The sequence below is a fragment of the Mobula hypostoma genome, chromosome 3 (genome assembly GCF_963921235.1).
Source record: "Mobula hypostoma chromosome 3, sMobHyp1.1, whole genome shotgun sequence".
NCBI lineage: Eukaryota > Metazoa > Chordata > Chondrichthyes > Myliobatiformes > Myliobatidae > Mobula > Mobula hypostoma.
The window spans coordinates 229,039,978-229,328,335 of NC_086099.1; the positions used below are offsets into that span (position 1 = coordinate 229,039,978).

At 48.8% G+C, this 288,358-nt stretch overlaps 2 protein-coding genes across 3 annotated transcripts; one reads left to right on the top strand and one right to left on the bottom strand.

The window, feature by feature from the left end:
- Nucleotides 1-8,778: 8,778 nt before the first annotated feature.
- LOC134344604 (tonsoku-like protein) lies at nucleotides 8,779-172,108 on the bottom strand. 2 transcript variants are annotated; one of them, XM_063044700.1, is made up of 26 exons: nucleotides 171,969-172,108; nucleotides 154,619-154,714; nucleotides 152,087-152,229; nucleotides 147,276-147,459; nucleotides 144,978-145,119; nucleotides 122,316-122,484; nucleotides 121,615-121,729; nucleotides 117,773-117,918; nucleotides 111,010-111,162; nucleotides 109,643-109,768; nucleotides 101,570-101,726; nucleotides 100,297-100,349; nucleotides 86,574-86,663; nucleotides 86,217-86,289; nucleotides 73,533-73,696; nucleotides 63,505-63,625; nucleotides 59,703-60,388; nucleotides 49,713-49,819; nucleotides 48,346-48,514; nucleotides 42,013-42,091; nucleotides 38,415-38,722; nucleotides 29,288-29,453; nucleotides 25,335-25,510; nucleotides 23,028-23,101; nucleotides 22,180-22,313; nucleotides 8,779-9,452 (listed from the first exon to the last, which is right to left on the bottom strand). In XM_063044700.1, the coding sequence occupies exons 1-26, from the start codon at nucleotides 172,003-172,005 to the stop codon at nucleotides 9,382-9,384; spliced, it is 3,939 nt and encodes a 1,312-aa protein (XP_062900770.1). In that variant the 5' UTR covers nucleotides 172,006-172,108; the 3' UTR covers nucleotides 8,779-9,381. The 2 variants fall into 2 exon arrangements, with proteins under 2 accessions (XP_062900770.1, XP_062900771.1); XM_063044701.1 differs by lacking the exons at nucleotides 147,276-147,459; nucleotides 154,619-154,714; nucleotides 171,969-172,108 and having other exon boundaries at nucleotides 152,087-152,173.
- A 42,301-nt stretch (nucleotides 172,109-214,409) lies between these two features.
- On the top strand, nucleotides 214,410-277,909 carry LOC134343688 (alanine aminotransferase 2-like). The gene is made up of 11 exons (XM_063042444.1): nucleotides 214,410-214,482; nucleotides 226,590-226,682; nucleotides 234,577-234,685; nucleotides 241,366-241,499; nucleotides 248,134-248,377; nucleotides 248,745-248,824; nucleotides 250,101-250,237; nucleotides 264,452-264,626; nucleotides 267,615-267,770; nucleotides 274,817-274,929; nucleotides 277,486-277,909. The coding sequence occupies exons 1-11, from the start codon at nucleotides 214,411-214,413 to the stop codon at nucleotides 277,574-277,576; spliced, it is 1,404 nt and encodes a 467-aa protein (XP_062898514.1). The 5' UTR covers nucleotide 214,410; the 3' UTR covers nucleotides 277,577-277,909.
- Nucleotides 277,910-288,358: the final 10,449 nt, after the last annotated feature.

A 288,358-nucleotide genomic window follows, 5' to 3' on the forward strand; every position in this document is an offset into this window, starting at 1 on the left:
GGTAGGTTCTGGCAACTGAATTGAGATGGCTGTTACTGTGTTATGGCCCTGGTTACGGGCATCATCTCATATTCTCAATATTTATTATTTTACTGTGTACTAACGCAATGAACTGTGTAGAGAAACGAGGGTGTTGGGGTGGAGGTGCGTCTCTAGCAAAGGTGTGGGGTGTTCCTTCCCTCCGCAAGCCTGAGGTCACCCATGGGCAAGGTGTAGCACCGGCTTAGCCCCCTCCCCCCCACCACGATCAGGGTCACAGGAAGCCGTGGGAGCAGCTGGTGCAGATCACAAGCGCTGGTGACCACCGACACCAGGCAGACAATCTCTGAAGAGTATTGATAACAGCTGGGGTTACCTGTCCTGAAAAGACACTGCCCAGAAGGTGGCGATGGCAAACCACCATATAGAGAAGGTTGCATGGTTGGCACAACGTTGTGGGCCAAAAGACCTGTAATGTGCTGTAGATGTCTGTTTCCAAAGTGCACGACTGTACACTTCCCAACACTGTATTCCATCTCCATTTCTTCGCCCATTCTCCTGTTTACCCCGTACACCTCGGACTTTAGATACAACACTGAGTCATGTCTGACGGCTCGGCCACAGGTGGGTGTATAAAGGGATGGGAGGATGAATACAGGGCCCTGGTGGAGGACTTTGTCAAATGGTGCAAGCTGACTCACCTGCAGCTCAACATCAGTAAGACAAAGGAGAGGTGAAGGACTTCAGGAAGACTGAGCCTGCATTGCTCCCTGTTACTATTGATGGTGAGTCATGAGATCATGACCACCCACGCCATACAACATAGCAGTTAGTGAGTGAACAAATGAACTGATTGGGATGATCAGTACGCAAGAAACGTCTTTCACTATGATCTGCAAGAAAATGGACTTCAACATACAGTATAGTCATGTTTGTGTGTATATATACAAATCCCATTTCCAGAAAAGTTGGGATATTTTCCAAAATGCAATAAAAACAAAAATCTGTGGTATGTTAATTCACGTGAACCTTTACTTAACCGACAAAAGTACAAAGAAAAGATTTTCAATAGTTTTACTGACCAACTTAATTGTATTTTGTAAATATACACAAATTTCGAATTTGATGGCTGCAACACACTCAACAAAAGTTGGGACAGAGGCATGTTTACCATTGTGTTACATCACCTTTCCTTTTAGTAACACTTTTTAATCATTTTGGAACTGAGGATACTAATTGTAGTAGATTTGCAATTGGAAATTTTGTCCATTCTTGCTTGATATGACTTCAGCTGCTCAACAGTCCGTGGTCTCCGTTGTCTGATTCTCCTCTTCATGATGCGCCATACATTTTCAATAGGAGATAGATCTGGACTGGCAGCAGGCCAGTCAAGCACACGCACTCTGTGTCTACAAAGCCAAGCTGTTGTAGCCCGTGCAGAATGTGGTCTGGCATTGTCCTGCTGAAATAAGCATGGATGTCCCGGGAAGAGGCGTCGCCTTGATGGCAACATATGTCTCTCTAATATCCTAATATATGCCTCAGAGTCAATGGTACCTTCACATCCATGCAACTCACCCATGCCGTGGGCACTGATGCACCCCCATACCATCACAGATGCTGGCCTTTGCACCTTTCGCTGATAACAATCTGGATGGTCGTTTTCATCTTTGGCACGGAGAACTTGACGCCCGTTTTTTCCGAAAACTAGCTGAAATGTGGACTCATCTGACCACAGCACACGGTTCCACAGTCTTTCAGTCCATCTGAGATGAGCTCGGGCCCAGAGAACTCGCCGGCGTTTCTGCATAGAGTTGATGTATGGCTTCCTCCTTGCGTAATACAGTTTCAAGTTGCATTTCTGGATGCAGCGACAGACTGTGTTGAGTGACAATGGTTTTCCGAAGTACTCCCGAGCCCAGGTGGCTATAATTGTCACAGTAGCATGACGGTTTCTTAGGCAGTGCCACCTGAGAGCTCGAAGATCACGCACATTCAACAGTGGTTTCCGACCTTGCCCTTTATGCACTGAGATGTCTCTGAATCTTTTCACAATATTATGTACTGTATATGTTGAAAGACCTAAGTTCGCTGCAATCTTGCGTTGAGAAATGTTCCTTTTGAACTGACTAACAATTCTCTCATGAATTTTGGCACAAAGGGGTGAGCCACAACCCATCCTTGCTTGCAAAGACTGAGCCTTTGATGGACGCTACTTTTATACCCAGTCATGATACCTCACCTGCTACCAATTAGCCTGCTTAATGTAGAGTCTTCCAAACCGGTGTTACTTGAATATTCTGTGCACTTTTCAATCTTATTTTAACTCTGTCCCAACTTTAGTTGAGTGTGTTGCAGCCATCAAATTCGAAATTTGTGTATATTTACAAAATACAATTAAGTTGGTCAGTAAAACTATTGAAAATCTTTTCTTTGTACTTTTGTCAGTTAAATAAAGGTTCACATGAATTAACATACCACAGATTTTTGTTTTTATTGCATTTTGGAAAATATCCCAACTTTTCTGGAAATGGGGTTTGTGTGTGTATACAATGTGTTGGTGTAGTGTGGTGTGTGTAGTACAGAGGATAAGATAATAGTACGAGGCTTCAGACACTCTGTGACTGTTAAGACTTTATTTATGAACAGGTCTGCAGTAAGCGGCCTGCAGCTCGGAGCCCAGAGATGCCAGGGCTCATTAACGTCTGCAGACTCTAAGTGAGAAGACAAACTGACCCTACAGCGGTGTGGAGTCATCCCATCAGCAGGGGGCATCGCAGAGCACCAGCTGATTGGCTGAGAGCCCGATCCAGGGATTAGGGTTAGTGACTGCTGCCGTTACAGGAGAGGCAGCAGCCAGGCTGGGATCAGCAAGATCCCATTAACAAGCAACCGATTAAATGAAGCAGCTCCCATTATTCATATGGATTCATGTTGTCTCAAATGGGAGGCGGAGATGGGAATCCAGCAAAGGTTGAGAGACTGCCTCCACCCAAAAGCACAGCACCCCCCTCGGTACCACCCCTCCCACAGAGTGACCCTCCCTCGGTACCGCCCCTCCCACAGTGTGACCCTCCCTTGGTACCGCCCCTCCCACAGTGTGACCCTCCCTCGGTACTCCCTCCCACAGTGTGACCCTCCCTCGGTACCACCCCTCCCACAGTGTGACCCTCCCTCAGTACTCCCTCCCACAGTGTGACCCTCCCTCGGTACCGCCCCTCCCACAGTGTGACCCTCCCTCGGTACCACCCTCCACAGTGTGACCCTCCCTCGGTACCACCCCTCCCACAGTGTGACCCTCCCTCGGTACCGCCCCTCCCACAGTGTGACCCTCCCTCGGTACTCCCTCCCACAGTGTGACCCTCCCTCGGTACCGCCCCTCCCACAGTGTGACCCTCCCTCGGTACCGCCCCTCCCACAGTGTGACCCTCCCTCGGTACCACCCTCCACAGTGTGACCCTCCCTCGGTACCACCCCTCCCACAGTGTGACCCTCCCTCGGTACCGCCCCTCCCACAGTGTGACCCTCCCTCGGTACCGCCCCTCCCACAGTGTGACCCTCCCTCGGTACCGCCCCTCCCACAGTGTGACCCTCCCTCGGTACTCCCTCCCACAGTGTGACCCTCCCTCGGTACCGCCCCTCCCACAGTGTGACCCTCCCTCGGTACCACCCTCCACAGTGTGACCCTCCCTCGGTACCACCCCTCCCACAGTGTGACCCTCCCTCGGTACCGCCCCTCCCACAGTGTGACCCTCCCTCGGTACTCCCTCCCACAGTGTGACCCTCCCTCGGTACCACCCCTCCCACAGTGTGACCCTCCCTCGGTACTCCCTCCCACAGTGTGACCCTCCCTCGGTACCACCCCTCCCACAGTTTGACTCTCCCTCGGTACCACCCCTCCCACAGTTTGACTCTCCCTCGGTACCACCCCTCCCACAGTGTGACCCTCCCTCAGTACCACCCCTCCCACAGTGTGACCCTTCCTCAGTGTGACCCTCCCTCCGTACCACACCTCCCACAGTTTGACTCTCCCTCGGTGCCCCTCCCACAGTGTGACCCTCCCTCTGTACCACCCCTCCCACAGTGTGACCCTCCCTTGGTACCACCCCTCCCACAGTGTGACCCTCCCTCGGTACCACCCCTCCCACAGTGTGACTCTCCCTCGGTGCCCCTCCCACAGTAGCGCTCCAAGAATCAGCCATTTCTACGGCACAGAATGAGACCCTTCAGCTCAATTGATCCATGGTAAGCGAAGTCTCATTTGGCCAAGTACAACGGGTGTGGTCTATTCAGGAAGGCTTGGACAGCGGAGAATACGTTGCCACACTATTGAGGGGCTTGCCCTTGCCAGTGTACTGTCTCTTCACATTTCAGCCAGCAAGTGCAACTCCTCACCTTTGGCTGGATGAGACTCCCTCTGTGTTCTATGTCCTAACAGTGTGAGGGACACAGACAGGGGAGATCATAAGATGTCCTTCCCTGAGAGAGAGGTTGAAGGTGAAGGGTCGGAGTTTGAGAGGGGATCAGAGGGATTTTTTCCCTTCAGACGGAGGTTGGAACATGGGAAGGGTGGTGGTGGGAGAGACTCCACAACACTGACATATCCACACAGGATGTTGAATCACATGACAGATGAGAGAGAGAGGGTACCTACCGAGCTATGGAGACTCAGATTAATGTCATGGAGTTATGCTGGCCATTCAGCCCAACTTCTCCCTCCTGACCAAGGTGTCCTCCTGGACTAGTGCCATTTGGCCCATATCCCTCTCATCCTCTCCTATTCGTGCACCCGTCCGAGTGTCTGTTAAACATCGTCACGTAGCCCCACACTAAATGCCGGAGGAACTGAGGTCAGGCAGCATCCATGGAGATGAATGAACAGTCGACGTTTCGGGCCGAGACCCTTCTTCAGGACTGGGAGGGGGAGGATGCCAGAATAGGGTGGTGGTGGGGGGGCAGGTGAAGTGAGGAGCTGGCAGGGGGTAGGGGAGACCAGGGGAGGGGGAAGGGAAGGTGGGTGGGGAGGGAGGTGGTGAGGAGCTGGCAGGGGTAGGGGAGACGATGGGAGGGGGAAGGGAAGGTGGGTGGGGAGGGAGGTGAAGTGAGGAGCTGGCAGGGGGTAGGGGAGACCAGGGGAGGGGGAGGGAAGGTGGGTGGGGAGGGAGGTGGTGAGGAGCTGGCAGGGGTAGGGGAGACGATGGGAGGGGGAAGGGAAGGTGGGTGGGGAGGGAGGTGAAGTGAGGAGCTGGCAGGGGGTAGGGAAGACCAGGGGAGGGGGAAGGGAAGGTGGGTGGGGAGGGAGGTGAAGTGAGGAGCTGGCAGGGGGTAGGGGAGACCAGGGGAGGGGGAAGGGAAGGTGGGTGGGGAGGGAGGTGAAGTGAGGAGCTGGCAGGGGGTAGGGGAGACGAGGGGAGGGGGAAGGGAAGGTGGGTGGGGAGGGAGGTGGTGAGGAGCTGGCAGGGGGTAGGGGAGACCAGGGGAGGGGGAGGGAAGGTGGGTGGGGAGGGAGGTGGTGAGGAGCAGGCAGGGGGTAGGGGAGACGAGGGGAGGGGGAGGGAAGGTGGGTGGGGAGGGAGGTGAAGTGAGGAGCTGGCAGGGGGTAGGGGAGACCAGGGGAGGGGGAAGGGAAGGTGGGTGGGGAGGGAGGTGAAGTGAGGAGCTGGCAGGGGGTAGGGGAGACCAGGGGAGGGGGAAGGGAAGGTGGGTGGGGAGGGAGGTGGTGAGGAGCTGGCAGGGGGTAGGGGAGACCAGGGGAGGGGGAAGGGAAGGTGGGTGGGGAGGGAGGTGAAGTGAGGAGCTGGCAGGGGTAGGGGAGACCAGGGGAGGGGAAGGGAAGGTGGGTGGGGAGGGAGGTGAAGTGAGGAGCTGGCAGGGGGTAGGGGAGACCAGGGGAGGGGGAAGGGAAGGTGGGTGGGGAGGGAGGTGGTGAGGAGCTGGCAGGGGGTAGGGGAGACCAGGGGAGGGGGAAGGGAAGGTGGGTGGGGAGGGAGGTGAAGTGAGGAGCTGGCAGGGGGTAGGGGAGACCAGGGGAGGGGGAAGGGAAGGTGGGTGGGGAGGGAGGTGGTGAGGAGCTGGCAGGGGGTAGGGGAGACCAGGGGAGGGGGAAGGGAAGGTGGGTGGGGAGGCAGGTGAAGTGAGGAGCTGGCAGGGGGTAGGGGAGACGAGGGGAGGGGGAAGGGAAGGTGGGTGGGGAGGGAGGTGGTGAGGAGCTGGCAGGGGGTAGGGGAGATGAGGGGAGGGGGAAGGGAAGGTGGGTGGGGAGGGAGGTGAAGTGAGGAGCTGGCAGGGGTAGGGGAGACGATGGGAGGGGGAAGGGAAGGTGGGTGGGGAGGGAGGTGGTGAGCAGCTGGCAGGGGTAGGGGAGACGATGGGAGGTGGAAGGGAAGGTGGGTGGGGAGGGAGGTGAAGTGAGGAGCTGGCAGGGGTAGGGGAGACGAGGGGAGGGGGAGGGAAGGTGGGTGGGGAGGGAGGTGGTGAGGAGCTGGCAGGGGGTAGGGGAGACCAGGGGAGGGGGAAGGGAAGGTGGGTGGGGAGGGAGGTGGTGAGGAGCTGGCAGGGGGTAGGGGAGACCAGGGGAGGGGGAAGGGAAGGTGGGTGGGGAGGGAGGTGAAGTGAGGAGCTGGCAGGGGTAGGGGAGACGAGGGGAGGGGGAAGGGAAGGTGGGTGGGGAGGGAGGTGAAGTGAGGAGCTGGCAGGGGGTAGGGGAGACCAGGGGAGGGGGAAGGGAAGGTGGGTGGGGAGGGAGGTGAAGTGAGGAGCTGGCAGGGGGTAGGGGAGACCAGGGGAGGGGGAAGGGAAGGTGGGTGGGGAGGGAGGTGAAGTGAGGAGCTGGCAGGGGGTAGGGGAGACCAGGGGAGGGGGAAGGGAAGGTGGGTGGGGAGGGAGGTGGTGAGGAGCTGGCAGGGGTAGGGGAGACGATGGGAGGGGGAAGGGAAGGTGGGTGGGGAGGGAGGTGAAGTGAGGAGCTGGCAGGGGGTAGGGGAGACCAGGGGAGGGGGAAGGGAAGGTGGGTGGGGAGGGAGGTGAAGTGAGGAGCTGGCAGGGGGTAGGGGAGACCAGGGGAGGGGGAAGGGAAGGTGGGTGGGGTGGGAGGTGGTGAGGAGCTGGCAGGGGTAGGGGAGACGAGGGGAGGGGGAAGGGAAGGTGGGTGGGGAGGGAGGTGAAGTGAGGAGCTGGCAGGGGGTAGGGGAGACCAGGGGAGGGGGAAGGGAAGGTGGGTGGGGAGGGAGGCGAAGTGAGGAGCTGGCCGGGGGTAGGGGAGACGAGGGGAGGGGGAAAGGAAGGTGGGTGGGGAGGGAGGTGAAGTGAGGAGCTGGCAGGGGGTAGGGGAGACCAGGGGAGGGGGAGGGAAGGTGGGTGGGGAGGGAGGTGGTGAGGAGCTGGCAGGGGTAGGGAAGACAAGGGGAGGGGGAAGGGAAGGTGGGTGGGGAGGGAGGTGAAGTGAGGAGCTGGCAGGGGGTAGGGGAGACCAGGGGAGGGGGGAGGGAAGGTGGGTGGGGAGGGAGCTGGTGAGGAGCTGGCAGGGGGTAGGGGAGACCAGGGGAGGGGGAAGGGAAGGTGGGTGGGGAGGGAGGTGAAGTGAGGAGCAGGCAGGGGGTAGGGGAGACGAGGGGAGGGGGAAGGGAAGGTGGGTGGGGAGGGAGGTGAAGTGAGGAGCTGGCAGGGGGTAGGGGAGACCAGGGGAGGGGGAAGGGAAGGTGGGTGGGGAGGGAGGTGAAGTGAGGAGCAGGCAGGGGGTAGGGGAGACGAGGGGAGGGGGAAGGGAAGGTGGGTGGTGAAGTGAGGAGCTGGCAGGGGTAGGGGAGACCAGGGGAGGGGGAAGGGAAGGTGGGTGGGGAGGGAGGTGAAGTGAGGAGCTGGCAGGGGGTAGGGGAGACCAGGGGAGGGGGAAGGGAAGGTGGGTGGGGAGGGAGGTGGTGAGGAGCTGGCAGGGGGTAGGGGAGACCAGGGGAGGGGGAAGGGAAGGTGGGTGGGGAGGGAGGTGAAGTGAGGAGCTGGCAGGGGGTAGGGGAGACCAGGGGAGGGGGAAGGGAAGGTGGGTGGGGAGGGAGGTGAAGTGAGGAGCTGGCAGGGGGTAGGGGAGACCAGGGGAGGGGGAAGGGAAGGTGGGTGGGGAGGGAGGTGAAGTGAGGAGCAGGCAGGGGGTAGGGGAGACGAGGGGAGGGGGAAGGGAAGGTGGGTGGGGAGGGAGGTGAAGTGAGGAGCTGGCAGGGGTAGGGGAGACCAGGGGAGGGGGAAGGGAAGGTGGGTGGGGAGGGAGGTGAAGTGAGGAGCTGGCAGGGGGTAGGGGAGACCAGGGGAGGGGGAGGGAAGGTGGGTGGGGAGGGAGGTGGTGAGGAGCTGGCAGGGGGTAGGGGAGACGAGGGGAGGGGGAAGGGAAGGTGGGTGGGGAGGGAGGTGAAGTGAGGAGCTGGCAGGAGGTAGGGGAGACCAGGGGAGGGGGAAGGGAAGGTGGGTGGGGAGGGAGGTGGTGAGGAGCTGGCAGGGGGTAGGGGAGACCAGGGGAGGGGGAAGGGAAGGTGGGTGGGGAGGGAGGTGAAGTGAGGAGCTGGCAGGGGGTAGGGGAGACCAGGGGAGGGGGAAGGGAAGGTGGGTGGGGAGGGAGGTGAAGTGAGGAGCTGGCAGGGGGTAGGGGAGACCAGGGGAGGGGGAAGGGAAGGTGGGTGGGGAGGGAGGTGAAGTGAGGAGCTGGCAGGGGGTAGGGGAGACCAGGGGAGGGGGAAGGGAAGGTGGGTGGGGAGGGAGGTGAAGTGAGGAGCTGGCAGGGGGTAGGGGAGACGAGGGGAGGGGGAAGGGAAGGTGGGTGGGGAGGGAGGTGGTGAGGAGCTAGCAGGGGGTAGGGGAGACCAGGGGAGGGGGAAGGGAAGGTGGGTGGGGAGGGAGGTGAAGTGAGGAGCTGGCAGGGGGTAGGTGGAAGAGGGAGAGGGCTGAAGAAGGACAAATCTGATACGAGGGGAGAGTGGTTGTGTTTATAATTGTAGCCCCTCAACCACCTCCTCTGGCAGCTTGTTCCACACACCATTTGAATTGCCTTTTGTGTAGACATCTCCCCTCTCACCTTAACCCAGCAACCCCTAGTATTACGGTGAAGTTGGTGTGGATGGTTATCTGATGGTTAGCAGGGATGTAGTGGGCTGAAGGGCCTGTTTCTGCACTTTGATCCCTGGTATAACGGCTGTGGGTGCCTTACTCCACCCTCTCCTCTATCAACGGAACAGTCTGAGTGAGGAACTGGGTCACGGAGCAGGTTAATCCCCTCCCACAGTCCCGCAGGTGGATGAGGATGCGGTCCAGTGATAGAATACTGTCTGTAGGCTGAACGGCCTCTCTCGGTGCCAGCCCTTTACCCCACGTGGTTGTGGAGTGAATCGTGTGCTAGTTCTGTTTTTGAGAATCTGCTGCTCACAGTCGGAGGTCCCTCAGATACCACCTCTGCGTAACATCGCTGCCGTCCTCCTGCTGCACGGCACACCCTGCAAAAACAGTTCCTTCGCTTCAGTTCCTCTCTCCTCCTGCACCGTCAATCCCCCCCCGCAAACCCAGTTCCACCTCCCCCCCCACCCGGTAACCCTAAACTGAGGGGGGTCCTGGGGGGAGGTCAGGAGTCCTACCCCCTTGACACTGACGACCCGGGTGGTGAGTGTTGTACAGAGAAAAGTACAAGACGGAAACAGGAGTTTTGGCCCATCTAATCAGTGCTGAGTCTCATTGACCCACAGCTCTGATATAGAACCATAGAACACTACAGCACAGAAAACAGGCCATTCGGCCCTTCTAGTCTGTGCCGAAACTTTACTCCGCTGCTCCCATTGACCTGCATCCAGTCCACAACCCTCCAGACCTCTCCCATCCATGTATCTATCCAATTTATTCTTAAAACTTAAGAGTGAGCCCACATTTACCACATCAGATGGCAGCTTGTTCCCCCTAAACCTTACCCCTTTCACCCTAAAGCCATGTCCTCTCGTATTTATCTCTCCCCCTCATTCTTCTACGCTCCAAGGAATAAAGTCCTAACCTGTTCAATCTTTCCCCGTTACTCAACTCCTGAAGGCCCGGCAACATCCTAGTAAATCTTCTCTGCACTCTTTCAATCTTACTGATACCCTTCCTATAGTTAGGTGACCAGAACTGTACACAATACTCCAAATTTGGCCTCACCAATGTCTTATACAACCTCCCCATAACATCCCAACTCCTATTCTCAATACTTTCTCCACACTCTTCCCATCCAAACTTCTCTTAAGCCTTGAAATCAAATGATCAGCACCTCCACTGGCAGCTCGTTCCACACTCTCACCATCCTCTGAGTGAAGGAGTTTCCCCTTCATGTTCCCTTTAATCATTCCACCTTTCACCCTTAACCCATGACCTCTAGCTGGACTCTCATCCAACCTCAGTCGGAAAAACCTGTTTGCATTTATATTTGATCCATAACCTATCTATTTTCACTTTTTTCTTCTACATTATGTATTGCGTGGAACTACTGCTGGTAAGTTAACAAATTTCATGACACATGCTGCTGATAATAAACCTGATTCTGACTCGAAACCTTCGCGATCCACCTCCTGATGAAGGGTCTCAGCCTGAAGCATCGACTGTTTACTCCTCTCCACAGATGCTGCCCGACCTGCCGAGTTCCTCCAGCATTGTGACTGTGATACAATCCATTTGCTTGCCCTTTCTATTTCTGTTTTGGATTTCCAGCATCTACAGTCCTTCGAGCCGTTTTTCTGACAGAGCTGGTGATATGGTGAGGTGCCGATCACAGGCAGGGAGACGAGGATAAACACATCGCCATGGTAGCATGATGCAGTTACAGCTCGGAGCTTCCCAGTTCAGAGTTCAATTCCGGCATCCTCTGCAAGCAAGTTTATACATTCCTTCTGCTCAACATACAGATTTCCTCCCACACTCCAGAGATACACCGGTTGATAGGTTAATTGGTTGTTGTAAATTGTCCCGTGACTAGGCTTGGCTTGCTGGGTAGCACGGCTTGTTGTTCAACGCTGAATCTCAAAATGAATCTTGGAGCTACGATGTGGTGGCCATTACAGAGACTTGGATGGCTCACAAACAGGGATGGTTACTTCAAGTGCCGAGTTTTAGATGTTTCAGAAAGGACAGGGAGGGAGGCAAAAGAGGTGGGGGCACTGTTGATCAGAGATAGTGTCACGGCTGCAGAAAAGATGGATGTCATGGAGGGATTGTCTACGGAGTTTCTGTGGGTACAGGTTAGGAACAGGAAGGGGTCAATAACTTTACTGGGTGTTTTTTATTGGCTGCCCAATAGTAACAGGGATATTGAGGAGCAGATAGGGAAACAGATCCTGGAAAGGTGTAATAATAACAACAGAGTTGTCGTGATGGGAGATTTTAATTTCCCCAATATCGATTGGCATCTCCATACAGCAAGGGGTTTAGATGGGGTGGAGTTTATTAGGTGTACTTAGGAAGGTTTCTTGACACAATATGTAGATAAGCCTACAAGAGGAGAGACTGTGCTTGATCTGGTATTGGGAAATGAACCTGATCAGGTGTCAGATCTCTCAGTGGGACAGCATTTTGGAGATAGTGATCACAATTCTATCTCCTGTACAATAGCATTGGAGAGAGATGGGAACAGACAAGTTAGAAAAGCGTTTAATTGGAGTGAGGGGAATTATGAGGCTATCAGGCAGGAACTTGGAAGCTTAAATTGGGAACAGATGTTCTCAGGGACACTTACGGAAGAAATGTGGCAAATGTTCAGGGGATATTCAGGTAGACTTATTCAGAAAGTCAGAAGGCATGGGATCCAGGGAGGTTTGGCCGGGTGGATTCAGAATTGGCTCGCCTGCAGAAGGCAGAGGGTGGTGGTGGAGGGAGTACAGTCAGATTGGAGGACTGTGACTAGTGGTGTCCCACAAGGATCTGTTCTGGGACCTCTACTTTTCGTGATTTTTATTAACGACCTGGATGTGGGGGTAGAAGGGTGGGTTGGCAAGTTCGCAGACGACAAAAAGGTTGGTGGTGTTGTGGATAGTGCAGAGGATTGTCGAAGATTGCAGAGGGACATTGATAGGATGCAGAAGTGGGCTGAGAAGTAGCAGATGGAGTTCAACCCGGAGAAGTGTGAGGTGGTACACTTTGGAAGGACAAATTCCAAGGCAGAGTACAAAGTAAATGGCAGGATACTTGGTAGTGTGGAGGAGCAGGGGGATCTGGGGGTACATGTCCACAGATCCCTGAAAGTTGCCTCACAGGTGGATAGGGTAGTTAAAGCTTATGGGGTGTTAGCTTTCATAAGTCAAGGGATAGAGTTTAAGAGTCGTGATGTAATGATGCAGCTCTATAAAACTCTGGTTAGGCCACACTGGGAGTACTGTGTCCAGTTCTGGTCTCCTCACTATAGGAAGGATGTGGAAGCATTGGAAAGGGTACAGAGGAGATTTACCAGGATGCTGCCTGGTTTGGAGAGTATGCATTATGATCAGAGATTAAGGGAGCTAGGGCTTTACTCTTTGGGGAGAAGGAGGATGAGAGGAGACATGATAGAGGTGTACAAGATACTAAGAGGAATAGATAGAGTGGACAGCCAGCACCTCTTCCCCAGGGCACCACTGCTCAATACAAGAGGACATGGCTTTAAGGTAAGGGGTGGGAAGTTCAAGGGGGATATTAGTGGAAGATATTTTACTCAGAGAGTGGTTGGTGCGTGGAATACACTGCCTGAGTCAGTGGTGGAGGCAGATACACTAGTGAAGCTTCAGAGACTAATCGACAGGTATATGGAGGAATTTAAGGTGGGGGTTATATGGGAGGCAGGGTTCAAGGGTCGGTACAACATTGTGGGCCAAAGGGCCTGTACTGTGCTGTACTATTCTATGTTCTATGATATTTGTGTGGAGTTCTGCATAGGTACGTTCCAATGGGACGGGAAGTTATGGTAGGGTACAGGAACCCTGGTGTACAAAGGCTATAGTAAATCTAGTCAAGAAGAAAACAAAAGCTTACAAAAGGTTCAGAGAGCGAGGTAATGTTAGAGATCTAGAAGATTATAAGGCTAACGGAAAGGAGCTTAAGAAAGAAATTAGGAGAGCCAGAAGGGGCCATGAGAAGGCCTTGGCGGGCAAGATTAAGGAAAACCCCAAGGCATTCTACAAGTATGTGAAGAGCAAGAGGATAAGACGTGAAAGAATAGGACCTATCAAGTGTGACAGTGGGAAAGTGTGTATGCAACTGGAGGAAATAGCAGAGGTACTTAATGAATACTTTGCTTCAGTATTCACTATGGAAAAGGATCGTGGTGATTGAGGGATGACTTGTAGCAGACTGAAAAGCTTGAGCATGTAGATATTAAGAAAGAGGAAGTGCTGGAGCTTTTGGAAAGCATCAAGTTGGATAAGTCGCCGGGACCGGATGAGATGTACCCCAGGCTACTGTGGGAGGCGAGGGAGGAGACTGCTGAGCCTCTGACGATAATCTTTGCATCATCAATAGGGATGAGAGAGGTTACGGAGGATTGGAGGGTTGCGGATGTTGTTCCCTTATTCAAGAAAGGGAGTTGAGATAGCCCAGGAAATTACAGACCAGTGAGTCTTACTTCAGTGGTTGGTAAGTTGATGGAGAAGATCCTGAGAGGCAGGATCTATGAACATTTGGAGAGGTATAATATGATTAGGAATAGTCAACATGGCTTTGTCAAGGGCAGGTCGTGCCTTACGAGCCTGATTGAATTTTTTGAGGATGTGACTAATGGGAAGGATGTGGACATTATGCAGGGTTTAGTTTAAAGGAAGGGATGTGGACATTATACAAGGTTTAGTTTAAAGGGGAGGATGTGGACATTATACAGGGTTTAGTTTAAAGGGAGAGATGTGGACATTATGCAGGCAGGGGAGTTCAGTTTAATTTGGCCACTGGATGACTGATTGAATTGGTTTGGCACAACACTGCGTGCTGTACGGCTCTACATTCTAAAGGCCTCCTTCAGAGCAGGGCAGTGGCATTGAAATGGTTACTACAACTTCCAGAACATGACAGCTCAGGAACTGGCCCCTTGGCCCATCACGTTGGTGCCAAACACAACACCAAATTAAAGGCAATGCCTTCTGCCTGTTCTTGACACAAGTACCACTTCTCTGCATGCTCACATTTCTAAAAGCTTCTCGTACACCTCGATGGTCTCTGCTTCCACCAACACCCCAGGCAGCCTATCCCAGGCACCCGTCACTCACTGTGTAAAGAGCCGGTTAGTGGCTCACAATTACAGCCTGGGGCTCTCCGCAGTTCAGAGTTCAACTCCGGCGCCCTCTCTGAAAGACCTGTGTGTTCTCTCCGTGAAATGCGTGGGGAACCTCTGGGTGCTCGCACAGTTCAAGGTTAATTGGTCATCGCAGTTGCCCTATGATAGACTGCTGTTAAAAAGGTGTGTTGCTGGGCTGGAGAGCGGAAATCTCTGAATACAGTCAATGACTTTAAACTTGCCCCTCTCATCTCCTTGAACCTCTGCCTTTTAAATCTAAAGCTACGCCTCTCGGATTTAAAAATGAACATTATGTAAAGATCAGCTGTATTTGCCAGATATATATGAAAACATCAAGTCAAATGCATTATTTCCACCTGTGAAACAGCCTGACAGGATGCATGTCGATGTCCCGACTAGATTTATAAACAGTCAACAAGGTTTGCTTGTATCACCATCCTGTAGGGAGTGTGGAGGGACGGTGACGGGTGGGGAGTGCGGAGGAACGGTGTGGGGTGGGGAGTGCGGAGGGACGGTGTGGGGTGGGGAGTGTGGAGGGACGGTGACGGGTGGGGAGTGCGGAGGAACGGTGTGGGGTGGGGAGTGCGGAGGGACGGTGTGGGGTGAGGAGTGTGGAGGGACGGTGTGGGGTGGGAGTGCGGAGGGACAGTGTGGGGTGGGGAGTGCGGAGGGACGGTGTGGGGTGGGGAGGTGTGGAGGGACTGTGTCCGGTAGGGAGTGCGGAGGGACGGTGTGGGATGGGGAGTGCGGAGGGACGGTGTGGGGTGGGGAGGTGTGGAGGGACGGTGTCCGGTAGGGAGTGCGGAGGGACGGTGTGGGATGGGGAGTGGGGAGGGACGGTGTGGGGTGGGGAGGTGTGGGGTAGGGAGTGTGGAGGGATGGTGTGGGGTGGGGAGTGCGGAGGGACGGTGTGGGGTGGGGAGTGTGGAGGGACGGTGTGGGGTGGGGAGGTGTGGGTTAGGGAGTGTGTTTGGAATGGTGTGGGGTAGGGAGTGTGGAGGGACGGTGTCCGGTAGGGAGTGTGGAGGGACGGTGTGGGGTGGGGAGTGCGGAGGGACGGTGTGGGGTGGGGAGGTGTGGGGTGGGAGTGTGTTTGGAATGGTGTGGGGTGGGAGTGTGGAGGGACGGTGTGGGGTGGGGAGTGTGGAGGGACGGTGTGGGGTGGGAGTGTGTTTGGAATGGTGTGGGGTGGGAGTGTGGAGGGACGGTGTGGGGTGGGGAGTGTGTTTGGAATGGTGTGGGGTGGGAGTGTGGAGGGACGGTGTGGGGTGGGGAGTGCGGAGGGATGGTGTGGGGTGGGGAGGTGTGGGGTAGGGAGTGCGGAGGGACGGTGTGGGGTGGGAGTGTGTTTGGAATGGTGTGGGGTGGGAGTGTGGAGGGACGGTGTGGGGTGGGAGTGTGTTTGGAATGGTGTGGGGTGGGGAGTGCGGAGGGACGGTGTGGGGTGGGAGTGTGTTTGGAATGGTGTGGGGTGGGAGTGTGGAGGGACGGTGTGGGGTGGGAGTGTGGAGGGACGGTGTGGGGTGGGAGTGTGTTTGGAATGGTGTGGGGTGGGGAGTGCGGAGGGACGGTGTGGGGTGGGAGTGTGTTTGGAATGGTGTGGGGTGGGAGTGTGGAGGGACGGTGTGGGGTGGGGAGTGTGGAGGGATGGTGTGGGGTGGGGAGTGTGGAGGGACGGTGTGGGGTGGGAGTGTGGAGGGACGGTGTGGGGTGGGGAGTGTGGAGGGATGGTGTGGGGTGGGGAGGTGTGGGGTGGGAGTGTGTTTGGAATGGTGTGGGGTGGGAGTGTGGAGGGACGGTGTGGGGTGGGAGTGTGGAGGGACGGTGTGGGGTGGGAGTGTGTTTGGAATGGTGTGGGGTGGGAGTGTGGAGGGACAGTGTGGGGTGGGAGTGTGGAGGGACGGTGTGGGGTGGGGAGTGTGGAGGGATGGTGTGGGGTGGGAGTGTGGAGGGACGGTGTGGGCTAGGGAGTGTGTTTGGAATGGTGTGGGGTGGGGAGTGCGGATGGATGGTGTGGGGTGGGGAGGTGTGGGGTGGGAGTGTGGAGGGATGGTGTGGGGTGGGGAGTGCGGAGGGATGGTGTGGGGTGGGGAGGTGTGGGGTGGGAGTGTGGAGGGATGGTGTGGGGTGGGGAGTGTGGAGGGACGGTGTGGGGTGGGAGTGTGGAGGGATGGTGTGGGGTGGGGAGTGGGGAGTGTGGAGGGATGGTGTGGGGTAGGGAGGTGTGGGGTGGGAGTGCGGAGGGACGGTGTGGGGTGGGGAGTGTGGAGGGACGGTGTGGGGTGGGGAGTGTGGAGGGATGGTGTGGGGTGGGGAGTGTGGAGGGACTGTGTGGGGTGGGGAGTGTGGAGGGATGGTGTGGGGTGGGAGTGTGTTTGGAATGGTGTGGGGTGGGGAGTGTGGAGGGACGGTGTGGGGTGGGGAGTGTGGAGGGATGGTGTGGGGTGGGAGTGTGTTTGGAATGGTGTGGGGTGGGAGTGTGTTTGGAATGGTGTGGGGTGGGGAGTGTGGAGGGACGGTGTGGGGTAGGGAGTGTGTGGGGTAGGGAGTGTGTTTGGAATGGTGTGGGGTGGGAGTGTGTTTGGAATGGTGTGGGGTGGGGAGTGTGGAGGGACGGTGTGGGGTGGGGAGGTGTGGGGTAGGGAGTGCGGAGGGACGGTGTGGGGTGGGAGTGTGTTTGGAATGGTGTGGGGTGGGAGTGTGTTTGGAATGGTGTGGGGTGGGAGTGTGGAGGGATGGTGTGGGGTGGGGAGTGCGGAGGGATGGTGTGGGGTGGGGAGGTGTGGGGTAGGGAGTGCGGAGGGACGGTGTGGGGTGGGAGTGTGTTTGGAATGGTGTGGGGTGGGAGTGTGGAGGGACGGTGTGGGGTGGGGAGTGCGGAGGGACGGTGTGGGGTGGGGAGTGCGGAGGGATGGTGTGGGGTGGGGAGGTGTGGGGTAGGGAGTGCGGAGGGACGGTGTGGGGTGGGGAGGTGTGGGGTAGGGAGTGCGGAGGGATGGTGTGGGGTGGGGAGGTGTGGGGAAGGGAGTGCGGAGGGACGGTGTGGGGTAGGGAGTGCGGAGGGACGGTGTGGGGTAGGGAGTGCGGAGGGACGTTGTGGGGTAGGGAGTGCGGAGGGACGGTGTGGGGTGGGAGTGTGTTTGGAATGGTGTGGGGTGGGGAGTGCGGAGGGACGGTGTGGGGTGGGGAGGTGTGGGGTAGGGAGTGTGGAGGGACGGTGTGGGGTGGGGAGTGTGGAGGGATGGTGTGGGGTGGGGAGTGCGGAGGGACGGTGTGGGGTGGGGAGGTGTGGAGGGATGGTGTGGGGTGGGAGTGTGGAGGGACGGTGTGGGGTGGGGAGTGTGGAGGGATGGTGTGGGGTGAGGAGTGTGGTGGGATGGTGTGGGGTAGGGAGTGTGGAGGGATGGTGTAAGGTGGGATGGTGTGGGGTAGGGAGTGTGGTGGGATGGTGTGGGGTAGGGAGTGTGGAGGGACGGTGGGGGGTGGGGAGGTGTGGGGTAGGGAGTGTGGAGGGACGGTGTGAGGTGAGGAGTGTGGTGGGATGGTGTGGGGTAGGGAGTGTGGAGGGACGGTGTGGGGTGGGGAGGTGTGGGGTAGGGAGTGTGGAGGGACGGTGTGGGGTAGGGAGTGTGGAGGGACGGTGTGGGGTGGGGAGTGTGGTGGGATGGTGTGGGGTAGGGAGTGCGGAGGGACGGTGTGGGGTGGGAGTGTGTTTGGAATGGTGTGGGGTAGGGAGTGTGGAGGGACGGTGTGGGGTGGGGAGGTGTGTGGTAGGGAGTGTGGAGGGACGGTGTGGGGTAGGGAGTGCGGAGGGACGGTGTGGGGTGGGGAGGTGTGGGGTAGGGAGTGTGGAGGGACGGTGTGGGGTAGGGAGTGCGGAGGGACGGTGTGGGGTGGGGAGGTGTGGGGTAGGGAGTGTGGAGGGACGGTGTGGGGTGAGGAGTGTGGTGGGATGGTGTGGGGTGGGGAGTGCGGAGGGACGATGTGGGGTGGGGAATGCGGAGGGATGGTGTGGGGTAGGGAGTGCGGAGGGACGTTGTGGGGTAGGGAGTGCGGCGGGACGGTGTGGGGTGGGGAGGTATGGGGTAGGGAGTGTGGAGGGACGGTGTGGGGTGGGGAGTGCGGAGGGATGGTGTGGGGTGGGGAGGTGTGGGGTGGGGAGTGCGGAGGGATGGTGTGGGGTGGGGAGTGTGGAGGGACGGTGTGGGGTAGGGAGTGCGGAGGGACGGTGTGGGGTGGGAGTGTGTTTGGAATGGTGTGGGGTAGGGAGTGTGGAGGGACGGTGTGGGGTGAGGAGTGTGGTGGGATGGTGTGGGGTAGGGAGTGGGTAGGGAGTGTGGAGGGACGGTGTGGGGTGGGGAGGTGTGGGGTAGGGAGTGTGGAGGGACGGTGTGGGGTAGGGAGTGCGGAGGGACGATGTGGGGTGGGGAGGTGTGGGGTAGGGAGTGTGGAGGGACGGTGTGGGGTGAGGAGTGTGGTGGGATGGTGTGGGGTAGGGAGTGTGGAGGGACGGTGTGGGGTAGGGAGTGCGGAGGGACGATGTGGGGTGGGGAGGTGTGGGGTAGGGAGTGTGGAGGGACGGTGTGGGGTAGGGAGTGCGGAGGGACGATGTGGGGTGGGGAGGTGTGGGGTAGGGAGTGTGGAGGGACGGTGTGGGGTGAGGAGTGTGGTGGGATGGTGTGGGGTGGGGAGTGCGGAGGGACGATGTGGGGTGGGGAATGCGGAGGGATGGTGTGGGGTAGGGAGTGCAGAGGTACGTTGGGTAGGGAGTGTGGCGGGACGGTGTGGGGCGGGGAGGTGTGGGGTAGGGAGTGTGGAGGGACGGTGTGGGGTAGGGAGTGCGGAGGGACGGTGTGGGGTGGGAGTGTGTTTGGAATGGTGTGTGGTAGGGAGTGTGGAGGGACGGTGTGGGGCGGGGAGGTGTGTGGTAGGGAGTGTGGAGGGATGGTGTGTGGTAGGGAGTGTGGAGGGACGGTGTGGGCTTGGGAGGTGTGGGGTAGGGAGTGTGGAGGGACGGTGTGGGGTGAGGAGTGTGGTGGGATGGTGTGGGGTAGGGAGTGTGGTGGGATGGTGTGGGGTAGGGAGTGTGGTGGGATGGTGTGGGGTAGGGAGTGTGGAGGGACGGTGTGGGCTGGGGAGGTGTGGGGTAGGGAGTGCGGAGGGACGGTGTGGGGTGGGGTGGTGTGGGGTAGGGAGTGTGGAGGGACGGAGTGTGGTGGGATGGTGTGGGGTAGGGAGTGTGGAGGGACGGTGTGGGCTGGGGAGGTGTGGGGTAGGGAGTGCGGAGGGACGGTGTGGGGTGGGGAGGTGTGGGGTAGGGAGTGCGGAGGGACGGAGTGTGGTGGGATGGTGTGGGGTAGGGAGTGTGGAGGGACGGTGTGGGCTGGGGAGGTGTGGGGTAGGGAGTGCGGAGGGACGGTGTGGGGTGGGGAGGTGTGGGGTAGGGAGTGCGGAGGGACGGTGTGGGGTGAGGAGTGTGGTGGGATGGTGTGGGGTAGGGAGTGTGGAGGGACGGTGTGGGGTGGGGAGGTGTGGGGTAGGGAGTGTGGAGGGACGGTGTGGGGTAGGGAGTGCGGAGGGACGGTGTGGGGTGGGAGTGTGTTTGGAATGGTGTGGGGTAGGGAGTGTGGAGGGACGGTGTGGGGTGAGGAGTGTGGTGGGATGGTGTGGGGTAGGGAGTGTGGAAGGACGGTGTGGGGTGGGGAGGTGTGGGGTAGGGAGTGTGGAGGGACGGTGTGGGGTAGGGAGTGCGGAGGGACGGTGTGGGGTGGGAGTGTGTTTGGAATGGTGTGGGGTAGGGAGTGTGGAGGGACGGTGTGGGCTGGGGAGGTGTGGGGTAGGGAGTGTGGAGGGACGGTGTGGGGTGAGGAGTGTGGTGGGATGGTGTGGGGTAGGGAGTGTGGAAGGACGGTGTGGGGTGGGGAGGTGTGGGGTAGGGAGTGTGGAGGGACGGTGTGGGGTAGGGAGTGCGGAGGGACGGTGTGGGGTGGGGAGGTGTGGGGTAGGGAGTGTGGAGGGACGGTGTGGGGTGAGGAGTGTGGTGGGATGGTGTGGGGTAGGGAGTGTGGAAGGACGGTGTGGGGTGGGGAGGTGTGGGGTAGGGAGTGTGGAGGGACGGTGTGGGGTAGGGAGTGCGGAGGGACGGTGTGGGGTGGGAGTGTGTTTGGAATGGTGTGGGGTAGGGAGTGTGGAGGGACGGTGTGGGCTGGGGAGGTGTGGGGTAGGGAGTGTGGAGGGACGGTGTGGGGTAGGGAGTGCGGAGGGACGGTGTGGGGTGGGGAGGTGTGGGGTAGGGAGTGTGGAGGGACGGTGTGGGGTGAGGAGTGTGGTGGGATGGTGTGGGGTGGGGAGTGCGGAGGGACGATGTGGGGTGGGGAATGCGGAGGGATGGTGTGGGGTAGGGAGTGCGGAGGGACGTTGTGGGGTAGGGAGTGTGGAGGGACACTGTCCGGTAGGGAGTGTGGAGAGTCAACAGTATCGAGGACATCTTCAGTAACCGACACCTCAAAAAGTCGGCATGAATCATTAAGGACCCCATCACCCAGGATACACCCTCTTCTCACTGCTACAATCAGGAAGGAGGTACAGGAGCCTGAAGATACACACTCAGTGATTCAGGAACAGTTTGTTCCCCACTGCCATCCGATTCCTAAATGAACATTGAAGCCGTGAACTCTCCCTCACTAGAGTTTGCTCCATGTTGCACTACTCACTGAATTCAATGCTCAAGTATTTCTGATTGTGATTCATCGTTTTTGTTTCTACCTTCAGTGGCTGGAAAACATGTCCGTGATATGAAACCTGACATATTTTCATTCTGATCCAGGCCTGTAACCCTCCAGCGAAAAATTCCCCAAATCTGTAGCAAGGGTTAACGTCTCCAGGTATGAAAGAACCCCCCCCTCCTTAGGAAATCCTCCCGCCTCAGCCCGGAGGGATGCTCACTGACCTCCCGCCTCAGCCCGGAGGGACGCTCACTGACCTCCCGCCTCAGCCCGGAGGGACGCTCGGTGACCTCCCGCCTCAGCCCGGAGGGACGCTCGGTGACCTCCCGCCTCAGCCCGGAGGGACGCTCGGTGACCTCCCGCCTCAGCCCGGAGGGACGCTCACTGACCTCCCGCCTCAGCCCGGAGGGACGCTCACTGACCTCCCGCCTCAGCCCGGAGGGACGCTCACTGACCTCCCGCCTCAGCCCGGAGGGACGCTCACTGACCTCCCGCCTCAGCCCGGAGGGACGCTCGGTGACCTCCCGCCTCAGCCCGGAGGGACGCTCGGTGACCTCCCGCCTCAGCCCGGAGGGACGCTCACTGACCTCCCGCCTCAGCCCGGAGGGACGCTCACTGACCTCCCGCCTCAGCCCGGAGGGACGCTCGGGGGCCTCCCGCCTCAGCCCGGAGGGACGCTCGGTGACCTCCCGCCTCAGCCCGGAGGGACGCTCGGGGGCCTCCCGCCTCAGCCCGGAGGGACGCTCGGTGACCTCCCACCTCAGCCCGGAGGGACGCTCACTGACCTCCCGCCTCAGCCCGGAGGGACGCTCGGGGACCTCCCGCCTCAGCCCGGAGGGACGCTCGGTGACCTCCCGCCTCAGCCCGGAGGGACGCTCACTGACCTCCCGCCTCAGCCCGGAGGGACGCTCGGTGACCTCCCGCCTCAGCCCGGAGGGACGCTCGGTGACCTCCCGCCTCAGCCCGGAGGGACGCTCACTGACCTCCCGCCTCAGCCCGGAGGGACGCTCGGGGGCCTCCCGCCTCAGCCCGGAGGGACGCTCACTGACCTCCCGCCTCTGCCCGGAGGGACACTCACTGACCTCCCGCCTCACCCTGGAGGGACACTCACTGACCTCCCGTCATTTGGAGTCTAGACTGCTCCATGACCCACTGACTGTGGGCGTCAAGTGATGAATGTCCCCACCCGTCACCTCACAGACAGATCGACTCCTTGTTCCCACTCACCTGACAAATCCAGGAGATCCAGGCATGATGTCCCCTTGTCCAGGGCATCCAGAAGGATCTGCAGACCGGGCAGACTGATGCCAGGGTTTTGGGAAAGGTCCAGGGATGCCAGCGATGGGAGAGAGGGTAGGCACCTAGTGGGGAATGGGAGGGTGACCTGTCAGATTAGTCCGGCCCACAGCACCACCATTTCGAGAGAACCAAACAACCCAGTGTGCAGAACCTCCAGGGAGAGGGAGTGGGGAGAATGGGAGAGGGGAGGGAACAGAGGAGGAAGCATGGAGGGGGGAGAGGGGATAGGGGATAGGGGACTGGGGAAGGGGGAGAGGGAGGTGGGAGTTGGGATGTGGAGAGGGGAGGGAGAGAAAGTGGAGGAGGGGAATGGGGAGGAGAGGGGTGAGGGGAGGGGGCTGAGGGGAGAGGGGGTGTGAGGGAGGGGGAGGGGAGGGGGATGATGGGGAGGCAGAGGAGGAGGGGGAGCGAGCAGGACCGAGAGACACCGGTCAGTGTACCGATCTCTCTCTGAGTGAGAGGGACTGAGAGACCCCGGTCAGTGTACAGATCTCCCCCTGAGTGACACCGGTCAGGGTATCGATCTCTCTCTGAGTGAGAGGGACTGAGAGACACCGGTCAGTGTACAGATCTCCCCCTGAGAGATACCGGTCAGTGTACAGATCTCCCCCTGAGTGACACCGGTCATTGTACCGATCTCTCTCTGAGTAAGAGGGACTGAGAGACACCATCAGTGTACAGATGTCCCTCTGAGAGAGATGGACGTAGAGACAGTCAACTGTGGGTACAAGTGGTTGGGGTTTGTATTGCAAAGGGTGAAGCTGGTCACGAGGTACCTGGCAAGATTCCTGATGCTGTCGTTGTTGAGGGCATTGCTGGAGAGGTTGAGATGAGCCAGAATGCAGCCATCCTGTTGGGAGAAGAGAGAGCGTCTTACTGACAACGTGTGCGGATGAAAACTTAAGAGACAATGGCAGCCTGAAAAAGTGAGGTGAAATGGAGAGAGGAGTGAGTGACACAGGGAGGGAGGAGGAGAGGGGAAGAGAGTGAGAGGGGGAGTGTGGGGAGGGAGAGGGGGACAGCATGAGGGGAGATGGAGAGGAGAGGAGGAGAGGGAGGGGGTGGGGGAGAAGGGGAGGAGAGGAGGAGAGGGGGAGAGGGAGGGGGTGGGGGAGAGGGAGAGGGAGGGGGTGAGGGAGAAGGGGTTGGGGAGAGAGGAGAGGGGGAGGGAGGGTGGAGGGGAAAGAAAGGGGGAAGGGAGGGGGCAGAGGAGAGAAAGGGGAGAGAGAGAGATTGACAAAGGAGAAGGGGTGGGTGGAGTGGGAGAGGGAAAGGGGAAGGGAGAGGGGACTCCTTTAGTAAATATATTTAAGATAAAGTTAGAGTCCTTCCATTTAAGCAAAACGGCTCTCCTAGCCAATAAAGTTATAAAAGCTATCATCCGTTGAGTGGGAACAGGAACATATCCTGCTTCCAGTTGAATGATCCCAAAAATTGTTGTAAATCAATTCGGTTGTAGGTCCAAATTCAAAAACTTTTGATAAAGTTTTAAAGACATCTTTCCAAAAATTATCTATCTTAAACAAGACCAAAACGTATGAGTTAAAGTACCCACCTCAGTATTACATCTGTTGCAAATGGGATTAATATTGGGAAAAGTACGGGCTAATTTATCCTTTGACATATGTACCCGATGTACTACCTTGAACTGCATCAAGGAATGACGGGCACAAATAGATGAGGTATTTATCAAATGAAATTTTTTCCCCCCATTGATTATCTGAAAGTGACTCTCGAAATTCCAATTCCCACGCACCTTTAATTTTATCGTTAGATAGCTTTCGCAAATTCAATAACCATTTATAAATGACTCTAATCCACCTACTGTTTTTTATTGGCTTTCCTCCATTATGTCCTGTCTAAGTTTGGAGAAAATAAGAAGTCGAACGTTGCATACATCCTTTAAATTTGAAGAAACCTGGCGACCTTTTATTCAATATTCTCATATGGTTTGATTTATTGCTCTTCCAGTTACTTTCTCAAAACTTTGGATTTGATTGGAAAGTTTCTCTTTTTTCTTGCTTTACTCTCAGTATGGGCTGCCCAGTCCCCTTTTTTCCTTTTCCTTTTAAAAAATTTTTTGTTTTTGTTTATAGAGAATAGTAGGTTTATACAAATATATATAAATATTATAAAAGTTTCTTTATCTTTTTTTTCTTTTCATGAAATGACAAGAGGAGAATTGATTATCTTATTTTTTATTATATATTGTTAGATTAATACTATGTATGATCTTGATAGTGTTTATTTTACTTTTTATATGTGTTGTTATCGATATAGATATCTGAGATAATCCTCCTCTTGTTTGTATATATGTACTTTTTTAAATTAATAAAAAGATTGATAAAGAAAGGAAGAAAGACAACGTTGGACACGTTTTTGCATTGTAGAGGAATGAAGGGTTATGGAGAAAAGGCAGGTAGGTGGAGACGGGGTAGGGGAAGATGGGGTGTAGGGAGAGGGAAGTAGGGGAGAGGGGGATGGGGAGAGGGGAATAGGGGAGAGGGGAAGGAGCATTTTGGGGGAGAATGTGAGAAGGGGAGAGAGCGTGAGAGGGGAGAGATGTGAGGGGGGAGCATGAGGGGGAGAGTGATGGGGAGTGGGGAGATGGGGAGATACGGGTAGAGGGGAGAAGGGTTGTGGTGGGAGAGGGGGTAGAGGTAGAGACAGAGAAAGAAAAAGGAATATAAAGTGGGAGAGAGATTGAACGAGAGAGTGAGGTAGAAGTAGGGATTGATAGAGGGACAGAGAGCTGGATGGGTGGGACAGAGTGTGAGTGAGACGGACACTGGTGAAAGAGGGAGAGAGAGATTGTTAATGTGAGAGTGAGAGAGCGATGAGATAGAGAGAGAGAAACAGAAGAGGGAGAGTGGTAGTGTGTGTGTGAGAGAGGATAAAAATAAAGGAGGTAAAGAGAGGATAGATAGAGATAGAGATAGATAGAACAACAGAGAGAGATAAAGAGAGAAAGTGGGACAGAGAGATGGATAGTGAGTGAGAGAGGGAAAGGAGAGATAGAGAGAGGAAGAGAGAGACTGACTAAAACGGGTACTTTCGGTAGGCACCGGCGAGCTGGCACTGACCTGACTCAGATAGGTGACGAGTGGATCGAGGAGGAGGCTCTCTTGTGTGTGGGAGGTCACAGAGCCCAGACCCAGTCGGGTCAGCAGCGTGGGCCGGATGCTGTGGAGCAGCGGCTGCAGACCGCGGCTTCCCAGTGCGTTCATGGAAAGGTCCAGGGACTCCAACCTGTTGCAGCCTGGAGAGGAGATGGGAGGGGAAATGAGACAGAAGTGGGAGGGGCGGTACTGAGGGAGGGTCACACTGTGGGAGGGGTGGTATCGAGGGAGTGTCACACTGTGGGAGGGGTGGTATCGAGGAAGTGTCACACTGTGGGAGGGGTGGTACCGAGGGAGGGTCACACTGTGGGAGGGGTGGTACTGAGGGAGGGTCACACTGTGGGAGCGGTGGTACTGAGGGAGGGTCACACTGTGGGAGGGGTCGTACTGAAGGAGGGTCACATGGTGGGAGGGGTGGTACTGAGGGAGGGTCACAACTGTGGGAGGTACTGAGGGAGGGTCACACTGTGGGAGGGGTGATACCGAGGGAGGGTCACACTGAGGGAGGGGTGGTACCGAGGAGGGTCACACTGTGGGAGGGGTGGTACTGAGGGAGGGTCACACTGTGGGAGGGGTGGTTACCGAGGGAGGGTCACACTGTGGGAGGTGGTACCGAAGGAGGGTCACACTGTGGGAGGGGTGGTATCGAGGGAGGGTCACACTGTGGGAGGGGTGGTACCGAGGGAGGGTCACACTGTGGGAGGGGTGGTACTGAGGGAGGGTCACAACTGTGGGAGGGGTGGTATTGAGGGAGGGTCACACTGTGAGAGGGGTGGTACTGAGGGAGGGTCACACTGTGGGAGGGGCGGTACAGGGGGTCACACTGTGGGAGGGGTGGTACCGAGAGAGGATCACACTGTGGGGGGGGGGGCGGTACCGAGGGAGGGTCACACTGTGGGAGGGGTGGTACCGAGGGAGGGTCACACTGTGGGAGGGGTGGTACTGAGGGAGAGTCACACTGAGGGAGGGTCACTGTGGGAGGGGTGGTACCGAGGGAGGGTCACACTGTGGGAGGGGTGGTACTGAGGGGGGGGTGTCACACTGTGGGGGGGTGGTACCGAGGGAGGGTCACACCGTGGGAGGGGCGGTACCGAGGGAGGGTCACACTGTGGGAGGGGTGGTACCGAGGGAGGGTCACACTGTGGGAGGGGTGGTACCGAGGGAAGGTCACACTGTGCGAGGGGCGGTACTGACATCACCGAGGGGTGTGTTTTGGCCCTGAGTCGGGGGGTTAAAGGTGGGGAGGGGTTTTATGCAGGTTGAGCTGGTGCTGGGCCCTGTGCAGTTGGTAATCCTCTCTGACGCCCACCCCCATCTCCCTGACAAGGCCCCATTCCCTTATCTGCACTCCATCGGCGAGATGCGTTCGAAAATAACCCCGATATGGTCCAGGGCCTCCCTGCGGGTTTACAAGCACATATTCTGTCTGTTTATGCAGGTGGAGCGGGGTGGGGATGCCAAGGGGTGACTTCAGGTTAACTTTGAGGGGCATTACTACACCATCCCGTGGGCTACGGGTCACCCGAGGCGCCATGCCTGTAAGGAGTCTGGGCACATTCGGAACAATTGCCCGAGGGATCAGTCTGCCAACTCTGCCTCGGAGGCACAGGGTGATACCGCTGGGCCTTCCTCTGCTGGCTACCTCTCCAGCTGTCCCTCCTCCCCTTGCGCCACCGGCTGTGGGAGTCGTGGTTGGACACGGGCCGGGTGACGGGGAGGGTGGGTTCAGGTGCTGGGCAGGAAGGTGAAGAAGTAGAGAAAGCATTTGAAGGCTTCTCCTCCAGAGAAGGAGGGGGTTGCTGCTGTTGAACAGAGCCCGGAGGGTCCCGTGGCTCCCAAACTCCAGCAAGAGCCTGGGGAAGTTGGGGGAGTGGGGAGGTGGTGCTGGAGGCTGAGGATGCCTCTGTAATGGAGGGTCAGTGTGTTTCAGCACATCTGCAGCCTGAAACGGCGGAGGGATGTATCCCGAGACTGGGATCAGGAGGGAAACGGCAGAGGGATGTAGCCCCTGAGACTGGGATCAGGACCCTTGGGAGGAGGAGGAGGATGCACCCCCAGTTAAGACCATGTGTGCGGAGTTTGCCCCCCCAGAGCTGGAGGATAGCCCTGTCATACGGGGGCCCTCAGCTGGGAGACATCTCCGGAATTTGCGGCAGCACGACAAGGAGGCCGTGTGGGGAAATGGACACCTTCGTTTGAGACTGCCCACTCGGAGCGCGTACTCCCTTGGGAGGGACAAAGACCCGTGACACGGGGTCACCCGTGGGTACGGGTCACCAGTGGGACTGGTCTCACAGATTGTTGCCCCAATTGAGGCCAAGTGTCCAACCGAGGAATGTTTACTCCAGGAGGGAATGTGTCCCAAGGGGTGAGGAGGGAGGGGACTCTCCCAGTGTTGTTTGCAGGAAGGGGATGAGGGTGTCGAGCTGGAAACGACCCAGCAAGCTCGTGCCCGGGATGTGGCAGGTTCTCTGGATCCAGAGGTGGAGGGGTTTCCCTCTGTCACTGGTCCTGGGGACGGCGTAGGGCCTATGGTCGTGTCTATAGTGAGGGTGAGGGGTGAGGGATGGGGTCTACAGTGAGGGTGAGGAGCGAGGGATGGGGTCTACAGTGAGGGTGAGGAGTGAGGGATGGGTCTACAGTGAGGGTGAGGAGGGAGGGATGGGGTCTACAGTGAGGGTGAGGAGTGAGGGATGGGGTCTATAGTGAGGGTGAGGGGTGAGGGATGGGGTCTACAGTGAGGGTGAGGAGCGAGGGATGGGGTCTACAGTGAGGGTGAGGAGTGAGGGATGGGGTCAACAGTGAGGGTGAGGAGTGAGGGATGGGGTCTACAGTGAGGGTGAGGAGTGAGGGATGGGGTCTACAGTGAGGGTGAGGGGTGAGGGATGGGGTCTACAGTGAGGGTAAGGAGGGAGGGATGGGGTCTACAGTGAGGGTGAGGAGTGAGGGATGGGGTCTACAGTGAGGGTGAGGAGTGAGGGATGGGGTCTACAGTGAGGGTGAGGAGTGAGGGATAGGGTCTACAGTGAGGGTGAGGAGTGAGGGATGGGGTCTACAGTGAGGGTGAGGAGTGAGGGATGGGTCTACAGTGAGAGTGAGGAGTGAGGGATGGGGTCTACAGTGAGGGTGAGGAGTGAGGGATAGGGTCTACAGTGAGGGTGAGGAGTGAGGGATGGGGTCTACAGTGAGGGTGAGGAGTGAGGGATGGGTCTACAGTGAGAGTGAGGAGTGAGGGATGGGGTCTACAGTGAGGGTGAGGAGTGAGGGATGGGGTCTACAGTGAGGGTGAGGAGTGAGGGATGGGGTCTACAGTGAGGGTGAGGAGTGAGGGATGGGGTCTACAGTGAGGGTGAGGAGTGAGGTGGTTACATCAGCTGTAGATGATGACTACCTGGAGGGGGATGAGAGCGTTGGACCCAGTGAGGGGGAAGAGGGGGACATTTTTGAAGCCGAGGTGGCTGAATTCCTCGACCCCAGCACCGAGTCACAGCCTGTCTCTCTGGAGGAGATCCCACAGTTCATGTGGACTTACTGCAAGAAACCTTTCAAGCCCAGTTGGCCACTGATCGCTGGTCGGGTCTGGGAGGGGTTGTCCAGTCGATCCGCGTGATCGTCCAATCGAAGGGGAGGGGAGCTGAGGTGACCCGTGAGGATCGGCGTCAGTTCAAGAAGCTCCTTGAGTCCCTGGAGAGGGTCACAGGGTGAAGGGAGGAGAGGGCGCGAAGGAGAGCTCCGATCCTTCGTCCAGGGGCTCTGGTGAAGGGTCTCAGTAAAATGCACCATGAAGTTAAGTGTTGTGATCCACGTTGTGTCTGAGGCTGAGTGTTGTGACCCATGTGGGATTGATCGGCTTGAGAAGGAGCTGGTAGACCTGCAGTCCCAGCTGCAGCCAGTGGCTGGTGGGTGGGGGCACTTACCCCTGAGAGCCCCGTTGAGCCCCGTGTCCTGCAGGAAGCGGGCAGTGAGACTGCAGCCCCGGAGTCTGAGTGTGCTGAGGACGGGGCAGGCGGCGATTAGCGAAGCCAGCGGCTGTGAACTGCCTTCCCCCAGGGGGTTGAGGCTCAGGTCCAGTTCCTGCAGACTCTGGAACGGATGGAAAGGGAGGAATACGTCAGTGAGGTCACCGGTGAGGGTGGCACGGTGGCGGTCACAGCTAGCGAGCGTCATCAACCAGGGTTCAGTTCTCGCTGCTGTCTGCAAGGAGTTTGTACCCGCCCCCCCCCCGTGATGCTCCGGGTGCTCTAGGGTTAGCAGGCCATGGGCATGCTATGTTGGCGCTGGGCTGCCCCCAGCACACCCTCAGACTGTGTTGGCCGTTGACACAACAACACATTTTGCTGCATGGTTGAATGCTCATGTGACAAATACAGTGAAGCTAACTTTGAAACTGAAGTCTCACCCCACCATGGACCATCCCAAGGAGGAGGGCTGGACATGGGGGGTAGCAACCCCATCCCGTAAAAACCCAGAGCTACAGAAACACCAGCTGAACCTCCAGAGTCCTCATCCCTGGGACAGGAAGGATCTTCGATGGGCTACACCTGGAAAGACTGGAAGACTGGCCCAGGACAGGAAACTCTGGTGAGCTCCTGTTGTTGGCCAATGTCCATAAGACCACAGGACCCAGGTCCAAAATTAGGCCATTCAGCCCTTCAAGTCTGCTCCACCATTCCATAATGATTGATCCCAGATCCCACTCAACCCCATACACCTGCCTTCTCGCCATAAGCTTTGATGCCCTGACTGATCAGGAAAGTATCAACTTTCACCTTAAATATACACATGAACTTGGCGTTCACCGCAGTCTGTAGTAGAGCATTCCACAGATTTACTACTCTCTGGCTAAAAAAAATTCCTCCTTAACTCTGTACCCCACCATAGCAAATACCCTCTCCACATCCACCCTATCAAGTCCATAAGACGATAAGACATGGGAGCAGAATTAGGCCACCTGGCCCATTGAGTCTGCTCCGCCATTCAATCCTGGCTGATCCTTTTGTTTCTCTCCTCCTCAACCCCAGTTTCCGGCCTTCTCCCCGTAACCTTTGATACCATGTCCAATCAAGAACCTATTAATCTTCACCTTAAATACACCCAATGAACTGGCCTCCACAGCTGCATGTGACAACAAATTTAACAAATTCACCAACCTCTGGCTAAAGAAATTTCTCCACATCTCTGTTTTGAAAGGGCACCCCTCTAGGCTGTGCCCTCTTGTCCTAGACTCTCCCACCATGGGAAACATCCTTTCCACATCTACTCTGTCTAGGCCTTTCAATGTTCGAAAAGTTTCAATGAGATCCTCCCCTCATCCTTCTGAATTCCAGCGAGTACAGACCCAGAGCCATCAAACATTCCTTGAATGATAACCCTTTCATTCCTGGAATCATCCTTGTGAACCTCCTCTGGACCCTCTCCAATGCCAGCACATCTTTTCTAAGATGAAGAGCCCAAAACTGTTCATAATACTCAAGTTGAGGCCTCACCAGTGCCTTATAAAGCCTCAGCTTTATTCATTCAGTAGGTTTCAATGAGATCCCCAGGCATTCTTCTAAATTGCAGGGAGTACAGGCCCAGAGCTGGCAAACGCACCTCCCCTTCATTCCTGGATTCACCATTGCAAACCCCTATGTCCCAGTAGGGGTGATGGGCTTCACTGATCTACACCTGGGCTCAACATAAGATAATGGCCCAGGACAGAGAGCTCTGGTGAGTTGCTATTGGCGGCCTGTGCCCCGAGAGGGGAGATGATCTAACGTCTGCAGACACTGTGGAATTGTGGACAGCGAGGACATTTGTGAAAAGATTCAGCTGGATATAGACTGGTGGTAAACTTGGGCAGAGAAGTGGCAGCTGCAGTTTGACCTGAACAAGTGTAGATGTTGAAAGTCAAATGTAAGAAGGCACAGTAAATGGAGGGACTCTCCAGTGTATTGAGTTACAGAGGGATTGCAGAGTGTGGTAAAGCAGCCATATTGAGTTGTAGCACACACAAAATGCTGGAGGAACTCAGCAGGTCAGGCAGCATCTATGGGAATGAATGAACAGTCGACGTTTCTGGCTGGGACCCTTCATCAGGATTGGAAAGGAAGGGGGAAGATGCCAAATGAAGAAGGTGGTGATAGGAGAAGCCAGGTGGTGGGTGGGGAAGGGGATGAATTAAGAAGTTGGGAGGTGATTGGCGGGAAAGGTAACCCTGACCAGTCCAGTCCTGATGAAGGGTCTTGGCCTGAAGCATGGACTGTTTATTCATTTCCACAGGTGCTGCCTGAGCTGCTGAGTTCTTCCTGCATTCTATGTTTGTTGCTCTGGATTTCCAGCATCTGCAGAATCTCTTGTGTTTATGCATTATGGTAGTTTAAATTTTGGTCAGGCCACACAGGGTATTATGCAGCACATGCCCCCTAATCCTGGTGAACCACATCTTTCCTGGATCTATCATAACCTTCACACCCTTAATCTTAATGTAATTTACTAAGATTAAAAGTCAGTTTTTGCAACTGATGTTTAAGATGTATGGCTGGAAGGAGGTCAATTCATAAGCTATGAAGCTGTTACAAAGCTGTGAACTTTCAGCATCCCTCACAACCAATAAGGCATGGTTTGTTTCCTGACTGGGTGACAGGGTGGCGGTGCGTCTCTACCAAAGGAGGTGTAAGGCACTCCTTCCCTCCGCTAGCCTGCAGATCACCCTCGAGCCCCCCACCCCATCAGGGTCAGGTGAAGCCATGGGAGCTGGTGGTGGATGGTCGTACGAGCAGCTGCTGCATATCACAAGTCCTGGTTATCTGACCACTGATGCCAGGCAGACAACCTCTGAAGAGTAACGATAATGGCTGGGGTCACCCGTCTTGTAAAGACACTGCCCAGAAGAAGACAATGGCAAACAAATTCTGCAGAAAGATTTGCCACGATCGCCCACATAATACAACATGGCACATAATGATGATGTCAGCGGACACATCACATGATGATGATGATGATGATAATTATTTGCTGACCTTAGCAGTAAACTGCAGAAAGTTTTTATACCTCTTATTGTAATTTATAGTTTAAAAAATTATTATGTATTGCAATGTACTGCTACTGCAAAACAACAAATTCCACGACATACAGTACCTTGGAAAAAGTCTTAGGCACGTATGTATAGCTAGGGTGCCTAAGACTTTTGCACAGCACAGTATTTGTCAACGTGGAGCGGAGAGCAAGTTTGTCAATCTGGCAGGAGCAAAGGATGGTGGGAATAGCGATGATGGAGTGCTGCGGGAGGGGTGTGGGCAGGTGGCAGAGGAGAGCCAGTGGCGGAGGGGCGAGGGGTGGAAGTTGACGCGGGTGCAGAGACACCCAGCCCTGAGACACCAGGCAAAGTTTTTTGATTCCAAATAATTGGTTCATTGACCATTACGGAATGTCACACCACTCTTCAAGAAGAGAGAGGCAGAAGAAAGAAAACTGCAGGCCAGTTAGTCTGACCTCAGTGGTTGGGAAGATGTTGCAGCCAGTTATTATGGATGAGGTCTCAGTGTACTTGGAGGCACATGATAAAATAGATTGTAGTCAGCATGGTTTCCTCAAGGGAAAAACTTGTCTGACAAATCTGTTGGAATTCTTTGAAGAAATAACAAGCAGGATAGACAGAGGAGAATCGGTTGACATTGTGTACTTGGATTTTCAGAAGGCCTTTGACAAGGTGCCACACATGAGGCTGCTTAACAAGTTATGAGCCCATAGTATTACAGGAAAGATTCCAGAATGGATAAAGCAGTGAATGATTGGCAGGAGGCAAAGAGTGGGAATAAAGGGGGCATTTTCTGGTTGGCTACCAGTGACTAGTGGTGTTCCACAGGGATCTGTGTTGGGACCACTTACTTTACCATTATATGTCAATGACTTAGATGATGGAATTGATGGCTTTGTTGCAAACTTTGCAGCCAAGATAGGTGGAGGGGCAGGTAGTTTTGATGAAGTAGAGAGACCACAGAAGGGCTTAGACAGATTAGGAGAACGGGCTAAGAAATGGCAGATGGAATACAGTGTCTGGAAATGTACGGTCATGCAGTTTGGTAGAAGAATGAAAGGGTTGACTGTCTTCTAAATGGAGAGAAAATACAAAAAACTGAGGTGCAAAGCAACTTTTGAGTTCTTGCGCAGGATTTCCTGAAAGTTAATTTGTAGGTTGAGTCTGTGATGAGGAAGGCAAATATAATGTTAGCATTAATTTTAAGAGGGCTAAAATATAAAAGCAAGGATGTAATGTTGAGACTTTATAAAGCACTGGTGAGGCCCCACTTGGACTATTGTGAGCAGGTTTGGGCACCTTATCTTAGAAAGGATATGCTGAAACTGGAGGGGGTTCAAAGGAAATAATTCCAGGATTAAACGGTTTGTCATATGAAGAGCGTCTGATGGACCAGGGCCAGTATTCGCTGGAATTCAGAAGAATGAGGGGTGATGTCACTGCAGGGTGAAAGGCCTTGATAGAGTGGATGTGGAGAGGCTGTGCTGTGGTGGGAGAGTCTACGACCAGAGGACACAACCTCAGAATAGAGGGGCGTCCTTTAGGATGGAAATGAGGGGGAATTTCTTTAGGCCGAGAGTGGTGAATTTGTGGAATTCGTTGCCACTGGCAGCTGTGAGGGTCAAGTTTTCCTGTATACTTAAGGCAGAGATCGATAGATTCTTGAGTGGTCAGGGCATGAAGGGATACGGGGGGAAGGCAGGAGATTGGGGCTGAGAGGAAAATTGGATCAGCCATGATGAAATGGCATAGCAGACGTGATGGACCAAATGGTCTCATTCAGCTCCTGTATCTTAAGTGATGTTTATGTACCTGCATTTACCACCTCGTCTCGCAGCTTACTGCAGCCCCCTGCCCCCTGCATGAAAATCAGAATCACTGGCTATCTCATGAAATTTATTGTTCTGTCGCAACAGTACAATGCACCATATAGTAATATAAAACTATAAATTACAAGAAATATATATATACATAAATTAAATTGAATAATTAGTGCAAAAAGAGAGCAAAAAAAGAAAAAAAAACATAATGAGGTACATAGTCCGTTCAAAAATCTGATGGTGGAGGGGAAGAAGCTGTTCCTGAAACATTGAGTGTGTGTCTTCAGGCTCCTGTACCTCCTCCCTGATGGTAGCAATGAGAAGACGGCATGTCCTGGGTGCTGGGAGTCCTTAATGATGGATGCTGCCTTTCTGAGGCACCCTTTTGAAGATGCCCATGATGGAGTTGGCTGAGTTTACAGCTTTCTGCACGAGTTTGCCCCTGACCCTAAAACTACCCATTCTTATTTCTGCACAGGCTTACCATAAGGTTCAGGATGAAAGATGAAATATTTAAGGGGAACATGAGTGGGAAGTTCAGTCACTCAGGGGAACGAACTGCCAAAGGAAGTGGTGGATTAGGGTTAAGAGAAGTTTGGATAGGTACATGGATGGGAGGGCTGTGGTCCGATTGCAGTCGATGGGACGAGGCAGAGGAAGAGTTTGGCACAGACTAGATGGGCTGAAGGGTCTGCTTTTGTGTTGTAATGCTCCTTGACTCTTAACTGCACTTCCATGTACAACATCAACTGCTTTGTCAAATCTTTGACAATCTTTGTCAAAAAAACTCAATCAGCTTTATCAGACATGACCTGTCCAACAAAAAGCCACACTAACTATCCCTAATAAGTCTATGAGCAGCCTCCCCGATAACTCTCTCCCACTGATATGACATTCGCCAGCCTTTCAGTTCCTGAATTACATTTACTCCTGTCCTACTTGGCTGGGACCTCACCAGTGGCATTACGATGGAGATGAAGGATCTGACCGTTTTGTGACCAAGCTCTCAGATGACACCATGACAGGTGGAGGGCTGAAGAGACAGAGTCGAGTCTGCAGAAAGACCTGGACTGGTTGGGAGATTGGGCCAAGAAATGGCAGGTGGAGTACAGTGTAGGGAACTGTGAGGTTATATACATCGATTGGAAGAATAAAGGCATAGACTATTTTTAAACGGGATAAACTTCAGAAAGCAGAGTTGCAAAAGGACTTGGGAGACCCACTGCAGGAGTCCATAGCTAACTTGCAGGTTGAGTCTGTGGCGAGGAAGGCAGGTGCAATGTTAGCATTCATTTCGAGAGGACTAGAATATAAAAACAAGGATACAATGCTGAGGCTTCATAAAGCACTGGCGAGGCTCACTTGGAGTATTGTGAGCTGTCTTGAGCCCCTTATTTAAGAAAGTTTATGCTGACATTGGGGAGGCTCCAGAGGAGATTCACGAGAATGATGCTGGGATTGAAAATGTTATCATATGAAGAATGTTTGACGGTTCTGGGCCTCTATTCACAGGAGTTCAGAAGAATGAGGGAGGATCTCACTGAAACCTACCAGATGTTGAAAGGCCTTGATAAAGTGGCTGTGGAGCTGGGCCTCAGGATAGACGGGCGTCCGTTTGGAACAGAGATGAAGAAGAATTTCTTTAGCCCGAGGGTGGAGAATCTGTAGAAATTGTTGCATCTTTCAGCTCTGGAGGCCAAATCGGGTATATTTAAGGCAGGAATTGATAGGCTCTTGGTTGTTCAGAGGATTAGGGGTTACAGGGAGAAGGCAGTAGAATGGGGTTGAGAGGAAGAACAAAGCAGCCATGATTGAATGGCAGATTAGACGTGATTGGCTGAATGGCCTGATTCTTCTCTTATAGCAAGAGGGGACACAAAGATCTTTGTCAGGGCTCCAGCACTGTCCTCTCTTGCCAGGGTCAGATCCTTACAGTCGTTTATTTGGAGATCCGGAACGGTAACAGGCCCTTCCATCTCAGCTAGGCCGTACTGCCCAATCACGCCCACATGACCAATTTACTGTCAAACCCGTATGCCTTCTGGATGTGAGAGGAAACCAGAGAGCCCAGAGGAAACCTACAGAGTCACTGGGAGAAAGTACAAACTCCTTGCAGACAGGAACTGAACCCGAGTTGCTGGGCTACCATACCCCTCCTCCATAGGCACCTGGCTGGGGCAATAGACTGTCTGTTTCTACCTGTCTACTCTCGACACTGGATATCGAGCGCATTTCCCTCCACACATGCTGCCTGACCTGCTGAGTTCCTCGCACAGTTTGTGTGTTGCCTCACACCCTAGCATCTTCAGTCTAGATGACTTGCCCATCTCATGTCCCCGAAGAGACCCATCGCCCCTCCACACCAGAACAATGCACACATTACCCTGATCTCACTGACCTGGCCCTTCTCTGTCACCACCGCTGGGACTGCGTTGGGTGTCGTGACCTTGCCTGGACATACACTGGATTCCGGTTAACTGGGCCAATGGTTAATCAGGACAGCTGCTTATTTAGGACAACTCTTAAAGAACAAAGTCTAATCCAGAAACTAGACTGCATTTATTTGGGACACCACGCTGCTTAATTGTAGACTGTTGTCAAACAGTTTCTAACTAGCTTCAGTTGCCTGCACTTGCGTGGCCGTTAGCCTATACGTTAGAGCAAAGAGTTTTTAAATACCATCACTTGTGTGTGCTTGTGTTCAAAAACCAGTGATTTTTGTCACTGATAGTTGGTGAGAAATAAGCAGTAGGACAATTCAGAACCGTTTTGCTCACAGTGGTTTCAAGCTTGGAGATAGAATGGCTGGAAGCGAAAATGAAACAATTTCACAACTTCAACAAGTTAGAAACTATGAAGAATTTGAAGGTATCAACAATGATCTTGAATGTTACAATGAAAATGAAGATTTGGAGGATGCAAGCATCGAAAGCATTACATGAAGGCAGACCATTATCTGCACTACGTGTCAGTGCTGAGTTTGTTCATTTACAGTCAAGCAAAAGAACACAGCTGTGTATACTGGATAAATTCCTCTGTCGATAACTATTACACAGTTTTATAGTACTGAATTCTAATTAGACCTGTATTTCAGTTAAATATATAATTTGTTACTCAGTTTACACCTTTTTAACTATTTCCATGAAACACTAGCTAATTGGGGCAGCTGCGTAATTGGGCCAAAGTGTTCTGGTCCTGATCTGTCCCAATTTACCAGAATCCACTATATAGTCTTTGATGGGCAGCCACTGTTGCTTTGATCAGGATCCTGATAGGACTGTCAACACCCAGATCATCCTTTCTTCCTGAACAAAACTTGATCCAAACCAGCCCGACCCCCATGGCTTCAAACACACTGTACCCCATCAGTTCTTCACTGTGGGTCAGGGTATGCCAGCTGGGTCCTGTCTCCCTTCCTACAATCTGGGGTTCAGTGTCCTCCCCTGGGTCCTGTCTCCTATCCTACATTCCCAGGGATCAGTGTCCTCCCCTGGGTCTTACTCCCCTTCACACCCAGGGGATCAGTGACCTCCCCTGGGTCCTGCTGACCCTCCTATTCCCCCGGGTTCAGTGTCTCTCCCCACCCCACGTCCTGTCTCCTCTCCTACATCTTAGGTTCAGCCTTGCCTCCTGTGTCCTGTCCCACTCCCCTCCCCTCATGACCTGGGATTCAGTGTCTTGTCCTGTATATCCTGGGGTTTAGCTTCACTCCCCCTCCGGGTCCTGTTCCCCCCCACCACATCTTGGGGTTCAGTGTCTCCCCCTGGGTCTTCTCCCCTCCTACACCCTGGAGTTCAGTGTCTCCCCCTGGGTCCTACCTGCCCTCCTTTATCCCAGGGTTCATCATTTTCCACTGCAACCCAGGTTCAGCAGTACCTGGGTCCAATCTCCCCTCCTTCTCCACTGTGATTCAGCATCTCCCCCTGGGTTCTATCTCCCCTCCTTCCCCTGAGGTTCCTCCCCAGGGTCCATCTCCCCTCCTACACCTGAGGTTCAATGTCCTCCCCTGGGTCCTATCTCCCCTCCTACACCCGAAGTTCGATGTCCTCCCCTGGGTCCTATCTCCCCTCCTACACCCGAGGTTCAATGTCCTTCCCTGGGTCCATCTCCCCTCCTACACCCGAGGTTCAATGTCCTCTCCTGGGTCCTATCTCCCACCAACCCCTGGGACGATGTGGTGGCAGTGAGGACCCAGCAGCCACTCACCTGGAAGGGTGGTTTGCCAGGTCGCTGAGCTCCCTCGCTGAGCTTCCTCAGTCCCAGGGCTGTGATCTGATTGGAGGAGATGTCCAGCAGGATGAGGTTGGGCATGGTGAGCAGGCTGCCCAGCAGCTCCTCGGCGGCGGAGTCGGCGATGCAGTTGCCAGAGAGCCGGAGCTGGTGGGCGGCGGTGTGTCGCCGGAGGGCGCGCAGGACAGGCGTCAGGCGCTTAGCGCCCAGTGACAGGCCACACAGGTCCAATGTGGGCTGCTCCTCCTGGAGTTGTAAGATCTTCGTGATCGATGGGTCCTCAGCTGTGGGAGTGCCCACAGATTAAAAGACAGAGATAACAAAGATTACTTAGTGTATCAGATGAGCATGGAAACATTTATTCACCAAGTTCACATCGAAACAAGAAAATCTGCAGAGCTGGAAATCCAGAGCAACACACAGCAGGTCAGGCAGCGACAATGGGAAGGAGTAAAGAGTCAACGTTTCGGGCCGAGACCCTTCGCCAGGACTGAGAGGGAAGGAGGGAGGAAGCTGAATTAAACAGTGGGGGGGGGGGGGAACGAGAAAGAGGCTGGTTGGAAGGTGATAGGTGAAGCCAGCTGGGTGGGAACGGTCAAGGGCTGGAGAAGAAAGACAGGAGAGTGGACAATAGGGGAGATGGGAGGAAGCGGGGACCCTGGGGGAAGTAATGGGCAGGTGAGAAGTAAAGAATCAGCATGGGGAATAGAGGGGTGGGGGGAGGTGAAATCAGTTTACCCAAAGGAGAAACTGAGGTTCATGCCTTCAGGCTGGAGGCCACCCAGATGTTGCTCCTCCACCGAGGGTGGCTTCATCTTGGCACAAGAGGAGGCCAAGTATCGGCACGTCAGATCGGGAATGGAACCTGAATTAAAATGTTTGCCCACCAGGAAGTCCCGCTTGAGGCTGATGATGCAGAGGAGCTCAATGAAGCAGCCCCCCAATTTACAACAGGCCTCACCAATGTACAGGCGACCCCAGCAGACCGCCTCACCTGGAAGGACTGTGTGGGCCCTGAATGGAAGGGAGGGGAGGGAGGAGGGCACTTGGAGCCACTTGCAGGGTTAGGTGCCAGGAGGGATGAATGATCAGGGAATTGTGGAAGAAGCGATATCTGAAGAAAGTGAAGTGTTTGGGGAGGGGGGTGGAGGGAAGGATATGTTTGGTGGTAGGATCCCTTTGGAGATGGCAAAAGTCATGGAGGACAACGTGTTGGATGTGGAGGCAACTGGGTGGTACATAAGGACATGAAGGATCCATCACTATTACGACAGCGGGAAGGTGGGGGTGAGTGTTGGTGTACAGGAAATGGAGGAAGTGTGAGTGAGGGCAGCATCAACTGCGGAGTGAGGAGAGCCCTGTGCTTTAATGAAGGAGGGACACCTCTGATACTGTGGAAAGGAAAGCCACATCATGAGAAGGAATGAGGCAGAGACAAAGAAATTGAGAGAAGGGAATAGCACTTTCGTAGGAGAGGGTGGGCAGCGGTATTGTCGATATTGAGAAAAGGGAAGGAGATGTCAGAGACGGACCAAGTAAATTTAAAGGCAAGATGGAAGATGGAGGCAACGAAGATGAAGTTGATGAGCTCAGCATGGGTGCAGGAAGCAGCACCAATGCAGTCGTCAATGCAGCGGAGGAAGAGTTGGGGAGCTTAACCGAGTAAGGCTTCGAACATGGACTGTTCTATATAGCTGATGGGGAGGCAGGCAGAGGAGGGGCCCATGCTACCCCTCCGGTTTGGAAAAAGCGGCAGGAGCTGAAGAAACATTTGTTGAGGGTGAGGACCAGTTCCGCCAGTCAGACGAAGGTGGTGGTGGAGGGGGATGGTTGCTCTTCTGTCCAGAACGAAGTGGACAGCATTGAGGGGGATAGGAATGTAGAGGGACTGAACACCTTCGGTGAAGATGAAGCACTCAGAGCCAGGGAACTGAAAGTTACTGAGAAGATCGAGGGCATGAGGACATTTAGACAGCAGGTGTGTAAAGAAGGCCTGGAAGATCATTGGGGATACCAGTCACCCCCACCATAGACTGTTTCAGCTGTTTCTGTCTGGCAAACGGTACTGCAGCATTAATGCCAGGACCAACAGGTGTGAAGAGAGAGGAGGGTAGTGTGACACACCGCAACAGCACCCTGGGATTGGTGTGGAGGGTAGTGCGTCACACTACAACAGCTCCCTTTGTCTGCGGGTTTGATGGTGACGTTGGGATTGGTGTGGAGAGAGCGGAGGGCAGTGTGATGCATCGTTCACATTCACAGTCAAAGGATGCAAGCCTGATTCTCCTGGCCCTTTCAGCTGCACCATCCAGCAGCTCCCTCACAACCCTCGCCTCATCAGAGGACAATTAACCTACTGGAGGAAAGCCACAGAGTTAAGAGAAATTTGGATGAGAGGATTATGGAGGGCTATGTTCTGGGTGCAGGTAACACACGGATAATGCTGGAGGAACTCAGTAGGTCAGGCAGCATCTATGGAGAGGAATGGACAATGAAGGGTCTCAGCCCAAACGTCAACTGTTTATTCAATTTCATAGATGCTCCCATGCGTGGAGACCCCCATCACCCAAAACAGGCCCTCTTCTCATTGCTACCATCAGAGAGGAGGTACAGGAGCCTGAAGACACACACTCAACGTGTCAGGAACAGCTTCTTCCCCTCCAGCACCAGATTTCTGAATGGACATTGACATAACATCACTTTTACTTTTGCTCTCTCTTTGCTCATTTAATTTTCTATATATTTCTGATTGTAATCTACAGTTTTTTCTCATCTATTGCAATGTAATGTGGCAGCTGTAAAAAAAACATATTTCATGACATATACCAACAGAGTTCAGGGGCCGGACGCAGCAGAGGTTGAGGGAGAAAGAACGCATAGACAGACCATGATTTGAAGAAATGGAGGAGCAGGACAGAGGAAGAGTTGAGGGAGATGGGGGGCTGGACAGAAGAGCTTTTAGAGAAGATGGAGAGGACAGAGGAGAAGTTGGGGGAGATGGAGGGTCTGGAAACGAGAAAGATTTGAGGTAGATCGGGGGCTGGACAGAGGAGGTGTTGATGGAGGGAGAAGATAGAGGAGGAGTTGAGGGAAACAGATGGCTGGACAGGAGGGTTTGAGGGAGATGGAGGGGCTCGAAGAGGTGGAGTTGAGAAAGATGGAGCAGCTGGACAGAGGAGGGGTTGAGCGAGGTGGAGGGGCTGGATGGAGGTGCTGAACTGGAGGGTTTGAGGGAGATGGAGGGGCTTGACAGAGGAGGAGCTGAGGGAGATGGAGGTGCTGAACAGGAGGGTTTGAGGGAGATGGAGGTGCTGAACAGGAGGGTTTGAGGGAGATGGAGGTGCTGAACAGGAGGGTTTGAGGGAGATGGAGGTGCTGAACAGGAGGGTTTGAGGGAGATGGAGGGGCTTGACAGAGGTGAGTCTGAGGGAGATGGAGGGTGTGGACAGAGGAGGAGTTGAGGGAGATGGAAGGTCAGACCGAGGAGAAATTGAGGAAGTGAGGATGTATGTGACCTGCAGTGGAGAGTGGTGAATGCTGGTTTTGTTGCCGGTGACTTGTCCAATGACCTTACCCAGTCCCAGGCTGTGGCAGGCATTCTTGTACCGGATGGAGATGGGAGGAATGTCCCAGGATTCAACTTCAGCCTCCACCTGTAAAATATTCACACCTCCTGATTGCATCCTGACGCCCAGAGAGAGATCAGCAACCCCTCGCCACATAGAAACCCAGAAAATAGGTGCAGGAGTAGGCCATTCGGCCCTTCGAGCCTGCACCGCCATTTATTATGATCATGGCTGATCATCCAACTCAGAACCCCGCTCCAGCCTTCCCTCCATACCCCCTGACCCCCGTAGCCACAAGGGCCATATCTAACTCCCTCTTAAACATAGCCAATGAACTGGCCTCAACTGTTTCCTGTGGCAGAGAATTCCACAGATTCTCCACTCTCTATGTGAAGAAGTTTTTCCTAATCTTGTTCCTAAAAGGCTTCCCCTTTATCCTCAAACTGTGACCCCTCGTTCTGGACCTCCCCAACATCGGGAACAATCTTCCTGAATCGAGCCTGTCCAATCCCTTTAGGATCTTATACGTTTCAATCAGATCCCCCCTCAATCTTCTAAATTCCAACGAGTACAAGCCCAGTTCATCCAGTCTTTCTTCATATGAAAGTCCTGCCATCCCAGGAATCAATCTGGTGAACCTTCTTTGTACTCCCTCTATGGCAAGGATGTCTTTCCTCAGATTAGGGGACCAAAACTGCACACAATACTCCAGGTGTGGTCTCACCAATGCTTTGTACAACTGCAGCAGTACCTCCCTGCTCCTGTACTCGAATCCTCTTGCTATAAATGCCAGCATACCATTCGCCTTTTTCACCGCCTGCTGTACCTGCATGCCCACTTTCAATGACTGGTGTACAATGACACCCAGGTCTTGTTGCACCTCCCCTTTTCCTAATTGGCCACCATTCAGATAATAATCTGTTTTCCTGTTTTTGCCACCAAAGTGGATAACCTCACATTTATCCACATTAAATTGCATCTGCCATGAATTTGCCCACTCACCTAACCTATCCAAGTCACCCTGCATCCTCTTAGCATCCTCCTCACAGCTAACACTGCCACCTAGCTTCGTGTCATCCGCAAACTTGGAGATGCTGCATTTAATTCCCTCATCTAAGTCATTAATATATATTGTAAGCAACTGGGGTCCCAGCACTGAGCCTTGCGGTACCCCACTAGTCACTGCCTGCCATTCTGAAAAGGTCCCCTTTATTCCCACTCTTTGCTTCCTGTCTGCCAACCAATTCTCTATCCACATCAATACCTTACCCCCAATACCGTGTGCTTTAAGTTTGCACACTAATCTCCTGTGTGGGACCTTGTCAAAAGCCTTTTAAAAATCCAAATATACCACATCCACTGGTTCTCCCTTATCCACTCTACTAGTTACATCCTCAAAAAATTCTATGAGATTCGTCAGACATGATTTTCCTTTCACAAATCCATGCTGACTTTGTCCGATGATTTCACCACTTTCCAAATGTGCTGTTATCACATCTTTGATAACTAGCATTTTCCCCACCACCAATGTCAGGCTAACCAGTCTATAATTCCCCGGTTTCTCTCTCCCTCCTTTTTTAAAAAGCAGGGTTACATTAGCCACCCTCCAATCCTCAGGAACTAGTCCAGAATCTAAAGAGTTTTGAAAAATTATCACTAATGCATCCACTATTTCTTGGGCTACTTCCTTAAGCACTCTGGGATGCAGACCATCTGGCCCTGGGGATTTATCTGCCTTTAATCCCTTCAATTTATCTAACACCACTTCCCTACTAACATGTATTTCCCTCAGTTCCTCCATCTCACTCGACCCTCGGTCCCCTACTATTTTCGGAAGATTATTTATGTCCTCCTTAGTGAAGACAGAACCAAAGTAGTTATTCAATTGGTCTGCCATGTCCTTGCTCCCCATAATCAATTCACCTGTTTCTGTCTGTAGGGGACCTACATTTGTCTTTACCAGTCTTTTTCTTTTCACATATCTATAAAAGCTTTTGCAGTCAGTTTTTATGTTCCCTGCCAGCTTTCTCTCATAGTCTTTTTTCCCCTTCCTAATTAAGCCCTTTGTCCTCCTCTGCTGAACTCTGAATTTCTCAGAGTCCTCAGGTGAGCCGCTTTTTCTGGCTAATTTGTATGTTTCTTCTTTGGAATTGATACTATCCCTAATTTCCCTTGTCAGCCACGGGTGCACTACCTTCCCTGGTTTATTCTTTTGCCAAACTGGGATGAACAATTGTTGTAGTTCATCTGTGTGATCTTTAAATGCTTGCCATGGCATATCCACTGTCAACCCTTTAAGTATCATTTGCCAGTCTATCTTAGCTAATTCACGTCTCATACCTTCAAAGTTACCCTTCTTTAAGTTCAGAACCTTTGTATCTGAATTAACTATGTCACTCTCCATCTTAATGAAGAATTCCACCATATTATGGTCACTCTTACCCAAGGGGCTTCACACGACAAGATTGCTAATTAACCCTTCCTCATTGCTCAATACCCAGTCTAGAATAACCTGCTCTCTGGTTGGTTCCTCGACATGTTGGTTCAAAAAACCATCCCACATACATTCCAAGAAATCTTCTTCCTCAGTACCTTTACCAATTTGGTTCACCCAATCTACATGTAGATTGAAGTCACCCATTATAACTGCTGTTCCTTTATTGCACACATTTCTAATTTCCTGTTTAATACCATCCCCAACCTCACTACTACTGTTAGGTGGCCTGTACACAACTCCCACCAGCGTTTTCTGCCCCTCAGTGTTATGCAGCTCTACCCATATCGATTCCACATCCTCCCGGCTAACGTCCTTCCTTTCTAATGCGTTAATCTCCTCTCTAATCAGCAACACCACCCCACCCCCTTTTCTTTCATGTCTATCCCTCCTGAATATTGAATATCCCTGAACGTTGAGCTCCCATCCTTGGTCACCCTGGAGCCATGTCTCTGTGATCCCAACTATATCATGATCATTAATAACTATCTGCACATTCAATTCATCCACCTTGTTACGAATGCTCCTTGCATTGACACACAAAGCCTTCAGGCTTGCTTTTACAACACTCTTAGCCCTTATACAATTATGTTGAAAAGTGGCCCTTTTTGATTTTTGCCCTGGATTTGTCGACCTGCCACTTTTACTTTTCATCTTACTACTTTTTGCTTCTACCCTCATATTTCACCCCTCTGTCTCTCTGCACTTGTTCCCATCCCCCTGCCACATTAATTTAAATCCTCCTGAACAACAGTAGCAAACGGTCCCCCTAGGACGTTGGTTCTAGTCCAGCCCAGGTGCAGACCGTCCTGTTTGTACCCGTCCCACCTCCTCCAGAACTGGTTCCAATGCCCCAGAAATTTGAATCCCTCCCCCTTGCATGTACGTCAGTCCGTGACGCAGCGGGAGTATTTAAAAGAGAGCAGTTTGTGGAAGTCGGCCAATTTTCTCGGCGGTTGATCGGGACAGGACTGCGCAAGCGCGTGTAAGTCGGTCCGTGGGGCAGCGGGAGTATTTAAAAGAGAGCAGTTTGGCGGAGCGGGCGAGGGAGTAGAGGGAGACCGAGTAGGAAGGCTTTGTCTCGAGAGGCTTCGGCGAGCAGAGGCTGAGGACGAGCTTCATTCCAAGTGAGGTAAGGCCGGGTACGTTCCTTTAAAAGGAGAACGGTCTGCAGCGGTATTTTATTTGAAGCAAGGAAGGCGGCGAGGTTGTAGTGTATTGGGTGGGTCATGACAGCTAAGATCAGCCCCGTGGTTTGTTCCTCCTGCAGCATGTGGGAAATCAGGGATACTTCCAGTGTCCCTGACGACTATGTATGCAGGAAATGTGTCCAGCTGCAGCTTCTGGCAGACCGCACTGAGCGGCTGGAGCTGCGATTGGATTCATACTGGAGCATCCGCTATGCTGAGAAAGTCGTGAATAGCATGTTCAGTGAGTTGGCCACACCACAGGTAAAGGCTACACAGGCAGAAAGGGAATGGGTGACCACTAAACCGTGTAGCAGTAGGCAGGTAATGCAGGATTCCCCTGAGGTCATCTCCCTCCTAAACAGATATACTGTTTTGGATACTGTTGGGGGAAATGTCTCATCAGGGGAAGGCAGCAGCAGCCAAGTTCACTTACACCACCAGGAAGAGAGATCAGCAACCCCTCGCCACAGTAACAGTGTGGGAGAGACAGTGAGTGAAAGAAAGCGAGAGGGAGAGAAACTAAGAGATACAGAGTGAGAGTGTGTGAGAAAGAGAGTGAGAAACAGAGTATAAGAGGGAGAATGAGCGCGAGAGAGAGACAGAAAGAGAGAGAGAGTGTGAATGAGAGACTGATAAAGAGAGTGAAAGAGAGTGAGAGACAGAAGGTGAGAGTGAGTGAGAAAGAATGAGCAAGAGAAAGAGAAAGTGTCTGTGACGAAATCCTAAGGTTTATTCATTATGGACTGTGCCTCTAAGAACCCTGCCTATGGGAAAGAAAGCAGCTGTACAGCACAAACTGCTTGTGTGTGTGTGTGTGTGAGAGAGAGAGAGAGAGAGAGAGAGAGAGAGAGAGAGAGAGAGAGGGAGGGAGGGAGAGAGAGAGAGAGAGAGGGAGAGAGAGAGAGAGGGAGAGAGAGAGAGAGGGAAGGAGGGAGAGAGAGAGAGAGAGAGAGGGAGGGAGAGAGAGGGAGGGAGAAAGAAAGCAGCTGTACAGCACAAACTGCTTGTTATTAAGAGAGAGAGAGAGAGAGAGAGAGAGAGGGAGGGAGAGAGAGAGGGAGAAAGAAAGCAGCTGTACAGCACAAACTGCTTGTTATTAAGAGAGAGAGAGGTGAAGACTGCTCACAGTTTGTTTAGGATTTCTGCAAGGACACTGCCAGCTTCTGAGTTCCTACAGAGAGAGAAGGGAGGAGCTACTTGATGGACAGCTGGTGTTCAGCACAACAGTATTTAAACCAGCGTAATTGCTTGTTTCACAGGACACGCAGACGCACTAAGGTGTGGCGAAATTACCACTACACTTTCAGGTGCCCATGAGTGTGGGACTGAGGATCGATTAAGAGCAGGGTTCCCCAACCTTTATTGCACCACGGACCGGCCGACCGGGGGGGGGGGGGGGGCGTTCAAGTAGGGTTAATCTCACCTCAACGTGTCTTTTACAGTTAGGGTTGCCAACTTTCTCACTCCCAAATAAGGGACAAAAGTAGCAGTCAAATATGGGACATGTGTTTACCCCGAGAAAGACTACCATGACGCCTTGCGCGGGCACCTGTGTGCGCATGCGTGACGTGCGCATGCAGGTACGTGCTGATTTTTTTCCCACAAATCGGTTTTGGCTTAATCTTCCCGACTATACTGTACATACATTATTTGTACTTTATATAGGCTGTGTATTTATCATATCATTCCTGCTTTTACTATATGTTAGTGTTATTTCAGGTTTTATGTGATATTTGGTATAATGTAATCTGTGATTATTGGTGTGTGAAAGAGCAACCCTGTGGATTCTACCCTTGTGCCTAACCCCCGCCTGGGTTGGCAGATTATCATTTGAAGACGGCACTCTTAAGTTGGTCAAGTTTGGCTAACTTGGAGGTTTGGGAGGACAACAGGAAGAATTGAGGGCATTGACTTACTTGGATAAAAAAACATTCAGATATGCAAAAACTCTGCTAACCTGCTCCACTTATCTGGTTTGTATATGACTGTATTACATGGTTACTAATAGTGTTAGTTATCAGCAAAATAGACTCCAGGTGTGTTCCATTTCTGCTGGTTCTTTTAACCCCTTACGGGGTACGGAACGAGACAGAGACAGAGACGAGAAGGAGGGGGAGGGAGAGGACTGACTCCCTCCTCAGCCAGGATTGAACCCTCACTGTACTCCTACGCTCCACGGGCAATGGATGGGACAGTAACAGACACCAGGGTCAGTAATGGAGTTGTCCCCCAGCTGAGGGTACAATATGGTCAGCCATTACTTCCCTTTCCCCCCACCCCAAGCCCTATCCAAACCTCAACACCACTACTTCCCCAACCCCTTTTTGCCACCCCCACCCAAGGACTCCCTTCAACCCCACTTATCACTAAACCCAATCCTTTCCTCCCCTCTCCCATTCACCCCACCCAATACCCCAATGTAATCTTCCCTCTGTTCCCCCAGGCCCTCTTTCTTCCATCCCACCTCGCCTCCCCTCCATTTCCCCAACCAGTCTCCCCTCTGTCCCCCCAGCCCGTCTCCCCTCCGTCCCCCCAGTCCGTTTCCTCTCCATCCCATGTTGTCTCCCCTCCATTCCTCCATGTCATCTCTCCTGCGTCTCCCATGTCGACTCTTCTCTCTGTCCCCTCACCCTCTCCCCTCTGTCCCCTCCGCTCACCTCCTCGTTGTCCTGAAGGAGCTGTGTGAGTGGGTCACTGGGGGAGAGGAGGGCTCCACCACAGCTGAGGGAGAGACGTGGCCGTTCGCCGCAGGCCTGGCTGTAACGGGCGGCCGCCTCGCTGCTCAGCCATGCCACTGTTGGCGTGTCTGTGGAAGAGTCTGCAGGGCTGAGGGAGGAACGAGAGGCCTTATTGCTGTGACCTGGTTGCTGAGATCGATCCTTACGTAATCCCTGACCCTGGCACAAGTCCAGATAACCTCTTGACCCCCGTGTAATCTCTGACGGCAGCACAAACCCTCCAACCCTAGCATTACTTCTATCCCAGGAGCAAAGTTGTGTAACCCCAAGACACCAGAATCACATCCAACACCAGTATAATCACCACCCCCAGAACGACCTCGTAGAACATACCGACCCCAGCGTAAATTATGGCCCTGCATGACCCCTTGGCCCTTGCGTAACCTCTGACCACGGTACAGGCCAGTGTCCCCAGCGCAACCTCTGACCCTGGAACAAATGTATTGAGTTCAGTATAACCTCTGACCCCAGCACAACCCGCTGACCCCAGCATACTGTACTCTGAACATAGCACACCCCTTGGTCCCAAGTAGCCTTCAATCCCAAAACATACCTGACCCAAACTTCGCATCTCCAACCCCAACTGTGGTGACCCCTAACCCAGCGTCACCTATGCCCACCCCAGTGCACCTCCCTCCCCGAACCGTGACTCCACCCAGCCCCTCTCAGTCCCTAAATACCCACTCACTCTCATGGGTGCACGCACACATGAACACTCAGTCACAAACTCACTCACACGCACACACACACAAACTCACTCACAAACTCACACGCACACACACACAAACTCACTCACAAACTCACACTCAGTCACAAACTCACTCACAAACTCACACGCACACACACACACAAACTCACACGCGCACACACACAAACACTCAAACTCACACGCGCACACACACACAGTCACAAACTCACTCACAAACTCACACGCGCACACACACACACAGTCACAAACTCACTCACAAACTCACACGCACACACACAAACTCACTCACAAACTCACACGCACACACACACACAAACTCACATGCGCACACACACAAACACTCAAACTCACACGCGCACACACACACAGTCACAAACTCACTCACAAACTCACACGCGCACACACACACACAGTCACAAACTCACTCACAAACTCACACGCGCACACACACACACTGTCACAAACTCACTCACAAACTCACGCACACACACACACACACACACACATAAACTCGCACACACAAACACACACGCACGCGCACCCCCCCCCCGTTGCAGTGCGATGGAACACACCCTACCTCGGGGGCACGGGCACCAGGAAGACCTTGTCTTTGACGCGGACCCTGACGCGAATCAGAGGGTGCAAGGTGGGGCTGCACCAGCCTCCCACGCCGCCTGCTCCCGCCTGCGGAACACAAGACAACACATCACTGGTACCCACGCAAGCTGGGCTTGTCCAAGTTGGGGCACAGAGCTGTCCTGAGCCGGGACCCCCACCCTCATCTGGCAACGGAGAGGGCCTGGGCTGAGACACAGAGGCTGGGACTATGTGGAGGGGGCTGGAAGGGACTGGTACAGGTTAATAAATTGGTTTACAGTATCATCACCTCATTACTCCTCAGGGCATCAGAGATCAGTCTCTGCGCCATCTTTAACGAGCTTGTACGTTCTCCCTGTGAACCGTGTGGGGTTCCTCCCACAGTCCAAAGACGTACAGCTCAGCAGGTCAATCGGTCATTGTATGTTGTCCAGTGACTAGCAAAGTTTAAACGGGTGGGGGCTTGCTGGCTGGCGCAGCGTGTGGGGCGGAACTGCCTGTTCCATACTACATCTCTAAACCTCTCCAGGGTACCGTCACCTTGTCGTAGTGGAGTGAGTTGTCTGATCCTGAGATCCCGAGAGCGATGCTGTCTGGAGCTGAGCTCCTGGTAGGGTTACCCCTGGCGCTAAGGGCAAGGGGGAGGATCCAGACAGAGCACGGCCTCAACAGCGAAGATAGCGGTAAATTCGAGTCTCTGGAATCTCAGAATTATGAGGACCACCACAACGGCTGTGAAGACAGAGGAAGTCTGCAGCAGAAGAGGGCCCCGATCATCTTGGTCTCCATGCCATGGGATTTTGGCCCTTTCTCTGTCAAGGATCGTGTCGTGGCTGTTTGTGCATCAGTCTGCCCATGTTAAAAGACCCGACACACAGGTGTTTCTCCTGGTTTGGTAATCCAATCAACCAACTTGGACAGGGCCCAGTGGCAATCAGGAAGTGTGACAGGAGCAGGACACTGAAGTCTGGGATCTCCCAGCCACACGGGTGTTGTGTGGAAGGTACAGTGTCTTGGACTGAGGCAGGTGGAGCTTTTCCACAGCTGCCCCCATGACTGAGCAGCCCCTATTCAGGACCCGCTCTGCTCACTCCACATGGAGAAGGGGCCAGAAACGCTGCCCGAGAAACAGCCTGCCTCCTTCCTCCTGACTGGGCTACCATGTACCGGTGGATCACCAAACTTCGGCCTGAAACAAAAGCATCAGAAGTTTGGAGCCTGGAATGTGCGGACACTTACGGAGAGCGAAACCAGCAATCGTCCTGAAAGCCAGCATCTCAACAGAGCTGAGAAGTTTCCAATCTGACCTTGCCGCGCTTGCTGAAACGCAATTGGTCAAGGAAGGGCAATTGAAGGAGCAGAAGGGTGGATACACCTTTTCCTGGAAGGGGAAATCAGCAGATGAACCCAGAATCCACGGAGTTGGATTCACCATAAAGAACAGCATCATCAGTCACCTCTCCGAATTGCCAGCTGGCATCAGTGAATGCCTCATGACCATACACCTTCAGTTCGCTAACAACCAAATGACTACAACTGTGAGTGCTTATGCTCCAACCCTGGACTCACCAAACAATGTCAAAGAGACCTTCTTCGCTGCCCAAGACCGCACACCATCAGACATCCCCAAGGAAAAAAATATCATTCTCAGAGGCTTTAATGCTTAAGTTGGCAGGGACAGCGACTCCTGGAAAGGCAAATTTGGGAAGGAAGGCGTTGGCAACATTAACTCCAGTGTAGTTTCTGACTCCCCAAGTGTGCTGAACGTGACCTGTTCCACTGGAGAAATAAGGTGAAAACTTCATGGACGCACCCCTGTTCACAGACTTGGCATCTTATGGATTATGTCATTGTTCGAAGGAGGGATCGCAGAGTCGTCAAGAATAGAAGATCCATGACCAGTGCTGATGATGGCTGGATGGACCAGTGGTTTATTTGCTCACAAATGACCATCAAAATCATGTGGAGGAGTGGAGTGTAAAAGAAAATGAGCCATCCCAGGTTCAACATCGAGAGCCGAAAAGACACAGTGCAGGTACGACGTCTCCAGGCTGCCCTTTCTGAAAGACTCCCAAAGCAGTATCCAGAGGACACTGAAGGACACTGGGCCATACTGAAGACCACCATCCTTGATACTTGTAGAAGCATCATTGGATACAAAACCAGGAACAACAACGACTGGTTTGATGAAAATGACAATGGAACAGAAGAGCTAATCAACAAGAAAGCTTTCTGCGCCTGGCAGAAATACATCAACTGCAAGGCTAAAGAGAATGCCATTTCAAAGCTAAGGCTGCAGTCCAGCGTAGAGTAAGGGAAATAAAGAATCAGTGGTAGACTGAGAGGGCCCAAGGAATACAGCAACTTTCTGACTCTGGTGATATCAAGGGTTTCTTTATTGCCACCAAGGCAGTGTATGGCCTAAACCACCTTCGTTCTAAAGATGGACAAAGGCTAGTAAAGGAAAATGATACCATCAATTCTTGATGGAAGGAACACTTTCAGAACATAAGAAATAGAAGCAGGAGTAGGTCACCTGGTCTATCGAACCTGCTCCGCCATTCAATAAGATCATGGCTGATCTGACCCTCGATTTACCTCCACCTACCTGCTTTTTCCCCATAACTCTCAATTCCTCTACTACGCAAAAATCTATCCAATCTTGAGTTAAATATGTTTACTGAGGTGGCTTTCACTGTTTCATTGGGCAGAGAATTCCACAGATTCACCACCCTCTGGGAAAAGCAGTTCCTCCTCATCTCTGTCCTAAATCTACTCCCACGAACCTTGACGCTACGTCCCCTAGTTCTAATCTCACCTACCAGCCTCGAACTTATCTATCCCTTTCATAATTTTATATGTTTCTATAAGATCTTCTCTCATTTTTCTGAATCCCAGCCAGTACAGTCCCAGGTGACCCAATCTCTCCTCTTAGTCTAACCCCCTCATCTCTGGAATTAACCTGGTGAACCTCCTCTGCACTGCCTTCAAAGCTAGTATATCCTTCCTCAAGTATGGAGACCAGAACTGCACACAGTACTCCAGGTGCGGCCTCACCAGTACCCTGTATAGTTGCAGTATAACCTCCCTGCTCTTATATTCAATCCCTCTAGCAACGAAGGCCAGCATTCCATTTGTTTTCTTGATAGCCTGCTGCACCTGCAAACCAACCTTTTGTGATTCATGCACAAGCACTCCCAAGTCCCTCTGCACAGCAGCATGCCACAATCTTTTACCATTTAAATAGTAATCTGCTCTTCCATTTTTCCTTCCAAAGTGGATAACCTTGTATTTACCAACACTGTACTCCATCTGCCAGACCCTTGCCCGTTCACTTAACCTATTTATATCCCTCTCCAGACTCTCCGCATCTTCTGCACAATCTGCTTTTCCACTCAATTTAGTGTCATCAGCAAACTTAGACACACTATACTCGGTCCCCTCTTCCAGATCGTCAACGTATATTGTGAACAGTTGCATCGACCCCTGCAGTACACCACTAGTCACTGACAGCCAACCAGTAACGGATCCAATTATTCCCACTCGCTGCCTCCTACCACTCAGCCAATGCTCTCTCTAACCATGCCAGTAACTTTCCTGTAATACCACGGGCTCTTAACTTGGTAAGCAGCCTCATGTGTGGCACCTTGCTAAAGGCCTTCTGAAAGTCCAAATATTCCACAACCACGGTATGTATCCCCTTTATCTATCCAATGTTAATCTCCTCAAAGAATTCCAACAGGCAAAATTTTCCCTTAAGGAAACAATGCTGACTTTTCCTGTGTCACCAATCTTGTCCTGTGTCACTAAGTACTCCATAACCCCGTCCATAACAATTGACTCCAACATCTTCCCAACCACTGGGGTCAGGCTAACTGGTCTATAATTTCCTTTCTGCTGCCTTCCTCCTTTCTTAAAGAGTGGAGTGACATTTGCAATTTTCCAGTCCTCTGGCACCATCCCAGAGTCCAATGATTTTTGGAAGATCATTATTAATTCCTCCTCTACTTCTACCTCTTTCAGAACACTAGAGCGCAGCTTATCTGCTTTGGGTGACTCATGTACTTTCAGCTTTTTGAGCACCTTCTCCCTTGTAATAGTAACTGCACTCACTTCTCTTCCCGCACACCCTTCAACATCTGGCACACTGCTAGTGTCTTCCACAGTGAAGACTGATGCTAAATACTGATTTAGTTCATCTGCCATCTCTTTCTTCCCCGTTATTATTTCTCTGGCCTCATTTTCAAGTGGTCCTATATCCACTCCCATCTCTCTTTTATTTTTAACATACTTGAAAAAACTTTTACTATCCATTTTGATATTGTTTGCCAGCTTGCTTTCATCTTTTCCCTCCCAATGATTCTTTTAGTTGCTCTCTGTAGGGTTTTAAAAGTTTCCCAATCCTCTATCTTCCTACTAATTTTTGCTTTGTTGTTGTATGCTCCCTTTGGCTTTTACATTAGCTTTGACTTCCCTTGTCAGCCACGGTTGTACTATTTTGCCATTAAAATACTTTTTTTGGTTTTGGAATACAGCTATCCCGCACCTTCTTCATTTTTTCCCAGAAACTCATGCCATTGGTGCTCTGCTGTCATTGCTGCCAGCATCTCCTTCCAATTTACTTTGGCCAGCTCCTCTCTCAATCATCAAATTTGCCTACTGAGACATTCCCCATGCACACTTTGGTAAATCAGACCACCAGCCAGCGCTTCTACCCCAAGAAGCAGAAATGGGAGGGGGGGGGATCTTGTACCAAAAGTTGAACAGTGCTGGTCTGAGGAAACAGATGAACTTCTATGTGACTGTTTTGAGGAGGTACAATGGTCCACATTATCATATAGCAACACACGTCAAATGCTGGAGGAACTCAGTAGGTCAGGCAGCATCTGTGGAAATGAATAAACAGTCAACGTTTTGGGCCAAAACCCTTCATTAGGACTAAGAGAAAAGGGGGAAGATATCAGAATAAAAAGGTGGGGAGAGGAACAGGAGGACTAGCTGGAAGGTGATAGGTGAAGCCAGATGGGTGGGAAAGGCAAAGGGCTGGAGAAGAAGGAATTGGAAAGGAGAGGAGGGTGGACCATGGGGGAAAGGGAAGGAGGACAGGCAGCAGGGGGAAGGTGATAGGCAGGTGAGGAGAAGAAGTAAGTGGCCAGAGTGGGGAATAGAAGAAGGGGGAAGGGGGGAGTGAAACATTTTTATTACCGGAAGGAGAAATCGATGTTCATGCCATCAGGTTGGAGGCTATCCAGAAGGAATATGGGATAGAACATAGAAAACCTACAGCACAATACAGGCCCTTCAGCCCACAAAGCTGTGCCAAGCATGCCCTTACCTTAGAAATTACCTAGAGTTAACCATAGCCCTCCATTTTTCTGAGCTCCATGTACCTGTCCTGGAGTCTCTTAACAGACCCTATCGTATCCGCCTCCATCACCGTTGCCGACAGCCCATTCCACGCACTCACCACTCTCTGAGTAAAAGAACTTACCCCTGACATCTCCTCTGTACCTACTCCCCAGCACCTTAAACCTGTGTCCTCTCGTGTTGGTGCTTCTTCTCTCTGAAAGTGGCCTCATCATGGCAGAAGTGATAATACAATGAGGTGGAGGATAAATGCGTGGCTGAGGGATTGGAGCAGGGGACAGGGATTCAGATTTCTGGATCATTGGGACCTCTTTTAGGGCAGGAGTGACCTGTACAAAAAGGACGGGTTGCACTTGAATCCCAGGGGGACCAATTTCCTGGCAGGGAGTTTCCTAAGGCTACTGGGGAGAGTTGAAACTAGAATTGCTGGGGGGGGGGGGCGGTGGGAACTGAACTGAAGAGATGGAGGAAGAGGTTGATCACAAATAGAGAAAGCCTGGAGACAGTGTGAGCAGGAGAATAGGCAGGTGATAGAGAAGGGATACGCTCAGACCGATAGTTTGGGATGTTTCTATTTTAATGCAAGAAGCATCGTGAGCAAAGCGGATGAGCTTAAAGCGTGGATCAGTACTTGGAGCTATGATGTTGTGGCCATTACAGAGACTTGGATGGCTCAGGGGCAGAAATGGTTACTTAGAGTGCCAGGCTTTAGATGTTTCAGAAAGGGCAGGGAGGGAGGCAAAAGAGTTGGGGGCATGGCACTGTTGATCAGAGATAATGTCACGGCTGCAGAAAAGGAGGAAGACTTGGAGGGATTGTCTACTGAGTCTCTGTGGGTGGAAGTTAGAAACAGGAAGCGGTCAATAACTAACTGGGTGTTTTTTATAGACCACCCAATAGTAACAGGGACATCGAGGAGCAGATAGGGAGACAGATTCTGGAAAGGTGTAATAATAACAGGGTTGTTGTGGTGGGAGATTTTAATTTCCCAAATATTGAATGGCATCTCCCTGGAGCAAGGGGATGAGATAGGGTGGAGTTTGTCAGGTGTGTTTAGGAAGGTCTCCTGACACAATATGTAGATAAGCCTACAAGAGGAGAGGGTGTCCTTGATCTGGTATTGGGAAATGAACCTGATCAGGTGTCAGGTCCCTCAGTGGGAGAGCATTTTGGAGATAGTGATCACAATTCTATTTCCTTTACCACAGCATTGGAGAGGGATAGGAACAGACAAGTTAGGAAAGTGTTTCATTGGAGGAAGGGGAAATATGAAGCTATCAGACGGGAACTTGGAAGCATAAATTGGGAACAGATGTTCTCAAGGAAATGTATGGCAGAAATGTGGCAAATGTTCAGGGGATATCTGCCTGGTGTTCTACACAGGTACGTTCCAATGAGACAGGGAAAGGATGGTAGGGTACAGGAACCATGGCATACAAAGGCTGCTGTAAATCTAGTCAAGAAGAAAAGAAAAGCTTACGAAAGGTTCAAAAAACTAGGTAATGATAGAGATCTAGAAAATGATAAGGCAAGCGGGAAGGAGTTTAAGAATAAAGTTAGGAGAGCCAGAAGGGGCCATGAGAAGGCCTTGATGAGCAGGATTAAGGAAAAGCCCAAGGCATTCTACAGGTACGTAAAGAGCAAGAGGATAAGATGTGATAGAATAGAATCAATCAAGTGTGACAGTGGGAAAGTGTATATGGATCCAGACGAGGTACCTGAGGTATTTAATGAATACTTTGCTTCAGTATTCACTACGGAAAAGGACCTTGGCAATTGTAGGGATGACGTACAGTGGACTGAAAAGCTTGAGCATATAAACATTAAGAAAGAGGATGTGCTGGAGCTTTTGGAAAGCATCAAGTTGGATAAGTCACCAGAACCAGACGAGATATACCCCAGGCTACTGTGGGAGGCGAGGGAGGAGATTGCTGAGCCTCTGGTAATGATCTTCACATCATCAATGGGGATGAGAGAGGTTCTGGAAGATTGGAGGGTTGTAGATGTTGTTCCCTTATTAAAGAAAGGGAGTAGAGATAGCCCAGTGAGTCTTACTTCAGTGGTTGGTAAGTTAATGGAGAAGATCCTGAGAGGGGCAGGATTTATGAACAGTTGGAGAGGCATAATATGATTAGGAATAGTCAGCATGGCTTTGTCATAGGCAGGTCGTACCTTACAAGCCTAATTGAATTTTTTGAGGATGTGACTAAACACATTGATGAAGGTAGAGCAGTAGACGTGGTGTATATGGATTTCAGCAAGGCATTTGATAAGGTACCCATGCAAGGCTTATTGAGAAAGTAAGGAGGCATGGGATCCAAGGGGACCTTGCTTTGTGGATCCAGAACTGGCTTGCCCACAGAACGCAAAGAGTGGTTGTAGATGGGTCATATTCTGCAATGGAGGTCGGTGACCAGTGGTGTGCCTCAGGGATCTGTTCTGGGACCCTTACTCTTCGTGATTTTTATAAATGACCTGGATGAGGAAGTGGAAGGATGGGTTCATAAATTTGTTGATGACACAAAGATTGGGGGTATTGTGGATAGTGTGGAGGGCTGTCAGAGGTTACAGTGAGACATTGATAGGATGCAAAACTGGGCTGAGAAGTGGCAGATGGAGTTCAACCCAGATAAGTGTGAGGTGGTTCATTTTGGTAGGTCAAATATGATGGCAGAATATAGTATTAATGGTAAGACTCTTGGCAGTGTGGAGGATCAGAGGGATCTTGGGGTCCGAGTCCATAGGACACTCAAAGCTGCTGCGCAGGTTGACTCTGTGGTTAAGAAGGCATATGGTGCATTGGCCTTCATCAACCTTGGGATTGAGTTCAAGAGCCGAGAGGTAATGTTACAGCTATATAGGACTCTGGTCAGACCACACTTGGAGTACTGTGCTCAGTTCTGGTCGCCTCACTACAGGAAGGATGTGGAAGCCATAGAAAGGGTGCAGAGGAGATTTACAAGGATGTTGCCTGGATTGGAGAGCATGCCATATGAGAATAGGTTGAGTGAACTTGGCCTTTTTCCCTTGGACTGAAGGAGGATGAGAGGTGACCTGATAGAGGTGTATAAGATGATGAGAGGCATTGATCGTGTGGATAGTCAGAGGCCTTTTCCCCAGGGCTAAAATGGCTGTCACGAGAGGGCACAGTTTTAAGGTGCTTAGAAGTAGGTACAGAGAAGATGTCGGGGTAAGTTTTTTACGCAGAGAGTGGTGAGTGTGTGGAATGGGCTGCCGGCAAAGGTGGTGGAGGCGGATACAATAGGGTCTTTTAAGAGACTTTTAGATAGGTAGATGGAGCTTAGAAAAATAGAGGGCTATGGGTAAGCCTCAGTAGCTCTAAGATAAGGACATGTTCGGCACAGCTTTATGGGCCAAAGTGCTGTATTGTGCTGTAGGTTTTCTATGTTTCTGAGTGGAGACCAGGGACCAACATGTCAGAATGGGAGTGGGGTTTGGAATTAAAATGGTTGGCCACTGAGAAATTGCACTTTTGACAGACTGAGCAGAGGTGCTGTTTATTATTTACATATTTTGATAATAAATTTATCTTGAGTCGACAGCTACTTAGATGAGCACATCAGCACCATCAAGGACTCTTGTCAGCAAGATGGTGCAGGACTGAATAACCCAGTCCTCAGCGGGTGGACGGTAGTGTAGTAGTTGGCGTAACGCTTGACAATATCGATTCCCAACAGGGTCTGTTTGGAGTTTGTACATCCTCCCCATGCTGTGCGGGTTTCCTCCAGGTGCTCTGGTTTCCTCCCAGAGTCTGACACATAAATACGGGTTAGTTGGTAAATTGACCATGTGGATGTTATTGGGTGGCACGAGCTTGATGGGCCAGAAGGGTCGTGCAGTATCCCTAAATTTAAAAAAAATCCACGTGTTGCCAAACTGGGAACCATGAGGAACAGGAATCTCAGTCCGCATTCAAGTCAAGGGTGGTGGTGTTCAAACTGGGAGAGGCTGATCGATACATGATATCAAGATATAACCTCTGTAAAGTACGCCAAGAGGCAGGGCTGGTCCGAAATCGAACCCCAGACCAGCCATCAGCTCTGTCAGTGTTTATAGACTATAACCAAATACAATGTAGGGCGGCCCCGCCGACAACACGATGAACTCTGTGCCTTTCCTCCATGGAGTCTGTCTCACCTCTCAGTATCTCTGTAAAGAGCCAACATAATCAAACACCCACCTGCTGTGCATTTAATATGTCAGTAATATTGTAAATATATTGCTTGATGAAGCATTCTTTGTTTTGTACATAATTCCTTATGGGTTATATGTAAAAGTATGTGAATGGCACACGTCATCACGTCACCACGTCACATGTGCACAACTCACAAAAGTAAAACAAAGTAGACATATTTATCCTGGCTCCCATGTTTTTCTTTTGTTTAGTTTCTGGAGTTACAAAAATCAACACCACCCACCCTGGACATTCTCTCCTCTCGGGCAGAAGTTGCAAGGGACTGAACACACATATCACCAGCTTCTATCTTACCGTTATAAGATTACAAGAGTATAAAATTTGCTTTGACCAGGGCAGTGTTCAGGGCTGAGGTGCAGTTGGTCAGGCAGAGAGGAGTGGACTCACCTGTGTGTGGAGGGACACTGGGGTCCTGCTGTTATTGTCCGGGATCTCGCTCAACACACCATCCGTGGATGGCCAGCAAGAGCTGGTCTTCTCTCTGGGCAAGCCTGTTGCAGTCCTCCTGCTGACCTGGGAGCTCGGCTCCGGTGGACAGAAGGCTCCCTGCTCTCCCTGTCCTTCCTTGCTGTGGTCCACCTCCAGCCACTCATCCTCCGGGGTTGAGTCAAGGTTCAGCCGCAGCCCCTCCGGGGTTCCGCTGGGGTCCCGCTGCCTCTCCGCTGGTTCTGTACGAGCAACCTTCGGTTTCCGGGGCAAGGGTGACTCCACCAAGACCGTGAGGCCTCCCCTGGCCTTCGCCCTCCCCCTCGAGGGGACCGCCCTGCTCTTGGCCAGGCTGGGATCCCGATCCGCCCTCGACCTCCGAGTCTGCATACCCTGCGCCTGCCGCGAGGGGCCAGGCTCAGGGCTTTCGTCTTCGTCCGTATCCAGGTTGCAAAATGGGGAGGCAGGGCGGGGTTGGCGCACAGCAGAGCTGCGTCTCCCCCGGCCAGCCACGTTCCGGGAGCCCGAGCTGCCTGGCCCCAAAGGCGGGGACTGGGACGGGGGCAACGCAGAGGGAGCAGCGGCAGCCTGGGACATGGTTGGGTGAAGAGACCTTACATTGGAAATGCCAATCCTAAGGTCAGCCTCTGCGGGAGAAAGCAGACAGTCAGGATGAGCAGCCGGGCATGGGAGGCTGGCATCGCGGGATTATGGCCGAGGTGGTGGGGCAAATGGGTCTCACCCAGGAATCGGAGCACTGGGACTTCTGCTGAGTGAACTGTCAGCTGTTTCCCAAGCTGGAATTTCAGGAGTGGGATCTACTTTCTGTACCAAGTCTTTTCAGGGTGTACCGCGAAGCGATGCGCTATGGGAGGGGCAGGACTGCGGGATCCTGGGCTGTGGGAGGGGCAATACAGAGGGAGACTTGTGCTGCGATGAGGTGAAATAGGGAAGGAGAACTGTGCTAGGATGAGGGGTGGTATGGAGGGAGATCAGTGCTGGGATGGGAGGTGGTATGGAGGGAGACCTGTGCTGGGATGGGGAGGTGGTATGGAGGGAGATCTGTGCTGGGATGAGAGGTGGTATGGAGGGGGATCTGTGCTGGGATGGGGGGTGGTATGGAGGGAGATCTGTGCTGGGATGGGGGGTGGTATGGACGTGGGATCTGTGCTGGGATGGGGGTGGTATGGACATGGGATCTGTGCTGGGATGGGGAGGTGGTATGGAGGGAGATCTGTGCTGGGATGGGGAGGTGGTATGGAGGGAGACCTGTGCTGGGATGGGGGGTGGTATGGAGGGAGATCTGTGCTGGGATGAGAGGTGGTATGAAGGGAGATCTGTGCTGGGATGGAGGTGGTATGGACGTGGGATCTGTGCTGGGATGGGGAGGTGGTATGAAGGGAGATCTGTGCTGGGATGGGAGGTGGTATGGATGTGGGATCTGTGCTGGGATGGGGGTGGTATGGACGTGAGATCTGTGCTGGGATGGGGTTGGTATGGACGTGGGATCTGTGCTGGGATGGGGGGTGGTATGGAGGGAGATCTGTGCTGGGATGGGGGGTGGTATGGACGTGGGATCTGTGCTGGGATGGGGGGTGGTATGGACGTGGGATCTGTGCTGGGATGGGGGGTGGTATGGAGGGAGATCTGTGCTGGGATGGGGGTGGTATGGACGTGGGATCTGTGCTGGGATGGGGGGTGGTATGGACGTGGGATCTGTGCTGGGATGGGGGTGGTATGGACATGGGATCTGTGCTGGGATGGGGAGGTGGTATGGATGTGAGATCTGTGCTGGGATGGGGGGTGGTATGGACGTGGGATCTGTGCTGGGATGGGGGGTGGTATGGAGGGAGATCTGTGCTGGGATGGGGGGTGGTATGGACGTGGGATCTGTGCTGGGATGGGGGTGGTATGGACGTGGGATCTGTGCTGGGATGGGGAGGTGGTATGGATGTGAGATCTGTGCTGGGATGGGGAGGTGGTATGGAGGGAAACCTGTGCTGGGATGGGGGGCGGGTATGGAGGGAGATCTGTGCTGGGATGGGAGGTGGTATGAAGGGAGATCTGTGCTGGGATGGGGGGTGGTATGGACGTGGGATCTGTGCTGGGATAGAGGTGTTATGGACGTGGGATCTGTGCTGGGATGGGGGGTGGTATGGACGTGAGATCTGTGCTGGGATGGGGAGGTGGTATGGATGTGAGATCTGTGCTGGGATGGGGAGGTGGTATGGATGTGAGATCTGTGCTGGGATGGGGGGTGGTATGGAGGGAGACCTGTGCTGGGATGGGAGGTGGTATGGAGGGAGACCTGTGCTGGGATGGGGGATGGTATGGAGGGAGACCTGTGCTGGGATAGGGAGGTCATATGGAGGGAGATCTGTGCTGGGATGGGAGGTGGTATGGAGGGGGATCTGTGCTGGGATGGGGGGTGGTATGGACGTGGGATCTGTGCTGGGATGGGGGGTGGTATGGACGTGGGATCTGTGCTGGGATGGGGGTGGTATGGACATGGGATCTGTGCTGGGATGGGGGGTGGTATGGACGTGGGATCTGTGCTGGGATGGGGGGTGGTATGGACGTGGGATCTGTGCTGGGATGGGGATGGTATGGACGTGGGATCTGTGTTGGGATGGGGGTGGTATGGACGTGGGATCTGTGCTGGGATGGGGGTGGTATGGAGGTGGGATCTGTGCTGGGATGGGGGTGGTATGGATGTGGGATCTGTGCTGGGATGGGGGTGGTATGGACGTGGGATCTGTGCTGGGATGGGGGTGGTATGGACGTGGGATCTGTGCTGGGATGGGGGTGGTATGGACGTGGGATCTGTGCTGGGATGGGGGGTGGTATGGACGTGGGATCTGTGCTGGGATGGGGGGTGGTATGGAGGGAGATCTGTGCTGGGATGGGGGGGTGGTATGGACGTGGGATCTGTGCTGGGATTGGGGTGGTATGGAGGGAGATCTGTGCTGGGATGGGAGGTGGTATGGAGGGGGATCTGTGCTGGGATAGGGGGTGGTATGGACGTGGGATCTGTGCTGGGATGGGGGGTGGTATGGACGTGGGATCTGTGCTGGGATGGGGGTGGTATGGACATTGGATCTGTGCTGGGATGGGGGGTGGTATGGACGTGGGATCTGTGCTGGGATGGGGGTGGTATGGACGTGGGATCTGTGCTGGGATGGGGGGTGGTATGGACGTGGGATCTGTGCTGGGATGGGGGGTGGTATGGACGTGGGATCTGTGCTGGGATGGGGGTGGTATGGACGTGGGATCTGTGCTGGGATGGGGGGTGGTATGGACGTGGGATCTGTGCTGGGATGGGGGGTGGTATGGATGTGGGATCTGTGCTGGGATTGGGGTGGTATGGAGGGAGATCTGTGCTGGGATGGGGGGTGGTATGGACGCGGGATCTGTGCTGGGATGGGGAGGTGGTATGGACGTGGGATCTGTGCTGGGATTGGGGTGGTATGGAGGGAGATCTGTGCTGGGATGGGGGGTGGTATGACGTGGGATCTGTGCTGGGATGGGGGGTGGTATGGATGTGGGATCTGTGCTGGGATTGGGGTGGTATGGACGTGGGACCTGTGCTGGGATGGGGAGGTGGTATGGAGGGAGAATTGAGCTGGGGTGAGAGACGGACAGAGGGAGCATCACATAAGAGATGGAGTGACAGTGTACAGTGATAATCCAACTATACTTGCGTTGGTTGATGGATGCTGTCAGTGTTTCTGCAGCGGGCTGTTACGCAGTGTGAGGGACTCACCTGGTGTCCTGGGGGTATCCAGCTTGCTCAGGAGGGCTTCATACCTGCGCTCCAGCTCCGAGCTCGGCTTGTGCTTCAGTCCGTTCCACCACACCTTCAGGTAATCGAGTGGGAGGTGGCCCTGCAGAGACAGGACAGAGAGTGGAGGCAGTCGCAACACAGGACCAGACAGACAGCAAGTACACCAGACAGTCCCACAGGGACCAGGCAGACAGCAGGTACATCAGACAGTCCCACATGGACCAGAGAGACAATCCGTACACCAGACAGTCCCACATGGACCAGAGAGACAGTCCGTACACCAGACAGTCCCACATGGACCAGAGAGACAGTCCGTACACCAGACAGTCCCACATGGACCAGAGAGACAGTCCGTACACCAGACAGTCCCACAGGGACCAGACAGACAGTCCGTACACCAGACAGTCCCACATGGACCAGAGAGACAGTCCGTACTCCAGACAGTCCCACAGGGACCAGACAGACAGTCCGTACACCAGACAGTCCCACATGGACCAGAGAGACAGTCCGTACACCAGACAGTCCCACAGGGACCAGACAGACAGTCCGTACACCAGACAGTCCCACATGGACCAGACAGTCCCACATGGACTAGAACCGTGAAGAACATCCTGACCTGATCCATTATAGTCTCGCGTGGAAAATTCTATCCACAGGGACGTTGGGGACTGCGGAGAGTGTGTATTTGACCACAGGGACATTGGGGACTGCGGAGAGCGTGTATTTGACCCCAGGGATGTGAAGGACTCCTGAGAGCGTGTATCCGACCACAGGGACGCGGGGGACTGCGCAGAGCGCCGTATCCCACCACAGGAACGCAGGGGACTGCGCAGAGCGCCGTATCCGACCACAGGGACGCGGGGGATTGCGCAGAGCGTGTATCCGACCACAGGGACGCAGGGGACTGCGCAGAGCGCGTATTTGACCACAGGGACGCGGTGGACTGCGGAGAGCGCGTTTTTGACCACAGGGACGCGGGGGACTGCGGAGAGTGTGTATTTGACCATTCCATCCAGCCCACCACGAGGGACATTAACTAGAGGTGATGTGTCAGGAAGGTGGCATCTATCATCTGGGTCCCCCACCATTTGAGACGTGCCCTCTTAACCATCAATCCACAGGCCACGGCACTCAGGGACTTGCACTACATTTTATTTTTGATATTTATTTGTAGCTGTATTTTTTTTCCTAATGGCAATTTACTATTTCTGGAGATACGGTGCAGAATTGTCCCTTTTGGCCCATCGAGCTGTGCCACTGAGCAACACCCGACTTATCCCTGGTCTAATTACAGGGCAATTTACAATGACCAATGGACCTGCTAACTGGTACGTCTCTGGAGTGTGGGAGGAATCAGGAGCACCCGGAGGAAACCACCAGAACATGGGGAGAGCGTGCAGGTAGCGGTGAGAACTGAACCTGGATCACTGGTACTGTAAAGCTTTGTGCTAACTACTGTCCTGTTGGTAATGGGTTTTGTAACTCGTCGCCAGAGGAACCCTGTTTCGTTCGGTTGTATTCACGTATGGTTGCAGGGTTCTGTGTGCTGTCAGGAGAGGTGGGCAGGTGATAGGACAAAATTGCAGCCAGCAGGTTGAGTATCAGTGCATTAGGGATACAGAATCAAATACAGTAGGAAATACAGCACTCAAACTGTTGTATCTCAATGTACAGAGGATGAGAAATAAGGTGGAAGATCTTGTTCCACTTTTACAGATTGTCAGGTATGATGTTGTGGCCATCACTGAATCGTGGCTGAAGGACGGTTGTAGTTGGGAGCTGAATGTCCAAGGTTACATGTTGTATCAGCGGGATAGGAAGATCGGCAGAGGGGCTGGTGTGGCCCTACTGGTGAAGAATGGCATCAAATCAGTAGAAAGATGTGACATAGGATCGGAAGATGTTGAATCCTTGTGAGTTGAGATAGGAAACTGTAAGGGTGAAAGGAAGTTGATGGCCGTTATATACAGGCCTCCCAACAGTGACTGGGAGATGGACCACAGGTTACAACAGGAAATTTGATAGGGCGTGTGTAAAGTCTGACACGGCAGTATTTCAGTGGAGTAAAGGAAATCACAATGGTATGAGAGAGGAGTTGGCCAAAGTAAGTTGGAAGGAGCTGCTGGCAGGGATGACAACAGAGCAGCAATGGCGTGAGTTTCTGGGAAAAATGAGGAAGGTGCAGGACATGTGTATTCCAAAAATGAAGAAATATTCAAATGGAAAAATAGTACAACCGTGGCTGACAAGGGAAGTAAAAACTATTGTAAAAGCAAAAGAGAGGGCATATAACAAAGCAAAAATTAGTGGGAAGGCAAAGGATTGAGAAGCTTTGAAAGACCTACAGAAAGCAACTAAAAGAATCATTAGGAGGGAAAAGATGAAATATGAAAGCAAGCTCGCAAACAATATCAAAGTGGATAGTAACAGCTTTTTCAAGCATGTTAAAAATAAAAGACATGAGAGTGGATATAGGACCGCTAGAAAATGAGGCCAGAGAAATAATAACTGGGTACAAGGAAATGGCAGATGAACTAAATGAGTATTTTGCATCAGTCTTCACTGTGGAAGACACTAGCAGTGTGCCAGAGGTTGAAGGGTGTGAAGGAAGAGAAGTGGGTGCAGTTGCTATGACAAGGGAGAAGGTGCTCAAAAAGCTGAAAGACCTAACAGTACAAAAGTCACCTGGACTAGATGAACTGCACTCTAGGGTTCTGAAAGAGGTAGAGGTCGAGATTGTGGAGGCATTAGTAATGATCTTTTGAAAATCATTGGACTCTGGCATGGTGCCAGTGCACTAGAAAATTGCAAATGTCACTCCACTCTTTAAGGAAGGAGGAAGGCAGCAGAAAGGAAATTATAGACCAGTTAGTCTGACCCCAGTGGTTGGGAAGACGTTAGAGTCAATTGTTAAGGATGAGGTTGTGGAGTACTTGGTGACACAGGACAAGATAGAAGAAGGTCAGCATTTTCCTTCAGGGGAAATCTTGTCTGATGAACCTATTGGAATTTGTTGAGGAGAATACACATAGGATAGTTAAAGGGGATGTAGTGGATGTTGTGTACTTGGATTTTCAGAAGGCCTTTGACAAGGTGCCACACATGAGGTCACTTACCAAGAGCCCATGGTGTTACAGGAAAGTTACTGGCATGGTTAGAGCATTGGCTGATTGGTAGGAGGCAGCGAGTGGGAATAAAAGGATCCTTTTCTGGTTGGCTGTCAGTGACTAGTGGTGTTCCACAGGGGTCAGTGTTGGAACCAACTCTTTTTATGCTGCATGTCAATGATTTAGATGATGGAATAGATGGCTTTGTTGCCAAGTTTGCAGATGATACAAAGATTAGTGGAAGGACAGGTGATGTTGAGGAAACAGGTAGGCTACAGAAGGACTTAGACAGATGAGGAGAATGGGCAAGAAAGTGGCAAATGAAATACAATGTTGGAAAATGCATGGTCATGCACTTTGGTAAAAGAAATAAATGTGTGAATTATTTTCTAAATGGGAAGAAAGTACAAAAATCTGAGATGCAGAGGGACTTTGGAGTCCTTTTGCAGAACAGCCTGAAGGTTAACTTGCAGGTCGAGTCGGTGGTGAGGAAGGCAAATGCAATGTAAGCATTCATTTCAAGAGGTCTAGAATACAAGAGCAAGGATGTGATGCTGAGGCTTTATAAGGCTCTGGTGAGGCCTCTCCTTGAGTATTGTGAACAGTTTTGGGCCCCTCATCTTAGAAAAGACGTCCTGGCATTGGAGAGGGTTCAGAGGAGGTTCACAAGGATGATTCCAGGAATGAAAAGGTTATCATATGAGGAAACATTCACAACACGCTGGAGGAACTCAGCAGGTCGGGCAGCAGCCGTGGAAATGATCAGTCGATGTTTCGGGCCGGACCCTTTCGTCAGGACTGTAGAGGGAGGGGGCAGAGGCCCTATAAAGAAGGTGGGGGAGGGTGGGAAGGAGAAGGCTGGTAGGTTCCAGGTGAAAAACCAGTAAGGGGAAAGATAAAGGGGTGGGGGAGGGGAGGCAGGGAGGTGATAGGCAGGAAAGGTGAAGAAGGAATAGGGGAAAACACAATGGGTAGTAGAAGGAGGCGGAACCATGAGGGAGGTGATAGGCAGTTGGGGGAGGGGGCAGAGTGAAATAGGGATAGAGGAAGGGAGGGGGAGGGAATTACCAGAAGTTGGAGAATTCTATGTTCATACCAAGGGGCTGGAGACTACCCAGATGGTATATGAGATGTTGCTCCTCCAACCTGAGTTTAGCCTCATCATGGCAGTAGAGGAGGCCATGTATGGACATATCCGAATGGGAATGGGAAGCAGAGTTGAAGTGGGTGGCTACCGGGAGATCCTGTCTGTTGTGGCGGACGGAGCGGAGGTGCGCGACCAAGCGGTCCCCCAATCTGCGTCGGGTTTCACCGATGTAGAGGAGGCCGCACCGGGAGCACCGAATGCCATAGATGACCCCAACAGACTCACAAGTGAAGTGTTGTCTCACCTGGAAGGACTGTTTGGGGCCCTGAATGGTGGGGGCGTGGCACTGTTAATCAGAGATAGTGTCACGGCTGCAGAAAAGGAGATAGTCATGGAGGGATTGTCTATGGAGTCGATGTGGATTTAAGTTAGAAGCAGGAAGGGGTCAATAACTCTACTGGGTGTTTTTTATTGACCACCCAATAGTAACAGGGACATCGAGGAACAGATAGGGAGACAGATTCTGAAAAGGTGTGATAATAACAGGGTTGTCATGGTGGGAGATTTTAATTTCCCAAATATTGATTGGCCTCTCCCAACAGCAAGGGGTTTAGATGGGGTGGAGTTTGGTAGGTGTGCTCAGGAAGGTTTCTTGACACAATGTGTAGATAAGCCTACAAGAGGAGAGACTGTACTTGATCTGGTATTGGGAAATGAAGCTGGTCAGGAGTCAGGTCTCTGAGTGAGAGAGCATTTTGGAGATAGTGATCACAATTCTATCTCCTTTACCACAGCATTGGAGAGGGATAGGAACAGATAAGTTAGGAAAGCGTTTAATTGGAGTAAGGGGAAATATGAAGGTATCAGGCAGGAACTTGGAAGCATAAATTGGGAACAGATGTTCTCAGGGAAATGTACAGAAGAAATGTGGCAAGTGTTTAGGGAATATTTGCGTGGAGTTCTGCATAGGTACGTTCCAATGAGACAGGGAAAGGATGGTAAGGTACAGGAACCCTGGTGCACAACGGTTGTTGAAAATCTAGTCAAGAAGAAAAGCTTACAAAAAGTTCAAAAAACTAGGTAATGACAGAGATCTAGATTATAAGGCTAGCAGGAAGGAGCTTAAGAAAGAAATTAAGAAAGAAACCATGGGTTTGAGTTCAAGAGCCGAGATGTAATGTTGCAGCTATATAGGACCCTGGTCAGACCCCACTTGGAGTACTGTGCTCAGTTCTGGTCACCTCACTACAGGAAGGATGTGGAAACTATAGAAAGGGTGCAGAGGGGATTTACAAGGATGTTGCCTGGATTGGGGAGCATGCCTTATGAGAATAGGTTGAGTGAACTCGGCCTTTTTTCCTTGGAGCAATGGAGGATGAGAGGTGACCTGATAGAGGTCTACAAGATGATGAGAGGCATTGATTGTGTGGATAGTCAGAGTCTTCTTCCCAGGGTTTAAATGGCTAACACAAGAGGGCACAGGTTTAAGGTGCTTGGAAGTAGGTAGAGGAGATGTCAGGAGCAGGGTGTGGTGAGAGCGTGGAATGGGCTGCCCACGACAGTGGTGGAGGCAGATATGATAGGGTCTTTTAAGAGACTCCTGGTTAAGTACTGGAAGCTTCGGGAAAAAGAGGGCTCTGTGTAACCTTAGGTAATTTCTAAGGTAAGGACATGTTTGGCACAGCATTGTGGGCCGAAGGGCCTATATTGTGCTGTAGGTGTTCTATGTTTCTGTATCACCATTGACCACCTGGAGATTCATTTTCTTGTGGGCTTTCACAGTAATTACAAAGAAGCCCAACAGAATCAATGAAAGTCCAGACACAACAGGACAGACAAATGACTGGTATGCAAAAGATGTGCAAATAGAAAAAGGGAAAAAAAAGCTCATTATTACCATCAAAGAGCAGGTTCGGGAGCCTGAAAACACACACTCAATGACTCAGGAACAGCGTCTTCCCCTCTCCCATCAGATTTCTGAATGGTTCATCAACCTATGTACAGTCTACTCTCTCGGTCTTGCTTTTTGGACCATGTACAATATTTATTTTTATAATTTATAGTAAATTGATGTTTTTGCTCTGTACTGCTCCTGTAATGGAGTGTGTCCAGAGGAGGTTCACGAGGAAGATTCCGGCAACGAAGGGGTTAACATATGAGGAGCGTTTCACAGCTTTGGGCCTGAACTCACTGGAATTTAGAAGAATGCAGGGGAATAGTAGCCGTTCAATGCAATACGTAATCAAGAAAAAAAAATAAATAATAATAAATGAATAAACCTTATTCAGTATATTTTATACAGTATGTGTATATTGAATAGATTAAAAATTGTGCAAAAAACAGAAATACTATATATTTTTTAAAAAGTGAGGTGGTGTCCAAGGGTTCAATGTCCATTTAGGAATCCGAAGGCAGAGGGGAAGAAGCTGTTCCTGAATCACTGAGCGTGTGCCTTCAAGGCTTCTATACCTCCTACCTGATGGTAACAGTGAGAAAAGGGCATGCCCTGGGTGCTGGAGATCCTTAATAATGGACACTGCCTTTCTGGGACACCGCTCCCTGAAGATGTCCTGGCTACTTCATAGGTCAGTACCCAAGATGGGCCAGGCTAAATTTACAACCCTCTGTCCATACCAGACAGTGATGCAGCCTGTCAGAATGCTCTCCACGGTACAACTATAGAAGTTTTTGAGTGTATTTGTTGACATGCCAAATTTCTTCAAACTCCTAATGAAGTATAGTCGCTGTCTTGCCTTCTTTATAACTGCATCAATATTTTGGGACCAGGTTAGATTCTAGAGATCTTGACACCCAGGAACTTGAAACTGCTCATTCTCTCCACTTCTGATCCCTCTGTGAGGATTGGTATGTGTTCCTTCGTCTTACCCTTCCTGAAGTCCACAATTAACTCTTTCGTCTTACTGACGTTGAGTGCCAGGTTGTTGCTGCGACACCACTCCACTAGTTGGCATATCTCACTCCTGTACGCCCTCTTGTCACCACCTGAGACTCCACCAACAATGGTTTTATCTTGGACAAATTTATAGATGGTATTTGAACTATGCTTAGCCACACAATTATGGGTATATAGAGAGTAGAGCAGTGGGCTAAGCACACACCCCTGAGGTGCGCCAGTGGTGATCGTCAGCGAGGAGGATATGTTATCACCAATCCGCACAGATTATGGTCTTCTGGTTAGGAAGTCAAGGATTCAATTGCAGAGGGAAGTACAGAGGCCCAGGTTCTGCAACTTCTCAATCAGGATTGTGGGAATGATGGTATCAAATGCTGAGCTATAGTCAATGAACAGCATCCTGACATCGGTGTTTGTGTTGTCCAGGTGGTCTAAAGCTGTGTGGAGAGCCATTGAGATTGTGTCTGCTGTAGACCCATTGTGGCGATAGGCAAATTGCAATGGGTCCAGGTCCTTGCTGAGGCAGGAGTTCAGTCTAGTCATGACCAACGTCTCAAGGCATTTCATCACTGTAGATTGAGGGCTACCGGGTGATAGGCAGAGTGAGTAGTGAATCTGTGGAATGATCTGCTACAGACTGTTCTGGAGACCAAATCTGTGTATATATTTAAGGTGGAAGTTCATCATTTCCTGATTGGTCAAGGCATCAAAGGATATGGCAAGAAGGCAGGTGTATGAGGTTGAGTGGGATCCGGGATCAGCCATGATGGAATGGCAGAGCAGACGTGATAGGCTGAATGGCCTAATTCTGCTGCTATGTCTTATGGTCTTATCTTACAGAATAAAGGGGGGCTTTTCTGGTTGGTTGTGGTGGTCCTCAGCAGTCAGTATTGGAACTGCTGCTTGTCAATGACTTTGATAACGGAATTGATGCCTTCTGTACTTTTAAGGATCCCCAGCACCCAGGGCATGCCCTCATCTCACTGTTACCGTCAGGAAGGAGGTACAGAAGCCTGAAGGCACACACTCAGTGATTCAGAAACGGCTTCTTCCCCTCTGCCATCCGATTTCTAAAGGGACATTGAACCCATGAACGCTAACTTACTATTTCTTTTAAGTTTCTGTTTTCTCGCTACTTATTTTAATTGAATTATTACTGTATATCATCATACTATCAAAATATCTTACTATCATTCAGTTTTTTTCCTGTATTTTTCATGGATTGCACTGCTTTGCTGCTGCAAAGTTAACATGGCATATGCTGGTGATATTAAACCTAGTTCTGCAGTATCCGGGGTTCTGGGTGAACTCCATGTACCGGTGTGTGGAGTGAAACACCGGGGGATCGCTTTATTGAGCACTCTGCTCCATCCACCAAAAGCAGAATTTCCCGGTGCCCAACCATTTCAATTCCTCTCCCCATTCCCATTCCAACATGCCAGTCCACAGCGTCCTCCTCTGCCAGGATAAGCACACTCTCAAGGCGCAGGAGCACCTGGGTGGCTGGAATATCGATTTCTCCTTCCGGTAATTTTTCTCCCTTACCCTTCACACTTCTTCTATTCCCCAATCTGGCTTCCTGCCTCTTCTCCTCACCTGCCTATCACCTCCCCTTGGTGCCCCCCCTCCTTCCCTTTCTCCCATGGTCCACTCTCCTCTCCTGTCAGACTCCTTCCTCTCCAGCCTTTCACCCTTCCCACCCACCTGGCTTCACCTATCACCTTCCAGTGGGTCCTCCTCCCTCCTCCCCCCACCTTTTTATTCTGCAATCTTCCCCCTTCCTTCCCAGTCCTGATGAAGGGTCTCGATCCAAAATGTCGACTGTTTACCCCTCTCTGTAGATGCTGAGTTCCTCCAGCATGCTGCGTGTGTGGTTCTGGACTGATGTGCTGGGCGGCAGACTTCTGAGTGCTGTCGATTGTACTTATTTCTGACTTGCTCTAATGTTGTTGTGTTGTGTACATTACGTAGGATTTGTTAATCTATGTCGGCCATGTCTGTGATGTCCTCTGTGAAGAGGCATGTTTTCATGCTGTTTATATCCTGGGTGCCTGTGCCTAATGGCAACAGTAAAGCTCCAACTTAATTAGAACTTTTCACTGAATCTCAGTGGACAAGACATTTAGAAACCAATCGTCATGTACATACTGAAACATTTCACTAGCTCAGTGCCATAGAGGGAGTACAAAGAAGGTTCACCAGATTGATTCCTGGGATGGCAGGACTTTCATATGATGAAAGACTGGATCGACTAGGCTTATACTCTCTGGAATTTAGAAGATTGAGGGGGATCTTATCGAAACATATAAAATCCTAAAGGGATCGGACAGGCTAGATGCAGGAAGATTGTACCCGATGTTGGGGAAGTCCAGAACGAGGGGTCACAGTTTGAGGATAAAGGCGAAGCCTTTTAGGACTGAGATGAGGAAAAACTTCTTCACACAGAGAGTGGTGAATCTGTGGAATTCTCTGCCACAGGAAACAGTTGAGGCCAGTTCATTGGCTATATTTAAGAGGGAGTTAGATATGGCCCTTGTGGCTAAAGGGATCAGGGGGTATGGAGGGAAGGCTTGTACAGGGTTCTGAGTTGGATGATCAGCCATGATCATACTGAATGGCGGTGCAGGCTCGAAGGGCCGAATGGCCTACTCCTGCACCTATTTTCTATGTTTCTATACCTGAGACAGTAGTGAACCAGTATCAATACTCTGTCTCTCTCACCTGTGTGTGTGTGTCCCTCTCTGTCTCTCTCTCTCTTTCTATCTCTCTCTCTCTCTCTGTCACCCTCTATCTCTGTCTGCTTCCCTCTCTCTCTCTTTCTCATAACAATGATAAAACCCGTTCCCACTCTGCCGGCGACCCGTGCCTGACCCCGGTGAGTTTCAGCGCGCTGCCTGACCTGACTGTCTTTGACCTGGGTCACTGCTCCCCTGTTGACGAGAAGCTCCACGATGTCCAGGTGTCCAGTGTTGAGGGCGTCGTGCAGGGCCGTGATCCCGCCGCACTGCCTGTCCTCCTCGCTGTTGATGGCCGCGCCATTATCCAGCAACAGGGTCACGATCTCTGCAACCAGAACTTGGTTACTGCTGTGCTCACGTTCCTCCTGCTGCCTTCCCATGGCAGCTGGCCATTCTGTCCATCAAGCCTGTCCTCTCCCTCCCCTCCAGTCCCATGACCAACCCAGTCCACCGCTGATTTGTTAGTTCTTGAGGAACAAGACGGAACAGACCCCTCCGGCCCTTTGAGCCACGCCATCAACAACTCCTGACTTAAGCCTGGCCTAATCACGGGACAATTTACAATGCCAATTAACCTATTAACTTGTGTGTTGTTGGACTGTGGGAGGAAACTGGAGCACCCGGAGGAAACCCACACATTCCATGGGGAGAAGGTACAGACCCTACAGAGGATGCCGGAATTGAACTCTGAACTCCGACACAACAAACTGAAATAGCGACACGTTACCTACGTTGCCACGGCTAATCCAATGCGAGTGAGTGTTTTCCAGCCACCCAGCAAGGTGCAGACCATTCCGTAACCCGTCTAACAAAGCCCCCGCCCCATCCAAACCACCCCTGCCCCCCAGGGGAGCAGTCCTGGCTTCTCCAGCAGAGGTGGAGTCACTCACATCTGGAGCTATCATAGTAAATCCCTCGCGCCTTCTCCTCAGGAAGTACTGAACCTTCTTCAAATGGGGTGACAGGATTGGGACGGGAGGAGCTGGTAGCATTCTGTTTGGTACAGGTCTGAGCACCTCCTCCCTCTACGTCCCACACCCCTGTACCTGAATCCGCAGCTCAGCCTGCAGTGGGGATATCAGTACGCAGGAAGGTTAGGAAAATCAGGTTGGTGCTGGATCCGAAGAGAGAGCATCTGTAGAATGCTGACAATGGCTTTTTTGAGCAGCTTGTGGTTGAGTCCACTGGGAGAAAGGCAATTTTGTTTGGGTGTCATGTAACGAACTGGGTTTGATTAGGAAACTTAAGTTGAAGGACCCCTAGGAGATAGTGATCATAATGTGATGGAATTCACCCTGCAGTTTGAGAAGGAGAAGCTGAAGTCAGATGTATCAGTATTACTGTGGAGTAAAGGGAATTACAGAGGCACGAGAGAAGAGCTGGCCAAAGCTGATTGGAAGGTGGCACTATCAGGAATGATGGCAGAACAGCAGGGTTGGACCTTCTGGGCAATTCGGAAGGTGCAGGATAGATACATCCCAAAGATGAGGTAGTATTCCAAAGGAAGGATGAGGCAACTGTGGCTAACAAGGGAAGTCAAAGACAGCATAGAAGCAAAAGAAAATTAGTGGGAAGTTGGAGGATTGGGAAGCTTTTAAAAACCAACAGAAGACGACTGAAAAAGCCATAAAAGGAGAGAAAAGGTGAAAAATGAAGGTGAGCTAGTCAGGAAAGGTACCAAAGGATTTTTCAGATATAGAAAGAGTAAAAGAAAGGCTCTAAAAATAAACCGGGAAACTATTGGCCAGTGAGCCTGATATCAGTTGTGGGAAGGTTATTGGAAGGTACTGTAAGGGTCCCGATACACAAAGTATTTGGACAGACATGGACTGATTAGGGATAATCAGCATGGCTTCATGTGTAGTAGTTCCTGTCTAGCCAATCATGCAGTTCTTTGAGGAAGTTACCAGGAAAATGGATGAAGGCAAGGCAGTGGATATTGCCTACATGGATTTTATAGAATAGTACAGCACAGTACAGGCCCTTCGGCCCACAATATTGTGCCGACCCTCTAACCCTGCCTCCCATATAAGCCCCCACCTTAAATTCCTCCATATACCTGTCTAGTAGTCTCTTAAACTTCACCAGTGTATCTGCCTCCATCACTGACTCAGGCAGTGCATTCCACGCACCAACCACTCTCTGAGTAAAAAACCTTCCTCTAATATCCCCCTTGAATTTCCCATCCCTTACCTTAAAGCCATGTCCTCTTGTATTGAGCAGTGGTGCCCTGGAGAATAGGCGCTGGCTATCCACTCTATCTATTCCTCTTATTATCTTGTACACCTCTATCATGTCTCCTCTCATCCTCCTTCTCTCCAAAGAGTAAAGCCTTAGCTCCCTTAATCTCTGATCATAATCCATACTCTCTAAACCAGGCAGCATCCTGGTAAATCTCCTCTGTACCCTTTCCAATGCTTCCACATCCTTCCTATAGTAAGGTGACCAGAAATGGACACAATACTCCCAGTGTGGCCTAACCAGAGTTTTATAGAGCTGCATCATTACATTGCGACTCTTAAACTCTATCCCTCGACTTATGAAAGCTAACACCCCATAAGCTTTCTTAACTACCCTATCCACCTGTGAGGCAACTTTCAGGGATCTGTGGACATGTACCCCCAGATCCCCCTGCTCCTCCACACTACCAAGTATCCTGCCATTTACTTTGTCCTCTGCCTTGGAGTTTGTCCTTCCAAAGTGTACCACCTCACATTTCTCCGGGTTGAACTCCATCTGCCACTTCTCAGCCCACTTCTGCATCCTATCAATGTCTCTCTGCAATCTTTGACAATCCTCTACACTATCTACAACACCACCAACCTTTGTCATCTGTAAACTTGTCAATCCACCCTTCTACCCCCACATCCAGGTCGTTAATAAAAATCACGAAAAGTAGAGGTCCCAGAACAGATCCTTGTGGGACATCACTAGTCACAACCCTCCAATCTGAATGTACTCCCTCCACTACCACCCTCTGCCTTCTGCAGGCAAGCCAATTCTGAATCCACCTGGCCAAACTTCCCTGGATCCCATGCCTTCTGACTTCCTGAATAAGCCTACCATGTGGAACCTTGTCTGTGTCACTAGTGTGGGGTTGGGACGGAGGGTATAGCAGAACTTTGCCGTCTAGGCTGAGTGAAGATGGGAGACTCAGAGAGCAGCTTGCGAAATAACTGCCTCTCCCCTCCAAACCACTCACTCACTGCAAGGACTCTTGTGATTGACACTGTTCTGTCTACGCGAGGGGAAGTTTTATGAAGAATGTTGCAGAGAAACCTTTGGAAACTGCTCCTAGTCAAGTAAAGGAAGTGAGAGGAAAGCACGAGATTATCAATTCTCTCGTCTCTGGGACAATCGCTGGGGCTGTGGGAAAGACAACAGTGGCACCGCTGGACAGAATTAGTCATATTTCAAGTATCTTCAAGCAAGTTATCAAGGATGTGATAACAGCACATTTGGAAAGCGGTGAAATGATCGGACAAAGTCAGCATGGATTTGTGAAAGGAAAATCATGTCTGACGAATCTCATAGAATTTTTTGAGGATGTAACTAGTAGAGTGGATAGGGGAGAACCAGTGGATGTGGTATATTTGGATTTTCAAAAGGCTTTTGACAAGGTCCCACACAGGAGATTAGTGTGCAAACTTAAAGCAAACGGTATTGGGGGTAAGGTATTGGTGTGGGTGGAGAATTGGTTAGCAGACAGAAAGCAAAGAGTGGGAATAAACGGGACCTTTTCAGAATGGCAGGCGGTGACTAGTGGGGTACCGCAAGGCTCAGTGCTGGGACCCCAGTTGTTTACAATATATATTAATGACTTGGATGAGGGAATTAAATGCAGCATCTCCAAGTTTGCGGATGACACGAAGCTGGGTGGCAGTGTTAGCAGTGAGGAGGATGCTAAGAGGATGCAGGGTGACTTGGATAGGTTGGGTGAGTGGGCAAACTCATGGCAGATGCAATTTAATGTGGATAAATGTGAAGTTATCCACTTTGGTGGCAAAAATAGGAAAACAGATTATTATCTGAATGGTGGCCGATTAGGAAAAGGGGAGGTGCAACGAGACCTGGGTGTCATTATACACCAGTCATTGAAAGTGGGCATGCAGGTACAGCAGGCGGTGAAAAAGGCGAACGGTATGCTGGCATTTATAGCGAGAGGATTCGAGTACAGGAGCAGGGAGGTACTACTGCAGTTGTACAAGGCCTTGGTGAGACCACACCTGGAGTATTGTGTGCAGTTTTGGTCCCCTAATCTGAGGAAAGACATCTTTGCCATAGAGGGAGTACAAAGAAGGTTCACCAGATTGATTCCTGGGATGGCAGGTCTTTCATATGAAGAAAGACTGGATGAACTGGGCTTGTACTCGTTGGAATTTAGAAGATTGAGGGGGGATCTGATTGAAACGTATAAGATCCTAAAGGGATTGGACAGGCTAGATGCAGGAAGATTGTTCCCGATGTTGGGGAGGTCCAGAACGAGGGGTCACAGTTTGAGGATAGAGGGGAAGCCTTTTAGGACCGAGATTAGGAAAAACTTCTTCACACAGAGAGTGGTGAATCTGTGGAATTCTCTGCCACAGCAAACTGTTGAGGCCAGTTCATTGGCTATGTTTAAGAGGGAGTTAGATATGGTCCTTGTGGCTACAGGGGTCAGGGGGTATGGAGGGAAGGCTGGGTTCTGAGTTGGATGATCAACCATGATCATAATAAATGGCGGTGCAGGCTCGAAGGGCCGAATGGCCTACTCCTGCACCTATTTTCTAAGTTTCTAAGTTCTCAGCTAAGACCTCTCCCTCCTGTACCGCGGCTGCTGGCTGGGTCATTGGCAGGAATTACTGCCAACACGCTGACCTACCCACTGGATCCAGCGCGGGCGCGAATGGCTGTCACCCCCAAGAAAATGTATGGAAATATTCTGCATGTCTTCATCCACATATCAAGGGAAGAAGGAGTGAGGACACTGTACAGTGGGTTTTGCCCAACTATCCTCGGAGTAATTCCATACTCTGTCCCCAGCTTCTTCACCATGAAACGTGCAAGAAGCTACACGCAGAGTACGCAGACAGACTGCAGTCATCCCCTCACGAGCGATGGTGTTCGGAGCCTGTGCTGGGCTCATTGGCCAGTCGGCCTCCTACCCGTCAGATGTTGTGAGACGGAGGATGCAGACAGCAGGAGTGAAGAGCCACACATATGCTGGCATGGTGGAGACCATGGTGCAGCTGGTGAGGGAAGGTGATCTGATTGGGGGCCTCAGCATGAACTGAATAAAGGGCCCCATTGTGGTGGGCACCAGTTCAACCACCTTTGACCTCCTGCAGATCGTACTTCGCAAATATCAAGAGCACTGCACCTTACCAAGGTAGTGGCATGAACAGACCCTGCAGTCTTAAGAACCGGATCGGAATAATCACTTATACTAAAGTGTCCAGAATGGGAACTGGTGATTACAAGTTAGAGTAACAGCGAAGGCTGGCATGCTGACAAAGCAAGGAGCATTCTTCCCAGTGCTGTCAAATTAACCTGGTTTAATATTAATTGTTGTGGAGACCTCTCGACTGCCTTCTTTTCAGTTTAAAGTTGTAATGGTTTAAAATGGCACTGAAATGCTGACTGCATCCTGCACTACCTCCTGGTGGCTCTGTGCAAGAGATACTGGCCCAGTTCAGAAGAAGGTGGGTGGGTGGGTGTGTGTGTGTGTGTGTGTGGTCAGAATGAATGGCTCACCTGTTGTCCAGTTGGGATGGGGTGTGTGCATCTGAGTTCTACTCGTTTTGTCCTCCCTCACTGCTGGATCAGGGCAGGAAGGTGGAGGCTACGCCAGTTTTGAGCCTTCTCCAGGATGATCACTGTATCCTCAGCTGGACGGAGATGAGTGGAAGACACGGTCTGGCCCACGAGGAAGCACATAGTGCTTTGCTCCTGTGGCTTGCTTGCTTGAGGAGTAACTGGCAGTCGACGCCTTTGAGGGAGTGTGATTGATTCGAATGGCTTGCCTGAGCTTTTTAAACAAGCTGCTACTGGGTCTCTAATTGCCCACTCTTTGGGTTTTAACTTAACTTATTTTAAGTTTTCAAGCTACTTGCAAACTACCCAGTCTCCTGTGAATTGGACGATGTGATGCAGTGTCTCTGCTGAAGGTGGTGAGGTGCAAGGGTCATTGATGTTGGGACAAGGAGTGATTTTTTTTCCCCACTCTCACAATTTTCCCTCATTGTTGCCAAACTTTCATCTCTTGGCCAAAAGCTTTGTCGGTAATTGCACTAATAACCTTTAAGGAATGGCTGCTGGTATTTGGTAAGGGTTTATCAAGCCCATGACCCTGCTTCCCCTTATAGAACTCTTAACTTCTGAGAAGCTGTTGAGCCTTCCATAAATCGTCAGCCTCCCCTCTTTCCCAGTGACCACTTCAGGACAGTCACTGGCTGACTTGACTTCAGTAAGGCTTTTGACAAGGTTCCACATGGGAGGCTGGTCAAGAGGGTTGATGCTTGGCATTCAAGACAAAGTAGTAAACTGGATTAGACATTGTCTTTGTGGGAGAAGCCAGAGAGTGGTAGTAGATGGTTGCCTCTCTGACAGGAGGCCCGTGACTAGAGGTGTGCCACGGGGACTGGTGCTCGTTCTGTTCTTGTTTGTCATCTGTACCAATGATCTGGATGATAATGTGGTGAGCTGGATCAGCAAATTTGCATTTGACACCAAGACTGGGGGAGTACTGGACAGTGAGGAACGCTTTCCTAGATTGCAGAGGATTCTGGATCAGCTGGAAAAATGGGCAGAAAGATAGCAGATGGAATTTAGTACAGACAAATGTGAGGTGTTGCACTGTGGTAGGACCAACCAGGGGAGGTCTTACAGTGAACGGCAGGGAATGGAGGAGTGTGGGAGAACAAAGAGACCTGGGAATACAGGTATAAAATTTGTTGATAGGGTCATAAAGAAAGGTCTTGGTACATTGGCCTTCATCAAAATAGATGGGAGGTGTTGAAGTTGTATAGGGCACTGGTGATGCCTAATTTGGAGTATTCCTACAGGAAAGTTATCTACAAGGTTGAAAGAGTACAGAAAAATATTACAAGGATGCGGATCTGGAGGACCTGAGTTATAAGGAAAGAATGAACAGGTTAGAAATTTATTCTTCGCAACAAAGAAGGTTGATAGTGGTAGAAAAATTATGAGGGGTATAGATAGGGTAAATGCAAGCAGGCTTTTTCCACTGAGGTTGGGTGGGACTACAACCAAAGGTCATGGGTTAAGGGTGAAAAGTGAAAAGTTTAAGGGGAACATGAGGGAAAACATCTTCACTCAGAGGGTAATGAGAGTGTGGAATGAGCTGCATGTGAACTCGATTTTTACATTTAGGAGAAGTTTGGACATGTACCTGGGTGGGAGGGATATGTAAGGCTTGTCTGGGAGTAGGGCTCGGCATGGACGAAGTGGATTGAAGGGCCTGGTTCTATGATGTACTTTTCTATGACTATAACCCTGAAATAGAGCACAGAACATGATAACAGTACAGGCCTTTCAGCCCACAACTTTGTGCCGACCTTTTAACCTGCTCCAAGATCAATCTAACCCTTCCTCCATCTTTCTTTCACCCACGTCCCTATCTAAGAGACTCTGAAATGAACCCTACATGTGTCTTAAATATAGAACATATAGCACAGGAGCAGACACTTCAGCATCTGTACACTTCTCACCCTCTTAAACTTTTCGATGATTTTAGGTTCCCTGGCCCCCACCGCTTTACTTTCACCATGGATGTCCAGTCCTTATATACTTCCATCCCCCATCAGGAAGGTCTCAAAGCTCTACGCTTCTTTTTGGATTCCAGACCTAATCAGTTCCCCTCTACCACCACTCTGCTCCGTCTAGCGGAATTAGTCCTTACTCTTAATAATTTCTCCTTTTGCTCCTCCCACTTCCTCCAAACTAAAGGTGTAGCTATGGGCACCCGTATGGGTCCTAGCTATGCCTGCCTTTTTGTTGGATTTGTGGAACAATCCATGTTCCGTGCCTATTCTGGTATCTGTCCCCCACTTTTCCTTCGCTACATCGACGACTGCATTGGTGCTGCTTCCTGCACGCATGCAGAACTCGTTGACTTTATTAACTTTGCCTCCAACTTTCACCCTGCCCTCAAGTTTACCTGGTCCATTTCCGACACCTCCCTCCCCTTTCTAGATCTTTCTGTCTCTGGAGACAGCTTATCCACTGATGTCTACTATAAGCCTACTGACTCTCACAGCTATCTGGACTATTCCTCTTCTCACCCTGTCTCTTGCAAAAACGCCATCCCCTTCTCGCAATTCCTCCATCTCCGCCGCATCTGCTCTCAGGATGAGGCTTTTCATTCTAGGACGAGGGAGATGTCCTCCTTTTTTAAAGAAAGGGGCTTCCCTTCCTCCACTATCAACTCTGCTCTTAAACGCATCTCCCCCATTTCATGTACATCTGCTCTCACTCCATCCTCCTGCCACCCCACTAGGAATAGGGTTCCCCTGGTCCTCACCTACCACCCCACCAGCCTCCTGGTCCAACATATTATTCTCCGTAACTTCCGCAACCTCCAACGGGATCCCACCACTAAGCACATCTTTCCCTCCCCGCCTCTCTCTGCATTCCGCAGGGATCGCTCCCTACACAACTCCCTTGTCCATTCGTCTCCCCCATCCCTCCCCACTGATCATTCGTCTCCCCCATCCCTCCCCACTGACCATTCGTCTCCCCCATCCCTCCCCTCCTGGCACTTATCCGTGTAAGCGGAACAAGTGCTACACATGCCCTTACACTTCCTCCCTTACCACCATTCAGGGCCCCAAACAGTCCTTCCAGGTGAGGCAACACTTCACCTGTGAGTCGACTGGGGTGATATACTGCGTCCGGTGCTCCCGATGTGGCCTTTTATATATTGGTGAGACCCGACGCAGACTGGGAGACCGCTTTGCTGAACATCTACGCTCTGTCCGCCAGAGAAAGCAGGATCTCCCAGTGGCCACACATTTTAATTCCACATCCCATTCCCATTCTGACATGTCTATCCACGGCCTCCTCTACTGTAAAGATGAAGCCACACTCAGGTTGGAGGAACAACACCTTATATTCCGTCTGGGTAGCCTCCAACCTGATGGCATGAACATCGACTTCTCTAACTTCCACTAGGCCCCACCTCCCCCTCGTACCCCATCTGTTACTTATTTTTATGCACACATTCTTTCTCTCACTCTCCTTTTTCTCCCTCTGTCCCTCTGAATATACCTCTTGCCCATCCTCTGGGTCCCCCCTCCCTTGTCTTTCTTCCCGGACCTCCTGTCCCATGATCCTCTCGTATCCCCTTTTGCCAATCACCTGTCCAGCTCTTGGCTGTATCCCTCCCCCTCCTGTCTTCTCCTATCATTTTGGATCTCCCCCTCCCACTTTCAAATCCCTTACTCACTCTTCCTTTAGTTAGTCCTGATGAAGGGTCTCGGCCTGAAACGTCGACTGCGCCTCTTCCTACAGATGCTGCCTGGCCTGCTGCGTTCACCAGCAACTTTGATGTATGTTGCTTGAATTTCCAGCATCTGCAGAATTCCTGTTGTTAGCATCTGTGCCCCATCAGGAAGGAGGTACAGGAGCCTCAGGTCCCACACCACCAGGTTCAGGAACATTTATTACCCCACAGCCCGTCAGGCTCTTGAACCAAAGGGGACAATTTCACTCACCACATCGCTGAACTGATCACACAACTTATAGACTCACTTCCTAGGGCTCATCATCTCATGTTCTTGATGTTAAGAGCTTATTTATTTATTTATTATTATTATTTATTTTGTTTTGCATTCACACGTTTTGTTGTCTTTCGTACTCTGGTTGAACATCCAGATTCTGTTCTGGTTATTAGTCTATGGATTTATTGAGTCTGTCCGCAAGACAATGAATCTCTGTAACGTATACGGTGACGTAATGTACTTTGATGATACATTTACTTTCAACTTTGATTAAGTTATATGCCTTATAACGACACAGCGTGCGCGGCCTCACCGGTGATGAATATCTGTTATCTGTCAAGTAGGGGACCGTGCACAATTCCTGATTTGATGGGAGACAGACGTGAGTGCATAGCGGAACATCTGGAAAACTTCTGAAATGTCTGCTTTGCTACCACTGCTACTGTGTGGTAACTGGAATCTCTGGAGCTGAAGGCCCCGAAATCCTTGGCTTTGTGTGTTTCAGCGGCCGGGGAGAGGTTGAAGGCGCTCGTTAGAGGATGCCACTCGGGAGGCTGTGTCGGAGAGGCTGGTCGGAAGCTCGGAGTTTTCAGACGGATGGACTCAGGATTGGCTGCTTCCAAGGCATCAGCAAGTTGACGGTGCCTGGAGGTTTATGGCAGTGAGTTTCTCCTTTTTGCCGCCTGCTACTGGGGACTCGGGGACTTTGAGACTTTTTTTTTTACTGTGCCTATGCACTGTTCTTCATCAAATTATGGTATTGCTTTGCACTGCTGTAACTATATGGTATAATTATGTGGTTTTGTCAGTGTTAGTCTTTGGTCTGTCCTGTTTTCTGTGATATCACACCGGAGAAACATTGTATCATTTCTTAATGCATGTATGCATTTCTAAATGACAATAAAAGAGGACTGAGTGTTCTCATAATCTAATCTAATATGCATTTTGCCTGCACATCCCTCTTGTATCTGCATATCTACACAACTGTTCAATCTCTGCTCACGGACTTTGCCCCACTCCCATCAGGGAGGAGGTTACGTGACATCCATGCTAGGACCACCAGACTCAAAAACAGTTACTTTCCCCAAGCAGTAAGACTGACCAACACCTCCGGATCCGGAGTACCAAATATCACATTCTCCTTTCCTCTTTCGTACAGGAAATGACATTAAACAATCTTGAGTCTTGAATCTTACTTGCCGCCCATCAGATCTCCTTCCACCAGCTCCCCCGGCAGTGCACTCCAGGCATCTAATACCATGTGTTAAAAAAAAACCGTCTCCTTTGAACCGATCCCCTCTCACCTTAAATGCACGCCCTCTGGTATCACACATTTCAACCTGGGAAAACGATACCTTCTCTCTGCTCCATCTATGCCTCTCATAATCTTATAAACCTCAGTCAGATCTCCCCTCAGCCTTGGTTGCTCCGAAGAAAACAAGAGTTTGCCTTACCCCTCTCGATACTTTCTAACCCAGGCAGCATCCTGGTGAAGCACTTCTGCATAGACTCTAAATCCTTCCTATAATGGGGTGAGCAGAACTAAAAGCAAGGCTCCAAGTGCCTCTTAACCACAGGCACGATTCTCAGCTGAGTGGAGGAACGGAAGGAGCTTGGGCTCCACATCCTCAAAGTTGCTGCACAAGTTGATTAAGAGTGGTTAAGAAGGCGTTTGGTGTGTCGTCCTTCATTAGTCGGGGGTCTGAGCTTAGGAGCCGTGAGGTAATGTTGGAGCTGAACTCTAGCTATACCCGACTGGGAGAATTATGTTTCATTCTTATCGTCTCATTGTGGAGAGAACGTGGAAGTTCTAGCGTTCTCTTACTTCAACACTGAACTGATTCCACAACCTACAGACTTGCTTTCAGGGATCTACAACTCATGTTCTCAGTATTATTGATCGATCGGTTGATTTACTGTATTTGCAGATTGTCTTCTGTTGCACATTGCTTGTTTGTCAGTCCTGGTGTGTAGCTTTTCATTGATTCTATTGTGTCTTCAGATATAGAAAGAGTATAAAAGAAAGGCTCTAAAAATAAACCCGGAAACTATTGGCCAGTGAGCCTAATATCAGTTGTAGGAAGGTTATTGGAAGGTATTCTAAGGGTCCTGATAAGTAAGTATTTGGACAGACATGGACTGATTAGGGATAATCAGCATGGCTTTGTGTGTGGTAGTTCCTGTCTAGCCAATCATGCAGTTCTTTGAGGAAGTTACCAGGAAAATGGATGAAGACAAGACAGTGGATATTGTCCACATGGACTTTAGTAAGGCTCTTGACAAGGCACGATCCTCAGCTGAGTGGAGGAACAGCAGGAGCTTGGAGTCCACATCCCCAAAGTTTTTCTCTGTTCCACTGTGAAAGCCTGCTAGAAAATGAATCTCAGTGTGTTCGTGTTCGTGTTCGGGTTTGGGTTAGGGTACACCTCTGATAACAGATTCACTTCGAACTGTGAACTTTAGAGAGGGTGCAGAGGAGACTTACCAGGATGCTCCCTGGATTAGAAAGCATGTCCTATGAGGATAGTTTGAGCAAACTAGGGCTTTTCTCTCCGGAGTGAAGGAGAATGAGAGGAGACTTGATGGAGATGCACAGGATGACAAGAGGTACAGACAGAGTGGACAGCCAGAGACTTTTTCCCAGGCTGAAAATGACTTATACAAGAGGGAATAATTTTAAGATGATTGGAGGAGACGATAGTGGGGATGTCCGAGGTAGGTTTTACACAGAGTGATGGGTACATAGAACCCCTACCAAGGTTGTTGGTAGAGGAAGATATATTAAGGACACTTAAGAAACTCTTAGAGAGGCACATGAATGATAGAAAAATGTAGTGTTATGTGGGAGGGAAGGGTTGGAATGATCTTACGGTAGGTTAAAAGGTCAGCACAACATTGTGGGCCAAAGGGCCTGTACTGTGCTGTAAAGTTCTGTTTTAACCAGAGGTTTATACGGTTGAACCTGGCTTTGTCTGTTCTCCAGGGCTGCCTGCCCTTTTCCTGCTGTGTGATGTGACACAGCCCACCTCGTGTTACCCTGCATCTGACCCGCAGGACCAACTTTCAGCAGCGGCCGCCACAGACTCTGGGTGAGACGGTGGTGTGAAGGTGTCAGTGGAGACTCACCTAGCCGGCCATGGTTACAGGCCTCATGCAGGGGCGTCCAGCCAGCGTTGTCTCGCTCATTCAGTGGGTGGCCCTGGCAACGGAGAATCAACACGTGTGATTCGTGCTCCCCCAAACTCTCCAGCACAAGAACAACCCCCCCCGCCTCATTCAGCCATCCACCCCACCCCCAGAAACACTGCTCCGCTCCACTCCTCACCAACCCAACCAAGCCCCTTCCCAAAGAAAAGCCTACAAACACCACCACACCCCACCCACACACCCATCCCGCACCCTGACCCTTCACCAACACTGTCAGTATGTCACTATCACAGTGTGACCCTCCCTCAGTACCACCTCTCCCACAGTGGAACATACCTGCTGGATGAGGGTCCTGGCCCTCTGGGTGTTGCCCCGGATACAGGTGATATGCAGCGGCGTCTCCCCCTTTGCATTCCGCCTCCATTTCTGGTAACCATGGACACAAAGCCAGTGTCAGACGGAGCGTGGCAGGGAAACGCACCTTAACCCCTGACATTATGATCTTCAATACCACCCCTCCCACAGTGTGACCTCCCTCGGTACCATCCCTCCCACAGTGTGACTCTCCCTCGGTACCGCCCCTCCCACAGTGTGACTCTCCCTCTGTACCGCCCCTCCCACAGTGTGACCCTCCCTCTGTACCGCCCCTCCCACAGTGTGACCCTCCCTCGGTACCGCCTCTCCCATAGTGTGACCCTCCCTCGGTACCGCCCCTCCCATAGTGTGACTCTCCCTCGGTACCGCCCCTCCCACAGTGTGACCCTCCCTCGGTACCGCCCCTCCCACAGTGTGACCCTCCCTCTGTACCGCCCCTCCCACAGTGTGACCCTCCCTCGGTACCACCCCTCCCACAGGACGTTCCTGCTGGAACTTGTGTACCCGAGGGGGGGCTTTTTCCACCCAGAGGCTGGTGCAAATGGAAAAAGAGTTGCCAGCGGAAGTGTTGGACACGGGCTGAATTGCAAAATTTTAGAGAAGTTGGATAAGTATTTGGATGTGAGGGGTATGTGGCTCAATGAGAGTTAATAGCAGTGTGTGGGATAAAGGTTTGGCATGGACCAGACGGGCTGAAGGGCTTGTTTCTGCACTATGTCTGTCCAAGCGTCACATTGCTGCGACCACTAACAAAACTGCAACGGTAGGCGATTTTAACCTTCCTAATACTGACAGTGACTGGCACAACGATCAGAATCAGGTTTTGTATCAGCGGCATATTTTGTCAGATTTGTTTTTTGGGGTGGGGGCAGCAGTACATAGCAATGCATAATTATAAAAACTAATAACAAATATACTGTATATTAATAAATTAAATAAGTTGTGCAAAAAGAGAGTTAAAAAAAGTAGTGAGGTAGTGTACATGAACTCCAGTGTGGATGGTCCCGAAGCCAGCTGTGACAGAAGCTCCAAAGACCTCATCCCCGTGCACAACAAAGTGAGAAAGATCGGGTGAAAAACACAGAATACTAAAAAAACCATAAAAATGAAAAAAAAAAGTCAACAGTCCAAGTCCACATCCAAAACGCGGGAAAACCTGGGCAACGCTCTCCCTCTCCATAGCAGAGTGATCTCACCCCACTGCCACATGATTGGCTGATTAGTTATTTGCATGAACGAGCAGGTGTACAGGTGTGCCCTAATAAAGTAGCCATTGAGTGTGTAGAGACGCACAAAATCGTGAGGGGTGTGAAAGTGTGAAGCTGCACTGTGTGCCGGAAATCCAGAATTTGAGGACACAGTTTTAAAGCAAGAGGGATGAGATTTAAAAGGGTCCTGAGAGGCAACTTTTTTATTTGGAGATACACTGCTGACTCTGACTTCTTCCAGAGGATGCCGGGATTGAACTCTGAACTCTGACACCCTGAGCACTGATGGCGTCATGCCCTCGTGATCACGCAGAGGGTGGTGTATATTCAGAACAAGCTGCCACAGGAAGTCAGGGCAACACCAACACAAAATGTGGGAGGAACCCAGCAGGCCAGGCAGCATCTGTGGAGCTGACTAAGCAGTCAATGTTTCTGGCCCAGGCCCTTCACCAGGACTGCATGAAAGATCTCGCCCTAAAATCCTGACTGCTTATTTCTCTCCATAGATGCTGCCTGACTTGGAGTCATTCTCATCCAGAACGTTGACAGACAACGGAGCCGGTACCAGTCCCTGAGACACACCACCGGTCACGTGCCTCCGGTCAGAGAATCGTCTGTCCCTTACCACTATCTCACTTCCCCTGCACAACGAAAACCTAATCCAGTTTACTGCCTCATTTTGAATGCCAAGCAACCGAACTTTCTTACCCGACTTCCCATGTGAGACCTCGTCAAAGCAATTAGTGTGGGTTGCTCAAGAGTTTCATGATCTGCAGAATCTCTCATGTCAATACTGGAGGAAGTGGTTGAGCACATACAATTACCCCTGTGGTTCACCATAATAAGTCGCAGATACATCAGTGTACAAAGTTCAAAGTTATTATCAGAATATACATATGTCACCATTTGCAACTCTGAGATTCAGATTTTTATGGGCGTTCATAGTGAACAGCAGAAACACAATAGAATCAGTGGAAGACTGCACCCAATGAGTCGGCCAAACAACCAAAATGCAAAGGTCAGCAAACTGTGCAAATACAAAAAGAAAAAAAAAAATCAAAGTAATAATAATAGATGAATAAGCAATAAATATTGAGAACATGAGGTGAAGAGTCCTTGAAAGTGAGTCCATAGGTTGTGGGAACAGTTCAGTGTTGGGGTGAGTGAAGTTGAGAGAAGTTACCCCCTCTGGTTCAAGAGCCTGATGGCTGAGGGTAGTAACTGCTCCTGACCTGGCAGTGTGGGTCCTGAGGCTCCTGTACCTCCTTCCTGATGGCAGCAGCGAGAAGACAGCATGACCTGGGTGGTGGGGGTCCCTGGAATTGGTGGTGTGGGTACTTCTCTGAAGCTACAACAGGACGAGCATCACTTGTGAAATTGGCAAAGGAACGGCAAACGGGATTTCATCCAGACACCTGCAAAGTGATGCATTTTGGGGCAGAGTGTACACAGTGAATGGCAGGGCTCTGGGGAGTATTGTTGAACAGAGTGATCTGGGGGTACAAGTTCAAGGCAACATGGGGCAGTAGCTTTACAGTGCCAGTGACCTGGTTACAACTCTCTCTGCTGTCTGGTCAAAGTTTGTGCACTCTCTCCGTAACCGTGTGGGTTTCCTCCGGGTGCTCTGGTTTCCTCCCACATTCCAAAGAGGTGCAGTGCAGTGAGTTGTGGGCATGCACACCAGTGAGTCGGTGCTGGAAGCACGGTGACACCCGTGGGCTACTGTCAGCACACTGTTGGACTGCGTGGTCACTGACACAAAATGACGCATTTATTTCACGACGCATAAAGCTAAACTCTCACCCTCTCGCCGCATGTCAGCAACACGCAGGCAGGGGGTTCACAGAAAACTGTCACCAAAACTTTGTCCTTCAGCTTGTACTTAGCCCCCAACAGCAGAGTCTGCAGACTCTTGTGGAGGGGACAATCCCAGGTATGAGGGGTTGGGACAGTTTTCCCTGGAGTGCAGGAGGCTGAAGGCCTGTGAAATGACAAGGGGCAGAGATAAGGTGGACGGCAAAGTCTCCAGCTGATGCCGGACTGTGCACATCTATGCTCAGGTCATTCTACAGATGCAGAGTAGAGAGCGTCCTGACAGGCTGCATCCCAGCTTGGTACGGAAACTGTACTGCGGTGGACAGGAAGGCTCGCCAACCGGTAGTCCAAACTGCCTGGCACTCCACCAGGACCAGCCTACCTGCCATCAGGGACACATATACAGAATGGCACTGAAGGCTGAAGGCCTGTGAAATGACAAGGGGCAGGCCAGTGACATCATGAAGGATCCCACCCACCCTGTACACTGACAGTCAACAGAGACACACCTCAGGGGTGTGTGCTTAGCCCACTGCTCTACTTTCTCTACACCACAACTATGCGGCTCCGCACAGCTCTAACGCCATCTATAAGCTTGCTGACGATACAGACATTGTTGGCAAAATTTCACACGGTGATGAGAAGGCGTACAGGAGTGAGATATGTCAACTAGTGGAGTGGTGCCACAGCAACAACCTGGCACTCAACGTCAATATGGCGAAAGAGCTGATTGTGGACTTCAGGAAGGGTAAGACGAAGGAACACATACCAATCCTCAGAGGGATCGGAAGTGGACAGAGTGAGCAGTTTCAAGTTCCTGGGTGTTAATATGTTTGTGGATCTATCCTGAGCCCAAAATTTTGATGCAGCTACAGAGAAGACACAGCAGAGGGTGTATTTCATTCGGAGTTTGTGGAGATATGGCATGTCACCAAAGACACTCGCAAATTCCTACAGATGTACTGTGGAGAGTATTCTAACCGGCTGCTATCGGGAGGCTACTGCACAGGATCGAAATAAGCCGCAGAGAGTTGTAATGTCAGCCAGTAGCCTCCAGCGTATCTGGGACACCTTCAAGGAGTGGAGCATCAGTAAAGGCAGCGTCCACCATCAGCGACCCCCGTACGCAGGCTACATCCTCTTCTCATTGCCACCATCAGCGAGGAGGTACAGCAGCCCAAAGACACACACTCTAAGTTTCAGGAACAGCTTCTTCCCCTCTGTCATCAGATTTCTGAATGGACAGTGAACTGATCAACACTATTTCACTACTTTTTTATTTCTATTTTTGCACGAGCTATTTAATTTAACTATTATATACATATATTTTTTTTACCTTAACCATGTTTTTTCTATTATTATGTATTGCATTGTACTAGAGAAGGCATCTTACTACTTGGGGTAGAGAGAGGCAAGACTGCGCAGGTGCATGATGTGTGATGTCAGCCAGTAGAGAGCAGGAAGAGTTTAAAAAGACCGCCATATACAGCGGGCAGTGGAGTGAGAGGGCTTTGGCTCAAACGGGGCTTAGGCGAAGAACTGATTCGCAGAGATTCACAGATAACAGCCTTCGACTTCCCCAGCGGGCTCTTCCCTTTCTCCCGTGGTCCTCTCCCGCTAACGTCGGTTGCTCTGACGTGGCAGGTGAGCTCAGACCTGTGCCGTGCTCCTCCTGTGCCAGGTGGGAACGCAGGGAGGCTGACAGTGTCCCTGAAGACTACGGGTGCAGGAAGTGTGTCCAGCTGCAGCTCCTGATAGACCGCATGGCGACACTGGATCTGCGCATGGACTCACTTTGGAGCTTCCGAGATGCTGAGAATATTGTGGAGAGCACGGTTAGTGAGCTGGTCACACCGCAGTTTACGGATCTAAGGAAAGATAAGGAATGGGTGACTAACAGGAAGAGTAGTAGCAGGAAGGTAGTACAGGAGTCTCCTGCGGTCATCTCCCTCCAGAACAGATATACCACTTTGTAGTCTGTTGGGGGAGATGGCTCATTGGGTGAGGGCAGCAGTAGCCAGGATCATGGCACCGTGGGTGGCTCTGCTGCACATGAGGGCAAGAAAAAGAGTGGCGGAGCTGTTGTGGTCGGGGATTCCATGGGAAGGGGAATAGAGAGGAGCTTCTGTGGCCGCAAACGGGACTCCCGTATGGTGTGTTGCCTCCCGGGTGCAAAGGTCAGAGATGTTCGGAGAGGCTGCAGGGTATTCTGAAAGGGGAGGGTGAGCAGCCAGCTGTCGTGGTGCATGTAGGTACTAACGATTAGGAAGAAAGCCGGATGAGGTCCTACAAGCTGAATTTAGGGAGCTAGGAGATAAATTAAAGAGTAGGACCTCAAAGGTAACAATCTCAGAACTATTGCCGGTGCCATGTGCTAGCCAGGGTTGGAATAGCAGGATAACTAGAATGAATATGTGGCGTGAGTGGTGGTGCAGGAGGGAGGGTTTCAGATTCTTGGGGCATTGGAACTGCTTCTGGGAGAGGTGGGACCAGTACCGTCCGGACAGTCTACATCTGGGCAGGGCCGGGGACAATGTCCTAGGGAGATTGTTTGCTCGTGCTGTTGGGGAGGTTTTAAACTAACATGGCAGGGGGATAGGAACCCACACAGAAAAGAAGAGGGAAGTGATGCAGAGACCAAAGCTAGAGTTAGTGAAGAAAAAAGTAAGAGTAGAATGCATAGAAGTAAAAAGCAAAAATCGCATAGGTCACTAGATTCTAAAAGGACAATGAGTATAAGGGCACTTTATCTAAATTATTAGAAACAAGGTTAGTGAACTTGTGGCACAGATCAGTACCAAGGCACATGATTTAGTGGCCATTACAGAAACCTGGTTGCAAGGTGGAGATGACTGAGAATTAAATATCCAAGGGTATCAGGTAATACAGAAAGATAGGCAGGAAGGCAGAGGAGGTGGGGTGACACTCTTGATTAGGGATGAGATCAGGGCGATTGTGAGAGACGATATAAGATCTACGGAGCAGAATGCTGAGTCCATCTGGGTAGAGTTTAAGAATAGTAAAGGGATAAAAAAATCACTGGTGGGAGTTGTCTATCAGCCACCTAATAAAAATAACGCAGTGGCAGAGGCGATTAACCAAGAAATAACTGAGGCTTGTAAGAACAGAACGGCAGTTGTCATGGGGGATTTTAACTTCCACATAGATTGGGTGAATCAGGTTGGTCAAGGAAGTCTTGAAGAGGACTTCATAGAATGCATCTTTTATGGCTTTCTTGAGCAGCATGTTAGTGAACCTACAAGGGAAAATATTATCTTAGATCTAGTCCTGTGCAATGAGACAGGTAAGATTAATGATCTTGTAGTCAGGGATCGTCTTGGAAAGAGTGATCATAGCGTGATTGAATTTCGCATACAGATGGAGGGTGAAATAGTTAGATCTAAAACTAGTGTATTATGCTTGAACAAGGGAGACTACAAAGGGATGAGGGAGGAGTTGGCTAATGTGGATTGGGAGCACAGGCTATTTGGTAGGACAGTTGAGGAACAGTGGAATACTTTCAAAGAGATTTTTCACAGTGTTCAACAAAAGTATATTCCAGTCAAAAGTAAGGACAGTAAGTGTGGGGAGTATCAGCCTTGGATAACTAAGGAAATAAAAGATAGTATCAAATTAAAAACTCGTGTACAAAGTCACAAAGAATAGTGGCAGACTGGAGGATTGGGAAAACTTTGAAAAGCAACTAAACAAGAAATAAGGAAAGGGAAGATAGAGTATGGAAGTAAATTAGCACAAAATATAAAAACAGACAGCAGAAGTTTTTATAAATATATAAAGCAGAAGAGGGTGGCTAAAGTCAGCATAGGTCCCTTGGAAGACAAGAAGGGGAAATTGATATTGGGTGATTAGGAAATGGCTGAGGCATTGAATGACTATTTTCTGTCGGTCTTCACGGTGGAGGACACGTCTAATATGCCAAAGAAGAATGTTATAGACGAAATGGGAGGTGAGGACCTCAATAAAATCACTGTCACTAGAGATAGTGATGAGCAAACTAGAGGGTCTGAAGGTAGATAAGTCCCCTGGACCTGATGGGATGCATCCCAGGGTGCTGAGGGAATTGGCAGGGGTTATAGTAGACGTGTTGGTAATCATTTATCAAAACTCTCCAGGCTCTGGGCAGGTCCCGGCGGATTGGAAGACAGCAAATGTCACGCCACTAAAAGGATGTAGGCAAAAGACGGGCAACTATAGGCCAGTTAGCTTAACATCTGTAGTCTGGAAAATGCTTGAAGCTGTCATTAAGGAAAAAATAGCAGAACATTTAGAAAGGAGTGGTTCCATTAGACAGACGCAGCATGGATTCAGAAAGGGCAGGTCCTGTTTGACAAACTTACTGGGGTTCTTTGAGGACATAATGAGTGCAGTGGATAGAGGGGAACAGGTGGATGTTGTATACTTAGATTTCCAGAAGGCGTTTGATAAGGTGCCACACAAGAGACTTATAAATAAGATACGGATGCATAGAGTCGGAGGAAGTGTATTGGCATGGATAGTGGATTGGTTAACCAATAGAAGGCAGGGAGTTTGTATAAATGGGTGTTTCTCCGGTTGGCAGTCGGTGGTGAGTGGGGTGCCGCAGGGGTCGGTGCTGGACCCGCAGCTGTTTACCATTTACATTGATGATTTGGAAGAGGGGACTGAGCGTGGCGTAGCAAAATTTGCTGATGACACCTAACTGAGTGGAAAAGCAAATTGTACAGAGGATGTGGAGAGTCTGCAGAGGGATATAGATAGGTTAAATGAGTGGGCCAAGGTCTGGAAGGAATAATAGAAGAGCAGATTATTATTTAAATGGTGAAAGATTGAAGCATGCTGTTGTGCAGAGGGACTTGGGAATGCCTGTGCATGAATCGCAGAAAGTTGGCCCGCAGGTACAACAGGTTATTAAGAAGGCAAACAGAATGTTGGCCTTCATTGCCAGAGGAATTGAATTCAAGAGCAGGGAGGTCATGCTGCAACTATACAGGGTACTGGTGAGGCCGCGCCTGGAGTACTGTGTGCAGTTCTGGTCTCTGTACTTGAGGAAGGATATACTGGCTTTGGAGGCAGTGCAGAGGAGGTTCACCAGGTTGATTCCAGAGATGAAGGGGTAAGCTATGTGGAGGGATTGAGTCACCTGGGACTATACTCTCTGGAGTTCAGAAGAATGAGAGGGGATCTTATAGAAACATACAAAATTTTGAAAGGGATAGATAAGATAGAAGTAGGAAAGTTGTTTCCATTGGTAGGTGAGACTAGAACTAGGGGACATTGCCTCAAGATTCGGAGGAGAAGATTTAGGACGGAGATGAGGAGAAACTGTCTTTCCCAGAGAGTGGTGAATCTGTGGAATTCTCTGACCCGGGAAGCAGTTGAGGCTTCTTCACTAAATATATTTAAGATACAGTTAGATAGATTTTTACATAGTAGGGGAATTAAGGGTTATGGGGAAAAGGCAGGTAGATGGAGCTGAGTTTACAGACAGATCAGCCATGACCTTATTGAATGGCGGGGCAGGCTCGATGGGCCGGATGGCCTCCTGCTCCTATTTCTTATGTTCTTATGAACTGCTGCCGCAAAGACAACAAATTTGACGAGATATGCTGATGAATTTAAGCCTGATTCTGACTGACAGATTGTATGTCCCACTCCTGTCGAGGAGGGTACATAACATCCACGCCAGGACCACCAGACTCTAAAACAGTTACTTTCTCCAAGTAGTAAGGCTGATCAACACTTCCACCCACTAATTCAACTCAGCACACCCCCAGTCGCCACTACTTTATCGTTTCCTGTCACCTTACCTACAGACACTCCTGTGCCAGCGTCACTTTACGGACACACAATCAGTCTAGGTACAGTACAGAAGCGATCTGATGTGTTTGGGAGGTTGGTGCTGCACAGGATCAGAGAAAGCTGCAGGGAGTCGTAAACTCAGCCAGCTCCATTGTGGACACCAGCCTCCCCAGCACCAAGAACGTACACAGTATACACTACACTTACTGTAAGTTTCAGTGTATGCCAGTGATGTTAAAACCCATTCCAAATTTGAAATCCAACCCACACCCATCACCTCCACTGGCATCAGTAGGATCCAGTCAAAATCCTTTCGCTGGGGTAGAAATGTCAAACACCACACAACATGCTTTTATGGTTAGCCGGCGGGGCGGGGGGGGGGTGTGACGCTGGCACAGGAGTGTCTGTAGGTAAGCTGACAGGAAACGATAAAGTAGTGGCGACTGGGGGTGTGCTGAGTTGAATTAGTGGGTGGAAGTGTTGATCAGCTTTACTACTTGGAGAAAGTAACTGTTTTAGAGTCTGGTGGTCCTGGCGTGAGGGATAATGTTTTTTTTTTAAACCCAGAAAGTGGTTCGTGACTGGAATGGATTACCAAGGGCATTTGGAGTTTAAGATTTTTTCAGACAGACACCTGGATATGAAAGGACTGGAGGGTATGGATCATACACAAGAGGCCTGAGGTCTCCATTGCCTAGAGTCAACCATGGATGTTGTGTTCTTGCTGTCGTACGCAAACCAGTACGATATGGAGTGCAAGCTGTTGCCCGTGCAGCTGGCTCCCCCTCTACACAGGGTACTGGCGAGGCCGCACCCGGAGTACTGTGTGCAGTTCTGGTCTCCTTACTTGAGGAAGGATATACTGACTTTGGAGGCAGTGCAGAGGAGGTTCACCAGTTTGATTCCAGGGATGAAGCGGTTAACCTATGAGGAGAGATTGAGTAGCCTGGGACTATACACTCTAGGGATTGGACACGCTAGAGGCCGGAAACATGTTCCCGATGTTGGGGGAGTCCAGGACCAGAGGCCACAGTTTAAGAATAAGGGGTAGACCATTTAGAACGGAGTTGAGGAAAAACTTTTTCACACAGAGAGTTGTGGATCTGTGGACTGCTCTGCCTCAGAAGGCAGTGGAGGCCAATTCTCTGGATTCTTTCAAAAAAGAGTTAGATAGAACTCTTAAAGATAGCGGAGTGAAGGGTTATGGGGAGAAGGCAGGATCTGGATACTGATTGTGGATGATCAGCCATGATCACAGTGAATGGCGGTGCTGGCTCGAAGGGCTGAATGGCCTACTCCTGCACCTATTGTCTATTGTCTTCATGCAGCTGATGAACCCAAAGGAACGGCAGAGAGCGATAGTTTGGCACAGTGGCATCGCAGGAGTTGCCAGTCAGTGTTGAACTCAGTGTAGGACTGCCTTAGGGATGCCAGCTCCGGATATTTCCCTCAGGGTTTACTCCCGAAGCCATCCCCGTGACTGGGTATTGCCACAAAGCAGCGGAGGTTTGAGATCGGAGTTTCCCTTCTCCTAGGTGAGCAGCTGACAAGGCCCGTCTGCCCGAAGCGACTGGTTTTAAAGCATCAGTATCCCACCTTTGCCCCTTCTTCCCTCAGTAGAAATGGTTCCACTGGGCTCAGTATCTGAAGCACACGTGAAAGCCAGGAGCTGGACTTGGTTATCAGAGACTATTTGAGATGCCCACCATTGGGAGCATTTGATAGGTAGTGGGAGCTCATTTCCATTACCACCCCTGGCTATGACACTATTAAGGAACCAAAGGAGGACATTTTAAATAAATTAGTATCTAACTTGACACACATCATGGGCAGCAGATCTGCAGGGCTGAGTGCCGGGGTAGCTGCCCACACAGTGACACCGAGGTACTGTTACAGTGTAGGGAAAGCACAGAGCAGACAGACAGGCAGCAAGGTACACAGGTCACGCCAAAGCAGACTGAGGTGTCAGCACTTTTCCTTTACCGTATGAGAGGTTTGCTCCATAGTCTGGTTACAGCAGGGTGGAAGTTGTCCTTACTCTGGGGCGCGATCCGAGTCTCTGCCCGATGGAAGGGGGAGAAGGGAGAATGTCTGGGGTGGGAGGGGTCCTTGCTTCTATTGGGTGCTTTACCGAGGCAGCAGGAAGTGTTAACACAGAGTGGGATGAGCCGCCAGAGGAAGTGGTAGAAGTCAGACAATAATAACAGTTGAAAGTCACCTAGAGAGGTACACAGAAAGGAAAGGCTGAGAAGGTTGTGGGCCAAACAGCGGCAAATGGCACCATTTCAGGTGGGCAACTCGGTGTGGAGGAGTCAGTGCTGGTGAGATGGAGCTCTCTATTCAGCAACTATCTCCCCGTCACACTGACTCTTCCCGCCACGCTGGCTGCCGGGCTTCAGCTGGGGAGTCTGTGTCAGCCTCAGCTGTGTGTCAGTGTGCTTGTGCGTGCGTGTGTCTGTGTCGTCTCTGTGTGACGTGTGTGTGTGTGTCGTCTATGCGTGCGTGTGAGTGTGTGTGTCTGTGTCGACTGTGCGTGCGTGTCAGTGTGTGTGTCTGTGTCGTCTCTGTGTGACGTGTGTGTGTGTGTGATGTCTGTGTGTGTGTGTGTGATGTCTGTGTGTATGTTGTGTGTGTGTGTCTCTCTCTCTCTCTCTCTCTCTCTGACGGAGCTTGTGGTCTGTCCTTGTGTCTCTAAGTTTCTGTCTGTGTTCTGTGCCTGTCGGTTGGGCTGGGCTGTCATTCCATTAGCGTACAAGCGACAGAAGGATTTCGGAGGTAGACACACATCCCTCCCCCTACCCCTGGTCTGCGTTGGATATGGTTTTTGGCCGCTGAGGAAGCAGGCCAGACTGAACTCCCAGTCTCCCACCTCCCTCTGCTACCGCTCACCACATCTACAGAACCATGAAGAGTGGAGCGGGTGGGGCAGCAGGCATGGGTGGGGGAGAGGAGCACCACCACCTGCAGGTTCCCCATCAACTCGCAGATCGTCCTGACTTGAGAATGCCTCGCTCTTCCTTTCACTCTCACTTCCCATTACAGGAAGAAGGAAGCATTAGAGAAGGTGCAGAGGAGATCTACCCTCAGAGGATGCTGCCTGGACTGCAGAGCGTGTCTTATCAGGAAAGGCTTTTGTCTTGGGAGCAAAGGAAGACGAGAGGCGACTTGATGGAGGTGTACAAGGTGATGAGGCACAGAGAGAGTGGACAGTCAGAGACTGTTTTCCAGGGTGGAAATGGCTAATAGCAAAGGGCATAACTTAAAGGTGATTGGAGGAGAGTACAGGTGGGGAGGGGGGATGCCAGGGGAAGGTGTCATACACACAGTAAATGGAACGCACTGCCAGGGTGGTGGTAGATGCAGATACATTAGGGGCATTTATGACACTCTTAGATAATAGACAACAGACAATAGGTGCAGGAGTAGGCCATTCGGCCCTTCAAGCCAGCACAGCCATTCACTGTGATCATGGCTGATCATCCACAATCAGTACCCCGTTCCTGACTTCTCCCCATATCCCTTGACTCCACTATCACTAGGAGCTCTATCTAACTCTTTCTTGAAAGCATCCAGAGAATTGGCCTCCACTGCCTTCTGAGGCAGAGCATTCCACAGATCCACAACTCTCTGGGTAAAAAGGTTTTTCCTCAACTCCGTTCTAAACGGCCTACCCCTTATTCTCAAATTGTGGCCTCTGGTTCTGGACTCCCCCAACATTGGGAACATGTTTCCTGCCTCTAGTGTGTCCAATCCCTTAATAATCTTATATGTTTCAATCAGATCCCCTCTCATCCTTCTAAATTCCAGTGTATACAAGCCCAGTCGCTCCAATCTTTTGACATATGACAGTCCCGCCATCCCGGGAATTAACCTCATGAACCTACGCTGCACTCCCTCAATAGCAAGAATGTCCTTCCTCAAATTTGGAGACCAAAACTGTACACAATACTCCAGGTGTGGTCTCACCAGGGCCCTGTACAACTGTAGAAGGACCTCTTTGCACCTATACTCAATTCCCCTTGTTATGAAGGCCAACATGCCATTAGCTTTCTTCACTGCCTGCTGTACCTGCATGCTTACTTTCAGTGACTGATGTACAAGGACACCAAGATCCCGTTGTACTTCCCCTTTTCCTAACTTGACACTATTCAGATAGTAATCTGCCTTCCTGTTCTTGCCACCAAAGTGGATAACCTCACATTTATCCACATTAAACTGTATCTGCTATACATCTGCCCACTCACCCAACCTGTCCAAGTCATCCTGCATTATCTCAACATCCACCGCACATTTCACACTGCCACCCAGCTTTGTGTCATCTGCAAATTTACTAATATTACTTTTAATCCCTTCATCTAAATCGTTAATGTATATTGTAAATAGCTGCGGTCCCAGCACTGAGCCTTGCGGTACCCCACTAGTCATCGCCTGCCATTCTGAAAGGGACCCATTAATCCCTACTCTTTGTTTCCTGTCTGCCAACCAATTTACGATTCATGTCAGTACCCTATCCCCATTAACATGTGCTCTAATTTTGCCCAGTAATCTCCTATGTGGGACCTTATCAAAAGCTTTCTGAAAGTCCAGGTACACTACATCCACTGGCTCTCCCTTGTCCATTTTCATAGTTACACATAACAATGGAGGGTTATGTGAGGGAAGGGTTAGATCAATCTTGGAGTCAGTAAAAAGGTCAGCACAACATGACCTGTACTGTGCTGTGACATTCTGGGTTCCATGTTCGGTCACTGGGTCCTGTACCATGTCAGCTCCCTCACTGGATGGCAGTTTATCCCCACCTACAGAGGTGGCCAGAGTCTGAGGATGGGGGGGGGGTGAAAGAAGATCAGCGTCCCACTCACCATATTTCTGGGAGGCATCTGTGGCCCACATGCCAGGACTTTGTTCCTCTTCCCTGAAGTGGGATTACAGGATCAGCCAGACGTCTCCAGGAAAAGTGCAGCACAAAATGTCACCAAACACACTCACACTTCACTGCACAGGTAAGAATGGGCATTCCGACTGGGACGGAGGTGGAGAACAGGACAAGAGGGGAGGGGGGGAGAGAGAGCTTTGGAGGGAGGGAGGGGGAGAGAGAGAGGGGGGAGACAGAAGGGGAAGAGAGGGGGTGGAGAGGGGGAGGGGGTGAGAGAGACAGGGTGAGAGAGGCAGGGGGAGAGAGGGGAGGGAGGGGTTTGAGAGGGGGAGGGGCAGAGGGGAGACAGGAGGAGGGGGAAGCAGTGTTTCCTGGAATTGGACGTGAGTTTGATTACAACATTTAAGAGAAGTTTGCAGAGGTTTGTGGATGGGAGGGGTATGGAGGAGTGTGTTTGCAGTGCAGGCGGATTGAATGGTTTGCGTGGGACAAAGGGCCTGTTTCTGGTCTGAACTTTTCTATGACTACACCATGAGTCAATAGTCTGAGGGGAGATCTGTCAGAGGGTTTGAAGATTATGAGAGGCATAGAGAAGACAAACAGTATTTCTCACAGGATTGAAATGTCTAACACCAGAGAGCACGCAGTAAAGGTGAGGGGTTAAAATTGAAGGAGATGAGAGGGGCAAGTTTTTCACTCAGAGAGTGGTGGATGCCTGGAATGGTGGGAGAGGCAGATACATCAGCGACTTTTAAGTGCTGCTTAGATAGGCACATAAATGTGAGGAAAATGGAAGGAAATAGATATTATGTGGACAGAAGAGATGATTTTAGTTGGCCATTTAATTACTAATTTAATTGGTTTGGCTGAAGGACCTGTTCTTATACTGTACAGCTGTGTTCTATATCCTCCCCCTCCCTGGATGTCCCCATCGCCTCATCAACCCCCTCTTTCCAACATCCCCATCTTCTTCTAATCCCTCATTCCCACCTCATCCCTCCCTCAACCTTCCATTCCCCCTCCTCCACCCACCCTCACCTTCTGCTCTCATCATTCCCTCACTTTCTACCCTCCTCTACTGCCTCTCACCCCATTTCCTGCTCTCCCCTTTATCTCCTCTCTTCCTCTTCCCACCTGACTCCCTCCACCCTCTAGATCCCTCTCCCCCCTTCCGTACCCGTCAGTCTCCCCCACATTCCCAATTCCTCCTTTCCAGTGGCACCCCTGGGGGGGGGGAGGGGGTCACAGGCCAGCCATACCTGTTGGAGTGCGGGTGGGAGGTGGTTCTGGGAGCTCCTCATCCTCGAGGTCTGTGCTCTCCTCACTCTCAGTCTCAGTGGTGCTGTCTCCCGACTCCAGCTCCCAGAGAGGATCCAGTCGTCGCTGCATTTTCCTGAGAACCTTCCGCACCCTGTGCTGAGGGATCAGAGGAGCGGGAGAAGCAGGGGTCTCAGTGAAGAAGGACTAGCAGACACCGCCAGCTTCGGGAAGAGTTAGACCATAAGACAAAGGAGCAGAAGTCGGCCATTCAGCCCATCGAGTCTGCTCCGCCATTTTTAGTACCTGAACCTGCTAGGATAACTTCACTCAGCTCAGCTCTGCATTGGGTAGGAGGTACAGTCTCCCACCAGCCAGACCCTCCCGACCACCGAGCACATCTCCAACGTGTACAGTGACAAAAAGAGCACCTGTCCTTAAAGACCCCCGCACCATCTGGGCCGTGCTCGTTTCGTGCTCCTACCGTCCGATACGAGGTATCTACGGGGAAGGGGACTCAGGTCCCAACCACCAAATGAATAACTCTTCTGTGGTAAACTCCCCGCAAAGTGAGGAGGTGAGGTGGACTCGAGGGTCAGCCATGTGGGTGTGATGCAATGTCAGAGTGAGGTCGAAGGGAGTTGGAGATGGAGTTCGAGCAGGCGAATTGGAGAGGAGTTAGTGAGAAGGAATCGCAGGGCCCGGGAGCGACGCTGGATCAGTGTGGGTGCCGAGCTCATTTGGAAAGATAGATAGACAGACATACTTTATTGATCCCGAGCTCATTTGGAAAGGCCGAGCAGGGCTGTGGCACGGGCTGGGCGGCAGGGTCCAGGCCCAGGGCGTAGTGCTACGGCAGGGCCTGGGTCCCACGGTGGGACACAACCCTCTGTTGACCAATGAGGCAGCGTGTCGGGACTGCAGGCAAGGACTGGGCCGATTCCACTCGTCCTTCCATGACGTTTACTCCTTGCTTCGCGGCACTGAATCTGTGACACTGCTCCACCTGCTACTCGCTTCACGCCTGCGAGCTTGAAGGCAATTTGCCCCGCGGTGTGATGAACTGAGGCTGTGGGCCTACTCTGACTGTTCCGTGGATCTGAATGCTGTTGCTTGCTCTTATCGTTTACACAATTTGTGTTTTTCCCTCCCCCTCTCTCTCCCTCCTCCTCTCCCCCTCCCCTCCTCCCTCTCCCTCCCCCTCCCGTCTCCCCTCCCCTCTCTCCCCCTCCTTCTCCGTCTCTTCCCTCTCCCTCCCCTCCTCCCCTCTTCCTCCCTCTCCTTCCCCCTCCCCCTCCCTCCTCCCCTCTCCCTCCCTCCCCTCTCCCCCTCTCCCTCCCTCCTCCCCCTCTCCCTCCCTCCTCCCCTTCTCCCCCCGTCTCCCCTCCCCTCCCCCTCTCTCCCCTCCCTCTCCCTCCCCTCCTCCCCCCATCCCCTCCCCCTCCCCCCATCCCTCCGTCCCCTCCCCCTCCCCCCATCCCTCCCTCCCCCTCTCCCCCCTGTCTCCCCTCCCTCTCCCTGCCTCCCCTCCTCCCCTCTCCCTGCCTCTCCTCCCCCCTCCCCCTCCCTCCCCCTCTCCCTCCCTCCCCTCCCCCGTCTCCCTCCCTCCCCTCTCCCTCCCGTCTCCCCTCCCCCTCCTCCTCTCCCCCCTCCCCTCTCTCCCCTCCCTCTCCCTCTCCCTCCCTCCCCTCTCCCCCTCTCCCTCCCTCCCTCCCTCCCCTCTCCCTCCCCTGTCTCCCCTCCCCCTCCTCCTCTCCCCCTCCCCTCTCTCTCCCTCCCTCCCCCTCCTCCCCCCCCCCGCTCTCTGCTCTCTGCCTCTTCACATTTCGTGTTGGTCCTTTTTTTAAAAAAATCGGGCTCTTTCATATTTCTTGCTTTTTGGCAGAGGAATCTCAAGATTGTACAATTTATACGTACTTTGATAATAAATATGCTTTGAACTCAACCATCAGGCTCCTGCACCGACCTGGATAACTTTTTATAGGGGAGTAGCGCTGTGCTACAGAGAGCTAGAAATACCGACAGGCAGCCGAGACCGGTTCATTCACACTCCGCGGCACTGCATCACGCAGTTCCCTTCCCGCCCTCTCCGGGCGGGAAATGACGTCAGGCTGTCCCGCGCGCGCGCCATTTTGTGAGCCGGTTCGCCTGCGGAGAAAATGGGTCGCCACATAACCACCCTCCCAGCCAATGTCCACAGTCAGGATCAGTCTCTGCTTGGGCAGTCTGCCCCTGCGCCGCGGTGCCTGAACCTCCACCAAGTCTACAAGGGCCGGTTTGAGTGGGTCCACCGTGAAAACCTCCTCTTTCCCCCAATGTCCAGAATGTACGTGGACCCGTTGTTCCTGATCACCCTGAGCGGCCCCTCGTACGGTCACTGCAGGTGCCCGGTGTGCGCCCCTTCATACCAATACAAACTCACAGTTCTGCAGGTCTTTGGGTACGCAGGTCGGGCTCTGTCCGTGCTGTGAAGTGGGTATGGGGGCCAGGTTACCGAGCCTCTTACGTAGTCTGTCCAGGACTGCTGTGGGTTCTTCCTCTTGCCCCCTTGGAGCTGGTATGAACTCTGCTGGGACCACCAGGGGTGCGCTGTACACCAGCTTGGCTGACGACGTGTGCAGATCCTCTTTGGGCGCTGTGCGGATTCCAAGCAGGACCCAGGGAAGCTCGTCCACCCGTTAGGCTCTTCCAGGCGGGCCATGAGAGCCGATTTCAAGTGACATTGGAAGCATTCCACTAGTCCGTTCGACTGTGGGTGGTAGGCAGTTGCGTGGTGTAGCTGTGATTCCAACAGGCTGGCCACAGCCAACCACAGGCTGGAGGTGAACTGGGCGCCTCCGTCGGAGGTAATGTGGGCTGGTATCCCGAAGCGTGCTACTCAGGTTGCAATCAGCGCTCGGGTGCAGGAATCGGCAGTGGTGTCATTGAGCAGGACCGCCTCTGGCCATCTCGTGAACCGGTCTACCATAGTTAGGAGGTACCGCTCCTCGTGACACTGGCAGGGGCCCCACGATATCCACATGAATGTGGTCGAACCTCCGGCGGGTGGGTTCGAACTGCTGCGGCGGGGCTTTGGTGTGCCGCTGAATCTTGGCTGTTTGGCACTGTGTGCATGTTTTGGCCCATTGGCTCACCTGTTTGTGAAGTCCGTGTAACACGAACTTGCTGGAGACCATCCGGACGGTTGTCCTGATAGATGGGTGCACCAAGCCCTGTATGGAGTCAAAACTCGCTGCCGGGACGATGGGGCGAGGTTGGCCAGTAGTCACGTCACACAGGAGGGTCCTCTCACCTGGGCCTACGAGGAAGTCTTGCAGCTGCAAACCCAAGACTGTGGTCCTGCAACTGGGCATCTCGTTGTCTGCCTGCTATGCCTCCGCCAGTGCTGCATAGTCCACCCCGAGGACAGGGCCTGGGTAGCTGGTCTGGAGAGTGCGCCCGCCACAATGTTGTCCTTTCCCGAGACATGCTGGATGTCCGTCGTGTACTCGGAGATGTAGGACAGATTTCACTGATGGCGGGCCGACCAGGGATCGGACACCTTCATGAACGCAAAGGTAAGCAGTTTGTGGTCCGTGAACGCGGTGAACGGCCTGCCTTCTAAGAAGTAACGGAAATGCCGGATTGCCAGATATAGTGCCAACAGCTCCCTGTCGAAGGCACTGCACTTGAGTTCAGGTGGCCGTAGGTGCCTGCTGAAGAACGCCAGGGGTTGCCAGCGCCCCTCGACAAGTTGCTCCAGCACCCCACTGACTGCTGTGTTGGATGCGTCCACTGTGAGGGCGGTTCGAACGTCCGTTCTGGGGTGCACCAGCATTGCGGCGTCTGCCAAGGCTTCCTTGGCTTTAACAAAAGCAGCCATGGCCTCTTCGTCCCAAGTAATGTCCTTGCCTTTACCCGACATCAGGGTGAACAAAGGGCACATGATACGGGCTGCTGAGGGGAGGAAGCGGTGGTAGAAGTTCACCATACCAACGAACTCCTGCTGGCCTTTGACTGTGTTGGGCCGGGCGGATCGCGTCTACCTTGGCAGGCAGAGGGGTTACCTCGTCTTTGGTAATCCTGTGGCCCAGGAAGTCGATGGTGTCGAGTCCGAACTGGCATTTGTCCGGGTTGATTGTGAGGCCGAAATTACTCAGGCAGGAGTAGAGCTGGCGGAGGTGGGACAGATGCTCCTGACGACTACTGCTGGCTATGAGGATGTCGTCCAAATAGATGAACGCAAAGTCTTGGTCGCGTCCCACCGCGTCAATTAGCCGCTGGAACTTCTGTGCAGCATTCTTCAGGCCGAACGGCATTCGGAGGAATTCGAACAGGCTGAACGGGGTGATGAGTGCTGTTTTGGGGATGTTTTCAGGATGCACCAGGACTTGATGGTATCCCCGGACAAGGTCTACTTTGAAAAAGATGCTTGCCCCGTGCAGATTTGCTGCAAAGTCCTGTATGTGCGGCATGGGGTAGCGGTCTGGAGTTGTAGCCTCGTTCAGTCTGCGGTAGTCACCACATGGTCTCCAGCCCCCCGTTGCCTTGGGCACCATGTGCAAGGGGGAGGCCCATGGGCTGTCGGACCGCCGCGCGATCCCCAATTCCTCCATCCTGTTGAACTCCTCCTTCGCCAGGCGGAGCTTGTCTGGGGGGGGGCCTTTGTGCGCGGGCGTGGAGGGGTGGTCCCTGGGTCGGAATGTGGTGCTGTACTCCGCGTCTGGGCATGGCTGCCGTGAACTGCGGTGCCAGAACCGATGGAAAGTCCGCCAGCATTCTGGTGAATTCGTTGTCAGACAGCCTGATGCAGTCCAGGTGTGGGGACGGCAACTTGGCTTCACCCAGGGAGAACATTTGGAAAGTCTTGGCATGGACCAGTCTTTTCCCTTGCAAGTCCACCAGCAGGCTGTGAGCTCGCAAGAAGTCCGCCCCCAGGAGTGGTTGGGCCACGGCGGCCAGTGTGAAGTCCCATGTGAACTGGCTGGCGCCGAACTGTAGCTGCACTGTGCGGGTGCCGTAGGTCCGTATCATGCTGCCGTTTGTGGCCCTCAGGGTGGGTCCCGGCTCCCTGTTGCGGGTGTCGTACCCTGTCGGGGGTAAGATGCTGATTTCCGTTCTGGTGTTGACCAAGAAGCGGCGTCCTGACTGTTTGTCCCAGACATACAGGAAGCTGTCCTGGTGGCCAGATGCCGTAGCCATTAGCAGCGGCTGGCCCTGGCGTTTTCCCGGGAACTTGCAGGGCGGGCGACAATGCCGGGCTTCTGTGCCCCACCATTGGTGGTAGAAACACCACTGTTCATTGGCCTCCTCACTCCTGCCTCTGGGTTGTGTGCGCTCTGTTGCTGGGCCTGGTCTGGCCTGCTGTTGGGCACATGGCTTGGTAATCCGTCTGACGGACGCCTCGCTCTCCCTCTTGGCTTTCCACAGCACGTCTGCCCGGGCCGCCACCTTCCGGGGGTCACTGAAATCTGTGTTGGCCAGCAGCAGATGTATGTCCTCGAGCAGTTGCTCTAGGAACGCCTGCTCAAACATGAGGCAGGGCTTGTGTCCTTCAGCCAGGGCCAGCATCTCGTTCATTAATGCTGACGGCAGCCCGTCTCCCAAACCGTCCAGGTGCAGCAAGTGGGCACCTCGCTCACGCTGTGAGAGGTCAAAGGTCCCTATGAGCAGCGCTTTGAATGCTGCATATTTTCCTTCTTCCAGAGGTGACTGTATGAAATCCTCAACCTGTGCGGCTGTCTCCTGGTCAAGGGAGCTCACCACATCATAGTAACGTGTGGAATCCGAGGATATCTGCTGAATCTGGAACTGGGCTTCTGCTTGGTCAAACCACACGCGTGGTCGCAGCGTCCAGAAAGTTGGCAGTTTTAGTGAAACTGCGTGAACAGATGAAGAGTTGATCATCTTTGGTCCAAATCCCGTTTGGACCCGTTGGGGTCACCAATGTAGCAATGTGCTACACACACAGCTAGAAATAACGACACGCAGTCTGTAAGTTGCACTCGAGACTAGTTTATTCGCGGCGCTGGCTTTTAAGCAGTTCCCTTCCCGCCCCCCCCCGGGCGGAAAATGACGTCAGAGGTGCGTTACAAAAGTCTCTCCCCGTGCCCGGGCTATTTTGTGAGCTGGTTCGCTTGTGTAGAAAGTGGGTCGCCACAGGGGCACGAGTGAGGGCATCCTGACTGGCTGCATCACTGCCTGGTATGGGAACTGTATTTCCCTCAGTCGCAGGACTCTGCAGAGAGTGGTGTTGACAGCGCAGTGCATCTGTAGATGTGAACTTCCCACTATTCAGGACATTTACAAAGACAGGTGTGTAAAAAGGGTCCACGGGATTATTGGGGACCCGAGTCACCCCAACCACAAACTGTTCCAGCTGCTACCATCCAGGAGAAAGTACCGCAGCATAAAAGCCAGGACCAACAGGCTCCGGGACAGCTTCTTCCACCAGGCCATCAGACTGATTAATTCATGCTGACGCAACTGTATTTCTATGTTATATCGACTGTCCTGTTGTACATACTATTTATTATAAATTACTATGCACATTTAGACAGAGATGTAACATAAAGATTTTTACTTCTCACATACTGTATGTGAAGGATATAAGTAATAAAGTCAATTCAATTCACCTTCTCTCAGCACACACTGAACTGATTCCCTACCCGACAGACTGATGATCAAGGATCTACAACTCATGTTCTCGGTGTTATTTCTATATTTTCATTTGTTACCGGTGCCATTTGTCCTCTTTTGCACATTTAGTCTTTGTTATGAACAGTTTTCATGAACTCGATTGTACTTTTTAATCTTCCTGTGAATGCCTTGAAGAAAACGAATCTCAGGGTTGTATATGGTGACGTATCCCATCGCTGATAATAAATTTACTTTGAACTTTGAGAGGAAAGAAGGAGAGCTTGATCTTTCACCTCCTTCCAGAGCCTCTCTATGTTTGGGGAAGATGTCTGTGAACGAGTAATAGATTTTATATTCAGACATGTAAAGATAAAAATGAGTTTCATTTGCCAAATGGACATCACTTGCATCAATGGCCGACAGCGTCCGAACGTGGTGAGGGAAGAGCACACGCGGGGCCACGCTTCTGGAGACAACACACCACGTACCCTAACCCGTAGGTCCTTGGAGCATAGCAGGGAGCCAGAGGACCCGGAGGAAACCTACACGGTCATGGCGAGAACGTACCAGTGTCAGACGGTAACGACAAAGCACTTTACTCATCTCACTTTCTCTCTGAAAGGATCACGGCAGGAGGTAGACTGGAACCTCACTTTCGGAGTTGAACCGCCTGTACCACCTGGCACTCTTGCAGTGTGAACCAAAGTCTCGAAGGTACAGAATGGTTGCATCCCCGGGGAGGAAGGATCTTCGTGGACTACACCTTGAAAGACTGGCCCAGGACAGAGGACTGGAGAGCTGCTGTTGTCGGCCTATGCCCCACTAGAAGTGTAAGAGGATGCAGGACTGTTCACACAGATCAGATCATCACACAGTGTACTGAGGAAGTAGGAGGAAATCAACTACAGACTGCAGAATAAAGCGTACCAGCGAGAGAGAGAGTGCAGTGCAGGGTCGTGCTGAGGTAGACTGTGAGGTCGAGAGTCCATTCATGATGTGATAACAATGGGATAGACTCTTTCCTTGATCCTGGCCTGGTGAGATGTGCTTTCACAGTTTGTATCTCTGCCTGACGGGGCGGGAGGCCATGAAGAGGGCTGGGCTGTGGATCCAGTGGGTCAGGAGACAGGGCTGTGGATGGGTTTTGGGTGCAGAGTGTGGCTGACTGCAGACACATTTCATTCAGGTCAGAGCTAGGACAACCCTTTGCTCCCTCCTCCTCTTTCCCCCCTCAAACCCCTTCCTCCTCTCCGCCCACGGTGCCACGTCTGGATCCCCCGTGAGGTGGGAGGGTATCCTGGGCTTGGTGGGTATCTCTGTGTGGCAAGTATGTCCAGAGTAAGCGGGGGGGGGGGGGGAGAGACTGCCTACACCCCTGGCACCAGCTGTCACCCCAAAACCAGCCAGGGCTGCCAGCTGTGACAATGCCCAACGCCGGACCCTGGCAGGTTCCATACCTGCAGCCTGGAATTCCTGGATCTCTCTGCGTGGTACACGGCTGCCTGCAGGCTCCCCTCCACTTCCGTCTGGTCTGTCCCCATCTTCTGCTGGACCTCCACCATATGCAGCAATGTCCTGCACTCCTGCCGAGACAGGCATTGTGTATTCCTCACTGCTGGTCTAGTGACAACACTGGGATCCCCGTGTGCTGGATGGCGCAGGAACTGCTGGCACGTTAGCTCCTTCACCGGATCGGGAGGGTCCGTGCTCTGCCATCACCACAACAGGAATGGTATTCTTAACACCGCCCCTCCCTCAGTACTGCCCCTCCCTCGGTACCTCCCCTCAGTACCTCCTCTCCCTAAGTACCTGCACTCCCTCAGTACCTCCTCTCACTCGGTACCTCCCCTCAGTACCTCCTCTCCCTAAGTACCATCCCTCCTTCAGTACCTCCACTCCCTCAGTACTGTCCTTCCCTCAGTACCTCCTCTCCCTCGGTACCTCCCCTCAGTACCTCCTCTCCCTAAGTACCTGCACTCCCTCAGTACCTCCTCTCACTCGGTACCTCCCCTCAGTACCTCCTCTCCCTAAGTACCATCCCTCCCTTGGTACCATCCCTCCTTCAGTACCTCCACTCCCTCAGTACTGTCCTTCCCTCAGTACCTCCTCTCCCTTGGTACCTCCCCTCAGTACCTCCTCTCTTCAGTACTGCCCCTCCTTCAGTACTGCCCCTCCCTCGGTACCTCCTCTCCCTAAGTACCGTCCCTCCCTTGGTACCTCCACTCCCTCAGTACTGTCCCTCCTTCAGTACTGCCCCTCCCTCGGTACCTCCTCTCCCTAAGTACCGTCCCTCCCTTGGTACCTCCTCTCCTTCAGTACTGTCCCTCCTTCAGTACTGCCCCTCCCTCGGTACCTCCTCTCCCTAAGTACCGTCCCTCCCTTGGTACCTCCTCTCCTTCAGTACTGCCCCTCCTTCAGTACTGCCCCTCCCTCGGTACCTCCTCTCCCTAAGTACCATCCCTCCCTTGGTACCTCCACTCCCTCAGTACTGTCCCTCCTTCAGTACTGCCCCTCCCTCGGTACCTCCTCTCCCTAAGTACCGTCCCTCCCTTGGTACCTCCTCTCCTTCAGTACTGCCCCTCCCTCGGTACCTCCTCTCCCTAAGTACCGTCCCTCCCTTGGTACCTCCACTCCCTCAGTACTGTCCCTCCTTCAGTACTGCCCCTCCCTCGGTACCGCCCCTCCCTCAGTTCCATCCCGTCCTCCCGTCCTCAGAATGGACAGCTGGACTCCCTCCCACACTGTGACCCTTGCTCAGTACCACCCCTCCCACACTGTGACTCTACCTCAGTACCACCCCTCCCACAGTGGGATGCTCCCTCACCTCCTGATCGTTGCCCTTCTGAAGTTCCAGCTCCTTCTGGTAATGCTTGAGGGCCTGTCCGTAATCCTTCAGGTCATCATATGTGCGGGCCAGGGACCAGTGGATCACCGCCATCTGCTTGTCGGGACAGCACAGCCTCTGTGCACAGGCCAGCTGGGGAGGAACACTAGTTAGTGCTGAGTGAGGCAGGGTCCCCAGCACACTGCTCCTGTCAGCTACGTACAGTCATCATCAAATTTAATAGGTGTTACTTCACAAAGGCAGTATCCATCACGATGGACCCCCAGCACCCAGGACATGCCCTCTTCTCATTGCTACCATCAGGGAGGAGGTACAGGAGCCTGAAGACACACACTCAGGGTTTCTGGAACAGCTTCTTCCCCTCCGCCATCAGGTTTCTGAATGGACATTGCAACGAATTTCACAACATATGCTGGTGATACTAAACCTGATTCTGATATGTAACTCTCCTCTCTATTTTCTAAATGAGGAGTGAATTATGAAATCATCTTGCAAACGGACTTGGGAGTGCTCGTGCAGGATTCCCTACAGGTTAACTTACAGGTTGAGTCGGTGGTAAGGAAGGCAATGGCAAGGTTGGCATTCATTTCAAGAGAACTAGAATATAGAAGGAATGAGTATATTGCTGAAATCTTATAAGGTGTTGGTCAGGCCATATTTTGAGATTATGAGCAGTTTTAAGACCATAAGATACAGGATGAGGAGAATGCTGGACCTCCACCATAATTAGGCCATTTGGCCCATCGAGTCTGCTCCTCCATTTCATCGTGGCTGATCTATTTACCCCTCAGCCCCAATCTCCTGCCTTCTCCCCATATCCCTTCATGTCCCGACTGATCAAGAATCTATCAACATCTGCCTTAAATATTCATAAAGACTTGGCTTCCACAGCTGCCTGTGGCAAAGAATTCCATAGATTCACCACTCTCTGGTTTAAGATATTCCCCTAATCTCCGTTCTAAAAGAATCCTCTTCTATTCTGAGGCTGTGTCCTCTCGTCCGAGCCTCTCCCCCATAGGAAACATCTTCTCCACATCCATGCTATCAAGGCCTTTCACCATTCAATGGGTTGCAATTAAGTCTTCGCTTATTCTTCTGAATTCCAGTGAGTAGAGGCCCAGAGCTATCAAACACTCTTCATGTGACAAGCTTTTCAATCCCAGAATCATTTTTGTGAACCTCCTTTGAACCCTCTCCAATGCCAGTGCATCCTTTCCTAGATAAGGGGCCCAAAATACTCTGTGAGGCACCAATAGTGCCTTATAAAGCCTCAAAATTACATCCTTGTTTTTATATTCTAGTCCTCTCAAAATGAATGCCAACATCGTATTTGCTTTCCTCACCACTGGCTCAACCTGCAAATTAACTTTTGGGGAATCCCACACAAGGACTCTGAATGTTCTCTCCATTTAGAGAACAGTCAATGCTTTTATTTCTTCTACCAAAGTGCAAGACCATACACTTCCCAACACTACATTCCTTGCCCATTCTCCTCATCCGTCTAAGTCCTTCTGCAGCCTCTCTTCTTCCTCAAAACTACCTGCCCCTTCACCCATATTGGGCCCCTTATGTGTTGGCATTGGGTAGGGTCCGGAGGAGGCTCATGAGAATGATTCTGGGGATAAAAGGGTTAATGCATGAGGAGTGTGTGATGGTTCTGAGGATGTATTCATTGGAGTTTTGAAGAATGAGGGGTGATTTCATTAAAACTTGCTGAATATTGAAAGTCCTGGATAGAGTGGATGTGGAGAGGATGTTTCCCATCGTAGGGGTGTCTAGAACCAGAGGGCACAGATGGATGTCCCTTTAGAACAGAAATGAGGAGGAATTTCTTTAGCAGAAGGCGGTGAATCTGTGGAATTCATTGCCACAGACGGCTGTGGAGGCCAAGTCATTGGGTATATTTAAAGAGGTTGATGAATTCTTTGTTGATGATGCGGTTTGGGGTTTGGGGTTCGGGGTTACAGAGACAAGATGTGAGAATAGCCAGTGGACCAAAATTTGGATTTGAATAGCAGAGGGAGAACATACAAACTGCACCGGAATTCAACTCTGAAGACTTAATTGAAACTAATCGAATGGTGAAAGGCCTTGATAGTGCGGATGTGGAGAAGATGTTTCCTATGGGGGAAGAGTCTAGGACTAAGCCTGGCGGAACAATTTCCAGTAACAGGAGAAGGGCCAAAAGCTTTCTGGCGCCTTAAAACCCGTCACTTCGGGCAGATGAGGCTTGTCAGCTGTGGTTGGCAGCTCATCCGGGAGAAGTAGAACGCTGATCTCAAACCTTATGGATATACCCACTCATGGGGAAGGCTTCGGGAGTAAACCTGAGGAAAAACCTGGAGCTGGCAGTCCGACATTCAGTTCAACGCTGACTGGCAGCTCCTGCGACACCACTGGTGCCAAACTTTATCGGTCTCTGCCGTTCCTTTGGGTTCGTCAGCTGCGTGGAGAGGGGGAGCCTGCTGTACGGGCAACAGCTTGCTCTCCGTATCGTACTGCCCTGGCTTGTGTATCTAGACAACTGGGACACAACGTCCATGGTCAACCCTGAACTATGGAGTCAAGGTGGGCACCTGGAATGTGCTGCCTGGGGTGGTGGAAGAGGCGGGTACATTAGAAATTTTAAGAGATGTTTAGCTAGGCACACGAATGTGAGGAAAGTGGGATATGGAAGAGATTTGTTTAGTTGACCAATTGATTACTAATTTAATTAGTTGGCACAACACTGTGAGCTGAAGGGCCTGTTCCTGTACTGCACTGGTCTATGCTCTCTGTTCTATACATGTAAACCTTCCCTATACCTACTCAAGTACCTTTCAAATGTCAAATACAAGAGATTCTGCAGATGCCGGAAATCTTAATCAGGAGCAGAATCAGAATCAGGTTTAATATCACTGGCACATGTCACGGAATCTGTTGTCTTTGTGGCAGCAGTACAATGGAATACATAATAATAGAGAAAATGTGAATTACGGTTAGTATATATATATCAAATAGTTAAATTAAATAGGTAGTGCAAAAATAGAAAGAAAAAGTAGTGAGGTAGTGTTCATGGGTTCAATGTCCATTCAGATATCCAATGGCAGAGGGGAAGAAGCTGTTCCTGAATTGGTGAGTGTATGTCTTCGGGCTTCTGTACCTCTGTAAACGTAACTTCGCTGGATCAAATAACGACAGCACAAAAAGATCAAAATCAAAGGGTGTGAAAAGCCCAGAGACATCTTATATGGAGCAACACACATAAAAGTTGCTGGTGAACGCAGCAGGCTAGGCAGCATCTCTAGGAAGAGGTACAGTCGACGTTTCAGGCCGAGACCCTTCGTCAGGACTAACTGAAGGAAGAGTTAGTAAGAGATTTGAAAGTGGGAGGGGGAGATCCAAAATGATAGAAAAAGACAGGAGGGGGAGGGATGGAGCCAAGAGCTGGACAGGTGATTGGTAAAGGGGATATGAGAGGATCATGGGACAGGAGGTCCGGGGAGAAAGACGGGGGGGGGAACAGAGGATGGGCAAGGGGTATATTCAGAGGGACAGAGGGAGAAAAAGGAGAGAGAGGAAGAATGTGTGTATAAAAATAAATAACGGGTGGGGTACGAGAGGGAGGTGGGGCATTAGCGGAAGTTCTGGACCTTCTCAATCAGAACTCTGAAGCAACCTTCCCAACATCCACTTATTTACAACGTTTTATTGAGCTACAGCACAGAATTGGCCCTTCGAGCAGCCCAGCAACCCCAGAGCCTAATCTAAATCTGAATGGTGGCCGATTAGGAAAAGGGGAGGTGCAACGAGTCCTGGGTGTCATTATACACCAGTCATTGAAAGTGGACATGCAGGTACAGCAGGCGGTGAAAAAGGTGAATGGTATGCTGGCATTTATAGCGAGAGGATTCGAGTACAGGAGCAGGGAGGTACTACTGCATTTGTACAAGGCCCTGGTGAGACCACACCTGGAGTATTGTGTGCAGTTTTGGTCCCCTAATCTGAGGAAAGACATCCTTGCCATAGAGGGAGTACAAAGAAGGTTCACCAGATTGATTCCTGGGATGGCAGGACTTTCATATGATGAAAGACTGGATGAACTGGGCTTGTACTCGTTGGAATTTAGAAGATTGAGGGGGGATCTGATTGAAACGTATAAAATCCTAAAGGGATTGGACAGGCTAGATGCAGGAAGATTGTTCCCGATGTTGGGGAAGTCCAGAACAAGGGGTCACAGTTTGAGGATAAAGGGGAAGCCTTTTAGGACCGAGATTAGGAAAAAACTTCTTCACTCAGAGAGTGGTGAATCTGTGGAATTCTCTGCCACAGGAAACAGTTGAGGCCAGTTCATTGGCTATATTTAAGAGGGAGTTAGATATGGCCCTTGTGGCTACGGGGATCAGTGGGTATGGAGGGAAGGCTGGGGCGGGGTTCTGAGTTGGATGATCAGCCATGATCATAGTAAATGGCGGTGCAGGCTCGAAGGGCCTAATGGCCTACTCCTGCACCTATTTTCTATGTTTCTATGTTTAATCACGGGACAATTTACAATGACCAATTCACCGACTAATCCGTACATCTTTGGATTGTGGGCAAAACCTGGAGTACCCAGAGGAAACCCACACATTCCATGGAGAGGACAGATAGATGACGTCAGAATCGAACTCCAAGTTCTGACGCCCTGAGCTGTCATAGTGTCGTGCTAACCACAACACGACCGTAGCACTGGAGGAAGTCAGTGGATCAGGCAACATCGATGCAGGGGAATAAACAGTCAGTGTTTCGATCCAAGACCCTTCAGGACCGGAAAGGAATGGTGGGTAGCCAGAAAAAGGTGAGGGACCGGGTGCGGGAAAGGAGTACACACCGGCAGGAGTTCTGCGAGACCAGGCGAGGGCAAGGTGGTTGGGAGAGGAGAAGGGGTACACGCTGGCAGGTGATGGGTGAGACCAGGTGAGGGGCAAGGGGGGTGGGAGAGGGGAAGGGGTACATGCTGGCAGGTGATGGGTGAGACCAGGTGAGGGGCAAGGGGGGTGGGAGAGGGGAAGGGGTACACGCTGGCAGGTGATGAGTGAGACCAGGTGAGGGGCAAGGGGGGTGGGAGAGGGGCAAGGGGGGTGGGAGAGGGGAAGGGGTACACGCTGGCAGGTGATGGGTGAGACCAGGTGAGGGGCAAGGGGGGTGGGAGAGGGGAAGGGGTACACGCTGGCAGGTGATGGGTGAGACCAGGTGAGGGGCAAGGGGGGTGGGAGAGGGGAAGGGGTACATGCTGGCAGGTGATGGGTGAGACCAGGTGAGGGGCAAGGGGGGTGGGAGAGGGGAAGGGGTACACGCTGGCAGGTGATGAGTGAGACCAGGTGAGGGGCAAGGGGGGTGGGAGAGGGGAAGGGGTACACGCTGGCAGGTGATGGGTGAGACCAGGTGAGGGGCAAGGGGGGTGGGAGAGGGGAAGGGGTACACGCTGGCAGGTGATGAGTGAGACCAGGTGAGGGGCAAGGGGGGTGGGAGAGGGGAAGGAGTACACGCTGGCAGGTGATGGGTGAGACCAGGTGACGGGCAAGGGGGGTGGGAGAGGGGAAGGGGTACACACTGATAGGTGATTGGTGAGACCAGGTGAGGGGCAAGGGGGGTGGGAGAGGGGAAGGGGTACACGCTGGCAGGTGATGGGTGAGACCAGGTGAGGGGCAAGGGGGGTGGGAGAGGGGAAGGGGTACACGCTGGCAGGTGATGAGTGAGACCAGGTGAGGGGCAAGGGGGGTGGGAGAGGGGAAGGGGTAAACGCTGGCAGGTGATGGGTGAGACCAGGTGAGGGGCAAGGGGGGTGGGAGGGGGGGAAGGGGTACACGCTGATAGGTGATTGGTGAGACCAGGTGAGGGGCAAGGGGGGTGGGAGAGGGGAAGGGTCACACGCTGGCAGGTGACGGGTGAGACCAGGTGAGGGGCAGGGGGGGGGGGAGAGGGAAGGGGTACACGCTGGCAGGTGATGAGTGAGACCAGGTGAGGGGCAAGCGGGGTGGGAGAGGGGAAGGGGTACACGCTGGCAGGTGATGGGTGAGACCAGGTGAGGGGCAAGGGGGGTGGGAGAGGGGAAGGGGTACACGCTGATAGGTGACAGGTGAGACCAGGTGAGGGGCAAGGGGGGTGGGAGAGGGGAAGGGGTACATGCTGGCAGGTGATGGGTGAGACCAGGTGAGGGGCAAGGGGGGTGGGAGAGGGGAAGGGGTACACGCTGATAGGTGACGGGTGAGACCAGGTGAGGGGCAAGGGGGGTGGGAGAGGGGAAGGGGTACACGCTGGCAGGTGACGAGTGAGACCAGGTGAGGGGCAAGGGGGGTGGGAGAGGGGAAGGGGTACACGCTGGCAGGTAATGGGTGAGACCAGGTGAGGGGCAAGGGGGGTGGGAGAGGGGAAGGGGTACAGGCTGATAGGTGATGGGTGAGACCAGGTGAGGGGCAAGGGGGGTGGGAGAGGGGAAGGGGTACACGCTGGCAGGTGATGGGTGAGACCAGGTGAGGGGCAAGGGGGGTGGGAGAGTGGAAGGGGTACACGCTGATAGGTGACGGGTGAGACCAGGTGAGGGGCAAGGGGGGTGGGAGAGGGGAAGGGGTACACGGTGGCAGGTGATTGGTGAGACCAGGTGAGGGGCAAGGGGGGTGGGAGAGGGGAAGGGGTACACGCTGGCAGGTGATGGGTGAGACCAGGTGAGGGTGAGTTGGTGAAGTGCAGGAGGAGAGTGAAGGAGAACCATCATCCCAGTTACCTGGTCCTGATAGTACTCCACACCCTTCTGATAACATCGCACGGAACAGCAGAGGTCCCCCAGCTCCTCACACAGATGCAGACGGCTGTCATAGTGGTTTTCTGGTACGGCCTGGAGCTCCCTCTGCAGTCGCTCGCCCTTCAGTGCTGGGGAGAGATGGTAACCGTAAACACACAGGGAAATGCCACCCTCCCTCAGACTGTAACAGCAAACACCTCCCCACCAACTCCCATCACTAACTGCACCAGGTATTCCCAAAGCCTGTCTCCATTGCCCTTGCACGTGGACCATAGCCCTTCAGAGTTTTCGCACACAGACCAGAGCCCTTCACAGCCCTCACACACGGAACACAACTCTTGTACGTGGACCATAGTCCTCATTTCTATTTATCTAAAATCTATTTATCTAAGGAATAGTTAGGAGCTATAGACAGGTAGTCACACCGGGGCCTTGGGAGACAGATAAGTGGGTAGCAGTCAGGAGAGGGAAGGGCAAGAGTCAGATATCAGAGAGTACCCCTGTGGATGTCCCCCTTAACAATAAGTACTCCTGTTTGAGCACTGTTGGGGGGGTCGGCCTACCTGGGGGAAGCAACAGTGGCCGTGCCTCTGGCACAGAGTCTGGCCCTGTGGCTCAGAAGGGTAGGGAAAGGAAGAGGATGGCAGTGGTAATAGGGGACTCTATAGTTCGGGGGTCAGACAGGCGATTCTGTGGACGCAGGAAAGAAACGCGGATGGTAGATTGCCTCCCAGGTGCCAGGGTCTGGGATGTTTCTGGTCGCATCCACGATATCTTGCGGTGGGAGGGGGAACAGCCAGAGGTCGTGGTACATATTGGTATCAACGACATAGGCTGGAAAAGGGAGGAGGTCCTGAGAGCAGACCACAGGGAGACAGGAAGGAATTTGAGAAGCAGGACCTCAAAGGTAGTAATCTCGGGATTGCTGCCTGTGCCACATGACAGTGAATAGAGGAATAGAGTGAGGTGGAGGATAAATACGTAGCTGAGGGATTGGAGCAGGGCGCAGGGATTCAGAGTTCTGGATCATTGGGTCCTCTTTTGGGGCAGGTGTGACCTGTACAAAAAGGACAGGTTGCACTTGAATCCCAGGGGGACAAATTTCCTGGCGGGGAGGATTGCTAAGGCTACTGGGGAGAGATTAAATTAGAATTACTGTGGGGTGGGAACTAAACTGAAGAGATGGAGGAAGAGGCAGTTGGCTCACAAATAGAGAAAGTTTGGAGACAGTGCGAGAGGGAGGATAGGCAGGTGATAGAGAAGGGACACACTCAGACCGACGGTTTGAGATGTGTCTATTTTAATGCAAGCAGCGTCATGAACAAAGCAGTTGAGCTTAGAGCGTGGATCAGTACTTGGAGCTACGATGTTGTGGCCATTACAGAGACTTGGATGGCTCAGGGGCAGGAATGGTTACTTAGAGTGCCAGGCTTTAGATGTTTCAGAAAGGACAGGGAGGGAGGCAAAAGAGGTGGGGGCGTGGCACTGTTGATCAGAGACAGAGACATGGAGGGATTGTCTACGGAGTCTCTGTGGGTGGAAGTTAGAAACAGGAAGGGTCAATAACCCTACTGGGTGTTTTTTATAGACCACCTAATAGTAACAGGGACATCGAGGAACAGATAGGGAGACAGATTCTGGAAAGGTGTAATTATAAAAGGGTTGTCATGGTGGGAGATTTTAATTTCCCAAATAGAGTGAGGGGTTTAGATGGGGTGGAGTTTGTTAGGTGTGTTCAAGAAGGTTATTTGACACAATATGTAAATAAGCCTACAAGAGGAGAGACTGTACTTGATCTGGTATTGGAAAACGAACCTGATCAGGTGTCAGATCTCTCAGTGGGAGAGCATTTTGGAGATAGTGATCTCAATTCTATCTCCTTTACCACAGCATTGGAGAGGGATAAGAACAGACAAGTTAGGGAAATGATTAATTGGAGTAAGGCAAATATGAGGCTATTGAGCAGGAACTTGGAAGCATAAATTGGGAACAGATGTTCTCAGGGAAGAAATGTGGTAAATGTTCAGGAGATATTTGCGTGGTGTTCTGCATAGGTACGTTCCAATGAGACAGGGAAAAGATAGTAGGGTATAGGAACTGTGGTGTACAAAGGCTGTTGAAAATCTAGTTAAGAAGAAAAGCTTACGAAAAGTTCAAAAAACTAGGTAATGATAGAAGTCTAGAAGATTATAAGGCTAGCAGGAAGGAGCTTAAGAATGAAATTAGGAGAGCCAGAAGGCGCCATGAGAAGGCCTTGGTGAGCAGGATTAAATAAAACCCCAAGGCATTCTACAAGTACGTGAAGAGCAAGAGAATAAGATGTGAGAGAATAGGACTAATCAAGTGTGACAGTGGAAAAGTGTGTATGGAACTGGAGGAGACAGCAGAGGTACTTAATGAGTACTTTGCTTCAGTATTCATTATGGAAAAGGATCTTGGCGATTGTAGGGATGGCTTACAGTGGACTGAAAACCTTCAGCATGTAGATATTAAGAAAGAGGATGTGCTGGAGCTTTTGGAAACCATTAAATTGGATAAGTGGTGGAGGCAGATATGATAGGGTCTTTTAAGGTACTCCTGGATAGGTACATGGAGCTTGCAAAAATAGAGGGCTATGGGGAACCCTAGATAATTTCTAAGTTAAGGACATGTTCGGCACAGTTTTGTGGGCTGAAGGGCCTGAATTGAACTGTAGATTTTCCATGTTTCGATGTTCTAAAATTCACTTAAATGCTGAATACAAAACCATATCATCCATTCCTGTGGTTGCACATTACTCTCCACACTCTCACCTCCCCCTGACAGAAATTCACTGTCAGGTTCCTGTTAAATATTTTATCCTTCACCCTTTACCTATGACCTCTAAGTCAAGAGGATTCCTCCTGCACACAGCCTCAGTGGAAAAAGTCTAGAGGGTAAACTGAGTCCACATCTCTAAAATCCTGTGTCAGTCCCCACACTAATCCCCCGTCCCAATCTCTCCCCACAGTCCTGTATCAGTCCCCACACTAATCCCCCGTCCCAATCTCTCCCCACAGTCCTGTATCAGTCCCCACACTAATCCCACTGTCCTACTCTCTCCTCACTGCCCTGTATCAGTCCCCACACTAATCCCACTGTCCCACTCTCTCCCCACAGTCCTGTATCAGTCCCCACACTAATCCCACTGTCCCACTCTCTCCCCACAGTCCTGTATCAGTCCCCACACTAATCCCACTGTCCCACTCTCCCCACAGTCCGGTATCAATCCCTACACTAATCCCACTGTCCCACTCTCTCCCCACAGTCCTGTATCAGTCCCCACACTAATCCCACTGTCCCACTCTCTTCCCACAGTCCTGTATCAGTCCCCACACTAATCCCACTGTCCCACTCTCTCCCCACAGTCCTGTATCAATCCCTACACTAATCCCACTGTCCCACTCTCTCCACAGTCCTGTATCAGTCCCCACACTAATCCCACTGTCCCACTCTCTCCCCACAGTCCTGTATCAGTCCCCACACTAATCCCACTGTCCCACTCTCTCCCCACAGTCCTGTATCAATCCCTACACTAATCCCACTGTCCCACTCTCTCCACAGTCCTGTATCAGTCCCCACACTAATCCCACTGTCCCACTCTCTCCCCACAGTCCTGTATCAGTCCCCACACTAATCCCACTGTCCCACTCTCTCCCCACAGTCCTGTATCAGTCCCCACACTAATCCCACTGTCCCACTCTCTCCCCACAGTCCTGTATCAGTCCCACTGCAGGCACGGATACACTGCTCGTGTCCCCGTTTGGGGAGACGTTTTCCAGCTGTGCCCCTGGGCCACTGCTCACCTCTGTTTAGCTGCTTCCTGACTGTGTGCCTCTGATCACTGGGGATGGTGTTCTGGGAAAGGGCCTTTTGCAGATGCAGGCTGGCAGCAGCAAACTCACCCAGAGTCAGGTGGACCTGGCGCAAGAAACAACCGTTAACCATGCTGTAGTGCCGTAGGGGCTATGGGAGGGTCACACTGTGGGAGGGGTGGTACTGAGGGAGGGTCACACTGTGGGAGGGGTGGTACTGAGGGAGGGTCACACTGTGGGAGGGGTGGTACTGAGGGAGAGTCACACTGTGGGAGGGGGGTGGTACTGAAGGAGGGTCACACTGTGGGAGGGAGGTGGTACCGAGGGAGGGTCACACTGTGGGAGGGGTGGTACTGAGGGAGGGTCACACTGTGGGAGGGGTGGTACTGAGGGAGGGTCACACTGTGGGAGGGGTGGTACCGAGGGAGAGTCACACTGTGGGAGGGGTGGTACCGAGGGAGGGTCACACTGTGGGAGGGGCGGTACTGAGGGAGGTCACACTGTGGGAGGGGTGGTACTGAGGGAGAGTCACACTGTGGGAGGGGTGGTACCGAGGGATGGTCACACTGTGGGAAGGGTGCATGGGAGAGGCATCCCATGCAAGGGGTGGGTGTGAGGGAGGTTTGGTGAGATCTGTGAAGCCCTCCACATGGTCATCAGCCTGGACACAGAGTGGACGCCCACCCACATACCTGTCCCTGGTTGACCGCAGTGTCCGACTCTCCCTGCATGCCAGCCTTGTGGGCCCACTGTCTCGCTGCTTGATAGTATTTCAGTGCCTGTGTGTACAGTTCCTGGTCCTGGTGGATTGTTCCCAGTACGTAGGTTGCCCGGTACAGATCCGTGAAGAAATTCTGGCTCCTGCAAGGGTGAGGCAGAGATAGACAGGTATGTAATCACCCGCTTGGAATGGTGAAGAGTCCACACAGCCTGTGGAAGGTGTGTTCCACTGCCTTCAAAGTGGATCTGACACAGCCACACTTGGTGCTGACACACCCATCTTTGCGTCTCAGAAGTAAGGTTACCTCGACCCACTCTCCCACTCCACACCGTCAAACAACACCACCTTATCATTTCCTGTCAGAGTCACCATATGTACAGACACTCCTGTGCCTAGTGTCCCTTTATGGACCTACAATCAAAGTATACAAGTTACCTTATGTATGTATGCGATTTTACCTTCTAAGCTCTATTTTATTTATTGTGTTTTATTTATTAGTAACGTTGTGTTCTTCATTGTATTCTGTTGCTTCTATGCTGTGTCGGATCCAGAGTAACAATTAATTTGTTCTTCCTTCCACTTGTGTACAGGAAATGACATTAAACAATCTTGAATTTTATCCTTATCTGGCATCCGCCTCATGATCGGAGTCACTCCGAGGTCAATTGGAATCATTCCCAAAATGGACAGCATGTAACCTGGCCTTCTGACCAGACCCTCCGTGCTCACCCAGTTGCCTCCCTGAGTTAATTCCATTTGACCGCGGTTGGTTCACATATTGCAAAAACTTTTCTATCCACATACCTGTCCGATTGTCCTTTAAGTCACCTGCCTGAACCAGTTCCTCTGGCAGCTCATTCCAGATGACAGGAAGAACCATTCAAAAGTGTGTTTGCAGGTGTAGACTTGTTGTTTTAACTTCCAGTAACCATAGGAATATAGGAGAGGACTCAAGACCATTTAAAAGTTGGTTTGCAGAAAAGAGTTTTGTTTTAAACACTCCATAGGTAAGACACAAAGGAGTGCAGTCGAACAGAGGGTCGAAACAGGGAGAAAAATGAAACAATCTGAGTTGCAAAGGAACTTGCGAGTTCTCATGCAGGACTCCCAAAAGGTTAACTTGCTGGTTGCATCGATGGTAAGGAATTAAATGCAATATTGGCATTCATTTTGTGAGGACTAGAAGAGGAGATTCACAAGAATGATTCCAGGTATGAAAGGGTTAACATATGAGGAGTGTTTGGAGGCTCAAAGCCTGAACTTGCTGGAGTTCAGAAGAATGGGGAGGGGGATCTCATTGAAACCTTTCGAATATTGAAAGGCCCAGATAGAGTGGATATGGAGAAGATCTTTCCAAGAGTGGGGAGAGTCTCGGACCGGAGGACACAGCCTCAGAATATAATAACGTCCATTTAGAACAGAGATGTGGAGGAATTTCTTTAGCCAGATGGTGATGAATCTGTGGAATTCATTGCCATAGACAGGTGTGGATGCTAAGTCATTGAATATAGAACATAGAAAACATACAGCAGAATACAGGCCCTTCGGCCCACAAAGCTTTGCTGAACATGTCCCTACCTTAGAAGTACGTAGGCTTTACCCATAGCCCTCTATTTTTCTAAGCTCCATGTAGCCATCCAGGAGTCCCTTAAAAGGCGCTGTAGTTTCCGCCTCCACCACCACCGCCAGCAGCCCATTCCACACACTCACCACTCTCTGCGTAAAAAACTTACCCCTGACGTCTCCTCTGTACCTACTTCCAAGCACCTTAAAACTATGCCCTCTCGTGCTAGCCATTTCAGCCCTGGGAAAAGCCTCTGACTATCTACACAATCAATGCCTCTCATCATCTTGTACACCTCTATCAGGTCACATCTCATTCTCCGTCACTCCAAACAGAAAAGGCTGAGTTCACTAAACCTATTCTCATAAGGCATGCTCCCCAATCCTTGCAACATCTTTGTAAATCTCCTCTGCACCCTTTCTATGGTTTCCACGTCCTGCCTATAGTGAGGTGACCAGAATTGAGCACAGTACTCCAAGTGGGGTCTGACCAGGGTCCTATATAGCTGCAACATTACCTCTTGGCTCTTAAACTCAATCCCATGATTGATGAAGGCTAATGCACCGTATGCCTTCTTAACCACAGAGTCAACCTGCGCAGCTGTTTTGAGCGTCCTATGGACTCGGACCCCAAGATCCCTCTGATCCTCCACACTGCCAAGAGTCTTACCATTAATACTAGATTCTGCCATCATATTTGACCTACCAAAATGAACCACCTCACACTTATCTGTGTTGAACTCCGTCTGCCACTTCTCAGCCCAGTTTTGCATCCCATCAATGTCCCACTGTAACCTCTGACAGTCCTCCACACTACCCACAACACCCGCAACCTTCGTGTTATCAGCAAATTTACTAACCCATCCCTCCACTTCCTCATCCAGGTCATTTATAAAAATCACGAAGAGTAGGGGTCCCAGATCAGATCCCTGAGGCACATCACTGGTCACCAACCTCCATTCAGAATATGACCTGTCTACAACCACTCTTTGCTTTCTGTGGGCAAGCCAGTTCTGGATCCACAAAGCAATGTCCCCTTGGATCCCATGCCTCCTTACTTTCTCAATAAGCCTTGCATGGGGTACCTTATCACAGGGGTCCCCAACCTTTTTTGCACTGTGGACCGGCCGACGGGGGTGGGGGGTGTTAATCACGACTGGAATATGGGTGACAAGTGGCTGATACACTCACTTCCATTTCTAAAAGGGCTTATCTGATGAATTTAATATTAAACACAGCGCATATTTTCCTCGCATGAATATAGTGATAAGTTAATTATAAGTCACTTATAAGTCAATAGCATCATAGCATTTTAAGTAACGTTGGGATATTAAACACACACTACATATTTTCCCCGTATGAACATATAAAATCATTGCAACACACCAATATCGCTGAATCGGTGGGAGCCCTGGGCTTGTTTCCCTGCAACTAGACGGTCCTATCGAGGGGTGATGGGAGACAGCGATACTCGAAGGGAGTTCCTTATGTCCAGTCTATTCCGCAATTTAGTTTTCATTGTATTCATTGCAGAAAACTCTGCTTCGCAGAGATATGATGTTGGAAATGGAAGCAACGTTTTCAGTGCTTTCGTGGCTATCTCAGGATATTCAGCCTTGACTTTGATCCAGAATGCCGGCAGAGATGTTATGTCAAACATACTTTTCAGCCCGCCGTCATTTGCAAGCTCGAGGAGTTGATCTTCTTCCTGCGCTGACATGGATGAAGCATGGGTAATAACCTCGCGTGCATCAACAGTGGGCGTGACAGGGAATGAGGAAAGGTGCAGCTGACTCATATCGTTTCCTCGTGGCCCGGTAGCACATGCTTTGCGGCCCAGCACCGGTCCACGGCCCAGTGGTTGGGGACCACTGCCTTATCAAATGCCTTACTAAAATCCATATAAACTACATCTACGGCTCTACCTTCATCAATGTGCTTAGTCACATCCTCAAAAAATTCAGTCAGGCTCGTAAGGCACGACCTGCCTTTGACAAAGCCGTGCTGACTATTCCTAATCAGATCATGCCTCTCCAAATGTTCATAAATCCTGCTTCTCAGGATCTTCTCCATCAACTTACCAACCACTGAAGTAAGACTCACTGGCCTATAATTTCCTGGGCTATCTCTACTCCCTTTCTGGAATAAGGGAACAACATTCGCAACCCTCCAATTCTCCGGAACCTCTCTTGTCCTCATTGATGATGCAAAGATCATTGCCAGAGGCTCAGCAATCTCCTCCCTCGCCTCCCACAGTAGCCTGGGGTACATCCCATCTGGTCCTGGTGACTTATCCAACTTGATGCTTTCCAAAAGCTCCAGCACATCCTCTTTCTTAATATCTACATGCTCAAGCTTTTCAGTCCACTGCGTCATCCCTACAATCGCCAAGATCCTTTTTCGTAGTGAATACTTAAGCAAGCTATTCATTAAGTACACTACCTCCGCTATTTCCTCTGGTTCCATACACACTTTTCCATTGTCACATTTGATTGGTCCTGTTCTCTTACGTCTTATCCTCTTGCTCTTCACACACTTGCAGAATGCCTTGGGGTTTTCCTTAATCCTGTCCACCAAGGCCTTCTCATGGCTCCTTCTGGCTCTCCTAATTTCATTCTTAAGCTCCATTCCTACCAGCTATTAAGTAATAGTATTATTAATAATACTATTAATATTAGTAATACTATTACAGCTACAGAAAGGGTGGGTAATGTAGCAGGATCCTCTCTTGAGTCAGTATGGGTGGAAGTCAGGAACAGGAAGGGAGCAGTTACTCTATTGGGGGTATTCTATAGGCCCCCTGGTAGCAGCAGAGATACAGAGGAGCAGATTGGGAGGCAGATTTTTGAAAGGTGCAAAAATAACAGGGTTGTTATCATGGGTGACTTTAACTTCCCTAATATTGATTGGTAGTTGATTAATTCTAAGGGTCTAGATGGGGCACAGTTTGTTAAGTGTGTCCAGGACGGATTCCTGTCACAGTATGTGGACAGGCCGACCAGGGGGAATGCCATACTAGATCTAGTACTAGGTAATGAACCAGGTCAGGTCACAGATCTCTCAGTGGATGAGCATCTGGGGGACAGTGACCACTGCTCCCTGGCCTTCAGCATTATCATGGAAAAGGATAGAATCAGAGAGGACAGGAAAATTTTTAATTGGGGAAGGGCAAATTATGAGGCTGTAAGGCTAGAACTTGCGGGTGTGAATTGGGATGATGTTTTTGCAGGGAAATGTACTGTGGACATGTGGTCAATGTTTAGAGATCTCTTGCAGGATGTTAGGGATAAATTTGTCCCGATGAGGAAGATAAAGAATGGTAGGGTGAAGGAACCATAGGTGACAAGTGAGGTGGAAAATCTAGTCAGGTGGAAGAAGGCAGCATACATGAGGTTTAGGAAGCAAGGATCAGATGGGTCTATTGAGGAATATAGGGAAGCAAGAAAGGAGCTTAAGAAGGGGCTGAGAAGAGCAAGAAGGGGGCATGAGAAGGCCTTGGCAAGTAGGGTAAAGGAAAACCCCAAGGCATTCTTCAATTATGTGAAGAAAAAAAGGATGACAGGAGTGAAGGTAGGACCGATTAGAGATAAAGGTGGGAAGATGTGCCTGGAGGCTGTGGAAGTGAGCGATGTCCTCAATGAATACTTCTCTTCGGTATTCACCAATGAGAAGGAACTTGATGACAGTGAGGACAATATGAGTGAGGTTGATGTTCTGGAGCATGTTGATATTAAGGGAGAGGAGGTGTTGGAATTGTTAAAATACATTAGGACGGATAAGTCCCTGGGGCCTGACGGAATATTCCCCAGGCTGCTCCACGGGGCGAGGGAAGAGATTGCTGAGCCTCTGGCTAGGATCTTTATGTCCTCGTTGTCCACGGGAAAGGTACCGGAGGATTGGAGGGAGGCGAATGTTGTCCCCTTGTTCAAAAAAGGAAGTAGGGATAGTCCGGGTAATTATAGACCAGTGAGCCTTACATCTGTGGTGGGAAAGCTGTTGGAAAATATTCTTAGAGATAGGATCTATGGGCATTTAGAGAATCATGGTCTGATCACGGACAGTCAGCATGGCTTTGTGAAGGGCAGATCATGTCTAAGAGTTCTTTGAGGAGGTGATGAGGGTAGTGCAGTGGATGTGATCTATATGGATTTTAGTAAGGCATTTGACAAGGTTCCACACGGTAGGCTTATTCAGAAAGTCCCAAGGCATGGGATCCAGGGAAGTTTGGCCAGGTAGATTCAGAATTGGCTTGCCTGCAGAAGGCAGGGGGTCATAGTGGAGGGAGTACATTCTGATTGGAGGATTGTGACTAGTGGTGTCCCACAAGAATCTGTTCTGGGACCTCTACTTTTCGTGATTTTCATTAATGACCTGGATGTGGGGGTAGAAGGGTGGGTTGGCAAGTTTGCAGATGACACAAAGGTTGGTGGTGTTGTAGATAGTGTAGAGGAATGTCAAAGATTGCAGAGAGACATTGATAGGATGCAGAAGTGGGCTGAGAAGTGGCAGATGCAGTTCAACCCGGAAAAGTATGAGGTGGTACACTTTGGAAGGACAAACTCCAAGGCAGAGTACAAAGTAAATGGCAGGATACTTGGTAGTGTGGAGGAGCAGAGGGATCTGGGGGTACATGTCCACAGATCCCTGAAAGTTGCCTCACAGGTGGATAGGGTAGTTAAGAAAGCTTATGGGGTGTTAGCTTTCGTAAGTCAAGGGATAGAGTTTAAGAGTTGCGATGTAATGGTGCAGCACTATAAAACTCTGGTTAGGCCATACTTGGAGTACTGTGTCCAGTTCTGGTCGCCTCACTTTTGGAAGGACGTGGAAGCATTGGAACGGGTACAGATGAGATTTACGAGGATGCTGCCTGGTTTAGAAAGTATGCATTATGATCAGAGATTAAGGGAGCTAGGGCTTTACTCTTTGGAGAGAAGGAGGATGAGAGGAGACATGATAGAGGTGTACAAGATAATAAGAGGAATAGATAGAGTGGACAGCCAGCGCCTCTTCCCCAGGGCACCACTGCTCAATACAAGAGGACATGGCCTTAAGGTAAGGGGTGGGAAGTTCAAGGGGGATATTAGAGGAAGGTTTTTTATTCAAAGAGTGGTTGGTGCGTGGAATGCACTGCCTGAGTCAGTGGTGGAGGCAGATACACTAGTGAAGTTTAAGAGACTATTAGACAGGTATATGGAGGAATTTATGGTGGGGGCTTATATGGGAGGCAAGGTTTGAGGGTCGGCACAACATTGTGGGCCGAAGGGCCTGTATTGTGCTGTACTATTCTATGTTCTAGCCTTATAGTTTTCTGAATTCATATCATTACCTAATTTTTTGAACCTTTCGTAAGCTCTTCTTTTCTTCTTGACTAGATTTACAACAGCCTTTGTGCACCACGGATCTTGTACCCTACCATCCTTTCCATGTCTCATTGGAACATACCTATGCAGAACTCCACGTAAATATCCCCTGAACATTTGCCATATTTCTTCGGTATGTTTCCCTGAGAACATCTGTTTCCAATTTATGCTTCCAAGTTCCTGCCTGATAGGTTCATATTTCCCCTTACTCTAATTGAACGTTTCCCTAACTTCCCTGTTCCTATCCCTCTCCAATGCTATGGTAAAGGAGATAGAATTGTGATCACTATCTCCAAAATGCTCTCCCACTGAGAGACCTGACACCTGACCAGGTTCATTTTCCAATACCAGATCAAGTACAGCCTCTCCTCTTGTAGGCTTATCTACATATTGTGTCAGGAGACCTTCCTAAACACACCTGACAAACTCCACCCCATCTAAACCCCTCACTCTAGGGAGATGCCAATCAATATTTGGGAAATTAAAATCTCCCACCACAACAACCCTGTTATTATTACACCTATCCAGGATCTGTCTCCCTATCTGCTCCTCGATGTCCCAGTTGCTATTGGGTGGTCTATAAAAAATACCCAGTGGAGTTACTGACCCCTTCCTATTCCTAACTTCCACCCACTGAGATGCCATAGACAATCCCTCCATGACTTCCTCCTTTTCTGCAGCCGTGACACTATCTCTGATCAACAGTGCCGCACCCCCACCTCTTTTGCCTCCCTCCCTGTCCTTTCTGAAACATCTAAAGCCTGGCACTTGAAGTAGCCATTCCTGCCCCTGCACCATCCAAGTCTCTGTAATGGCCACCACATCATAGCTCCAAGTGCTGAACGGCGCTCTAAGTTCATCCACTTTATTCATAATACTCCTCGCATTAAAATAGACACATCTCAAACCATCGGTCTGAGGTCGTCCCTTCTCTATCACCTGCCTATTCTCCCTTTTGCACTGTCTTCAAACTTTCTCTATTTGTGAGCCAACCTCCCTTTCCTCCGTCATTTCAGTTTGGTTCCCACCCCCCCAGCAATTCTAGTTTAAATTTTCCCCTATAGCCTTTGCAAACCTTCCCGCCAGGATATTGGTCCCCCTGGGATTCAAGTGCAACCCGTCCTTTTTGTACCGGTCACACCTGTCCCAGAAGAGGACCCAATGATCCAGAAATCTGAATCCCTGCCCCCTGCTCCAATCCCTCAGCCACGCATTTATCCTCCACCTCATTCTATTCCTATACTCACTGTCATGTGGCTCAGGCAGTAATCCCGAGATTACTACCTTTATGGTCCTGCTTCTCAACTTCCTTCCTAACTCCCTGCAGTCTTTTTTCAGGACCTCCTCCCTTTTCCTACCAATGTTGTTGGTACCAATATGTACCACGACCCCTGGCTGTTCACCTTCCCACTTCAGGATATGGTGGACGTGATCAGAAACATCCCAAACTCTGCCACCTGGGAGGCAAACTACCATCTGCATTTCTTTCCTGCGTCCACAGAATCGCCTGTCTGACCCCCTAACTATTGAGTCCCCTATCACTACTGCCATCCTCTTCCTTTCCCTACCCTTCTGAGCCACAGGGCCAGACTCCAGATAGGCTGTCTCCCCCACAGTACTCAAACAGGAGTACTTATTGTAAAGTTGGACAGCCACAGGGGTACTCTCTAGTATCTGCTTCTTGCCCTTCCCTCTCCTGACTGTTACCCACATATCAGTCTCCCCAGGCCCCGGTCTGACTACCTGCCTGTAGCTCCTCTCCATCACCTCCTCACTCTCCCTGACCAGACGAAGGTCATCGAGCTGCATCTCCAGTTCCCTAATGTGGTCCCTAAGGAGCTGCAGCTCGACGCACCTGGGCAGATGTGGCCGTCCAGGAGGCCGGGAGTATATTTTAATCAGGGTGTCAAAGGTTATGGGGAGAAGGCAGGAGAATGGGGTTGAGGGATAATAAACCAGCCAGGATGGAATAGCAGAGCAGATTCGATGAGCCGACTGCTCCCGAGTCTTATGGTCCGATACAGACCCATAGCTCCTGAAAGTGGCGTCACAGAGATACAGGGTCACAGAAAGAGTTGTTGGCCTATTGGTCTTCATAAATCAAAGTACTAAGTACAGGAATTGAAGTTGTATTAGACTTTGGTGAGGCCAAATTTGGAGTATTGTGTGTAGATTTGATCACCTACCTACGGGAAAGTTATCAATAAGATTGAAATTGTACGGGGAAAATCTGGAAGGACCTTGCCAGGACGGGGGGAGCTGAGTTCGAGGGAGAGGCTGAACAGGGTGAGGAGTTTATTCCCTGGAGTGCTGGAGACCGAGGGGAGACTTGATGGGGGTGTACAAAATTATGACGGGTATAGATAAGGTAAATGCAAGCAGGCTTGTTCCACTGAGACTGGGTGAGATCAGAACTACAAGTCATGGGCTCAGGGTGAAAAGTGAAATGTTTAGGGGGAACATGAGGGGAAACTCCTTCACGCAGTGGGTGGTGAGAGTGGAATGAGCTGCCAGAGGAAGTGGTAGATGTGGGTTCGATTTCAACATTTTAAGAGAAAATTGGATGATTACATGGAGTGAGGGGAATGGAGGGATATGGCCTGGGTGCAGGTCGATAGGACTAGCCAGAACAGTTTAAAAGTAGGGCTCATTTCTGTGCTGCAGTGACACAGGGTGTGGTAACTTCTACTTTGAAAAAGGCACACTCGACAAATTCATGCCCAAAGAAACAACTTTATCTCAAACGTCAAAACTGTTATGTACATATAGAGGCTTTCACAACCCGTCCGGCCAATATACAAAGCACACCGGAAGTGAAAAGAATGGAAGTAAAATCCCCCATTATCCTAATTAGTATTAACTTACTTCTAATTATGCCCACGTTACAACACTGGGTTTACCCAAGTACCATTTCGGTTGCGACTGTGTTTAAATTCCTCAAGCAGGGAGGGGGTCAAAGTGCCAAGGCACCGGGGAGAGGGCTTCAGTAATGAGGCAGATTAAGATACATGTATATTCGGGTAAGGTCTTTCAGCTTTCACTCAGTGTAGTGGGGTTAAAATAAGATTACTTCAGTTGTCAATTTCACATTCCTGGCTGTCAATAACTCTGAGTATCTACCCTGGGTCCAACGTATTGATGCAGCTACCAAGAAGGCACAACGGCTGCAATATTTCATTAGGAGTTTGAGGAGCATTGGTAGTCACCAAAGGAAACTGGCAAATTCCTACAGACGTACCACGGAGAGTATTCTAGCTGGTTATATCAGCGGCTGGAATGGAGGGGTCACTCCACAGGATTGGAAAAAGGAGCAAGAAGTTGTAAACTCAGCCAGCTCTTTCATGGGACTGGCCTCCCTCAGCATCCAGGACACCTTCAAAAGGCGATGAATCAAATGGGGGGCATCTGTCATTGACGGCCCCATCTCCCAGGACATGCCCTCTTCTCATTGCTACCATTAGGGTGAAGGTACAGGAGCCCGAAGACACACACTCAATGATTCAGGAACAGCTTCTTCCCCACCATTATCTGACTTTTTCTCATTTTCCACTACTTACTTAACTGAACCTTTTAATTATATACAGTGCCTATAAAAGGTACTCACCACCCTTGTAAGTTTTCATGTTTTATTGTTTTACAACATTGAATCACAGTGGATTTAATTTGGCTTTTTAACACTGATCAGTAGAAAAAGGATTCTTTCATGAAAACAGACTCTACAAAGTGATCTAAATTAGTTACAAATATAGAACAAAAATAATTGATTACGTAAGTATTCACCCCCTTTAATACGACATACTAAATCATCACTGGTGTAGCCAATTGGTTTTAGAAGTCACCTAGATAGTTAAATGGTCTATTTGCTAATAACTTAGAAAAAACTTTAGAATCAACATTTAATAAAAATATTGGTCTATAAGATGCACATTGAGCAGGGTCTTTATCCTTCTTTAGTATTAGAGAAATTGATGCTCTATTAAAAGATTCAGGAAGTTTACCAAGTTTCAAAGAAGCCTCAAAAACCCTACTGAGCCAAGGAATCAATAAAGAAGCAAAACATTTATAAAATTCAACGGTAAACCCATCAGGGCCAGGAGTTTTCCCCAGATTCATAGAAAAAATAACATTCTTAATCTCATCCATTGTAATGGAAGTATCTAATAAAGAAGACATATCCTGTGAAATCTGAGGGAAGTCTAACTTATCTAAAAAATCATTCATATATTTAGAATCTCGAGGAGACTCTGATTGGCCCCGTATAGAAGATGACCCTGTACAACGTTCACCTTCACCTCCACGAAGTAGACCTCCTCTATCACCCGTGTTCTTTGGTTAAGTCGAGGTTGCTGGTCACCCAAGCCAAGTGGAGGTTGTTTTGGACATGTGTGTACCCCTCATCGTGAGCTATTCAGGGAGCTGGAATGTCTGGGGGATGCTGAGGGGTATTTTCACGTATTTGCACAGAAGGGAGCATCACTGGATCTGCAGGCATTACTATGCCTGCAAGGAGTTTGGGCGTATTCGTAAGAATTGCCCTAAACACCAGGCCGCTAACTCCATTGTGGTGGCACAGGAGGGCACTGCAGGACCTTCCCTCGTTGCCCTTGTTCCCCACCCCCCAGTTGTCCCTTCTGACCCCGTGGCATGGCTGGCGAGGAAGGATGAAGGGCAGGAAGGCTAAGAGGAAGAAGAAAAATCTCCAGGATCCAGGGCCTTCCCTTAGACCCAGCCTGGAGAGCAAGAACATCTCTGTGGCTCAGCAAAGGGCTGGGGGGGATGAGGTGCTGAGGATCAAGAGTTCTTCCGAAATGGAGGTCGCCAGACCTCCCCACATCGGAGGTACGAAAAGGAGGAGACGCACTTCCTCTGAATCTGTAGATCGGAAACTGGCTAAGGGGGAAGATTTACCTCGTGAAGGACTGCATCATTGGACCACATCTCCACAGAGCAGGCGTGGAAAGAGACTCACTCTGCCGAGACAGCGTCTCCTGAGTTGTAGCCTCTGTTTTGATGGGCACCCCTGCCAAACAGTGGTTGTCTAAGGAAGATGATTTGTCCTTGGGGGGGGGGGAGGAGTAGAATGCTCAGACTGTGCATCCGCTGGGGAGGGGATTAATTCTGGTTAAGGGGGGTTACGTGATGGGGGGGGGGCGAATTCTCTCAGACAGTAGCCTCCATAGAAGCAAAGTAAACCTTCTAGAGGTGGACGAGCCCTGGGGTCTGATGGGATCCAGAGTACTTCTGGATCATTTTTCTCACCGGAGTGGACTGCCAAGGTCCCAATAAGTGGGAGGCCAAGGGTGGATGACCATGGTGACCCTGGTGCGGAGGCAGGCAAGCCCAGGGTGGCTTGAGCTCTTCTTTAGAACTTTGAGGAGGCTGATGGGATGTCCAAACTGGGGGTGGGAGGCACGGTATTGCCAGCCTTGCCCAAACACCAGGAACAGACTGTGGGTGTTGTTGTCAGGCCTCCCTGTAGCACTACTCCTGAAGCTGGAGCCATGCCGATGGTGGGACCACTCGACGAGGCTGTGCATGTGGGGAATGGGACTGTGAGGATGAAATGACCTGGGATGCAGTGACAGGGTTGAAGAGGACTCTTGAAGCCAAAATGGAGACTTCCGGTAGCGCTCATGGAGTGAAGTCGCGTTCTTGACTCGCTCCATTACCTCTGAGTTTTTTTTCTCTATGGTCAGCTATATTTTAATTAACCATTAAGGCATCAACTCTTACAATACTTTGAATTAAACTGAATTCTCCGACAACTGGATGGAACTTAGATCTGCTATGTCTAAGAACGGGAAAAACGGCAAGGATGATAAACCTCCGGTTAAACCGAAAGGTATGGATTTCCCCCCGACTGAATCACCGGTGACTTTGAAAGCGATATCGGAGTTAATTCAGAGGGAAATTTCAACCTCTGTTAGGGAGATGATTCGTACGGAAATTGCAGGCTTTGTTAAAGACCTGATTCATACAGAAATCTCAACTAATTTCCAGAAAATTGCCGATTTAATTGATAAGATGCAAACATGTATTGCGGAACATCAGTCGGCTATATTTGATCTTCAAAAATCCGCGCAACAAAGTGAGCTTAAGATGGGGAAAATCGAAGAAACAATTAATGTAATGAAGAAGAAACTTGACTTTTTGACTTTTAAAAACTCTGACTTGGAATCTAGAATGCGACGGCAGAATTTACGAATGATTGGGGTGCGTGAAGCTGTTGAATCTAACAATCCCATGAAGTATTTTTCTCAACTTTTAAAAGATGCATTCCCTACTGTATTTCCTGACCAACCACCGCTACTGGATCGTGTTCACAGAATCCCATCATACTCGTCTAGGTCAGATAGACCTAGGCATGTTATCTTACGTTTTCATTACTTTCAAGACAAGGAGAGACTGTTTCGATTCGCTCGATCTAAAGGTTTCATTGATTTTTCGGATCTTAAGTTCCGATTCGTGGAAGATTTCAGTAAACCAATCTGGGACCAACGGGTTCGCTACAGATCTGTGATGTCGGAATTCTATAAGATGGATTTAAGACCAGCGTTGCTGTACCCTGCACGTCTAAGGATTCGCATGTCAGATGGAGCCTTTTGTTTTTTTGATTCTCCATCGGATGCCCAGAGTTATCTGGATCAACTTTCACCTTCAACATCTTAATTGCTATTTTTTTTAATTATCTCCGTTGATCGGAGGCTGTGAATTGGTTGGTTTTAACTTTTTCATGCCCTATTTGGGCAGAAAAGTTTATTTTTGATTTCTTAATATGGTTGCTAAACTTTCTTTTCAACTGCGTCATTTCTTTCTTTTCCCAGGGGATTCTGGGTGGTCACTTCCTTTTTGTCATCTTACGTATTTCCTGTGCGGCCTTAAATTTTGTAGTTTTTTTTAAATTTTATTTTGTTTTGCTTTTTATAACTACTTTATGTCAATAATCTTATTTTTTCTTGTTGTTGTGTTTATTCATGGGTTTGGGGTTTATTGTGGTTTTTTTTTAATATATATTTTCTGGCTTTTGTTCTGTTGTGTGTGTATTTTAATTGAGTTACCTTTTTTTTACTTTTTTACTGTTTTACAATTAGCTGATCTTTTTCATATTTATACCTTTTTTTTAGGGAGTGTATACCGGAAGTCATGGGGGTAGTTTTAGCGCTTGCTTTCGGGCGGGTCTGCTTTAGATTTTGCCTTGGGGTCTTGGGGCAGGGTGGTGGGAGGGGCTTCACGTTTTAGTTTTTTTCTCTTTGGGCTATATACATTATTGAAGTACTGGTTGCGTCCTTTTTCCCGGTATCTTTCGTATGTTCTGTTTCCTCTCCGGGTTCGTGGGTCGAGCCGATCGTCAATCCTCCTTGTTGTGGGTTGACTTTAGGATTTATGGAGTCTATTATTAATTTTGTCTCCTGGAATACTAACGGTCTTAATCATCCTATTAAAAGGAAAAAAGTTTTTAAAGTGTTCCGGAGACTTAAAGCACAAATTTTATTTTTACAAGAGACCCATGTACGGAGGGGGGACAGACTACGTTTTTTAAAATTCTGGAAGGGACAACAATTTCATTCGAACTCCAATGCTAAGATTCGAGGCGTCTCTATTTTTATAGATTCCTCAGTTACTTTTATACAACAGGATATTATTTCTGATCCGAATGGTAGATTTTTATTGGTTAGTGGTTTACTATTTAATAAAAAAGTAGTTTTGGTTAATGTTTATGCTCCTAATATGGATTGTCCGGAATTTTATAAATCATTGTTTGATCAGTTTCCGAATTTGAACGAGTTTTCATTGATCTGGGGCGGAGATCTTAATACCTGTTTGTCTCCAGCTTTGGACCGTTCGGCTCCTTTACGGACCTTACCTAATAAATCTGCAAATTTGATTAATTTTTTCCTTTCTGATTCTGGGTCAACGGACATTTGGCGTTTTCTGCATCCTCAGGAAAAAGATTTTTCCTTCTTTTCACATGTTCATCATTCCTATTCAAGAATTGATTATTTTTTTTATTGATTCTCGTCTTATTCCTTCAGTGATTAAATGTGATTATGATTCTATAACCATTTCGGATCATGCTCCACTTAAGCTTTCTATTAAAATTATGGCCAATATACCAAATAATAGACAATGGCGTTTTAATTCGCTGTTGCTTCAGGACTCGGACTTTGTTAACTTTATGAATGAACAGATTGAGCTTTTTTTTACAATTAACCATACAGAGGATATTTCGGTTAACACTCTTTGGGACACTTTTAAAGCCTATATTCGGGGTTAGATTATTTCGTATTCTGCTGCCTTGAGGAAGAAACAGAAGCAGGAGGAGATGGCAATTGTGGACAAGATTAAAGAAATTGATAAGAAATATGTTATGGCTCCTTCTGAGGAGTTATACAAACAAAGAACTGAACTTCAAATGGAACACAGTTTACTACTCTCGTCCTCGATTGTAAACCAATTAAAGAAAACAAGAAGTGACTTTTATGTTCACAGTGACAAAATTGGCAAGCTGCTGGCTAATCAATTGAAATCTAATTATGTTAAATCTCAAATCAATCAGATTTATAACCAAAATGATCGATTGATACTGGATCATGTGGGGATTAATCAAACTTTTTGTGATTTTTATTCTTCTTTATATCAATCAGAGTCTCCTCGAGATTCTAAATATATGAATGATTTTTTAGATAAGTTAGACTTCCCTCAGATTTCACAGGATATGTCTTCTTTATTAGATACTTCCATTACAATGGATGAGATTAAGAATGTTATTTTTTCTATGAATCTGGGGAAAGCTCCTGGCCCGGATGGGTTTACCGTTGAATTTTATAAATGTTTTGCTTCTTTATTGATCCCTTGGCTCTGTAGGGTTTTTGAGGCTTCTCTGAAACTTGGTAAACTTCCTGAATCTTTTAATAGAGCATCAATTTCTCTAATACTAAAGAAGGATAAAGACCCTGCTCAATGTGCATCTTATAGACCAATATCTTTATTAAATGTTGATTCTAAAGTTTTTTCTAAGTTATTAGCAAATAGACTAGAAAAAGTACTTCCTTCTATTATTTCGGAAGACCAAACGGGTTTTATTAAAGGTCGTTACTCTTTTTATAATATTCGTACATTGTTAAATATCGTTTATACTCCCTCACAAAATGTTCCTGAGTGTGTTATTTCTTTAGATGCCGAGAAAGCTTTTGATAGAGTAGAATGGCCTTATTTATTTAAGGTGCTTGAAATGTTTAATTTTAGCTTGAAATTTATATCCTGGATTAAACTGTTATATCATTCCCCTGTAGCCTCGGTTCGTACTAACTCTTTAAACTCACCTTTTTTTTCTCTCTTTCGAGGTACTCGACAAGGCTGTCCTCTTAGTCCCCTATTATTTGATATTGCATTAGAACCTCTTGCAATTGCTATTCGAGAATCTTCAAATATTACTGGGATAACTCGGGGATTAAAGTCCCATAAATTATCACTCTATGCTGATGATTTACTTTTATATATTTCTAATCCTCAGAGATCCATTCCTGCTGTTTTAGAGTTATTAGCACAATTTGGTCTTTTCTCAGGTTATAAATTAAATCTTAGTAAGAGTGAACTTTTTCCGATTAATAAACATCTTCCCTTATATTATAAATTTCCATTTAAATTGATTAATAATTACTTTTCATATCTTGGGATTAAAATTACTTGTAAATACAAAGATTTATTTAAGACTAACTTTTTACCATTAATAGACCATATTACTCAACTTTCATCTAAATGGTTTCCTTTATATTTAACTTTGATTGGTCGTATTAATGCGGTTAAGATGTTTTTTTTGCCAAAATTTTTATATGTGTTTCAGGCATTACCAATTTTCGTTCCAAAATCTTTTTTTGATAAAGTTGACTCTAAAATTTCTTCATTTATTTGGCAGAATAAGAATCCGAGACTGGGTAAAATACATTTACAGAAAGCTAAGAGAGATGGAGGTTTAGCATTACCTAACTTTAGATTCTATTATAACTTTAGATTCTATTATTGGGCTATTAATATTCGACATATGAAATTTTGGTTACTTGACCAGGACATACTATCTATTCCTAAATGGGTAGCATTGGAATTACAATCTGTTCAGGGTTATACACTTGGTTCTATTTTAGGCTCCTCTCTCCCTTTTGATTCGAAACGTCTTAAGCAGGTCTCTAACCCGATAGTTAAATATGCTTTGCGCATTTGGTTTCAATTCAGAAAATTTTTTGATCTTAATCAATTCGGGTTAGCGATTCCTATTTTAGGTAACATATTTTTTCCTCCCTCTTTTACGGATCGCGCTTTTCAAACTTGGAAGACTAAGGGTATTTTACGGTTTTTGGATTTATTTTTAGATGGTTCCCTTATGTCTTTTGAACAATTATCTAATAAATATAACTTATCAAGAATACATTTTTTTAGATATTTACAAGTTAGAAATTTCCTAAGTACTATACTTTCTTCCTTTCCAATGCTTCCTCCTACATATATTTTAGATTCGATAATTAACCTTAATCCATGTCAGAAAGGTGCATCGGCTATGATTTATAATATTATTATGAAACTTAGGAAAGCTCCATTTGATAAGATTAGGGTAGATTGGGAACAGGAATTGGGGCTTACCATTTCTGTGGATGATTGGGGGCAGATTTTACAATTAGTTAATACTTCCTCTATTTGTGCTAAACATTCCCTAATTCAATTTAAAGTGGTTCATAGAGCACATATGTCCAAAGATAAGTTAGCGCGTTTTTACTCGCATATTAATCCTTTCTGTGATAGATGTTCGGGGCAGATAGCCTCTTTAACTCATATGTTTTGGTCTTGCCCTACTTTGGAAACTTTTTGGAGAGATATTTTCAATATTATTTCTAAGGTATTAAATATAGATATCTCTCCTCACCCTATTACTGCTATCTTTGGACTACCTAAAATTTCTAGTAATCTTTCCCCTTCAGCCCATAGAATGATTGCATTTCTTACTTTAATGGCGAAAAGATGTATTTTACAACATTGGAAAGAGCTTAATGCTCCAACTACCTTTTTTTGGTTTTCTCAGACGATTTTATGTTTGAATTTGGAGAAAATTAGAAGTAACCTTTATGATTCTTCATTTAAATTTGAACAGATTTGGGGACCTTTTATTCGATATTTTCATTTAATGTAATATTTACCCTTCTTGTTTTTTTTTCACTGTTTTTAATGGAGGTCGGGATTGAGGACGTGATTTTAAGTTTAACTCTGTTTGGTTTCAAGTTAGCCCATTGCTTTGCCTTGCTTTTAGTTAGCTGCACAGTGGGTTTTTTTTTGGGGGGTTTTTTTTTCTTTTTTTTCCATTGATATATATAAAATTTAGTATACTATTATGTTATCTTGGTTTCTTATGTTTAAATTACATTGTTTGTAGTATTTTCTTTTTGGTATTGATATCTTTTGGAATTTTATTATACTTTAACATTGTATTAATGTTTATATGGCTTACCTTTTTTGTATACTTACTCAATAAAAAGATTTAAAAAGAAAAAAAGATAGTTAAATGGAGATCACCATGTGCAGTCAAGGTGTTTCAATTGATTGTATTAAAAATACACTGTATCTGGAAGGTCCAACTGCTGGTGTGTCAATATCCTGGCAAAAACTACACCATGAAGACAAAAGAACACTCCAAGCAACTCCACAAAAAGGCTCTTGAAAAGCACATGTCAGGAGATGGACACAAGAAAACTTCCAAGTCACTGAATATCCCCTGGAGTACAGTTAAGTCAATAATCAGGAAATGGGAAGAATATGGCACAGCTGTAAATCTGCCTAGAGCAGGCTGTCCTCAAAATCAGAGTGATCATGCAAGAAGGGGACTAGTGAGGGAGGCCACCAAGAGACCTATGACAACTGTGGAGGAGTTACAAGCTTCAGTGTCTGAGATGGGAGACTATGCATACAACTTTTGCCTGGGTGCTTCACCAGTCATAGCTTTATAGGGAAGTGGCAAAGAGGACGCCACTGTTGATTAAAAACTCACATGAAATCCTGGCTAGAGTTTGCCAGAAGGCATGTGGGAGACTCTGAAGTCAGATGGAAGAAGATTTTATAGTCTAATGAAACCTAAATTGAGCTTTTTGGCCATCAGACTAAACGCACATCATCAAAACGCACCATCCCTACCGTGAAGCACGGTGGTGGTCACATCATGCTGTGGGGATGTTTCACTGCAGCACGCTCTGGAAGGCTTGTGAAGGTAGAGGGTAAAATGAACGCAGCAAAATACAGGGAAATCCTGAAGGAAAACTTGATGCAGTCTACGAGGGAACTCTACTTGGGAGAAGATTTGTTTTCCAGCAAGCCCATGATTAGCCAGGGCATCAAAGGGTACGGGGAGAAAGCAGTGGAGTGGGGATGACTGGAAGAGTTGGATCAGCCCATGATTGAATGGGGGAGCAGACTCAATGGGCCGAATGGCCTACTCCTGCTCCTATATCTTATGGTCTTGTGGAACTAGAGGTCATGGGTTAAGGGTGAATGGTGAAATGTTTAAGAGGACCCTGAGGGGAAACTTCTTCACTCCTCGGGTGGTGAGAGCGTGGGACGAGCTGTCAGTGGAAGTGGCAGATGCGAGTCTGATTTCAATATTTATGAGAAGTTTGGATACGTACGTGGACGGGAGGGCGCTGGAGAGCTGTGATCCAGGTGCAGCCCCATGGGACGAAGCAGAATAACACCTGGGCACGGACTAGATGTGCCGAATGGTCTCTTTCTGTACTGTAATACTTTGAATAAAGAGATTCTGCAGATGCTGGAAATCCAAAGCCACACACACACACACACAGAGCATACTGGAGGAACTCAGCAAGTCAGGCAGCATCTATGGAGAGGAATAAACAGTTGACATTTTGGGCTGTGGTCTTTCTTCAGGCCTGGAAAGGAATGGGGAAGATCCCAGAATAAGGCGGGTTGGGGAGGGGGATGATGTAGGAAGCTGGGAGGTGACTGGTGGGAACGGTGACGAGCTGGACGAGTAGGTTAGGAAGGAGGAGGGACACCTGGGGGAGGTGACAGGCAGGTGAGGAGAAGAGGTAAGAGGCCAGACTGAGGAATTGAAGAAGAGGGAAGGAGGGTGGAATTATCAGAAGTTGCAGAAATCCAGTTTCATGCCACCTATTTAACTTGATGAATATGTGGCGGGGGTGGGAATTCAGACCGGAGGACAACTGGAATCCCTCAGGGCAGAGGGACCTGTAAGAGAGGGAGGGGTTGCACACGAACTGGAGGGGGACCGATACCCTGTCAGGCAGGTTTGCTGGTGCTCGGAGACACAAGAGCATAATTAGGCCATTTGGCATCAAGTCCGTTCCGTCATTTGGTCATGACTAACTTATTCACTCTCCCAATCCGACTAAGCCCCGAACAGTTCAAAGGACATTCATACAGCAATAGGGGGCGGGGGGAGAGGGAGGTGGAGGGGGGAGAGGGAGGTGAAGGAGAGGTAGAGGGAGGTGGTGAAGGGGGGGAGAGGGAGGTGAAGGAGGGGGGAGAGGGAGGTGAAGGAGAGCGGGAGAGGGAGGTGAAGGAGAGGGGGAGAGGGAGGTGAAGGAGAGGGGGAGAGGGAGGTGAAGGAGGGGGGAGAGGGAGGTGGAGAGGGAGAGGGAGGTGGAGGGGGGAGAGGGAGGTGAAGGGGGAGAGGGAGGTGAAGGGGGGAGAGGGAGGTGAAGGAGAGCGGGAGAGGGAGGTGAAGGAGAGGGGGGAGAGGGAGGTGAAGGAGAGGGGGGAGAGGGAGGTGAAGGAGAGGGGGAGAGGGAGGTGAAGGAGAGGGGGAGAGGGAGGTGAAGGAGAGGGGGAGAGGGAGGTGAAGGAGAGGGGGAAAGGGAGGTGAAGGAGAGGGAGAGAGGGAGGTGGAGAGGAGGAAGAGGGAGGTGAAGGAGAGGGGGAGAGGGAGGTGAAGGAGGGGGGGAGAGGGAGGTGAAGGAGAGGGAGAGGGAGGTGGTGAAGGGGGGGAGAGGGAGGTGAAGGAGGGGGGAGAGGGAGGTGAAGGAGAGGGGGGAGAGGGAGGTGAAGGAGAGCGGGAGAGGGAGGTGGAAAGGAGGAAGAGGGAGGTGAAGGAGGGGGGGAGAGGGAGGTGGAGGGGGAGAGGGAGGTGGTGAAGGGGGGAGAGGGAGGTGAAGGAGAGCGGGAGAGGGAGGTGAAGGAGAGGGGGGAGAGGGAGGTGAAGGAGAGGGAGAGGGAGGTGGTGAAGGGGGGGAGAGGGAGGTGAAGGAGGGGGGAGAGGGAGGTGAAGGAGAGCGGGAGAGGGAGGTGAAGGAGAGGGGGAGAGGGAGGTGAAGGAGGGGGGAGAGGGAGGTGAAGGAGGGGGGAGAGGGAGGTGGAGAGGGAGAGGGAGGTGGAGGGGGGAGAGGGAGGTGAAGGGGAGAGGGAGGTGAAGGAGAGCGGGAGAGGGAGGTGAAGGAGAGGGGGGAGAGGGAGGTGAAGGAGAGGGGGGAGAGGGAGGTGAAGGAGAGGGGGAAAGGGAGGTGAAGGAGAGGGGGAGAGGGAGGTGGAGAGGAGGAAGAGGGAGGTGAAGGAGAGGGGGGAGAGGGAGGTGAAGGAGGGGGGAGAGGGAGGTGAAGGAGGGGGGAGAGGGAGGTGGAGGGGGGAGAGGGAGGTGAAGGAGAGGGAGAGGGAGGTGGTGAAGGGGGGAGAGGGAGGTGAAGGAGGGGGGAGAGGGAGGTGAAGGAGAGCGGGAGAGGGAGGTGGAAAGGAGGAAGAGGGAGGTGAAGGAGGGGGGGAGAGGGAGGTGGAGGGGGAGAGGGAGGTGGTGAAGGGGGGAGAGGGAGGTGAAGGAGAGCGGGAGAGGGAGGTGAAGGAGAGGGGGGAGAGGGAGGTGAAGGAGAGTGGGAGAGGGAGGTGAAGGAGAGGGGGAGAGGGAGGTGAAGGAGAGGGGGAGAGGGAGGTGAAGGAGAGGGGGGAGAGGGAGGTGAAGAAGGGGGGGAGAGGGAGGTGAAGAAGAGGGGGAGAGGGAGGTGAAGGAGAGTGGGAGAGGGAGTGGAGAGGAGGAAGAGGGAGGTGAAGGAGAGGGAGGTGAAGAAGAGGGGGGAGAGGGAGGTGAAGGAGAGCGGGAGAGGGAGGTGAAGGAGAGGGAGGTGGAGGGGAGAGGGAGTGGAGAGGAGGAAGAGGGAGGTGAAGGAGAGGGGGGAGAGGGAGGTGAAGGAGAGGGGGAGAGGGAGGTGGAGAGGAGGAAGAGGGAGGTGAAGGAGAGGGGGGAGAGGGAGGTGAAGGAGAGGGGGAGAGGGAGGTGAAGGAGAGGGGGGAGAGGGAGGTGAAGGAGAGGGGGAGAGGGAGGTGGAGAGGAGGAAGAGGGAGGTGAAGGAGAGGGGGGAGAGGGAGGTGAAGGAGAGGGGGAGAGGGAGGTGAAGAAGAGGGGGGAGAGGGAGGTGAAGAAGAGGGGGAGAGGGAGGTGAAGGAGAGCGGGAGAGGGAGGTGAAGGAGAGGGGGAGAGAGAGGTGGAGGGGGAGAGGGAGGTGGAGGGGGAGAGGGAGGTGAAGGGGGAGAGGGAGGTGAAGGAGAGGGGGAGAGGGAGGTGAAGGAGAGGGAGAGGGAGGTGGTGAAGGGGGGAGAGGGAGGTGGTGAAGGGGGGAGAGGGAGGTGAAGGAGGGGGGGAGAGGGAGGTGAAGGAGAGGGGTTGGGAGAGATGGGGAGAGGACCGTGGGTGCCGAATAGTTCATACTCACTCGGCAATGGAGAGGCAGTAGTGCAGGACCTCGAGGCTGTCCTCCCGCCTCTGGAGGAGGTTGTACACAATGCCAAGGTTCAGGTACAAAGCCACCCGCATCTTCTTCAGCTCCAGCGCCGACACCCTGTGCCTGACGGAACCTGTTCGGGGTCAGACACTGGGTGAGAGTCTACCTGGGACAGGGCAGGTGAGGGGGTCACTCCCTGCCATTCCACTTCATGTCCATCACTCACCGATCCCATAGCATCAGCCCACGGGATGAGTCGAGCGAAGGAGAGCCCATGGGAGGGGGGTTTCACACTGAGGTTTGTGGAGGAGCAGGAGGGTGGGGAAAGAGCGAGGTAGGTTAGGAGGAGAAATGGGTTGGGAGGGATTGGTGAGTGGGGTTGATGGAGGGGGTGAGAAGGAGGAGGGAGACCAGGGGCGCAGTGCTAGCCGGAACGCCTCCAGCACCTCTTTAAGAAAAAAGACGATTAATTAGGTGCCGCCCAGGGTGATTTGAGTATCTCAGAAACTGCTGATCTCCTGGGATTTTTATGCACAACAGACTCTGGAGTTTACAAAGAATGCTGCCAAAAACAAAAAACATCCAGCAAATGGATTTAACAAGATATTTTCGCTCACAGAAAAACCAAGATTTATTTTTGTTTTAATTAGCTTGTTTATTTCAGCTTTTTTCTTCAAGAAGTGCTGGACGCGCTCCAGCTAGCACGGCACCCCTGAGGGAGAGGGCTGGTAGTGAAGTGAGGGGGGGAAAGTGAGGGTCTGGGGATGGAGACCATAAGACATAGGAACAGAATTAGGCCATTCGACCCATCAAGTCTGCTCCACCATTCCACCAAGGCTGATTTACTATCCCTCTCAACCCCATTCACCTGCCTTCTCCCCGTGACCACTGACACCATGACTTGTTAAGCACTTATCAACCTCCACTTTAAATAGACCCACTGAGGAGAGCGGTAGTACAAAGGGATCTGGCAGTACAGGCATGTAATTTGCTGAAAGTAGCATCACAGGTAGGTAGATCCGTGAAGAAAGCTTTTGACACGTTGCCCTTCATAAATCAATGCACTGAGTACTGGGATGTTATGTTAAAGTTCTATAAGACTTTGGTGAGGCCAAATTGGGGGTATTGTGTGCAATTTTGGTCACCTACCTACAGGAAAGATGTAAACAAGGATGAAAGAGTACAGAGAAAATCTGCAAGGAGTTGCTGGGTTTGGAGGACCTGAGTAATTAGGAAAAATTGAATAGGTTAGGACTTTATTCCTTAGAGCGTCAAAGATTGAGATGAGATTTGACAGAAGTATATAGAATTATGAGGGGTGTAAATTGGGTAAACACAAGCAGGCTTTTTCCACTGAGGTTGGGTGGGACTACAACCAGAGTCATGGGTTAAGGGTGAAAGGGAAACAGTTTAAGGGGAACATGAGGGGAAACTTCTTCCCTCTAAGGGTCGTGAGAGTGTGGAACGAGTTGTCAGCACAAGTGGTACACGTGAGCTCGATTTGAATGTCTCAGCGAAGTTTGGACAGGCACATGGATGGGAGGGGTATATAGGGCTGTGGTCCCGGTGCAGGTCGATGGGAGTCGGCAGTCTAAGTGGTTTTGGCATGGACTAGATGGGCCGAAGGGCCTGTTTCTGTGCTGTACTTTTCTATGACTCCATGGCTTGGCCTGCACAGCCATCAGTGGCAATTTCTCCACAGATTAAAGAAACTCCTCCTTATCTGTTCTAAATGGACATCTCTCTATTCTAAGGTGGTGCCCTCTGGGCCTAGACTCCACCACCATGGGAAACATCCTCTCCACATCCACTCTGTCTGGACCTTCCAACATTCAAAAGGTTTCAATGAAATTCCCCCTTCATTCTTCTAAACTCCAACAAGTACAGGCCCAGAGCCATCAAACACTCCTCATACGTTAGCCCTTTTATTCCCGGAATAATTCTCGTGAGCTGCCTCTAGACCTTCTCCAATGCCAGCACATCGTTACTTAGTTAAGGGGCCCAAAGCTGCCACAATACCTCAAGTGTGGTCTGACCAATGCCTCGTAAAGCCTTTGCATTAAATCCCTATGAGTGGAGGGAGGTGAGGGCAGGTGACTGGGGCTATCACCTTCTCCTTGCTCAGGCTCTCTTTGCCCCTTCCCCAGTCGATGTCCCTCCTCTTTCCCACCACCTTGCCAATAGGAAGGCTGCCTCGCTGCAGCCGACCAGCCAATGGGAACTCAGCTCATGCACCAGCCCCGCCTCCCACCCTGCCGCCAAGCCAATGAGAGTGCTCATCCCGCGGACCTTCCAGCTTCTCCCTCAGCACCATCTGGCTCCTCTCGAACGCCCGCAACGCCTCCTGCAGGCTCTCGTCCGATTGGCTGCTGTGGGGCCTGAGCATATGCGCCCGTCCAATCTGCATCCACGCCCGCTGTTCATCGACGTGACTGGCGACCGACTGGGCCAATTGCAAGTACTGCTGGTAGTGCTGGGGGAGTGAGACAAGGAGACATCACTAGAAGTCGATCAGAGCCACGACGGCTGCAATAAGGCCTGATGGTTAAACCTGCTGCAGCCTCGGTCTCCTGTACTGTAACGCCCCATCACACAGTCATACGGCAGGGAGACAGCCCGTCTGTTTCATGTTGACCAAGTCGTCTCCCAGCTTCCAGTGTCATCTCCTGTCCCGACCCACCCACCTTCCCCTCACCTGGTCACACCTATTAGCTGCCAGCTTACATCCTTCTGCCTCCCCCTTCTGGTTTCTTCCCCTTCCTTTCCAGTCCCGATGAAGGGTCTCGGCCCGAAATATCAGCTGTTCATCCCCCTCCATAGATGCTGCCTGACCTGCTGAGCTCCTCCAGCATTTCGTGTGCGTTGCTCTGGATTTCTGGCATCGGCAGAATACCTGGTTTGTAAAAGGAGTTGTGTGGGCAAATCTTTGCTTTACATGGGGCGGTGGGTGCCTAGGGGCTGTCAGGGGAGAAGTCACTGCAACCAAGGAAGTTCCCAGTTTGTGACAACCATTTGTACCACTGGACCTAGGCCTCCGAGGTTAAGAGAGTGGAACTGTCCCAGTTTCTGCACCTTAAAAACTCTCCCATAGAGGTCCCTCTCATTCTTGGATACGACAGCAAACAACTGGATGGACACATGGATATGCAGGGAGAGAAGGGATTTGGATCCATAAGTCCAGAAGACATAGGAGCAGAATTAGGCCATTTGACCCATGAGTCTGCTCCGTAATTTCATCGTAACTGATCCAATTTTCCTTTTGGCCCCAATTTCCAGTATCCTTTCCTTCTACCAGTATCCTTTCAAGCACTGACCAAGAATCTATCAACCTCTGCCTTAAATATTAGCCTCCACAGCAGTCTATGGCAATGAATTCCACAGATTCACCACTCTCTGGCTAAAGAAATTCCTCCTCATCTCTGTTCTAAAAGGAAACTCCTCTATTCTGAGACTGTCCTCTGGTCTTAGACATTCTTACCAGAGGAAACATCCTCTCTACATCCACTCTATTAAAGCCTTTCACCATTCGATGAGGTCACCCCTCATTCTTCTCAATTCCAGTGAATACAGGCCCAGAGCCATCAAACACTCTTCATATGACAAGCCACTCAATACTGGAATCATTTTCGTGAACCTCCTTTCAACCCTCTCCAGTTTCAGCACATCCTTTCTAAGAGCAGTGGCCCAAAAGTGCTCACCATACTCCAAGTGAGGCTTCACCAGAAGTTTTATAAAGCCTCAACATTAAATCCTTGCTGTTATATTCTCGTCCTCTTGAAATGAAAGCTAATATCGCATTTGCCTTCCTCACTACACACTCGAACTGCAAATTAACCTTTAGGGAATCCTGCACTCCCAAGTCCCTTTGTGCTTCAGTTTTTTTTGTATTTTCTTTCCATTTAGAAAATGATCAACCCTTTCATTTCTTCTACCAAAGTGCATGACCATACACTTCTCAACACTATTCTATCTGCCACTTCTTTGCCCATTCTCCTAATCTGTCTAAGACCTTCAAATCACTCTCTACATCCTCAAAACTACCTGCCCCTCCACCTATCTTCATATTGTATGCAAACTTGGCCATAAAGCCATCAATTCCATCATCCAAATCATTAACACATAACGTGAGAAGAATCAGTTGCAACACGGACCCCTGTGGAACACCACTAGTCACCGGCCGGCAGCCAGCAAAGGCTTCATTTATCCCACTCGTTGCCTTCCCCTGCCAATCAGCCACTGCTTTATCCATGCGAGGATCTTTCCTGTAATACCAGGGGCTCGTAGCTTGTTAAGCAGCCTCATGTGTAGCATCTTGTCAAAGGTCTTCTGAAAATCTAAGTACACATCAACTGATTCTCCTTTGTCTATCCTGTTTGTTATTTCTTCAAAGAATTCCAACAGATCTGTCAGACAAGATTTTCCCTGGAGGAAACCATGCTGACTACGGCCTATTTTATCATGGGCCTCTATGTACCTTGAGACCTCATTCTTAATAATCGACTCTAACATCTTCCCAACCACTGAAGTCAGACTAACTGGCCTGTAGTTTCCTTTCTTGTTCCACTCTCCCTTCTTGAAGATTGGAGTGACATTTGTAATTTTCCAGTCTTCTGGAACCATTCCAGAATCTACTGATTCTTGAAAGATCATTACTAATACCTCCATGATCTCTTCAGTCACCTCTTTCAGAACCTTGGGGTGTATATCATCTGATCCAGATGGCTTATCTACCTTCAGACTTTTCAGCTTCCCAGCAACCTTCTCTCTAGTTATGGTAATTTCACACATTTCATGACCCCTGACACCTGGAACTTCCACCATACTGCTAATATCTCCCATAGTGAAGACTGATTGAAAATACTTATTCAGTTCATCTGTCATTTTGTTGTCCCCCATTACTACCTCTCCAGCATCGTTTTCCAGCAGTCCGATATCCATTCTCGCCTCTCTTTTACACTTGATGTATCTGAAGAAACTTTGGTATCCTCTTCAATATTATTGGCTAGCTTACATTCGTATTCCATCTTTACCTTCTTAATGACTTTTTTAGTTGCCTTTTGTGGGTTTTTAAAAGCTCTCCAATCCTCTAACTTCCCACTAATCTTTGCTCTATTTTGTGCCCTCTTTGGATTTTATATTGGTTTTGAATTCTTTTGTTAGTCATGGTTGTGTTATCTTGCCTTTAGAATAACTTCCTCTTTGGGATGTATATATCCCATGCCTACTAAAATTGCTTCCAGAAATTCCAGCCATTGCTGCTTTGCTGTCATCCCTGCCAGTATTCTTTTCCAATCAATTCTGCCCAGCTCCTCTCCCATGCCTCTGTAATTCCCTTTACTCCACAGTAATACTGATACATCTGACTTTAGCTTCTCCTTCTCCAACTTTAGGGTAAATTTGATCATACTATAAACAATTACCCCTAAGGGTTCTTTTACCTTAAGCTTTCTAATCAATTCTGGCTCATTGCACATCACTCAATCCAGAATAGCTGATCCCTCAGTGGGCTCAACCATGAGCTGCTCTAAAAAGCCATCTCATCGGCATTCTAGAAATTCCCCCTCTTGGAATTCAGCACCAATCTGATTTTCCCAATCTATCTGCATATTGAAATACCCCATGACTATTGTAATATTTTCCTGTTGACATGCATTTTCTATCTCCCATATCCTTAATACTGTTTGGGTGTCTGTATACAACTTCCATCAGGATCTTTTTAGTCATAGTCATACTTTATTGATCCCAGGGAAATTGGTTTTCGTTACAGTTGCACCATAAATAATAAATAGTAATAAAACCATAAATAGTTAAATAGTAATATGTAAATTATGCCAGGAAATAAGTCCAGGACCAGCCTATTGGCTCAGGGTGTCTGACCCTCCAAGGGAGGAGTTGTAAAGTTTGATGGCCACAGGCAGGAATGACTTCCTATGACGCTCTGTGTTGCATCTCGGTGGAATGAGTCTCTGGCTGAATGTACTCCTGTGCCCACCCAGTACATTATGTATTGGATGGGAGACATTGTCCAAGATGGCATGCAACTTGGACAGCATCCTCTTTTCAGACCCCACCGTCAGAGAGTCCAGTTCCATCCCCACAACATCATTGGCCTTACGAATGAGTTTGTTGATTCTGTTAGTGTCTGCTACCCTCAGCCTGCTGCCCCAGCACATAACAGCAAACATGATAGTACTGGCCACCACAGACTCGTAGAACATCCTCAGCATCGTCCGGCAGATGTTAAAGGACCTCAGTCTCCTCAGGAAATAGAGACAGCTCTGACCCTTCTTGTAGACAGCCTCAGTGTTCTTTGACCAGTCCAGTTTATTGTCAATTCGTATCCCCAGGTATTTGTAATCCTCCACCATGTCCACACTGACCCCCTAGATGGAAATAGGGGTCACCTGTACCTTAGCTCTCCTCAGGTCTACCACCAGCTCCTTATTCTTACATTTACCCTTACATTTCCTTAGCTTTATCCTTAACGATACTTCTGACCCCATGTCTCCTTTTTCTCATGATTCAGTTTCATTTTTTACCAACAGAGCAATGCCTTGCTGCCTATCCTTTCGATACAATTTTTATCCTTGGACATGAAGCTTTCAGCCATGATTCTACAACATCATGCCTGCCAATCTGTACCTGTGGAGGAAGTTCATCTACCTTATTCCGTATACTGTGTGCAATCAGTACCACTCCTTCAGTGCTATACTCACCCTTTTCGGTTTTGTCCACTTTTTGCAACTCACCCTGTTGATGCAATTTTGCCCCATCAACAGCCTCTCCTCACTACACATTGCCTCCGTTTGTATACCAGGAACCTCATCTTCAGCACTATCATCCGCCTGCCCTGCGATACTTGTATGGATCGAGTGCAGGCAGAAGGGATAGAGTTTAATTTGGCATCACAGACAGCACACACATTGTGGGCCAAAAGGCTTGTTTCCGTGCTACATTGTGACCTCACTAGTCTCGCCAAAGTAACAATAATGCTGAGACATACCCTGGCCCTCTTCACTCTCCACCCTCACTCTTCACTCTCCACCCTCACTCCTCACCCGACAGTTCCCTCACCCTTGATCTCCGAGGCCCAACATTACCTTCAGTGATAAATCACAGCTCTTCAACTCCAGGTAACAGTCACCAATCAGACGATGGGTGGTGGCACAGCCAATCACATCACTCCGAGTCACCAGCACTTCCAGCTCCTGCTCGTACTCCTGAATAGCAGCCTGGAACTGACCTATGGGAGAGAGAGAAACACAGAGTTAATAGACTGTAGGATGTAGGAGCAGAATTAGGCCTTTTGATCCATCAAGTCTGCTCTACTATTCCATCATGGCTGATTTATTATCCCTCTCAACTCCACTCTCCTGCCTTCTTCCCCGTAACCTTTGACTTATCAAGAACCTATCAACCTCCGCTTTGAACAGTTTACAAACTTGGCCCAAAATGTCGACTGTTTATTCCCCAACACAACTGAGTTCCTCTGGGCACGTTTTGTCAAGAGTAAAGGAAAATAGATTGCAGTTTTATGAAACTCTAGTTAGCCTGCATCTGGAGGTTTGCACACAGTTCTGGTCGCTCCACTATAGGAAGGATGTCGAGGCTTTGGAGAGGGTGCAGAAGATGCCTACCAGGGTGTCTCCTGGATTACAAGGTATGTGCTATAACCAGAGGGTGGACAACCTTGGGCTGTTCTCTCTGGAGCGGTAGAGGTTGAGTGAGATCTGATAGAGGTTTATAAGATTATGAGAGGCAGAGATGCAGAGAATCTGTTTCACAGGGTAGAAATATCAAATAGATAAGGCCAGAGGGGGAAAGTTGAATGGAGAAGTGAGGGGTGAGATTTTCTACACAGAGAGTGGTGGGTGCCTGGAAGGCACTACCAGGGGTGCTGGTAGAAGGGGATACGATAGAGGTTCTTAAGAAGCTCTTAGATAGGCATATGACTGTGCAGAGAATGGAGAGATTCGGACATTGCATAAGTAGAAGGATCAGTGTCATTAGATTAACAGAAGGATCTTGGAAAACAGGTCCATAATTCCTTGAAGGTGGTGCCACAGGTAGACAGGGTTGGAAAGGAAAGATCTGGCACATTGGCCTTCATAAATCAGTGTATTGAGTACAGAAGATGGGATGTTATGTTGAAGTTGTATTAGACATTTGTGAGGCCTAATTTGGAGTATTGTCTGCAGTTTTGGTCACCGACCTACAGGAAAAATGTAAACAAGGTTGAAGGAATACAGAGAAAATTTACAAGGATGTTGCCAGGTCTGGAGGATTTGAGTTATACGGAAAGATTGAATAGGTTAGGACTTCATTCCTTAGAACGCAGAAGATGAACGGAGATTTAATAGAGGTGTACAAAATTATGAGAGGTGGAGAAAGGGTGGGACTACAACTAGGGTAATGGGTTAAGGGTGAAAGGTGAAAAGTCTAAGGGGAACATGGAAGGGAACTTCTTCAGTCAGGGGTCATGAGAGTGTGGAATGAGCTGTCAGCACGTGGTGGACGAGAGCTTGATTTCAACAGCTGAGAGAAATTTGGTACATGGATAGCAGGAGAAAGGATTATGACCCCATTACAGTCAATGAGAGAAGGCAGTTTAAATGGGTTGACATGGACTAGATGGGCCGAGGAGCATGTTTCTGTGCTGTATGTTGCTATGACTATATTAAGTGGTATTGCACAACATGGTGGGCAGAACAGCCTGTTCCTCTCTTGTATTGTTCTGAGAGTGGGAGGGGGGAGAGAGAGGGGGGGGATAGAGAGGGGGGAGAGCGAGGGAGGAGGAGGAGGTGGAGGGGAAGAGGAGGGGGAGGAGGAGGGGGAGGAGGAGGGGGAGGAGGAGGGGGAGGAGGAGGGGAGGAGGAGGGGAGGAGGAGGGGAGGAGGAGGGGAGGAGGAGGGGAGGAGGAGGGGGAGAGAGAGAGACTGACTGTTTGTGAGTCTGGAAGAGTATCTGAGTTTGTGAGAGTGTCCGACTCTGTGGGCGAGTCCGAGAGACTGGGGGCGCGTCCGATACTCAGAGAGAATCTACAGATTCTGTATACTGTACCAGCTACTGTATATCCTGCAATGTTGGTGTCAGAAAGTGTGGTACACGTGTGAGCGGCTCCCACAAAATCCTCAGATTGTGTTGGTTGTTAACATCACAGTATGTTTCCATGTGTGTGTGAGAGATAAATAAATAAGCAATCTATGTCGTGTAGACTGTATATACATTAGTAACTCTATTTATCCATATGCTATCTAAACACTATGGAAAAATAGTGTGGTACTCACTCACTACCCCTCCCACAGTAGGGTGCTCCCTCACCATACCCCTCAGTAAGGGTGCTCCCTCACTGCCCATCCCACAGTGTGACATTCCTACGCCACCCCTCCCAGAATGGGGCAACTCCTCACTGCCCCCCCCACAGTGGGGCACTTACTGACCACCCCCCCCACAGTGGGGCACGTACTGACCACCCCCCCCACAGTACTTACTGACCCCCCCCTCAGTGGGGCACTTACTGACCACCTCCCCACAGTGGGGCACGTACTGACCACCCCCCCCCCACAGTACTTACTGACCCCCCCCCCCCACAGTGGGGCACTTACTGACCACCCCCCCCCACAGGAGCTCACCAGTCTTCATCAATTTCTGCCCAAGCTGGTGGCAGATGCTGGCCAGTCTCTTCGCCGTGTTTGCTCTCTGAGCGGTGGCCTTGGCTCTCTGTAGCTCTGCAGGGATGGAAAAGGAGATCGGGGGAAGGCTTGGACAGATTGTGGTGAGGCTCTGCCTCGAATACTGTGTACAACTGTCAGAGAGCGGGGGCTACAGAGACGGGAGGGAGGGGTTACAGAGACGGGAGGGAGGGGTTACAGAGAAGGGTTTAAAGGGGGGTGACAGATGGAGCGAGGGGGTGTGACGGAGATGAGGCATGACTGCGAGGGGGCGAGGGGACGGGGGAGGGGACGTGACTGAGACAGGGGAGGGGGTGTGATAAGACGCGAAAGGGGTGTGACAAGACAGGGGAGGGGGTAGACTGAGATGGGGGGAGTGGGTGACTGACAGAGAAGGAGGGGGTTTCAGAAACAGGGAGGCGTTTCAGTAAGGGAGGGGGTTTCAGAGCCATGGAAGAATGTCAGGGGATACAGGGACAGGAAGGAGCGTAGGGGAGGGTGGATGTTGAGGACAAAAAAGAGTGTAGGAGAGGGAGGGGGAGTTACTGAGATGGGTGGGGTGTCGAGGAGTGAAGGGGTTACAGAGATAGAAACATAGATAAACTACAGTATAATACCTGTCCTTTGGCCCACAATGCTGTGCCGAACATGTACTGACTTTAGAAATTACTTCGCGTTATGCACAGCCCTCTATTTTCTAAGCTCCATGTTCCTATCCAGGAGTCTCTTTAAAGACCCCATCATATCCGCCTCCACCATCACCGCCAGCAGCCCATTCCACACACTCACCACTCTCTGTGTAAAAAAACTTACCCCTGACATCTCCTCTGTACCTACTCCCCAGCACCTTAAAACTGTGCCCTCTCATGTTAGCTATTTCAGCCCCGGGGAAAAAGCTTCTGACTATCCACACGATCAATACCTCTCATCATCTTATACTCCTCTATCAGGTCACCTCTCATCCTCTGTCGCTCCAAGGAGAAAAGGCCAAGTTCACTCAACCTATTCTCATAAGCCATGCTCCCAATTCAGGCAACATTCTTGTAAATCTCCTCTGCCCTCTTTCTATAGTTTCCACATCCTTCCTGTAGTGCGGTGACCAGAACTGAGCACAGTCCTCCAAGTGGGGTCTGACCAGGGTCCTATATAGCTGCAACATTACCTCTTGGCTCGGAAACTCAATCCCACAGTTGATGAAGGCCAATGCACCATATGCCTTCTTAACCACAGAGTCAACCTGTGAAGCAGCTTTGAGTGTCCTATGGACTCGGACCCCAAGATCCCTCTGATCCTCCACACTGCCAAGAGTCTTACCATTAATACTAAACACAAAATACTCCGCAGATGCTGAGGTCAAAGCAACACGCACAACACGCTGGAGGAACTCAACAGGTCGGGCAGCACCCGTGGAAACGAACAGTCAATGTTTCGGCCGAGACCCTTCACAGGACTGACGAAGGGTCTAGGCCCAAAACATTGGCTGTTCGTTTCCACAGATGCTGCCTGACTTGAGTTCCTCCAGCGTGTTGCGCGTGTTACCATTAATACTATATTCTGCCATCATATTTGACCTACCAAAATGAACCACCTCACACTTATCTGGGTTGAACTCCATCTGCCACTTCTCAGCCCAGTTTTTCATCTTATCAATGTCCTGCTGTAACCTCTGACAGCCCTCCACACTATCCACAACACCCCCAACCTTTGTGTCATCAGCAAATTTACTAACCCATCCTTCCACTTCCTCATCCAGGTCATTTATAAAAATCACAAACAGTAGGGGTCCCAGAACAGATCCCTGAGGCACACCACTGGTCACTGACCTCCATGCAGAATATGACCCATCGACAACCACTCTTTGCCTTCTGTGGGTAAGCCAGTTCTGGGTCCACAAAGTAATGTCCCCAGGCCTCCTTACTTTCTCAATAAGCCTTGCATAGGGTACCTTATCAAATGCCTTGCTGAAATCTATATACACTACATCTACTGCTCTACCTTCATCAACGAGTTTAGTCACATCCTCACAAAATTCAATCAGGCATTTAGGCACAACATGCCTTTGACAAAGCCATGCTAATTATTCCTAATCATATTATGTATCTCCAAATGTTCATAAATCCTGCCTCTCAGGATCTTTTCCATCAACTTACCAACCACTGAACTAAAACTCACTGGTCTATAATTTCCTGGGCTATCTCTACTCCCTTTCTTGAATAAAGGAACAACATCTGCAACCCTCCCATCCTCCGGAACCTCTCCCATCCTCATTGATGATGCGAAGATCATTGCCAGAGGCTGAGCAATCTTCTCTCTCACCTCCCCACAGTAGCCTGGGGTACATCTCGTCTGGTCCCAGAGACATATCCAACTTGATGCTTTCTAAAAGCTCCAGCACATCCTTTTTCTTAATATCTACATGCTCAAGCTTTTCAATCCACTGTAAGTCATCCCTGCAATCGCCAAGATCCTTTTCCGTAGTGAATACTGAAGCAAAGTATTCATTAAGTACCTCCTCCGGTTCCATACACACTTTTCCACTGTCACACTTGATTGGTCCTATTCTCTCACGTCTTATCCTCTTGCTCTTCACATACTTGTAGAATGCCTTGGGGTTTTATTTAATCCTGCTCACCAAGGCCTTCTCATGGCCCCTTCTGGCTCTCCTAATTTCATTCTTAAACTCCTTCCTGCTAGCCTTATAATCTTCTAGATCTCTATCATTACCTAGTTTTTTGAACCTTTTGTAAGCTTTTCTTTTCTTCTTGACTAGATCTTCAACAGCCTTTGTACACCACAGTTCCTATACCCTACCATCCTTTCCCTGTCTCATTGGAACATACCTACGCAGAACGCCACGCAAATATCCCCTGAACATTCGCCACATTTCTTCCGTACTTTTCTCTGAGAACATCTGTTCCCAATTTATGCTTCCAAGTTCCTGTCTGATAGCCTCATATTTCCCCTTACTCCAATTAAATGCTTTCCCAATTTGTCTGTTCCTATCCCCCTCCAATGCTATGGTAAAGGTGATAGAATTGTGATCACTATCTCCAAAATGCTCCCCCACTGAGAGATCTGACACCTGACCAGGTTCATTTTCCAATACCAGATCAAGTACAGTCTCTCCTCTTGTAGGCTTATCTACATATTGTGTCAGGAAACTTTCCTGAACACACCTAACAAACTCCAGTCCATCTAAACCCTTCGCTCTGAGGAGATGCCAAAACCATGATGTGAGTGTGATTTAAAAAGGAGGGCGAAGCGGGGACTCGGGACAGTGTGATCAAGGAAGGGTCGCAGCAGGAGGAGGAGCGAGGGGCTTGGGAGAGCGCTGAGTGCTGGGTAGTTGCTCAGGTGAGTGTGCTTTAAAAAGGAGCGTGGAGGGCAACTGAAGGGTTAACCAGAGCGTTGATTAGAGGGAGTGAGTACCCGAGATAATTGGCAGGGACAAATAAAAGGAGGGGTAACTGAAGAGGAGCGGCCAGTGTGTGAGTGGCTCAGGGTAGGAGTGGAGCTTTGAGGCTTTGGCTCGAGAGGCTTCAGCGAGCAGAGGCTCAGGACGAGCTTGCTCCCAGTGAGCTAAGGCCGGGTAAGTTCCTTTAATTAATTAATTTAACTTAGGAGTAGGTAATGGAGGCAACAGTTAGGGCAGTCGAATGCTCCGTTTGCAGGATGTGGGAAGTCAGGGACAGCACAATCGTCCCTGATGACTACACCTGCAAAAGGTGCATCCAGCTGCAGCTCCTGACAAACCGAGTTAGTGAATTGGAGCTGGAGATGGATGAACTTCGGATCATTCGGGAGGCAGAGGCAGAAATAGACAGGAGTTTCAGGGAGACAGTCACCCCTAAAAGTCAGGCGACAGGGAGCTGGGTGACGGTCAGGAGAGGGAAGGGGAATAGACAGAAAGAGCAGAGCATCCCTGTGGCCGTTCCCACCAATAATAAGTATACTGTTTTGGATACTGTTGGTGGGGACGACCTACCAGGGACAAGTTGCAGTGGTCGTGTCTCTGGCACCCAGACTGGACCCTCAGCTCAGAAGGGAAGGAGGGAAAAGAGGAGAGCAGTAGTGATAGGGGATTCGACAGTTAGGGGGACAGATAGGAGGTTCTGTGGGAGAGATCGAGAATCCCGGATGGTCTATTCCCCCACCCCCCCCACCGGTATCAGGGTCCGCGATATCTCGGACCGAGTTCTCGATATTCTCAGGAGGGAGGGTGAGCAGCCGGATGTCGTGGTCCATGTAGGGACCAATGACGTGGATAGGAAGGAGGAGGAGGTCCTGCAAAGAGAGTTTAGGGAGTTAGGTGCAAAGTTGAAGGACAGGACCTCCAGGGTTGCAATCTCAGGATTGCTACCCGTGCCACGTGCTAGTGAGGCTAGAAATAGGAAGATAATGCAGCTGAATACGTGGCTAAGGAGTTGGTGCAGGAGGGAGGGCTTCATGTTTCTGGACAATTGGGCTTTGTTACAGGGAAGGTGAGACCTGTTCTGACGGGACGGGTTGCACCTGAATTGGAGGTGGACGAACATCCTCGCGGGTAGATATGCTAGTGCTGCTCCGGGGGGGTTTAAACTAGATTTTCCGGGGGAAGGGAACCAGAGTGTTCAAGCAGATAGTGAGGTGGAGGAGGATAAAGGTCATGCAAGGACTGCATGTATAGATGGTAATCAAAGGTTTGTACGTGATAGAAAGTTCTCAGATTCATCTATTTCAATGCAAGGAGTATTGTAGGTAAGGCAGATGAGCTTACGGCAGGTGAGATTACGACATCATTGCTATTAGTGAGACTTGGTTGCAGGAGGAGCAGGACAGGCAGCTTAATGTTCCGGGGTTCCGATATTTCGACATGATAGAGGGGGAGGGATGAAAGGGGGAGAAGTGGCATTACTAGTCAGGGAGAATATCACAGCTGTGCATAGACAGGACAGCCCAGAGGGCTTGTCTACAGAGGCCATATGGGTGGAGCTGAGGAACGGGAAAGGGGTGACCGCACTAATAGGGTTGTATTATAGACTGCCCAATAGTCAGAGAGAATTGGAGGAGCAAATCTGTAGAGAGATAGCAGACCGATGTAAGAAACAGAAACTTGTAATAGTAGGAGATTTTAAATTTCCACATATTGACTGGGACTCCCACACTGTGAAAGAGTTAGACAGCGTGGTGTTTGTCAAATGTGTTCAGGAAAGTTTTCTAGATCAATATACAGAGGTACCAATGAGAGAGGATGCAATACTTGATCTCCTATTAGGGAACCAGACAGGCCAGGAGATAGAAGTATGTGTAGGTGAACATTTTGGGTCCAGTGACCATAATGTCATTAGTTTCAAGTTAATTGTGGATAAGGATAGGTCTGGTCCTTGATTTAAGGTTCTAAACTGGAGAAGGGCCAATTTTGTGGAAATGAGAAAGGATCCAGGAAGAGTGGATTGGGATAAGTTGTTTTCTGGCAAGGATGTGCAGTATGTGGAAGGCATTCAAAGGCAAAATTTTGAGAGTGCAGAATTTGCATGTTCCTGCCAGGATTAAAGGCAAAGTTAACAGGCATAGGGAACCTTGGTTTTCAAGGGATATTGGCGATCTGGTTAAGAAAATGAGAGAGGTATATAGCAGGTATAGGCAACAAGGAACAAATCAGGTACTTGAAGAGTATAGAAAATGTCAGAAAATACTTAAGAAGGAAATCAGGAAATCAAAAAGAAGACATGAGGTTGCTTTGGCAGATAATGTGAAGGTAAACATAGAACATAGAACAGAGAATAGTACAGCACAGTACAGGCCCTTCGGGCCACAATGTTGTGCCAACCCTCAAACCCTGCCTCCCATATAACCCCCCACCTTAAATTCCTCCATATACCTGTCTAGTAGTCTCTTAAACTTCACGAGTGTATCTGCCTACACCACTGACTCAGGCAGTGCATTCCACGCACCAACCACTCTTTGAATAAAAAACCTTCCTCTAATATCCCCCTTGAACTTCCCACCCCTTACCTTAAGGCCATGTCCTCTTGTACTGAGCAGTGGTGCCCTGAGGAAGAAGCGCTGGCTATCCACTCTATCTATTCCTCTTATTATCTTGTACACCTCTGTCATGTCTCCTCTCATCCTCCTTCTCTCCAAAGAGTAAAGCCCTAGCTCCCTTAATCTCTGATCATAATGCATACTCTCTAAACCAGGCAGCATCCTGGTAAATCTCCTCTGTACCCTTTCCAATGTTTCCATATCCTTCCTATAGTGAGGCGACCAGAACTGGACACAGTACTCCAAGTGTGGCCTAACCAGAGTTTTATAGAGCTGCATCATTACATCGCAACTCTTAAACTCTATCCCTCGACTTATGAAAGCTAACACCCCATAAGCTTTCCTAATTACCCTATCCGTCTGTGAGGCAACTTTCAGGGATCTGTGGACATGTACCCCCAGATCCCTCTGCTCCTCCACACTACCAAGTATCCTGCCATTTACTTTGTACTCTGCCTTGGAGCTTGTCCTTCCAAAGTGTACCACCTCACATTTCTCCGGGTTGAACTCCATCTGCCACTTCTCAGCCCACTTCTGCATCCTATCAATGTCTCTCTGCAAGCTTTGACAATCCTCTACATTATCTAATCACCACCAACCTTTGTGTCATCTGCAAACTTACCAACCCAACCTTCTACCCCAACATTCAGGTCATTAATAAAAATCACGAAAAGTAGAGGTCCCAGAACAGGTCCTTGTGGGACCCCACTAGTCACAATCCTCCAATCTGAATGTACTCCCTCCAACACCACCCTCTGCCTTCTGCAGGCAAGCCAATTCTGAATCCACCTGGCCGAACTTCCCTGGATCCCATGCCTTCTGACTTTCTGAATAAGCCTACCATGTGGATCCTTGTCAAATGCCTTACTAAAATCCATATAGATCACATCCACTGCACTACCCTCATCTATATGCCTGGTCACCTCTTCAAAAAACTCTATCAGGCTTGTTAGACATGGTCTGCCCTTCACAAAGCCATGCTGACTGTCCCTGATCAGACCATGATTCTCTAAATGCCCATAGATCCTATCTCTAAGAATCTTTTCCAACAGCTTTCCCACCACAGACGTAAGGCTCACTGGTCTATAATTACCCGGACTATCCCTACTACCTTTTTTGAACAAGGGGACAACATTCGCCTCCCTCCAAGCCTCCGGTACCATTCCCGTGGACAACGAGGACATAAAGATCCTAGCCAGAGGCTCAGCAATCTCTTCCCTCGCCTCGTGGAGCAGCCTGGGGAATATTCTATCAGGCCCCGGGGACTTATCCGTCCTAATGTATTTTAACAACTCCAACACCTCCTCTCCCTTAATATCAACATGCTCCAGAACATCAACCTCACTCATATTGTCCTCACCATCATCAAGTTCTCTCTCATTGGTGAATACCGAAGAGAAGTATTGATTGAGGACCTCACTCACTTCCACAGCCTCCAGGCATATCTTCCCACCTTTATCTCTAATCAGTCCTACCTTCACTCCTGTCATCCTTTTTTTCTTCACATAATTGAAGAATGCCTTGGGGTTTTCCTTTACCCTACTCGCCAAGGCCTTCTCAGCCCCCTTCTTGCTCCTCTCAGCCCCTTCTTAAACTCCTTTCTTGCTTCCCTATATTCCTCAATAGACCCATCTGATCCTTGCTTCCTAAACCTCATGTATGCTGCCTTCTTCCACCTGACTAGATTTTCCACCTCACTTGTCACCAATGGTTCCTTCACCCTACCATTCTCTATCTTCCTCACTGGGACAAATTTATCCCTAACATCCTACAGAGATCTCCAAACATCGACCACATGTCCATGGTACATTTCCCTGCAAAAACATCATCCCAATTCACACCCGTAAGTTCTAGCCTTATAGCCTTATAATTTGTCCTTCCCCAATTAAAAATTTTCCTGTCTTCTCCGATTTTATCCTTTTCCATGATAATGCTACAGGCCAGGGAGCAGTGGTCACTGTCCCCCAGATGCTCACCCACTGAGAGATCTGTGACCTGACCGGGTTCATTACCTAGTACTAGATCTGGTATGGCATTCCCCCTAGTTGGCCTGTCCACATACTGTGACAGGAATCCATCCTGGACACACTTAACAAACTCTGCCCCATCTAAACCCTTGGAACTCATCAGGTGCCAATCAATATTAGGGAAGTTAAAGTCACCCATGATAACAACCCTGTTATTTTTGCACCTTTCCAAAATCTGCCTCCCAATCTGCTCCTCTGTATCTCTGCTGCTACCAGGGGGCCTATAGAATACCCCCAATAGAGTAACTGCTCCCTTCCTGTTCCTGACTTCCACCCATACTGACTCAAAAGAGGATCCTGCTACATTACCCACCCTTTCTGTAGCTGTAATAGTATCCCTGACCAGTAATGCCACTCCTCCTCCCCTTTTTCCGCCCTCTCTATCCCTTTTAAAGCACTGAAATCCAGGAATATTGAGAATCCATTCCTGCCCTGGTGCCAGCCAAGTCTCCGTAATGGCCACTACATTATAATTCCAAAGGGGGGTGTATGGGGTGTCAGGGAGGGGTAGCATCTCTGGTGGGGGAACATGTCGCGTCCTTTTCAAGGCGGTTAGCCCACCTTTGGTCCCCACCTGGCACTCAGCTCTCACCTGTGGCTCCCCGTAGCTGTTTGCATGTGACAGTGGCCACACCCCGGGCAACGGCTTCGACAAGCCGGCTAAACCAGGTGAGGGTAGCCGACGGGTCTCAAACCCTCGGTGAGATAGGGAGTTGTCTATCCCAGCATGTGAAGACAGACTCCGGCGGATTGAGCAGACGAGACCAATGGAAGGTCCAACGGTCAAGAAGGCGGTCTCTGCAAACGTCGTGGAACGTGTAGAGCAGGACAAGACACAGAAGACGTCCTGTTATCCACTGCGCCTGGTCCCATCTCCAGCCGTCTCGACTCTGTCTTGCCACTGGATCCAGATGGGAATTGGGAAGAGAGAGTGAGGCTGACGCTGCGCAACTCTCCCTCACTTAAATCCAAATCACGCGCTAGTCTCGAGACCATCAATAAATGGTGTCGAGGTCCTCATCGACGTCAACGATGGACGAACAACAACAACAACAACAATAATTCCAAAGGGTTTCTACAAGTATATGAGAGTAAAATGATAGTAAGGGACAAAATTGGTCCCCGACAAGATCAGGGTGGTCGTCTATGTGTGGAGCCTCACGAGTTGGGGGAGATCTTAAACAGTTTTTTTGCATCAGTATTTACTCAGGAAACTGGCATAGTGTATATGGAAGGAAGGGAAACGAGCAGCAGTGTCATGGAACATACGGAGACTAAAGAGGAGGTAGAAACCATAGAAAAACTACAGCACAGAAACAGGCCTTTCGGCCCTTCTTGACTGTGCCGAACCATTTTCTGCCTAGTCCCACTGACCTGCACACGGACCATATCCCTCCATACACCTCCCATCCATGTATCTGTCCAATTTATTCTTAAATGTTAAAGAAGAACCTGCATTTACCACCTCGTCTGGCAGCTCATTCCATACTCCCACCACTCTCTGTGTGATGAAGCCCCTCCACCCCCAATGTTCCCTTTAAAACTTTTCCCCCCTCACCCTTAACCCATGTCCTCTGGTTTTTTTCTCCCCTTGCCTCAGTGGAAAAAGCCTGCTTGCATTCACTCTATCTATACCCATCATAATTTTATATACCTCTATCAAATCTCCCCTCATTCTCCTACGCTCCAGGGAATAAAGTCCTAACCTATTCAACCTTTCTCTGTAACTGAGTTTCTCAAGTCCCAGCAACATCCTTGTAAACCTTCTCTGCACTCTTTCAACCTTATCTCTTTTATCCTTCCTGTAATTTGGTGACTAAAACTGAACACAATACTCCAGATTCGGCCTCACCAATGCCTTATACAACCTCATCATAACATTCCAGCTCTTATACTCAATACTTTGATTAATAAAGGCCAATGTACCAAAAGCTCTCTTTATGACCCTATCTACCTGTGACGCCACTTTTAGGGAATTTTGTATCTGTATTCCCAGATCCCTCTGTTCCACTGCACTCCTCAGTGCCTTACCATTAACCCTGTATGTTCTACCTTGGTTTGTCCTTCCAACGTGCAATTACTCACACTTGTCTGTATTAAACTCCATCTGCCATTTTTCAGCCCATTTTTCCAGCTGGTCCAAGTCCCTTTGCAGGCTCTGAAAACCTTCCTCACTGTCTACTACACCACCAATCTTTGTATCAGCAGCAAATTTGCTGATCTAATTTACCACATTATCATCCAGATCATTGATATAGATGACAAATAACAATGGACCCAGCACTGATCCCTGTGGCACACCAATAGTCACAGGCCTCCACTCGGAGAAGCAATTCTCTACTACCACTCTTTGGCTTCTTCCATTGAGTCAATGTCTAATCCAATTTACCACCTCTCCATGTATACCTAGCGACTGAATTTTCCTAACCAACCTCCCATGCGGGACCTTGTCAAAGGCCTTACTGAAGTCCATGTAGACAATATCCACTGCCTTCCCTTCATCCACTTTCCTGGTAACCTCCTCGAAAAACTCCAATAGATTGGTCAAACATGACCTACCATGCACAAAGCCATGTTGACTCTCCCTAATAAGTCCCTGTCTATCCAAATGCTTGTAGATTCTGTCTCTTAGTACTCCCTCCAATAACTTACCTACTACCAACGTTAAATTTACCAGCCTATAATTTCCCGGATTACTTTTCGATCCTTTTTTAAACAACGGAACAACATGAGCCACTCTCCAATCCTCCAGCACCTCACCTGTAGACAGCGACATTTTAAATATTTCTGCCAGGGCCCCTGCAATTTCAACACTAGTCTCCTTCAAGGTCCGAGGGAACACCCCGTCAGGTCCCGGGGATTTATCCACTTTAATTTTCCTCAAGACAGCAAGCACCTCCTCCTTTTCAATCTGTACAGTTTCCATGATCTCACTACTTGTTTCCCTTAATTCCATAGATTTCATGCCAGTTTCCTTAGTAAATACAGACGCAAAAAACCTATTTAAGATCTCCCCCATTTCCTTTGGTTCCGCACATAGCTGACCACTCTGATCTTCAAGAGGACCAATTTTATCCCTTACAATCCTTTTACTCTTAATATACTTGTAAAAGCTCTTTGGATTATCCTTCACTTTGACTGCCAAGGCAACTTCATGTCTTCTTTTAGCCCTCCTGATTTCTTTCTCAAGTATTTTCTTGCACTTCTTATACTCCTCAAGCACCTTATTTACTTCCTGTTTCCTATACATTTCATACAACGCCCTCTTCTTCTTTATCAGAGTTGCAATATCCCTTGAGAATCAAGGTTCCTTATTCCTCAAACAACAGGAATTCTGCAGATGCTGGAAATTCAAGCAACACACATTTACTAGCAACTTTTATGTGTGTTCCTTATTCCTATTCACTTTGCCTTTAATCTTGACAGGAACATACAAACTCTGCACTCTCAAAATTTCTCCTTTGAAGGCTTCCCACCTACCGAGCACATCTTTGCCAGAGAACAACCTGTCCTAATCCACGCTTTTTAGATCCTTTCTTATTTCTTCAAATTTGGCCTTCTTCCAGTTCAGAACCTCAACTCTAGGACCAGATCTATCCTTGTCCATGATCAAGTTGAAACTAATGGTGTTATGATCACTGGAACCAAAGTGCTCCCCTACCCAGACTTCCGTCACTTGTCCTAACTCGTTTCCTAACAGGAGATCCAATATTGCATCCCCTCTGGTTGGTCCCTCTATATATTAATTTAGAAAACTTTCCTGAACACATTTTACAAACTCTAAACCATCTCGACCCCTAACAGTATGGGAGTCCCAATCCATATATGGAAAATTAAAATCCCCTACCACCACAACTTTATGTTTCCTGCAGTTGCCTGCTATCTCTCTGCAGATTTGCTCTTCCAATTCTCGTTGACTATTGGGTGGTCTGTAATACAATCCCACTAATGTGGCTATACCTTTCCTGTTTCTCAGCTCCACCCATAAGGACTCAGTAGACAAGCCCTCTAATCTGTCCTGCCTGAGCACTGCTGTAATATTTTCCCTAACAAACAATGCTACTCCCCGACCGTTCATTCCTCTGCCTCGATCACATCTGAAACATCGTAACTCTGGAATATTAAGCTGCCAGTCCTGCCCCTCCTGTAGCCAAGTTTCACTAATTGCTATAACGTCATAATTCCATCTGTCAATCCACGCCCTCAACTCATCCGCCTTCCCCGCAATACTCCTGGCATTGAAATATATACACCTCAGAAGATTTTTACCACCACTCACAACCTTTCTATTAGCGGATTTGCTTGAACTTTTAACATCATTTATTTTCACCCCAGCCACACTGTCAGCTCTGGCACTCTGGTTCCCATCCCCCTGCAAATCTAGTTTAAAGTCTCCCCAACAGCACTAACAAACCTCCCTGAAAGGATATTGGTCCCCCTGTGGTTCAAGTGTAACCCGTCTCTCTTGTACAGGTCCCACCTGCCCCAGAAGAGGTCCCAATGATCCTGAAATCTGAAACCCTGCCCCCTACACCAGTTCCTCAGCCACTTGTTCCTCCTCCAGAGCATCCTATTCCTACCCTCACTGGCACCTAGCACAGGTAGCAATCCTGAGATTACCACCCTCGAGGTCCTGCTTTTCAACTTCCTACCAAGCTCTCTATACTCACTCTCCAGGACCTCCTCACTCTTCCTTGCTATGTCATTGGTACCGATGTGCACCACGACATCTGGCTGATCACCCTCCCACTTCAGAATGTCATGCAATCGATCAGAGACATCCTTGACCCTGGCACCTGGGAGGCAACAAACCATCCTGGATTCTCTGTCACGACCACAGAACCTATCTGCACCTCTAACTATCGAGTCCCCTATCACTACCGCTCTCCTCTTTCTCCCCCCTCCCTTCTGCACTGCAGAGCCAGACTCAGTGCCAGAGATCCGACTACCGCATCTAGTCCCAGGTAAGTCAAAGTCCCCAACAGTATCCAATGCGGTATACTTGTTGTTGAGGGGAATGGCCACAGGGGAACCCTGCTCTGCCTGCCCTTTCCTCTTCCCTCGCCTGACAGTGACCCAATTTCCTGTCCTCTGCCTCTTTGGCGTAACTACCTCCCTGTAGCTACTATCTATAACCTCCTCATTCTCCCAAATGATCCGGAGGTCATCCAGCTCCTGCTCCAGTTCCCTAACGTGGTTTGTTAGGAGCTGCAGCTGGATGCACTTCTTGCAGGTGTCGTTGTCAGGGACACCGGAGGGCTCCGACTTCCCACATCCTGCAAGAGGAGCATTCCAGCATCCTGCCTGGTGCTTGCTGCCTTACAGCGAATAAAGGTAGATAAATCCCCCGGGCCTGACGTGATGTTTCTTCTGACCTTGAGAGAGACTAGTGTAGAAATTGCAGAGGCCCTGGCAGAAATATTTAAAATGTCCTTAGCCACGGGTGCAGTGCCAGAGGATTGGAGGGTAGTTCATGTTGTTCAGTTGTTTAAAAAAGGTTCCAAAAGTAAACCAGGTAAATACAGGCCGGTGAGCCTGACATATACTACTACTATGTCGACTCAGGCTGAGGGAGCCAGCGTCGGGCCTGACATCAGTAGTAGGTAAATTATTGGAAGGTGTTCTGAGAGATCGGATATACAAATATTTGGATAGCCAAGGGCTGATTAAGGATAGTCAGCATGGTTTTGTGCGTGGTAGATCATGTTTAATGAATCTTGTAGAGTTTTTCGAGGAGGTTACCAAGAAAGTAGACGAAGGAAAGGCTGTGGATGTTGTCTACATGGAGGCCTTTGACAAGGTCCCACATGGGAGGTTCGTTCAGAAGGTTCAGACACTAGGTATCCATGGAGAGGTTGTAAACTGGATTCGAAACTGGCTGTGTGGGAGAAGACAGAGAGTGGTAGTGAATGATTGCTTATCAGACTGGAGGCCTGTGACTAGTGGTGTGCCTCAGGGATCTGTGCTGGGACCATTGTTGTTTGTTGTCTATATCAATGATCTCAATAATAATGTGGTAAATTGGATCAGCAAGTTTGCTGATGACACTAAGATTGGAAGGGTTGTGGACAGCGAAGAAGGCTTTCAAAGCTTGCAGAGGGATCTGGACCAACTAGAAAAAAGGGCCAGAAAATGGCAGATGGAATTTAATGCAGACAAGTGTGAGGTGTTGCATTTTGGAAGGACAAATCAAGGTAGGACATACACAGTAAATGGTAGGGCACTGAGGAGTGCAAAGGAACAAAGAAATCTGGCAGTTCGGATACATAATTCCCTGAAAGTGGCGTCACAGGTAGACAGGGTTGTAAAGAAGGCTTTTGGCATCCTGGTATTCATAAATCAAAGTATTAAGTATAGGAGTTGGGATGTTATGGTGAGGTTGTATAAGACATTGGTGAGGCCAAACTTGGAGTACTGTGTACAGTTCTGGTCACCTAACTATACGAAGGATATCAGTAAGATTGAAAGTGTGCAGAGAAGATTTACTAGGATGTTGCCGGGTCTTCAGGAGTTGAGTTACAGGGAAAGATTGAACAGGTTAGGACTTTATTCCTTGGAGCGTAGAAGAATGAGGGGAGATTTGATAGAGGTTTACAAAATTATGAGGGGTATAGACAGAGTAAGTGTGAATAGGCTCTTTCCACTTAGATTAGGAGAGATAAATACGAGAGGACATGGCTTTAGGGTGAACATTAGGGAGAACTTCGCTCAGAGTGGTGGAACGAGCTGCCATCTGACGTGGTAAATGCGGGCTCACTCTTAAGCTTTAAGAATAAATTGGATAGATACATGGATGGGAGAGGTCTGGAGGGTTATGGACTTTATGCAGGTCAATGGGACTAGCAGAATAATGTTTCCGCACAGACTAGAAGGGCCAAATGGCCCATTTTCTGTGCTGTAGTATTCTATGGTTCTATAGTTCTAATATTTGGGAAATTAAAATCTCCACCATGACAACTCCGTTATTATTACACCTTTCCAGAATCTGTCTCCCTATCTGCTCCTCGATGTCCCGGATTGGAAGCAGCATCTCCAACACCATCACACTGAGCACAGGGGCCCCCCAGGGCTGTGTGCTCAGTCCACTGCTGTTCACTCTGCTGACCCACAACAGTGCTGAAACACACAGCTCGAACCACATCATCAAGTTCACTGATGACACAACCGTGGTGGGTCTCATCAGCAAGAACGATGAGTCTGCATACAGAGAGGAGGTGCAGTGGCTAACGGACTGGTGCAGAGCCAACAACCTGTTTCTGAATGTGAACAAAAGAGATGGTTGTTGACTTCAGGAGGACACGGAGCGACCACTCTCCACTGAACATCGACGGCTCCTCCGTAGAGATTGAAGACAACACCAAATTTCTTGGTGTTCACCTGGTGGAGAATCTCACCTGGTCCCTCAACACCAGTTCCATAGCAAAGAAAGCCCAGCAGTATCTCTATTTTCTGTGGAGTCTGAGAAAAGTCCATCTCCCACCCCCCATCCTCACCACATTCTACAGAGGTTGTATTGAGAGCATCCTGAGCAGCTGCGTCACTGCCTCGTTCGGAAATTGCACCATCTCGGATCACAAGACCCTGCAGCAGATAGTGAGGTCAGCTGAGAAGATCATCGGGGTCTCTCTTCCCGCCATTACAGACATTTACACCACGTGCTGCATCCGCAAAGCTAACAGCATTGTGAAGGACCCCACGCACCTCTCATACAAACTCTTCTCCCTCCTGCCATTTGGTAAAAGGCACCGAAGCATTCGGGCTCTCACGACCAGATTATGTAACAGTTTCTTCCCCCAGGCCATCAGACTCCTCAATACCCAGTAATGCCTGCACTGTTTTGTGCACTTTATGCAGTCCTGGATAGGACTGTAGTCTAGTGTAGCTTTGTGTTGTTTTATGTAGTTCAGAGTAGTTTTTGTATTGTTCATGTAGCACCATGGTCCTGAAAAACGCCGTCTCGTCTTTACTGTGTACTGTACCAGTAGTTACGGTCGAAATGACAATAGAAAGTGACTTGACTAGACTACTATTGGGTGGTCTATAAAAAAAACACCCAGTAGAGTTATTGACCCCCTTCCTGTTTCTAACTTCCACCCACAGAGATTTAGTAGACAATCCCTCCATGACTTCCTCCTTTTCTGCAGCCGTGACACTATCTCTGATCAACAGTGCCATGCCCCCACCTGTTTTGTCTCCCTCCCTGTCCTTTCTGGAACATATAAAGCCTGGTACTCCAAGTAACCATTCCTGCCCCTGAGCCATCCAAGTCTCTGTAATGGCCACAGCATCATAGTTCCAAGTGCTGATCCACACTCTAAGCTCATCCACTTTGTTCATGATACTCCTTACAATAAAATAGACACACCTCAAACTATCGGTCTGAGCACATGCCTTCTCTATCACCTGCCTATCCTCCCTCTCACACTGTCTACAAGCTTTCTCTATTTGTGAGCCAACTGCCCCTTCCTCCATCTCTTCAGTTCAATTCCCACCCCCCAGCAATCCTAGTTTAAACTCTCCCCAATAGCCTTAGTAAACCTCCCTGCCAGGATATTGGTCCCCCTGGGATTCAAGTGCAACCCGTCCTTTTTGTACAGGTCATACCTGCCCCAGAAGAGGACCCAATGATCCAGAAATCTGAATCCCTGCCCCCTGCTTCAATCCCTCAGCCACGCATTTATCCTCCACCTCACTCTATTCCTCTACTCACTAGGACGGGTGGAGCAGAGGGAGGGGCTTTTCGAGACAGGTAGGGGTGTCAGGGAGGGGGGCTGTTACAGAGATGGGGGTTGAAGCAGATGGACGGGGTAACAGAGACAGGGAGGAGCATAGGAGAGGGAGAGGGTTAGGGGAGGGAGGGGTGTAGGACGGGGTTACAGAACAGGGAGGAGCAAAGGGGAGGGAAGGGTCTCAGAGATGGTGAAGGTGGAGAGGTGCGAGGGGGGGTTACAGATTCGGCGGGGGTCTCAGGGAGGTAAGGGTTTACAGACACGGGGATGGGTTTACCCACATAGAGAGGGTGTCAGGGGGGAGTACGGGCATGGGGCAGGGTGTGCCTGGAAGCCGACCGGGAGCTCGCACTGTGCGGACTCAGTTCTTGGGGAAACGAAAGTGAAAGCTTGAACACCTGACGCTTCCCGCCGAACAACCGGTGCCCAGCGCCGGGACAGGGCGCAAACCTCTGGACCCTGGCCCATAAACGACCACCCTGCCCTCCGGTGCGCGGGCCGCCCCTCCCCGCCGCTCGCACTCACACTCACCCTGTATCTCCCCGACGGTCCCGGGATCCTCGGCCATACCCTCTGTGTCCGCCAGCCCAAAGCTGTGGGGAATCCGGGGAGGAAGAATGCAGGGGTGTGAGGACGAGGAGCGATCTCCCGGGTGTGAGGACGGGGAGCGATCTCTCGGCCGGGGTAGGGAGGGCGGAGGAAGAGGGATTACGGAGGCGGGGTCAGAGGGCTGGTTGATCCGGCTCTCTGATGAAGAACTGGTGATTCCGGAGGAGGATTTACCCGGGACGGGAGGTGTTGTCTCTGGGACTGCCCTTACTGGAGTTTAGAAGAATGTGGAAGTTTCTCATTGTAACTTTGAAAGGCCGACATAGAGTGGATATAAGGAGGGTGTTTCGCTTAACGGGGAGTTTCGGACTAGAGGGTGTAGCCTCGGAATAGAGAGACGTTAATTCAGAACAAGTTCTCGATTTCAACATTTTGGAGAAGTTTGAATAGGTACACGGATGGGAGGGGTATGGTCTGGGTGCACGTCGATGGGAATCGGCAGTTTAAATGGTTCGGCAATGACTAGATGGGCCGAAGAGCCTTTCCCCGTACTATACTTTTCTATGACTTTAACAGAGATGAGGATGATTTTTTTTGAGCCAGAGATGACGAATCTGTGGAATTCATTGACATAGACGACTGTGGAGGCAAAGTAATTGGGTATACTTAAAGCAGAGGTTGATAGGTTTTAGATTATGAGAACACTCAGTCCTCTTTTATTGTCATTTAGAAATGCATACATGCATTAAGAAATGTTACAATGTTTCTCCGGAGTGATATCACAGAAAACAGGACAAACCAAAGACTAACACTGACAAAACCACATAACTATAACATATAGTTACAGCAGTGCAAAGCAATACCATAATTTGATGAAGAGCAAACCATGGGCACGGTAAATAAAGTCTCAAAGTCCCCGAGTCGATCGGCCCCCGAGTCTCCGATAGCGGCGACAAAAGGGAGAAGCTCCCTGCCATAAACCTCCAGGCACCGTCAACTTGCTGATACCTTGGAAGCGGCTGACCACAGCCGACCGAGTCCATCCGTCCGAAAACTTCGAGCCACCAACCAGCCGCTCCAGTACTGCCTCCCGAGTGCCTTCGACCTCTCCCCAGCCGCTGAAAAAAGCAAAGCCGAGGATTTCAGGGCCTTCAGCTCCGGAGATTCCGGTTACCACACAGTAGCAGCGGCAGCGAAGCGGGCATTTCAGAAGTTTTCCCGATGTTCCTCTGTACTCTCACGTCCATCTCCATCAAATCAGAATTGTGCACGATGCCCTACTTGACAGATAACAGATATCATTCACCGGCGAGGCCGCGCGCGCTGCCGTCGCGCCATCTTCTCCTCAGAAGTTAGTGATAAGTTAGTATGTCAAAAAGTTTATGGGGAGAAGGCACAACAATGGGGTTGAGAGAGATAATAAATCAGCCATGGGATAGCAGAGCAGGTTTGAAGGGCTGAATGGCCTAATTCTCTTCTTATGCTTTATGGTCTTACGTTGGCCTCCAGGACATTCAGCTTGGGACCCTGCGACTCATTCCTACAGGACCGGGTCGGCGGCTGGAGTGACCATTGGTCATGGTTGTGGGTCAGTTTACCAGGAGATGGAAACTGAGGGTTTCTGAAACTGAGGCTGACAGGTGAAACACGTAGGAACTGCCACACTTGGACTACTGTGTACAACTTTCGTCACCACGTCATAGGAAAGATGTTATGAAACTGGACAGAGTGCAGAAAAGATTTACCACGATGTGGCGAAGACTGAGTTACAAGGCGAGATTGTGTCAGCGAGGTCTTTGTTCCCTGGAGCTCAGGAAACAGAGAAGTGACTGAATGGAAGTAAATATTTGCGATCATGGGGCCATTGACGTGGTAAAAGCATATTGTCTTTTCCCCAGGGAGGAGGTGCAAAAACAAGCAGGAGTGAGCTTATTACCAGAGAATCAGAATCCCGTAAACTCATTGGCATGTGTCGTGAAATCGGTTCATCTTGCCGCAGCAGTACAATGTAATATGGGATAAATACAGAGAAAGCAGAATTACTGTAATTATATTTAAGACCATAAGACAAAGGAGCAGAAGTAGGCCATTCAGCCCATCGAGTCTGCTCCGCCATTTTATCATGAGTTGATCCATTTTATCCCATTTAGTCCCACTCTCCCGCCTTCTCACCATAACCTTTGATGCCCTGGCTACCCAGATACCTATCAATCTCTGCCTTAAATACACCCAATGACTTGGCCTCCACTGCTGCCCATGGCAACAAATTCCATAGATTCACCACCCTCTGACTAAAAAAACTTCTTCATATTTCTGTTCTGAAAGGGCGCCCTTCAATCCTGAAGTCATGCCCTCTCGTACTAGACTCCCCCATCATGGAAACAACTTTGCCACATCCACTCTGTCCATGCCTTTTAACATTCGAAATGCTTCTATGAGGTCTCCCCTCTTTCTTCTAAACTCCAAGGAATACAGTCCAAGAGTGGACAAATGTTCCTCATATGTTAACCCTTTCATTCCCGGAATCATTCTAGTGAATCTTCTCTGTACCCTCTCCAACGTCAGCACATCTTTTCTTAAATAAGGAGACCAAAACTGTCCACAGTACTCCAAATGAGGTCTCACCAGCGCCTTATAGAGCCTCAACATCACATCCCTGCTCCTATACTCTATTCCTCTAGAAATGAATGCCAACATTGCATTCGGCTTCTTCACCACTGACTCAACCTGGAGGTTAACTTTAAGGGTATCCTTACGAGGACTCCCAAGTCCCGTTGCATCTCCGAACTTTGAATTCTTTCCCCATTTAAGTAATAGTCTGCCCGTTTATTTTTTCTGCCAAAGTGCATAACCATACACTTTCCAACATTGTACTTCATTTGCCACTTCTCTGCCCATTCTTCCAATCTATCCAAGTCTCTCTGCAGACTCTCCGTTTCCTCAGCACTACCGGCCCCCCCCCCACCTATCTTCATATCGTCAGCAAACTTAGCCACAAAGCCATCTATTCCATAATCCAAATCGTTGATGTACAATGTAAAAAGAAGCGGCCCCAACACTGATCCCTGTGGAAGACCACTGGTAACCGGCAGCCAACCAGAATAGGATCCCTTTATTCCCACTCTCTGTTTCCTGCCAATCAGCCAACGCTCTATCCACGTATGTAACTTTCCCGTAATTCCATGGGCTCTTATCTTGTTAAGTAGCCTCATGTGTGGCACCTTGTCAAAGGCCTTCTGAATATCCAAATATACAACATCCACTGACTGCATCTCCCTTGTCTAGCCTACTTGAAATTTCCTCCAAAAATTGTCTGTATATTAAATAGTTAAGTTAAAATAAATAGTGCAAATTAAATATTGTTAAATGGTTATATTAAATACGTAACATAGAAACACAGAAAACCTACAGCACAATACAGGCCCTTCGGCCCACAAAGCTGTGCCGAACATGTCCTTACATTAGTAATTACTAGGGTTACCCATAGCCCTCTATTTTTCTAAGCTCCATGTACCTGTCCAGGAGTCTCTTAAAAGACCCTATCGTAACCGCCTCCACCACCATCGCCGGCAGCCCATTCCACACACTCACTGCTCTGTGTAAAAAAACTTACCTCTGATATCTCCTCTTCCAAGCACCTTAAAATTGTGCCTTCTCGTGCTAGCCATTTCAGCCCTGGGAAAAAGCCTCTGACTATCCACACGATCAATGCCTCTCATCATCTTATACACCTCTATCAGGTCACCTCTCATCCTCCATCGCTCCAAGGATAAAAGGCCGAGTTCACTCAACCTGTTTTCATAAGGCATGCTCGCTAATCCAGGCAACATCCTTATAAATTGCCTCTGCACCCTTTCTATAGTTTCCACATCCTTCCTGTAGTGAGGCGACCAGAACTGAGCACGGTACTCCAAGTGGGGTTTGACCAGGGTCCTGTATAGCTGCAACATTACCTCTCGGCTCCTAAATTCAATTCCACGATTGATGAAGGCCAATACACCGTATGCCTTCTTAACCACAGAGTCATCCTGTGCAGCTGCTTTGAGTGTCCTATGGACTTGGACCCCAAGATCCCTCTTGGGGTCCGAGTCCATAGGACACTCAAAGCAGCTGCCAAGAGTCTTACCATTAATACTATATTCTGCCATCATATTTGACCTACCAAAATGAACCACTTCACACTTATCTGGGTTGAACTCCATCTGCCACTTCTCAGCCCAGCTTTGCATCCTATCAATGTCCCGCAGTAACCTCTGACAGCCCTCCACACTATCCACAACACCCCCAACCTTTGTGTCATCGGCAACCTTACTAACCTCCACTTGCTTATCCAGGTCATTTATAAAAATCACAAAGAGTAAGGGTCCCAGAACAGATCCCTGAGGCACACCACTGGTCACCAGCCTCCAGGCAGAATATGACCCGTCTACAACCACTCTTTGCGTTCTGTGGGCAAGCCAGTTCTGGATCCACAAAGCAATATCCCCTTGGATCCCATGCCTCCTTACTTTCTCAATAAGCCTTGCATGGGGTACCTTGTCAAATGCCTTGCTGAAATCCATATACACTACATCTACTGCTCTTCCTTGCTGTGTACATACATCTATTGATGCTTCTGGACACATCTTCAGTGATGTTCCTGGAATCATCGGGTGTTTCGGGTCTTTCAACATCATACAACCTCCTCCAGGTGACCCAGCCGGGGCTGATCAGACCCCAGCTTGTGTCCAGATGGCTAGCTACTTATGACTCCATGGCTCCCCTCTTTTGAGCCACAGCCATCTTGAGGCCCTCTCTGCCGCATCGGTGGTACTGCGGATGGCTCTCCTCTTTCTCTCTCCCTCGATGCCCAAAATGCTGAAGGCTCTAACTAAAGAATGGGCTACGAATTCCCTACAACCAACCTCCACTGGGAGACACCTTGCTCTCCATCCAGCCTGCTGACAGTTGCTGACCAGTCCTGCGTACTTGGAGAGCTTCCTTTCAAAGGCCTCCTCCAAGCGATCTTCCCATGGTACTGTCAGCTCCAGTAGCACCACTTGCTCAGTCGACTCAGACGCTAGACAATGTCTGGTCGCAGGGTGGTGGCTGCGATAAGGTTGGGGAACTTCAGCTGCCCTTCGAGGTCCACCAACAGCTGCCAGTCCCTTGCAGAGGTCAGAATGCTTGCAGATATTCTTTTGGCAGCTGCTCCCCAGCTCTGACAAAGGCAATGGTCTGCTTGGAGGGTCGGGACCACTTTGCCCGCTCAACTCCTGCACTGACGGCTTCAGCCATGGTCTTCAGGACCTGATCATGTCTCCACCTGTACCGTCCCTCACCAAGTGCCCTTGCACAGCCGCTGAGGATGTGTTTAGTCACATCCTCAAAAAATTCAAACAAGTTTGTAAGGCATGATCTGCCCGTGACAAAGCCATGCTGACTATTCCTAATCATATTATACCTCTCCAAATGTTCATAAATCCTGCCTCTCAGGATCTTCTCCATCAACTTAACAACCACTGAACTAAAACTCACTGGTCTATAATTTCCTGGGCTATTTCTACTCCCTTTCTTGAATAAGGGAACGACATCCGTAACCCTCCAATCCTCTGGAACCTCTCCCGTCCCCATTGATAATGCAAAGATCATCGCCAGAGGCTCAGCAATCTCCTCCCTCGCCTTCCACAGTAGCCTGGGGTACATCTCATCCAGTCCTGGTGACTTATCTAACTTGATGCTTTCCAAAAGCTCCAGCACATCCTCTTTCTTAATATCTACATGCTCAAGCTTTTCAGTCTACTGCAAGTCATCACTACAATCACCAAGATCCTTTTCCATTGTGAACACTGAAGTAAAGTATTCATTAAGTTCCTCTGCTGTTTCCTCCGGTTCCATACGCACTTTCCCACTGTCACACTTGATAGGTCCTATTCTTTCACGTCTTATCCTCTCGCTCTTCACATATTTGTACAATGCCTTGGGGTTTTCCTTAATCCTGCCTGCCGAGTCCTTCTCATAGCCCCTTCTGGCTCTCCTAATTTCCTTGTTAAGCTCCTTCCTGTCAGCCTGATAATCTTCTTGATCCCTAACATCACATAGCTCTCTGAACCTTTTGTAAGCTTTTCTTTTCTTCTTGACTAGATTTATTACAGCCTTTGTAAACCACGGTTCCTGTATCCTACCATAACTTCCCTGTCTCATTGGAACGTACCTATGCAGAACTCCACACAAGTATCCCCTGAACATTTGCCACATTTCTTCTGTACCTTTCCCTGAGAACATCTGTTCCCAATTTAAGCTTCCAAGTTCCTGCCTGATAGCCTCATAATTCCCCTTACTCCAATGAAATGCTTTTCTAACTTGTCTGTTCCTATCTCTCTCCAATGCTATTGTAAAGGAGATAGAGTTGTGATCACTATCTCCAAAATACTGTCCCACTGAGAGATCTGACACCTGACCAGGTTCATTTCCCAATACCAGATCAAGTACAGCCTCTCTTCCTGTAGGCTTATCTACATATTGTTTCAAGAAGCCTTCCTGAACACACCTAACAAACTCCACCCCATCCAAACCCCTTGCTCTAGGGAGATGCCAATCGATATTTGGGAAATTAAAATCTCTCATCACGACAACTCTGTTATTATTACACCTTTCCAGGATCTGTTTCCCTATCTGCTCCTTGATATCCCTGTTACTATTGGGCAGCCTATAAAAACACCCAGTGGAGTTTTAGGTTGGGGGAGGCCTCACCAGGTAGACCGGAAGTGTCCCCAGTAGTGTCTGAACCTGAAGAGTTAGGTGAGGGGGTGCGGAGGTCTCAGACAATTAGGAGTGCACCGTATAGGCTGACCTATGTAGCACCAGGGGAGCAGAGTGTGACCCCTACCGTTTTGGGGAGCTAGGCCACTGCCTTTTACACTTGGATTGGGCTTTGTGTTTTGCAGGAAGGGTTGGCGAATTATCTCAACATCATGACGACATGACTAAATTTGGTGGGGGGAGAGTGTAATGCTGATGCATCTTCAATTACTCCAAAAGACTGAAGTAGGGTAAATACTGAAAGGCTTTTATTTGCAGTAAAACGTGACCTCCATGCTGAGTGTCTGCCCCTGGACTGAGGGGGAGGAGCAGGGCGAAATCACCTTTATTCAGGGGTCTGTGGGAGGAGCCACAGGGGCAGTCAGCAGAGGGGCGTGTCCAGACAGTTAACCCAGTTACAACATATATATATATGGTTTACCACAAACGCGCGGTAAGGTTTCACTGCTAATGTAATGGCTTCTCTGTAGTAGCAATGTTTGGGTTATGACCAGAGATAACGGGGCATCTTAGCCAATGAGTGGGATGTTGTTCTGTCTTGTGACTGGGAGCCAGGAATTCGTGGTCTTGCCAGGGAGGGATGAGATGAGAAGACGTGAATGGAGAGAGCCGGACAGAGTGGACTTGGAGCGAGGGTCCGAAGGTCAGTGATGATCGGAGGAGGTTGATGGTGAACAAACGGCCTTATCAGTGGCTTCAACGTTGCGCATTGGACTGTTACATGGGAATGGGCCCCTTTTCTTTTTTTGTTTTCTTTATTAACCATGTAGTTAAGAATTATAAAGCTGAATTGTTTAATTGCATATTGTGTATTGTTTGTTATTTCGTGGTACTGATTTGTAACAGGGGACACATCATGCAACATCCACACAAACGAGATTTCTGAAGATTGACTGGGCTGGAGGGGGCTATCATCCCCTTTATTAAGCTGCTCACCGAATCAGGAGTTACACATCCTTTCCGCATCTATTCTGTCTCGGCCTTTCAACATTCAAAAGGTTTCAATGAGATCCCCCCCTCATCCTTCTGAATTCCAGTGAGTACAGCCATTAAACATTCCTCACATGATAACCCTTTCATTCCCGGAATCATCCTTGTGAACCTCTTCTGGACCCTCTCCAATTCCAACACTGCTTTTGTCAGATGAGGGGCCCAAAACTGTTCACAATACTTAGTGAGGCCTTACCAGTGCCTTATAAAGCCTCAGCATCACATCCCTGCTCTGGTGTTCTAGACCTCTTGAAATGAATGCTCACATTGCATTTGGCTTCCTCACCACCGACTCAATCTGGGAATTAAACCTTTAGGGTGTTCTGCACAAGGACTGCCAAGTTCCTTTGCATCTCATATTTTTGGATTTTCTCTCTGTTTAGAAAATAGTCTACACATTTATTTCTACTACCAAAGTGCATGACCATGCATTTTCTAACATTGTATTTCATTTGCCACTTTCTTGCCCATCCTCCTAATCTGTCTGTCCTTCTCCAGCCTACCCGTTTCCTCAACACCACCTGCCCCTCCACCAATCCTTGTAGCATCTGCAAACTTGGCAATAAAGCCATCTATTTCATCAGCTAAATCACTGATATACAGCATAAAAGAAGAGGCCCTAACAACGACCTATTTGGAACACCACTAGTCACTGGCAGCCTAGCAGAAAAAGATCCTTTTATTCCTACTCGCTGCCTCCTACCAATCAGCCAATGCTCTAACCATGTCAGTAACCTTCCTGTAATACCATGGGCTCTTAACTTGGTAAGCAGTCTCATGTGTGACACCTTGTCAAAAGCATTCTGAAAGTCCAAATATACAACATCCACTGCATAGTCTTTATCTACCCTACTTGTAATCACCAGAAAGAATTCCAACAGGTTTGTCAGGCAACCATCCTCACTTTGTCCTATCTTATCCTGTGTCACCAACTACTCCATAACCTCATCCTTAACAATTGACTCTAACATCTTCCCAATAACTGAGGTCAGGCTAACTGGTCTATAATTTCCTTTCTGCTGCCTTCCTCCTTTCTTGAAGAGTGGAATAACATTTGCAATTTTCCAGTCCTCTGGCACCATGCCAGAGTCCAATGATTTTTGAAAGATCATTTCTAATTCCACCACAATTTCTAACGTTACCTCTTTCAGAATCCTAAGGTGCAGTTCATCTGGTCCGAGTGACTTATGTACCTTTAGGTCTTTCAGTTTTTTGAGCACCTTCTCTCTTGTAATAGTAACTGCACCCACTTCTCTTCCCTCACACCCTTCAACATCTGGCACACTGCTAGTGTCTTCCATAGTGAAGACTGATGCAAAATACTGATTTAGTTCATCTGCCATTTTCTTGTACCCAGTTATTATTTCTCTGGCCTCATTTTCTAGCGGTCCTATATCCACTCTTATCTCTCTTTTATTTCTTACATGCTTGAAAAAGCTTTTACTATCCACTTTGATATTGCTTGCTAGCTAGCTTTCATATTTCATTTTTCCCTCCGAATGATTCTTTTAGTTGCTTTCTGCCGAGTTTAAAAGCTTCCCAATCCTCTGACTTCCCACTAATTTTTGCTTTGTTGTATGCCCTGTCTTTTGCTTTTACATTAGCTTTGACTTCCCTGACAGCCACGGTTGTACTATTTTACCGTTTGAGTATTTGCTTGTTTTTGGAATATATCTATCCTGCACCTTCCTCATTTTTCACAGAAACTCACACTATTGCTGCTCTGCTGTTATCCTGCCAGCATCTCCTTCCAAATTACTTTGGCCAGCTCCTCACTGTAATTTCCCTTACTCCACTGAAATACTGCTGTGTCAGACTTTACTTTCTCCCTATCAAATTTCAAGTTGAACTCAATCATATTGTGATCACTGGTTCCTAAGGGTTCTTTTACCTTAAGCTCCGTAATCGCCTCCAGTTCATTACATAACACCCAATCCAGTATAGCTGATCCCCTAGTAGGCTCAATGACAAATTGCTCTAAAAAGCTATCTCTTAGTCATTCAACAAACTCATTCTCTTGAGATCCATTTCCAACCAGCTTTTCCCAAGCAACCTGCATATTGAAATTTCCCATGACTATTATAACATTGCCCTGTTGATACCCCTTTTCTATTTCCTATTGTAATCTCTGGTCCACATCCCAGCTACTGTTGGGAGGCCTTTATATAACTGCCATCGGGGTCCTTTTACCTTTGCAGTTTCTTAACTCAGCCCACAGGGATTCAACATCTTCTGATCCTATGTCACGCCCTTCTACTGATTTGATGCCATTCTTTACCAGCAGAGCCATGGCACCCCCTCTGCCGACCTTCCTATCCTTTCAATGTAACTGGTAACCTGGGACATTCAGCTCCCAACTACAACCATCATTCAGCCATTAGGATTTCTTCAAAATCCAAATGAAATAAAGCTGCTGTCTCGCCTTCTTTATAGCTGCATTGATATGTTGGGACCAGGTTAGATCCCCAGAGACAGTTCCACCCAGGAACTTGAAGTTCTCACTCTCTCCACTTCTGATCCCTCTACAAGGATTGGTATATGTTCCCTTGTCTTACCCTTCCTGAAGTTCACAATCAGCTCTTTGGTCTTCCTAACGCTAAGTTCCAAGTCGTTGCTGCAGCACCATTCCACATATCTCGCTCCTGTACACCCTCTTGTCTCCATCTGAGATTCTGCCAACAATGGTTGTATCATCTGCAAACATATAGATGGCATTTGAGCTATGTCTAGCCATATAGTCATGGGTATAGAGTGAGTAGAGCAGTGGGCTAAACACACATCCCTGAGGTGCAACAGTGTCAGCAAGGTGAAGATGTTTTTTTCCAATTCTGCACAGATTGTGGTGAAAGGTTTAAAAGGGGCAGCTTCTTCACACAATGGGTTTTGTACATGGAATGAGCTGCCATAAATAGTGGTTGAGGTGGCATCTAGATTGGAGAGATTCGGAGGGCAAAGGGCCAAACATGAGCAGATGGGTCTGGCTCACTTGGCAACACAGTTGGCAATCAGCCATTTGGGTCAAAGGGCTGGTTTCCATTTTGTGTGACTCTGCATCTCTATGGTGGGTCTACACTTTCTCTTTTCTTTAGTATAGAGTAATCAGGATGGAATGTTCCTCCTGTCAGATGTGGGACTTCAGGATCCTTGATGGTTTCCTTGATCGAGGAGGAGACAAAAGAGGTGGGGACTTACACTGCTCATCAGGGACAATATCACAGCAGTAGTGTGGGAAATATACAGGAACAGTCAGACATGGATCCCGTTTGAGGACACTCAGAAACAGGGAGAGTGCAACCACACTGATGGGGTGGTACTACTGACCCCCTAATAGTCACTGGGACATCGAGGAACAGGTATGTAATCAGATTAAGGAAATGTGTAAAAATAACAGGGTTGTTGTCATGGGAAATTTCAACTTCCCTCTTATAAACTGGGACCTTCTTAGTGTAAGGGGTTAACGAGGCAGAATTTGTGAAGTGCATCCAGGAAGGAAAGATCAATTAATACGTGGACAGTCAATGGGAGGAGGGTGTGTACCGGACCTGGTGGGTAGTGAGTCTGGCCAGGTGACTGACCTAATATGGGTGAGCAGTGACCACAACTCCTCAGCTTTCAGGATAGCTGTAGATAAGGGTAGGTATGGTCCTTGCAGGAGAGTTTTAATTTGGAGTAGGGAAAACTACGAGGATGTTAGGTAGGAACTAGGAAGTGTTAATTGGGAACTCCTTTTCTCTGGCCTGTCCACATCAGACATGTGGAGGGTGTTTAAAGATCAATTGCACAGAGTACAGGAAAGGTATGTTCCTGTTAGAAGGAAACTTAGAAACAAAGAAAGCCCACAGCACAATACAGACCCTTCAGCCCACGATGCCATGCCAAACACTAGATTAGATTATCACTCAGTCCTCGTTTATTGTCATTTAGAAATGCATGCATTAAAAAATGATACAATATTCCTCCAGAATGATATCACAAGAAACTCAGGACAAACCAAGACTAAAACTGACAAAACCACATAACTATAACATATAGTTACAACAGTGCAAAGCAATACCGTAATTTGATAAAGAGCAGACCATGGGCATAGTAAAAAAAAAGTCTCACAGTCCCAACCTCATCATCTCACGCAGGCGGCAGAAGGGAGAAACTCTCCCCGCCATGAACCTCCAAGCACCGCAAACTTGCCGATGCAGCACCATTGGAAGCACCCGACCACAGCCGACTCTGAGTCCGTCCGAAAACTTCGACACCGAGCACCATCTCTGCCAAGCGCTTCGACCCCTCCCCGGCCGCCAAGCAACAAGCAAAGCCGAGGACTCAGGGCCTTCCCCTCCGGAGATTCTGGACCACACAGTAGCAGCAGCAGCGAAGCAGGCATTTCAGAAGTTTCACCAGATGTTCCTCCGTACTCTCATATCTGTCTCCATCAAATCAGGATTGTGCACGGTACCCTGCTTGACAAATAACAGACATCACCACCGGAGTGGCTGCTGCGAGCTGCGTCGCGCCACCATTTTCTCCTCTCCTCTGCATGTACTTACTTTAGAAATTACCTAGGGTTACCCATAGGCCTCTATTTTTCTAAGCTCCATGTACCTATCTGGGAATCTCTTAAAAGACACTATTGTATCTGCCTCCACCACTGTCACTGGTTTATAATTTCCTGGGCTATCTCTACTCCCTTTCTTGAATAAGGGAACAACATCTGCAACCCTCCAATCCTGCAGAACCTCTCCTGTCCCCATTGATGATGCAAAGACCATTGCCAGAGGCTCAGCAATCTCCTCCCTCGCCTCACACAGTAACCTGGGGTACATCTCGTCTGGTCCTAGTAACTTATCCAACTTGATGCTTTTCAAAAGCTCCAGCACATCCTCTTTCTTAATGTCTACATGCTCAAGCTTTTCAGTCTGCTGTAAGTCATCCCTACAATCGCCAAGGTCCTTTTCTGTAGTGAATACTGAAGCAAAGTATTCATTAAGTACCTCCGCTATCTCCTCTGGTTCCATACACACTTTTCCACTGTCACACTTGATAGGTCCTATTCTTTCACGTCTTATCCTCTTACTCTTCACGTACTTGTAGAATGCCTCCGGGTTTTCTTTAATCCTGCCCACCAAGCCCTTCTTATGGCCCCTTCTGGCTCTCCTAATTTCATTCTTAAGATCCTTCCTGCTAGCCTTATAATCTTCTAGATCTCTATCATTACTTTAGTTTTTTGAACCTTTCGTAAGCTTTTCTTTTCTTCTTGACTAGATTTACAGCAGCCTTTGTACACCACGGTTCCTGTACCCTACCATCCTTTCCCTGTCTCATTGGAACATACCTATGCAGAACGCCAGGCAGATATCCCCTGAACATTTGCCACATTTCTTCCGTACATTTCCCCGAGAACAATTGTTCCCAGTTTATTCTTTCAAGCTCCTGCCTGATAGCTTCATATTTCCCCTTACTCCAATTAAAGCAATCTTGTCGTGTGAAGCCCCTTGGGTAAGAGTGACCATAATATGGTGGAATTCTTCATTAAGATGGAGAGTGACATAGTTAATTCAGAAACAATGGTTCTGAACTTAAAGAAGGGTAACTTTGAAGGTATGAGACGTGAATTAGCTAAGATAGACTGGCAAATGACACTTAAAGGGTTGACGGTGGATATACAATGGCAGGCATTTAAAGATCGCATGGATGAACTACAACAATTGTTCATCCCAGTTTGGCAAAAGAATAAATCAGGGAAGGTAGTGCACCCGTGGCTGACAAGGGACATTAGGGATAGTATCAATTCCAAAGAAGAAACATACAAATTAGCCAGAAAAAGCAGCTCACCTGAGGACTGGGAGAAATTCAGTCCAGCAGAGGAGGACAAAGGGCTTAATTAGGAAAGGGAAAAAAGATTATGAGAGAAAACTGGCAGGGAACATAAAAACTGAGTCTTCTGCAGTTTGCTTATCGTCCAAATCGCTGTACGGAGGATGCAATATCCACCACACTGCACACAGTTCCCTCTCACTTGGACAACAAAGACACTTTATGCCAGAATCCTGTACATTGATTTCAGTTCAGCATTCAATACCGTCATCCCGCAGAGTCTAGTGGAGAAACTGTCGCTGCTTGGCCTTAACACTGCCATGTGTCGCTGGATTCTGGATTTCTTGACAGAGAGACCACAGTCAGTCCGTGTTGACAGGAACATCTCTGACTCCATCACACTGTGCACTGGATCCCCACAAGGCTGTGTGCTTAGCCCATTGCTGTTTACACTGCTAACACATGACTGTGCAGCTAGATTCAAGGAGAAAATGATCATTAAATTTGCAGATGATACCACAGTGGTGGGGCTCATCAGCAAAAATGATGAAACTATGTACAGGGAGGAGGTCAAACACCTAGAGAGCTGGTGCAGGGATAACAACTTGATGCTTAATGTCACCAAAACCAAGGAGATGATCGTCGATTTCAGACGGTCTCAGCCTGAGCACACACCCCTCAGCATCAGCGGCTCCACAGTGGAGAGAGTGGAAAACATCAAGTTCCTTGGGGTGCAGGTCTCGGACAATCTCACCTGGTCCAGGAACACCACTGGGATTGTGAAATGGGCCCAGCAGAGATTGCACTTTCTGAGGAAGCTTAAACAAGCATCACTCCCCACTAACATCTTAACTACATTCTACAGAGGCGTGGTTGAGAGTGTGCTGACCTTTTGCATCACAACCTGGTACTCCAGCTGCAGTGCTGTCGACAAAAAAGCCTTGCAGAGGCTGGTTAGGGGAGCAGAGAAGGTTATTGGGGTCTTCCTGCCTTCTGTCCAAAATCTCTTTCAGAGCCGATGCCTCCAGAAGACACGGTACATCATTAAAGACCAATCACACCCTCTCCATGAACTGTTTGTTCATCTGCCATCAGGCAAACGTTACAGGAGCATCAAAACTAAAACCACAAGGCTACTAAACAGCTTCCTCCCACAGGCAGTCAGACTGCTAAATAGCTGCTCTACCCGACTCTGCTTTGGACACTTTTAACTTGCACTGGACACTTATAACCTGATTTTACCTGACATGTGGCTGTTGTGTTTTACTATTTATTGTTATGTTTATTATTTAGTGTTGTATTTGTTATGTTATGATTGCACTGCCCCTGAGAAACGCTGTCTCATTCTGCCCTGCAGAGCTGATGTATGGTTAGAATGACAATAAAGTTTTTTGAATCTTTGAATCTTGAATATCTTTTATCTATCCTACATGTGATCTCCTCAAAGTATTCCAACAGGTTTGTCAGACTAGATATTCCTTTAGGGAAACTATGTTGACTTTGTCCTAACTTGTCCTGTGTCTCCAAGTATCCATAATCTCATCATTAACAATTGACTCCAACATCTTCCCAGCCACTGGGGTCAGACTAACTGGTCTATAATTTCCTTTCTGATGCCTTCCTCCTTTCTTAAAGAGTGGTGTGACATTTGCAATTTTCCAGTCCTCTGGCACCATGCCAGAGTCCAATGATTTTTGAAAGATCATTACTAATGCCTCCACAATCTCTACCGCTACCTCTTTCAGAACCCTAGGGTGCAGTTCCTCTGGTCCGGGTGACTTGTGTACCGTTAGGTCCTTCAGCTTTTTGAGCACCTTCTCCCTTGTAATAGTAACTGCACCCACTTCTCTTCCTTCAGACACAACAACATCTGGCACACTGCTAGTGTCTTCCACAGTGAATACTGATGCAAAATATTCATTTAGTTCATCTGCCATCTCCTTGTCCCCTATTGTTATTTCCCTGGCCTCATTATCTAGCAGTCCTATATGCACTCTCACCTCTCTTTTATTTTCACATACTTAAAAAAGCTTTTACTATCCATTCCAGTGAGTACACACCCAAAGCTGCCAAATGCTTCTCATATGTTAACCCCCTCATTCCTGGAATCCTCCTCATGAACCTCCTCTGGACCCCTGTGCAATAGCAACACATCCTTACTGAGATAAGGAGGCCCAAAGCTGTTGACAATATTCCAACTGCGGCCTGACCTCTTGTCTTATAAAGGCTCAGCATTATCTCCTTGTTTTTATATTCTATTGCCCTTGAAATACATGGCAACATTGCATTTGCCTTCTTTACCAGAGACTCAACCTGTAAACTAACCTTCTGGGAGTCTTGCACGAGGACTCCTAAGTCCCTCTGCACCTCTGATATTCGAACCTTCTCCCCATTTAGATAATAATCTGCACTATTGTTTCTTTTACCAAAATGCATTATCATACATTTCCCAACACTGTATTCCAGCTGCCACCTTTTTGCCCATTCTTCCAATTTGTCTAAGTCCTGCTGCAATCGTATTGCTTCCTCAGCACTACCTACCCCTCCACCTGTCTTCATATCATCAGCAAACTTTACCACAAAACCATCAATTCCATTATCAAAACCATTGACAAACAATGTGAAAAGCAGTGGTCCCAATACTGACCCCTGAGGAACATCACTAGCCACTGGCAGCCAACCAGAAAAGGCCCCTTTTATTCCCACTCGCTGCCTCCTGCCTGTCAGCCATTCCTCTATCCACGCCAGTATCTTTCTGGTAACACCATAGGATTTTATCCTGTTAAGCATATTTCAGTTTATTGACTACTATACTGACTGGGTGCATCATGGCTTGGTCTGGAAACACCAATACCTCTGAACAGAAAATCCTATATCACAGTTAAAACCTCCCAACCACTGAGCACATCTACATAAAATGCTGTCGTAGGAAACAGCATCGGTCAGAGGTCCCCAGCCCCCAGGCCCTGCCCTTTTCTCACTGCTGCCATCAGGTAGAAGGTACAAGAGCCTCAGGTCTTACACCACCAGGTTCAGGAACAGTTACTGCCCCTCAACCATCAGGCTCCTGAACAAAGGGGATAACTTCACTCACTTGCCCCATTGTTGAGATGTTTCCCACAACAAATGATCTTTAAGGATTCTCTATCTCTTTACCTCATGTTCTCGTTATTTATTGCTATTTATTTATATCTGCATGTGCACAACCTGTTGTCTTCTGTACTCTCGTTGATCTTTCATCGACCCTGTTGTAGTTAACATTCTATAGATTTGCCAAGTATGCCTGCAGGAAATTGAATCTCAGGGTTGTATATGGTGACATGTACGTATGTACTTTGATTTTAAAATTTCCTTTCCCTTTGACGGATGTTCTCTGGTATTTTCCTGCTGCCCTGTCTATGCCTATCATACACCTCTATCAAGTCATCTTACATACATTGTTGCTCCAAAGAGAAAAGCCCCAGCTCTCGCACACTTTCTTTATAAAACTGCCCTCTAGTGCAGGCAGTATCCTGGTGAATCTCCTCTGCACCCTCTCCAAAGCTTCCACATCCTTCCTCTAATGAGGTGACTAGAACTGAGCACAATATTCCAAGTGTGGTCTAACCAGAGTTTATAGAGCTGCAACTTGTGGGATCTGTGAATGTGGACCCCCAAGACCCCTCTGTTCCTCCACACAGCTAAGAATCCTGCCATTAACTGTATTCTGTCTTCAAGTTCAACCTTTCAAAGTGAATCTCTTCACACTTTTCTGACAATTCTCCTCCCAACAACCCGAATATATACAGATAATAAACCTAGTTACCAATACTTGGCACCTACGGTATCTTGCGTCTCGCTCATAGTGTCATGAAGCTCTATGGAGCAGAAGCAGGCCCTTCAGCCCATCTAGTCTGTGCTGTCCTGATCTGCCTCGTTTCATCTATGTGCATCAGGCATCCGTTAGTCTTGCGAGACCATGGATCTGTGCCTGGAAAGTCTTCACTCTCCAGGGCGCAGGCCTGGGCAAGGTTGTATGGAAGACCGGCAGTTGCCCATGCTGCAAGTCTCCCCTCTGCATGACACCAATGTTGTCCAAGGGAAGGGCATTAGGACCCATACAGCTTGGCACCAGTCTCACCGCAGAGCAATGTGTGATTAAGTGCCTTGCTCAAGGACACAACACGTTCCCTCAGCTGGGGCTCGAACTCACGACCTTCAGGTAGCTAGTCCAATGCCTTAACCACTTGGCCATGTGCCCACACGACTATAGCTCTCCATACCTCTCCCATCCAGCCTCTCTTAAATATTGACATTGAATCCACCCCTCCCACTACCAAATTCTCACCACCCTCTGAGTGAAGAATTTCCTCCTCAAGTTCTCCTTAAACATTTCACTTTTCACCCGTAAGTCACGACCTCTAGTTCTCGTCTCATCCAGCCTGGGGGGGGGGGGAAGCCTGAAATACAATGGCACCTTGTTAGTGCAATAACTCTTTGCTGGTAAATGCTAACCCATGCGCAGTGTCCTGTTAAGATATTAAAGTGCAGAGTCATTGGAGCATTGAGTCACTGAACTCCTGTGCTCGTAAAATTACCAATGTGGCCATCAAAATCTACTTGTTGCATTTAGCACAGAGATGAGGAGGAATCTCTTTAGCCACAGGATGGTGAACCTGTGGAATTCATTGCCACAGATGGCTGCGGAGGCCAGGTCATTGGGTGTATTTAAAGCAGAGGTTGATAGATTATTGATTAGTAATGGTGTCAAAGGTTACAGGGAGCAGGCAGGAGAATGTGATTGAGAGGGAAAATAAATCAGGCATAACGGAATGGCAGAGCAGGCCCAATGGAGCGAGAAGCCTAATTCTGCTCCTGTATGGTCTGTCAATGAACTAGAACGGCTATGTGGGAGGGAAGGGTGAGATCGATCTTGCAGTAGGTTAGAGGGTCGGTACGGCATCATGGACTGAGGGCCTGTCAGTTCTATGATCTTGTGTTCAGTAAAGGATTGGAGGAGAGAATTGGGGGAAGTCTGAGGTAAATGCACAGACTGGTGGGTGTGTGGAAAGCAGTGCCAGGGGTGGTGGGAGAACAAGGAGCAGGGAACAGGGTTTCTCAACCTGTTTTAGGCCATGGAGCCTTCCCACTAACCGAGAGGTCTCTGGGAACCCCTGTGTAGAGGCGGATACATTAGACAGGTACAGGGGTGATGGCGGTTAGCACGATGCTGACAACACCAGTGTCCAGTGTTCAATTCCCGCTGCTGCCTGCAGGGAGTTTGTACCTTCTCTGCATGATCGTGTGGGTTTCCTCCGGGTGCTCCGGTTTCCTCCCACAGTCCAAATACATACTGGTTGGTAGGTTAATTGGTCATTGTAAATAGTCCTGTGATTAGGCTCGGACTGCAAGTGAGGGACTGCTGGCTGGTGTGGCTCGAAGGACACTGTATGTCAATAAAAAAAATCAAAAACGCAGGGCTATGTAGCAGGGAAGGGTTAATCTGAACTTACAGTAGGCTGAAAGTTCGACACATTGTCCGCTGAAGGACCTGTACTGTGCTGTAATGTGCTACGTTCAGTAAAGATAGAAACATAGAAAACCTACTGCACAATACAGGCCCTTCGGCCCACAATACTGTGCAGAACATGTCCTTACCTTAGAAATTACTTAGGGTGACCCATAGCCCTCTATTTTTCTAAGCCCCATGTATCTGTCCAGGAGTCTCTTAAAAGACCCTATCGTATCCACCTCCACCACCGTTGCCAGCAGCCCATTCCATGCACTCACCACTCTCTGAGTAAAAAACTTACCCCTGACATCTCCTCTGTACCTACTCCCCAGCACCTTAAACCTGTGTCCTCTTGTGGCAACCATTTCAGCCCTGGGAAAAAGCCTCTGACTATCCACACGATCAATGCCTATCATCATCTTATACACCTCTATCAGGTCACCTCTCATCCTCCGTCGCTCCAAGGAGAAAAGACCGAGTTCACTCAACCCATTCTCATAAGGCATGTTTCACAATCAAGGCAACATCATTATAAATCTCCTCTGCACCCTTTCTATAGTTTCCACATCCTTCCTGTAGTGAGGTGACCAGAACTGAACACAGAACTCCAGGGTCCTATATAGCTGTAACATTACCTCTCGGCTCTTAAACTCAATCCCACGGTTGAGGAAGGCCAATGCACCGTATGCCTTCTTAACCACAGAGTCAACCTGCGCAGCAACTTTGAGTGTCCTATGGACTCGGACCCCAAGGTTAGGGTTGCCGACTTTCTCACCCCCAAATAAGGGACAAAAGTAGCAGTCAAATACTTGTGTTTACCCTGAGAAAGACTACCATGACCATGAAGCCTTGCACGGGCACCTGTGCACGCATACGTGACGTGTGCATACGTGTACGTGCCGCTATTTTCTACAAGTCAGTTTTTGGCTTAATCTTCCTGATTCTGTTAAGTGAAACTACACTGTACATACATTATTTCTACTTTATATAGGCGCTGTATTTATCATATCATTCCTGCTTTTACTATATGTTAGTGTTATTTTAGGTTTTATGTGTTATTTGATATGATTTTGTAGGTTATTTTGGTTCTGGGAATGCTCAAAAATTTTTCCCATATAAATTAACAGTAATTGCTTCTTTGCTTTACGCCATTTCAGCATGAAAGGTTTCATAGGAACACTCTACACTAGCAGGGAAAATACGGGACAAGGGCGGTCCCGTATGGGACAAACCAATTTAGCCCAATATACCGGACGTCCTGGCTAATACGGGACAGTTTGCAACCCTACCCAAGATCCCTCTGATCCTCCACACTGCCAAGAGTCTTGCCATTAATGCTATATTCTGCCATCATATATGGCCTACCAAAATGAACCACCTCACACTTGTCTGGGTTGAACTCCATCTGCCACTTCTCAGCCCAGTTTTGCATCCTATTGATGTCCCTCTGTAACCTCTGAGAGCCCTCCACACTATCCACAACACCCCCAACCTTTAAGTCATCAGCAATTTTACTAACCCATCCCTCCACTTCCTCATCCAGGTCATTTATAAAAATCACGAGGTAAGGCTTCCAGAACAGATCCCTGAGGCACACCACTGGTCACCGACCTTCATGCAGAATATGACCTGTCTACAACCAGTCTTTGCCTTCTGTGTGCAAGCCAGTTCTGGATCCACAAAGCAAGGTCCCCTTGGATCCTGTGCCTCCTTACTTTGTCAATAAGCTTCAGGGGTACCTTATCAAATGCCTTGCTGAAATCCATATATACTACATCTACTGCTCTTCCTTCATCAGTGTGTTTAGTCACATCCTCAAAAAATTCAGTCAGGCTCGTAAGGCATGACCTGCCTTTGACAAAACCGTACTGACTATTCCTAATCATATTGTGCCTCTCCAACATAAATCCTGCCTCTCAGGATCTTCTCTATCAACTTACTAACCACTGAAGTAAGACTCACTGGTATATAATTTCCTGGGCTATCTCTACTCCCTTTATTGAATAAGGGAACAACATCTACAACCCTCCAATCCTCTGGAACCTCTCCCATCCCCATTGCTGATGCAAAGATCATCTCCAGAGGCTCAGCAATCTCCTCCCTTGCCTCCCACAGTAGCCTGGGGTACATCTCGTCCAGTCCTGGTTACTTATCCAATGATGCTTTCCAAAAGCTCCAGCACATCCTCTGCCTTAATATCTACATGCTCAAGCTTTTCAGTATGCTCTAAGTCATCCTTTCAACCGCCAAAGTCCTTTTCCATAGTGAATACTGAAGCAAAGTATTCATTAGGTACCTCCGCTATCTCCTCTGGTTCCATACACACTTTTCCACTGTCACATTTGATTGGTCCTGTTCTCTCATGTCTTATGCTTTTGCTCTTCACGTACTTGTAGATTTTCAACAGCTTTTGTACACCAGAGTTCCTGTACCCTACCTTCCTTTCCCTGTCTCATTGGAATGTACCTATGCAGAACTCCACACAAATATCATAGAAAACATAGAAAATAGGTGCAGGAGTAGGCCATTTGGCCCTTCGAGCCTGCACCGCCATTTATTATGATCATGGCTGATCATCCAACTCAGAACCCCGCCCCAGCCTTCCCTCCATACCCCCTGACCCCCGTAGCCACAAGGGCCATATCTAACTCCCTCTTAAATATAGCCAATGAACTGGCCTCGACTGTTTCCTGTGGCAGAGAATTCCACAGATTCACCACTCTCTGTGTGAAGAAGTTTTTCCTAATCTCAGTCCTAAAAGGCTTCGCCTTTATCCTCAAACCGTGACCCCTCGTTCTGGACTTCCCCAACATCGGGAACAATCTTCCTGCATCTTGCCTGTCCAATCCCTTTAGGATTTTATACTTTTCAATCAGATCCCCCCTCAATCTTCTAAATTCCAACGAGTACAAGCCTAGTTCATCCAGTCTTTCTTCATATGAAAGTCCTGCCATCCCAGGAATCAATCTGGTGAACCTTCTTTGTACTCCCTCTATGGCAAGGATGTCTTTCCTCAGATTAGGGGACCAAAACTGCACACAATACTCCAGGTGTGGTCTCACCAAGGCCTTGTACAACTGCAGTAGTACCTCCCTGCTCCTGTACTCGAATCCTCTTGCTATAAATGCCAGCATACCATTCGCCTTTTTCACCGCCTGCTGTACCTGCATGCCCACTTTCAATGACTGGTATATAATGACACCCAGGTCTCGTTGCACCTCCACTTTTCCTAATCGGCCACCATTCAGATAATAATCTGTTTTCCTATTTTTGCCACCAAAGTGGATAACTTCACATTTATCCACATTAAATTGCATCTGCCATGAATTTGCCCACTCACCTAACCTATCCAAGTCACCCTGCATCCTCTTAGCATCCTCCTCGCATCCTCCTCACAGCTAACACTGCCGCCCAGCTTCGTGTCATCTGCAAACTTGGAGATGCTGCATTTAATTCCCTCATCCAAGTCATTAATATATATTGTAAACAACTGGGGTCCCAGCACTGAGCCTTGTGGTACCCCACAAGTCACTGCCTGCCATTCTGAAAAGGTCTCGTTTATTCCCACTCTTTGCTTCCTGTCTGCTAACCAATTCTCTATCCACATCAATACCTTACCCCCAATACCGTGTGCTTTAAGTTTGCACACTAATCTCCTGTGTGGGACCTTGTCAAAAGCCTTTTGAAAATCCAAATATACCACATCCACTGGTTCTCCCCTATCCACTCTACTAGTTACATCCTCAAAAAATTCTATGAGATTCGTCAGACATGATTTTCCTTTCACAAATCCATGCTGACTTTGTCCGATGATTTCACTGCTTTCCAAATGTGCTGTTATCACATCTTTGATAACTGACTCTAGCAGTTTCCCCACCACCGACGTTAGGCTAACCGGTCTATAATTCCCTGGTTTCTCTCTCCCTCCTTTTTTAAAAAGTGGGGTTACATTAGCCACCCTCCAATCCTCAGGATCTAGTCCAGAATCTAACGAGTTTTGAAAAATTATCACTAATGCATCCACTATTTCTTGGGCTACTTCCTTAAGCATTCTGAGATGCAGACCATCTGGACCTGGGGATTTATCTGCCTTTAATCCCTACAATTTACCTAACACCACTTCCCTACTTACATGTATTTCGCTCAGTTCCTCCATCTCACTGGACCCTCTGTCCCCTACTATTTCTGGAAGATTATTTATGTCCTCCTTAGTGAAGACAGAACCAAAGTAATTATTCAATTGGTCTGCCATGTCCTTGCTCCCCATAATCAATTCACCCGTTTCTGTCTGTAGAGGACCTACATTTGTCTTTACCAGTCTTTTCCTGTTTACATATCTATAAAAGCTTTTACAGTCCGTTTTTATGTTCCCTGCCAGTTTTCTCTCATAATCTTTTTTTCCCTTCCTAATTAAGCCCTTTGTCCTCCTCTGCTGAACTCTGAATTTCTCCCAGTCCTCAGGTGAGCCACTTTTTCTGGCTAATTTGTATGCTTCTTCTTTGGAATTGATAATATCCCTAATTTCTCTTGTCAGCCACGGGTGCACTACCTTCCTTGATTTATTCTTTTGCCAAACTGGGATGAACAATTGTTGTAGTTCATCCATGCAATCTTTAAATGCTTGCCATTGCATATCCACCGTCAATCCTTTAAGTGTCATTTGCCAGTCTATCTTAGCTAATTCACGTCTCATACCTTCAAAGTTACCCCTCTTTAAGTTCAGAACCTTTGTTTCTGAATTAACTATGTCACTCTCCATCTTAATGAAGAATTCCACCATATTATGGTCACTCTTACCCAAGGGGCCTCTCACGACAAGATTGCTAATTAACCCTTCCTCATTGCTCAAAACCCAGTCTAGAATAGCCTGCTCTCTAGTTGGTTCCTCGACATGTTGGTTCAAAAAACCATCCTGCATACATTCCAAGAAATCCTCTTCCTCAGCACCTTACCAATTTGGTTCACCCAATCTACATGTAGATTGAAGTCACCCATTATAACTGCTGTTCCTTTATTGCACACATTTCTAATTTCCTGTTTAATACCATCTCCGACCTCACTACTACTGTTAAGTGGCCTGTACACAACTCCCACCAGCGTTTTCTGCCCCTTAGTGTTACGCAGCTCTACCCATATCGATTCCACATCTTCCGGTGCTGCTGGCAGATCATCAACTCGGTGAAAGACGCTCTTTGGTCGGCCCGAAACTTGATGATCTACCAGCACATGGTCCGTGGGAGAATGCTGCCGACTGGCACATTCTCGGCTGCAGGAGTACGTGCTGAGGGACGCACTGAAACTTGGTGCAGCCACCGCAAGGGCCCGGTGGGGAAGGAGCACATTATAGGTTTCTCCACCTGCGGGAGTGGGAGGGGTCGGTGGGCGGGGAGTATACTCCTCAACAACGATATGGTAAGCTGAACTACTGGAGTGCCACGTGGGTGGCTATAAATACGGATATGTACTGACTATAATGGAAACGTATGTAAAGGATGAAAAGTTATTGAATGGTTCATTGTATATATTTATTTTTGAATAAAGTATATTTTGAAATAAAAAAAAATGTCCTTCCTTTCTATTGCGTTAATCTCCTCTTTAACCAGCAACGCCACCCCACCTCCTTTTCTTTCGTGTCTATCCCTCCTGAATACTGAATATCCCTGAACGTTGAGCTCCCATCCTTGGTCACCCTGGAGCCATGTCTCTGTGATCCCAACTATATCATAATCATTAATAACAATCTGCACTTTCAATTCATCCACCTTATTACGAATGCTCCTTGCATTGACACACAAAGCCTTCAGGCGCTCTTTTACAACTCTCTTAGCCCTTATACAATTATGTTGAAAAGTGGCCCTTTTTAATGCTTGCCCTGGATTTGTCGGCCTGCCACTTTTACTTTTCTCCTTACTACTTTTTGCTTCTACCCTCACTTTACACCCCTCTGTCTCTCTGCACTGGTTCCCATCCCCCTGTTGTGAACTAACCTCCTCACGCCTAGCCTCTTTAATTTGATTCCCACCCCCCAACCATTCTAGTTTAAAGTCACCTCAGTAGCCCTCGCTAATCTCCCTGCCAGGATATTGGTCCCCCTAGGATTCAAGTGTAACCCGTCCTTTTTGTACAGGTCACGCCTGCGCCAAAAGAGGTCCCAATGATCCAAAAACTTGAATCCCTGCCTCCTGCTCCAATCCCTCAGCCACACATTTATCCTCCACCTCATCGCATTCCTACTCTCACTGTCGCGTGGCACAGGCAGTAATCCCGAGATTACTACCTTTGCAGTCCTTTTCCTCAACTCCCTGAACAATTGCCACATTTCTGCTGTACATTTCCCTGAGAACATCTGTTCCCAATTTATGCTTCCAAGTTCCTGCCTGACAGCTTCTTATTTCCCCTTACTCCAATTAAATGCTTTCCTAACTTGTCTGTTCCTATCCCTCTCTAATGCTATGGTAAAGGAGATAGAATTGTGATCACTATCTCCAAAATGCTCTCCCACTGAGAGACCTGACATCTGACCAGGTTCATTTTCCAATACCAGATCAAGTACAACCTCTCCTCAGGTAGGCTTATCTACATACTATGTCAGGAAACCTTCTTAAACACACCTAACAAACTCCACCCCATCTAAACACCTTGTTCTAGGGAGATGCCGATCAATCTTGGGGAAATTAAAATCTCCCATCACAATAACCCTGTTATTCCTGCACCATTCCAGAATCTGTCTCCCTATCTGCTCCTCAATGTCCTTTTTATATTGAGTGGTCTATAAAAAACAACCAGTAGAGTTATTGACCCCTTCCTGTTTCTAACTTTCGCCCAGAGAGACTCAGTAGACAATCCCTCCATGTCTTCCTCCTTTTCTGCAGCTGAGACACTAACTCTGATCAACAGTGCCATGCCCCCACCTCTTTTGCCTCCCTCCCTGTCCTTTCTGAAACATCTAAAGCCTGGCACTCTGAGTAACCATTCCCGTAATGGCCACAACATCATAGCGCCAAGTACTGATCCATGCTCGAAGCTCATCCGCTTTGCTCATGATGCTTCTTGCACTAAAATAGACACATCTCAAACCATCGGTCTGAGTGCATCCCTTCTCTATCACCTGCTTATCCTCCCTCTCGCACTGTCTCCAGGCTTTCTCGATTTGTGAGCCAACTGCCCCTTCCTCCGTCTCTTCAGTTCGGTTCCCACCCTCCAGCAATTCTAATTTAAACTCTCACCGAAAGCCTTAGCAAATCTCCCCGCCAGGATATTGGTCCCCCTGGGATTCAGGTGCAACCCGTCCTTTTTGTACAGGCCACACCTGCCCCAAAAGAGGTCCCAATGATCCAGAAATCTGAATCCCTACCCCCTGCTTCAATCCCTCAGCCACACATTTATCCTCCACCTCACTGCATTCCTACTGTATACTCACTGTCACGTGAGTAAAGGTGTGACAGCTAAAGATGATGTCAGAGGTTAATTCTTTTACAGAGTGGTATGTTGCCAGAAGAAACTGCAGTTTGCAGTTGGTGGATTTGGTGAGTCACGGACAGGGGAAGCAGACAAGCCAGTTGTCTTTGTTCTCCACCTCCCCAACCCACCCGGCCCGTTTTGTAGGATCTGAACTGGTTCTTGCTCTGGAACAATCTAATCAGAGTAATTGAATGTGGTCACAAGGATTTTCAGGTAATGACCTGCTGAACCTGAGACCATTCTCGAAGGAGTAGCTGCGTATTATGTAAAATGCCAGACCTACCAAAGAAACAATCTGTAATCTCGTTAGACTCTGCCTGGGTTGCCTCAGTTAGCTGGTTCGGACCAGTCAGAGTGTAAAGACACAAATACACAAGGCTGGGGTGGGCAGAGCCATGAAACAGTGTTGGACGTGGCCCTGGACAATGACCAGTTAGAAGGTGACCCAGGTAGGTCAGGTGACCTTGAGCCAATGGGATGGAGATCCAATGGTTCATTGATGAGGAACAGTACAAGAGTCAGGAGCTCCAAATAGGCAGGGGCGATAACCCTCCAGCAGCCAGAGACCGACCATTGTGGGTAAGGACCAACGCTGGAGTTGGAAGCAACCACCAGGGTACTGATGCAGGGCATCAACAATTCCTCTCACCCCGGACGCTGCTCCGCCTGCTGAGTAGCTCCAGTGGATTGTGTATTGCTCTGGATTCCACTGCCTGCTGGCTCTGTATTTAAAAGGATCTAGTGTTCTGGCTCATAGAAACAAGTCCCATTTTGGGTTTTGAAGCCTCATCATGTTCAAATTCCAGTTTGGTTTATTGTCACCAAAGGAAACAATGTTCCTATGGACCAGGGATTCCCAACCTGGCATCCACGGACCCCTGGATTAATGGTAGAGGCCCATGACACTAAAAAGGTTGGGTACCAATGCCCTGAAGCAGTACATGCAACTCGAGCACACACCATTGTTCTCTCTAAGTGGCACGGGTGTGTGGCCGCACAGTGACTGAAATGCTCCCACGCACATAGCCTTTGTGCCATGGAGTGGGAGCTTTCTTTTACATAATGTTTTATTCATGTACTGTGCAGTTTTCAGGCCGTGTCAAAATTTCCTGCCCAGAGCAAAGGTTGATCTGCACAGTGTAAAAAAATGTGAGGGAATGTTGCCCATCACACATAAAGTAATATCAGCACAAGTAAATTAACAGAGAATAAGGTGCCTGTACAATACAAGGTAAAAGGTAAACAGTACAATGCTCGTATGTGATGAGACCTGCGTGGTGGCAGGGAATTCAATATCATTACCTCCCACCCCCTCTGCTTTTCACAGGGATCGCACCCTCCTCGATTCACTTGTCCATTTGTCGCCCCCAACACTTATCCCTCCCGCTCACCTCCATTCAGAGCCCCAAACTGTCCTTCCAGGTGAGGCAACACTTCGTGTGCGAACCTGCTGGGGTTGTCTATTGTGTTGGGTGCTGAAGTGTGGCCTCCTCTACACCCCTGAGATTAATTGGGGGACGGCTTCCTTGAGCAGCTCTGCACCATTCACCACAAGCGGGATTTCCTGGTGGCCAAACGTTTCAATTCCAATTCCTATTCCCAATCCAACCTGTCCATCCATGGCATCCCCTTGTGCCACCCTCAGGGTGAAATTTGAAATATTTGAAATATCTTTATTGTCATTGCATAGTACAATTTGTAATGCACCAATACAGTGAAAATGAGTTTGCAACTCTCGTACTCAATGCTATAAAACAACAAATAAAATAAATAAACAATAAATAAATTCAAGTAACCAGCCAGTACAAGCGATGTCTAACAGTACAAAAACACAACTCAGGTGCATGACAGCCATAAAACCAGTATTAAAGCAGCAATAGAACAAATTTATGGATGATTCTTGATCGATTGGTTCAGAGCAATTATAGCTCTGGGGAAAAAGCTATTTTTCAGACTTGAAGTGCGGGCATAGAAAATCTTATAATGTCTGCCAGTTGGAAGAAGTTCAAACAGACGATTGCATGGATGTATTGTCCTTACAGATGCTTGTAGCTTTCCTTAGGCAGCGAGAGCTGTAGGTGACCTCCAGGGCTGGGAGCTGTGTCCCAATGATCTTCTGTGCACTAGAGATGACGCACTGAAGTGCTTTCCTATCAGCTGCTGTACGGTGGAGGAACCACACCTGATATTCTGTCTAGGTACCCTCCAACCTGATAGCATGGATATTGATTTCTTCTTCCGGTATACAAATTCCCCCATCCTCTTCCTCTATTCCCCACTCTGACCTTTCACTTCTTCCCACCTGCCTATTACTTGCCTTTCTCCAGTGGTACACTCTCCTGTCCTATCAGATTCTTCCTTTCCCAGCCCTTGACTTATCCCACCCACCTGGCTTCACCTATCACCTTCCAGCTAGCCTCTTTCCCCTCTCCCCACACCTTTTTAATCTGGCATCTTCCCCCTTCCTTCTCAGGGTCCTGGTCCAAAATGTCGATTGTTTATTCTTATTCTTAGATGCTGCCTGACCTCCTGAGTTCCTCCAGCATTTTGTGTGTGTTGTCCCGGAGTTCAATAGTCTCACAGGCTGGGGGAAGAAGCTGTTTCCCATCTCAGCGGTCTTGTCCTCCTGCCTGATGGTGGTGGTGGGGGGGGGTGTCAAAGAGATTGTTGGGTGGATGGGAGGGTTCATTAACAATCCTGGCCAAGAAGGCATATGGTGTGCTGGTCTTCATTCATCAGTAGACTGAGACAAGGTAACGTTGCTACTCTATAAAACTCTTCTTACTCTCCACAGGTGCTGCTCGATCTGTTGTGTTCCTTCAGCAGATGAAATTGTTCCTGTGTCCCTCCTACTCCACCTGCCTCAGGCACTCTGTTCCATTGTACTCCTTTTAACACCTCCTTCACCCCTCCCAACTGTCTTCTACATGAAGAACTCCTGCTCAATGTATCATAGATTGAAACGGGCCCTTCGTCCAAACTTGTCTGTGATGCCCAAGGTGCCTATCCCATTTATCAGTGTGTGGGGCCCATATCCCTTTCTTACCCATGCACCTATCCAAATGTCTTTATATGTTGTTAATGTACCACAAACAAACTCATTCAGAGTCTTCTCAACCTGAAACCCTGGATGAACCATGAAATTCGCAAGCTGCTGGGGGCCAGTTTAGAGGCATTCAAGTCTGGTGACCGAGAAAACTACAAGAGGTCCAGGTACAATCTCTAGAAAGCCATCTCAGAGGTGAAGTGGCAATTCTGGACTAAACTTGGATCAACAAAAGATAGTCCACGTTTGTGGTAGGGATTGACTGCTAACACCTCTTATAAAGTAAAATCAAGTGACATAGGTAACAACTGGCCTTTGTTTCCAGATGAGCTCAATGCCTTCTATGTTTGCTTTGACCGTCAGAACATGGAGGAACCATCACAAGCTCCCACAGCCCCCAGTGATTGTGTGGTTTCAGTCTCTGAGGCTGACACATGAGCATTGTCCAGGAGGGTGAACCCATGAGCTCAGATGGGGTACTTAACTGGCTGGACTGTTCACTGAGATCTTTAACCTCTTGGCGGTCTGAGGTACCCACCTGCTTCAACTATACCAGTGCCTAAAGGCTGATTTATACTTGTGTGTCAACTCAACGCCGTAATCTACGCAAGTGGCCTACGCGCGATGCGAGCACTTATACTTGTGCGTGGGTGTGTCTGCGTCGCTCTGCAATTCAGGCACATCGCGCATGCGCACACACCTGCCCGCGCAAGGCTTCATGGTCATGGTAGTCTTTCTCGGGGTAAACAAGTTTAAAGCGAGCGTCCTTTTTTCCTAAAAGCGAAATGTGCCCTCCATAATTTCGGAGGTCTGTAAAGCTTTATGGAAAGCATTGTAGTCGGAGTTCCTTCCCCGCCCTTCAGTCGGCCAATGGGAAGCCATTGCAGCGTAGGAGGAAATGAGGTGGACCAATCACAGTTTTTGTGGTCTGCGTTGCCGGGATGCGTAGTTACATTTTGGGAGAGGTGCGCGTCAGGCTACGGCGTAGGGATCCACGTCGGCTCTGCGTAGTGTTTGCGGTGATGCCGTACCTACGGTGTCGAGTTGACGCACAAGTATAAATCAGCCTTTAGGAGAACGTGGTAACCTGCCTCCATGTTTATTATCCAGTAGCACTTCCGTTCACTGTGATGAAGTGTTTTGAGAGGTTGTTGATGAAGCATATCAACTTCTGCCTGAGAAATGACTTGAATCTGCTACAATTTGTCTACCAGTGCAACAGGTTTACAGCAGATACCATCTCACTGGCTCTTCAGTCAAGTCTGGAACATCCAGACAGCAAAGAAGCATACATTAGGGTATTCTTTACTGACCACAGCTCAGCATCAACACTATTGTCTCCTCAAGTCTAATCAATAAGCTTCAAGACCTTGGCCTCAAATACTTCCTTGTGCAATTATTTCCTTGATTTCCTCGCTTGTAGACTCCATTTCGGACAGGCAACAACATCTCCTCCACAGTCTCCATCAGCAAGGCTCTGTGCTTATCCCTCTGTTCTACTCTCTTTACGTTTATGACTGTGTGGTTAAGCACAGCTCCGATGCCATTTTCAAGTTGGTTGACGATACCGCTGTCGCGGGCTGAATCTAAGGTGGTGATGTATCAGCATATAGGAGGCAGATTGAGAATCCGGCTGATTGCTGCAACAGCAACAACCTCTCACTCACTGCCAGCAAGTCCAAGGAGCTGCTCGTTGACTTCAGGAGGAGGCCAGAGGTCTATCAGCCAGTTCTTATTGGGGGATCAGAGGTGGAGAGTGTCGCAACCGTAAATTCCTGTTACCATTTCAGAGGACCTGTCCTGGGCCCAGAATGTGAGAGCAATTATGAAGAAAGCTTGGCGGCATCTTTATTTCCTCAGGAGTTTGCGAAGATTTGGCATGACATTTCAAACTTTGACAAACTTCTCTACATATGTGATTGAGAGTACATTCACTGTCTGCATCACAGCCCGGTTTGGAAACACCAATGTCCTTGAATCAGAATCAGAATAAGGTTTAATATCACCAGCATATGTGGTAAAATTTGTTAACCTAGTGGAAGCAGCACAATGCAATACGTAATAATATAGGAAAATAAATAAGTAAATCAATTACAGTAAGTATATATATACGTATTAAATAGTTAAATCAAAAATAGTGCAGAAACAGGAATAATAAAAGTGAGGTAGTGTTCACGGGTTCAATGTCCATTCAGAAATCGGATGGCAGAGGGGAAGAAGCTGTTCCTGAATCGCTGAGTGTGTGTCTTCAGGCTTCTGTATCTCCTATCTGATGGTAACAGTGAGAAAAGGGCATGCCCTGGGTGATGGAGGTCTTTAATAATGGACACTGCCTTTCTGAGACACCGCTCCTTGAAGCTGTCTTGGATACTACAGAGGCTAGTACCCAAGATGGAGCTGACTAATTTTACAACTTTCTGCAGCTCCTTTCGGTCCTGTGCAGTAGTCCTTCCATACCAGACAGTGATGCAGCCTGTCAGAATGCCCTCCACGGTACATCTATATAAGTTTTTGAGTGTATTTGTTAACATACCAAATCTCTTCAAACTCCTAATGAAGTATAGTCACTGTCTTGCCTTTGTTATAGCTGCATCGATATGTTGGGACCAGGTTAGATCCTCAGAGATTTTGACACCCAGGAACTTGAAACTGCTCACTCTCTCCACTTCTAATCCCTCTATGAGGATTGGTGTGTGTTCCTTCGTCTTACCCTTCCTTTTTTAATAGATATTTTTACTGAAGCAAAAAAAATCATATTTTATAAACAGATACACATAAGAAATTATTATATATTAAAAAATATATATATATATATTTAAAAAATCTATCTTACCCTTCCTGAAGTCCACAACCAGCTCTTTCATCTTACTGATGTTGAATGCAGGTTGTTGCTGCAACACCACTCCACAAGCTGGTATATCTCACTCCTGTACGCCCTCTTGTCTCCATTTGAGATTCTACCAACAATGGTTGTATCATCAGCAAATTGATATATCGTATTTAAGCTATGCCTAGCCATACAGTCATGGGTATAGAGAGAGTAGAGCAGTGGGCTAAGCACACACCCCTGAGGTGCACTAGTGTTGATCGTCAGCGAGGAGGATTTGTTATCACCAATCTGCACAGATTGTGGTCTTCTGGTTAGGAAGTCGAGGATCCAATTGCAGAGGGAGGTACAGAGGCCCAGGTTCTGTAGCTTATCGATCAGGATTGTGGGAATGTTAGTGTTAAATACTGAAGTATAGTCAATGAGCAGCACCCTGAAATAGGTGTTTGAATTGTCCAGGTGATGTTTGGTTGTGTGAACAGCAAACCTTGAACAGAACATTTTGGGGTTTTGACCGAGGCACGATTGCCCAGGTGTGTGGACATCAACGAGTTAGACCGGTGGGAATAACTTTAAAAGAAGATACCGTTTTAGAGCAGGTGTCAGAGAAGTGGGTGGAGTAGGGGGAGTCAGAGTAGGAGGGCTTTGGCTCAACAGAGCTTCGGCAATAGTGGGTTGAGCCGAGGTAAGTTACTTGTGAGCAATAGGAATAGGAAGTACGTCTGGGACGCCAGTGTTCTGTACTGGGTGTCAGATGTGGGATGTCCGAGAGACTCCCAACCTCCTGGACAGCCAAATCTGCACCAGGTACATCAAGCTGCAGCTCCTTAGGGACAGTGTTAGGGAACTGGAGATGCAGCTCGATGACCTTCGTCAGGTCAGGGAAAGTGAGGAGGTGATAGAGAGGAGCTACAGGCAAATAGTCACGCCGGGGCCTCGGGAGACTGATAAGTGGGTAACAGTCAGGAGAGGGAAGGGCAGGAGTCAGATACTAGAGAGTAGCTCTGTGGCTGTCCAACTTAACAGTAAGTACTCCTGTTTGAGCGCTGTCGGGAGGGATGACCTACCTGGGGGAAGCAACAGTGGCCGTGCCTCTGGCACAGAGTCCGGCCCTGTGGCTCAGAAGGGTAGGGAAAGGAAGAGGATGGCAGCAGTGATATGGGACTCTATAGTTAGGGGGTCAGACGGGTGATTCCATGGACGCAGGAAAGAAACATGGATGGTAGTTTGCCTTCCAGGTGCCAGGGTCTAGGATGTTTCTGATCACGTTCATGAAATCCTGAAGTGGGAAGGTGAACAGCCAGACGTCGTGGTACATATCGGTACCAACCACACAGGTAGGAAAAGGGAGGAGGTCCTGAAAGCAGACTGCAGGGAGTTAAAGGAAGTTGAGAAGCAGGACCTCAAGGGTAGTAATCTTGGGATTACTGCCTGTGACACATGACAGTGAGTATAGGAATGGAGTGAGGTGGAGGATAAATGCGTGGCTGAGGGATTTGAGCAGGAGGAAAGGATTCAGATTTCCCCCATACTGACGAGACAAACCAGCAACCACACTCGACCCCAGGGCCACTTATATTCCCAGCCTCAAGACGAGAATCAGGTGCCTATGATTAAGCCCAACTGAAACAAGGGACAGCCAGAAGACCCGGAGTCCGGAGTGGATGGACTGGACTGTGAACAGGAATGCGGACTTCACGGACCGGACCGTGACACAAAGACTTTTTCCCAGGGCTGAAATGGCTAACACGAGGGGGCATAATTTTAAGATGCTTGGAAGAAGGTACAGAGCAGATGTCAGGGGTAAGTTTCTATGCAGAGAGTTGTGAGACAATAGGCAATAGACAATAGGTGCAGAAGTAGGTCATTCGGCCCTTCGAGCCAGCACCGCCATTCACTGTGATCATGGCTGATCATCCACAATCAGTATCCAGTTCCTGCCTTCTCCCCATATCCCTTGACTCAGCTATCATTAAGAGCTCTATCTAACTCTTTCTTGAAAGCAACCAGAGAATTGGCCTCCACTGCCTTCTGAGGCAGAGCATTCCACAGATCCACAACTCTCCGTGCGAAAAAGTTTTTCCTCAACTCCATTCTAAATTGTCTACCCCTTATTCTCAAATTGTGGCCTCTGGTTCTGGACTCATCCATTAGCGGGAACATGTTTCCTGCCTCTAGTGTGTCCAATCCCTTAATAATCTTATATGTTTCAATCAAATCCCCTTTCATCCTTCTAAATTCCAGCATATACAAGCCCAGTTGCTCCAATCTTTCGACATATGACAGTCCCGCCATCCCGGGAATTAACCTCGTGAACCTACGCTGCACTCCCTCAATAGCAAGAATATCCTTGCAACGCATGGAGTGCGTGGAATGGGCTGCCGGCGACGGTGGTGGAGGCGGAAACGTTAGGGTCTTTTAAGAGCCTCCTGGATAAGTACATGGAGCTTAGAAAAATAGAGGGCTATGGGTAAACCTAAGTAATTTCGAAAGTAAGGACATGTTTGGCACACTTTCTGGGCCAAAGGGCTTGTATTGTGCTGTAGGTTTTCTATGTTCTATGTTCTAAAATCCTATAAATGTAGTGAATATCGCCAGACCATGACAGGTAGAGCCCTCCACCTACAGTGAGCACATATACATGGAGTGTTGTTGCAGGAACTCAGCATCCATCATCAGTGACCCCTGCACTCCACCATCCGGGCCATGCTCTCTTCTCGCTGCTGCCATCGGGTGGGTGGTCTCGGGACTCACACCACCAGGTTGAGGAACGGTTACTCCCCCTCAGTGATCAGTCTCTTGAACCAGTGGGGAGAACTTTACTCAACCCAAGGGTTTCCACAAAATATGGACTCACTTTCAAGGAGCCTTCATCTCATGATATTTATTGCTTGCTTGCTTATTTATCTATCATCTATTTATTTATTATTTCTTCTTTCTTTCTGTTTTTATTTGCACAGTTGGTTGTCTATGCACACCAGTTGAATGCCGAAGTTGACGAGGTCTTTCATTGATTCATTTATGGTTATTATTTTATCATGGATTTAATGAGTATGCTCACAAGAAAGCGAATCTCAGTGTTGTATATAGTGACATATACGTACTCTGAAAATAGATTTACTTTGTACTTTGATCTCTTTGAACACCCCGACAACCCTCTGGGTGAAGAAGTTACCCCTCTGTTTCTTGATTTCCTAAACCTGGGAGAAAGTGTGTGTAGGCTTGTGAGACAGACATCCCAGACTTGCAGTGAATCACACAGGTTTATTCAATTTTCCAATTTGCCTACTGCCCGATACTCTTCTGGTGTTGAGGACAACAATGAAGGTCCTCCAGCTCAGCCTGACCTTGGCCGAGGTGTGGTACAGGGTCCACATTTCTGCCTCTATGATTTTGCTGCAGGTTGTCTTTGATTTCCTACATTTCCTCCACCCTCCAGGAGTCCCATGAAGTGCTGTCTTGGTGATGGATTTGCCCTCTCTTCTCATCATGTGCCCAATCCATCTCCAATGTTCCCTCGTGGTAATCGTGGTCATGTCCTCTTGATGACAGTAAAGGGGTAGGCGTGGTTGGAGGTCTTTCTTGGCCAGAAGATACATAGGATCTTCTGGAGGCTTGTGCTGTGAAATGATTATAGCTTGGCAAGGTCTCTCTCTGTCACGCGTCAGCATTCTGACCCACCCATTTGGCACATTCCTGCAGTTATTCGTGCCAGCCTGCCAGTGTTGTACGTGCTTCATACATTCCAGATACCAATTTAGGACTTGGTCTTGGCGGTGTTCACCGTTGCAATAGCCTCCTCTCAGTTTCCACTTCTGTCAGCCCTGCAAGTCACGGGTGAGGGCTTCGGAATACCGTCACACACAGATGTCTTCACTGCTGTTTCCGTAACCGTTTGAACAGTCAGGGTTGTTAGCCTTGAGCTGAGCCCCTGTAACCTGGAGCACTGATGGACCACTCTTAGTCTGGCCTCTACCCTTTGACCTGTCTGGCATGGGTGTCCTGATCAAGAGACAAAGCATAAAGCCCTGACTCCAGCCAAAATAGCTCGCTGGGTCTTTGAGGCACGCTAGCCTCTGAGCCACAACAAGATTGTGTTCCTCTTGGAGGTCTTCCTTTCAAAGCATGCATAAAGGGCATTGAGCTCATGTTATGGATATTTATGATGTTAGTTTTCACCTTGTTGGAAATAACAGACATGGAATGTTGACCAGTACAGGCCCTTTGGCCCACAATGTTGTGCCAACCTTTTAACCAACTCCAAGATCTACCCGACCCTTCCGTCCCACATAGCCCTCGGTTTTTCTATTCCCCATGTGTCTCGGAGGCTAGACCTCTGCCCTTTAGTCTTATACTCCCCTACCCCATGGAAAAGACGATGACCATCCATCGTATCATTGCCGCTCATGATTTATAAACCTCTATCAGATCAACTCTCAGCCTCTTTACTCCAGGGAAAACAGTCAGTAGGTTTCAATAGTGTTACGTACCCCGTAACTGGGTTGCCAAACCAGCAGAAATGGATCACTCAGTTGGAGTCTGGAGTACTAGAACTAAGAAAGTTTTATTAAAGAAACAAGCAACACAGTAATCGAAAGGATAATAAATGCAACAGTTCAGTGATGATAAACACACATGTGCACAGAATTAAGATAACAGCATCAATCAAGCTCTATCGTTGTCTAGGGGTAAATGACCAATTTCAAAATGACTCAAAGTTCAGTCCAGTTTAGTAGTTCAGTTCGCAGTAATCGTTGCCATGGCGGTGGATAATGTGGGGGAAGAGAGAGATAGAATAGGAACAACTCATCATTCAGAACGGCTTCACTCACAGACCAGCAGGATGGCTCACAGACCAGCGAGATGGCTCACAAACAGCTTTTTGGGCGGGTCCTTGGTGATGTCACCTGAGGTCACCGACTGTGACCCCTCCTCCAGATGCGGTCGATCCTCTGCAGTGAACCCGGCACCCAGGCAAGGGCGGACACACACCGGGTTCCCGCTGATCGTACCTTTCCACCCTTGTCGTTGTCTGGGACTTCTCACCCACTCGTGAGAAGCGCACCGCTTCCAGGGTCTCGTTACCTCGGGTGGCGTGTGTGTCTGTCTTAGCGAACCTGTCCCTTTTTATCCCCCTGCTGGGGTATCGCCTGTCCATCACTTCAAACAGTTCAGGGTTCAAAGGGGGGGAGCCGCTCCAGACAGCTCTTCCTCCCACATCCCTTCATTACACATCTCCAGACGCTGCTCCATTGTTCCTTATCTCTCCTTCCCCTGAGGGCAGGTGGCAGACCAACTGCTGATGCCACTGATGCTAGCCCAGGCCAGCAAACATCTTAATTTTATGTGTATTCTCGTAACAATAGGTATACTTAATGTTGGAGAAATGTGTACAACGTACATCCTGAAATTCTTTTTCTTCGCAAACATCCATGAAAACAGTGGAGTGCCCCAAAGAAAGAATGAGAGTTAAACGTTAGAACCCCAAAGTCCCACACAGCTCCCCCTCCCACACACAAGCAACAGCAAGGCAACAACCTCATCCCCCACCAGCAAAAAAGGCATCGGTATCCCCCCCACCCCACCAAGCACTTGAGTGTGCAGCAAAGCATCAATAAAGACACAGACTACAGTAACCCAAGGACTACTCATTCACCCAGTAATTCGACGTACCACAGGCTCTCTCTCTCCCCCTAATAAGGGAAAAAGTTTCACAGTGAGAGGGGAGGCATGATAAACAACTTGCAACAAACAGTCGCATCCTGTCCAGTCTTTGCTTGGAACTCAGGCTCTCTAGTCTGTTGTTGCCGACTGGATCTTATCTGCACCAGTTCCAACTCGGTGACATCCTTCCTACAGCTGGGTGACCAGAACTTCACACAGTTCGCCATTGGAGTTCAAAGTTCGGTGGGTTATTTTGACCTCTTCCACTGATTTCTGGGCAGTATATTGCATGGGATCCTTAAAGTTGTTATGGCTGGGAAGGGGTGAGGCGATGTGGCAGTAGGGATAACTTCCCACTACCTATTAAATGCTCCTAATGGCGTGCGTCTCCAGTAGCCTCTGACAACCAAGTCCAGTTCCAGGACTTCACATGAGGCCTACCTACTAAGCCCAGTAGAACCATTTCTACTGACAGGAGAAGGGGCAAAGGTGGGTTACTGGCACCTTAAAAACAGTTGCTCTGGGCAGATGGAGCTCATCAGCTGTGGTTGGCAGCTCATCTGGGAGAAGGAAAACTCTCATCTCAAACCTCCATTGCTTTGTGGCTATACCCACTCATGGGGAAGGCTGTGGGTGTAAATCCCGAGGGGAAAATCCAGAGCTGAAGTCCCTAAGGCAGTCCTATGTTGAGTTCACCACTGACCGTCAACTCCAGCGATGTTGGATGGGATTGGAAATGAGCTCAGCCCTGTCTGAGCAGACTGAGCAGCGAATGTTCTTGTGATCTTCTCAGTTCACCGGATGGAACGTACGGCATCCTGCAGACAAAGTAGGAGGTGGATGGGGGGCAGAGCGGTTCTGCTTCCCCATCAGTGCCCTGTGACGTTTGGATGCAATGGTTCGGGTGAGTTCCAGCTCACCGATTTTGGTGAAGTATTGCTCATTTTACCAGCCATAGCAATTCATTTCAGCTCTACTGATGGTAGTATAATCCCACCTCTGACCCGTTCCAACTCCAGCACAGCCTCTACCCCACTATTCAATGGTTCCCTGGTACAATAAGAAAAGACCACAAGACATAAGGGCAGAATTAAGCCATTTCGTCATGACTGATTAATTACCCCTCTTGTCCCCATTCTCCTGCCTTATCCCCATCACCCGTGGCATAGATATGTCCCACTGAAGAAATTATTCTCAAATGGCAAGGGTAGGTAACCATGGCTGACAGGGGACGGACGGCATAAAAGCCAAGGAAATGGCATGTAGGGTAGCTGAAGTTTGTGGAGAGCTGGATGATTGGGAAGTTTTTAAAATCCAACAAAAGGCAACTAAAAAAGCTATAAGAAGGGAAGAGATGAAATTTGAGGGCAGGCTAGCTGATAATATAAAGCAGGATACTAAAAAGATCTTTTTTCCATTTATATAAAGAGTAAAAGGGAGGTGAGAGTTGATATTGGACCACTGGAAAATGATGCTGGTGAGGTAGGAATGGGGGACAAAGAAATGGCAGATGAACTTGATGAGTACTTTGCATCAGTCTTCACTGTGGAAGACACAAGGAGTGTGCCAGAGGTCCGTGAGTGTCAGGGAGCAGCAGTGAGTACCATTGCTATTACAAGGGAAAGCGTGCTAGGTAAGCTGAGAGGTCTTAAGGAGGATAAGTCACGTGGATCAGATGGACTACATCCCAGAGTCCTGAGAGAGGTTGCTGAAGAGATAATGGATGTATTGGTCGTGATTTTTCAAGATTCACTTGATGCTGGCATAGACCCAGAGGACTGGAAAATTGTAAATGTCACTCCACTCTTTAAGAAGGGAGGAAGACAAAAGAGAGGAAATTATAGGCCAGTTAGAGTCTTTGGAGTCTTTATTAAGGACGAGGTTTCAAGGTGCTTGGAGACTAATGATAAAATAAGTCAAAGTCAGCATAGTTTCTGTAAAGGGAAATCTTGCTTGACAAACCTGTTGGAATTCTTCGAGGAAGTAACAAGTAGGGTGGACAAAGGAGCGGCAATGGATGTCAGTTACTTGGAGTTTCAGAAGGCATTTGATAAGCTGCCACACATAAGGCTGCTTAACAAGCTAAAATCCTATGGAGTTACAGGAAAGATACTGGCATGGATAGCAGAAGGGCAGACAGGCAGGAGACAGCGAGTGGGAATAAAAGGGGCCTTTTCTGATTGGCTGCCAGTGACTAGTGGTGTTCCTCAGGGGTCAGTATTGGGACACCTACTTTTCACATTGTTTGTCAATGATTTAGATAGTCGAATTGATGGCTTTGTGGCAAAGTTTGAGATGATACGAAGACAGGTGGAGGGGTAGGTAGTGCTGAGGAAGCAATGTAATTGCAGCAGGACTTAGACAGATTAGAAGAACGGGCAAAAGAGTGGCAGATGGAATACAGTCTTGGGAAATGTACAATAATGCATTTTGGTAAAAGGAACAATAGTGCGGACTATTATCTAAATGAGAAGAAAGTTCAGATATCAGAGATGCAGAGGGACTTAGGAGTCCTCATGCAAGACTCCCAGAGTCTTAATTTACAGATTGAGTCTGTGGTAAAGAAGGCAAATGCAATGTTGACATTTATTTCAAGGGAAATAGAATATAAAAACAAGGAGATAATGCTGAACCTTTATAAGACAATAGTCAGGCCGCACTTGGAGTATTGTCAACAGTTTTGGGCCTCATATCTCAGAAAGGATATGTTGTCGCTGGAGAGAGTCCAGAAGAGGATAATTCCAGGAATGAGGGGATTAATGTATGAGGAGCGTTTGGCAGCTTTGGTCCTGTACTCACTGGAATTTAGAAGAATGTGTGGGGATCTCATTGATATCAACTGAACATTGAAAGGACTAGATAAGGTGGATGTGGAGAGGATATTTCCTCTGGTGGAGGTATCCAGAAGAGCCTCAAAATTGAGGTGCGACCTTTTAGGACAGAAGGAGGAATTTTTTAGCTGAAGAGTGGTGAACCTGTGGAATGCTCTGCCACAGACTGTGGGGAGGCCAAGTCCGTGGGTATATTTGAAGCAGAAGTTGATAGATTCCTGATTGGTCGGGGCATCAAGGGATATGGTGTATGGGGTTGGGTGGGATCTGGGATCAGCCATGATGGAATGGCGGAGCAGACTCGATAAACTGAATGGCCTAATTTTGCTCTTATGTCTTATGGATGGTCTTATGGTAATCTCTGACACCCTGACTAATCAAAAACCTATCAACCTCTGCTTTAAATATACTCAACGATTTGGCCTCCGCAGCTGTCCATGGCAACGAATTCTATAGATTTACCACTCTCTGGCTAAAGAAATCTCTCCTCATCTCTGCTGTAAATGGACACCCCTCTATTTTAAGGCTGTTCCCTTTGGTCTTTGATTCCCCCAGTAGAGGAAACATCCTCTCCACATCCACTCTATCTCGGCCTTTCAGTATTCGATAGGTTTCAATGAGATTCCACCCACATGCTTTGAAACTCCAGTGAGTTCAGGCCGAGATTTATGAAACACTCCTCACGTGTTAACCCTTTCATTCCTGGAGTCATTCTCGTGAACCTGCTCATGACCTTACAACCTACCTCGTTATGGCTTTACTCCAGTGCGTCTGCCTACACTACACTTTACTTAGAGATAGAATGCGTTAACAGGCCATTCCTGCAATAGCCTACTAACCCGTATGTCTTTGGAACACGAGAGGACATGGCAGCACCCATTCCTCATTGAGAGAATGTACGAACTCTGCAGATGATGGGTGGAATTGAGCCCGTGTCACGCGTGGTGCTAACCGCTATGCTTCGTGCTGCCTGATGTTGTTCTTTTGCGTGTGCTGCATGGGATGCGGAGTAGCAATTATTCTGTTCTTCTTTCCGCTTGTGTACTGGAAATTACATTAAAGTTTCCTGATTCTTGCGTACCTTGAAGCAGGGATAAGGTGAAATGATGGCATGCAAGGAAAGATAGTTTCTGTACCTTGGCACACATGACAATAATAAACCAATTCACAAACTTGCATGGAAGGTTAGTAGGGAAGGAGATTTACACAGAGCAGAATCGATGGCTCGAATGGCCCAATTCTGCTCCTATGTCTTACTAGCAGAGCCAGGAGGAGATGAATGGAAGCAAGTGCCATCGCTGTTAATTTCTGATTGCTTTTTCATTTGGTTTGATCTTTAACCTGGGATTGACCTTCACATCAGTCAATCATTTACACCCGACTGAATGGTATGAGAGTGTCCAGAGTTCCCTCCTGACATTCTCCGAGATCAGGCACTTGAGAAGGGTAGGGGTGACAGCAGGATCCTCTTGGAGAGACGCAGGCGATAGCCACATTCCAGGCCCATGTCCGCACCCGGTCCTTTCACGGAGCTCCTGCTGAGGAGAGGGGCAGAGATTCGGTCTCAGATCCAGCAGGTGAGTGATGTCTAACCCAGTTCCCCGACCCTCCTGACGTGAGAGGATGGATGGATAAATGGAACAGAGGTAATCAATAGTTAGCACAATTCATTTATTTATTTGGAGATAAAGTGCATAATAGACCCTTCGAGCTACACCGCCAGCAACTCATTGATTTAACCCCAGCCTAATCGCAGGACGAGTTACAATGACCAATCAAACTCCTAACCGGAATGTCTTTGGAAACTGAGGTGCCCCAAGGAGATCCATGGGGAGCATGTACGATCTCCTTACAGAGAGTGCAGGGATTGAACTCTGAGCTCCGAAAGCCCGACTGTAATAGAGTCTCGCTAACCACTACGCTACGCCCATTTATGAAATAAGACTGGAACTAGCCATAGAACCATAGAACCATAGAAACTACAGCAGAGAAACAGGCCCTTTGGCCCTTCTTGGCTGTGCCGAACCATTTTCTGCCTAGTCCCACTGACCTGCACACGGACCATATCCCTCCATACACCTCCCATCCATGTATCTGTCCAATTTATTCTTAAATGTTAAAAAAGATCCCGCATTTACCACCTCGTCTGGCAGCTCATTCCATACTCCCACCACTCTCTGTGTGAAAAAGCCCCCCTTAATGTTTCCTTTAAACTTTTCCCCCCTCACCCTTAACCCATGTCCTCTGGTTTTTTTCTCCCCTTGCCTCAGTGGAAAAAGCCTGCTTGCATTCACTCTATCTATACCCATCATAATTTTATGTACCTCTATCAAATCTCCCCTCATTCTTCTATGCTCCAGGGAATAAAGTCCTAACCTATTCAACCTTTCTCTGTAACTGAGTCTCTCAAGTCCCGGCAACATCCTTGTAAACCTTCTCTGCACTCTTTCAACCTTATTTATATCCTTCCTGTAATTTGGTGACCAAAACTGAACACAATACTCCAGATTCGGCCTCACCAATGCCTTATACAACCTCATCATAACATTCCAGCTCTTATACTCAATACTTCGATTTATAAAGGCCAATGTACCAAAAGCTCTCTTTACGACCCTATCTACCTGTGATGACACTTTTAGGGAATTTTGTATCTGTGTTCCCAGATCCCTCTGTTCCACTGCACTCCTCAGTGCCTTACCATTAACCCTGTATGTTCTACGTTGGTTTGTCCTTCCAACGTGCAATACCTCACACCTGTCAGTATTAAACTCCATCTACCATTTTTCAGCCCATTTTCCAGCTGGTCCAAGTCCCTCTGCAGGCTCTGAAAAGCTTCCTCACTGTCTACTACACCACCAATCTTTGTATCATCAGCAAACTTGCTGATCCAATTTACCACATTATCATCCAGATCATTGATATAGATGACAAATAACAATGGACCCAGCACTGATCCCTGTGGCACACCACTAGTCACAGGCCTCCACTCAGAGAAGCAATTCTCTACTACCACTCTTTGGCTTCTTCCATTGAGCCAATGTCTAATCCAATTTACCACCTCTCCATGTATACCTACGACTGAATTTTCCTAACTAACCTCCCATGCGGGACCTTGTCAAAGGTCTTACTGAAATCCATGCAGACAATATCCACTGCCTTCCCTTCATCCACTTTTCTGGTAACCTCCTCAAAAAACTCCAATAGATTGGTCAAACATGACCTACCACGCACAAAGCCATGTTGACTCTCCCTAATAAGTCCCTGTCTATCCAAATGCTTGTAGATTCTGTCTCTTAGAACTCCCTCCAATAACTTACCTACTACCGACTTTAAACTTACCGGCCTATAATTTCCCGAATTACTTTTCGATCCTTTTTTAAACAACGGAACAACACAAGCAACTCTCCAATCCTCCGGCACCTCACCTGTAGACAGCGACATTTTAAATATTTCTGCCAGGGCCCCTGCAATTTCAACACTAGTCTCCTTCAAGGTCCGAGGGAACACCCTGTCAGGTCCCGGGGATTTATCCACTTTAATTTTCCTCAAGACAGCAAGCACCTCCTCCTTTTCAATCTGTACAGTTGCCATGGTCTCACTACTTGATTCCCTCAATTCCATAGATTTCATGCCAGCTTCCCTAGTAAATACAGATGCAAAAAACCTATTTAAGATCTCCCCCATTTCCTTTGGTTCCTCACATAGCCGACCACTCTGATCTTCATGAGGACCAATTTTATCCCTTACAATCCTTTTGCTTTTAATATACTTGTAAAAGCTCTTTGGATTATCCTTCACTTTGACTGCCAAGGCAACCTCATGTCTTCTTTTTGCCCTCCTGATTTCTTTCTTAAGTATTTTCTAGCCTCCCCATTGAGGGCATCTTCAGAAGATGATATCCATCATTAAGGACCCCCATCACCTGGGACATGTCCTCTTCTCATTGCTACCACCAGGGAGGAGGTACAGGAGCCTGAAGACACACAATGTTTTAGGAACAGCTTCTTCCCTTCACTAGCTGTGTCTGTCCACAAAAATCCATCTGTACAGGGATGCCATCATTACAACACTGCCGTACGGCTCCGAAGCCTGGGCCTTGTATAGCAAGCAAATCGGGTTGTTCGAGCACTACCATCAGTACAGTCTCCACTCTATCACAAGTATGAGCTAGGAGGATCGTGTCCCCAACAATGAGGGCCTGGAGAAGGCTCAATCGCCAAGCTAGTAGTTACTTTGCTGCTCAGGCCACGTGTCTCGCATGGACAACTCCAGGTTACTGAAAACAGTACTCTACAGAGAACTCTCTCAGGACAAGAGAGATGGTGCTGCCCTGCGCAAGAGGTACAAAGACCAACTTAAGCAGCAGCTCTCTCAGACAGGTATTGGGTCGGGGGGCTGCAGCTGGCTTGTGACAGAGACTACTGGAGGACGCTGATCCATGGAGCAGCCAAGAATTCTGAGGAATCCAGAAGAGTGACTGCTGAAGAGAGGAGGAGACACAGGATGGATCCCGTGACCCAAACACCCACATCCCAGCCGCTCCCGTGTCCCCACTGCTCCAGAGTCTGCAGGTCCAGAATTGGCCTCTACAGTCACCCACGATCGTGCCGTCCCTTCTGAGGACTCTTCTTCCCCATTGATCTTCGCAAGTTAAGAACCAGCCATCCATATATATAAATATATATATTATCATTAACATATTGATATGTATTATTGTAATGTATAGTATTTGTATGTATCAGTACAATAAAGGCATCTGTTAGTCTTGCGAGACCATGGATCTGCGCCTGGAAAGTCTTCACTCTCCAGGGCGCAGGCCTGGGCAAGGTTGTATGGAAGACCGGCAGTTGCCCTGTGCTGCAAGTCTCCCCTCTCCACAACACCAGTGTTGTCCAAGGGAAGGGCAAGGGGCAATACAGCTTGGCACCAGTGTCGTCGCAGAGCGATGTGTGATTAAGTGCCTTGCTCAAAGACACAACATGCTGCCTCGCTAGGGCTTGAACTCACGACCTTCAGATCGTTAGTCGAATGCCTTAACCATTTGGCCATGTGCCCACACTTGTATCACACTACACCGTTTCCACAAATCAATCAATTTCACACCACTATGTTCGTGGTAATTAACCTGATTCTGATTCTGAGGTGAGATTAAGATTACCTTTATTTGTCACATGTACAATGAAACATCGAAACATTCAGTGAAAAGTGTCGCTTGCGTCAACAACCAGCAGCACCCGAGGACGTGCTGGGGGCAGCCGGTAAGCATCGCCTTGCTCCGGCCCACAATTCTGCATTCCGTTACTTTATTTATCAATTCAGCGCGGGAACAGGTCCAATTATACCCCAGTGACCAACTAGCCTCCTGAAGGGACTGTGGCAGGAAACCCACGTGGCCACAGGGAGAACGTACAAACTCCGTGCAGACTGATGGAACTGGAATCCTCATCACTGGCGCTGTAATAGTGATACACGGAATACTATGCCACTGTGCTGTGATAGGAGGACAGGTCAGGATTGATGGGTTGAATGGTCTCACTGAAGGGGCCAGCTGTTACTTAATGGAGACAAGGCAACCGATCTGAGTTGTAAGCTGTTCAGGAGAGAAACAGGCCTTCGGTCCACCACATATTACCTATCCCACTTGCTCGCATTAATTTCACGTCCCTCTATCACAGGGGCTCCCAATCCGGGGCTGACGGAGTCCTTGCTTAATGGTTTTGGTCCATGGCACAGAAAAGGATGGGAACCCCTGATCTATACCCCGATCAATGTTGTTCCCCTCCCTGCCTCCAACTCGCCCTCGGGCAGCTCAGTCTAGACACCAGCCTTTGCTCCTCAGATCCCCCTTAACCCTCCTCCTTCTCACCTTGAACCTGTTTCTTCTAGTTTTAGATCCCCATCCCAGACACTGGTTCTGCCTTATTTATGACTCTCATAATATAGTACATCTCTATCATGTCACCTCGCGGCCTGCTTTCCTCTACGAGTCTGTTTAGGTACAATGGATTAGGACTTTATTCCTTGGAATGTAGAAGATTGAGGGAAGATTTGATAGAGCTTGTATTTAATATTCTCATATGGTTTGTTTCTTGCTCTTTCAGTTACTTTCTCAAAACTTTGGATTTGATCAGAAAGTTTTCTCTTTTTTCTTGCTTTTACTCTCAGTATGGACTGCCCAGTCCCCCCTTTTTTTCCTTTTTTTTTGTTTTATTTTTTGTTTTTGTTTATAGAGAAGTGTTTTTTTTCCTGGATATATAAAAATTATAAAAGTTTCTTTATCTTTTTTTATGAAATAAGAGGAGAATTGATTATCTTACCTTCTATTATATACTGTTAGATTAATACTATGTATGATCTTGATAATGTTTATTTTACTTTTTATATGTGTTGTTATCGATATAGATATCTGAGATAATCCTCTCCTTGTTTCTATATATGTTCATTTTTTAAGTTAATAGAAGGATTGAAGATTTGATAGAGCTATACAGAATTTTGGTTCCTCAGGTTGTCATAGCCGGGGGTGATAGTGGGGCTAAGCTCCCACTATAAAGTGCTCCAAATGGCGTGCGTCTCTAACAGCCTCTGACAACCAAGTCCAACTCCTGGCCTTCACGTGTGGCTTAGCTACGAGGCCCCGCAGAACTGTTTCTACTGACAGGAGAAGGGGCAAAGGCGGGTTACTGGCACCTTAAAACCAGTTGCTTTGGGCAGGTGGGGCTCATCAGCCTTGGACAGCAGCCTGCTTAGAAGGAAAACTCTGATTTTAAACCTCCGCTGCCTTGTAGCCTTACCCACCCATGGGAAGGTCTTTGGGAGTAAACCCCGAGGAAGAAATCTGGAGCTGGGGTCTTTACGGCAGTTTAATGTTGTTTACGTCTTCACTCGGGCAACCTCTGCGATGACACTGATGCCAAGCTGTATCAGCACCTGCCCTTCCCTTGGACTACATCAGTGACGTGGAGAGGGGGAACCCGCTGCATGGGCAGCAGCTGGTTCTTCAAATCTTCCCGCCCAGGCTTGCACCCTGGAGAGGACACAGTCCACCAGAGGCACAAACCCATGATCCCCTGGGATCGACGGCTGCCTACTACTACACAAGATTATGAGGGGTAGAAATGGGGGTTAATGCAAGCAGGCTTTTTCCACAGGTCATAAGGTTAAGGGTGAAAGGTGAAATGTTTACCTGAGGGGGATCTTCCTCACTCAGAGGGTGGTGAGAGTGTAGAATGCACTGCCAGTGGAAGTGCTGGATGTGGGTTCGATTTCAACATTTCAGATAAATTAGGATAGGTAAATGGCTGGAGGGGAACCGGGTGCAGGTCCTTGGGACTATGAGGATGAATAGTTCAGCACAGACTAGATGGGCCACAGGGCCTGTTTCTGTGCTGTACTGTTCTAAGACTCTATGTCTCTGTGAAAACTCACCCAGCTTCCCTCCTGGGCAATTGGAGAGTGTAGCAGTGAACTCAAGACTCACAAAGAATGGAGGCTTTGTGGGTGGGGGGGGGGTGTCGGCAGTGTTTATAGGGAAGAAGATGCTGTTTCGTTCCAGGTACCAGCCCCTGTACTCTCGAGACCCCTGGCAGGGAGTTAAGCTAGTTGTGCGATAGACACGAGGGTGTGGAAGGACATGGGCAGGGTACGTGGGCGAGCCAGCTTCTGACTGATGGAGTATAACCAGTGAAAGGTAAAGTCCTCCACTGTGGTGGGAAGATCATACGATAAAGGAGCAGAATTAGTCTACTCCACCATTCCATCATGGCTGATTTATTATCCCTCTCAACCCCATTCTCTTGCCTTCTCCCCGTAACCTTTGAGACCCTGCTTAATCTATCAATCTATGCTTTAATAAGACCATAAGAGAGAGATGGGTCGAGCATAGTTCCAGGGGAGAGACCAGTGACTGCCCCTGGCTTCCTCACGTGGAGTATGGTAAACAGGCCATTTGGCCAACTCATCCCTGCTAACCAATCCACCCATCTAACCTAGTCCCATTTGACCAAATTTGGCCCATGTCTCTCTAAACCTTCCCTGTCCAAATGACTTTTAAGTCTTTTAAGTATTGTAATTATACCCACCTCTATCACTTCCTCAGCTAGAGGGTGGTGGTGGGAGTCTTGGACCAGAGGACACAGCCTCAGAATAGAGGGATGTCCCTTCAGAACAGAGATGAGGAAGAATTTCTTTAGCCAGAGGGTGGTGAATCTGTGAAATTCTTTGCCAAGTCAATAAGTATATTTAAATCAGAGGTTGATAGGCTTTTGATTAGTCAGGGTGTCAAAGGTAATGGGGGAGACAGCAAGAGAATGGTGTTGAGAGGGATAATAGATCAGCCATGATGAAATGGCAGAGCAGACTTGATGGGCTGAATAGACTAATTCTGCTCCTATGTTCTATGGTCTTATAGTCTGTGGCAGCTCATTCCACAGCCCCCTGGGTGGATGACTGAAGTTAGTATTGTAGTACAATACAGGAAGGCATTTTCTTTGATAAATTGGTTTATCATTGCCACATAGCTTCACTGAGGTACAGTGAAAAGCTCTTCTACACACCGTCCATGCAAAGCGTTTCATTGCAACAGGTCATTGAGGCACGACAAGGTAAACCATTAACAAAATGCAGGATAAAGCGTAACGGTTACAGAGAAAGTGCAGTTAGACAGGTAATAAGGTGCAGATCATAACGAAGTAGATTGTGAGGTCAAGAGTCCATCTGATCATACCAAGGCAACACACACACACAATGCTGGAGGAACTCAGCAGGCCAGGCAGCATCTATGGAAAAAGTACAGCTGATGTTTCAGGCTGAAACCCTTCGGCAGGACTGGAGAGAAAAAGCTGAGGAGTAGATTTGAAAGGTGGGGGAAAGGGAGAGAGAACCACCAGGTGATAGATGGAGGAGAATGGATGAAGTGAAGAGCTGGGAAGTTGATTGGTGAAAGAGACCAAAGGCAATGGAAGAAAGAAATGGGAGGAGGAGCAGCAGAGGGAGGCAATGGGTAGGCGAGGAGATGAGGTGAGAGAGATAGGGTGGATAGCCAGCACCTGTTTCCCAGGGCACGAATAGGAAACACCAAAGGGCAGATGTACAAAATTAAGGGAGGGAAGTTTAGGGGTAAGTTTTTTTTTAAACACAGAGGGTTGTGGGTGCCTGGAATGACTTGCCAGGGATGGTGGTGGAGGCTAAAACATTAGGGGTATTTAAGAGCATCTTGGACAGGCACATGGATGAAAGAAAAATAGAGGGTTACGGGGTGGTGTGGGTTTAGTACTTTTTTTTAAAGAATATATGGGTCGGCACAACATCGAGGGCTGAAGGGCCTGTACTGTGCCCTAGTATTCTAGTGTCTAGTGTCTAGGAAAAAGGAGATGGGAAATGGAGAAAGGGAGGGGGGTGTTGGGGGCATTACCGGAGGTTTGAGAAATCGATGTTCATGCCAGTGGGATTAAGATGTATGGCCACTGGGAGATCTCGCTTGTTCTGGCGGACGGAACATTGGTGCTCGGCAAAGAGGTCTCCCAATCCACGTCAGTTCTCACCCTATACAGAAGGCCAAACTGGGAGCACCGAAAACAGCAAATGAATCCGACAGACTCACAGGTGAAGTGTTACCTCACCTGGAACAACTGGTTAGGGCCCTGAATGGTAGTGAGGGAGGAGGTATCGCACTTGTTCCACTTGCAGGATAAGTGCTAGGAGGGAGGGATGAATGGCCAAGGGAGTCACGTAGGGAATGATCACTGTGGAAAGCAGAAAGGGAGGGAGGTGAGGGTAAGATGTGCTTGGTAGTGGGATCCCATTGGAGGTGGTGCCGTAACAAGCAGATCTCCTAGTGGCCACCCATTTTAATTCCTCTTCCCATTCCCATTGCGATATGTCCATCCGCCATGTGGTGATGAGGCCACACTTAGGCTGGAGGAACAACACCTCATATTCCATTTGGGTAGCCTCCAACCCGATGGCATGAACATCAATTTCTCAGACTTCCAGTAATGCTTCCCCAACCCCGCCCCTCGGTCTCCTTCCCCCTTTTTCTTAATCCACAGCCTTTTGTCTCTATCAAGAATCAACTTCTCAGCTCTTTACTTCATCCCTCCTCCTCCTTCTGGTTTCATCTCACCTGGTGATCCTCTCTCCCCTCCCCCACCTTTCAAATCTACTCCTCAGCTTTTTTTCTCCAGTCCTTTGGTTCCTCCTCAACTCCCATTGTCAGAGGGACTTCCTCCTTGAGCTCCTCCCTCAATCCTCGTTGCCAGAGGGATCTCCTCCTCCAGAGCTCCTCCCTCAGTTTTTATCGGCAGAGGGTGTTGGAGACGGAGTCGGTGAATATTTTGAACGGTGTTGACAGCCGGTATCCTTTTTGGCAGGGTGGCACTCCTGAATATTAGATTAGATTATGAGGACACGCAGTCCTCTTTTATTGTCATTTAGTAATGCATGCATTAAGAAATGATACAATATTCCTCCAGTGTGATATCACAAAACACAGGACAGACCAAGACTGAAAAACTAACAAAAACCACATAATTATATAGTTACAACAGTGCGACAATACCATAACTTGACGCAGAACAGGCCATGAGCACAGTAAAAAAGTTCAAAGTCTCTCGAGTGTCCCACATCTCACGCAGACGGGAGAAGGAAGAAAACTCTCCCTGCCATGCCCGACCACAGTCCGACTCTGAGTCGTCTGAAAACTTTGAGCCTCCGATCAACCCTCCAACACCGAGCACAGAGCACCATCTCTATCCGAACAATTCAACCTCAGCCTCGGTCACCAGCAGCAGGCAAAGCCGGGGATTTTGGGGCCTTCCCTCCGGAAGTTTCTCAATCACCCAGTAACAGCGGCAGCGAACCGGCGTTTCAGAAATTTCTCCAGATGTTCCTCTGTGCTTTCACGTCTGTCTCCATCAAATCAGAATCATCCACAGCCCCTATTTAACAGAAATGATATCATTTTCACCGGAGAGCTGCGCGCGTGCGCCGCCATCTTCTCCTCCCGCCAATCCTCCCGCATATGAGACACCAGCTGGCATCAGACATGCATAAACTCTAGTATTAAATGTCAATTTTCTGGAATATATTTTATTGGTGGTAGTATTACTTTCTGCATTGCCTGTGTGTTATGTGTACTATGTTGTGCAGCTTGGACCAGTGGAACACTGTTTCACTCAGTCATATACATCTGTACGATTGAACAATGGTAAACTTGAACTCAACTTGCATGCATTTAAAGTGAGAAGGGGAAATACAAAGGGGATGTTTTTCCCCACAGAGAATGGGGGCAGCCAGGGGTGGTGTGCTGTTTAATTGCTGCCTGAATGGGTGGAGAATTGAGGGATAGAGACATTGTGTAGACAGAGAGTTTACTTCTGCTGAGTATTGATGCATCCATTAGTCTTGTGAGACCATGGATCTGCACCTGGAAAGTCTTCACTCTCCAGGGTGCAGGCCTGGGCAAGGTTGTATGGAAGACCAGCAGTTGCCCATGCTGCAAGTCTCCCCTCTCCATGGCATTAGGACCCATACAGCTTGGCACCAGTGTCGTCGCAGAGCAATGTGTGATTAGGTGCCTTGCTCAAGGACACAACACGTTCCCTCGGCTGGAACTCGAACTCACGACCTTCAGGTCGCTAGTCCAATGCCTTAACCCCTTGGCCATGTGCCCAGCTGAGTATTTGATTGCTAATTCAATATAATACAGTGGCAGAAGGTACTGGTTCTGTGCCATATGTTTGAGGTTCTGTGTTTGACATCCTATGTTCACTGCTCTCTGTTTCATGTTCAATGTGTTATGGTCTGTGTTTGAGGCTCTATATTTAATGTTCCGTATTCAATGTTCAGTATTTGATGTTTAATGCTCCGTATTTGATGTTCGGTATTTGGTGATTTATGTTTAATGTTCTGAGTTGCATGTTTTATGTTTAATGTTCTGTGTTTGATAGTTTATGTTTAATGTTCTGTGTTTGCTGTTCAGTGTTCAATGGGTGGGTAACCGCTGAGACTGAAGGTTTGTGGTGAAGGTGCTGTGTCCAAGCCTGGAGCACCAATAATTATAGGATAGCAGCACTGCTGAGTGGCTGAATGGCCAACCACACATCCCCCTTCCCCTCCCTCACAGCACACCCTCTGGTCATTGAACCCAGGAGTGATGGACAGAGTTAACTCATTAGTGACTGGCCTGTGTTACAAATTGCAACATTTTAGAAACAAACCAGCAAGAGATTTCACACTGAGTCAGATTTTAATGTTAAAACCACCATCATTATTAGTATCTACTCATGATATAGTAACTTAACAAGATAAACAAAAGTTAACTGTGTTATGTGTATATGTGTGTAAATGGGCATGCAGGTACAGCAGGCAGTGAAAAAGGCGAACGGTATGCTGGCATTTATAGCGAGAGGATTCGAGTACGGGAGCAGGGAGGTACTACTGCAGTTGTACAAGGCCTTGGTGAGACCACACCTGGAGTATTGTGTGCAGTTTTGGTCCCCTAATCTGAGGAAAGACATCCTTGCCATAGAGGGAGTACAAAGAAGGTTCACCAGATTGATACCTGGGATGGCAGGACTTTCATATGAAGAAAGACTGGATGAACTATGCTTGTACTCGTTGGAATTTAGAAGATTGAGGGGGGATCTGATTGAAATGTACAAGATCCTAAAGGGATTGGACAGGCTAGATGCAGGAAGATTGTTCCCGATGTTGGGGAAGTCCAGAACAAGGGGTCACAGTTTGAGGATAAAGGCGAAGCCTTTTAGGACCGAGATTAGGAAAAACTTCTTCACACAGAGAGTGGTGAATCTGTGGAATTCTCTGCCACAGGAAACTGTTGAGGCCAGTTCATTGGCTATATTTAAGAGGGAGTTAGATATGGCCCTTGTGGCTACGGGGATCAGGGGGTATGGAGGGAAGGCTGGTACAGGGTTCTGAGTTGGATGATCAGCCATGATCATAATAAATGGCGGTGCAGGCTCGAAGGGCCGAATGGCCTACTCCTGCACCTATTTTCTATGTTTCTATGTTTCCATGTAAATATAGCTCCCAAACTATCGAGCTTAGGGGAACAAGGCTGAGTCTTGAGATGGTAAAGTAGGAAAGTTCAATCATCCACATAACAAACGATGGGAGAGAAATATCTGTAATCCAAGGTAAAATGTAGAGGGTAGAGGGAAAAAAAAAGTACGAAGTATTCCACAGGTTGCATGTCAGGTAAACAAAGTAATAGTCGCCGAAGCTTTTGTCTAGAATCTGATCACATACAAATTATCACCAAAAGTGACCTGTCACAGGAATATTGTCTTTGAGTGGTTACTACACAACATACCCAGGCAAGGGTTAACAAGATATCCCCAAAATCCACTCCTATTGCGTATACAAAGTGACAGTCACACATTCGTTGTGCACTGGGAGCCTGTGATCAACCCAATCTTTTGGGTTTTGAAGAGTTCCAAACCATAGCAGGGACAAGCTGAAGTTTTAACAGCCTGTTCAGTCAGTCAGTCTTCTCCCTGTCCCTCATCTGCACAGACCACGACAGTCTGTGACTGACATCATAGGCACTCTTAAAGAAACAATCTCGGTAAATGACCATAGGCTCGTAACGCTCTGGCAGTCCGGGAGGTCGCAGGGATAGCATGGGTGTGCAGGGCTGAATGGTCTCTAACACATTGTTGCTCAGCAGGGTCTGAAGATGCCCTTCACTGAGGTGCTGGAACTGCACACCGGAGACTTGCAGGCCATGAGGCAGAAGCCCATCACCTTCCTCCGACAGGTAAGCCTCATGCCCCTCACTACACCGAGACACAGCAAAACTCCACAGACCCCAGAGATCTGAACCGACGCCAGGAGCACTCTGCTGGGCAGGGTTGGGGTGGGGGGGGTCATTGTATGGAGAGAGGAGCAATCAAGGTTTCAGGTCAAAGACCCCTCACCAGAAGTGAGGGAGGGGAAGGATTTATTCTCCATTCTCCTGCCTTCTCCCCACAACCTCTGACACCCTATCAACCTCCACTTTACACATACCCAGAGACTTGGCCTCCACAGCCACCTGCGGCAATGAATTCCACAGATTCACCACCCTTTGGCTAAAGAAATTCCTCCTCATCTCCATTCTAAAGGGACCACCCCTCTAATCTGAGTCTGTGCCCTCTGGTCCTAGACCCCTCCATTGTTGGAAACATCCTCCCAATGTTCACCCTGCCTCAGCCTTTCAACATTTGATAGGTTTCAATGAGATCTCCACTTATTCTTCCACACACCAGAGTCCAGGCCCAGAGCCATCAAATGCTTCTCAAAGGTTAACCCTTTCATTCCTGGGATCAGTCTTGTGAATGTCCTCAGGGAAGAGGTGCAGAGGAGTAGGGGTAGTGTTGGTGATAGGGAGAGCCCACCTCAGTGCCTACGGACCCCACCCACTCCGCTCTTCCCCTTGCCAGAGAGGGATTGGAAATATTGGTGTTCACAACACTAGTGCCCTTGCTCCTCTCTTCTCCCCCTCTCCCTTCGGGTAGGTTATAGAAGCACGTACAACCAGGACCAAGGACAGCGTCTGCTCTGCTGTTATCAGAATATAGATCGGTTCCCTGGTAGAGGACAATGGAATCTTGAGCACACAATCTACCTTATTGGAATTGGTTTGTTATTGTCACATGCACTGAACTGCAGTGAAAATCTTGCCTTGCAAACAGTTCACAAGATCAGATCATTATTTGTTGCATTGAGGCAAAACAAGCTAAAAATAACAGAATGCAGAGTTCTGTACTGAGTGCAGGGGATGGGGTGTTGTGTTGGAGTTGTACAAGACGTTGGTGAGGCCTAATTTGAAGTACTGTGTACAGTATTGGTCGCCTACCTACAGGAAAGATAAGACCACAAGACATAGGAGCAGAATTAGGCCACTCAGCCCATCAAGTCTGCTCCGACATTCCATTATAGTTGAGCACAGATCCCGCTCAACCCCATACACCTGCCATCTCACCACATGCTTTGATGCCCTGACTGATCAGGAACCTATCAATTTCCACCTTAAGTATACACACAGACTTGGCCTCCACTGCAGTCTATGACAGAACATTCCACAGATGCACTAACTCTCTGGCTAAAAAAAAAATCCTCGTTACTTCTGTTCTAAAAGGTCACCTCTCAGTTTTGAGGCTGTTCTGGATACCCTCACCAGAGGAAACATCCTCTCCACATCCACCCTATCTAGTCCTTTCAACATTCGATAGGTTTCAAAGAGATCCCCAGCCTGCTACAGAGTGTTCGAGTACCAGCACAGAGACAAATTTAACTCCAACATGGAGTTCAACTCCAAAATTTAACTCCAGCTGCCTGATCCTGGCTGTGAGAGGAGGAGGGTTGGACACGGGGCTAGCAACCCCATCCTGGGAAAACCCTGAGCTACAGAAGCACCAACAGACTGAGGAGAAAAGATGTATCAAGTCATGTGGTGAAAGTGGAAGCCACACAGGAGATTAACCTTTGCCGTAAAACCATAGAAACAACAGCACAGAAACAGGCCTTTTGGCCCTTCTTGGCTGTGCCGAACCATTTTCTGCCTAGTCCCACTGACCTGCACACAGACCATATCCCTCCATACACCTCCCATCCATGTATCTGTCCAATTTATTCTTAAATGTTAAAAAAGAACCCACATTTACCACCTCGTCTGGCAGCTCATTCCATACTCCCACCACTCTGTGTGAAGAAGCCCCCCCTAATGTTCCCTTTAAACTTTTCCCCCCTCACCCTTAACCCATGTCCTCTGGTTTTTTTCTCCCCTTGCCTCAGTGGAAAAAGCCTGCTTGCATTCACTCTATCTATACCCATCATAATTTTATATACCTCTATCAAATCTCCCCTCATTCTTCTACACTCCAGGGAATAAAGTCCTAACCTATTCAACCTTTCTCTGTAACTGAGTCTCTCAAGTCCCAGCAACATCCTTGTAAACCTTCTCTGCACTTTCAACCTTATTTATATCCTTCCTGTAATTTGGTGACCAAAACTAAACAATACTCCAGATTCGGCCTCACCAATGCCTTATACAACCTCATCATAACATTCCAGCCCTTATACTCAATACTTTGATTAATAAAGGCCAATGTACCAAAAGCTCTCTTTACAACCGTATCTACCTGTGATGCCACTTTTAGGGAATTTTGTATTTGTATTCCCAGATCCCTCTGTTCCACTGCACTCCTCAGTGCCTTACCATTAACCCTGTATGTTCTACCTTGGTTTGTCCTTCCAACGTGCAATACCTCACACTTGTCTGTATTAAACTCCATCTGCCATTTTTCAGCTCATTTTTCCAGCTGGTCCAAGTCCCTCTGCAGACTCTGAAAACCTTCCTCACTGTCTACTACACCTCCAATCTTTGTATCATCAGCAAATTTGCTGATCCAATTTACCACATCATCCAGATCATTGATATAGATGACAAATAACAATGGACCCAGCACTGATCCCTGTGGCACAGCACTAGTCACAGGCCTCCACTTGGAGAAGCAATTCTCTACTACCACTCTTTGGCTTCTTCCATTGAGCCAATGTCTAATCCAATTTACCACCTCTCCATGTATACCTAGCAACTGAATTTTCCTAACTAACCTCCCATGCAGGACCCTGTCAAAGGCCTTACTGAAGTCCATGCAGACAATATCCACTACCTTCCCTTCATCCACTTTCCTAGTAACCTCCTCGAAAAACTCCAATAGATTGGTCAAACATGACCTACCATGCACAAAACTATGTTGACTCTCCCTAATAAGTCCCAGTCTATCCAAATGCTTGTAGATTCTGTTTCTTAGTACTCCCTCCAATAACTTACCTACTACCGACGTTAAATTTACCGGCCTATAATTTCCCAGATTACATTTCGATCCTTTTTTAAACAACGGAACAACATGAGCCACTCTCAAATCCTTCGGCACCTCACCTGTGGACAGCGACATTTTAAATATTTCTGCCAGGGCCCCTGCAATTTCAACACTAGTCTCCTTCAAGGTCCAAGGGAACACTGTCAGCTCCCGGGGATTTATCCACTTTAATTTTCCTCAAGACAGCAAGCACCTCCTTCTTTTCGATCTGTACAGTTTCCATGATCTCACTACTTGTTTCCCTTAATTCCATAGACTTCATGCCAGTTTCCTTAGTAAATACAGACACAAAAAACCTATTTAAGATCTCCATTTCCTTTGGCTCCACACATAGCCAACCACTCTGATCTTCAAGAACACCAATTTTATCCCTTAAAATCCTTTTAATATACCTGTAAAAGCTCTTTGGATTATCCTTCAGTTTGACTGCCAAGGCAACCTCATGTCTTCTTTTAGCCCTCCTGATTTCTTTCTCAAGTATTTTCTTGCACTTCTTATACTCCTCAAGCACCTTATTTACTCCCTGCTTCCTATACATGTCATACAACTCACTCTTCTTTATCAGAGTTGCAATATCCCTTGAGAACCAAGGTTCCTTATTCCTCTTCACTTTGCCTTTAATCCTGACAGGAACATACAAATTCTGCACTCTCAAAATTTTTCCTTTGAAGGCTTCCCACCTACCGATCACATCCTTGCCGGAGAACAACCTGTCCAAATCCACACTTTTTAAGATCCTTTCTCATTTCTTCAAATTTGGCCTTCTTCCAGTTCAGAACTTCAACCCCAGGACCAGATCTATCCTTGTCCATGATCAAGTTGAAACTAATGGTGTTATGATCACTGGAACCAAAGTGCTCCCCTACACAGACTTCCGTCACTTGTCCTAACTCGTTTCCTAACAGGAGATCCAATATTGCATCCCCTCCAGTTGGTCCCTCTATATATTGATTTAGAAAACTTTCCTGAACACATTTTACAAACTCTAAACCATCTAGACCCCTAACAGTATGGGAGTCCCAATCAATATATGGAAAATTAAAATCCCCTACCACCACAACCTTGTTTCCTGCAGTTGCCTGCTATCTCTCTGCACATTTGCTCTTCCAATTCTTGTTGACTATTGGGTGGTCTGTAATACAATCCCACTAATGTGGCCATACCTTTCCTGTTTCTCAGCTCCACCCATAAGGACTCAGTAGACAAGCCCTCTAATCTGTCCTGCCTGAGCACTGCTGTAATATTTTCCCCAACAAGCAATGCTACTCCCCCACCTTTCATTCCTCTGCCTCGATCACATCTGAAACATCGGAACCCTGGAATATTTAGCTGCCAGTCCTGCCCCTCCTGTAGCCAAGTTTCACTAATTGCTATAATGTCATAATTCCACGCGTCAATCCACCCCCTCAACTCATCCGCCTTCCCCACAATACTCCTAGCATTGAAATATATACACCTCAGAAGATTTTTACCACCACTCACAACCTTTATCAGCGGATTTGCTTGAACTTTTAACATCATTTATTTTCACCCCAGCCACACTGTCAGCTCTGGCACTCTGGTTCCTATCCCCCTGCAAATCTAGTTTAAAGCCTCCCCAATAGCACTAACAAACCTCCCTGAAAGGATATTGGTCCCCCTGTAGTTCAAGTGTAACCCATCTCTCTTGTACAGGTCCCACCTGCCCCAGAAGAGGTCCCAATGATCCTGAAATCTGAAACCCTGCCCCCTACACCAGTTCCTCAGCCACTTGTTCCTCCTCCAGAGCATCCTATTCCTACCCTCACTGGCACCTAGCACAGGTAGCAATCCTGAGATTACCACCCTTGAGGTCCTGCTTTTCAACTTCCTACCAAGCTCTCTATACTCACTGTCCAGGACCTCCTCACTCTTCCTTGCTATGTCATTGGTACCGATGTGCACCACGACATCTGGCTGGTCACCCTCCCACTTCAGAATGTCATGCAATCAATCAGAGACATTCTTGACCCTGGCACCCGGGAGGCAACAAACCATCCTGGATTCTCTGTCACGACCACAGAACCTCCTATCTGCACCTCTAACTATCGAGTCCTCTATCACTACTGCTCTCCTCTTTTTCCACCCTCCCTTCTGCACTGCAGAGCCAGACTCAGTGCAAGAGATCCAGCTACTGCAGCTTGTCCCAGGTAAGTCATCCCCCCCAACAGTATCCAATGCGGTATACTTGTTGTTGAGTGGAATGGCCACAGGGGAACCCTGCTCTACCTGCCCTTCCCTCACCTGACAGTGACCCAATTTCCTGTCCTCTGCTCCTTTGGTGTAACTACCTCCCTGTAGCTACTATCTATAATCTCCTCATTCTCCCGAATGATCCGGAGGTCATCCAGCTCCTGCTCCAGTTCCCTAACGCGGTTTGTTAGGAGCTGCAGCTGGATGCACTTCCTGCAGGTGTCATTGTCAGGGACACCGGAGGGCTCCCTGACTTCCCACATCCTACAAGAGGAGCATTCCAACATCCTGCCTGGCATTCTCTCTACGCTGGACAAAAAAAAACTTACCGGAACCTACCTTGGCCTCTGCCTATTGAGCCAAAGCCGTCCCACTCTGACTCAGTCCACTCCGACGACGGCCTCTACAATGATGGCCGCTGTATATGGTGGTCTGCTTTTAAACCTTGGCACGCTACGTCACACGCCTGCACAGTGCAGACCCTTCTCTCCGTGCAGTGTTTAAAAAAAGGAAACATCTTTTTCTACCTGATTTCTTCACTCACTTCTTCAGCTGCTTGTTTCCGTAGGACAGAGGACTTTGGCGAGCTGCTCTTGGTGTTCTCTGGGCTTAAGAGGAGCAATTTACTGCAATCATTCAAGATTGTTTAATGTCATTTCAAATGCACAAGTGTAAAGAGAACAAAATAATTGTCACTCTGGATTCGCTGCAACACAGAAAAACACAACTTAACACAATACCAATAAACACAGACACAAAATAAATATATAAACGCACAAGATGGCAAACAGTACATACCGAGATTGATTTCTTGTCCATGAAGTGACACTAGGCCATACATGCGGTGACCGATTGGAAATAGTAAAGTAGCGGGTGGAGGTGATCAGCCTTGCTGCTCGGGGAAAGTAACTGGTTTTGAACCTGGTGGTCCTGGTGTGAATGCCACGTAGCCTCCTCCTTGATGGGACTGGGGCAGACAGTCTATGAGCAGGGTGGGTGGGATCCCTCATGATGTTACTGGCCCTTTTATGGCACCTGTGTATAGATTTGGGTTCTGCCAATTACAGCCCCAAGAATGGGGTCATATCATCATCGACACCCTTCACCCTTAACCCATGACCTCCAACCTCAGTGCAGTACAGTAAAGCTGTTTCATTTGGGAAATTGGTTCATCGTTGTCATAATTTTCATGCCGTTCAGACAGATCATGACAAGGGCACAGTAACAGAATGCAGAATAAAGTATTACAGTTACAGTGAAAGTGCAGTGCAGGCAGACAATAAGGCACAAACTTGCACTCCACCACCCTCTATGGCAACAAATGACACAGATTCACCACCCTGGCGAATGAAATTGTTCCTCATCTCTCTTCTGAAGGAATGTCCCTCTATTCTGAGGCTGCCCCCTGGTGCTAGACTCCCCAACCATAGAAAACATCCCCTCCACGTCCGATCCATTCGGGTGTTTCAAAGTCCCATAACTTTCAAGTAGGACTCCCTCCAACTTCACCCGTCACCCTTCAGCGAGTACAGGCCCACAGCCATCAAACACTCCTCATACATTAACCCTTTCAATCCCAGGATCATTTCTCTGCACCTCCTTTGGAAGCCTCCCACAGCCAGCACATCCTTCCCTACATAGATAGAACATAAAATAGTACGGCACAGTACAGGCCCTTCAGCCCACATTGTTGTGCCAACCCTCAAACCCTGCCTCCCATATAAGCCTCCACCTTAAATTCCTCCATATACCTTTCTAGTAGTCTCTTAAACTTCACTAGTGTATCTGCCTTCACCACTGACTCAGGCAGTGCATTCCACGCACCAACCACTGAGTAAAAAAACCTTCCTCTAATATCCCCCTTCAACTTCCCATCCCTTACCTTAAAGCCATGTCCCCTTGTATTGAGCAGTAGTGCCCTGGGGAAGAGGCGCTGGCTATCCACTATCTATTCCTCTTATTATCTTGTACACCGCTATCACATCTCCTCTCATCTTCCTTCTCTCTAAAGAGTAAAGCCCTAGCTCCCTTAATCTCTGATCATAATGCATACTCTCTAAACCAGGCAGCATCCTGGTAAATCTCCTCTGTACCCTTTCCAATGCTTCCACATCCTTCCCATAGTGAGGCGACCAGAACTGGACACAGTACTCCAAGTGTGGCCTAACCAGAGTTTTATAGAGCTGCATCATTACATCGCGACTCTTAAACTCTATCCCTCGATTTATGAAAGCTAACACCCCATAAGCTTTCTTAACTACCCTATCCACCTGTGAGGCAACTTTCAGGGATCTGTGAACATGTACCCCGAGATCCCCCTGTTCCTCCACACTACCAAGTATCCTGCCATTTACTTTGTACTCTGCCTTGGAGTTTGTCCTTCCAAAGTGTACCACCTCACACTTCTGGGTTGAGCATCCAAAGGTGCTCGTGATCTTCCCAGAGTGGTCTGACCGGGGCCCTACAGTTTCAGGCTTGCCAGTCTGTGCTGTGGAGTGGGGTGGGAGCAGAGTGCATTGATTGTGCGGACAGGTAGGGAGGGGTGAGGATCTCACTGTCCTCTGCTCACTGTAGGTGTCTGCGGCCTGCACTTACTCCCCACTGCTGAATGATCCAACGCTGCCCAGTGACGTCAAGCAGAGAGCTCGAACCATCTTGGCCAGCTGCCCTGGCAACAGCATTGGTGGGTATTGGGAAGGGCTGCAATGGTGGTGGGGGGGGAAGGGGGAAGGGGAGGAGGAGGAGGAGGAGGAGGTGGAGGGTGGGGAGAGCAGAGATGGCAGGGAATGGAGGCGGGGGGTTGGGAGACGTGGTGAGGGCTGGAACAAGGGGCAGGTGGAAAGCATGGGGAAGGGGCATGGGTGATGAGGGGCGAGGGAGGGCATGGTGAGGGCGGGGGTCGGGAGGGAGGGTAAGGAGAAGGGGCAGCACCTAACAGAGTAGGGAGATGGAATGGGGGGGCACGGAAGTGGGAGGAAAGGATGTAGAACAGAGTTACTGGCTGTGTGGCGATGAAGCGTGTACTGGGTAAACACCATAGAGGGGGCACAAATGAATGTTTCGGGATGGAGGAGATGATTATCAGGGCAGGCCAGGGTGGCAGAAGAGATATTGGTCAACAGGAGAGTCTGGGTGAATTACCGCAAGATATAGGAGCTGAATTAGGCCACTGAGTCCGCTCTGCGATTTCATTCTGCCCTCTCAGCCCAACCTCCTGCCTTTTCCCCATATCTCATGCCATGACCAGTCAAGAATCTATAAACCTCTGCTTTAATGTTTTGGCCTCCACAGCTGCCTGTGACAAAGAATTCCACAGATTCACTACTCTGTCTAAAGAAATTCCTCCTCATCTGTTCTGAAAGGACACCCCCCTATTTTGAGGCTGTGCCCTCTGGTCCTAGACTCTCCCACCGAAGGAAACATCCTCTCCACATCCACTCCATCAAAAATTTTCACCATTTGACAGTTTCAATGAATTCACCCCTCATTCTGCCAGTGAACACAGGTCCAGAGCTTCAAACACTCCCCATATGACAAGCCAGTCAACCCTGGAATCATTTTCACAAACCTCCTTTGAACCGTCTCCAGTTTCAGCACATCCTTTCAGAATCAGAATCAGGTGCATTATTGTTGGCATATGATGTGAAATTTATTAACTTAGTGGTAGCAGTTCAATGCAATACATAATCTAGCAGAAAAAATAACAAAAAATAAAATAAATGATATTAAACAAGTAAATCAATTATTTATATTGAATAGATTTAAAAAAATGCAAAAACAGAAATACTGTATATTTTAAAAAAGTGAGGTAGTGTCCAAAGATTCAATGTCCATTTAGGAATCGGATGGCAGAGGGGAAGAAGCTGTTCCTGAATCGCTGAGTGTGTGCCTTCAGGCTTCTGTATCTCCTACCTGATGGTAACAGTGAGAAAAGGGCATGCCCTGGGTGCTGGAGGTCTTTAATAATGGATGCTGCCTTTCTGAGACACTGCTCCCTGAAGATATCCTGGGTACTTTGTAGACTAGTGCCCAAGATGGTGCTGACTAGATTTACAACCTTCTGCAGCTTCTTTCGGTCCTGTGCAGTAGCCCCTCCATACCAGACAGTGATGCAGCCTGTCAGAATGCTCTCCACAGTACAACTATAGAAGTTTTTGAGTGTATTTGTTGACATACCAAATCTCTTCAAACACTTAATAAAGTAAGCCACTGCCTTGCCTTCTTTATAACTACATCGATATGTTGGGACCAGGTCAGATCCTCAGAGATCTTGACACCCAGGAACTTGAAGCTGCTCACTCTCTCCACTTCTGATCCCTCTATGAGGATCGGTATGTGTTCCTTCATCTTACCCTTCCTGAAGTCCACAGTCAGCTCTTTCGTCTTACTGACATTGAGTGCCAGGTTGTTGCTGTGACACCACTCCACTAGTTGGCATATCTAGCTTCTGTACACCCTCTCGTCTCTACGTGATTCTACCAACAATGGTTGTATCATCAGGAAATTTATAGATGGTATTTGAGCTGTGCCTAGCCACACAGTCATGGGAATAGAGAGAGTAGAGCAGTGGGCTAAGCACACACCCGAGGTGCACCAGTGTTGATCGTCAGCGAGGAGGATATATTATCACCAATCAGCACAGATTATGGTTTTATGGTTAAGGAGTCGAGGATCCAATTGCAGAGGGAGGTACAGAGGCCCAGGTTCAGGATTGAGAAGATAATTCTAAGATAAGGGGCCCCAAACTACTTACAATACTCCAAGTGAAGCCTCACCAGTGCTTTATAAAGACAAAATCACATCCTTGTTTTTTAGTATTCTAGTCCTCTTGAAATGACTGCTAACATTGCATTTGCCTTCCTCACCACAGACTCAACCTGCAAATTAACCTTTAGAGAATCCTGCACAAGGACTCCCATATCCCTCTGCACCTCAATTTTGTGTATTTTCTTTCCAATTAGAAAGCAGTATTCTTTCATTTCCTCTACAAAAGTGCATGACCATACACTTCCTGACACGTCTCTATCTGCAACTTCTTTGCCCATTCTCCTAAACCAGGTCCTTCTGTAGCCTCTCTACTTCCTCAGAACTACCTGCCGCTCCACCTATCTTCAGATCGTCTATACACTTTACAACCAAGCCATCAATTCTATCATCCAAATCATTGACATATAACACAAAAAGAATCGGTCCCAACACAGACCCCTGTGGAACACCACTAGTCACAGCAGCCAACCAGAAAAGGCTCCCTTTATTCCCACTCTTTGGCTCCTACCAAACAGCCAGTACCTTATCCATGCTAGAATCTTTCCTGTAATACCATGTAGCTTGTTATGTGGTCTTAAGTGTGGCACCTTGTCAAAGGCCTTCTGAAAATCCAAGTACACAACATGAAGCAATTCCCCTTTGTCAATCCTGCTTGTTATGTCTTTAAAGAATTCCAACAGATGTGACAGGCACAATTTCCCGTGGGGAAACCATTCTGACTGGTGAAAGGGGATTGTTCCATGCACCGACCCAGTAGTGAGAGACCCCTCCCCCTTTTTCCATTCTTACGGACTCTCCCCGTAAAGAGTCATACAGCACAGACACAGGCTCTTGGCTCAATTGGCCCATGCAGACCAAGATGCCATGCAACGTAGTCCCTTTGCCCATAGAAAATAGAACATAGAACATTATAGCACAGTACAGGCCATTCAGCCCACAACATTGTGCTGACCTTTTAACCTGTTCTAAGATCAATCTAACCCTTCCCTCCCACACAGCCCTCTAGTTTTTCTATTATCAATGTGCCTAACTAAGAGTTTCTTAAATGTTCACAATGTGTCTGCCTCTATCACCCCTGGCAGCACATTCCACGTACCCACCACTCTCTATGAAATAAAACTGTCTCTGACATGCCCCCTATACTCGTTTTCAATCATTTTAAAATTATGCCCTTCTGTGAGCCATTTCAACCCTGGGAAAAAGTCTCTGGCTGTCCACTGTCTGTGCCTCTTCTCATCTTGTACATCTGTCAAGTCACCTCTCATCCTCCTTCACTCCAAACAGAAAAGACCCAGCTCACTCAAATTATTCTCATAAGAAATGCTCCCAAACCCAGGTTGCATCCTGGTAAGTCTCCTCTGCACCCTCTCTAAAGCTTCCACATCCTTCCTATAATGAGGTGACCAGAACTGAACCAAGTATGATCTAACCATTTTTACAGAGCTGCATCATTTCCACATGGCTCTTGAACTCAATCCCTCGACTAATGAAGGCCACTGTTACCCCGGGGGGGGGGGCAGCAGCATTGGGAGCAGACCCAAATACACAACACAGACACTGAAGTATGAGGAACAGGACAAGGTTTGTGAAGAAAGCAAGGGGAGCCAGGAAGAAACGATGCTGGACATTGACACAGACCCTGAATGAGACAAGGATGTAGGGCCTGGGCTAGGATTTGGGCTCAAAGCACAGGACCCAGACGTGGAACTAGGAAAAAGGGACTACGAGCCTGGACTTGGACTCCAAGCCAGAGACTGGACAGGGACCTGGAACATAAGTCTCAACTCAGGCTCAGAACCCAGATCCAGGCGAGGACTATTCTTAGACATGGGTACAGGACTGGACGTGGAACTCCTGCACAAAACAAGGCACATGGATAGGACAACAAAAAGCCTTCAGTTGGACAGGACAAGGTTCTTGGACGTGGCTTGGACAGGACAAGAGACTCCAGCACAAGACAAGGGAACTCCAGCACTGGGCTGGGCAAGGTACTCTCAGGCAGGACATGGCTCTTGGACTGGGTTTGGCTTGGCTCTTGGACTCAGCTTGGTTAGGCCCTTGGGTGCAGGGCCAGGACCCTTCCTAGGACCGCAGGGCCGGGATGACTGCCAAGAATATTTGCCGAGGTAACTGCCCAGGTAAACTGCCGAGGATTCCGTTGGGGATGATCCAGCACAGGACAAGGAATCTCCAGCACCAGGCTGAGCAAGGACACAAAGCTCAGACTTGGACAGGGCTGGAACATGGGCACCTGGACTTGGTCTTGGAACACAGATCCTTGGACTTTTGCACAGGAACAGGAAACACAGAGTAAGGACCCTTCCCTGGGAGCAGGACATAGGGCCAGGTCAAACACAGAAACTAAACATGGGTACAAAAAGAGACAGTTCCAGACTCAAAAATAAATAGTTCCTTATCTTGGCTTGGCAAGGCTCCAGTCTCACTCCAGCAGTTGAACTTGAGCAGGATACTGACAAGGTTTCAGAACAGTCCAGCAGGGAATCCTTGGTTTGAGAGGTATTTATATGCCAGGGCACAACTAGAATCAGGTGCCTCAATTAAGACACCCAATGGAACAAGGGAAAACAGGAAAACCCGGAATAAGGAATCAACGGACTGGACTGTGAACTGGAATGTGGACTTCATGGACAGGACCATGACAAACATGTCATGTACCGTCAGGGTAAGTGGGCTGAGGAATAGAAACAGGTGCTCAATTCAGATAAGTGCGTGGTGTTATGTTTTGTGGTGGGGGGTGTGGTGTCAAAACAGGCCTGGCCATCCATAGTGAACAATGGAGATTGTTGTGGAACACAGGGACCTAGGGGTATGGGAACACAGTTGCTTGAGAGTAGGGACACAGGTAGCCACGGTGCTGATGACGACATTCAGAACACTGACCTTCACCAGTCCAGAAGGTGTTAGGCACCACGGGGATGTAGCAGTGATATTCCAGATCAGGATGCTGGAGTCTGGAGACTTCTTCTGGAAGGAAGTTTGTACGTTCTTTCTGGGTTTGCTCTGGTGCTCCGTTCTCCACCCCCCCCCCAAACGTCAAAGGAGTACCAGTTGGTAGGTTATAAATTGTTCTGTGACTAGGCTGGGGTGAAGTCGGTGGGTCGCTGGGTGGTGAGGCTCGTTGGGCTGGGAGGGCCTGTTCAACACTCTATCCCCAAATAAATAAATATATCAAAAAAGTACAGGACGTTGGCAAGTCCAGACCCGGAGCATTGTGCTCAGTTTTGCTCACCTGGCTATGGGAAAGGTGCTATTAAGCTGGAAAGAGTGCCAAGGAGATTTACGGGTACATTACTGGGATTCACGGGGTAAGTTACAGAGAATGATTCGGCATACTAGGACTTTCTACCTCGGACCGTCGCTGTCTCGGGATGATCTTGTATCCACAATGGTTAAGGCACACACTCTTTTCCCCAGGCCTGGGGAATCATGAACTAAAGGGTACAGGTTTAAGAGAGAGGGAAGAGATTTAAAGTGGCCTGAGGGGAATTACTTCATCTGGAGCTGCCAGATGAAGTCATTCAGGTAGTTACATTAACATTTAAAAGATGAAAAGATAATTAAGTATCAGCATCCATCATTAAGGATCCCCCCCCCCCATCACCCAGGACATGCCCCCTTCTCACTGATGCAGGGGGGAGGTACAGGAGCCTCAATGTTTACTTCCTCCCCTCCATCTTCAGATTTCTGAATGGACAGTGAACCCGTGTACACGACCTCACTTTAGGTGTAAGCCCCTCTTCCCCTGTTCCCCTCGCTAGCCTGCAGGTCACCCTTGGGCAAGGTGTAGCACCTGCTCAAGTCCCCACCCCGGTCAGGGTCAGGTGAAGCCATGGGAGCAGGTGGTGGACGCTCGTATGAGCTGCCGGTGCAGATCACAAGACCCGGTTATGTGACCACTGACGCCACGCAGACAATCTCTGATGTGCTTTGATAATGGCTGGGCTCATCTGTCTGTAAAGACACTGACCAGAAGAGGGCAATGGCAAACCACTTCTGCCGAAAAATTTGCCAGAACAATTGGGTGATGGAGAGATCATGATCGCCTGCGTCATGTAGCACAGCAGCTGACGAACGATGATACATACCCCTGTATACAGTATTCAATATTTCTCATGACAGTATTTGACATTTGTCACTGTTTACTATGCAACGCACTGGACTGCTGCAGCAAGACAACATATTTCACGACACAAACACGAGGAAATCTGCAGATGCTGGAAATTCAAGCAACACACACAAAATGCTGGTGGAACGCAGCAGGCCAGGCAGCATCTATAGGAAGAAACACAGTCGATGTTTCAGGACGAAGGGTCTCAGCCCAAAACACCGACTATGTTTCTTCCTATGGATATTTCATGACACTCTGTGTGCCAGTGATATTAATCCCAGTCCTGATTCTGATTCTCCTACTTGCACAGATACACATATAGGAAAGGTTTAGAGGCAGTTGGTTCATATCCAGGCAAATGGGGTTAACGCATGGTAAATTTGGCTGGTTTGATTGCTTTGGGGAGAAGGGCCTGATGCCCTGCTGTGTAACTCTGTAACTCGTCTGATGATGTATCTGTCTTCTAGGCTGTTACGGAGAGGCAGGGGGGATCCTCGTGGTTAGAAACTCAGTGGCAAAATACCTGGAACAACGAGATGGAGGGATCCCTGCAGATCCAGAGAATATTTTCCTCTTCAACGGGACATTGCGCGGCTTGTCTGTACGTATCATTTCGATATACTGGTGAACAGGCAGTGTGCCTGCTGGATGCATCTGATGTGTCTGACTGTACTAACAACCCTGGCGGGACGTCCTACCACTCTCTATTGGAAAAAAAACTGCTTTGGAGAACCATCCTGTACTTTCCTCCAATCACCTTAAAGTCATGCCCCCTTATTTTGGCCAGTCCCACCCTGAAGGAAGATTTCTGGCTACCCACCTCAATAATGTAGCATGCAGCCTCTGCAGAGGCCAGACCATCAAAGGCCAAGTCGTCGGGTGTATTTAAAGCAGGAGCTGCTAGGTTCTTGCTTAGCCAGGATGTGAAAGTTTATGGGGTGAAGACAGGAGAATGGGGTTGAAAGGGACAATAAGTCAGCCATGATGGAATAGCAGAGCAGACTCGATGGACCGAGTAGCCTCTATCTGATGGAAATGGGCTACATACAGGGAGATGCGGATGAGTTAGAATGGCATTGAGGTGGGCACAGACATGTAGGCTGGGGTCCTGCTCCTGTGCTGTGGTGTAGTGTCTGTGTTTGATTAATCCCAGTGCCACGAGCTGGGGAAGGTCAGAACAGGGAGATAGCACAGATGAATGAGTGGCTGAGGAGATGGGGCAAGGGGCACGGTTTGAAGTTTGTGGATCATTGTAAACTTTTCTGGGGAAGGGGTGACCAGTACAAATGGGATGGGTTACACCTGAACTGGAGGGGAGGGTTCAAAACAGATTTGCAGGGGGGAGTGGCGTAGGATGGGGAGGTTGATGCACAAGTAGAGACAGCTTGTAGGGAGTTTGTGAGGAAGGACAGGCAGGTGATGGAGCAAAGGTGCGCTCAGCCTGATGGTTTGAGATGTGTATATTTTAATGCAAGTAGTATGATAAACAAGGGGGGTGAACTTAGAGCGTGGATCAACACGTGGAACCATGATGTTGTGGTTCATTCCAGAGGCTTGGACATCTCAGGGGCAGGAATGGATGCTGAGTGTAACGGGCTTCACACATTTCAAAAAGCACAGGGAGGGAGGCAAAAGAGGTGGGGGGGGCATGGCATTGCTAATCAGGGATAGTGTCACGGCTGCAGAAAAGGAGAAAGTCATGGAGGGATGGTCTACTGAGTCAGCGTGGGTGGAAGTCAGAAACAGGAAGGGAGCAAAAACTCTGCTGGGTGTTTTACACAGACCCCACTGAATAGTAACAGAAACATTGAGGAGCAGATAGGGAGGCAGATTCTGGAGCTGATTCTGAATTCTGCAATAATAATGAGGTTGTTGTGATGGGTGATTTTAACTTTCCGAATATTGACTGGATTCTCCCTAGAGGAAGGGTTTTAGATGGGGTGGACTTTGTTATGTTTGTTCAGGAAGGTTTCCTGACACAATATGTAGATAAGCCAACTACAGGAGAGGCTGTACTTGATCTGGTAATGAACCTGGTCAGGTGTCAGATCTCTGTGGGAGAGCATTTTGGAGATAGTGACCACAACTCTATCTCCTTCACCATAGTGCTGGAGAGGAATAGGAGCAGACAATTTGGGAGAAACAGTTAATTGGGGTAGGGGGAAATATGATGCTATTAGGCAGAAACTGGGGAGATAAATTGGGAGCAGATGTTCTCAGGAAAATGCACGAAAGAAATGTGGCAAATGTTCAGGGAACATTTGCATGGAGTTTTGCATGGGTAAGTTCCATTGAGGTAGGGAAAGGATGGTATGATAAAAGAATCATGGTGTACAAAGGATGTAGAAAATCTAGTGAAGAAGAAAAGAAAAGCTTACGAAAGGTTCAAGAAACTAGTTACTGTTAGAGCTCTAGAAAATTACAAGGTTGCTGGGAAGGAGCTTAAGAATGAAATTGGTAGAGCTAGAAGTGGCCATGAGAAGGCCTTGGCGAGCAGGATTAAGGAAAACTCCAAGGCATTTTACAAGTATGTGAAGAGCAGGAGGATGAATTGTGTGAGATTAGGACTAATCAGGTGCAATAGTGGAAACATGTGCATGGAGTCAGGGGAGGTAGTGGAGGTACATAATGAATACTTTGCTGCATTATTCACCAGGGAAAAGGACCTTGACAATTGTGGAGATGGCTTACAGCGGACTGAAACACTTCAGTGTGTAGACATTGAGAAAGAGGATGTGCTGGAGTTTTTGCAAAGCATTAAGTTAGATAAGTTGCCTGGACCGGATGAGATGTACCCCAGGCTCTGTGGGAAGTGAGGGAGGAGATTGATGAGCCTTTTGCGATGATCTTTGTGTCATAAATAGGGATGGGAGAAGTACCGGAGGATTGGAGGGTTGTAGATGTTGTTCCCTTGTTCAAGAAAGGGAGCAGAGATAACCAGGAAATTATAGACCAGTGAGTCTGACTTTAGTGGTGGGCAAGATCCTGAGAGGCAGGACTTCTGAGCATTTGGAGAGACATAATCTGATTAGCAATAGTCAGCATGGCTTTGTCAAGGGCATGTCGTGCCTTACGAGCCTGATTGAATTCTTTGAGGATGCAACGGAACATGTTGATGAGGGTAAAGCAGTAGATGTAGTGTTTATGGATTTCAGTAAGGCATTTGATAATATTCCCATGCAAGGCTCCTTCAGAAGGTAAGAAGGCATGGGATCCAAGGAGACCTTGCTTTGTGGATCCAGAACTGGCTTGACCACAGAAGGCAAAGAGTGGTTGTAGATTATTCATATTCTGCATGGAGGATGGTGACCAGATCTGATCTGGGACCCCTCCTCTTTGTGATTGTTATAAATGACCTGGATGAGGAAGTAGGAGGGTGGGTTAGTAAATTTGCTGATGACACAAAGGTTGGAGGTGTTGTGGATAGTGTGGAGGGCTGTCAGAGGTTACAGCGGGACATTGATAGGATGCAAAACTGGGCTGAGAAGTGGCAGATGGAGTTCAACCCAGATAAGTGTGAAGTGGTTCATTTTGGTAGGTCAAATTTGAAGACAGAATATAATATTAATGGTAAGACTCTTGGCGGTGTGGAGGATCAGAGGGATCTTGGGGTCCAAGTCCATAGGACACTCAAAGCTGCTGTGCAGGTTGACAGTGTTGTTAAGAAGGCGTATGGTATGTTGATCTTCATCAACCGTGGGATTGAGTTCAAGAGCTGTGAAGTAATGTTACAGCTATATAAGACTTTGGTTAGACTCCACTTGAGTACTGTGTTCAGTTCTGGTCACCTCACTACAGCAAGGATGTGGTTACTATAGAGAGAGTACAGAGGAGATTTACAAGGATGTTGCCTGGATTGGAAGATGTCCCTTATGAGAATAGGTTGAGTGAACTTAGCCTTTTCTCCTTGGAGCGACAGAGGATGAGAGGTGACCTGATAGAGTGTATAAGATGATGAGAGGCATTGATCGCGTGGATAGTCAGAGGCTTTTTCCCAGGGCTGAAATGGCTAATACAAGGGGTCATAGTTTTAATGTGCTTGGAAGTAGGTACAGAGGGGATGTCAGAGGTAAGTTTTTCCACACAGAACGTGGTGGGTGCGTGGAATGGGCTGCTGGCGACGTTGGTGGAGGTGGATAGAATAGGGTCTTTTAAGAGACTCTCAGATAGGTACATGGAGCTTAGAAAAATAGAGGGCCATGCGGTAGGGAAATTCTAGGCAGTTTCTGGAGTGGGTTACGTGGTCAGTACAACATTGTGGGCCGAAGGGCCTGTAATGTGCTGTAGATTTCTATGTTCTATAATGTGCCAGTGTCCAAGGATAAAGACAGGCATTCAGTCCAGACGCCGCACTCCCATAGCTGACCTGTCACCTCAGAGACATTTCCTTGTATCTCTCCATCCACTGTTCTTTGCCTTGAACTCTGTGATGGAGGTGATGGGGAAAATTCCAGAGATCCAGCCCCATCCCCGGGCTCTGGTGCCCCCTCCTCTTTCCCCTTCTCCTATGCTCCACTGTCCTCTCCTATTAGATTGCTTCTTCTTACATCCTTACCTCCCACGTCTTACTCCATCCCCCCTCTCCCATCCACCCACCCACCCATCCTTCCCTCACCTAGTCACACTTATCACCTGTCAGTTTATGGTCACCTTTGCCCTCTCTCCTCCCCCCCCCATTTTATTTTGGTTTCTACTCCCTTCTTTTCCAATCCTGATGAAGGGTCTCTTCCCTGAGAAATCAACTGATTATTCTCTCCATAGATACCGACCGACCAGTTGAGTTCCTCCATCATTTTGTGTGTGCTGCCCTCTGTCTGAGCCTGTGCCCCCTTGTGCTAACCCACCGCCTAGCTGGGGGAAAACTTCCTAATATTTGGGGTTGAGCCCTGTAAGGATCCTGTGTTTCAATGAGATCACCTCTCCTTCTTCTGAACTCTGGAAAACAGTTACAGTCAACTTGATCTTCCTGCGTCAGGAAAACCCATCCTTCCCTGTGCAGCTGGATATTGGTTTCATTAATCTCACATGCACTGAGATACAGTGAGAAGCTTTTGCTTGCGTGTCATCCAGACGAATCTTTCCGTACATAGATACATCGTCATGGAGTCATACTGCACGGAACCCAGGCTCTGTGGCCCAACAAGTCCATGCAACAAAGATGGCCACCTAAGCGAGTCCTACTTCTATGTGTTTGCTCCATGTCTCGCTAAACCCTTTCTCTCCGTCCCTGTCCAAGTGCCTTTTCAATGTTGTGAATGTTCCTGCCTCAAACATTTCCTCTGGCAGCTCGTTCCACAGACTGATCACCTTCTGGGTGAACAAATTGCCCCTCAGGTTCCGATTAAATCACTCCCCTCCTTCTCTAAACCTCTGTTCTCTAGTTTTTCATTCCCCAACGCTGGGAAAAAGACTGCACATTTACCCACTCTGTGCCTGATGGTATGATGGGGGCAGCAAACAAGAGCTGCCAACCTTCCAGTGCCAGCATTGCATGTCTACAACTCCCTCACCCTCACCATATGCCTTTGGAATGTGGGAGGAAATGGGAGTGCCTGGAGGATTCATTGGGCCCTACATATACACATTCCTTTAGAGACTACTGTAACCAACAGTCGTCACAGTGGGAAGAATATTGTATAGTTCTCATCTTCATTGGAATTAGGAAGGGCATTCCAGGGTTACAGCATTCCTCCTTTTTGGAAATTGTGTTTTCCAGAGCTTGTGTTTAGCATGGCAGCTTTAAATTCTCCGTTTTCTCCTCGGGCAGAAGGGATAGCATTTAATTCGGCATTATGGTTAGCAGAGACATCGTGGGCTGAAGGGCCAGTCCCTGTCCTGTGCTCCACGTTCCGTATCCTGCGTTCAATGGTCAACAGTTAATGGTCTGTGCTTGTTGACTGGGGAGGTGCCCTGATGAGGGGCAGTCACCCAAAGCCATTGGTGGGGACACATCTGCACCTGATTCCCCAGCAACGAGGACGTCTTCAAAAGGCGATGTCTCAAAAGGCAGCATCCATCATTAAGGACCCCCATCACCCAGGACAGGCCCTCTTCTCATTGCTACCATCAGGGAGGAGGTACAAACGCCTGAAGACACACACTCAACGTGTCAGGAACAGCTTCTTCCCTCTGCCATCCGATTCCTAAATGGACAATGAACCCATGAACACATCCTCACTTTTTTTTTTGATTTTGCTCTTTTTTGTACTACTTATTTACTATATATCTATACACTGTACTACCACAGAAACCATAGCAAAACTACAGCACAGAGACAGGCCTTTTGGCCCTTCTTGGCTGTGCCGAACCATTTTCTGCCTAGTCCCACTGACCTGCACACGTTCCATATCCCTCCATACACCTCCCATCCATGTATCTGTCCAATTTATTCTTAAATGTTAAAAAAGAACCCGCATTTACCACCTCATCTGGCAGCTCATTCCATACTCCCACCACTCTCTGTGTGAAGAAGCCCCCCCTAATGTTCCCTTTAAACTTTTCCCCCCTCACCCTTAACCCATGTCCTCTGGTTTTTTTCTCCCCTTGCCTCAGTGGAAAAAGCCTGCTTGCATTCACTCTATCTATACCCATCATAATTTTATATACCTCTATCAAATCTCCCCTCATTCTTCTACACTCCGGGGAATAAAGTCCTAACCTATTCAACCTTTCTCTGTAACTGAGTTTCTCAAGTCCCGGCAACAACCTTGTAAACCTTCTCTGCACTCTTTCAACCTTATTTATATCCTTCCTGTAAGTTGGTGACCAAAACTGAACACAATACTCCAGATTTGGCCTCATCAATGCCTTGTACAACCTCATCATAACATTCCAGCTCTTATACTCAATACTTTGATTAATAGAGGCCAATGTACCAAAAGCTCTCTTTACGACCCTATCTACCTGTGATGCCACTTTAGGGGATTTTGTATCTGTATTCCCAGATCCCTCTGTTCTACTGCACTCCTCAGTGCCTTACCATCAACCCTGTATATTCTACCTTGGTTTGTCCTTCCAACATGCAATACCTCACACTTGTCTGTATTAAACTCCATCTGCCATTTTTCAGCCCATTTTTCCAGCTGGACCAAGTTCCTACATTGTAATAGTTTCTTTTATTATGTATTGCAATGTACTGCTCAGCAGAACAACATATTTATGACAAATGCCGATGATACTGAACTGGATTCTGGTTTGGCACGACGCCCTGTAACCCCTGTGCACCCTCTTCCTAGTTCATCTTGAAATTCCTGATGGCGACGTACAACTCCGAGAGGACGGGCATTCTGGTTCCAGTGCCCAGCAGCCTGGCCTGCCGACGCATCATTACACTGTTGGGTGGGGCAGCCCTGCCCTACCAGCTGGACGAGCAGAGTGGCTGGACGGTGTGGTCCGAAGAGCTGAGGAGAGTGCAGGAGGAAGGTTGCGTGAGTTGCCGTCCTCGGGTGCTGTATGTCGTCAACCCGGGCAGTCCCACAGGTAGTGGCCAGGACACGCGTGGTTCAGGTGGGGGGGGGGGGGAGGGTTGCTCGGACAGGGAGTGGCCACTTGGCCCTTCTAGCCTGCTACTCAGTGTAACCAAACCAAAATCAGTGCCATATTCCTGCACTAACACAGTCCCCCCTTCCCCCTCTGAGCGAATTCGGTGATCAAATCTGCCACCCACCCACTGGGTGAAGGGGCTGCCCTCCGTCCCGAGTGAGGAGCTGCTTTCCCAATTTGTGCTCATCCACCCCACTCTGCGCTCACGTGGAACGGTCCCGCCCGCCCTCCGCAGTTCTTCATTCTTCCTCTTCATCTCACCATCTCGATTCACCTCAGTCCTGTTGCCATTGCTTGCTGACAGGGCACGTGATGGACAGAGCCTGCATGGAACGGATAATCCGATTCGCCGCTGATGAGGGGCTCCTGTTATTGGCTGACGAGGTGAGCAAGTGGTGATTGGTTGTCTGCAAGTGCCTTGGCCTGGGCCACTTGTCAGGCATTGTACAGCCCAGTTTAAACCAATACACCCAGCCCATCCCAGTGCGTCTCAGCTGAGGCCATCCCAACGCATCCGAACAAAACACATCCCAATTGAACCTGGCCCATCCCAGAAAGTCACTCTCAATCAAACTCTTCCTATCACATCCCATTTCATCCCAACTCATCCCATCTCATCTCATCCCACCCCACCCTATCACATCCTATATCATCCCATCCCATCTCATCCCATCTCATCTCATCCCACCCCACCCTACCACATCCTATATCATCCCATCCCATCCCAGCTCATCCCAACTCATCCCACCCCACCCTATCACATCCTATATCATCCCATCCCATCTCATCTCATCTCATCCCAACTCATCCCATCTCATCCCACCCACCCTATCACATCCTATATCATCCCATCCCATCTCATCTCATCCCACCCTATCACATCCTATATCATCCCATCCCATCTCATCTCATCCCACCCTATCACATCCTATATCATCCCATCCCATTTCATCTCATCCCACCCTATCACATCCTATATCATCCCATCCCATCTCATCTCATCTCATCCCAACTCATCCCATCTCATCCACCCCACCCTATCACATCCTATATCATCCCATCCCATCTCATCTCATCTCATCCCAACTCATCCCATCTCATCCACCCCACCCTATCACATCCTATATCATCCCATCCCATCTCATCTCATCCCACCCTATCACATCCTATATCATCCCATCCCATCTCATCTCATCCCACCCTATCACATCCTATATCATCCCATCCCATCTCATCTCATCCCACCCTATCACACCCTATATCATCCCATCCCATCCCATCCCATCCCAACAAAACCTTCCAAATGCAACCCATCCTATTCCATTCAACTCATGCCTCCTATCACATCCCCTCCCAACTCATCGCATCCCAGCAAAACCTGCCAAACACAATCCAACCTATGACATCCCACCAAAACCAATCCCAGTACAACTGATTCCATCCCATCCCTTCTCAACAATATCCTATACAACCCAATTCATCTTAAGCCAAACTTCCAAACCCAAACTCCTCCCAGGACAGCCCTACACTTCCCAACTCAATATAATCTGTAGATTCTGGGATCAGCTCACCCTCCATAGAGGGCCTTTGTTGTTTTCTCGTCCCTGTCTCTGAGCCGACTGATGTTCAGTTTTTTTTCTCTGGCGTTTCTCACCTGCAGGGCCACCCAGGGGACGTGTACAGTGGGAGCCTCCAGCTTCTATCCTTCAAGAGAGTCCTGCACGAGATGGGCCCCGAGTTCTCCAGTGTGGTGGAGTTTATGTCCTTTAACTCTATCTCCAAGGGGCACATTGGGGAGTAGGTAGCACTGCCTATGTGCTTCACCCCATTCCAGGAGAACGGTCATGTTGTTACAGCCAAGATAAGATCCATGCGCCAACCCCCATCCTGGACCAACCCCACCCGTCCGGCCCGGACCCCTCAATCCGATTCCCGACTACTCCCCGTACCTTTTCAGTCCTCACTCATGCTCTGTGCTGCCCCGACCCCTCCTACACGCCTCACTGCACCTCTGAGTAGTGGGCCAACCCCAGACTGGTGACGTTCTGTGTCTCTGGTGGTTCAGGTCCATTGGAGCACCATGGTCTGAACAGCTGATCACTGGGGTTGGGTGGGGGGGTGCTACAGGGGCAAGGACTGGCTGGGAGTGGGTATTACAGGGGCAGCGACCAGCTCTCTGGCTGGCCTACTGGTCATTAACTGTAGACCAATGACCCACCGGCTGTACAGCAGCACTGTGTTTAGCACAATGCTTTTAGAGCCCGAAGCATCGAGTTTCAATTCCATCACGAGTCTGTACGTTCTCCCAGCGACCTCATGGGTTACCTTCGGATGCTCTGGTTTCCTCCCACAGTCCAAAGTTAATTGGTCATCGTCAATTCTCCTGGGATTAGTCTAGGATTAAATAGGTGGGCTGTTGGGTGGCACGGATCATTGGGTTGTAAGGACCTGTTTCGCACCATCTCTCTAAATCAAATAAAATCCAGTTCCAACTCCACTGGGGCAGGAGGTACAGACGACAGACGTCCCACACCACCAGGTACAGACGGCAGACGTCCCACACCACCAGATACTGAGCTCCACTGGGGCAGGAGGTACAGACGATAAACGTCCCACGCCACCAGGTACAGACAACAGACGTCCCACACCACCAGGTACTGAGCTCCATTGGGGCAGGAGGTACAGACGATAAACGTCCCACACCACCAGGTACAGACGACAGACGTCCCACACCACCAGGTACTGAGCTCCACTGGGGCAGGAGGTACAGACGACAGACGTCCCACACCACCAGGTACAGACGGCAGACGTCCCACACCACCAGGTACTGAGCTCCATTGGGGCAGGAGGTACAGACGATAAACGTCCCACACCACCAGGTACAGACGACAGATGTCCCACACCACCAGGTACTGTGCTCCAGTGGGGCAGGAGGTACTGATTTAAAAGAAGAGTTTTTCTTCGACGGTTTGACCAAGGCATGACTGCGCAAGCGCATGACGTCAGCGAGTTAGACGGGCGGGAAGGATTTAAAAAGAAGACATCTTTATATAGCAGGGATCAGAGGAGTGGGTGTCAGAGTAGGTGGACTTTGGTCAACGGGGCTTCGGCAATAATGGGTTGAGGCGAGTAAGTTATTTGTGAAGAATAGGAAGTATGCCTGTGAGCCCGGTGTTCTGTACTGGGTGTCGGATGTGGGAAGTACGGCAGAATCCCAGCCTCCTGGACGGCCACATCTGCGCCAGGTGTGTCGAGCTGCAGCTCCTTAGGGACCGGGTTAGGGAACTGGAGATGCAGCTCGATGACCTTCGTCTGGTCAGGGAGAGTGAGGAGGTGACAGAGAGGAGCTATAGGCGGGTAGTCACACCGGGGTCATGGAAGGCAGGTAAGTGGGTCATAGTCAGGAGAGGGAAGGGCAAGAGTCAGATACTAGAGAGTAGCTCAGTGGCTGTCCCCCTTAACAATAAGTACTCCTGTCTGAGTACTGTTGGGTGGGGGAACAGCCTACCTGGGGGAAGCAACAGTGGCCGTGCCTTTGGCACAGAGTCTGGCCCTGTGGCTCAGAAGGGTAGGGAAAGGAAGAGGATGGCAGCAGTGATAGAGAACTCTATAGTTAGGGGGTCAGACAGGCGATTCTGTAGACGCAGGAAAGAAACTCGGATGGTAGTTTGCCTCCCAGGTGCCAGGGTCCAGGATGTTTCTGATTGCGTTCATGATATCCTGAAGTGGGAAGGTGAACAGCCAGAGGTCATGGTACATATTGGTACCAATGACATAGATAGGAAATGAGAGGAGGTCCTGAAAACAGACTACAGGGAGTTAGGAAAAAAGCTGAGAAGCAGGACCTCAAAAGTAGTAATCTCAGGATTAATGCCTGTGACATGCGACAGTGAGTACAGGAATACAATGAGGTGGAGGATAAATGCGTGGCTGAGGGATTGGAGCAGGGGCAGGGATTCAGATTTCTGGATCATTGGGACCTCTTTTGGGGCAGGAGTGACCTGTACAAAAAGGATGGGTTGCACTTGAATCCCAGGGGGACAAATATCCTGGCGGGGAGCTTTGCTAAGGCCACTGGGGAGAGTTTAAACTAGAATTGCTGGAGGGGTGGGAACCGAACTGAAGAGACAGAGGAAGGGGAAGTTAGTTCACAAATTGAGAAGGCTTGTCGGCATTGTGAGAGGGAGGATAGGCAGGTGACAGACAAGGGATGCACTCAGACTGATGGTTTGAGATGTGTCTAATTCAAAGCAAGAAGCATCATGAACAAAGCGGATGAGCTTAGAGCGTGGATCAGTGCTTGGTGCTATGATGTTGTGGCCATTACAGAGATTTGGATGGCTCACAGACAAGAATGGCTACTTCAAGTGCCAGACTTTAGATGTTTCAGAAAGGACAGGGAGGGAGGCAAAAGAGGTGGGGGCTTGGCACTGTTGATCAGAGATAGTGTCACGGCTGCAGAAAAGGAGGAAGTCATCAAGGGACTGTCCACGGAGTCTCTGTGGGTGGAAGTTAGAAACAGGAAGGGTCAATAACTCTACAATAAGACCACCCAATAGTACAGGGACATCGAGGAGCAGATAGGGAGACAGATTCTGGAACAGACCAGTAATAACAGGGTTGTCATGGTGGGAGATTTTAATTTCCAAAATATTGATTGACATCTCCCTAGAGCAAGGGGTTTAGATGGGGTGGAGTTTGTTAGGTGTGTCCAGGAAGGTTTCTTGATACAATATGTAGATAAGCCGACAAGAGGAGAGACTGTACTTGATCTGGTATTGGGAAATGAACCTGGTCAGGTGTTAGATCTCTCAGTGGGAGAGCATTTTGGAGATAGTGATCACAATTCTATTTCCTTTACCACAGCATTGGAGAGGGATAGGAACAGACAAGTTAGGAAAGTGTTTAATTGGAATAAGGGGAAATATGAAGCTATCAGGCAGGAACTTGAAAGCATAAATTGGGAACAGATGTTCTCAGGGAAATGTACAGCAGAAATGTGGCAAATGTTGGGGGGATATTTTTGTGGGGTTCTGCAGAGGTACGTTCCAATGAGACAGGGAAAGGATGGTCGGGTACAGGAACCGTGGTGTAGAAAGGCAGTTGAAAATCTCGTCAAGAATAAAAGAAAACCTTATGAAGGTTCAAAAAACTAGGTAATGATAGATCTTTAGCAAATTATAAGGCTAGCAGGAAGGAGCTTAAGAATGAAATTAGGAGAGCCAGAAGGGGCCATGAGGAGGCCTTGGTGAGCAGGATTAAGGAAAACCCCAGGGCATTCTACAAGTATGTGAAGAACAAGAGAATAAGATGTAAGTGAATAGGAGCAACCAAACGTGACAGTGGAAAAGTGTGTATGGAACTGGAGGAGGTAGCAGAGGTACTTAATGAGTACTTTGCTTCAGTATTCTCTATGGAAAAGGATCTTGGCGATTGCAGGAATGACTTACAGCGGACTGAAAAGCTTGAGGATATAGACATTAAGAAAGAGGATTTGCTGGAGCATTTGGAAAGTATCAAGTTAGATTAGTCTCTGGGACCGGACGAAATGTACCCCAGGCTACTGTGGGAGGCGAGGGAGGAGATTGCTGAGCCTCTGGAAATGATCTTCACATCATCAATAGGGACGGGAGAGGTTCTGGAGGATTGGAGGGTTGCAGATATTAATCCTTTGTTTAAGAAATGGGGTAGAGATAGCCCAGGAAATTATAAACCAGTGAGTGTTACTTCAGTGGTTGGTAAATTGATGGAAGAGATCCTGAGAGACAGGATATATGAACATTTGGAGATTAAGAATATGATTAAGAATAGTCAACATGGCTTTGTCAAAGGCAGGTGGTGCCTTAAGTGCCTGATTGATCTTTTTGAGGATGTGACTAAGCACATTGATGAAGGTAGAGTAGTAGATGTAGTGTATATGGATTTCAGCAAGGCATTTGATAAGGTACCCCATGCAAGGCTTATTGAGAAAGTAAGGAGGCATGGGATCCAAGAGGACATTGCTTTGTGGATCCAGAACTGGCTTGCCCACAGAAGGCAAAGACTGGTTGTAGACAGGTCATATTCTGCATGGAGGTCGGTGACCAGTGGTGTGCCTCAGGGATCTGTTCTGGGACCCTTACTCTTTGTGGTTTTTATAAATGACCTGGATGAGGAAGTGGAGGGATGGGTTAGTAAATTTGCTGATGACATAAAGGTTTGAGGTGTTGTGGATGGTGTAGAGGGCTGTCAGAGGTTATAGCGGGACATTGATAGGATGCAAAACTGGGCTGAGAAGTGGCAGATGGATTTCAACTCAGATAAAGGTGAGGTGGTTCATTTTGGTAGGTCAAATATGATGGCAGAATATAGTATTAATGGTAAGACTCTTGGCAGTGTGGAGGTTCAGAGGGATCTTAGGGTCCAAGTCCTCAGGACACTCAAAGCTGTTGCACAGGTTGACAGTGTGGTTAAGAAGGCATACGGTGTATTGGCCTTCATAGAAACATAGAAACAAAGAAACATAGAAAACCAACAGCACAATACAGACCCTTTGGCCCACAAAGTTGTGTCGAACATGTTCTTACCATAGAACTACCTAGGTTTACCCATTGCCCTCTATTTTTCTAAGCTCCATGTACCTATCCAGGAGCCTCTTAAGAGACCCTATCGTTTCCGCCTCCACCACCATTTCCGGCAGCCCATTCCTTGCACCCAGCACTCTCGGCGTAAAAAACTTACCCCTGACATCTCATCTACTTCCAAGCAACTTAAAACTATGCCCTCTCATGCAAGCCATTTCAACCCTGGAAAAGAGCCTCTGACTGTCCAAACGATCAATGCCTCTCATCATCTTATACACCTCTGTCAGGTCACCTCTCGTCCTCTGTCGCTCCAAGGAGAAAAGGCAGAGTTCACTCAATCCATGCAATATCCTTGTAAATCTCCTCTGCACTCTCTCTATAGTATCCACACCATTCCTGTAATGAGGTGACCAGAACTGAGCACAGTACTTCAAGTGTGGTCTGACCAGGGTCCTATATAGCTGCAACATTACCTCTCGGCTCTTAAACTCAATCCCTCGGTTGATGAAGTTCAATTCACTGTATGCCTTCTTAGCCACAGAGTCAACCTGCATAGCAGCTTTGAGTGCCCTATGGACTCGAACCCCAAGATCCCTCTGATCCTCCACACTGCCAAGAGTCTTACCATTAATACTATATTCTGCCATCATATTTGACCTACCAAAATGAACCACCTCACACTTATCTGGGTTGAACTCCATCTGCCACTTCTCAGCCCAGTTTTGCATCCTAACAATGTCCCGCTGTAACCTCTGACAGCCCTCCACACTATCCACAACACCCCCAACCTTTGTGTCATTTACAAACCCATCCCTCCACCTCCTCATCCAGGTCATTTATAAAAATCACAAAGAGAAGGGGTCCCAGATCAGGTCACTGAGACACACTACTGGTCACCGACCTCAGTGTAGACTATGACCTGTTGACAACCACTCTTTTCCTTCTGTGGGCAAGCCGGTTCTGGATCCACAAACCAAGGTCCTCTTGGATCCTATGCCTCCTTACTTTCTCAATAAGCCTTGCATGGGCTCAACACTCTCCTCCATCACTACCCACAGTAGCCTGGGGTACAACTCGTCCTGTCCTGGTGACATCCAACTCGATGATTTCCAAAAGCTGCAGCACATCCTCTTTCTTAATGTCTATATGCTCAAGCTTTTCAGTCTGCTGTAAGTCATCCCTACAATCACCAAGGTCCTTTTCCATACTGAGTACTGAAGCAAATTATTCATTAAGTACCTCTGCTATCTCCTCCGGTTCCATTAACACTTTTCCACTGTCACACTTGATAGGTCCTGTTCTCTCACATCTTATGCTCTTGCTCTTCACATACTTGTAGAATGCCTTGGGGTTTCCTTAATCCTGCTCGCCAAGGCCTTCTCATGGTCCCTTCTGGCTCTCCTAATTTCAATCTCAAGCTCATTCCTGCTAGCAGTATAATCTTCTAGATCTCTGTCATTACCTAGTTTTTTGAACGGTTCATAAGCTCTTCTTCTCTTCTTGTCTGGATTTGCACCACGGTTCCTGTACCCTACCATTCTTTCCCTGTCTCATTTGAACATACCAATGCAGAACCCCATGCAAGTATCCCCTGAACATTTGCCACATTTCTTCCGTATGTTTCCCTGAGAACAACTGTTTCCAGTTTGGGCTTCCAAGTTCCTGCCTGATAGCCTCATATTTCCCCTTACTCCAATTAAACATTTCCCTAACTTGTCTGTTCCTACCCCTCTCCAATGCTATGGTAAAGGAGATAGAATTGTGATCACTATCTCCAAAATCCTCTCCCACTGAGAGACCTGACACCTGACCAGGTTCATTTCCCAATACTAGATCAAGTACAACCTCTCCTCTTGTAGGGTTATCTACATATTGTGTCAAGGAACCTTCCTGAACACACCTAACAAACTCCACCCCATCTAAACCCTTCACTTTAGGGAGATGCCAATCAATATTTGGGAAATTAAAATCTCCCATCACAACAACCCTGCTATTATTAACTTTGCCTCCAACTTTCAGCCTGCCCTCAAGTTTACCTGGTCCATTTCCGACACCTCCCTCCCCTTTCTAGATCTTTCTGTCTCTGTCTCTGGAGACAGCTTATCCACTGATGTCTACTATAAGCCTACTGACTCTCACAGCTATCTGGACTATTCCTCTTCTCACCCTGTCTCTTGCAAAAACGCCATTCCCTTCTCGCAATTCCTCCATCTCCGCTGCATCTGCTCTCAGGATGAGGCTTTTCATTCTAGGACGAGGGAGATGTCTTCATTTTTTAAAGAAAGGGGCTTCCCTTCCTCCACTATCAACTCTGCTCTTAAACGCATCTCCCCCATTTCACGTACATCTGCTCTCACTCCATCCTCCCACCACCCCACTAGGAATAGGGTTCCCCTGGTCCTCATCTACCACCCCACCAGCCTCCGGGTCCAACATATTATTCTCCGTAACTTCCGCCACCTCCAACGGGATCCCACCACTAAGCACATCTTTCCCTCCCCCCCTCTCTCTGCATTCCGCAGGGATCGCTCCCTACACAACTCCCTTGTCCATTCGTCCCCCCCATCCCTCCCCACTGATCTCCCTCCTGGCACTTATCCGTGTAAGCGGAACAAGTGCTACACATGCCCTTACACTTCCTCCCTTACCACCATTCAGGGCCCCAAACAGTCCTTCCAGGTGAGGCATCACTTCACCTGTGAGTCGACTGGGGTGATATACTGCGTCCGGTGCTCCCGATGTGGCCTTTTATATATTGGTGAGACCCGACGCAGACTGGGAGACCGCTTTGCTGAACATCTACGCTCTGTCCGCCAGAGAAAGCAGGATCTCCCAGTGGCCACACATTTTAATTCCACATCCCATTCCCATTCTGACATGTCTATCCACGGCCTCCTCTACTGTAAAGATGAAGCCACACTCAGGTTGGAGGAACAACACCTTATATTCCGTCTGGGTAGCCTCTAACCTGATGGCATGAACATTGACTTCTCTAACTTCCGCTAGGCCCCACCTCCCCCTCGTACCCCATCTGTTACTCATTTTTATGCACACATTCTTTCTCTCACTCTCCTTTTTCTCCCTCTGTCCCTCTGAATATACCTCTTGCCCATCCTCTGGGTCACCCCCCCCCCCGTCTTTCTTCCAGGACCTCCTGTCCCATGATCCTCTCGTATCCCCTTTTGCCTATCACCTGTCCAGCTCTTGGCTCTATCCCTCCCCCTCCTGTCTTCTCCTATCATTTTGCATCTCCCCCTCCCCCTCCAGCTTTCAAATCCCTTACTCACTCTTCCTTCAGTTAGTCCTGACGAAGGGTCTCGGCCTGAAACGTCGACTGTACCTCTTCCTATAGATGCTGCTTGGCCTGCTGCGTTCACCAGCAACTTTGATGTGTGTTGCTTGAATTTCCAGCATCTGCAGAATTCCTGTTGTTTGCGTTTAAACCCTGTTATTATTACACCTTTGCAGAATCTGGCTCCCTATCTGCTCCTTGATGTCCCTGTTACTATTGGGTGGTCTATAAAAAATACCAAGTCGAGTTATTGACCCCTCCTGTTTCTAACTTCCACCCACAGAGACTCTGTAGACAACCCTTCCATGACTTAGTCATTTTCTGCAGCCGTGACACTATCCTTGATCAACAGTGCCATGCCCCCACCTCTTTTGCCTCCCTCTCTGTCCTTTCTGAAACATCTAAAGCCTGGCACTTGAATTAGCCATTCCTGCTCCTGCACCATCCAAGTTTCTGTAATGGCCACAACATCATAGCTCCAAGTACTGATCCACGCTCTAAGCTCATCCGCTTTATTCATAATACTACTCGCATTAAAATGGACACATCTCAAACCATCGCACTGAGTGCATCCCTTCTCTATCACCTGCCGATCCTCCCTTTCGCACTGTCTCCAAGCTTTCTCTATTTGTGAGCCAACCTCCCTTTCCTCCGTCACATCAGTTTGGTTCCCACCCTCCAGCAATTCTAGTTTAAACTCTCCCCAATAGCCTTTACAAACCTCCCCGCCAGGATATTGGTCCCCCTGGGATTCAAGTGCAACCCGTCCTTTTTGTACAGGCCACATCTGCCCCAAAAGAGGTCCCAATGATCCAGAAATCTGAATCCTTGTCCCCTGATCCAATCCCTCAGCCACACATTTATCCTCCACCTCATTTTATTCCTATACTCACTGTCACGTGGCACAGGCAGTAATCCTGAGATGACTAACTTTGTGGTCTTGCTTCTCAACTCCCTTTCTAACTCCCTGTAGTCTGCTTGGACCTCTTCCCATTTCCTACCTACGTCATTGGTACTAATATGTACCACGACATCCGGCTGTTCTCCTTCCTCCTTCAAGATATCGTGGACATGATCAGAAACATCCCAGACCCCGGCACCTGGGAGGCAAACTACCATCTGTGTTTCTTTCCTGCATCCACAGAATCACCTGTCTGACCGCCTAACTATGGAGTGTCTTATCACTGCCGCCATCCTCTTCCTTTCCCTACCCTTCTGAGCCACAGGGCCAGACTCTGTGCCAGAGGCACGGCCACTGTTGCTTCCCCCAGGTAGACCACCTCCCCCCCAACTGTACTCAAGCAGGAGTACTTATTGTTAAGGGGGACAGCCACAGGGGTACTCTTTAGTTTCTGACTCCTGCCCTTCTCTCTCCTGACTGTTACCCACTTATCTGTCTCCCCAGACCCTGGTGTGACTACCTGCCTACAGCTCCTCTCTATCACCTCCTCACTGTCTCTGACCAGACGAAAGTCATCGAGCTGCATCTCCAGTTCCCTAACCCGGTCCCTAAGAAGCTGCAGCTCGACGCACCTGGTGCAGATGTAGCCGTCTGGGAGGTTGGGTGTCTCCTGGACTTCCCACATCTGACACCAAGCACAGAAAACCGGCCTCACACACGTACTTTCTGTCTGTATTCTACACAGATAACTTATCTCGCCTTGACCCTTTATTACCTAAGCCCCACTGAGCCAAAGCCTTCCTACTCTGTCTCTCTCTACACCAATGCCCGCTGTTTAAATCTGTCTTCTTTTTAAACTGTGCTCACTTGTTTCACTGCAGACGTCCACGCGCTTGTGCAGTCATGCCCTGTTCAAATGGCTGAAGAAATAACCATGGGATTGAGTTCAAGAGCTGAGAGGTAATGTTGCAGCTATATAGGACCCTGGTCAGACCCCACTTGGAGTACTGTGCTCAGTTCTGGTCACCTCACTACAGGAAGGATGTGGAAGCCATAGAAAAGGTGCAGAGGAGATTTACAAGGACGTTGCCTGGATTGGGGAGCATGCCTTATGAGAATAGGTTGAGTGAACTTGGCCTTTTCTCCTTGGAGCGACAGAGGATGAGAGGTGACCTGATAGAGGTGTTTAAGATGATGAGAGGCATTGATCGTGTGGATCGTCAGAGGCTTTTTCCCAGGGCTGAAATGGTTAACACGAGGGGGCACAGTTTTAGGGTGCTTGGAAGTAGGTACAGAGGAGATGTCAGGGGTAAGCTTTTTACGCAGGGAGTGGTGAGTGTGTGGAATGGGCTGCTGGCGACGGTGGTGGTTGCCAGGTATAATAGTGTCTTTTAAGAGACTCCTGGATATGTACGTGTAGCTTAGTAAGATAGAGGGCTATGGGTAACCTGAGGTAATTTCTGAAGTAAACACATATCTGGCACAGCATTGTGGGCCAAAGGGCCTGTATTGTGCTGTAGGTTTTTCTATGTTTCTATAAGACCAGACATCCCGCACCATCGGGTCCTGTGCTCAAGTGGGACAGGAGGTACTGAGACGGGACGTCCCACACCACCAGGTACAGAGCTCCACTGGGGGCAGGAGGTACTGAAGCCAGATGACCCGGTAGTTCCTTCGACCATCCAGTTCTTGAATCAAACAACACAAACCGAATCACCAACTGAGAATAACAACACTGTGACCATTTCCCAGGCAAATTGATTTTGTTTTTCTTTCTTCTACTCATAGTAAGTTTCCTTCAATTTGTGCATAATTTTGAATTTATCAGCATTTTTCTTGTAAATGCTTGTTACCTGCTGTCTGTGATGATGGTTATCTGACGCTCTGTGTCTGTGCGGAACCCTTCTTCCGCCGTCTCCGTCTCCGAGCCTACTTCTTTGGCAAGGACTCTTCCACCCCCACCGATGACCCCTTCTCCCGTGTTCCACCCTCCTCTTCTTCATGGACACCCCGCTCTGGTCTTCTGCCTGCTCTGGATCTCTTTATCGCCAACTGCCGACGGGACATCAACCGTCTCGACTTTACCGCACCTTGTCCCCCTTCCAACCTCACTCCTTCAGAACGCTCTGCTCTCCACTCCCTCCGCACTAATCCTAACCTTATTATTAAACCCGCTGATAAGGGGGGTGCTGTTGTAGTCTGGCGTACTGACCTCTACCTTGCCGAGGCACAGCGACAACTCGCGGATACCTCCTCTTATTTACCCCTCGATCGTGACCCCACTAAGGAGCACCAGGCCATTGTCTCCCACACCATCGCTAACTTCACCCACTCAGGGGATCTCCCATCCACTGCTACCAACCTTATAGTTCCCACACCCCGCACTTCCCGTTTCTACCTCCTACCCAAGATCCACAAACCTGCCTGTCCTGGCCGACCTATTGTCTCAGCTTGCTCCTGCCCCACCGAACTCGTTTCTGCATACCTCAACACGGTTTTATCACCCCTTGTTCAATCCCTTCCGACCTATGTTCGTGACACTTCTCACGCTCTTAAACTTTTCGATGATTTTAAGTTCCCTGGCCCCAACCGCTTTATTTTCTCCATGGATGTCCAGTCCCTATATACTTCCATCCCCCATCAGGAAGGTCTCAAAGCTCTCCGCTTCTTTTTGGATTCCAGACCTAATCAGTTCCCCTCTACCACCACTCTGCTCTGTCTAGCGGAATTAGTCCTTACTCTTAATAATTTCTCCTTTGGCTCCTCCCACTTCCTCCAAACTAAAGGTGTAGCTATGGGCACCCGTATGGGTCCTAGCTATGCCTGCCTTTTTGTTGGCTTTGTGGAGCAATCTATGTTCCAAACCTATTCTGGTATCTGTCCCCCACTTTTCCTTCGCTACATCGACGACTGCATTGGCGCTGCTTCCTGCACGCATGCAGAGCTCGTTGACTTTATTAACTTTGCCTCCAACTTTCACCCTGCCCTCAAGTTTACCTAGTCCATTTCTGACACCTCCCTTCCCTTTCTAGATCTTTCTGTCTCTGTCTCTGGAGACAGCTTATCCACTGATGTCTACTATAAGCCTACTGACTCTCACAGCTATCTGGACTATTCCTCTTCTCACCCTGTCTCTTGCAAAAACGCCATCCCCTTCTCGCAATTCCTCCGTCTCCGCCGCATCTGCTCTCAGGATGAGGCTTTTCATTCCAGGACGAGGGAGATGTCCTCCTTTTTTAAAGAAAGGGGCTTCCCTTCCTCCACTATCAACTCTGCCCTTAAACGCATCTCCCCCATTTCACGTACATCTGCTCTCACTCCATCCTCCCGCCACCCCACTAGGAATAGGGTTCCCCTGGTCCTCACCTACCACCCCACCAGCCTCCTGGTCCAACATATTATTCTCCGTAACTTCCGCCACCTCCAACGGGATCCCACCACTAAGCACATCTTTCCCTCCCCCCCCTCTGCATTCCGCAGGGATCGCTCCCTACGCGACTCCCTTGTCCATTCGTCCCCCCCATCCCTCCCCACTGATCTCCCTCCTGGCACTTATCCTTGTAAGCGGAACAAGTGCTACACATGCCCTTACACTTCCTTCCTTACCACCATTCAGGGCCCCAGACAGTCCTTCCTGGTGAGGCGACACTTCACCTGTGAGTCGGCTGGGGTGATGTACTGCGTCTAGTGCTCCCGATGTGGCCTTCTATATATTGGCGAGATCCGACGCAGACTGGGACACCTACGCTCTGTCCGCCAGAGAAAGCAAGATCTCCCAGTGGACACACATTTTAATTTCACATCCCATTCCCACTCTGACATGTCTATCCATGGCCTCCTCTACTGTAAAGATGAAGCCACATTCAGGTTGGAGGAACAACACCTTATATTCCGTCTGGGTAGCCTCCAACCTGATGGCATGAACATCGACTTCTCTAACTTCCGCTAATGCCCCACCTCCCCCTCGTATCCCATCCGTTATTTATTTTTATACACACATTCTTTCTCTCACTCTCCTTTTTCTCCCTCTGTCCCGCTGAATATACCCCTTGCCCATCCTCTGGTTCCCCCCCACTTGTCTTTCTCCCCGGACCTCCTGTCAATCACCTTTTGCCAATCACCTGTCCAGCTCTTGGCTCCATCCCTCCCTCTCCTGTCTTCTCCTATCATTTTGGATCTCCCCCTCCCCCTCCAACTTTCAAATCCCTTACTCACTCTTCCTTCAGTTAGTCCTGACGAAGGGTCTCGGCCTGAAACGTCGACTGTACCTCTTCCTAGAGATGCTGCCTGGCCTGCTGCGTTCACCAGCAACTTTGATGTGTGTTGCTGTAATGATGATTATCTGATGCTCTGTCCGTGATGCTGTTTATCTGACACTCTGTGCCCGTGAAGCTAATTATCTGATGCTCTGTTCCTGTGATGATGCTGATTATCTGACGCTCTGTTCCTCTAATGCTGCTGCATATAAGTTTTTTCATTGCACCAGTACCCTCATGGACTTGTGCAGATATATATAAACCTGACTGTGATGTTGGCCCGGGCTTATGGGAGATAATAGATCTTCACCCAGTACAGGACAGGAGCCGTCTGTTCAGCTGACCACTTTGTACCTAACCATTTAAATCAGGAATGAAATGGCTAATCATCTCTTCTACCTGCACACTGCCCATGCCTTTTTTCCATTTTCCTCATGTTCTTGTGCCTGTCTAATGCCGTTTAGAAATCCCTGATGTACCTGTGTCCAACGCCACCCCAGAAACTCACCAATCTGTGTAAACAGACTTGCCCTGCACATCTCCTTCTCTGAAACCTCCGGACCTTCAATGCATGCCCTCTGGCCTGAGTCATTTCAGCCCTGGGGAGAAGATACTGTCTGTCCATTCTCTCTATGCTTCTCATAGTCATATACACCTCCATCAGATATTCCCTCAGCCTCCAGTGAAAACGACCCGAGTTTGTCCAAGCTCTCGGTATAGCACATGCCCTCTACTGCAGGTAGCATCCTGGTGAACCTCTCCAAAGTGTCAACATCCTTTCCATCACAGAGTGACCAGAACAACATGCAATACTCTAGCTACGGCCTATCAGAGGTTTTAAAGCTGCAACATAATTTCCTGACTTTGGACCTCATTCCTTTGACTCAGAAAGGCATGCATGTCATGTGACTTGTTCACCACTCTATCATATTGTGATGTGCTTTGATCAGGGATAAGGTGTGATGTTAATCAGCTTCCCCCTCTCTCTGCCGCTGACAGGTCTGGTGTGCGGGGCTGTTACATGGAGGTGCTGAATGTGGACCCCACTGTGCTGTCTCACTTCAGAAGCATGGTGGCCACATTTGTCACGTGCTCACTGCCGGCACAGATCGCCATGGAGGTGGCCACCAACCCACCTGATCCTGGAGACCCCTCGTACCCGCTCTTCCAGGCTGTGAGTCCGACAATCCAAGAGAGAGAAGAGTCCATATATGAAACTGGGAAGAGTGCAGCACAGGGTTAGGCCACTGGCCCACCACATTCAGCCAAACTAACTCAACTCATGATCAAACTCCTTACTAAACTACTCGCTTCTGCCTATATGTGTGCAGGATAAATAAGCAGGCAGGAAAAATTATTGCAGACATTACAACCCAGCAAACTGTCTTTTCCTAAATCTCCCTTTCAAAATGTGTTTTCGGGATATTAAAACAAAGACTCATGCCATCATAAAGGTTTCTTCCCACAGGCAGTTAATCTGATCAACCATTCTACTTAGCTGCCCACCGCACCCACCTCTAACTATCACCTCATTCACTGCCCAACACCTTGACCACTGTTTATAAAGCTCTTTACACTGTAAATGCATGCCAGTATGCACCCCGTGACTGCGTGGGTTTCCTCCGGGTGCTCTGGTTTCCTCCCACAGTCCAAAGACATACCAGTTAGTAGGTCAATTGGTGATTGTAAATTTTCCTGTGGTTAGGCTAGGGATCCTTAAGGTTGTTACAGCCGGAGATGGTAATGGGGACAAACTCTCACTACCTATTACATGCTCCCAATGGTGTGTGCCTCAAATAGTCTCTGACAACCAAGTCCAGGTCCTGGCCTTCACGTGTGGCTTAGCTACTAAACCCAACAGAACTGTTTCTACTGACAGGAGTTGTTGGAATTGATAGTTAGGGATGAGATTACGGAATACCTGGAGGCATATGACAAGACAGGCCAAAGCCAGAATGGTTTCCTGAAAGGAAAATCCTGCCTGACTATACTACTGCAATTTTTTTGAGGAAATTACAAGCAGGATAGACAAAGGAGATGCAGTAGACATGGTGTACTTGGATTTTCAGAAGGCCTTTGACAAGGTGCTGCACATGAGGCTGCTTAGCAAGATAAGAGCCCATGGAATTACAGGCAAGTTATTAGTGTGCGTGGAGCATTAGCAGGTCGGCAGAAAACAGGGAGTGGGAATAAAGGGATCCTATTCTGGGTGGCAGCTGGTTACCAGTGGATTTCCACAGGGTCCGGTGTTTGGACCACTGCTTTTTACGATGTATGTCAATGATTTGGACTGTGGGATTTATTGATTTGTGGCTACATTTGCCGGTGATACAAAGATAGGTGGAGGAGTGGGTAGTGTTGAGGAAACAGAGAGCCTGCAGAGAGACTTCGATAGTTTAGGGGAATGAGCAAAGAAGTGGCAAATGAAATACAATGTTGGAAAGTGTATGGTCATGCACTTTGGTGGAAGAAATAAATGGGCAGAGTATTATTTAGATGGAGAGAGAATTCAAAATGCAGAGATGCAAAGGAACTTGGAAGTCCTTGTGCTAGATACCCTGAAGGTTAACCTCCAGGTTGAGTCCATTGTGAAGAAGTTGAATGCAATGTTAGCATTAATTTCTAGGGGTATAGAATATAAGAGCAGGGATGTGATGTTGAGGCTCCATAAGGCACTCGTAAGACCACACTTGTAGCATTGTATGCAGTTTTGGGCTTATTATTTTAGAAAGGATATACTGACATTGGAGAGGGTTCAGAGAAAATTCATGAGAATGATTCCAGGAATGAAAGGGTTACCGTATGAGGAACGTCTGGCAGCTCTTGGGCTGTATTCCCTGGAGTTCAGGAAAATGGGGGGGGGGGGGGATCTCATAGAAACATCCCGAATGTTGAAAGGACTGAACAGATTAGATATGGCAAAGTTATTTCCCATGGTAAGGGATTCTAGGACAAGAGGGCACGACTTCAGGATTGAAGGACGTTCATTTAGAACAGAGATGAGAGAAATTACTTTAGTCAGAGGATGGTAAATCTATGGAATTTGTTGCCATGAGTGGGGTTGACTGGAAGAATTGGATCAGCCCATGATTGAATGGCAGAACAGACTCGATGGGCCGAATGGCCTGCTTCTGTTCCTATATCTTATGGTCTGATGGTACCAAACTATATCGGTCTTTGCCCATTTTTTGGGGTTCATCAGCTGCGTGGAGAGGGGGAACCAGCTGCATGAGCAACGGCTTGCTCTCCGTATCGTACTGCCCAGGCTTGTGTATCACATAGACAGCTGGGACACAACATCCCTGGTCAGCTCTGACTGACGGAGGCCCTCACTCACACATAGGCGAGGACTGAATATGTGGGTCGCTGGGTGGTGCGTGTCTGTCTCTGTCTGTCTCTCTCTCTCTCTCTCTGTCTCACACACACACACACACACACACACACACACACACACACACACACACACACAATGCTGGAGGAATGGAGCGTAGGTGCTCGGTGTAAATTCGCACTCTTTCGCTAAACAAGTAAATCAATGGGCAATAGAGTTAATGTGCTGTGTCACTCCGTGAAGTTAGACTGCTGTTAAATCCTACGAATTGCAGAGTTCCGGTGTTATAATGAAATGTTAAGGTGGATTTGTTGTAAAGGAGGGATCGGAGCATGGAACGCTTCTCGTTACCAGACTCAGGAGCCCGAAACCCCACGCTCACCAGTTCAGGAACCGCCTCTTCCCCTTCGCCATCACATTACTGAGCGGAATGCCCCCTCGGCGCTCCCGCCGCCAGTACCACCACAGTGTTCATTTCCCCACCAGTTTTTTGTTTGTAATTTTGTAGTTTCAAACCGTACTACTGTCACAAAGCAAAAAAATAATGTTACATATGTCAGTGACAATGAACTTTATGCTGATTGCTGGTGGAATTTTCAGGTGAATTGCTAAATTAAAATGAACTGAAAAGGTGGGATGTTAAGGTGTATGGATCAGTGAGGGCGAGGTTTTAGATTAAGGTGGATATTTAAACTGAGTGATGTATTTGGTGGGATGTTAAGGTAGATGGATCAGACGGTTGGAATGCGAAGGGGAATGTTGAAAATGAAATGAAGTGTTATGATGGCTCACTGAGTTATTCGCAGGACTTTCCACATTTAACTTTGAAAGGAGAAGCAGGAGTCTGTGGGGAAGTTGGCCGCTAAATCCCAGCTGACGGAAGAAATGCTGAACCGCGTCCCGGGAATGCACTGTGCCCCCATCCACAGCGGCATTTACGCCTTCCCGAGGATCGAGCTCCCGGCCAGAGCCAGAGAAGTGTCCGCGGTACGTCTCACGTCGCCAGTGTCTGGGGCAGGCTGGACGGTCTCCCGCTCCTGATCTGAGCAGGGGCCAGGGGGCTGGGAGGGACCTAGGTGGGGGACGGGTGTGGGAATGAGCTGAGCTCAGCAGCGGTAGCGAGATTCGGTTGGTATGTAAATTGCTAAATCGGTTGCTTGGTGTCATAATTACCGAGGCCCCCCGTTGATCGGGGTCGCCATGGATGTTACGCTGTAGCTGTCTGGGACACCACGGTACTGTAATGGCGAGCGCGACAGGCTTCGGAGTTCAAACCCTTCGTCATCTGTAACCCTTCTCCGTGGAATGCGTTGGTTTTCACCCGGTGTCCTGGTTACCTCCCACAGTCCAAAAGCGTACCGGATAGTAGGTTCATTGGTCATTGTAAATTGTCCCGTGTATAGTTGGGGTTCGAGTCGGGGAATGCTGAGCCGGAAGGACAAATCCACGGGGTTTCTCGCAATGAAATAAATGCGTTGTATACCTAAGCAGTCCAATATGGGGAGCATGCAGCGGGCTTTCCCTCTCCACGCGATAATAAGTCCAAAGAACGGCAGGGACGGATACAGATTGCTTCCAACGACGTCGCCTGGGTTGCCAACCACCCTGGGGGACGACAGCTCCAGTTTGCCTCGGAGGTGTCTCTATGGATGGGTAAAGCCGCCAGGCAGTGGAGGTTTCAGATTAGAGTTTTCCTTCTCCCTGATGAGCTGTCCGCACGTACCAAAGTAGAGTACAGACCCTGCTTTGTATACCATCCATTCCGTCACTGCAACCAAGGCCACCAAGAGACCTGTGACAACTCTGGAGGAGTTACCAGCTTCAGTGGCTGAGATGGGAGAGACTGTGCATACAACAATTGTTGCCTGGGTGCTTCATGGGAGAGTGGCAAAGAGGAAGTCACTTTTGGGGGAAAATAAACTGAGATGGAACCTCTCTGAAGTCAGCTGGAAGAATGGTCTATGGTCTGAAGAAACCAAAATTGAGCTTTTTGGCCATCAGACTAAATGCTATGTTTGGCGTAAGCCAAACGCCGCCTATCACATGACCTGGATGAGGACATTAGAAGGGTGGGTTAGTGGGTTTAGTGATGACACAAAGGTTGGGGGTGTTGTGGATAGTCTGGGGGGGGGTTGTCAAAGGTTACACTGGGAGATTGATAGGATGCAGAACTGAGCTGAGAAGTGGCAGATGGCGTTTAACCCAGATTAAGTGTGAAGTGGTTCATTTTGGTAGGTCAAATTTGAAGACAGAATATAATATTAATGGTAAGACCCTTGGCAGTGTGGAGGATCAGAGGGATCTTGGGGTCCGTGTCCATAGGACATTCAAAGCTGCTGCGCAGGTTGACTGTGTGGTAAAGGCAGCATACAGTGCATTGGCCTTCATCAGTCGTGGGATTGAGTTCAAGAGCTGTGAGCGAATGTTATAGCTATATAAGATCTTAGTTAGTCCCCACTTGGAGTACTATGTTCAATTCTGATCACCTCACTACAGGAAGGATGTGGATACTATGGAAAGAGTACAGAAGAGATTTACAAAGATGTTGCCTGGATTAGGAGCATGTCTTATAAGAATAGGTTGAGTGAACTTGGCCTTTTCTCCTTGGAATGACGGAGGTTGAGAAGTGACCTGATAGACGTGTATAAGATGATGAGAGGAATTGATCATGTGGATAGCCAGAGGCTTTTTCCCAGGCCTGAAATGGCTAACATGAGGGGGCATAGATTTAAGGTGCTTGGAAGTAGGTACAAGGGGAACGTCAGAAGTGAGAGGTGTGGTTGTTATATGCTGGAGGTTTCTATGATCATCAAAAATACACCATCTCTACTGTGAAGCATGGTGATAGCTGCATCATGCTGTGGGGATGCTTCACTGCAGCAGGCCCTGGAAGGCTTGTGAAGTTAGAGGGTAAAATGAATGCAGCAAAATACAGGCAAATCCTGAAGGAAAACCTAATGCAGTCTGCAAGAGAACTGAGACCTGGAAGAAGATTTGTTTTCCAGAAAGACAATGACCCCAAGCATAAAGCCAAAGCTACACAAGAATGACTTAAAAATAACGAAGTTAATATCCTTGAGTGGCCACGTCAGAGTCTAATCCTCAATCCAATTGAAAATTTGTGGCTGAACTTGGAAAAGGCTGTTCACTCATGATCCTCATGAAATCTGATAGAACTTGAGCAGTTTTATAAAGAAGAATGGGGGAAAATTGCAGTGCCCAGATGTGCAAAGCTGGTAGAAACCTATCCACACAGACTCAAATCTGTAATTAATGCCAAAGGTGCATCTACTAAATACTGACTTGAAAGGGATGAGTAGTTATGCATTCAGTTATTAAACACAAAATACTGTAATAAATTTAGACCAATTTGTAGAAATTTGTTTTCACTTTGACATGAAGAGACTTTTTCGTTGATCAGTGTCAACAGAGCCAAATTAAATCCACCATGATTCAATGTTGTAAAACAATTATCATCATCATCATCATCAGGTGCCGTGCCCACATTGAGCTTTGACTGCCATGGCCCTCACACTCCTGTTTCCATATAACATAACTGGATAAACATAACATTTCAGTGCTCTGAGGCTGGTTGTCATGCCTAGTTTAGTGTTGGTCAGTATACTCTTCATTCCCGTAAAGGTGTCTTTTGCCATTCCTATTCTTCTTTTGATGTCCATGTCGCACCTGCCATCTGATGTCACCCAGTTTCCTAAGTAGCAAAAGTTCTGTACTTGTTTTATGTCTTCCCCATTTATTTTCAGCCTGCAGATAGGATTCTGCTTCTTTTTGGATATTACCATACATTCTGTCTTTTTGCAATTGATAGATAGACCCATTTTTGCACTTCAACAACTATATCAATTAAGTTTTGTCGTTCTTCCTCCATACTTGCAAATAACACAGTGTTATCTGCATTTCTGAAGTTGTTGATGTTTTCACTGCCAAATTTGATTCCCAAGATGTCTCTTTTTTTGGTATTATTGTTTCACTGTACACATTAAACAAATCAGGGGAGAAAACACACCCTTGTCTGACACCTCTTTTGATTTTCATAAACTGACTCACTTCTCCGTCTATTCTTACAGTGGCAGTTTGTTCCCAGTACAGATTTCTGATTAGGCGGAGGTCTTTTGAATCTAGATCTAGAGTTTCCTGTAATATTTCAAATAACTTATTGTGCTTCACTTTATCAAATGCTTTTGTGTAGTTGATAAGACAAACAAATCTTTTTGCACCTGAATAGCTCGTTCTGATAGTATCCTTGACATCAATATCGCGTTTCTTGTACCTTTATCTTTCACAAAACCACATTGTTCTTTACCTATTTCAGCTTGCATCTTACTTTTAGCTCTTGTCATCAAAATTCTTAGAAGTATCTTAGTGACATGACTCGTTAAACTTATGGTCCTATGTAAATCACATTCTATTGCTCCAGTTCTCTTAGGAAGAGTGATAAATACTGATTTTTTTTTATCTCTTCTGGTATTATTCCAGTCTCATAAATGTCATTGATTAAATCAGTAAGTTTTTCAATTTCATAATCTTCAAGGGCAATAATTTTTTCTATTACTAATTCATGAGGACCTGCTGCCTTTCCTTTCATCATCTTATTTATTGCATTACAAACCTCAGATTTTAAAATACTTGGACCTTCAATGTTTTTCTTAATTCCTGGTTTAACCATTCTTCTTTGGCTTTTTGACATAAGCTTTTAACTTTTTTTATCTAAGGACTTGTATTCTATAGGATTTGCTTTCTTCTGTCTCCTTTCTTCCATTAGATTTTTGATTTCATCTATCACCCATTTATTCTTTGTCCTTTTTTTCTTTTTTAGGAATCACTGACTTAGCTGATTCTACCAAGGCATCCTTCAGAGAGTTAAACTTCATTTCTACATGATTGCTATCATCTTCAACAGATCCTATTTCTAGACTTTGAAACCGATTCCTTACTTCAATTGTAAATTTTTGTCTAGCGTTTTCTTCTTTAATTAATTGCGAGTAAATTAATTAATTAAAACAATAAAACATGAAAATGTCAGGGGGGATTGAAATTTTTTTTTATAAGCACTGTACAGGGAAAACACAGACAATAAGGTGCACAATCATAATGAGGTAGATTGTGAGGTCAAAAGTCTGTCTTGTCACATTAGAGGACCATTCAAGCCGAATGAGGCCATTTGACCCATTGAGTCTCCTCTGCCATTTTATCATGGTTGATCAAACTTTCCTCTCAGCCCCAGTCTCCTGCCTCGTCCCTGTATCCCTTCGTGCACTGACCAATCAAGAATCTATCAGCCTCTGCCTTAAATATACATAACGACTTGGCCTCCACAGTCTGGCTAAAGAAATTCCTCCTCATCTCCTTTCTGAAAGGATGTCCCTCTGGTCTGTGGCTGTGTCCTCTGGTCTTGGACTCTCCTGGTGAGACAAAAGCAGTCCTTGAGCCTAATGGGACGTGTTTTCAGGCTTTCATAACTTGTGTCGGATGGGAAGGAGGGAAAGGGAGAACAGCCAGGGTGGGTGGACGTTCTCCTGAGGCAGGGAGAAGCATAAACAGAATGCATGGAGGGGAGGATGGTTCCTGCGTTGTCCACAACTCTGCAGTTTCTAGCGGTCTTGGGCAGAGCGATTGTACCTAGCCAGAATGCATCCATCTTGAGGGAATGTGCCAGGACTCATCGTTAACACATGTGAGAAGCCTGGCACTTTCTGCCCAGTGTGCTGGCAGCACCTTGATGGGCTGAATAACCTGAAAATTAGCTGAACCTGTTGGTAGGGGAGAATCAACCCCGACTGCATTTGGGCCTGTATTACTGATAATACACACACCAGTTCTGAGCACCAGCAGGATGACGCCAACACAGAAAGGGCAAGAAAAGCAGAGATACAGGCCAGGGCCTCGGCCTGGTGCACTGCCTCCTGCCAGCGTCCACTCCCAGGTGCTGGAGATGTGTGCGCAGGGGTCCTAGACTTTCTGGGATGTGGTGTGCTTTGATATTGGAGTCACAACTCAGAATATAAAAGCAAGGATGTAACATTGAGACTTTGCAAAGTACTGGTGAGGCCTCGCTTGTGGGCAGTTATGGGCCCCTGTCCTTTGAAAGGATTTGTTGAAACTGGAGAGGGTTCAAAGGAGGTTCACAAAAATGATTCTAGGATTGAATGGCTTGTCATATGAAGAGCATCTGATGGCTCTGGGCCTGTAGTCACTGGAATTCAGAAGAATGAGGGGTGACCTCATTGAAATATATCGACTGGTGAAAGGCCTTGATGGAGTGGATGTGGAAAAGATGTTTCTTATGGTGGGGGAGCCTAAGACCAGGGGACACAGCCTCAGAATAGAGGGGAATGATTTAGAACAGAGATGATGAAGAATTTCTTTAGCCAGAGAGTGGTGAATCTGTGGAATTCTTTGCCACAGGCAACTGTGGAGGCCAAGCTTGAATATAAATTTTAGGCAGAGGTTGATAGATTCTTGATTGGGGCATGGGGGGATACGGGGAAAAGGCAGGGGATTGGGGCTGAGCGGAAAACTAGATCAGCCATGATGAAATGGTGGATCAGATTCAGTGTGCCAGATGGCCAAGTTCTGCTCCTGGGTCTTGTGTTCTTGTGCTGTGTCACAACTTTCATGTCAGTTACTCAGGCCTGAACCCAGGGAGCCCGGTTTGATGCCCATCGCCGGCGCAGACGTGGGGTTGGGGTGGGAGGTTAACGTGTCCTCGGGAACTGTGTCTGGTTTCTCAATAAGAGAGACTGGAGACTGTACGTCTGTACTCATGGAGTAGACGAGAAAAAAGCGCGATCCTATTTAAGCTCCTGAACTGCATCTAGAGTATTGTGAGCAGTTTTGGGCCCCTTTACCTAAGAAAGGATGTGCTGGCGCGTGAGAGGATCCAGAGGAGGTTCACAGTATATTTACTATCAAATTGTGCAAAAATTTTACAACCTTGAATCCATCTGCTTGCAGGCAGCCACACGACACCCAAAAGAACCCGATTTAAAAAAAAAGACCAACACCCAGTGCACAGAGAGAGAGAAAAAACAAATCATGCAAACAACAAAACAAGCATCAGCATTGGGGAGGAAACTGAGTCCACAAACCAAAGCCCCGTACAGCCAGAGTAGGCCCATAGCCTTGGTCTCGGTTTGTTACACAGCGGGGCAAATCACCGTGGAGCTCACTGACACTAAGCCTGGAGCAACCACTGCCAGCCACGGCCTTGGTCTCAGTGCCGAAGAGAGCAGAGCAAAACAGGCCCCAACCCTCGCCTCTGGTCCCGACACCCTGCCTTTTCAGTACACCTGGCCCGGTGTTTAGATTGTCCGAGCACCGGGTTGCCCCCCTGCACTCGGACCCAGGCCCCACCGCAGTGATATGCTCTGACCTCGCCCGTACTCGACACTTGCAAAATGGCCCAGTGGTTAGATGGAGCCAACCTCGCTCCCACTTTAGATGGAAAGGCTCCGAAACAATTCTGCTCCAGGATCTCTCGGCTGTGCTCTCTCCAACTCTGACCGTATCCAACGGTTCGAGAGTCTTGGACCAGAGGGCACAGCCACGAGAGGGGCGTCCATTTAGAACAGAGGTGAGGAGGAATTTCTTTAGCCAGAGTGTGGTGAACTTGTGGAGTTTACTGCCACAGACAGCTGTGGAGCACAGGTCACCGGCTGTATTTGAAGCAGGTTGATGAGGGTCAAAGGTTATGGGGAGAAGGCAGAAGAATGGTGTTGAGAGTGATTTTTAAAACATCAGCTGTGATAGAATGGTGGAGCAGATGCAATGGGCCAAATGGCCTAATTCAGCTCCTATGTCTTATGGTCAAATATCACCCCCCCCCCATAAAGGGGGAGCAGAGTAGTTGTCCCATTACTCCTGAAATGAGTCATCTGGTTTTTCGTGGTATATCCTCTGACCTTTTCCTTACTGCCGGTGTAATCCCCGAGCCCCTCACTCCCGTGTAACTCCTGACCCTTCTCTTGGTGTAACGTATTGCTCTCTAATCAGGACTTCCCGTGTTCCCACAGGCCTTGGGCCAACCACCGGACGTCTTCTACTGCCTTCGCCTGTTGCAGGACACGGGTTACCTGTTGGCTCCCGGTGAGGAATTTGGTCAAAAGGACGGCACTGCACACTTCAGGTACCTCCGCTGTACAGCTGAGAAATTGTCCCTTTCTTTCAACACATCCCTCCCGGAACACCAACACTAATCCATGTGGAGGGAGTTTCACTCTGTGTCTGACGCCGGGAGTGTGTGATGGGACGGTGTGGAGGGAGTTTCACTCTGTGTCTGACCCCGGGAGTGTGTGATGGGACGGTGTGGAGGGAGATTCACTCTGTGACTGACCTCGGGAGTGTGTGATGGGACGGTGTGGAGGGAGTTTCACTCCGTGTCTGACCCCGGGAGTGTGTGATGGGACGGTGCGGAGGGAGTTTCACTCTGTGTCTGACCCCGGGAGTGTGTGATGGGACGGTGCGGAGGGAGTTTCACTCTGTGTCTGACCCCGGGAGTGTGTGATGGGATAGTGTGGAGGGAGTTTCACTCTCTGTCTGACCCCAGGAGTGTGTGATGGGACGGTGTGGAGGGAGCTTCACTCTGTGTCTGACCCCGGGAGTGTGTGATAGGACGGTGTGGAGGGAGCTACAAGTGTGTGCAGTCAGGCCTCGGATGTTGGAAGATGGAAGATACTTTGTTTGCTGCTGTCTGGGTCATGGCATTATCCTGATGTCCAGAACAACACAGACAATTGGTGCTGCTGGGAGGCTGGGCAGGGTAGTAGTTGGGTGTGGTGTTGGAGTCAGGAATAATCTGAACTGAACCTTGTGTACGACACCTTATAAACCCCAGCCTGGGTATCTGTAGTCCAACAGCATTCTGAAACACGCACATCTCAAACTTCCTGCACCCCACGCCCTCCAGTCCAGCCTATCACCTGGATCCACCGGTCACCAGCCAGCTCTCTCGCCGTGAAAGCGGTTAGCGTGATGCTTTACAGCGCCACTGACAGGAATATCTGTTCAGTTCCTGCTGCCGTCTGGAAGGAGTTTGTATGTTCTCGCCACTAACCAGTGAGTTTCCTTCCCCTCCCACCTGGCTTCACCTATCGCCTTCTAGCTTGTCCTCCTTCATGTCCTGGCACCTTCCCTCGTCCTTTCCAGTCCTGAGGAAAGGTCCCGACCTGAGACTTCGACTGTTTATTCATTTCCAATGGTGCAGCCCCAGCCGCTGAGTTCCTCCAGCATTTTGTGTTTTGCTCTGGATTCCCAGCAACTGCTAAATCTTGTGCTTATGGTTTCTTCCCATATTGCATGGACATACCTGTTAGAGTTAGTAAGTTGTGGGTGCCAATACGATGGGGATGCTTACGACTGCCCCAGTGTAAACTTCGGATTCTGTTGGCTCTTGACACAAACTACGTATTTCACCATATGTTTCAATGTAAATGTGACAAACAAAGCCAACCTAATCTCTATGCTGGCCATCTTTCCCCTGCCTACCTTCAGTCTAAAGCTAATCTAATCTTTACGCTGGCCTCCTCCTCACCATGTTCAATCTCGGCCTTCACCCTGCTTGTGCAGCTGGATCCTGGATTTCCTGTCAGATCACCGGCAGGTGGTAAGAATGGGCTCCCTCACCTCTGCCCCTCTGCCCCTCAACACAGGAGCCCCTCAGGGCTGTGTACTAAGCCCCCTCCTTTACTCTCTGTATACCCATGACTGTGTCGCCACCCACAGCTCCAATCTCCTAATTAAATTTGCTGACGACACTACGTTGATTGGCCTAATCTCAAATAATAATGACAAGGCAGCCTACAGAGAGGAAGTCATCACCCTGACACAGTGATGTCATGAAAACAACCTCTCCCTCAATGTTGCAGAAACAAAGGAGCTAGTTGTAGACTACAGGAGGAATGGAGACCTTTATTGATATCAATGGATCTGGGGTTGAGGGGGTGAACAGTTTTAAATTCCTGGGCACAAACATCACAGAAAACCTCATGTGGTCTCTACATACCAGCTGTGTGGTGAAAAACCGTCCTTCACCTCAGACGGTTGAGGAAGCTTGGTATGGGCTTCGAAATCCTAAGAGCTTTCTGCAGGGGCACAATTGAGAGCATCCTGACTGGCTGCATCACTGCCTGTTATGGGAACTGTACCTCCCTTAATCGCAGGACTCTGCAGAGAGTGGTGTGGACAGCCCAGCATATCTGTAGATGAGAACTTCCCACTATTCAGGACATTTACAGAGACAGGTGCGTAAAAAGGGCCCAAAGGATCATTGGGGACCCGAGTCACCCCAACCACAAACTGTTCCAGCTGCTACCATCCGGGAAACGGTACCACGGCATAAAAGCCAGGACCTACAGGCTCCGGGACAGCTTCTTCCACCAGGCCAACAGACTGATTAATTCATGCTGACGCAACTGTATTTCTATGTTATATCGACTATCCTGTTGTACATAATATTTATTTTAAATTACATCTCCTTTCAAATGTTCAATTATAGTAATTTTTACTCCTCATGTATATGAAGGATGTAAGTAATAAAGTCAATTCAATTCAAAGCTAATATTTATGCTGGCTATCTCCCCTCCATCTTTAATCTAAAACAAAAGTTTAACCCTCCACCCATTAAGTTCCTCCAGCATTGTGTAACCCTCTGTTGTCTATCTCTGTCTCTCCCTCGTCCATCCAGAATGACCTTCGCCGTTCCCATCAAGGAACTGACGCTTGCCCTGGAGAAGATTGTGGATTTCCACCAGAGGTTCATAGCTGAGTTCTCCTGACTGCCAGGACTGGGAACGGGCGTCGCAACCTCCAGCCAACCTGGGAATGGAACTTGCATGTCGGTGGTTGTCTCTGACCCTGCCCAGTGCACTGACTGCCCGCACCTACCTGCAATAAACTATTTACACGTTGTTGGTGGTTTTCACGATGGCATTACCATCACAGCCCCAGTTAGAGTCGTAGAGCAGCCCGGCACAGAAACAGGCCCTTCGGTCTACTGAGTTCCTGCCAAACTCTTCGTCTGCATCATCCATCTCCCCACAACTGGGCTATATCCCGAAATACCCCTCCCATTTGTATAGTTATCCAAACTTCTCAAGTTTGGGGCGTAGAGCGACCTGGTGGCTTAGCGGTTACTGTAACGCCTTACAGTACCAGCACCCTGGGACCAATTCCCAGCTCTGTCTGTTCCTCCAATGACCATTCGGGTTTTCTCTGGGTGCTCCAGTTTCCTCCCCGTTCCAACGACATGCATGTTAGCAGGTCAATTGTTCACGAGTGTAATTGGGCCAAGTGGGTTCAGTAGACTGGAAGGACTGTTTACCATGTGCTATCACTGAGAAAATAAGTAAATAAATGAACAGAAAAACTAAAGAATGAATGAATATATATGGTGCAATCAATCATACTTCCACTAACAGCTTGTCCCACACTCTCATCACCGTAAAGAAGTTTCCCCTTAAAAATTTTACCTTTCACCCTTAACCCATGACCTCCAGTTGTAGTCCCACTCAACCTCTGTGGAAAAACCCTGCTTGCATTTACCCTCATGATTTTGTATACCTCCATCAAATCTCCCCTCTATCTTCTCTGGTCTGGGGAGTAAAGTCCAAACCTATTCAATCTTTCCCTAAAACTCAGGTCCTCCAGTCCCAGACACATCTTTGTCAATTTTCACAGCGGTCATTGATTCCCTTTGAAATTGTTGCTCAGGCAGCCCCTGCGGGTGATTCCCAATGGTCCAGAATGTCGCCGTGTTCTGTGCCGGCCAACAGCCGTGCATGGAAAGCAGAAAGCACACCAAACCCTCCCTGTATCGTCTCCGATGGAAGAATATTGTACTACAGAGAGGCAACAGGGAGCAGGTACACAGTAACCCAAAAACAAACACAGATAGTCGGTGGTGAAGATCCTTGGCATGCTTTCCTTCATCAGACATGACACTGAGTAAAACCATTCAGTCCAACATCGGACATGGCATTGAGTAAAACCATCAGACATGGTATTGAGTAAAACCATCAAATCCTACATCCAACAAGTCATTGAGTAAAACCATCAGGGTCTACATCGGAGATGGCATTGGGTAAAACCATCAGGTACTCCAACAGACATGGTATTGAGTGAAACCATCAAGTCCTTCATTGGGCATGACATTGAGTAAACCCATCGAGTGAGACAGAAATAAATTTTTCCTTTATCTGTTCCATACTGGCAACAATGCCCATCTAAGGATGAGTTCCACTTGAATCCTAGGGGGACTGATATCCTGGCGGGGAGGTTTGCTAAGGCTACTGGGGAGAGTTTAAACTAGAATTGTTGGGGGGTGGGAACCGAACTGAAGGGACTGGGGAAGAGGTGGTTGGCTCACAAATAGAGGAAGCTTGGAGACAGTGTGTGAGGGAGGATCGGCAGGTGATAGAGAAGGGATGCGCTCAGACCGACAGTTTGAGATGTGTCTATTTTAATGCAAGGAGTATTGTGAACAAAGCAGATGAGCTCAGAGTGTGGATCAGTACTTGCAGCTATGATGTTGTGGCCATTACAGAGACTTGGACGGCTCAGGGACAGGAATAGTTACTTAGAGTGCCGGGTTTTAGATGTTTCAGAAAGGACAGGGAGGGAGGCAAAAGAGGTGGAGGTGTGGCACTGTTGATCAGAGATAGTGTCACGGCTGCAGAAAAGGTGGACATCATGGAGGGATTGTCTACGGAGTGTCTGTGGGTGGAGGTTAGGAACAGGAAGGGGTCAATAACTTTACTGGGTGTTTTCGTAGGCCCCCAATAGTAACAGGGATATTGAGGAGCAGATAGGGAAACAGATCCTGGAAAGGGGTAATAATAACAGAGTTGTCGTGATGAGAGATTTTAATTTCCCAAATATCGATTGGCATCTCCCTAGAGCAAGGGGTTTAGATGGGGTAGAGTTTGTTAGGTGTGTTCAGGAAGGTTTCTTGACACAATATGTAGATCAGCCTACTAGAGGAGAGACTGTACTCGATTTGGTATCGGGTAATGAAGCTGGTTAGGTGTCAGATCTCTCAGTGGGAGAGCATTTTGGAGATAGTGATCATAATTCTATTTCCTTTACAATAGCATTGGAGAGAGATGGGAACAGACAAGTTAGAAAAGTGTTTAATTGGAGTAAGGGGAATTATGAGGCTATCAGGTAGGAAATTGGAAGCAAATTGAGAACAGAAGAAATGTGGCAAATATTCAGGGGATATTTGTGTGGAGTTCTGCATAGGTAGGTTCCAATGAGACAGGGAGGTTATGGTAGGGAACAGGAACCATGGCGTATAATGGCTATAATAAATCTAGTCAAGAAGAAAAGAAAATCTTACAAAAGGTTCAGAGAGCTAGGTAATGTTAGAGATCTAGAAGATTATAAGGCTAACAGGGAGGAGCTTAAGAAGGAAATTAGGAGAGCCATAAGGGACCATGAGAAGGCCTTGGCAGGCAGGATTAAGGAAAACCCCAAGGCATTCTACAAGTATGTGAAGAGCAAGAGGGTAAGATTGAAAAAATAGGATCTATCAACTGTGACGGTGGGAAAATGTGTATGGAACCAGAGGAAATAGCAGAGGTACTTAATGAATACTTTACTTCAGTATTCACTATGGAAAAGGGTCTTGGTGATTGTAGTGATGAATTGCAGTGGACTGAAAAGCTTGAGCATGTAGACATTAAGAAAGAGGATGTGCTGGAGCTTTTGGAAAGCATCAAGTTGGATAAGTCACTGGGACCGGATGAGATGTACCCCAGACTACTGTGGGTGGTGAGGGAGGAGATTGCTGAGCCTCTGGCGATGATCTTCAAATCATCAATGGGAACAGGAGAGGTTCTGGAGGATTGGAGTGTTGTGGATGTTGTTCCTTTATTCAAGAAAGGGAGTAGAGATAGCCCAGGAAATTATAGACCAGCGAGTCTTACTTCAATGATTGGTTAGTTGATGGAGAAGATCCCGAGAGGCAGGATTTATGAACATTTGGAGAGATATAATATGATTAGGAATAGTTAGCATGGCTTTGTCAAGGGCAGGACATGCCTTACGAACCTGATTAAATTTTTTGAGGATGTGACTAAACACATTGATGAAGGAAGGGCAGTAAATGTAGTGTATATGGATTTCAGCAAAGCATTTGATAAGGTACCCCATGCAAGGCTTATTGAGAAAGTAAGGAGGCATGGGATCCAAGGGGACATTGCTTTGTGGATCCAGAACTGGCTTGTCCACAGAAGGCAAAAAGCGGTTGTAGACAGGTCATATTCTGCATGGAGGTCAGTCACCAGTGGTGTGCCTCAGGTATCTGTTCTGGGACCCTTACTCTTTGAGATTTTTAGAAATGACCTGGATGAGGAAGTGGAGGGATGGGTTAGTAAATTTGATGATGACACAAAGGTTGGGGGTGTTGTGGATAATGTGGAGGGCTGTCAGAGGTTACAGCGTGTCATTGATAGGATGTAAAACTGGGCTGAGAAGTGGCAGATGGAGTTCAACCCAGATAAGTGTGAAGTGGTTCATTTTGGTAGGTCAAATATGATGGCAGAATATAGCATTAATAGTAAGATTCTTGGCAGTGTGGGGGATCAGAGGGATCTTGGGGTCCGAGTCCATAGGACACTCAAAGCAGCTGGAGAGGTTGACTCTGTGGTTAAGAAGGCGTACGGTGCATTGGCCTTCATCAATCGTGGAATTGAATTTAGGAGCCGAGAGGTAATGTTGCAGCTATATAGGACCCTGGTCAGACCCCACTTGGAGAACTGTGCTCAGTTCTGGTCACCTCACTACAGGAAGGATGTGGAAACCATCGAAAGGATGCAGAGGAGATTTACAAGGATGTTGCCTGGACTGGGGAGCATGCCTTATGAGAATAGGTTGATTGAACTCGGCCTTTTCTCCTTGGAGCGACTGAGGATGAGAGGTGACCTGTGTAACATACCTCGTGGGTATCTTGTGACTGTCTTATGACCATGATGTAATTGAGTATCGTGTGAGCATGATGTAATGGTCTTGTGATGGTGTGGTGATGTAATTTTCCGGCCAGTGTGAGGTCACGTGATGACATGTTCTCAACAGGTATATAACGGGAAACCCGTTGTTACGCAGTTTAGTTCGTTGTTTAATTCATCAGTTACTCCGTTATGCTGCGTATTCATCTTATGACGCAGTTTCGTTTCAAAGTGGAGTTTTACTTTCTATTGTAAGTCTAGTATTGGAGAGTGAAGATCTTACTAAAGAACGGGAAGCTGAAGGATTGAGTAAAGTTGGTGTCGTTTAGTGGTTTCATAAAGGATCGACCTTATTGAATCTTCGTTCCAAAATAGTGACCTGCATCTGAGATAACCCCTGTAAGATCGGGAAGGTTTTTTTGCAGTGTTCATTTGCCAGGAAAAGATCAGTTACTTTAAGCCATTTTATTTCCTTCATCGTGAATCCTTTGGAGAATCAGCAGTAACGTCGTGTCTTCAAAGAAATCTGTTTCCAGAGAAGTCTTTCCTTATTGACTGTGTAAATCACTTGGAGTTTTGAATTTACCCTTTTAAGACTGTGTTCAAATTTACCACTTTAGGAACTGTGTTTGAATTTACCACTTTAAGAACTGTTCCAGAGTTGCTGTATAGCAGTTAACTTCAGGTTAAGTTAGTCTTTTGAATACTTTTTGCTATTGTTGGGCAGAGTTTAATAAATGTTTGTTTGTTTATAAAACCTGGCTCAATTATATATTAATTGTTGCTGGTCATGTGACAACCTGATAGAGGTGTATAAGATGATGAGAGGCATTGATCGTGTGGATAGTCAGAGGCTTTTTCCCAGGGCTGAAATGGTTGCTACAAGAGGGCACAGGTTTAAGATGCTTGGGAGTAGGTACAGAGGAGATGTCAGGGGTAAGTTTTTTTTACGCAGAGTGGTGAGTGCGTGGATTGGACTGCTGGCAATGGTGGTGGAGGCTGATATGATAGGGTCTTTTAAGAGACTTTTGGATAAGTACATGGAGCTTAGAAAAATAGAGGGCTGTGGGTAAGCCTAGTAATTTCTAAGCTAGGGGCATGTTCGGCACAACTTTGTGGGCCGAAGGGCCTGAATTGTGTTGTAGGGTTTCTATGTTTCTTTCTAAGCTTGTCCTATTTTCCCGTGCTTTACACATACCCCCAAAACTTTGCCTCTCCAAGTCCCTTTTAAATGTTGTTAATGTAGCTGCCTCAGGCACTTCCTCTGGAAGCTCATTACATGTACTGACCACACTCCGGATGAAAATGTTGCCTCTTGGGTTCCTACAAAACCTCATCCCTCTGACCTTAAACCTGTGCTTCGTTCTTCATTCCCTAAACCTTGGAAACAGACCGTGCAGATTCACTGTCCCTCGTCGTTTTATGCACCTCAGTGAGATCAGCCTTTGTTCTCCCGCGATCCAGTGAATAAAGTGGCAGTGTGTCTAAGCTCTCTCCATACAGTTGGAATCACATGTGACAGCTGTACACGGCGTCTGTGAGTCTATACGGAGCATTACCTGCAGTTCAGCTTGCCCAGGTACAGGAAACAGGGTATTAGACTGGAGAGCATGACAAACAATACTTCCAAAGGTTACTGGGACAGGAGAACTTGAGTTAGAGAGAGACTGTATTGACGGTGGTCATTTCCCTTGGCTCTGGGAGGCTGAGTGATGTTACGTGGCCCTCCGTTGGTCAGGGTTGACCATGGACGTTGTGTCCCAGCTCTCTATGTGATATACAAGCCAGGGCTGTACGATACGGAGAGCAAGCTGTTGCCCGTGCAGCTGGCTACCCCTCTCCACGCAGCTGATGAACCCAAGGGAATGGCAGAGATCGATACAGTATGGCAACTCATTCTTCTGAATTCCAGTGAATATAGCTCCAGAGCCATCAAACGCTCTTCATATGACCAGCTGATCAAACCTGGAATTATATTCGTGAACCTCCTTTGAACCCTCTCCCGTTTCAGCACATCCTTTAAAGATAAAGGGCCCAAAACTGCTCACAATACTCCACGTTAGCCCTCACTAGTGCTTTATAAAGTCTCAACATTACAACCTTCCTTTAATATTCTAGTCCTCTTGAAATGAATGCTAACATCGTATTTTCCTTCCTCAACACAGACTCTACCTACAAATTAACCTTCAGGGAATCCTGCATGAGGACACTGATGTCCTTGTGTACCTCAGCTGTTGCATTTTCTCTCCATTTAGCAAATAGTCAGCCCTTTCATTTCTTCTACCAAAGTGCACGACCATCCACTTCCCAACACTATATTCCATCTCCATTTCCTTGCCCATTCTCCTGTTCACCCTGTACACCTCGGACTTTAGATACAACACCGAGTCATGTCATCTGCAGATATCCTGTGATGACTTGGCCACAGATGCATGTATAAAGGGATGGGAGGATGAGTACAGGGCCCTGGTGGAGGACTTTGTCAAATGGTGCAAGCTGAATCATCTGTAGCTCAACATTAGTAAGACAAAGGAGATGGTGATGGACTTCAGGAAGTCTAAGCCTGTTCTGTTCCCTGTTACTATTGATGGTGAGGATGTGGATGCGCTGAGGACCTACAAGTACCCAGGGGTGCACCTAGATGACAGATGAGTGAAACACCAGCACACAGGCTGTGTACAAGAAGAGCCAGAGGCAACTCGACTTCCTAAGGAGACTGAGGTTCTGTGGAGTATACAGGCCTCTCCTTTACAAGACCATTAGACAGAGCAGCAGAATTAGGCCATTCAGACCATCAAATCCACTCTGCCATTTCACCAGGGCTGATCCCATTCAACCCCATACACCTGCCCTCCCACCATATCTCCTGATGCTCCGACCAATCAGGAATCTATCAACTGGTTTCCATTGGCGGGTGAGACTAGAACTAGGGGACATTGCCTCAAGATTCAGGGGAGAAGATTTAGGACAGAGATGGAGAGAAGATTTAGGACGGAGATGAGGAGAAACTGTTGAGTTGAGGCTTCCTCACTAAATATATTGAAGAAACAGTTAGATAGGTTTTGACATAGTAAGTGAATTAAGAGTTATAGGGAGAAGGCAGGTAGATGGAGCTGAGTTTACGAACAGATCAGCCATGATCTTATTGAATGGCAGGGCAGGCTCGATGGGCCGGATGGCCAACTCCTGCTCCTATTTCTTATTTTCTTCTGCTTTGAATATACTCGCGGACTTGGCCTCAACGACAGTCTGTGGCAGAACATTCCACAGATTCACTACTCTTTAGCTAAAAAATTTCCTACTTACCTTGGTTCTAAAAGGTCACCTCTCAATGTTGAGGCTATGCATCCAGTTCTGGATAGCCCCACCATAGAAAACATCCTCTCCACATCCACCTTATCTAGCCCTTTCAACATTCGGTAGATTTCAATGAGATCCCCATGCATTCTTCTAAATTCCAGTGAGTACATGCATAAACCTGCCAAACGCTCCTCATATGTTAACTCCCTCATTTCCAGAATCATCCTCGTGAACCTCCTCTGGACTCTGTCCAATGACAATACATCCTTTCTGAGATATGGGGCCCAAAACAGTTGACAATACTCCAAGTGCGGCCTGACTAATGTCTTATAAAACCTCAGCATTATCTCCTTGTTTTTATATTCTATTCCCCTTGAAATAAATGCCAACATTGCATTTGCCTTCATTACCACAGACCCAAGCTGTGAATGAACCTTCTGGAAGTCTTGAATGAGGATTCCTAAGTCCCTCTGCACCTCTGATGTTTGAATCTTCTCCCCATTTAAATAATAGTCTGCACTATTGTTTCTTTTACCAAAATGCATTATCATACATTTCCCAACACTGTAAACCATCTGCCACTTTTTTGCCCATTCTTCCAATCTGTCTAAGTCCTGCTGCAATTGCATTGCTTCCTCAGCACCACCTACCCCTCCACCTATCTTTGTATCATCCACAAACTTTGCCACAAAGCCATCAATTCCATTATCCAAATCACTGACAAATAATGTGAAAAGCAGCAGTCTCAATACTGACCCCTGAGGAACATCACTAGTAACTGGCAGCCAACCAGAAAAGTCCCCCTTTATTCCCACTCACTGCCTTCTGCCTGTCAGACATTCCTTTATCCATGCCAGTATCTTTCCCGTAACATTATAGGATTTTATCTTGTTAGCCAACCCCATCTCCACATTGAAGAAATCCTCCACTATGTTGTTCTACCAAATAATGAAAGGACTAGATAGGATTGATGTGGAGAGGGTGTTTCCTATGGTGGGGGTATCCAGAACTGGAGGGCACAGCTTCAAAATTGAGGGGTGACCTTTTAGAACAGAGGTAATGAGGGATTTTTTTTTCACTGGAGAGGAGTGAATCTGTGGAATGCTCTGCCACAGGCTGCAGTGGAGGCCAAGTCTGTGGGTATATTTAAGGCTGAAGTTGATAGTTTCATGATCGGTCAGGGCATCAAAGGATATGGCGAGAAGGCAGGTGTATGGGGTTGAATGGGATCCAGGATCAAGCATGATGGAATGGAGGAGCAGACTCGATGGGCTGAATGGCCTAATTCTGCTCCTGTGTCTTATGGTCTTATAAATCAGGCTGGGATTCAGAAGAATGAGGGGTGACCTCACTGCAGGGTGAAAGGCTTTGATGGAGTGGATGTTCCTGTGGTGGGAGAGTCTACGACCAGAGGACACAGACTCAGAATAGAGGGGTGTCCTTTAGAATGGAAATGAGGAGGAATTTCTTTAGGCCAAGAGTGGTGAATCTGTGGAATTTGTTGCCACTGGCAGCTGTGAGGGCCATGTTTTCCTGTATATTGAAGGCAGAGATAGATTCTTGAGTGGTCAGGGCATGAAGTGATATGGGGAGAAGGCAGGAGTTTGGAGCTGAGAGGAAAATTAGATCAACCCTGTTGCAATGTCGCAAAAACAAAGGAGCTGGTTGTGGACTACAGGAGGAATGGAGACAGGCTAATCCCCATTGACGTCAATGGGTCTGGGGTTGAGAGGGTAAACAGCTTTAAGTTCCTTGGCATAAAAATCACTGAGGATCTCACGTGGTCTGTACAACCAGCTGTGTGCTGAAAAAAGCATAACAGCTCCTCTTTCACCTCAGACAGTTGAAGAAGTTTGGTATGAGCCACCAAATTCTAAGAACTTTCTATAGGGGCACAATTGAGAGCATCCTGACTGGCTGCATCATTGCCTGGTATGGGAACTGTACTTCCCTCAGTCGCAGGATTCTGCAGAGAGTGGAGCCGACAGCCCAGCGCATCTGTGGATGTGAACTTCCCACTATTCAGGACATTTACAAAGACAGGTGCGTAAAAAGGGCCCGAAGGATCACTGGGGACCCGAGTCACCCCAACCACAAACTGTTCCAGCTGCTACCGGGGTAACCGTACCACAGCATAAAAGCCAGGACCAACAGACTCCAGGACAGCTTCCTCCACCAGGCCATCAGGCTGATTAATTCACACTGATACAATTGTATTTCTATGCTATATTGACTGTCCTGTTGTACATACTATTTATTACATATAACTGTAAATTGCACATTTAGACGGAGACGTAACGTGAAGATTTTTACTTCTCATGTACGTGAAGGATCTAAGCAATGAAGTAAATTCAATTCAATTCCCCCTCCTCATTAGCGCTATCAAATTCATCTACTGTCCCGACTAAGGTCACAGTCACGTTATTTTCCCTTTAACTGTGCTCGCTGTGCGTCTCTGTGTACAGTACTATGCAGTTACTCAGCCGTCTTCTCTGTACTGATTAACTCAGCTCTCGCTGCCCGTCTGCGAAGTCTTTCATCCCGTAACCGTCGGTACAGTGGGTGATATTCGCTGGTATTCAGCTTCGTTCTCGTTGCCAATTTCTGGTGTCTGTGCAACTGCGTATCAGTGAAATACGTAACAGCGCGCGTGTGGCAGGTGCCTTTAACTCGTGTATTCGCGTCGGAGAGGGGGGAGGGGGAGGGGAGAGAGGGGGGAGGGGGAGGGGAGAGAGGGGGAGGGGGAGGGGAGAGAGGGGAGAGAGGGCTTTATTGTCGACACGGACGAATGAGCAGAAGGGCCATTTTCCGTGTTGTGGGACTTTAAGTCACATTGGTAAAGCCTGACTTAGCCATCTTGAGACATGCAGAGAGTGGCCATCTCCCTGCGGAACTGGCCCATGTCCGCCGCCCTGCCGGGGAATAATAGTGGCTGCTCCCCACATCCAGGCCCTCAGATAGAACCACGAAACTGGGAATATGAGGTGGGAGTGATGAACATTGGCTCGAGACCCATGCCTTAGACCATAAGGCATAGGAACAGAATTAGGCCATTCAGCCCATCGAGTCTGCTCCGCTATTCCAACATGGCTGAACCCGGATCACACTCAACCCCACACACCTGCCTTCTCTCCATATCCTTTGATGCCCTGACCGATCAGCGAACATTCAACTTTCGCCTTAAGTATATGCACGGACTTGAGCTCCATCACAGTCTCTGGCAGAACATTCCACAGACCCACTACTCTCTCTTTAAAGAAAATCCTCCATAACTCTGTTCTAAAGGAATGGAAACATTATTCTCCTCGCTTT

Coding starts and splice junctions, on each gene's coding strand:
- LOC134343688 (XM_063042444.1), top strand. CDS start 214,411: ATGTCCGCACCCGGTCCTTTCACGGAGCTCCTGCTGAGGAGAGGGGCA. Junction 226,683..234,576: donor CCATCACCTTCCTCCGACAG/GTAAGCCTCATG, acceptor TGCTCACTGTAG/GTGTCTGCGGCCTGCACTTA. Junction 250,238..264,451: donor TCCAAGGGGCACATTGGGGA/GTAGGTAGCACT, acceptor TGCCGCTGACAG/GTCTGGTGTGCGGGGCTGTT.
- LOC134344604 (XM_063044700.1), bottom strand. CDS start 172,005: ATGGCCGAGGATCCCGGGACCGTCGGGGAGATACAGG. Junction 60,389..63,504: donor GGATACCCCCAGGACACCAG/GTGAGTCCCTCA, acceptor TTTCTCCCGCAG/AGGCTGACCTTAGGATTGGC. Junction 49,820..59,702: donor CAGTGTCCCTCCACACACAG/GTGAGTCCACTC, acceptor TGTGTTCCGCAG/GCGGGAGCAGGCGGCGTGGG.